The following is a 266801-nucleotide window of genomic DNA, read 5'->3' as shown; positions in this document are numbered from 1 at the left end:
GCTGGGGCCTGGCTCTGTTTGGCTGTTTTTATAACCTGGGGACAAGGTAGGCTTGAATGAAAGGATTGCTTTTTTTTTTTTTTTTTTTTTTGCAAAAAGCAGGCTTGCAGAATTTTACGTTTCAGGGTCAGGTGACTGCCGTCTGCAGCTTCATTGCCTCATAATTGTATCCGCGCCATGCTGTGGGGCAGCATGGTGGACTGCTCACTATCGCCGCCCTGGAGAGGTCATCTAGCAGTCACACCTTGACAGTGTGGTGATTGCCAGAGGGAAGCGGATAGAGGGAGGTGGAAGAAGGTAACAGGGTGGAGAGAAGGCGGGGGTGGGCAGGGATAAAGGCCATGGAAGGAGATTTGTCTTGGGGAGGTAAACACACAATACAATACGTAGTTGTATTATAGAATTGTACACTTAAAACCTATATAATTTTATTAACCAGTGTCACCCCAATAAATTCAATTAAAAAACTGCACATGTGGGTCAGTAGTTTCTACACTGGCAGTTAGGAGGGAGATAAAGTCAACTGCCTCTGCATGTTTGAGTAGGGAGTGGAGGGGTGGTAACATTCTTGAGGTCAGCCTACCTGGCATTCCTTCTGGCCATCTGGTCTTGACCTGGCTGCCTGAGCACCGGTGTCCTCCCATTCCCAGCCCAGTTCCTAACCTGTCTGAAGAGCTGAGCCGGTGACATGAACAAAAATTGTTGAGAAGAAAGGAAGAAATAGCAATTCTAGCAGAGATAGTTGGGGAAGGCTTTCCAGAGTCAGTAAAGTTGGATCTCAGCCTTGAAGGATAGTACAAGTTTAGCAGAAAGAGTGTGTGTGAGGGGGGAGAGGCAGTGAGAAGGGAATTCCAGGCAAAGAGAATATATAAGCCAGGCACGGAAACCAAAGAGGGCATCCTCATGTGTTATCCTCATGGGAATATCAAGTTCTTTCTGCTCTTTATTAGCTGAGTGTCTTTGGCAAGTTACTTAGCCATTCTGTGCTTTGGTTTCTTCATCCCTAAAATGGGAAGGAGACTAGTATCTACTTTGCAGGATCTCTGTGACGATTACATGAGAGGTTGTATTTATACACAAAGAGCTTGGAGCCATGTCAGGCACCCCCTCGGGCTGGTTAAAATTGTGTCGTCTGAGGAATGGGGACGAGGCATGGAAGGGCCCCCTCCCAGGCTGGATGCTGTCTGTGCGAGGCTTTGCGTGCCATCCGTCAGAGAGTATCTTGCAGGCACAAGGAGTTTGAGGAGACCTTTCATTTCGTTTTTAGGAACAGAGTTCTGGCAAGTGCTTGGAGGACATTTTATACTCTCTGACCTCTTTTATTATTTTTTTTTAATTTATTAATTTATTTATTTGTATTCAGTTACAATTGTCTGCATTTTCTCCCCATCCCTCCACCCCACCCCAGCCAGTCCCACCTCCCTCCCCCACCTCTACCCTCCCCCTTCTCTGACCTCTTTTAAACAGCTTTACTTTAACTCAGTTTTCTACCGTGCTGTTTAGAGCAGATTTGAAATTTCAGACAATTTCAATTCACATTATTTTTCCTCAGGTCAGTTTTAATCTTAGTTCTCTCTGTGGATTATTGGGGTACCATCCAGTATATCCTTATATTGTCTTTCTTCCAAGTACATATCTTTTTCTAAAATACATATTCTGAAAAAAAATGCTTCTTTCCTCCAAAGAATAATTAGATAGCCCTTTCAGCTTTATCGGTGACATCTGGTTTCATGCACTGGAACTTGTTCTAAGTTTCTGTTAAATATTTGTTAGTATGTTTCTGCTACTTTACATAGAGCCAGCACTGTGTAAAAGGATTTAGGCACACACGTATTCTTAGCATTCTAGAACATAAAATCTATGCAATCTACCAATCAGTTTTTTCAACTGTAACATATAACTTTCTTGCTTCCTCTATTCTTGGTAGTTATGAGAAAATGTTCAATATACTAAACATAAAAATTTCCATATGGTATACTACTGGGTTTCAAGGCACTCTTACCATGATTTTCCTTTTGCAGTTATCTTAATTTCCCTTTTTCTGTCCATAATTAATTTATTGTAGGTTTCCTCTTTAAACCCCATCCAGCTCTCCTCAGTTACAAAGCTTTAAGGTAAATGTGGCTTTTCGAAGGATAGGATGACATCCCACAAGTGGCCAATCCATCTGAACCTGTGGGTAGTGATCTGCGAAAGTTTCTAAATGTGCCTTGAGCAGCAGTTAAAGATCTGGGGATTGGAAATGAGTGACGGTGTAGCCATGGAAACAATTCATTTCCATGTTCTCGGGTGCCAAAGATATCTTCTAAGGAGAGACACAACTTTAAATAGGCAGAGTCTAGTTTAAGTTCTGAATGTAGATTCAGTGACAGTCTCTCCAGTGATAAATGCGGGGTTTCCCCCTCAGTTTCACTTGTCCAGGGAAATGGAGCCAGCAGCCTCACCACACGACACGTTAAACCTGAGGCTTCCCCAAGGCTGAAAGGTGGGAGTAGGACAAAGTTCTTCCTTCTCTTCAAAATTATATCCTGAACCTCTGGAAACTCAACTTGGAGAAGATTTCACTTAAAAAAAAATAAAAGCTATTGACATATTTTGGGGACTATTGACTGGTGGGTCTCCACCACTGTTCCTGTGACCTCTCTTCTCAATCATTTTCCTTCAAAAGCTCTTTCAAAAGAAGCTCTAGCACTGGGGCTGTGTGATGTTTTTTCTATATGAGATAAACTGAACTAGGCCAAATTTGAAGGCTTTTATTACAGACAAGGTAAAATGAGGTCTCAGGAATGCCCAGTCTACATTAAAATGTATTCTTCTATACCAAGTGATAAAAAGAAAATGCAAACACCAGCTCCTCTACAGTTCTTGTCCCCTCAAGAGACTTGGGTGTAGTTAATTCCTCCAACAAAGGGAGTTGGTGTGCAGAGCTGGAACAGCTTGCCGTACCACTGAGAATGGCCACAGCTCCTCCATGCCACCACAGCACACCCACTGAAAAATAAAAGCCATAACAACAACAGACACTCCCATAGTGTTTGCTTGGTGTCTGAGCCCTACGAACTTCGTAAACTAGATAAGATTCTTATCTTCCTCATTTTAGAGAGAAGGAAATGAAGGACCAAAAAGTCTGAGTGACTTCCCGAAGGATGCAAACTGATCACTGCGGAGCTGGAATTCTAACCCAAGCAAACCAGTTCCAATGTCTGTGCTGTAAGACGGACTTCTCCCAAAGAAAACAATTTATGTTTCAAGGTGCATAATAATAACTGGAAATCAAGTTTGTTAGTTATTTTCAGAATAATTTAGAGAGAGAGAGAGAGAGATGTTTCAAACGGGAAAGGGAAACAAAAGAATGTGTAAATTTGACTTCCTTCTACATGTCTGTAAAAGTTCATTAAAAGGAAAATACCCCTCGGTGCTCGATTGCCTCAAAGTGTATGGGAGAGAGAAAATTAGAACATAGTAAATAAAAGTTATCAACAAACACTGGTTGAACAAATGCATAGAAAGCATGAATTGTACCTATGCACCTTGGAATATGTTAAGATTTGTTTTATCATCTTCAGACGAGCATAAATGATCAATAACAAATAATCTGGTGATGCAAAAATGACTATCAAGCTTAAGAACTGGGTAGAAAGGCCAATAAGATTATAAGAAATAGTGGAATGCTCGAAGGAACTACATATAATTCACCAGAAAGAAAGCAACTATAGACCTGGGGGACACAATGGTGGTTCCAAACATTAGATGGCCTTTCCTGGGCATCTGAGAGGCCACCTGCCCTGTGGTTCCCTGCTAGAGAACGATGACAGGCACGTGCTACAAAGTATCGGAGGCTCTGTGATGGGAATCATGGGTCAGATTGGCAAGAAGATCTCTGCCCCGCCTTCAAACCCCAATATTCTATTATTCCTCCTAAAACGTATAGATGTTAATCCAAGTTTTAGCTTCCATGTCAGAGAGCAGTTTTACAAATAAGTGCTTGAGTTAAACAAAATTAACAACTGTGCCTATATCTGAAGATACGGAGCTGAAAAAAATTTCAAAAGAGATCGCTATCTAGAAAAGGAAGAAAAAATTTTATATTTTAGATGGAAGATGGGTTAAAATACGCTAAGTTCCCTAGAGTCAATGAAGAATAGGACTTAGAGCCTGAAGACAGTTTTAAAATGTATTCAATGATCTAATTTTTTAGAGAGAAAACTTAGGCACCGAGACAATATACAGACATTCGAACCTCATACAGCTAATAACTGACAGGTGTAAGACTAGAGTTCATTTCCCATTTATGCATATGAATTTTAGTGCTTCCATCCTGCCAGTAAATCATAGGCATGAAATAACCGTTTTAGCAATATCTATTTCTTAGTAGTTTTCTTTTTCATAACTTTCCTATGATAATTATCTTTAGGTAGGTTTTCTTAGAAGTTTAAGTATGAGAGTGCCATTCACAAATTTCGTTTTAGTCTTTGGAGGATGAAGCAGGAAGACTCGAGGCTAGCTGAGGGTAGACACTGCTGGTATATAATTTTCGGGGACCAATCATTTTTCCACCAGGCTGCCCTTACTGAGAGCCACAGGGCCTGTGAGGTCCAACGATGTTTCCTTCTTCAGAGTCACCACTATCCACCCAAATTGCTCAAGTCAAAACCCAAAGTTTCCCCCCTCCTTTATTTATCATCAGTGCACCAGCATTAGAGTGGGGACCACCCACTCCCATAATATAAAATGTATCTGCCCTTTCCCGTCGTGTCCACCACAACCTCTTGTCCACATTCTACAACAACCCCTTACCCAGTTCCCTTGCCCTTTCACAAACCATTCTTTGCATGTAGCTTGTAACATAGTTCACACTGTCACTCTCCTGCATAAAATCCTCAATGGCTTCCCATCGCCTCAGGAAAAACTCCAAAGCATAGACTGTAAGACCTGTGCGATCTGACCCCTGAATACCTCTCCAGTATCATTTCCTAACACCTTTCTCCTTATTCATCAGACACCACACAGTCTGGCCTTTTTCGTCTGCAGATAGACCAAACTTTTTTCTGTTGGCCAGCCTTCATGCTAGCTCTGTATACCTAAAGTATCCTTCTCCCGTCTAATTCCACTCTGGCTCCTTCTTATCCTTGAAGTTTCCATTCAAATGTAATTTCTCCTACAGACTGTTTACAACAGAACTCTCCACCCCTTTTCAATCACTATCACATCACTTTGCATTTTCATCCCTAATGTTTATCACAATGTATAAATATTATTTCATTTATAAATTTTCTTTTTACCTTCTAACTGCCTTTCCTTAATAGATTTTTCAATGATTACTCATTGAGTAAATTAATCTTTTGAGAAAGGACAGGGAAATTTTTTGTCGCTTTGGTCATAAACCTTTCACATACTGCCAATATTTCCCTCGGTGTGCTACAGGCTGCCTTTGTTAATACGGTAACAATTACAAACACATGTAGCCATGGGTCAGGCACTGTTCTAAATTCTTACATTTACTAAGCTGGCTATCCTGAAGGAGTCCCAGGGTGTACACGATTATTTTCTCCCATTTTATAAGTATAGAACCTGAGGCACACACAGGTTGAGCATATTGCCCAGGGTTACTCAAAGTTGGACCCAGATTCAAACCTAGGTATGGCTTTTGGATCAAGTTCTTAATCATAAACGATGCTGCCTTTATACAAGCAGGGAGCATTGTCGGGACAAAAGGGATAAAAATTGCTCTAGGTCCTGGGGCTACCACTAGGTAAAACACACCAACAATCTATTTAAAAAGGTAAAACCTACTCCCCAAGGAGTCTATAGGGAATATTTTATAGTACCCCAAGGTCAGCAAATACCTGCTAATAATGAATGAAAAGTATTTGGTTCTCACTTAGAGTTTGTTGAATAGTTACCAGCTCACTCAAATTCCCATTCATCACTGTTGCCATTCCAATGTCATATGTCATTCCAGGGATTAAATTATCAATCTTGGACCTAGCATCCTTGACAAAAAGGTTCATGACTTCTCTTGCATCTGGCATGGATTTGACTTGAATGCAGACCTTGTGACCACCTTGTGGGAATTCCCACTGAAGAATTATACTGTCCTCTCCCATGTCTTCGGGTTCAGCGTAAACTTTCTGAGGTGGCTTTATGCCTTGGAGAAACAGATGAATAGATACATATCCTAGTTTACTGTCAGCTAAACTAGGTGACAGTGCTCATTCTGCTGAGTAAAAATATCTCAGTTCAAAATAAATTAGTAGTTAAAATAATTTAAACAAATCTTAACATCACCTTATCTTAAAGCGAAGTCAATTTTGGAGAAAAACATGTCTTATTACTATGTAAGATTGATCAATATGATTAAGCACAAACTTTACATGTCAACAGAAAATAGATGGTATTTTGCAAATTCTTTAGATTCTTAAGAGGTTTATCAGGGTCATGTTCCTGTTATTGAAATTATTCAGTCTCTTATCCAATGCACATAGGCACTGACTCGGTACCAGGCCTTCTCCCAGGCATGTAGAGTGCATCAACAAAAATACAAAGGTCACTGCCTCGTGGACTTTATATCCCATGAGTGGAAATGGACAATAAACAACACATGTAACAAATGGTTACCTTACATAGTACTTCAGATATGAGAAGTACTAAAGGAAAAAGTAAACCAGCATCCGGGAGATCAGGAGCATGGTGCCTATAGGAAGGAAATCATGGTTTACATAGGGAATTCAGGGCAGGTGTCTTTGGAAAGATGCGGTTTTGAGCGAAACACTTGATGAGGGAGTTAGACACACAGATTTCTGGAGAAGAAAGCTCCAGGCAGAAAAAACAGCTAATGTAAAAGCCCTGCAATAGGAGTTCACCTGGCATCTCCAAACACAGAGAGAAAGCCAGAGTGGACGAAGAAAGAATGAAAGGACGAGGCCAGGGGTTAATACAGCACCGGGTCACGCAAGGCTTCATAGGTCTTTACGTATTTGAATAAAACAGGTCACAGCTACAGGGATATGTGCTGAGGCATAATCTTTCCTGTATGATAAAATATCACTTGGGCTGTTTATGTTAATAACAGGTACAGAGAAGACCGATGTTGGGAACAGGGAAGCAAGGCCAGTCATCTGGGTGAGAGTGGTGGCCAGAGTGACAAGAGCCCTGAGGGCACCGGGGACAAGTATTGGGATCTGGCTTTATGTGAAGACAGAACCAACAGGGTTTCCTGACAGATCGGGTGTAGGCTGTGAGAGAAACGATTGGAAGAAATGGCTGTGCATTGACGTGGAAAAAGGGCTGCGGGTGAAGCAGGTTTGGGTGGGAGCATCTGTAGCTCGGTTTTGGACATGCTCAATTTAAAATGTCTCTTAGATTGCCAAATGTGATATATTGAGTAGGCAGTTAGGTATTTCAGTCTGGAGTTCAGGAGAAAGGTCTGAGCTAGAGGTGTAAATTTAGGCATCATTAACATATAGATGGTTTCTAAAGCTTTGGGACTGGTATTTATCACAACAATAATTACAACTTTAAATTATACTACCTTTCTAATTTCTGAAAGGTATGACACATTTAGAAATAAGGAGAAAATTATAGTGTTTACAATTCATGTAGAACATAATAGGATAATTTTTACTTTTTTTTTTTCAATTCTCACCCAAGGACTCTTTCTCATTCTTTTAATGAGGAGAGAGAGAGAGACAGAGAGAGGGAGATGTGAGAAACATCGATTGGTTCCCCCTTGCAAGTTCCTCAACTGGGCATCAAGCCCACAGCCTAGGTATGGCCCCTGACTGGGAGTCAAACCCACGACTATTTGGTGTGTGGGACTACACTCCAACCAACTAAGCCACACTGGCCAGGGCAATTTTCTTCACACTCTATTGCAGTAACCAAAGAAAATACTTTAGTTTATCTCCTTACATGATTTAATTGAATTTCAACCTTTGTGACTTTGCTACTATATAACACTCTGGAATTTATAATACCCTCCCATTAATCCTGATTCTTTATCCTCTGTTATGTTCTTTCCCTGAACTTTTAGTAGTTCCCAAGGACACTGATGAATCATTAGTTCATTATGATAAGGATGATTATGGAAATTTAAACTGTTCAATAGTTCTATTTTAAATAATCTTTAAAGAATTGATTATGATTTTCATAATTACTTTGTCTGAAAAAATGATAATTAGATCTTCAGTCCATTTTGAAGTTTACTTCCTTATCAAAACAATTAGACACCACATTATAATTTTTCAGGAAGTACACTTGGCCAGACCTGTAGTTCGCTCAGCAAGTCTCATAGCAGCCTAGGAACAATGCAGGCCTGATTCCCCACGGGAGAACCTGTCCGTGGGCGTGTGTCCTGCTGAAGGACCTCACTCCCATGACTTTTCCGAGTGAGAGCTGGGCTACATTTCCAACGTGTACAACAGTTTCCTATACTCCCACTGGGCTGGAAGTCCCTGGTTCTTCCCCTTTGCATTCTGCCTTTATGTGGGTGGAAGACATGCTTGGCAATGTGTTGTCCAGAAAAATGTGTGATTCTCTGGACAGTAGGAAAAGCATCCAATTCTATGAACACAGCCACAGTGACCCTGTGAACCTGGAATAATAACTCAAGAGTGGGAGAAATTGTCCCTTGGAAGAGAGACATTGTCTCTGGGGAGGCTTCTGGTCTGAGAGTCCCCATCCCTGACCCTGGGCCTGCCATGAAATGAGCTAGTGTGCGTGTGATTAAAGCCGTACCCTCCGAGCCTCCTCTGTTTTTCCATCCGTGAGGGGACTCCCTTACGGATGGAAGAACAGAGCGATCCACACAGTGGTGAGGACTGGTGTGGAAGATTTGTAAGATTTCCCAGAAGTGAGATGAGTGATGCAGCTCCCGACTGCGGGATCCCTGGGCTGTGGCAGCAATAGACCAATTCACATGGACTGCAGACATCCTGCGGGGCATAAAGGGACGGCATGGCCACTCTTTAAGTGAGAGAGGGTGTGAGGGCCCGAGAGAGCCCTCGAGAGAGCCCCACACCTGCCCACACAGGGTTTCTTGCCTTTCTGGGTACATTACATCAGGGAAGGTCCTCTTTGTTCACAGGTTCACCGCAGGTGATTGCCTTTTGCCGACAACTAAGGGCAGAATGCTGCTGATTACTTCAAAGAGAAGGATGTTATAGCTGAAGGCAGAACATGGATGAACTGGTTACACCCATACTTGCGTGGTTTAGCACAGCCTTTAGGAGGTTCAAGATAATCAGTCAAATTTGCTGCCTCAATGCAGGGTGAGGGAGTTTCAGCCAAAGCAAATCTCTTAGCAGCCTGGTACAGTGCAGGCCTGATTCCCCACAAAAGAACCTATACGTGGGTGTGGATCCTGCCCGCCAGACCCCGCTCCCACTGGCTTTTCCAAGTGGGAGCAGGGCCACCTTTCCACCGTGTGGAACAGTTGCCCTTACCGCATCTTGCCCGGAGTTCTGCAGTTCTTCCCTTTTGCATTCTGCCTTTATGTGGGTAGGACACATGCTGGGAAATGTGGTTTCCAGGAAAACGGGCTGTCCTCTGGACAGCAGGGAAGGCATCCAGTTCTGTGAACACAGTCACAGTGACCCTGTGAGCCTTCGATGATGACTCAGGAGAGGGGGACATTGCCCCGGGGGAAGGGAGACATTTTCTCTGGGGAGGCTTCTGGTCTTGAGAGCCCCATCCCTGGCCCTGGGCCTGCCCTGAAAAGAGCTAGCTGTGGGTTTGACTCAAGAGATCTCCTTTGAGCCTCCTCTGTTTTTCCATCCATAAGGGACTCCTCACAGTGGTGAGGACTGGAGTGGGAGATCTGTAAGGTTTCCCAGAAATGAGGTGAGTGATGTGGATCCCGGTCTGAGGGACCCGTGTGCTGTGGCAGACAATAGGCAATTTCAAAGGCACTAAAGAAATCCCATAGAGAGAAAGGGACAGCATGGCCACACTCTAAGTGAGAGAGGGCATGAGGGCCAGAGAGGTCCCCCAGGGAAAGCCGGACCCCTGCCCGCACAGGCTTTTATTGCTTTTCTGGGCACATCTCATCAGGCATGGTCCTCATTTACTTATAAGTTCACCACAGGTGATTGATTACCTTTCACAGACAACAAAGGAGAGAATGCTGCTAATTACTTCAAAGAGAAGGATATTACAGTCAAGGGGTAAAGTGGTGGAACTGGTTACACTCTTTACTTGGGTGGTTTAGCACAGACTTTAGAAAGTTAGAGATAATCAGTAAACGTTTGCTGCCTCAATCCAGGGTGAAGGAGTTTGTAGCAAAAGGAAGTCTCATGGCAGCCTGGGTACAATGCAGGCCTGATTCCCCCTGGGAGAACCTGGTTGTGGGCGTGGGTCCTGCCTTCTGGACTCGCTCCCACTGCCTTTTGTGAGTGGGAGCTGGGCTACCTCTCCCACGCGGTGAACAGTTCCCTTTACTCCATCTTGGCTGGAGGTCCCTGGTTCTTCCCTTTTGCACTCTGCCTTTATGTGGGTGATAGACATACTAGGAAATGTGGTCTCCAGAAAACGTGTGGTACTCTGGACAGTAGGGAAAGCATTCAGTTCTATGAACAAAGTCCCACTGACCCTCTGAACCTGGAATGATGACCCAGGAGCGGGAGACATTCTCCCTGGGAAGGGAGACATTGTCTCTGGGTTGTCTTCTGATCTGAGAGTCCTCACACCTGGCCCTGGGCCTGCCCTGAAATTAGCTTACTGTGTGTTTGATGAAAGCCATCTCCTCTGAGCCTCTGTTTCTCCACCCATAAGGGTGTCCCCTTATGGGTGAAGAAACAGAGGGATCTTCACAGTGGTGAGCACTGGAGTGGAAGATCTATAAAGTTTCCCACAAGTTATGTGAGTGATACAGATTTCTTGACTATAAATAATGGAAATTATAGTAATAGCTGCCTCGTAAAATTATGGTGAAGATTAAATGAGATAACAGAGGGAAAGCAGTTGGCACCGTGCTTGACATATTATTATTCCATCATTATTATTAATACAAGCACCACTGAAATGGCACTTAGGATATTCAGGGATCACATGTTACTCGTCTTTTTTCCCTCTTCTGTTTTGTCAGACCAGAGGGCAGGGACTTCACAGTATTCACTCTTCATTCCCGTCATCCCCAGAACTCAGGCACTCATCCTCTTTCGGAAATATTCACCGGTCACAAACCATTTTATCCAAATGCTCGTGATTTTCCTAGTTAATCCCTAAAGATTAATTTTCTTAAAACAGCATCTTGCACATATCAGCCAGAAACCCATACCCTTTCCCCGCCCTCTGAACATACATTCTCCTTGATTCTTTCTTTAGAAGCAGCATCTCAGGAGTTAAAGTAAGACTATCTGGGTTCCTGTCTGAATCTACTAAACAAATCAGCTACTCTAGTTAGTTTGCTTAACCTTTCTGAAGCTCAATTCCCTCACTTCTACATAGCTACTCCCAGAATTAAGTGAGGAGTGAGTTAAGATAATGTGTTAAGAGTTCATTGAGAAAGGTAGAACAAGTCTTAAACAACTATAGTGTTAATTGATGTCCATGCTTCTAAGGTCAAGTCCAATCATCTGATACAGAGAACTCTGGCACTTCTAAATCTGTTACCACCTACCTCTCAAAGTGATTTTACCCTTATGCCCAAGGAAATCTCCCGTCAGTCTGCATTATTCTTTTTCCACAAATGCACATCTCTACATATTTGCTTATGTGTTTCGTCTGTCAACTTTGAGTCCAAGCCTCTCCTTTCCACAAGTTTTCCACCATCACCCACCCTCTGAATTCTAGAAAGCATTTATTAAATGCACCGCTGAGTGAGAATTTAGGTTATATCTTGCTATATAGTTTTGGTTGCATTTACTTTATTCCTCACTATTTCTCCCCATTGCAATCCTCTTAAAGTCCAGACACATGTCTGTTTACCTTTTGCTATTAACACATGTCAAAGATCCATTTCCACAGAAATTTATCGATTATCTACTGTGGACTGGGCTCTAGTCTAGCTGATGCTATAAGACAAAGAAGATATAGTTCCTTATACATTTATATAAGGAACCAAATTTTAAACAGATTCATTGTAATTTAAAATTGGTAAAGTTGCAGGTGCACACAGAGTGTTATGAGAAAATACCAGACCCTCAGGAAATAAATAAATACTTGAAAAATTATAACTGCAGACAACTTGTAACTTATGTGTTTCAACAAGGAACACTGGACTTATCGTAGTTCTTGCCTCCCATTCATTTATCATGAACAGTGAAAATCTGTAAACACGGCCAGGAGACAGTCAGGTAATTGATTTTTCTGTAGTATTTGGGGGTATGCTCTCAAAATGTTGTTCTGTATAGTCTAAATAATATTTAAGGGTAATTTTATATCCTAATTTCAGCCACTTATTCAAATTATTCCAACTAAATACAACTTCAGTAGTTTCATCATCCTTTGTATGGATCAAAAGGTTTTCCAGCAGAGAAGGTGCTAAAAGAGATATTTTAAAATAATTATTTTAATCTATTTAATCTATTTAAATTCTATTTTTAAAATAGTAAGAGTGAGGTACATAAATATAATACTAATGTAAATAATTACATTCATATTTGCAAACATATGGCAATGGAACATAACAGAAAAATCTTGCAAAAAATAGTTTGATCTATTTGCATTTTGCTGTAAAATGTAGCAATCTGTTTCATTCTTGGGTAGCAGTGCAAAAGAAAAGAGTTCATTTTCTTAAGGCCATAAGATGATCCATGTGTCCATGTGAGGTGACCTTCTTTCTGTAATAAGATATATAAATTATGCCAATTTAGAGGAAAAGTTCATATCTTCAAATAAGTGTACTTGAAGATTTTCATTTCTCAACCTTTATTATAAAGTTTTTTAAGATGGTTAAACCAACCAGTTTAGTATATATTTATAGAGATTTCCCTTATTACACAGATTGTGAGCAGAGGACAGAGTTCACTGTCATTCACTCACTAACCATATGTGGTGGCAAATGGCTGAATCTCACACTAAGCCTCCATCTTCTCATCTGTGAAAATGGGCATCTGCACACTGACCAGGACACACAACAGCAGGACACAGTCTACACATGAAATTGCTGTGGGAATTAAAGAGGCAGTGCCTGTGAAGGCTTCACACAATGCCAGGCACAGACCCACCATTCATTAGATGTTAGTCATTTTACTCCAAGTCATCAAATAAGTCATCTGAATCAGGTGAGGTGTTGATACCTTTCTGCTAAAGGATGTGACTGGTGAATATTCCCAACCTCAATTCTCACAAGTTAATCAATGTATCTCTAGATAGTCATGTGGCTACCCCCCTTGAAAGAGGTAGTAGGAAAATTACAAGCTTTGACAAAGATACAACTGATTCTAATCAATACTTCTTTCACCTACTGTATACTCTTGGACAACTGCCAACCTCTTAGAAACTAAACTTTTTCACCTATACAATGGAGATTGTCGTGTCTCCTTTGCATGGTTGCCAACAGGTTTAGAGAGTGTGTATACACAACACCAGGTACGTAATAGCTCCTTATAAAATAAATATCATTCTTATAGAGATAGTGAGCTCTATGAAAACAGAGACTATGTCTACTTGGTGATTATCATGCCATCCCAGCATCAAGCACAGCTCCAGGCTAGTTGCATTGATGAGGATTAAAGAGAATTGCTCCCTCCAGGCATTCTGAAGAGATTTTTTAAAATAGCACACCCCAATTCCCCCAACAGTCTTCTTTATTGCATACATGGTACTACAGTTTTGACTATAGACAGAGGCTTGAGGGGAGTATGATCAAGTGGTCAGGGCATGAGTACTGGTCAGACAGACATGGGTTCAAGGCCTGGCATGGCCAGTTATCAGCTATGTGAGCCAGGATCTTTCTGAGCTCCATGTTCCTCAGCTAAAAAATGAGAATAGTGATAAGTTTGTTGTGAGGACTAAGTGAGAGTTACCTACCTCACAAATTGAAAATAGAGACTATTATCCATTCACTCATTAAGTTCCTGCTGAGTGCCAAGCCGCAAATGAAGCTAGAAATGCAATGAGGAATACGAGTCTATCCCTGAAGTGCAGTAGCAAACTCTTGCGTATTCAGCATGGGTGAAAGAGGTGATTATATTCTCACACTACTACCACAGGGATTATGACCCAGCAGGTCACTTGGATGTCAACCTCAAGAGACCAGCTTAATGCAGAGGCCAGAGAACAGTGGTTAAGAGTAGACTCTGATAAGCGTCCACAGGGACAAGTTAATCTGCCCGTGCCCCAATTTCCATTTATGTCTTGCAAGCACACCACATAGGATGGTGCTTAATACTTATGAGACACTATAGGGCTTAACTATTATTATAAATAAAATTGTTATAGATACTTTGATGCTTCATTTACCTCCCAAGCTATTTCTAAGTACCTTGAAAGCAAAGACTACATCTTTGACACTTTTGAAAAATTCATAGCGACCACAAGGATGCTTTGAGAGCCTCCTTGGCTACTGTGACACAACCTGAACATTTTAACAGAAACCAGCAACCATAACTATTGGAAAAGAACATTTTAACTCAAACCATGTATAACAATCACGCAACAGCAGGAAACAACAATATATACACTGACTGGAATACTTTGAAAGAAACGGAAAAGCTGGGAGGGGAGCTTCTAGGATGTCTGAAAGGAACTGTGGTGTGAGGGATCGCTGGTGGAACTCCACTCTCTGCCTGTTGAAGGATAAAGGAAGCTCAGGAAGAGAATGATGACCATGCAAGTAAATATCAGCAATACTTTTCCCCAAGCTTATGCAGAGCTCCACCGAAAAATTGGTATCAAACTGGTACAATTTGCCTCGGGTTCCCACAGACCAGGATATCTCGTGGAGAACAGGTTTATCTTTGAGTAGCAGCATATAAAATTAAGTGGATCATCAGGAAGAAACTCAAACTAGACAGAAAGCATTGTTTGATGCCTTGGGTGACCCCACAAAATGCTGACCAAAGTGAAACTCCACGAGGTATCTCATAGTGTTTGGAATGTTGGAGAAAAACATCACACCCTCTTTTTCACTGGTATTGAATAAAATCTTCAACTCTTTTTGTATTTTTTTGAGTAAAATTGAACTTCATAGAACTGGATGTGTGGAGTGGAAAAAATAAACTAGACAAGACTTCCATGTTCTGGGTTCACATTACAGTATTGTTCGCAGAGGTGAGAGAGGGAGTGAAGCAGGTGTGGTGGGGGGAGATGACAAGAAGGCTTGGGCAGTGTTGATGTGCCTGCAGATAATTTCAAAAGGCATAATTAGAAGAAAATTAGATGTCTGGAGCTCATGAGAAAAAAAGTATGCTAGGTAAATGTTTGAGAATCATTGGGTTAGGTGATAAATTAAGTAAGGAAATGGATGAGGTCACTCAAATGAATTTAGAGGGGAGTGGGGAAGGCCAAAATTAAAGCAAAATCAGGAAAAGAATATATGCTTGCAAAACAGGTGGAAGGATGTGGGGAATGGATGAATAGGCAGAGTACGGAGCATCTGCAGGGAAGTGAAAATGCTCTTTGTGATTACCAAAGTGATGGATAAATGTCAACACGTATTTGTCCAAACCTATAGAATGCAGAACACCAAGAGTGACCCATACGTGTAAGCAATGAACTTGGGGTGGTTGTGATGGGTCTGTGCAGGCTCTTCAGCTGTAACAAACACCCCACTCTGGAGGTGGCGGCCGGGAGGCTATGCATGTGTGGAGATGGTGGGGCAAATGTGCAATCTCTGCCTTCCCCTTAATTTTGCTGCGAAACTCAAACTCCTGAGAGAGAGAAAGAGAGCCGGGGGAGAAGGAGACTGAAAAAATAAGAGAGAAACAGTGTCTGGTTTATAATAAGTATTCAATAAATATTTATTGAGTGAGGAATAAATGAATAAAGAATAAATTAATGAATAAATGAACATAAACAATTTTATCACAATATGTGTATATCTTTATGTTTCCTGACCTTCAAATCATTAAGACCAATCCATAATATTATTTGATTCTTTGACCTAAGATGCGAAAATATACATTTTTTTTCCTCTTCACTTTTTTATATCCACAAGGCATGCAGAATTTAAGGATAACTTACAAAGTTGCTGGGCTATATTCCATGGTTTACTCTCTTTGCTAATTCTGTAACAGTTATTTTTTCATGTGACCCATCCTTCTGAACAAGAACCTACCAAAAGAAAAATGCTTTACTAAAGACGAATTCAGTAATATAACATTGCAAAATTACATTTCCTAACATCCACAGAAGTTAACTGTGCAAACCTCAGAGCATTAATAGTGCACTTGCCATATACTTCTCTCAAACAAATAAGTGCTAAAGCTGTTACTATTTAAGTAGTAAATGAATTACTACCAAGTAAGATAGTTTTGGTAGCTGTAAGAGTTAATTATGCAGAATTATTATCCAATTATAACTTAAAATAAAACCACAGATGGTTTTTCTTTTTCTAAGTTACTTTAGGTTGTCCTTCCTGTCCCTTACTCTAAATACTGGTAGAGAATATTTAAGTATATTTTAGGTTCCTTTTCATTTTAGAGAACTAGACATATGCTTGCTAAGAATTATGTTCTCTACCATTTCAAATGGGTTTACCTTCCAGAAAAAAACTAGAGTGGTTACTTAGCGTTTTTCTCTAAAATTGGAAACCATGGAAAGACTGAGGGACATGCCAGCCTGGTCCGGGTATGTGCTGTACTTTAATTCTTGTTGATGCTTCACCAGTGCCCCAGCCCACGACATCAGGAAGATGTGAGAAGGACCTTTCCAGGAAACCATGTCTTCTTTTTTTCAGGACAAGAAGGAGGATGAGGAGAGGGAATGCTTTAATTACCTTAATATCTTTTTCTTCCTATTCAAGTGTTTTCTACTTCACTTGTGAACATACCTTGCGGTTCACTGATTATTCCTAGAGAGAGAACTAAAATGGGACTCTTAGCCCATCACAGTGAGTGAGTTGCTCTTATTAGCTATGATTCTGTCCTCTTCTCCCACCATGTGGTAGAAGGAAGTGGAAACAGGAAGGCAAAAAAATTAAACACATTCCCTTTCCCCTTGCAGTATTCTTAATTTTGGTCACATCCAATCAGGGGTAAGTAATGGAAAAGTGTAAATTAGATTTTAATGGAGGTTTTAATACCTGAAAGCGTGACTGTTCATTGATGTTTTAAAGTCACCCCAAAAGCTATGGAATCTATATGATCCATTGCTAAAGTTTAGACAGACAGACAGAAAGAACCCACCTAGTTCAGTTTAAAAGAAGTGGTACAGGGAAAACACAGTAGGTTCTTAACCTTCACACTGCAAAATCCAGCTTGTTCACTAAGTCAGCCAAATACCACATAGTTAGGAAAGGGGGACTATGCTACTTCATTTACAAGTAGTTCATAGTGGTTAATACTTGCCTGAATCTCTTTTTAAAGAACAATATAACTGCCATGTTATCTACAAAATATATAATAAATATATCGATTAATAATGAACCAAATATTCATATACCTGTTTCAACTTGAACATTTAGTCTCTGACGTATATTTATAAAATCCAAATGCAACTGTTTAAATTCCAAAGTAAAATCACATAAGGTGGCAGGCTTCAAATCATTCCATTCATAAACCAGGATGTTATTTTGCATAATTTGTGAAGACTTATTAAGAGATATTGACACTGAAATGTCATTGGAAGATAGCACACTCCAGTTAAAAGAAATACTCATACTTGTTTCTATTGTTCTAATATTTTTACTTGAGATTCCACCTAAAAAATCAGAAAGAATAATTAGTATGTTTTCAAATAAAACTAAATGAAACACAAAGAATATTGAATTACAAAAGATTGGCCATGGTGGGGAAATATTATCTAACATAAAATATTTTCAAGACTATATGGGACTTTCTTGTATCTATTTAGAATGAATGAATTACAAATCTACATTATAATATTTTTTAGAATAATCTGAATTATGTGTAACATTTCCACTATACTTACCTATTTATATTGTCACACACTAAATGTCAAAACTAAAAATTTTACTCTTACCTTAGTTTATGATTCCCTTTAAATACTAAATTTTATATTATATTTTAAAAATACAATACTATCATGATATGATTTTTCAACTACCATTACATACCTGATAATCACTGTAGAATTCAAATTATCTAGTACTTTCCCTTTTACAATTAGGTAATATAGTGAACATATACATATTACTTACTGGTTTGAAATGCCTTTTCACTTAGAATGTGTCCATATTTTATGGACTGTATAATGATATGATAATCTTCACTTTCTTCTAGTGTTACCACTGTGTGTGGTGGCTCTGAGGGAATGCTTTTGACATCCTGTCAATGATGAGATACATTTAAGAAACATTTACTAACTCTGTGTCAGATGCATTAAAAGTTGGACTTTTGCATATCTCCCTTATAAAAAGAACAGTTTTTCCAATATGAAATATTTATTTTTACATAAATATTACTTTTTAAATAACTACTCTCTGCACAGTATGCAAATTCTAAAAAAATACATATTCACTTCTATGAAAAACTTAAATATTGTTTTGATCAACTTCTTATCAAAGATACTTCATAATATGCTAACATTTTATGTATTCATAAAATAAAAGTAAGAAATCACAATAACTATTTAGTTCCTATGTCTGATGCAGCTTTTAGTTACAGCAAATTTACACTATGCTTATTTTTCGTCATAAGTCAAAAACGATGTCTTACTTTTTGAGCCAAATTATTAACAAGCTGGTATTTTAAAAAATAAAATTCAGGACTTCTTCCCTTAGGAAATTCTTCCCACTCAACAAAAATTGTTGTTATTTGTTTACTTATTGCTATATAATGAAAACTTTTTGAGATCTGAAATGGAAAAGAAAAGTAATGGTAAAAAAACTAATAAAATGCATGCTTGGTTATTATTTTATAACCAAATTTACAAAAATGAAAGCTAAAATATGCCAAATGATAACTGAAAAGTATTTCAGCTGTATTGATTTCTACACATAAGTTAAATAACATTCATTGGATACTTTATTTGTAAACATATTTTTGAGAATAACTCAAGAAAGGCAAGTAAAGAACGAGCAAGAAAATTTAACACCCATGTTTCTCAAACCAGAAAACACCAGGTTCCCAGGGTCAGGGGAGGAGAAAGAAAATCAAAGTCACAGGAAAAACACAGCACCCCCTCCTGGCATGTCAACTGTGTACCTTGATGGTAAAGGCTACAAAATTACATTATTTCACAGACATCCTTGATAAGACATTCACAATGAAAATAAGCTTGAGTGCAACATGCTTTACTCTGACCAATGTTAGAGCCTCGGCTCATTTGTCTGTAAAGAAAATGTTACAAGTCAGGGCAAAAATAGTTAGACCACAGGATCAGAGACTTTTATGTTCCCTAGGTAACAACAAGAAAAGATTTCAACTCTCAAAAGAATGATATATTTATCAAAATTCCTATCAAAAACAACCTTAAGGGGAGCCACCAAATTCTTCTCTCTCCCCCTTGGTTGTCCCCAGTACAATTTGTAAGCAGTGAAGACAGATGCCATCTGTATGCACACATTTATGCAGCACCCAGCAGAGAAATTTCCCTTATGTAATAAACCTAATATTTAGTGCAATTTCTCTTCAACACACCCCTTATTTTCCAAAATGGATAGATTCAATGCAATAGCATCCTATCCATTAACTAATTTTTCCAAAAGAGACATGCTCAAAAATGTCTTACCTTAACAACATATTGTATCCAGAGTAGTAGAATGAGTGATTTCTCCATCTGGAAGATAAAGTATACTTAGTTCAATTAAACATGCATATTTTTAGATTCAATACCAAACTATTGGACATTCCATTAATAAGTAGGTGCCACATGATACTCTCCACCTAATAAAATAGGAAACATCAGTGCTTCCCCACAAATACCAAAATAATTTGCTTCTAGAAGCTGCTGTAATTAAATATAAAGGAGGTGCTAGAAATAAAATGAATTATCAGGCGATTACAGGAACACTGCATTGTGTGAAAGTATCCCGCCGTAATGCACGGAAATCTAGAGCACCTACACACTGCTACTTCCTGGGAAGGAATTCCTCACACTTTACCGTCATGAAAAGTATTTCAATATACTATTAATGAAATTGCAATTTCAATGGGGGAAACATTCAAAATCTGTTTCAATTTATTTTAAATTATTTTGATGTATTCATCAAAAAAAGCTGGTGCAACTTTTCCAGGGAACCGAGAGTCCCTGGAGACCTTTTGCATTCAATTTAAGATACAAAGAAAAAAACCTGTGTTTGAAATACATGGGGGTTTTCCCTAAAACTGAACAACGTTATTTTAATAGTAGGTACCCAAGATCAAGTTCAAAGCTCTCTAAAGCAGATTTTCCCTACAAAATCCTCTTTAGTTATTATCAAGCAAGTATTTACCTCAGATAAAATTCACCTACTTAAAAAGAAATACCTAATCACTGAATCCACCGACTCCTCCACAAAACTACAAAGCTTGAACCTTGTTCGGTTTTTTTGCAGCAAAAATGCTCTATCCTCGGGGCTGTAATATTATCCCCTCCACCCCGCACCCAGCTCTAAGTTTAACGAACAAGGCCGAAGCCCTGTGTGCCCAATAAGAATATCGAAGTGGAACCACTGCTGCCTCCTCAAGTCCCCAAGTCCTCGCCGCCCTCGGTGGCGAGTCCCAGGACTGGCGCCCCGAGCGGAGAAAGGGTGGAGAGCGCTGCCCAGCGGCGCGCTGTGTTGGAGAGACTCCCGAGGAGCCAATCTGTAGCCGCTGCAGAGAGGAGCAGTGTAAAGGAAGGAGCTGGGGGTTAAGAATGGTTAGATTAGTGGGATTAGGAGAAAGGAGCACAGACCTGGAAATTAAAGCGCCGGGAGGTGGGTGGCACGGCGGAGCAGCCTGCAGGTGCAGGGCGCCCCGGCAACCCTCCCGGACGCCGCCCGCACCCTGACCCCGCGCGGTGCCGCTCGCTCTCAGCGCGTTTTGAGCGCTGAGCGCCGCGCGCGGGGCCGGGTCCGAGAGACGCCCGGGAGGCGCAGGAGCCCGCGGTCGCAGCCCTGCTCGCGGCCGGCTGGCGCGCTCCCCCCGCGGCGCCCCCTCCCTGGGTGGGGTTAATTAAGCGAAGGTCTCCATGGCAACAGGAAGCAGCGGGAGGGGAGAGGAGTGGGAGGCCAGCCCCAAAACATTGATCTGTGGAGGAGAATTATGCTCCACGCGGAAGAGGGGAGGAGAGGGGAGGGCGCTGGAGGAGAACGCCAGTGGGAAACGTTGGCTTCTCCTGAAACCGCAGCGGAGGTCGACCACGTGGCTGTGAATAGACCTGGTTGGGCAGTTTTCAGTTCACCCGGCAGGCTGTCTGTGAAGCCACGTCCTTTCCTTGTTAAAAAGCTGTGTGGTTGGTCCGTTTTCTGCAGCATTTGACAGTTTTGATGGAACCCTTTCTCCTTCCTGAGATCTTCTCACCTTTCCTGACATCGCCCTCACCTGGTTCTTCCATCCATTTTCTTAGTCCACATCATCCTCCGACATTTCCAATTTAAAAACTGACTTGACCCAAGGGAGCTTCCTCGAGTCTGGGCTATTTCATTCACTTTCGTGATTTCAGTCGTATACATTCAAGACTCCCGATCACTTCATCTGGGATCTCATCCCTTTTCAGGGCTTCAGAACCGTATTTACAGATCCGCACCGGCCATCTCCCGGATGCCCCCGACAGGCAACTCAAAACCATCTTTCCAAAACTAAATTCACGATCTTCCCTCTCCCAGCCCTTCTGAGCAGAGGGTCGACGAAACAAACAAACAAGAACCCCACCAATTCTGCATCCTCAGACCCTTTCCCTCACTACCCAAAACCCAACTTGCCCCCCCAAATCCCTTTAATTCTACTTCTAAAACATCTCTATTCCCATAGCCATGGGCTTAACCGGAAACCTTAATTATCTCTCTCTCTGAGAAGTATGTGCCACGTTTAAGAGTTGGAAGCTCAGTTCAGATCCTATTGTTCCATTTACTAGCTGACCATCTCTCTGAAAAGTTGATTGTGGTCAAGAGTAAAGTGTAGAGTGCTTAGCAGAATATAAATACTTAATAGAGTGACAACTGGTATTGTCACTGGCATTAAATTTCATTGCAATTACTGCCAATAAACTCAGACTTGGACTATGTCCTTTTGTGTGACAGCCCAGTCTCCCCCACACACTGCTGGCTAGTGTGATCTTTCTAAAATACTCACCTGCTCATGACTGGGGTGCTTACCTAAAAGCACCCCAGAACACTGACTCTTCGTTGCTTACCATGTACCTCTGATCAAATCCGCTTTCCAACATCAACTCTCTCCTCTCCTGTTTGGCACCCTAACTTATACAGTCAATGAAGTAACAGGCCGTAAACAATTGCACTACTGTTTTTCTATAAAAAGTTGTTTATATTGTAGAACAAAATTTTACTTTTTATGTATTTATGTCCTCAGCCAGATTAGGAACTCAATGATGACACAGACTACGTCTTAATTCAAGTGCAGGTATAGATGTGAACTATTTTTATGTTGTTTTAACGTAGGTGGTTCTACATATCTTTTGTCTTTATATATTTTTAAATTTTATTGAGTTTTAGAGAGAGGGGAAGGGAGGGAGAGAGAATTGAAACTGTGACCCTTCGGTTTCCTGGATGACACTCCCATCAACTGAGCCACACCGGCCAGGGCTATCTTTTGTCTTTAAAAGTAACAAGCATCAAAGCAATATATCACAAAATGATTTTATTGCCAATGAATTAACTTTTAGGCTTTGAGAAATATGATTGAATTAAAAATCCATCACGGATGTTAACTAAGATTTCTGTGGTAATCACTTTGCAATCTATACATATATCAAATCATCACGTATACCTTAAACTTCTACAATGTTATGTGTCTATTATAACCCAATAAAACTAGGGAGAAAAGAAAAATCAGGAGACTGGTCACAATAAATAAATAAACAGTCCATCAAGTGAATTGAATGAAATATATATGTATTTTGACACGGCTTTTTTTTGTCTGATGCTTGCTTTGCAACAATAGCATTTTAAATAAGCAGCCATCATAACACTCCCACATTCTGTACCGGATCAATAAACATAATAGTAAGTTAATCAATAGGGTTTCCTCTTCCTGAAGAGATATCCTTTGAAATAGTATGGCCTTGTTCCCACCTTACCCTTTTATTTGTCCTAGGAACTTATGTATAGAGAAATTAAGTGAAAAATTCAAGAAAATGATGAGTCATTTCTTTTAAGAAGTGTAAGTGGTAGATTTAGTACTAGTTAAGAGCATTAATTCTTAAGAAAAATAATTATTTTTCAGACAACATTTAGACAATAACAGGGATCATTAATATCTTTTAACATGAATTTCCTGTTAGGAGATACATTGATTGCAGTCTTAGTTACATACCTGTTATGAAAGAAAAGCCATATCTTCACCAGAAGTTGAGCAGACATATTTGTATAACCACATCCTTATAGAAATGTGACAAATATACAAGTAAACACAATATCCACCCCTTCCTCACCTTCAACTTCCAGTCATTTATTCAATCAAAATATTGAGTGCTTACTGCATGCCAAGCACAGTGCTAAGCAATGCTCAGACACCAGCTGGGTGTCCTACAATTCAACTCCATTATGGTATCACCTACCCAGAGAGAGCATCAGATTCCACAGTTAAGTGTTCAGTCCTATAAGAGTCCCCCACCCTCCTCTTTAGGTGCTAATCACAAATTCACGTTGCTCCTATTCTTCTGAGCAAAGAGCTACAAATTGAATGCTCCCACAACCCCATCCTTAGGTGATTATTTTACTGGAGTGACTCACAGAATTCAGGAAACTCATTTACTCACTAGGTTACTGGTTTAATATAAAAGGATATAACTTAGGAACAGCTCAATGCAAGAGATGTATAGGGCAAGGAATGTGGGAAAATTGTGCAGAGCTCCCATGCCCTCTCTAGGTTGGCCATTCTCTCAGCATCTTCATTTGCTAACCAACTCAGATGTTTGGGGGTATCCATTTGATTTTTTATGGTGTCTTTATTATGTTGTCATGATTCATTAAATCACTGACCACTGGTGATTAACTGAACCTCCAGTCCCTCCCCCTCCTTGGAGGTCAGGGTGGGACTGAAAGTTCCAGTCCTCTAATCACCGTGTGGGCTCTCTCAAAAGCCAGCCCCAGCCTTAGGCTTAGTGTAAAAGTCACCTCATTAATGTAACAGAACACATCTTTATTGCTCTTATCCCTTAGGAAATTCCAAGAGTTTTAGGAGCACTTACGTGCCCATAAGAAAGAAGACCAAATATATATTTATTATAAACCACAGTATAATATCTAGATATCTGGTATCCCTTCTTATTAGATTGATGTAAAATAGGTCTCCCTAGCTCTAGTTTTTCCCTGCTTTAATGCATTTTCAATGGTCTTCAGATTAATCTTCCCTAAAGATCTGTTCTGATGCTTTTAATTCCTAATCACGATGTCTTCCACGGCTCTTCAGCCTCCCTCATCCCTTACTTTTGAAATCTGCCAGCACACATTCAGTTCACATCATAAAATCTCAGTTCACTCTGGTTTTCCCCTCAATAGTTTTCTCCCATTCCACCTTTTTTCATGAAATTTTTCCTTGGACGCCTAACAAGAGTCAATTCCTCCTCCTCTGTGCTTCTGTGGCATTTAAGGCCTCTAATGGACGGCTCATTGAATTCTACTTTTAATAGAATTGTCTGTGAACACCTTAGTATCTCTACCAGACTGTAATCTCCCTGCTGAAAGCCAGACTTCTGTCCTATTGATTTCATCTTACCCAGGGAGCTAGTTGTGACATCTTACATAGTAGGCTCTCAAAAAATTTTTAATCCTCACCCAAGGATGTGCTCATTGATTTTAGAGAGAGAGGAAGGGAAAGAGAGAGAGAGAAAGAGAGAAACATCCATGTGCGAGAGAAACAATTGTTGGCCTCCCGTACTTGCCCCGACCAGGGATCCAGCCGGCAGCATAGATATGTGCCCCGACTGGGAAGCGAACCTGTGGCTTTTTGGTGTACAGGACAACACTCAAACCAACTGAGCAACCCAGTCAGGGCTCAAATATTTTTTAAACAAATATTTATTCAAGGAATATTAAAAAACTCTTTGTCTTTTTCCTTTTCTAGGTGACACTTGGGACTTACCACATTGTAAAGATTTTTAAATGTTTTGGGGAAGAGCAAATGTAAACTTTAACATGAGTCATGTCACTCCGGAAAAACATATGCGTGATTTATAAAATTACTGTAAAAGCCCTTCTGCTTGTGCTTTGGACTCACGAGTCTTTTTTTTTCAGAGTCCTTTGCAGTGTACGTGAGAATCTTTCCTCCTTAGTGCTTTGCCCTTTAGAGTGGCAAGGTCTATCACGTTCCAGAGTGTGGAGAAGTGTACTGTTCTGAGGTTAAAATGGAGCAGTATTTCAAAATTAAAGACCAACATGAAAGTATCCTTCCTTAAATCTTCTAATCTGGATAAATTAATGGCACTGTTTTTTTGTCTTCATTGTCTCATGTTTCTTCTTCTTTGGGTCTTTTTAAATACCCTCTTTCGAAGAAGAAATTTTACTCAAAAATGCTCTCGCAATGGTAATGTTTTCATAAGCTGATATGTATTCAAAGCAAGTCATGTGTCTAACACCACTTAATGCAAAGTCACTGTTGCTATAGAATTCCAAAGCTCTATTTTGCTGGCATAAGTTATGAGAGAAAGAAAATAAAAGATGGATTAGCAGCGTTTTTCATCTCTATTTGGTTTCTTAAATGTGATGCCAAAAAGACTGCTTTTTGTTCTGTAGCTAAGATTGGCCTTTCCTCCAAGGTAAGATTTCCTAAATACTTGTGGTTGACCTTGTTAATATATCCATCTACACAATATGAAAAGTAATTACTGCAGTAACTCTTTTAAGAAAGATGTAATCATCCAAATCAATCCAAATTAATGTGCTTTGAATGAAAATGATATGTTTAATAATGTGTTACTGGCTGCACTTCACAATCTAAGATTAGAACTTGGATTTATCTATATCCATTGATTTAGACGAAAATATAAATGTCACACTGAGAATTGGAACTAAACAAAAAGCATCTTCATCTCTGGGGCGTGGGGGTGGTGGTTGTGAAGTAATTCCGAGGTCTGGTCCATTAAGTTTATGGCTTTCCTCTTGATTTTCTAACAAGTGTGCCAGGATGGATGGGACTTATTTCTAAATGAGATTATCAGCACATTTGACATATTTAATGAATTCAGTTCAGTAACTTTTACTGAGAAACTCTGATGAAGAAGTCTTAGATAAGGGACAGGGGTAGAGAGACGCAGCTGAACCCTGACTACAAAGGCTTTATATCCAGAGAAGATCCATTATCCTTACCCCTGAAAAATCAGAGAAAAAATTAAAAGCCAACCTAAAAACATCCTTCCTTAACTATTTTAACCGGATAAATTAGTGGTACTGTTTTGTCTCTCTTTACAGGTGAGCAGAGGACAACGGAGCTCTATAAGCTCGTAAGGACGGCCAACGATCCTGCCCGGTCAGCCTAACGCTTTACCCCTTATGGAGGCAGAATTCTAGGGTGACAACTAAAACTCCCACCACCTGATACTACCTGATACTCACACCCTGTATAATCCGCTTCCCTTGGTGGTTGGTGACCTGTGAAAATGATGGCATAGTCTCTTCCGTGATTATGTTATATCATATAAGACTTCACTGTAGCTGAGCAAGGGAGGGATTCTCCTGATGGCTCTGAAGAAGTAAGCTATCTTAGTGTGAGATGATCAAGTTGTTAAAACACAAGTATGGCCTCCGGGGGCTGAGGATGTGCCCCATCCTGCAGCCAGCAAGAAAGCAGGGAACTCAGCCTTGCAATTAAAAGAAATTTAATTTTGCCAACAACCTGAATAAGCCTGGAAGAAAAGGACCCCAATCCTCAAGTGAAATCACAGTCCCTACCAAAAAAATAATTGCAGCACAGTGAGATCCTGAGGAGAGAGCCCAACTAACCCCTGTCCAGACTCCTGATTTACAGAAATTGTCAGATCACAAGTGTTTCGTTTCAAGCCACTAAATTTATGGTAATTAGTTTCACAGCAATAGAAAACTAATGTATGTCCACAGTCAACCTGATTGATCAGATGATAAGCAAGCCTGGCCAATCATTGCACAGGATTGTCTAACTAGAGCTCAGAGATAGATGTTTTCTCCTGTTTGTTGACAGACATAATAAAGGGTTTTGGGTTTTTTTTTTTCCAGAACTGCTGTGGCCATATGCAAATTGCAGTGGCCAATGTTGCACATGGAACATCCTGGAATACAGTGGAAGAGAATGAAGTTGACTGCCAAAGGAGGTAGAGATTAACGCACATTTCATTCTCTTGCCAATCTCAATGTTTGCTTACCTCAAATTCTCAAATTCTTGGAAGGACATCCTTTGGGGTGACACTCATGCTGCAGCTGCTGCCCCAGGTTGGTAGGTGCCATCGCTGGGATTTGCGCCTAGATCATCTGGTTCCAGAGTTGGTTCTTCTAAGCACGAATCACATAAAGAACTATAGACTCTCCTTGCCCATTAATTAAATAATTTTGTTTTATCTGATATAATTTAGAGCAGCTGCTGCTAGATCAAAGAAATTAATATAAGTAGAAAAAGTATAAGTATGCTGGTACTACTTTTAACATAAGATCTAAAATATCTATATCTTGTCACTCTTTCTAAAGAAATCATTTTGTAAATGTTGATTTTATTGTACTGTCATTCAGTAATTCTCATATGTTTGTTTAAGCATTTATTATCCTAAGATTATCCTTTGTATAACCTTCTATTTCCTTAGCTTCTATGCCGCCCATTAAGGCTCCAGGCTTTACACCAAACTCTGTGGCTATTCTTTCTCAGCCTCCTTCCCTGACTATTCTTTTACTCTATGATCCCTAAATGTTAGAGGCCTTCAGGACTTGATCTGGGATCCTGTTTCTCTTTCACTATATTCTCGCCCTAGCTAACTTCATTCTTTCTCATAGCTTTATACTATTTATATGTTAACAAATCCTAATTTCCAAAAGAGATTCCTCATCTTGGAACCAGACCAATAGGAATAGCTATGTACTGATAACCTCACTCAGTTGTCTAACTGGCCAGGTCAACATACCTGGCATAGGATTCTGAATCTTCCTCATCATCCCCAATTGCTCTTCCATCCACCCACTTGCTCATCAGACTAGAGGCATTCTCAACACACTTTTATGTACCATAGCGATTAGCAAGTCCTTTTGACTTTACATCCAAATATATCTTGTAAACTACAACTTCCTCTATTTTTTTTACTACCATTTCTCACCTCTTCTAGGACAATAGCATCTAACCAACTTCTTTGTTAATTTTTTGGTTCCCAGCCCATCTCATCAGCATCATCCTGCCCCACATTCCTCATTTTTAAAATGTACAAAAAACATACCCTAACCCGTCCTGGCCTTTCTCTCACAAGACCTTAGTATGTGCTATTCATTCTGCTTGGAAATGCTTGCACAAGACCTTACGCTCATTCTGAAGGTCTCAGCCTGCACATCACTTAGTTTGGCGGTCTCCTTTTATTTTCTACCCAGCTCGAATTAGATTTTCCTTTATCACCTGTTCATGGCAACTTCTACTTTTCCTTTATAACAGTTGTCAGTGCTTAGAATGGCTTATTTACTTATATTAGTATTTATTAATTTAAATATGTGTCACTTGTGATACATACATAGTTCAAAAGTCAAAAGATATGTTAAGTTGTACACTGAGAACTTTTTCCTATTCCAGTCTCCACCTACCTTACTCCACCCCACCATTTATTGTGCCATTTTACTACTTTATTGTTTATCTTCCTATGCAAACATAATATGTTTATATTTTCTTATTTTGGTCCATTTCTTACAAAAAAACCTGCATTCTATTTATGCTGGTCTATACTTTGACTGTTTCATTAAAAATATATTGTAGAGATAATTCCACTGCAATATAGAAGTTAGTTTTCCATTCTTTTTTATAGTTGCATAGTATTACATTATACGGATTCACATAATTTATTCTAGTTCTGTTGGTTCCAATCTTTTGTAACACAGACAATACTGCAATGAATGATCTTGTACAAGTACTAGTTGATGTTTGCAGTTGTTTGACTGGGATGTTTATCCTAGATTACCTCGTGAAACCAAAAAGCACCTCTAAATTTTCATAATGGTTGAAAAATTCCCAGGATTTCTACTGTTTTGTGTCATCAGCAATGATCTGTGAAAGTGCTTGTTTTCCCAGAGCCTTAAAAATATAAACGTATAACGAAACATCTGAATTGTTACCAGTCTGGTAGGTAAGAATTTGCATGTCAGTGCATATCGAATGTGAAATGCCTGTGTTAAAATTATTATCTTTTTTCTTAAAGGGTACCCTAGTATATTTCTTTCTTTCTTTCTTTTTTAAAACTATCGGTACAAGTTGTTGGCCTTGTTTCTGTTAGGTTGTGAATATTTTGTAGGAGCTCTCTCTCTATAGGAAAATTGGCCTTTATGGGTGATACACTGCAAATATTGTGCTTTCATTTTACATGTTTCTTTTGATTCTATGACATTTTGGATCTTGGCAGAATTTGTCTGTTTTCAGTTTTCTTATTAAATTTATCAATCTTTTCTTTTGGGCTTCTGGGTATTGAGCCACAATTAGAATGGCTCTCTCCATTCTTAGGTTATAATGAATTACTCCAATTTTCTTTTAGAAATTCTAACCTCTTTTTTTCTTTTTCTTTTTAACATTTAAACCTCTTGTAAGAGGTCTGTCTGGAAAAAGTCCAGCCATTGTTAATATAACAATAACAGTTTGCACAACAGCAATGTAACCTGGCAGCCAAGGAGAGTGGGCTGGAATGCACATATGTGAACAATGACAACTTCATTGTACTAGTCAGTGGGGGCAGTAGACACTGTTGAGTGAGCATGTGTACTGTGTGTCCATTGCTTTCAAAATAACTGAGCAAGTAGAGCAATAAATCTGCATCCACTTTTGTGATAAGCTCAAACATTCCTCCACAGAAACTATTTGATGATTCAGAGGTGCAGTTAGGGGCAACTAGTGATTGGCGGCTTCACCATGACAACATGCCCACTCATGCATCACATCTTGTGCAAAATGTTTTGGCGAAACATCAAATCACCCAGGTGACTTAGCCATGCTAGAGCCCAGATTTTGCACCCCGCAACTTCTGACTCTTCTCAAAACTAAAATCACCTTTGAAAAGGAAGAGATTTCAGACTATCAGTGAGATTCAGGAAAATATGATGGTGCAGCTGATGTTGATTGGGACACCTGTGTGAGGTCCCAAGGTGCCTACTCTGAAGGGGACTGAGGCATCATTCTCCTATGTACAATGTTTCTTGTATCTTGTATCTTCTTCAATAAATGTCTCTATTTTTCATAGTATATAGTTGAATACTTTCTGGACAGACCTCATATTTTAAATTTATCCTGATGTCCTTGGATGTGTGAATCCAAATTTCTCTTTGTCCAAGTTACTCTCCAATTGCTCCAACACCGTTTATGGTGTTTTGAGGGCCAATTCGAGGGCCACCTTTGTCATACACTATATTCCAAGAGGTCTTGGTCTCTCTTCCTGGACTTTCTCAGAGCTGTCTAGCTACCTAATGCCCACTTCCTTACTAGACTGCAAGTTACATGAGCATGAGCCCTGTGTCTTTCTTGCTTTGCCTGTGTTGCTAGAGCTTAGAACGTGCCTGGACATGGCAGGTGCTCAATACATTTTTGCTATGTTTAAGAATGTTTATGAAATTCTAAGAGAATGTTCCCTTTTCCCCACAAATAGGTTTAAAGATGACTTCATATTTTAAATTTAATAAATATTTCACAGAGCATTAAAATAAAGAAATGCATGGTAGACAATGTACAATATCATGTGCCTCATTTGAGGTACATAACAGTTTTTCTGAAGCAAATGTTAATTTATTTTAATGTAAAACATTTGATTCAGTCTATATATTAACAGGAATCAAAGAACATTGGAATGTTAGCATCTAGACAAAACACTTATATGGAACACAAATAAGATAAGATCAATTTTTATATACAGTAGGCACTGGGACTTTGCAGATGTTCATTTCATTCTTTCATCCATTTCCAAGTAACTCTGGAGATCCAAAATATCTAATAAGTCACAATTTTTGTGGGAAGCATGATTTTGAAACCAAAGGTATCACCTAGCTCAAATGTGAGCCTAGACCATCAGGCCCCCGCATCTGCTTTTTTGTTGTTGTTGTTCAAAGACAGTTGTCTCCACTTTTCCCCCACCACTCTCCTCCCTACCCCCACCTCCCACCTCAATCCTACCCCCCCTTTTCCTTTGTCCATGGGTCCTCCATACATGTTGCTTGATGACCCTTCCCCACATCTGCTTTCCAATGCAACTTTACTGTCTTCTTGTTGGTGTCTGACTTCATTCGGTCCCCACATCCACAATACCAAGTAGGGCAGTCTCTCCTTTTACAGACAAGGGAACTCAGATAATTATATACTCTAACTGTCAAAGAGTTTGGAGATTTGCAAAGAGCTCAGGATATATTCTTGCAAGTGTCTACTTGCAAGGAATAATCTACTATATGTAAAAAGTGCAACATTACATTATAGAATAATTAATACATTCAAAGAATTGTATCTTATTCTTCATTAACAAAGCAGCATGAAAAGCAAAACAGCATGCAACCTCATAGTATGCAAATACATCTCAAAGATCAGATGTGCATGAGACAGTGAACAGCTAACGAGATGTTAAGTAGTATCAACATATTTAATAATAGTTTTAATGGTATAAAAATAAAAGCCCAAGGTATCCCTCCTCTATTTAGGAGCTAATGCTACATTTTCGCATTCCTTATTGTTGGGATAACTATACTATATGCATATATGGGGGGGGCATTGTTTTGCCTTTTTTGTAAAGACATTGAATTTAAAATTCTTAATTCTATGCAAAGCTAACTGTTAAGAATGAAAGATTCTGTGATAGGCACCACTCAAAAGAAAAGAACATAGGACTGGAATATAAAAGAAAGATCTACAGTTACCCCAACTGTTAACATGAATTAAATGTATTATTACAGTGAATTAATTTGTACAAATCACCAGCTTCTCTGGTTATCTGCTACACCTGCAAAATGAGAGGAATTTGCAATAATGTCCCTAATATCAAGCTTTAAAAAGCCTAAAATCCCATAGTTCTGTGATCTGTCTCTAAGCATACTACTCTTTGTGACTGCCCAGGTACCAGTTTAACTGATTATATTTACCAGACTAAACAGTGGAGATAAAAGAATATCTAAATTTGGATAGCTACGGCAGACTTAGCAAATCAAAAAGTAACTATTGAGTGAAACTGCAAGAATTCTGCAAAATAACCTAATTAATGAACATATCCCAGTTTTGTAGCATATTGCAATTACATGCATAATAGCATTTCAACTGAACAATTGAAAATAATTTGCTTCCTTAAAATAGAGTAAATAAATAAATCTATTTTTTCCATGGAAATTGAGTATATTTTGTACCACGTGTTAATTGCTACATCCCCAGAGTCTGAAAAATACATTATCTGTAAACAGTATACATCTGCCCAGTGCCTAAATAATAGTGCTAAAAGTTAGCTCCATTTGATTTATGATGTCGCATAGAGTTCTCAGAATCTGAAAGCTTAATTCCACTGGCATGTGCAGTCTATAGGTTCCTGGAGAGTGTACATGACCTCAGTACCATTCCCTGCGCAATACAGAGGCACAGTGAAGTTCCGCACTCCATTTTCACGGCAACACTTGCAGAACCTCAGATGGCTCTCAATATTGATGTTATATATGGTGGCCGATGGGCATTTTCCATCACAAGATGCAACATTTATCTGTAAGGAGAGATGATGAGAAAAAAGTCTTAAAATTTCAAAATCTGATTACTTGATTCTACTAAGAAGTCAGATGAAATCAAGGCTTCCTGATCACTTTAACTCTCAAGCTTCTGTATGTTAAAAGATTGCAAAACATATTAGACTGAAACTTAGTTCCATAGACATGCCAAAGAGAACAATGCTGACATAACTCAAGGTGTGAAATGGGCTCACATAACTAGACAGGTATCTGCAATGCATTAACCATAATCTAGTAAGTCTATGGAAACCCATATTATATCATGGCTCAAGTAGACTATGGAATTGGATAGGTCATGTTCAAAGAGTTCAAGTTAGAACTAGGAATATTTTTGCTGAGTAAAATTACCTAGTTAAGAAAAATATGTAGTCAAATATATTAAGATTTCATTTTCACCTCTCTGGATTGTACTTTTCATTCAGAACTTTTGATTAGTTATGCTAAAATAATTCACACTTCTCCACAAAGAAAATATTTTAACATTAGAACTCAGGAATCATCTCATAGTTAAAGAATATAAAGGTTAGCATTTTCACGGCTTACAAACTTATCAGAGCTGTGGTACGTGCACTTTGGGAAGGACACATGCCCTTTATGAACAAGTGATGTTCTCCACTTACAGAGCTATGACTGGCACAGTCCTGTCTCCTTATGACTGATTTAATAATCACTTTCTGGCATATCCTTTCTTCTCGTTTACCTGATAAAGTATAGAATGAATTTTTCATTAAAAGGCCCATTGTCAATTGTTTCTTCATTCAATTAAGATATGAATATATTGAAAATTGATGCAATATTTACAATAAAGTATATTCCTATATTAAGAGATATTTAAAATTTCACTCATATATTTTGTTTAGTATTTACTTTTACCTTCTAAAAGAGATGTTGTCTTATATTTTTTAGTCTTATACATATCTCTTTATCTTAGTCAGAATAATTATAACCAGAAATCAAAAATATTCTAGACATACAGTAATGCTAACATCAGCTTATGTGTGGTGTATAGATAAATAGATAAAATAATTTTTAGAATGAACCATGGTATGTAGAAGTAAATATGCACGTATGTAATTAAGGGATCTGTACATATATACATAAATCTATTTTGAAATTAAAGATTAGACCTAAAAACACATTATCCTATTGTATATTAAGAAAAAATCAAGCATGAATATAATTGAATTATTTATCAACCATGTTTAAATGTCTGGATGAGTGATATTATCTTGATTTTATGGCTCTGAAATGATGTCTTAGGATTTCAAATGAAAACACTTTATATTAATTAATCACATATTAATATGCCTCTAGGTGTGTGATGAATCATCACTTTGTAATACACCAAGAATATGTATTTAATGCTGTGTGTGGTGGATATAACCCTGAATCAGGCTGCAAAAGTCCGGGGGGGGGGGTGCTGTTGTTTTGGCGGGGGGTTGCTTTGATATTCACTTGCTTTGTCATTTTAGGAAAACCACTAAATCATTCTGCTGAGTTTCCTTGTTTGCAAAAGACTGGGTTTACATCTCCAATTTCCAAATTATTTTAGCCACAAAATCTTTAAATAAATACTATGTGTAATTGCAACATGTAAAGTAGATCAATGTTATATTAATCTGGTTCAATCAAAGATCGTGTGAAATTAAATGGTCCTCAAGGTCACCGTTGACCTTCAAACTGCTAAATTCAAGGTCACATCTCAGTTTTCATTCTATTTAACTTCTCAGTAGCATTTGACCCTGCCCATCACTCTCTCCTTCTTAATACATTTTCTGCCCTTGGCTTCCAGGAAACCCTCTTTGGTTTTCCCTTCCTCTCACTTGTGGTTCCTCCTCTGTCTCTTATGCTTTTTCTTTCTCTTTTCCCTCATTTCCCAGCTACAGTGTGACCCAAGGCTTAGTGTTGGTAACAGAGGGCAGGAGGTTTTGTAACTTAGCTGCTTTCACTCAGTGGTTACTTCCTGGAAGCTTAAGAATAGATCTAGAAAGGAAACATCTTTTTTTTCCTTTTTTTTTAATATTTATTGATTATGCTATTAGAGTTGTCCCATTCCCCCCCCAACTCCACTCCATCCTGCACACCCCCTCCCTCCCACATTCCCCCCCTACAGTTCATGTCCATGGGTCATGTATATAAGTTCTTTGGCTTCTACATTTCCTACACTATTCTTACCCTCCCCCTGTCTATTTTCTACCTACCATTTATGCTACTTATTCTCTGTATCTTTCCCCCCTCTCCCCCTCTCACTCCCCTATTGACAACCCTCCATGTGATCTCCATTTCTGTGGTTCTGTTTCTGTTCTAGTTGTTTGCTTAGTTTTCTTTTGTTTTGGTTTTTAGGTGTGGTTGTTAATAACTGTGAGTTTGCTGTCATTCCCACTGTTCATATTTTTTATCTTCTTTTTCTTAGGTAACTCCCTTTAACATTTCATATAATAAGGGCTTGGTGATGATGAACTTCTTTAACTTGACCTTATCTGAGAAGCACTTTATCTTCCCTTCCATTCTAAATGATAGCTTTGCTGGATACAGTAATCTTGGGTAATGTAATTATGATGTGCCTTGGTATGTTCCTCCTTGGATCTAGCTTCTTTGGGACTCTCTGAGCTTCCTGGACTTCCTGGAAGTCTGTTTCCTTTGCCAGATTAGGGAAGTTCTCCTTCATTATTTGTTCAAATAAGTTTTCAATTTTTTGTTCTTCCTCTTCTCCTGGCACCCCTATAATTCGGATGTTGGAACGTTTCAAGATGTCCTGGAGGTTCCTAGGCCTCTCCTCATTTTTCCGAATTCTTGTTTCTTCAGAAAGGAAACGTCTTTAACATCACCTGTAAGATATCTTACTTTCTTCTTTCTATCACCTTCATCCCTGTGCTATAGCCACACCTGCTCTTTCTTTTGCTTTCAACACTTTGCATTCTCCCTGCTGACTTCCTGAGGACACCCAGTGTCTACTCAAATGACACCTCATTACAGAAGTGTTCATCAACCACTCACTTAAACTAGCAATTGAGCTCCCTTCACTCTTCATCCCTTTTATTCTGCACTATTTTTCTTTATATCACTCATCACACCTGACACTTATGTGTTCATCATTTTTTACCCTTCTCAATAATATGTGCTAGGCATACACATTCTGTTTCCTTCACTATCATAGTCCCATTGGTACATGGTAGCACTCAATGACAATGGTTTGATACACCAATTCATTCAATGAATAAAATTCGGACAGCATAAATGTATTGTTGGTCGGCTGAATTTGTGTATGCCAAGAGTATTTCCTATGCACTCCTCAGAGACTTCGTGGTACCACACTTTGTTTACCACAGCACCTGTGATGACATTCAATACCCTCAACAGTCTCTCCAACATGGCCTGGCCACACAACAGCAAAGGCTGCAGACAAGGGTTCTCTGATACCAAATCAGAAACTTCTTCACCAGTCCTTACACATCAGATGGAGAAAACTGAGGGGGCTTGTCAATATTTTGCAGCTTCAAAGAGCTTCACATAATCGAAAGGTCCTGACCCAGGCATTGGACAGACTCAAATGTATTATTTGAGTGTGATCAAGTTTTCTGAACTTTCATCTCCTCCTCTGTAGGGGAAGCCATACCTACCATCCCACCTAGCTCCCAGAACTTGTGAAGATTAGTTGTAGTGCTGTCTGCACTGGGCTTAAGAGTATCTCTGTGAGACTGGCAATAAGTGGCACCAATATGGTCAGTCACACAGATCTTCTGTCCCCCTCAGATAACATAAATGTACGCACTTCTCTATTAATTAACATGGGTTGCAGAATCCAAGTTCTTAACATTGCAATATGATCCCATTCCTATATCCCATACCTAAAAAAGGGTCTAGACTGAGGAAGCAAAGGAAAAAGAAGTAAGATCTTAAAAATATAAACTTTCTCAGGTTCTGGATCCTCATTTCATTCCTTGGGTTCCTGACACGATGACTCTCGGATGCACACTAGTTCACATTTGATTCATAGAATATGGAATTAAAACTTGCTTTTTCTAACAGAAATCTTCTAATTAGTGTGTGTCTAAGGGCCCTAGTAATTAAAAACATATACGTGGCATTGTACTGTTTACAAAAGTCCTAGCAATAAAAAATTGTTATGGGTTGAATTGTGTCTTCCAAATATCCCTATGTACCTCAGAATATACCCATACTTGGCAATAGGGTCTTTGCAGAGGTAATCAAGTGAAAATGAGGTCATTAGGGTAGGCCTACATCTAGTAGGATTGATGTCCTTATAAAAGGGGAATTTGGAGATAGATACCCACCAGGAGAACACCGCCTGAGCATGAAGACAGCCATCTCCAAGCTAAGGAGACTGGCCAGGAGCAGGCCTTTCGCTCACGGTCCTCAGAAGGCACCAATCCCATCCACCTCTTTGTTTTGGAAATCTAACCTCCAGAACTCTGAGACAATAAATTTCTAAATCACCCAGCTGTGGTACTTGACTACAGCAGTGCTAGCAAACTAATACAGTATCAAATCAGATGTCAGGCCATCTTATGCTGACCATTTTTGCTTGTTGTGGGTCGGTTTGTGTGTGTCGGCTTTGTCTTTTCATGTGTCGTGGAAATGCAAATTCTGTCATTCTAGCCGTGCTGCGGACCAGCAGACATCGCCAGTCAGCTTTTGCCCTCTCCCCAACTAACTCCGGCGGTGCTGCAGGGTAGCACAACGGTTAGGAAGCAGGCTGTGAATCAGGCTGGAGTGGAATCCCCACGGCTCACAAGCGTTGGAGTAGGAAAAGTTACTTAACCTCTCCAAGCTGAAAATCAGGATATGTGCATTAGAATCAGGACATTTATTGGAATTTTGTGAGGAATTAATAGAGTGTAGAAAACTTAAGAGCGTTCCTGATTTATAAGCTCTCATTATATTCAATTGTATATATAATAATTTTATAGCATCAATATTTTAATACATTTTAGTATTGTGTTCAACTTGACCTTACAGCTCTAAATAGACCAGACTATTGGTTACATATCTATGGGATTTAGCCTTTCATGAAAGAAGTTCAGAAATTTCTCTTGAGAGACATGATAGCTTCTATGTAAGAAGCCAACCCTACACCATGACATCAACACCCTGACTGTGTTGTACCCTTTTTCCTGAAAGATTCTCTAAGCCATTTTAAAATTACTGTCTGTGCTGTTTCCTAAAACTCCTATGTTTATCTTGACATAAATTCATAAACTCTTTTAAAAAATAAAAATGACTGCATTAATACCCCTCTAAAAACCACTAAGTCAGTCCTTAAAGACCACTAAAAATCACTATGAGATAAACCTTATAATTTACACTAATGTAAAATATATTACATACACATAACTTTATCAAAATAATTATTGGGAAGTTTTATATATATAAGATTTAGATATATGCATGAAATTGGCATTTTTTAATGTGTCACACAGAACCATAGACTAGTTTCAGCAGGTCCGGAAAATGCTGCCCTCTGAGCATCCCTGCTGGGGTCACCTTGACGTTCCCATCGTACCCTCCTCGACCGGGAACAGTGCCGCACCTTCCAAGGAAATTGGACCATGGAGCACTTATAAACTTAGAACCTATTAACGTCCTGCACAATACCTTTTGGGAAATGCAACAATAAATTTCTAATATTTAAATTAAAATTTATCTAAAAAGGACTTGACTCATACTTTTGAAGATAAAGACTAAATTACAAAATAATCAGCCACATGACACAAAAACATTCAAATAATATACATTATAAAATTTGTGTCCCTCCTTGTAGCATAGGAACTAAATTTTATGAGAAAAATCATAAAAATTAAAACCAATCTATCAAATTAATCTATGTAAAATGTCCTCACTTACAGATCTTGCAACAGCCTTCGTTATAAAGCTTTACAACCCCTTCATTCTAGGAAGAGAGAAGGAATAAAGTCAAAACTCAGCATTTGTTTATTTCCTTTTATACTTTTATAGCTAACTTTCTCAATTCTTCTACTATCACAAAGACTTTATAGGAAAATGATTGGAATTTAACTATTTCTAAGAAGAATTCCTTCTTAAAAAATAGGAGCAGATATTTATTTAAAACTTTGTTATTTCTTCATTACTAATATGAAAGAGTGCAAAAAAATTAACTTAGTTAAAAGAACCTTTTAAATACTACAAAAAAATTTTTTTTTACCAAAGCAACATACTAACAGATATTCTAAATAGAGGCCCTCATGTTTTTTCATCTCCTCAAAATAATTTAAACTACTCTATGAGACTAGACTGAGTTTCTGAGTATAATCAAATGTTACAATGGTATATATTTTTAAAATATTTTATTATTTTAAAAAAATCTCTACTTCAAGATGGCTCCTGCCTAAGGTTTATTAAGAAAATTTTATTGTTTATCTTTTGGAATTCTTACAGTAAGTTTCTAGTTGTTTTTAATAACTTGATTATTACAGTTCAAATTAAAGAATAATTTACTCTGTAAAACCAAATATGTGAAATAAAATGGTGCATAAGATTCTTTCCAGACCTGAAATTCTATTATATACTTTATTTTATCTAGCTAGCCATCCTCACTAAAAGAGGACTTCTTGAAAAAAATTAATGAGGCCAAGCTATTTCTCTATACTTTGGAAAGTTGTCCAAACTCTGATTATGTATTGATCCATACTGAAAAAAAAAAGTGCTACTAATCAAATGATTTTTCAATGATCCTTTATCTACATATTAGAAACCCAGAGGTAGCAAAATGTCTATTCAGGGAGAGTCAAAATTATTTGGAACACCACATGTAATTCAAAATGGCAAACTGAGGATATATGATAGCGCTTATATGTATACATGAAAATAAAACATTTACCAAAGTAAATAGCTACAATGTACATATGACCTTGAAAACATTATTTTATAAATCATATCTAATACTAAATTTTCTTAGATATAACAAAGTACAAACCATTTTGCATTCAGTCTCATTAAAAGGGGGACAGACCATACTGTAGTTCAGAATCATTGTTCCTTCATCAGTCTTAACACATTCATATGTAGTACAATTATAGTGCCACATACTCCCCTCCTAAAAATGAAAGAGAAAGTAACTGTTTTGCTATTAAAATCTGCTATGTTTTTTGTAGAACACTTCCTATCCTACTGAATCAAAAGTCAAATCAAAATGCAGAAAGCCTCTTATGACATAAAAAGTCCATCTGGAAATGTCCACAAATTTAACTTAAATGATTAAAAATGCATATATGCAGTGTGTGTGCATGTGCGTGAGTGTCTTTGGTTGTAAAAATGAACTGAGATGTAAGTGTGAAGTAAAGCAATAGAGAGGAAAGAAGCAAAAGGCATCTGTTTTTATTATAAAATTAATTATCTAATTTGGTCAAGTGTCAAAGGTCTTGCTCTACTATTTCCCTCCCTAATTATAAAACAATAAGTTATATACCGTAATACACCTCCTTTCTTGAGATTTGTTTATTCTCCTTTCCACTCCCTTACCGCCAAAACATTTTTTAAAATCCTCAGATAATAGTGATTATTGACTTATGGTCCTAGTTTTATATACGCTATGGTTATTTCAAAACCTATTCTTAGTATTTTAATTTTTAAGCATAATAACTGTTTATTTCATTCCTGATGTCAGAATTCCTATTTAGAAATAAACTCAGCTAAACATAACTATTACATAATTATTGGGCTATAATTGATCTATATTTTTTATTTTTATAACTTATATTTTAAAATGATAGTCAAACTCTGGCTTAAAGATTTCATGTGCAATAGTAAAGAATTTTAACTAACTTCCTTTTCTCTGAATTTTATTTTAGTTTATGAATGGCTTCAGGTCTTCTATGAACCATAATTGAAAAAATCTACAAGTTTATGTGTAAAAGAAGATAAAATATTCAAATTCAGGAAACAGTAATATCATACTTATCTGAAATAAAAAAATTAGTTGTTCCATAGAAATTAGACTTCTAGATAACTAAAGCTTAGCCAAGTACTGGAAGCAACCTAAGTGCCCATCATCAAATGAGTGGATCCAAAAACTATGGTGTATTTACACAATGGAATTCTACGCAGCAGAGAGAAAGAAGGAGCTTATACCCTTTGCAATGGCATGGATGGAACTGGAGAGCATTATGCTAAGTGAAATAAGCCAGGCGGTGAGGAACAAATACCATATGATCTCACTTTTTACTGGAACATAATCAACAAAAGAAAAAAGCAAACAAAATATAACCAGAGACATTGAAGTTAAGAACAATCTAACAATAGCCAGGGGGGCGTGGGGTGGGGACAGTAGGAAGAGGGGATTACAGGAACTACTATAAAGGACACATGGACAAAATCAAGGGGGAGGGTGGAGGTGGAGGAGGGAGGTGGGACTGGCTGGGGTGGGTTGGAGGGATGGGGAGAAAATGCAGACAATTGTAACTGAATAAAAAATAAATAAATAAATTTTTTAAAATTTTTAAAAAGAGCTAAGGATTAATGGTCTTATATATTCACCTACATTGCATTCCTTGTGTTCTCAAAAAATATTCTGAACAGAATTTAATCTTTTATTTAAATTTCAGGGATACTATCATGAATATTAATTATATATACCAGTGGTTCTTAGATTATTCATATCTGTGAAGTTTATGTTGCCTTTAGTAAAATTCCCAAATTACTGTATTTTTTGAAGTAGTTTTTTTAATTCCTTTTCTCTGACTGTCACTTATGTCTCCTCATCATTTTGTAAGCTTCCTTTGTCAAAGCTCTCACCTATGATCTCACCTATAAGTGAAACCTAATCAACCAAACAAACAAGTGAGCAAAATAGAACCAGAGACATGGAAATAAAGAACAAACTGACAGTGACCAGAGGGGTGGGAGGAGCAGGGTAGCAGGGAAAAGAAGGGGAAGGGTCAAGTCAAGGAACATGTATAAAGGACCCATGAACAAAATCAATGTGGGGGAGGATTGAAAGTGGAAGCTGGGGGGGGTAGGTAGGGCAGAGGAGAGTAATGGGGGGGAAATGGGGACAGGTATAATTGAACAACAATTTAAAAAATTTAAAACAGGAATGTATTCTTCAGAAAGTAGCTTAAAGAGCTACCCTCTAAGAAACATATTTTTAGGAAATAAGGAATTCATACCTCATATATAACTGATGTTCCATTTTCCATTTGAAACTTGCAGGATACATTTTTGCAGGTACCACAACAATCGTAATCACTTGGGGATGGAGTATATACCTGGTGCTGTGTATGATAATAATAATATGTTGCATTAGCCCTACAACAGTACCAATATATAATTAACTACTTCTGACAGTGCTTCCCAACATAAATATATGCTCTTTCAGAACACCGGTAAGCATTTCTAAGGTTGAATTTGGAGTACTTCATATAATAATTGACTTTATATAGCTATATTAGAAATGAAGTAGAAGTTTAACCTTCACATCTGCCAGATAAGATTCATCAAGCAGGTGTAAGAACTTCAGGACAAGCAGGCTGTAAATAATAATACTCCTGAAGCTCAAAGTCATACACTGAAAAGAAAAAATCTGCATTATGTAGATATGTTACACATTAATAGATAATTGAAGCACTATTCAAGTATATAAGTTTAACTTATGGGGTATTCTCCAGTTCAAATTCTATAGCTGTGATTTTAACATTGATTAACTCGCACAAGAATGACTTATAAAGAATACTTACAATGTCACATTCTTTTGAACAATTCACCATTGTAAAATTCAGAGTGTGAAAGCCTGTTTGGTTATCTTTTTCTTCCAGACAGTCTACTGTATAACAAAAGTCCCCTTCCAAGTACTTTATCATAGATTGGCCAGGATTCAATACTGATACTTCTTGAAATACACACACATCATCTTTTTCTAAGAAAAATAACCAACAAAAAGTACAACATTGAGTTTTTAATTACTCAATTAATGGAATTTTTATTTAAATCTATGTTTTCATTGTGATATACATTTTTTTCAAAAACAATAAAGATCTTTACCTTTATACATTGTTAGTAACTCAGGAATTTACCTAATAATGAATGCAGCACATTTATTCCTTAACATACAATAAGAAATCGGTCTGTAAACCGAACTGCTACTGCCTGGGGGAACTTCCTCCCAAAGCTGTACTTTATAGTAGATTCCAGAGTTGGGCCTCAGAGATTGTCAAGCTACTTGCTGTTCCCTCTTCTAGAAACCTAACATGACAATTTTGGGGGGTGGATATATATGGAGGGAAAATCTAAACTAATAGTAGTAAGTTTTTAATGATGGGATTCTGTAACATGTCATAGTTTTTAATCATTTTGAGAATAAATTTTCAATTTCATTGTGTTGCAAAATAGTCATGTAAATCATACTTCATGATGAAGGCAGCTGATATAATGTGCTATCATATCATTAAAAGTGGCATGTTAGGGTAAGCTAGAAAATGAAGAAATCAGTTCAGAAAATCTTTGTGCCTCACCAACCCTGAACACAATTAAGCTTTCTCTAATATAAAAATACAAATTTCAAGTTGTTGGACAGAAATTATATTTTTCTATTAACCTACTAATACATAATATTAAGATTTGTTATTTCATAGAAAAATCAACTTTCTGATTTGCAGTGTTAACATCAATAATAATAAAACAGTGAACTAAAAAGTCTCTCACTTACAGATGTCTATTTTTTAAAGTTAAGTATACATGAACCCTAGCATCAACTTCAAATAGTGTGAAGCTTCTGAAAACTAATATTCATTTTTCTGTCTATTACCAAATTTCTCAGAACATTTAGAAATATTACAAAAGAAGGAATTGAAAAATAATAGTACGCTTTTACATTTATTATTATTTTTCAATATCCTCTTTTGTAATACTTGAACAATAAAAAAATAGTATAATTTTATATTTAAAAACTGGCAAATGGCTTAAAATGTGATCTCAAAGACAATTATTTTTAATTTATTAATAGTGAACAACAGATACCAATAATATGTGTAATTATTTAAAAGTTATAAAAACATAGTTACCACAGAGATACCGTACACATCCACAGTCACTCTGAAAGTTATGGTCTATTGTAGTAAATTCTCCCTATTAGAAACATATTATTATTATTATTATTATTATTACTATTAGACTTATATGGCTTCTTATATTATGACAGTAAAAAATACAGAATATAACATTTAATAAGCAGCCTACCACACAGGGAGACGCATAGCAGATGTTTAATAACTACTTGATAGTCAACAGTCTTGCATTAACTGGTGCTCATTTAATTCATAGCACGTGGAAAAAATTCATGATAAACACTGCGAGCATGATCGCTTAATCTCTATAAATTTTAATTTCCTTATCTACTGAATGAATGAAGGTGGATATGATGACCTTTATGATCTTTCCTCACTTTAAAATACTGATTCTGAGCTGCTAGCGGGCAATTGGAGATAAGAAAATGCTTGGTTATCCCGGAAACTTTGCCCCATGGAGATAATCTTGATCCGTCCTGTAGATGTGGTCCAGAGCTCTGCTGTCTGTATGTGAGCCAGGCTGCTATACTATGAGGCAGGAGCAGAAGGTAACAGTACAGTGGTTAACAGCACAGACTCAGGAACAAGACGGCCCTTGTGCTGATCTTGCCCTGCTACTTACTAGCTGTGTGATATATGTAGGGCAGGTTACTCCACCAGTCTGCTCCTCACTCCCTTCGTTTCTATAGGGGGGATAATAATGCTACCTGGCTTTTAGGATTGTTGAGAAAATTAAATCGGTCACTATATGTAAAGAGCTTAGAGTAGGGCTGACACTCAGAAAGTGATGTGTAGCCTTTAGTTGTAGTAAATTTTTGTCACAACCGATACTCAAACTTTGTCCTATTAGGGAGGGTATAGATTCCTCTAACATGTAGGACCAGGCTTAAAGTTTCAAGAATTGCATTTTAAGCATCATCTTTTCCTGGGTACATTTAATTTTCATAAAATCAGTAATAAAATGAATTTGATTCTTGACATAAGAAATGATTCAAATAAATTCATAGTAATATGTGAAAGGCACTTTTCCATATAAGCTAATAATATCTTACTTTTCATAGTGCTTTACATATTTTAAAGTAGTTTCACAAACATTAAATCATAAGAAGTTTTAAGATTTTTAGTTCTTACACAATTCCAGTGGGATTGGAAATAAAATGTTAGAAATAGGCAGTTAAAAAAAATAAATTAAATTCTCTTACTTCATTAGCTACTCCAAAAGATTAGATAAGGAGGTATTGGGTTCATATTAATTCTTTTAAGTCACTTACCCATTTGTGTTTTAATAATTAGATCCACAATGCCCAATGTGCTCTCTCAAATTTAGGCTTCAATCTCCTGTTCTTCTTTTCTACCTAATTTCTTTTAGATCTTATCTACATATTTAGTTATACTTTTATTCTCATAAGTACCCAATTCCACCAAGAAGAAATATCTCCTTAATTATTCTACCAGTACTTAATAGTGTATCAAATATGATGGGGTTTTTTTTTCACTCTGAAGAAAACAGAGTCACCTTATTCTGTTTCCACTTTTTGGCTTTATGAATAGTGTGCTCCTATGAACATTCATGTATGAGCATTTGTGTGGATATATTTCTTCATTTCTTATGTGTACATACCTAGGAGTGGAATTGCTGGGTTATATGACAACTGTATGTTGAACCTTTTGAGTAACTGCCAGGCTGTTTTACAAAGCAGCTGTACCATTTTACAATCCTACTAGCAGGGTATGAAGGCTCCAATTTCTCCACATTCTTGCCAAAATGTATTAATGTCTATCTTTTTAGTTAGTATAAAGTGGTATATCACTGTGGTTTTGATTTGCATTTAACTAATAGCTAATGCTGTAAGTTAAAGAATTTTTTTCCTATGTGCTATTGTCCATTATATATCTTTATTTTAGATAAATGCCTGGGTATATCCATACAATGGAATATTATTTAACAATAAAAAAGAATAAAGTACTAATACATGAAACAGCACAACTGAGCCTTGAAAATATTATGCTAAGTGAAAACAATTGCAAAAGAGTACATAGTATATAATCCCATTTACATAAAATACCAAGAACAGGCAAATTTATAGAGATAAAAAGTAGATTAGTGATTTCCTGTGACCAGGGAGTTTGGAGAGAAGTGAGGAGTGACTACTAGTAGGTAGAGGCTCTTCTGAGGGTGAAATTGTTCCAAGTTCATTGTGTTGATGGTTGCACAATTATATGAATACACTAAACACCACTGAATAGTATCCTTTTAGTAGTTGAATTTTATGGTAATGTTAATTATATTTTAATAAAGCTGTTACTAGAAAGAAAGAAAGAAGAAAGAAAGAAGAAAGAAAGAAAGAAAGAAAGAAAGAAAGAAAGAAAGAAAGAAAGAAAGAAAGAAAGAAAGAAAGAAAGAAAGAAAGAGAAAGAAAGAAAGAGAGAAAGAAAGACTACAAAAGCCTAACATATATTCTTTAGGTTGAAGTACACCCGCTGTCTCTGTGAAAAACTAATGTGATGTTATATCTATGTGAGTATGTATATTTAGGGAATGAAACAAACACTTAGCCATCACTCGAATTCAGAATGAGTACTCAGGAACAATGGGCCAGGTCAATGCTTGTGTAGACATTGACTGTTAAAACTAAATTATCATGCATGGATGGTTATGCATATTTGGGTAAAATCTAAGGATATTGAAACTACCGCTTATGTCTTGTGTGCCCAGAATGATGCTTATGTATAATAGGCATTCAATTAATACTTACAAAGTTTGATTCATAAATAATATTCACACATTGGTAACTGAGCTGGCAATAAACTAGATGGACCAACATCTAGCACAAATGTTGGGGCTGCGGGAATAACACAGAGAAAAGGTAAGTGAAGAATGGTAAAAACTCACTTAGAGGGGGCAAGAGAAGGAAAAGAGAGGGACACACAGGAATGGGAGTAGTTGGTTGGTGGATAGGCTGGGATAGGCAGTAAAAGCACACACACACAAGCATAGTAAACCCATGCCAAGGTTAAAGAATGAAGATAAAGAGTCCTACCCAAAGAGGCTTGAGAGGACACAGAACATAGGAGGCACAAAATCCCATAGGAAAAAGGAATGGTTTATTTTGTTGTGTTGAAAATTACTGAAATGCCTCAGGGCATGCATTACCTCTTTCAGGCCGGTGGAGGAGCTCTGAATGAGGACGTTTCTAGGAGAATCCCAGAGTCCCTCTGAGCTGCTCCTTTGGCCATCAGAGTGTTTGTCCAAGGATAAGAGCCCAAGTACTCTTGGGCTCTTAGCATCTCAGCCTTGTAAACTTAAAGGTTTTTTAGAACCTTTAATAACCTACATATCTCTGTCTTTTTGTTTCTCATTTCCTTCTCCTCTCCTCACCCTTCCTTCTCTTCATCTTTCTCTTCCTCTCTCTCTTTCTCTTTCTCTCGCACACACTCATAAAATGTGTTGCAAAAAGCCAGAGTCTTCCATTTTGCCCTCTTGAATTCAATGCCTCCCCCCTTCACTTCTGTATAGACCTCACTGCACTCAAACCCTCATTCCTGAATGGGTATCCTAGTCTCTTGCTGATCTCCTGCCCTCTGGTGTTCTACTGTCCTTATCCCCCTACACCATTTTTATAATCATTCCTATACGATACAAGACCCTTTCCACCTCCTATCACATTAAATCTATACTGACCTTCTCAGGGTAAGACTGCACATTTTTAAATGGCTGGCACCATGACCAAACATAACTGGTTTCCAACAAATATCGATTGAATGAATAACGGAGAAGAATAAATGAATAAATCAAATCACAATTCCTCAGCCTTACCTTTAAAAGCCCTACCCAATTCACTAATTTTTATAGTCCTTCACCTTTCACTGTTCCTCCTCAAGTCAGCTCTCATTGCAAGAAAGAGAGAGGCCGTGATCCTCACTTACCTCGCTTACCTCACTCCTCCATGCATTTACGCATGTTCATACTGGCCCCTGTCTGGAAGAGTTCGCCTCTAATTTTTTAATCAGCCCTTTTAGACTATTTTTTTTTAGAGAGAAGGGAAGAGGGGAGAAAGAGAGGAAGAGACAGCAATGTGAGAGACAAACATTGATCTGTGGCCTCTTGTACGTGCCTGGACCAGGGACTGAACCTGCAACCATGCAAGTGCCCTGGCCAGGAATCAAACCAGCAGCCTTTCACTTTGCAGGATGACGCCCAACCAACGCCAGTCAGGGCAGTTCACCTCTTTTTACTTATTATTCCTGGCCTCACTATCACTTTTTTCCAATCTTTTCTTTCATGGTCATCTTCCCTGAAAAGTTCTCCATGGCGATCCATACCTTGTGATTAACATTCTGAGTATGGTGGGGGTGGTTTGTAAGAGTAAATCCCTCATACTTTTTGAATACTTGTTATGTGTCAGGTACTATCTAACTATTTAATTTGCATTTATTTCACTCACAGGACATAAGTATTGTTATTATCTTCCCATTACAGTTAGGAGAATGAGTCTCAGCTAAAGATAGGCAAGGCCACTAATAGCAACAAGATAGTCACACTTGCTTTTGTTTTTGCCAACTTACGTCTTGGCTACATTTTGTAGAGGAAATGAAAGAATTAAGAAGGATAGAAAAAATAAGGCAATACACACAAACACACACATACACAAAACAACCCTGGTTTGAGTCCTGAAGATCTCAGTCAATCATATATTCTCTCTAGCCTGAATTTCCCTACTTATAAAGCGACCTAAAAATACCTACATTGTGATGATTCATTTAGATAATATACTAAGCATGTTATGTAAATTATTAAGAACCTGATAAAAATACAATAAAATAATTCTGCTTTATAGATGTATATATACTGCACACAAAAATCAAATGAGAGAATTTTTGTGAAAGTTATTTATACATTCTGTGCAAATAATAGATGATAACTCATCATCACAGTAAATGTTGGATTAAGATTTTGTAAAACACAATTTATTTCAATACAAAAAGCTGTACATAATTAACATACAATAATTAACATACAATTTGATGTATTTGGAGATAAATATACATCCATAAAACTATTATCACAATATATGCTAACATTGAGATAGTATTTTTTAATATCTTGTTTCATTTTAAGACCAATGAACTAAAGTAGATATGAGATTAGCAGATTCAGTCACCAGTGAAAAAAATAAGGTATTGTACTTTCCTGTCTGAAGTAGAATGACAAACATTGACAGCTCATTAATATCAGGGCACATTATTTTAATCTACTTCAACATAATTTAGGAAGGATAATTCCATTAACTTCAAGTGTCAGAACTAAGAGAGGTAAAGGAAGAATAAACTGATTTAAATTATATGACAAGTCAATCAAAATATACTCTTACCACTTCACAAGTTGGCATAACAAGGTTTTCACAGCTACATTCTAAAAGGCAAAAACCAACAATTATATTGATCAGAATACATTAATGTATTATAATAACACTTTCAAATATGAAAATTAATTACCACAGTGCCATATTGGGCAGCATTGACCAGACACATTTTCTTTCACAAGTGTCTCATCTTCTGCACAGTTGAGTAGTGGTGTGGGACAAAGATTTGGCTCACAGACTGAATAGAAAAATTACACAGGTAAACATTAACTTCATGCAGTCACTAGTTTCACTATCTACCATTTAGTTCACGGTCATTGCTGATGTGGTGCGTGAACCCTATCTCCCCAGCAGTGCCTCCCACAACCCCATTGCCATGCGTTGGTGAGGACAAATAAATGATTCATGACACATAGCACAACAGTGCAGAACGAGGACTGCTCGTCAAATAAAGAGCCCTGAGAAATCGCAGACGTGCAAGAAGAGGAGGGAACTGAAGAGGGCAAGGAGTCAGCTGGATTACTAGAAATCTAGGGTGATGAGAAAAGTCATACTAATCTATTTTAGTAGGTAATGCTATTATCAAAGAAGAGCCCTTAGATATGTGAAAACATAACATGTTTAATGTGTATTTTATATGCTAGAATTCAACTATGGTCTGACAGGACTGTATAACTAAGATGCACTGAACTTCTTAACATTGGACACATGTAAATATTTTATAGTTAAAGTATACCTTACCACAGTAATACTGAGGACAACAGACATCGGTGGTATTAAGGTCCACCGTGAGAAATTCCCCATCAGTACATATTGGAATAGGTTCAGTGCAAGATTCACAAACTAAAGGTAAATAAAAAGCCAGAAGTTACAGTTGAAATAAAAAAATGTAATTATTAGTTCAGATTACTATATGTATATAAAATACATCATGATTCATAAAATGTGAAACAAAAAATATGGCTTTAACAGATCCTACCTGGTCCTAAAAACACTAATACTGTTTGAGTATATTGCGTTATGCATTCCAAGCAGTGACATAGAATACCATTTTACCAGAAACATGGGGCATTAAGATTTTCGAAATAACTTGTTCTACTAGGATCAAAGTATTATTGATTGATGGATTAAAGTTTTTTAAATTCACTACTCGTGTAGTGAATGAATTCACTATTCATTACTCCAATTTATGGATAAACAATATAGTAGGTACTGACTAATAATTTAATTAAAGTGCTGGACTTTCTTTTCTACTGTTCTTATTCATTTGAATTCCTATAACAGCAGAATACTGGTTTCTATCAGTCCCGGGAAATTTATATCAAATAAGAGATTTTCCCATACATCCTTCCTCTTCTTCCAAGAAATTATCTCATACAACACTTACCACAGATAGGACCAAAACAGCAAGGCTCATCCTGTTGAACTTGAATCATGAACTGGTCTTCTCTGCATTCTGGTATTGAAATACTGGGACATTTGAGTGGGTCACATTCTGCAAAAACACAAAAATACTTGAAAAACTGTATAGTTTGAGATAATAAAATAAATAAAATAGTGTGGTTTAGTTATCTTTGAATCTACAAAATTATACATAATATTCTATTTCCTATATTTCCACAAGTTTAAGATCTTTAAAATGAGTTAATTACTGTATACATGTTTATAATATACAGATTTATATACATGTACATAATGTGTATATATATGTATATATATTTGCAGGTGGAAAAAACTATCTTTAGAAAGACAATGCCACAATCTTTGATAATAGGTCATTCCTTTGCAGACACAAAGAATGAGAATCTAATCCACTCTTCTGAATGAACAACGACCCTCACTCTCATTCTTCCTAGTCAGCTACTCACCACATTGGTACTGTGGGCAGCAAGAAAGAGGGCTATGGCCAATGGTCAATTTTTGACTTTCCGTACATGTCGGAATGGTAGTGTCACACAAGGTCATGTCACATCCTACAGATAAGAAACAGGCATCAAAATATTAGTGAACATAACTAAAATTTTATATTTCTAACTCCAAGCAGGAATATAATTCTCACTATGCATGGTTTTACACTGCAATTAAAACCATTCTGTTCACAAAATGGGTCATATGGGAAAAGGCAGCAAATTTAACATTTATATGTTATTGCCTTTCACCCTCACTTGTCATAAGTCAAAGATTCCCAGATCCATTTTATGGTCACACATCGCTGAATATTATTAATTGCCAATAGCCAGAGTTTTTCATGCACATTTGTAAAATCAACAAAACCATAAAGAGGCAAAACTGCTTTGAGAAAGTGCAAATGAAATTTATGGAAATACTTCTGTTGTTACCACAAACTTACACTTTGTAATAGCAAGCATCATGCACACCTGCTTTTACACAAAGATTGTAAGCATAGCTATCGTGTGGCATTTACTGACTAAAAAGCTTCCGCCTGAACACATACCACAAACTTCCTTTGAACAGCAGGACTGCTTATCAACGAAGCCCAGGACGACTTCAGCCTCTCGTTCACACGTTGGTGAGGGCTCTTCATCACACTCAGGCTCTATGGGAATAATGCTTCCATTCTCCAAACATTTGTAGAGGGCGCACTCATCAATGCCCCCATTCCAAATCTCCCCAGCAGTGCGGGGTTGGTCTTCCCTATCAGTACATGCTTAAAAAGATTGACAATCTCACATCACTCACAACCTGGACACTAAAAATCAATCAAGCTGTTACATTTTTATGTCACACTGTGACTTGGCCCGGTGGCACAGATAACATGTCCCATACCTATCCTTTCTCAGATTTGTCTTTTCATTCAGCAGATACTAGCATATATTTTTCTTTAATGAAATTTCTGATGTAGTCCACAGAAAATATATTTCCCTCTACAACTCTCTGTAAATTTGTACACCATCTTTTATTAATAACATAATTGGTTGATTATTTTTTCATTTTAAGTCTTGTTAACACAATTTACTTCACTTGAACAAACTCAGTAACATGAATTTAAATGTTTTAAAGTATTAATTGTTAAATATGAGGGGTGTTAGAAAACAAGGTAATTCCTACCTCACATTACCATTTTTGTCTTACGAAAATTCAAAACACTTTAGCTTTAAAATGTAAATGTGGAAAGCAGGCAACAAAACAAAATATTATTTAGCGACTCTATTAGTTTTATTATTAAAGTGTTGTTAATGATAAATATGGTTCTCTAGTAGTTCTTTTAAGGAATAGTAAAGATAAAAGTAGTGACCACCAGCCTCCAATGAACTTCTCTTATACCATCCTACTGACCAGCGAAACAACCTCACAACCTGTTTTTAGGCCCCTAAAAACAAACATAAGCATGCCTGTATATTCTCAAATTTCTTCGATGGCAAAGACAAACTTGTGTCTGAAGCCACACATGCATTTCACTTCTACTTGTTTTTCTCTTTAATTATTAGCTAACTCTCTTTTCTTCTGATTGTAACGATGAGACTTGTGACTGACAAAGTATCATACTAAAATATTCTCTATTTTGCAATATTTTCATCTGAAACCGCCATGGAAATAATGTGTCAGAATAAAATTGTTTGAAAATAAAAGCAGAGATATTAAGTCTTTTCTCTCAGATAATAATATTATCTGATATTTTTGAGTGCTATTTTTCTCCAGACATTTTTGGGAAGCGCTTTGTACTTTGTACATTCCCACACTAAGCTTATGGTTATTTTCCCCACTCCACAGATGCATAACTCAGGCTTATAGAGGTGAAGCTGGATCGCAAATACTTGAAACAATTGGAATCTGAATTTAGTTCACATACTACACTCTTTGTTCTTAATTTGCTGTGCCCTTGCCCAGTTATGAAAGGCATAGTTAGAGGTTAAAACACATCACTACCAAAGCTCCTATTTGGATAATTTCAAATGTAATCTTATTAAAATCAAACTACATTTTTTAAGTTATATTTTACTGTTTATGCTATTACCATTGTCCCCACTCTCCTCTCTTTTGCCCGCCAACAACCAGCTCCTTTCTCAGGTCACCTCCTCATCCTTGTGTGTGTCCATGGGTGATGCATGGAAGTTCTTTGGCTAATCTCTCCACCTTCTTTCATCCAGTCCTCTCCCCTCCCTTCCAATAGCTGCCAGTCTGTTCCATGTGTCCACGCTTCTGTTTCTATTTCATTTATTACTTTATTTTGTTCATTAGATTCCAGATATAAGTGAGATCATATGATATTTGCCTTTCATTCACTCATTTATTAAATAAGCAAACTCATTTCCTTTCCAATACCTAGGCTGTTTTTGATCAGTGTTTCTCAACATATTTCTCCAAGTTCTAACAATGCTTTATTTGTTTGCTGCTTACCACATTCTTTCTCTGGAATGCACTGAGTGGAATATGGCCTGTGAAGAATGGTTCCATTTTCACACACACAGTCTTCTCTTAAATTCAAACATGACGAGTGTCCATAGAACCATCTGTTCAGACATGTTCTTGCTTCACAGGGCCGCACACAGGGTTGATATTCCTTACCCTCTGGGCAACTCAGCTCTATGAGTAATGGAGCATAGAATTTGTTAATGATAAAAGTAACTGATTTGAATTCTAATAAGAGGAAGAAATGTCAGATTTCTTTCTGAAAATGATTCTTCGTATTTCAGTCTCTTTAAAGTTTATTTTTTTCATTTATTATGTAATCAGAAATTTTTTAAAAATCAGTAGGTATTTTTGAATATCTTCCACTTGTCCAGGTAGTATTATGTTAGGATAGGAAAAGTTCATCTGATTTCTATCAAAACAGTATTACCAACAGGCAGCCCAAATCTGGTTGGCATAAGTATAGAGTCAACTATTAGGAAGTTTCTGCTTTGTGCAGTGAGAGTATATACAATAGTCTACTCAGAATAAGCAAAGAAATGCACTTCTAATAGGTAACTCAACCAAGTCATAAAAACAGAAAATGCTGCATTTTTATTTAGGTTGAATCCTTCACTGTCAAAAGAAACTATTATCATTGAGCAGTTTCTAAATGATGTTTTTGGAAGTTCTTTTTTATTTTTAGTGATCTTAAAAAGTCATATTATTAAAAAATGAACACAGAGCTGGTGGGGTTGCAAACTGGTAAAATCTGGGTGGAGAACAGTTGACAGTATCCTGTAAAATTGGTGAGGTCATACACTCCCTGTGAATCAAGCGATCCCGGTCTTGAATGGTGATGACATGTGGGAGGGCAGGGAGACAATGAGGGCGGAAGAGCGCACCCGGAGCGCCTTCATTTCTGAACTAGAGTCATGGAACTGGCACTTGTGATTTATTAACCTTTCTCAGCATTTTAATCTTTTTTTCTGCAGAAAATTAATACTTTTATGTTGGAGCATTTGATTAACATGCATTTTGAAAGTCTTTTACCATTGAACCCATTTCATCACTATGTCCTAAATTAAATTAACAATATTTTCTGTGAAATGTGTCCAAGATCGGTGAAATGTTTAACAAAATTCTTTATGAAAAGCATGACAACTTGATGAGAGAGCATGAGCCCTACAGGTAAAAATGACCAAAGAATGCATAGAAAGGAAAAAGGAAGCACAAACATGTATTTGGGGAAATGAATAAGAACAAGCTGGTAGAAATGAGGTGTGTTAAATGGGGATCAACAAAATGTGCTTTGACACAGAATCAAAATCCCTTTTCTGTGATTTCTTTTTCAGTCTGCTTTTCTCACTAATATTATGTGAACTGGGTTTTCTTTTGCAAAACTGGAGGACTACTTTAAATTTAAATTAGGATAAAAACAGAAGCTGCCTATGTGGGATAGCTTATCTCTAACTTCTAGGCTAGATCTATATGCACTTGTTCCTACAGAATTATTTTGTGATGAAAAATGAAAAGAAAAAGAAAGAAGTGAATGCAAAGAAATGGAATGTCCCTTGGCCGTTGGAAACTATCATTCGACGTCCCCTACTTACCGCAGTAATCAGGCGTTCTCCACTGGACGCAGATGTCGAAATTGTTGCAGAGCGCCACGTACGCGGAAGGCGCGTCACACTCATGGTTCCAAGAATTGGTATAATTGATCCACATCTTTTCACAAAAGCTCTGTGGTGAAACCTAGAAATATGTTGTGCCTTGGGATAAACTGTGTTGTTTTATTTCTCTAAAGGCCCCAAGCTAGCCTAAAACTCTTTGGAGAATCAAAGGGTAGCAAGTTAATATTTATTATGGTTCCTTTTGACCTTAAATTTTCAAAACTTCATAGTATTAGATGTCATCTCTGAATTTACAATATTTTAAAACACATTTTACACAAAATAAATATTGTCTGCACTGATATAAATAAATATATCTTATACAGATGAAAAAGAACCCCACTTTTGGATATTTATCCAAACAAATAAAAACACTAATTTGAAAATGTGTATGAACCCTGGTGTTCCGTGCAGCATCATTTACAATAGCCAGGATATGGGAGCAGCCTAAGTGTCCATCGATAGACAAATGAATAAAGAGGAGTGGTACATATAAACGATGGAATATTACTCAGACATGAAAAAGAATGGAATTTTACCATTTGCAAAAACATGGAGGGACCTATAGGTTATTATGCTAAGGGAAATAAGTCAGACATAGAAAAACAAATATTGTATGCTTTTTCTTCTGTGTGGTATCTAAAAAACAAAACAAACAAACAAACAAAACAGAAAAACCCCATGGATAAAAAGAACAAATTGATGGTTGCCAGATGAGAAGCATGCAGGGAGATGGATGACAAAGGTGCAGGGATTAAGAAGTACAAATTAGCAGTTAGAAAATAGTCATGGGAATGTAAAGTGCAGCATAAGGAACACAGTCAATGATATTGCAGTAACTCTCTACGGTGTCAGATTTTGGGGGTGAACACTTCGTAAGGTATATAAATGTCTAATCACTATGTCATACACCTGAGACTAGTATAATGTTGCATGTCAACTATAACTGAAAAAGACTCAGGGACATGGACAACAGTCTGGTGATTGATGGAGGGAGGGGGGTATAAGGGGATTATGTGGTCATGGAAATAAATACAATAAAGATTAAATTTAAAAAGATGAAAAAGAAACAGTATGTGGATCTAGCAAAGGTCCATCTCTGATATTACAGTTTGGGTTACCTTTGTCTTTTCTATATAATGAATAAAACTTTGATCTATTATAGATGAAATTGGAAGCTCCTGAAGTTTTCTGTAATGATGCATGTAATGATAATGTAATGACATCGCTCATTAAATTAGGTTATAAATACATCTCAAAAATACATATTAATATTATACATTGTTCAAATAATTTATTTTATTTCACATACCTCAATTTAATTAGGGACCTTTTTTTTTCCCTACAGATTGTTTCATTTTGATCTACAGATGCCTGAAATCTAAATAAACTTGGAACAACTTTTATTCCAATTTTTCTCTATACTCATCCTTTCAGCAAACATACTAAGCATCTACATTCAGGCTGATTGTTCTATAACATAGTTGTAATTCCAGTTTGGACCTGGGAGGAGGTGAGTGTAACTTTTACCTGCTCTGCTGCCATCTTCTCCCCACCTGCCCCCCAAGCACATACATTCAGATGCTAAGTTCTGACATAGGTCAAAGTATAAGTTAAAATGCTTAAAATTTTTCATATTCCATCATTTCTTCTTCAAGGTCGATATCTGTAAAAATCAAGATCCAACTTCCTTTTTAATCTCCTTTGTTGACTCTCCTCAGTTTCCAACTCCTTTGCACAGAATGCATGTCATGGTCACTGAGGTCCTCCTCACTGCCAAACCCCAGGAACACTGGTATTTTACACCTCCCCCAAGCTCTCAGAGGCTCATGAAGCCGTGAACACCTCCCTCTCCTTAGACCCTCTGTTTCGCCTTTGAGGACTATCGCCTGAGAGCTCTATTGCCTGTGCATCTGGTCATTGTTTTCTCTTGTGCCTCCCGTTCCCAGTGTTTCTCTAGACCCCACCTTCACTACAGATGCTCTTCCTGGTCTCACCCATTTTCAGTTTCTCACACCATCTTGGGCATTTAAATCTTTGCATTGCTTTCTTCATATGTTAAATGGAGTTAATAATAAGCCTACTACTGCTTGAGATTGCTGTGAGTTAATATATGGAAAGTGTATAGAACAGACTCTGGCACATCCTACATTAATTATTATTTTTAAAAACTTATGTACTGATAACTCCCCCGAACCTGATCTCTGGCCTCAACTTATCTCCTCTGAGCTCTGGAATTATGTTTCTAAGTTTTTTATGGACTTAAGTCACTCAAAATAAAAATTTATTTTCTTTCTCCAATGAACACACAAAAAGCTACAGGAGGGATTCTCCTGTACCCTCCCTTCATCCATTCATTTATGCATACTTCCATAATTTATTGAGCACCTAACTACATATCAGGCACTATGCTATAAATGAGGAATATGAAGATGAATAAAACAGATCTCTTCTCTGCCTTGTGGATCTCAATTTAAGAAAGTCTTCTAGGAGTCAAGAGGAGTCACAATGCTAAAATAGACAGAAGGAGAAAAGTATTCCAGTGGGGGCATGGTAAGCATAAAACCCTATTGTCAGGAAAAAACCTTGGAATATCCAAGACTTGAAAGGAGAAAGCCTGATGTTTAATAGGCAAGAACAGTATAGCAATGAAGAAGCTGGAGGAGGACAGGCCAGAGCATAGAGGATCTGGTGAGTATTGATAAATGTTTGGAATGTACTCTAAGTGTAACTGAAAGACATCAATGTGATTTAGGTAGAGAAATGATATGATCCTATTTCCAGTTTTCAAAGATCATCTGCCTGCCATATGGTGATTTGTAAAAAAGGATGATTAGAAGTAAGGAAATCAAATTATGAGCATGCCTTTCTTTTGCCATCAAATTCCCTGGGATGACCCTAAGGGAAAAGCTGAGGCTATCACACACTAAATGGCACTCTGTGTTGCCTCACTATGGTCTGAATTGTAAGAGGAAGTTGCTGGATTTAACCAACCATCCACGTTCCCAGTTAAAAATGCAATTCTCAAAAATCATTCTGCTTTTTAAAGACATTAAAATGACACTGAGATGAGTTTAAAAGTATTTGTTATATTTTTCAATGCATGTATTGATAAATGTGAAGATTTAAAACTTATTTGCAACCAAATGTCTAAGTAAAGCTGAAGCTCCAGAAATATGTGCCATTTTTGTCCCTTTGCCTTTGTCTTCAGGGACCGGCAGAGGGCAGACTGAGAACAATGACGTCTGGACTTCCCAGTCTAGCAGGGCAGGGGCTGTGCAGCGAGCTCCTTCCTGCTTTCACAATTCCCCCACCCTTCTTCCCAGGCACCTCCCACCCACATGCCTTGCACTGAACTTCCAATGTTTCCTAACACGGGCTTTTACACCAAGCTTGCCGTTCCATATATTATTTTTTTCCTACTTAGATCTCCCTTCCTCTCTTCTCTCTCCTGGAAAATGCATTCTTCTAAATAATTCAAATGTCTTAAACTCTGGGAAGTTTTCTTCAAACCTGAGCTTCTATGTGTGTCTGTCAATGTATCTACTCCCAGGCTTTCCTTCCCACTAGATACCTTGAGGGGAAGTAGAAGGTCTTACTCATCTTTGGATCACAGGAGTTTAACACAATGCCTAAGAGGTGCTGGATACTCACTACCTTTTCATCAAATGATTAATGAAATGCTGTATTTGTCTGTCCTTTGTTTCTAATAATGGATTTTTTTAAATATGCAGATTATTTAAAATATCTACTAGTCACCCAAAGTCGGAAAGTTAGAGACTAATAAAGAACAGTTAAATTGAATACGTGACAGGTTCTATTATAAGTATACACATAACAGGCCATGATCGTAGGGAATTGATTAAATTGTCATGTCTTGGTTTCTACACTGGGTTAAGAAATGACATTGATCTCTTTCTCCTAGAGGCATTTATTTCATAGGATGGACTTCCATTTTTCTGGAAAGCTGTAGGTACAATTCTGAACAAAACAGGGAGAAAAAGATAATAATGCTTCCTGTTTCTATAAATCCATAAACAGCAAATGATTCTGAATGCCAAAGCATACCGACAGAAGGTTTGGGGATAAACTAGTCTGGTAGAAAAACATCATGGTGAGAACAGGAATTCATTGCTTTACTCTCAAAATGTCTAACATGACAGTTCTTAATTATGGTCATTTTCCACTTACTTTATTATGGCATGGAATGAACGCTTTTCTGTTTAGTAACTCAATGCAGTGACTGCAGTCATACTCGGTACAATTTCTAACAGGTCTTCTCGTTGTTACTTTAAATAACTTCTCAATTTCCCAGCTCTCAATAAATAATTCTATGTCTTCCATATTTGTAATAATTGTGCCATTTTGCATCTTTAGATCATCATCTGGATCATCATTGCAAATTCCTAGAAAAATATTTGACATTTAGAAGGAATTTTTTTTTACTTAAACCAAACGTAGGCAGCAGATTTAAATCATCTTAATAATAAGTGATTAAGGTTAATGATCCTAGAAGTCAAGATATATGAAAGAATAATAGGAAGTAAAGAAAGAGGAAGTGGATTTTATCCTTATGCTTTTCCACTAGTAGCACTAAGTCCTAATTTAAGAACAAGTTCTTTAAATCTGTCAAATATTCCCCATAATAGTGGGCATTTGGTGATTGCACCCTAGCCCTGGAAAGCCTACCTGAAATCATGAAATTATTTCTTTCAGAAATTGTCCCTACCCCATCACCTAGTACCTGACACCACTTCAGGGGAGGGGCTTGATAGGCATAAAGGTAATCCTCACACCTTTCATTAAAAACTGTTACAAGTATTCCAGGCATAAACCAGTCAGCTTGTGGCAGTCACCAGACACATAGATTTGTTCAACATTCATTGTCAAGCTCAGAATTTGACCTAGGAATCTAGGACACAGTCTCCCTTCCTAGGGACGACAGGGACTATTGATGGCCATCATGCTGTGCCCTGCCTCGGCCTGACCGCCCTGAGGAAGGCCAGACTGGGGATAGATAGCTTGCTCTTCACCCAGTGGAGTGCAAAGCTGAGGGGACTCAGAGAAATGGATCTGGAACCCTGATCATGACTTACATGAATCTCATCCTACCTTAAGACTTAATTTTTCTTAATTCCCAAGGCTCCTAACTCTAAAAGAAATGAGCTAAACATTTTTTTCAGAATCAATTCTTATATCATTATCAATGAAGGTTGCTGCTGCCTCAGCTGCCCCAGCGCTTGTGAATATCCAGAGGACTGAGCGCAGCGCAAAGACACACACACCAGCCAAGACAAGACTCAAGCGAACTCTAAAGCAGCTACTGTTTTTATAATTTTCAAAGTCTCTGAGTTACTACTCAAGAACTATTGAGTTGTTTGTAATCAATACTATATACTCAATAATAACTACTGTATTTCCACAATAAAATTTTTTAATCATCATAAAAGTTTGTGCTACATGTAACATACTTTAATTTGGCAAGGAAATACGTAAACCATTTTGGCCAATCTTTCCGCTAAATGCTTTACATTTTTAGAAAGAAATATGTGAATTTTGTGTGATTTGTGAGGGCAAGGACTCAGTCTATTTATTTCAAGTTGTCAACACCAAGCAAAAACAGTGTCAGACACTCAGAAGGCAATGCATACACTTTGATTCAATTACTATTTAGTGATGTTAAAATGGATGTATTTGTACTAACGTGTTCACTGTGTGCACTGAGCAATGTGTTAAGTGCTTTTACAATCACTCTCACATACAATTCTACCAACAATCTTGAAGATATATATTATTTTTCTCATTTTATTTTATTTTTTATCCTCACCCTAGGACATTTTTTCATTGCTTTTAGAGAGAGAGATAGGGAGAGGAGAAGGGAGAGAGAGAAATGTTGATGTGAGAGACAAACATCAATTGGTTGCTTTCTATATGTGCCCTAACCGGGGATAGAACCCACAAACTAGATATGTGTCCTACCAGGAATCGAACCTGCAACCTTTCAGTTATGGGACAATGCTCCAACCAACTGAGCCACAGAGGCCAAGGCATTGTTCCTATTTTAAAGATGAGGAAACTGATGTTGAGCACAGTGCTGGAAATGGACACCACTTCTTAACTTTCCAGGAGACACCAGAGTCAATATTATTCCTTTTATTTTGTTATGTACAAGATATATTTCTAATTTGTTTTCTTTGGCTGGAAACTCTTTGCATTTACGTTAACATATAGGACAGAACAAAATTAGGTTTATAGTTGTGAATACACAAAACAGTTTATTCTTTAATTTTTATATTATTTTCCATATGAACATCTGTGAACCTACTTTCGCCCTCCCAGCACTGTGATAGTAAATTTAGGTGGAAAGGTACATCTAGGCTTTACACTTTAAAATAAAACTTGAGTAACTTGTCAGTACATTGTATTCCCTGTATACAAAACTTTCTCTTTTTTTAAATATTCTAAATTAGTTTTTTAAAATTTTTATTGTTATTCAATTACAGTTGTCTGCATTTTCTCCCCATCCCTCCACCCCACCCCATAACCTTCAAGATGGCTTTAAAAACTGTTTTCCTTGATTTCAACCTAAAAAATAAAATAAAATAAGGGAGAAACAAAGTTATTTAAGCCTTTAACCTCATTTTCTATGCCTCATTTCCATCACTTACAAATTAATCTAGTGCCTATTCATAGGGCTATAGTTAGAGTTAAATGAGTTAAAGTGTGTAAAATAGTGCCTGACACTTCATTAATTCTTAATAAGATGAGGTAGTAGGAATATAAACAGTACTGCAGTAATAGTGGTGAGCATATAGCTCCATAAAATACCCACAGTGAACAGTTATGTCTTGCTTCTTAGCCCATTCTTAAAAATCATTGCTTCCCTCAATACTCACATGAGGCTCTGAAAGTTAACGTCACCTCTCAAATCGAAAAACTGGCAATAGGGGTCACAACCGTAATGTGAACAGGAAAGAAAAGTTAGAAGAAATTGAGATTTGAAGAGCAATGCTCACCACAAAGTCCTTCTGTGTAAGACGACAGGTTAAACTGAGAGCCAAAATGAATGTCTAAGATTCCTGTAAGATGAGCCCACTTTATGATTAGTCCAGATGGGGTAGTGATCACATACATGGTACCAGAGTCCTCTATCAGCAGTTCTTGATTTGAAAAGGGCAGAGGCACAACAACAGAATCCACTTCCACCTGAAATTACATAATGCATTTACATCTGTTAGAAAAATGTTTTATGTGTATACTTACTAAAACTAGGAGAATTCAGATTATCTCATTTCTTCTGATTTAACATAAACTATATTTTAAGCTTTTAAAAATTTGTTTCTCTGGTGCTGCCACAGCTTCTCATAACTTCTAAGGTCTTTTATTGTGTTTTTGCTGTGTCTTGCTATATATTCAGTATTTTTTAAACCCTATTGCCCTTTATTCTCTTCAAAACTTAACTTTTTTCCTGTTATGTAAGCTTTTCTGTCTGTTTCCCTTGAGATATGTTAATTACACCACTAAGTACTTACATGAATTTAAAGTAATGTTACTTTCAGGATGTTTTCTTTAATCTGGTTCTTTTTTTGGCCTTCTAACTTAGTATTTAACTATAATATTTATAACAACCATCTTTCAGGGTTAGTAAAGATTAGAATTCCCACTGATTCTACTTCCTAGGTTTGGATAGGATTGCAGATTATGTATTTTTATCACGTACTCTTGGTAATGCAAATGTAAACATTCCAAGGATTACACTTTGAAAAACAGTGCTTAAAAATAAAGATTTCATTTATTTATTTTTAAAAAGGGGAAGGGAGGAAGAAAGAGGGAGAGAATCAGCAATGTGTGGTTGCCTCCCATGCACCCTCTACTGGGGACCAGATTCGCAACCCAGGCATGTGCCATGACTGGGAATCAAACCAGCCACCCTTGGGTTTGCAGGCCAGCACTCAATCCACTGAGCCACACCAGCCAGGGACTGAAAAATAGCGCTTTAAATAATGGCAATAACATGGAACCACGAACTGTAACCAGCAGTAAATTTGTGGAAGTTATACCTGACCAACCATTCAATTTCTCATGTTTATATCTTTCTCATATGCCACTCTTGATCTAAAACATCTCTCCACTTGCCTGTTAATTTCTACTCATTCTTTAACATTTATTTGAGATGTCATCTCTTCCAAAAATACTTATTTGACCCTCCCATAAACTGCACTAAATGACCGTTCTTTTGGATTCCATAATGTCTTGGTCATAATTCTGTCACTATACCTCCCACTGCTTTCTAACTGGCAGATAATTACATTCATGCTTCCCACACACAACTACAGGTAACTTCAGATCAGGACCTGTGTTGTTTTTATCATGAAAACTCTCACTCAGTGATATTTTAAATTAATTAATTTTTAACTGAATACATAACCAGTGATGAGTCCAGCTGAGACCCAAATCACACCCATCTGTGCAAATGCTTACAGTAATAGCACTGACCCAGGCTGAGTTTACTTCCCACCCACTTCCTGTTAACATATCGACCTCTTCGAAATCAAACTTTTAGTCAAACACTATCATTTAAAAAGTACCTCTTTCATATTTTTTTAAGTTTTAGTTAAAATTAAGCTTTCTAACACTTACCATATTTTAGGATTATTTTAATATTGTTTCTATCTAGAATCTATGGTCCTATGCTAACAGAATTATTTCCAGAAAGCCTGTAACATCCCAGCCATTTTGAACAAAATCTTTACCCACTATTTTCTTATATTTTTGAGAGAAACTTTTAGATCTGAGTGAGACACACAGCTTATAACTGACTCCTATCTGGTAAATATATATATATATAATTCTTTGCTCTTCTTTAGTATATATCAATAAAGTTAACTATTCCTTTTTTTTCTTATTTTAGGTATCACTTTTTTGCCAAAAAATAAATGACATCAACATTTCAAAACTACTTCCATCTATTCTCTTGGTGGTCTTCACTCTGGTACTCGTGACTACTACTCTTTCCAACCGTGTGGTTCCTTTTCTTCACATCATTGCCATTTTGTTTAATTTGCAATGCTAACGTTAACTCTGAGACTGAGAGGAGTGGCCGCTCACCTTATCCGAGAAGGCTTTGGCATGTTTAATGTGGCCGTGACGGCTAACCTCACCAGGGGCGAAATACGTGCAATGGTTGGCACATTATGGAAGGAGAAATATAATATTAAGAAACACTTTTAGGCTGCCCACAAAAAGAATGATTAGACATAACAGCAATAAAACTCCACTGATATGATTAATTTTCTCTCTTCTCTTAATTTCATCTAATGAAATGTTATTTTTAATCTTTGTGTTCTTACCTTTCTTGCTGCCCGATGGACAAGTATCTTATGTATAGATGTTGTCAAATTTAACTTGTTAAAACAAAGTCCAGAGATTCTTTCAGAGGAAGCCTTTATTTGAAAAAAAATTAAAACTTTGTAGAGTTAAATATAATTTTAGCAATAAACAGAAGGAATGTAGTAAACATTTTGCAAATACTCACTAGCTTTTTTAATGAGTTTTCATTCTGAAAAAAAAACATAAAGAAAAACCACTTTTGAAAGAAAAGTACTAGTTGACTTTTAAAAACATTATTTGGATTACTATCATGTGCCTCTAAATATATTCACATGAAACATTTTTTGCTTTCAGTACCAGAAGATAAATCTCGGTGAGTTCTCGAGCACCTTCTTACTCTGAGAATACCTAATGTAGCATTGTTCTGCAGCTAGAGATTTATGATGAAAGGACAAAAGAATGGACTACGACTTACCTGATTCATGGAACACTTTTCAATATGAGCAACTATAATTTCCTCAGGAATTCTTACTAAGATATAAGAAGCCATACTATATAATGCGGCATTGTTTCCATCAAATGTGATAATGCTCAGTTCTGACAACATGGAACACCGACCTAAAAAGAGTATTGGAGAGTGGATTGAGTTTCTTAAATAATTGTGTATGTTTGTAGTAATAATTACTCCTTTAGAAAATCTTTTAAATTAGTCTAATTATGTTTGACTAAAGCAATCTGAAAGTTACATACTGGGAACCAAAATCGTAAATCAAATGAAGAATGCTCAACAATAACTTTGGCTTGATGAGTGATCAGCTCGAAAAACTAACCATCTGCCCCCGACGAAAAGCTGATTGCGTTTTAGAAATGCAAACCTACAAGGACATTCCCACTCAGGGCAGCAGATATCCGTGTTCACTTGAACAGGCCTCCCCCGGAAACCACAGTCAGGCATTTCCAAGTCCTTCGGGCAACTAAGGGACCAGTTATACAACGTCCATTCCATATTAATGCATATATATTGGCTACAATTATAAACAGGATCAAATTGTTGAGGCTGGCAATAAAGAAAGAAGGAGAAAATTGGTGAGTTTTTCCCATTTTCAACTAATGTTTTCAATAAATTTAAAAAATGTTTTATTCTCTCCCCTAGGCAACCCTCAGCTTACTTTCCGTATCTATGGGTCTGCTTCTCTTTTGCTTTGTTTCATTTTTACACTTGTTTTTTTTTTAATTCTTCACATAAGTAAAGTCATATGATATTTGTCTTTCTCTGACTTCTGCCACTGAGCATACTACCCTCCAGGTTCATCCATGTTGTCACAAATGGTAAGATTTCATTCTTTTGTATTGCTGAGTGGTATTCCATTGCATTTTTTTTAATTTGCCATTCACACTGCATAAAGTATATATTTTCTAAATATAATGGCCATTGAAAGATGAACAATTAAAATTTTACTACAACTTTTTGTTGATATAACCTTTCTAAACTACTCAGTATGTACTTATTGCAGATTTATCTCAATATTGATTTGATATCAGAATGGCCCATGTACTCACACATCTGAGCAATCTGAAGTCTGGTCCTAATTTGTCTAAATTAGTGTTTCACAAGCAGACTTCCACAGAGGCAGTCAGCCTGTTATACTATATTGTGTAAGGCTGGAATTGTTATCATTTCTGTTAATGTCAATTTAAAACAATAACAATACTATCCCACTATTCCATTAAAAATTCGTCGGTGAGATCAGTTTAGCTCTTGGATAGAATTATTATAAATTAATTTTTATACATAGATCACAAACTTCTTGATAAACAAATAAGAATTAAATAAGTAGTGGATTTTTTAAAGTTCATAAATTATAGTCTATTTAAATTATGGTAATAATTATGGTAATGATAAAAATGTGTACCACTTATTATGTTCCCCATTGTTCAAATTAACCCATTTCATTCGTCCAACAACCCCCTGAGGTAGACTCTGTTTACCAGTCCGTATACCCACAGATCTTTCTATCTGGAAGGAATTTCAATCTCTCCATGGCAAAGCCGAACTCTTGGTTATACACACCCAGCCCTTCATTCCCCCCAGTTTTGCCATCATGATTAATTGTCAACTTTATCCTTCAGGTACTAAAGGGAAAAAAATCTTAGAATCCTTGATGCCTCTCTTTCACTCACACCCCACATCTAATCCTTCAGCAAATTCCGTGGCCTTTTTTTAAAAACATACCCAGAATCCAGGCATCTCTCCCCCTCCCCACCGCTATCACCTAGTCTAGGCCACCAAGATGGTTTGCCTAAACTCCTGCATTAGCCTTCTAACTTGTTCTCTTTTCTCCTTGCTCCCTGCTCTCAACACAGCAGCTAAAATAATCCTGCATCAAGTTATCTCATGTAATTCCTCTGGTCAAAAATATCCCATGCCATTTCCTGTCATTTAGGAAAAAAGCCATGGTCTTTACAATCATCTACGAGACCTGACATAGTCTAATTTACTTGCTACTATTTCATACCTTCCTTACTTAATGGCCTTCTTATTATTCTTACGATATTTCAGGCACATTCTCACCTCAGGGCCTTTGCACTTGCTGGTCCCTCTCCCTGGAACACTGTAGTTCCGGTGTCACGGCTCACTCTACCGACTTCTTCACATCTTTTATTCCAAACCCACCTTATCAGTAAGGATTTTTCACCATCTCACCGAAAATAGTTTTATTTTCCTGCTGAGCAGCACCAGCCAACATTTTATATGGTCAGTAACCTATTTTTCTTATTCGTTGTCTCAGAACCTCAGAACCTCCAAATTTCCTCCAATGTATAGAGTTTATATATCCAACAGGATATAAACTCCATAAATACAGGAATTTTTGCCTGCTTTTATATTATTTTATTCATGGCACCTTAATAGTGCCTAGCCAGAAATAATGCTAATAAAAAGTGGTTGAATAAATAGTTAGTTTACCAGAGCAAGTGACATACTTGAAGTAAGGATGTAAGTGCTCAAGTCTCGGCCCAGGCAGTCACAAGCTCTGGGGTTCAATGACCTGCTCTTCCTTTGCTGACCACTGGGTCTTTTCCACTTTGCACAGTGCCTGGCACAGAGTAGCTACGTAATAAATATTTTTGAATGCTTGATTTACAGAGAAGCCCAGACTGGATGACTCTTTATTAAAGAATCACACTTAGGGCTCCATTTGAATTTTATTTTTTATAGTGTGACCAGAACCTAATTAATAAGAAAAATCTGAATCAGTTTAAAAATACAATTGGTAAAGTGTAATTCACATTTCCTATTATGTTTTAGCAAAGAAAGACTAGTGATCACAATGAAAAGCTTAAGAGCGTTTGGAAAGTGATGCAGACGATGCAGACACTTGAATGGATGCCATGACGAAAGGACGAAGCAGCGAAAAGGTTACCCACTCATACCTCACATTCCAAACCTGGCGTGGGCGTCAGCACTTCCGACGGGGTGGCTATTTCCGGACCTGTTGGAAATGAAGATGTCCTCTCCATTAGGGGAACAGTATCCATCATGTACGGGATTCGTATGTGAGAGAAACTGTGCTAAGAAAGTTTAATAAAGATTATTTCACTCATTTCTCACAAGAAGCCTGTAAAGTCGATAACAATACTCATGTCACATGATAGAGAGGAAAACTAAGGTGCAGAGAGGTAGGGCGGTAAGTGCTTGAGGCAGAATGCAAACTCAGAAATTTTGATTCCAGAGCCCTGGCTTTTAACCATTATTTGATATATATAACCACACACACACACACACATATAAAACACCACCATTATATAATATATATAATAACATATATATGTGTATATAATAACACCTCTCTCATAGAGTTCTGATAAGGATTAAGTGTATACAAAGCACGTAGTCTAATGCCTGGCACATAATAAGTGCTCAATAAATGGTAGCTAATTAGAATAGTAGTGATGGTAGTAGTGAGACTATTATTTTGAAGATGTCACAGGACCCATCAAAATTCTTCAATGATTTGCCATGGTCTTCAGAAAAAAAAAAATCCAAGTTTCTTACCATGGCCCCTTTGTGACCTGACCGATAATCTCTTCCATCCCATCTCTTGGCACAATTTCCCTCACACTGTATGCTCAAGATACACTGGCCTGTTTGAAGTCTGTAAACAATAATATACACTGAACCACTTTTTTAAAATCCCTACCTGAGAATATTTTTATTGATTTTAGAGAGAGAGGAAAGGTGGGGACAGAGGGGGAGAGAGAGGGAGAAACTGATCAGGTGCCTTCCATGTACTCCTGACCAGGGATCAAACCCTCAACCTAGGCGTGTGCCCAGACTGGGAATCTCACCTGTAGCCTTTTGGTGCACAGGATGACACTCCAACAAACAGCCACTTGGGCTGGGCTAAACAGAGCTTCTCCCTGTCTTTTTTTTAAATTATTTCATTGTTGTTCAAGTACAGCTGTCTGCATTCCCCCCCACCATAGCCATCCCCACCTCCCTCCCATGATTCTAGCCCCCTTGGTTTTGTCCACGTGTCCTTTATAGTTGTTCCTGAGAACCCTTCCCCCTTCCCCCCATTATCCCCTCCCACCTCCCTTCTGGTTACTGTCAGTTTGTTCTTAATTTCCATGTCTCTAAACAGAGCTTCTTTAAAGTGGGGCTGCAGCTGCCATGCCAGAGGAACTGCCTGGCATGTCTTACATCTCAAATCTTTGGATTGTAACAACTGTGCAAAATAATGTTTGGGCTGAGCCTAAGGCAACACTGCGTCCCCAAAAACCTCTTTGCAAAGATAACAATAAAGCAGTTATGACTACTGGGTTGATGACTCCTGGACTGAAAACTAAAAACATAGTTTGGAATTAATATCACTATGTTATTTACCTGCACCAATAGAAATGCCTTCCTTCTATGGATGTGATTGTTCCCCTTCCCTTTCTCATAAATACCCACTGCCTTTGTCTCCTAATCAGAACAGTAGTGAGGCCTCTGTCTGAATCGATGTGTCTGAAATAGCTATTCTTATTGATCTCAATAAATGCTTGTTCCTTCTCACTTTCAAAGGCCTATTGGGTTAGCAAGTCCCTCTGTGTGACATGAATTCCCTCTGTTTCAGGTCTTTGTCCATGCTTCCCCTTCGAGCCGGAATACACTGCCTCCTTGTACTAGTCTGTCCAATTCCTACCTCTGTTACCCTTCTGAGACCATACCTCCAAAATAAGTGCAAGACCCCTCGTGCCTACTGCTGCTTACCCCTATTACAATGTCATGACAGCCTACGGACGAACAGCTGTGTTAGGGTGGAAGCTGTGCCTCGATCACCTTTTTCCTTTCCTCCCCCTGTGCCAGGATTCTGCCTGGAAGAGTTGATGTGCAGTTAAAGCTAATCAAATGAATTAAAGAATAGACACCTGAGCTTTTCTAAATTATAATCCCAGGTAAAAAATATACATTGAGTGCATCAAGCCTCACTGTGAGCAGATTTATTCAGTCCTTTTCTGAGGCAAGTTTCACAGTGAGGGAGCGAAGCCAGGGGATGAGCCCAGGAGGCCCGCCGCAGGGGCTGGGACAGAGCGCAGACACAGGAGTGGAAACCTTTAAAGGGTGGCATCATTTGCATTGACATCTCATTAGAATCAACCTAACCACTGTGAAAATTTAAGCAGGATTTAGTAAAACCTAAGTTAAAAAGTGAGGAAAATCTTTGTTATCTAAACTCACTGAAAGGGAGAGGAAGTGGACCAAATGCAGAAGCCATTTAGAAACTGTGGCATGCTGACCCCGTGAATAGCTACTGAACAAATATAACAGCTACAGGTTTTCCAGTCAATGCAAAAGTACTGATACCAGCAGTTGCTACAATGTAAGTGTGCCAACACTTAAATTTTATTGTCTAACGTTGTAACAATACCTGTATATATGGGTAGAGATGGCTTACCTGGTGTCACGAATGCAGGTTCTGTGGAAATTAGAGGTGCGCCTACAAAGAAACAAAGACACTCTTCCTTAATTGGTTTTGCTTAAAGTGAGGCCCACATAGTACATACAGGGATCTTTAGTTTCAAGGAAAATGGTGGGGGAGAGAAAACACGGGAGGAATGTCAGAGGGAAGATCTACGTGCTTGGAAGTCATTAGAAACAAAAGACAATGGGAGGGCTATTGAAGAAGAATCTCATGACAACGTATTGTCCCTCTAAAACTTCTGTTCGCAACCACTGGCCATCATACAGAAAAACTATATTCCAGTGTTTTATTTTTCCAGAATAAATTAAATAAAGTTCACACTTACAGTCTCCTGGATAAACACATTTGAGGGTGACCTCATCAAGGATCATATTTTTGGGGCAGTAGGGCAAGCATCCTTCAACCCTTTACATGAAAAAAAAAATCAAAATGACAAAGTTTAAAATATAAAAAGTATTTAATATATACAATCAAGATACCTTTTCCTAAAATTCTTCCATTCTCCTTGTCAAGCACTAAGGAATGCTCTATTTGCTACCACGCCACCATATCTCATTTTATAAAACCACAAGCTATGGATCAAAACCGGCATCTTTCATGATTAAAGCAGAATTTGAACATAAAACACTGAAAACACACACTATGTTTGGAACACATTAAGGCCATGTTCTATGAGTCAGTAGAAATGCACAAGAACCATTTATTGTGACTTTAAACTGCACGCAGTGTGCTTTCCGTTCCTGCACTGCCCCTCCATCCAGGCAGATAAGCGCACTCTTTGCGTATCCTTGCCTTAAGGACGTTGTTGAACAAAAACCGCATCTCATTGGCTTGACTCACCTCTTATTAAGCTCTAAACTGATTGAAAAGATATTAAGAATCTCTGGGAAGAAGGGATGGAGGTGGGACGTGCTTGCACTTCTTTGAAAACGAAGACTGGGGGCTGGTGGGGCAGAGGCTGTAGTTCTCGAGAGCATCAGGGCATGTGCCCCAATTGGCAGCTGGGTGGCCTGGGAGGAGACGATTGCATGGGAGCCTAGGGAGGCTGATTTCAAGCCCCAGGCTGACTGGTCTTTGTGAGGCTCCCAGTTTTGTGCATGGCATAGAAGCAAAGTAAAAGCCCCAAACTTTAAGAAGTCATGGTCTTGGGTGCCAAAGACAGGAGGGGCCATCTGGAATGCTTTTTTCCAAGGAGATGAAGCCAAGATAATGACTGAGATTACATATTTTTTCTTATCCTGTTGGCAGTCAGAATCCAATTCATTTGAATTCAAATGAAATGAATGTAATCCTTTGTGTACAACCAATTATCAGATTCATCCATACTAGAGAGAATTAATGCAAATGTTGTTATTAAAAAATCTTGCTTATCTGCCTCTCAAATACACTAGCAGATTTTAATAACATTTTTAATATTTTAAAATATTTCCAGTTGTGTCATCTGTAAAGCGAAGAATTTGAACCAAAAACAGTCAAGGCCTCTTTCCCATTCAGCCTGGAAACGAACTAGCTTGAGACTATGGGGTGAGTGCTGCCTGCAGAGGGCGCTATTTCATGGACGGAGATCCAGCCAACACTAAAAACCAAGAACTGCTCATTCCCCTTTACCATGAGATACATCTAGCCATGTCTCAGATACTTCTTTTGCAAATGACTTTTTAAAACGTAAACAGTTTAGCTTCTATGACCAATTGTTTATTTCATAAAATGTACTTGAATAATACAATTTTAGCCAGATGATTTTTCTATTCAACTCTAACTTTGTCAAGCAAAAAAGAAAAATTAAGGTTACTAGAATGCTAAAAAGACTAGGGCCAATTGGTTCTCAGTAAATTAAATAAACATCATTTTTATGCAACTCAATTATTTTGCAATTGTTTTATGAAAGTCAAAACCACAGCCATCCTCTTAAAATATTTTCCCCAAACCAGTAACTTGTTTCTTTAAAATGTCCTCATAGCAGGCTCCTGATTATTTTGTCATACAACTGGCAATCTACTCCACTCCTCACTGAAAGACTCTCTCAAATGCAGCATGGTTATACTATATAATAGGAATATCTGTGTTTACATATGGGCTCTATGGTATGGTAGTTGGCATCTTTTCTCATAAAAGTTATTTCCCTTAAATATTTGTATTCTTAACACAAGATATGTGCCAGAAACTGTAATCATCAAGAACAAGGGTAGTGATTCTGTTGGTGACTTGGATGAGGATGCAGGACCCTGGTGAAGCCCCAGCTCAATACTTGTGTCTCCCATCAGGGCTTAAAGTACAGGGAGGAGCAATAATTTAGCTCCTAGGTGTGGGGAAGGGAGAGAACTAGAGATACAGAAGAAGGCAGAGATGAGCAACTCAGAAGGAACCCCTGAGCCCCTGCTCCATATCCCAACCATATACCAAAAGAGAAACTGCAGGACAGCAACAGACCAAACAATCAAAGAAGCATGAAGGATAGGGCTCAAACACCTCAGAGACTGGTTACACGGCAGGAGAAGTGACAACATAGGCAAATGCTACTTGTTGCATTTCCTCCCCAGTGCCAGGGCTGGCCCTGTCCTCTTTCCTCCCTCCCTCCCCCTCTCCTTCCCCTAGTGCAGTCCTCACTATGGGGCCCCTGTTGTTTTCAAAGTCCCAATGGCCACAAGGAAATAGGTTTGTGAATATGAGGGGTCCCAGTGAATAAAGTCGTCTCCTTTTCAGAAAAACTTGGTTGTTTTTAAGAAAATAAGCAAAAATATTATTTCCTCGGTGTGAAGAAGGGAGCTCCTGTAATACTTGATACCCAACGGGTTGTAGTGGTGTAAACCCTGGCTCCAGGGCCTATGAACTGTGTGGCCTAAGACAAACTGTTTAACTTCTCTGTGTCTCAGTTGACTTTCTCCTCTGAAAATGGGAATAATGAGATTACCAACTTGCAGCACTTAGCATCCTGCCTGTCTAGGTGTCAATATGTAAATGTGCTAGTTGTTCTCTAGCCCTCTTTCATGATCTCCTTTTGTTTCTGTCTCCTTCCCAAGACTCTGAGCTCCTTGAAAGAGGGGTTATGTCTCACTCATTGATGTGCCCAGGAAGTTTTCTAGTACCAACGTTTGTCAATAAAAGCAGCTCAGTAATGCCTCATGTAAAATGATTCTTTTAAAATACTGCCTCCTACTAGAGGCTCCTAAAAGACTGCCTCCTCCATTTCTCTGTTCTCCTTTACAGAGAAACGCCTTAGAAACAAACAAACCAAAAAGGACCTTTTACACTCTGTCTCCATTTTGCTTTTTCCTGTTCTCCAGATTGCCAAATCCAACGAACAATATTCAGTCTCAAGTTTAAAATCCTCACAACCAGATTCCTGACTTTTCCTCCAAGCTGTTCTTCCTCACATTGCCTTACCTCAGTAAATGGCAATTCAGCCTGTCCATTAAACCGAATCATTTGAATGTGCTGGTATTTGACCAGTTTTAATTACAAAAATGGCAATTTCATATTGTTCCACCTAGAAATTGCTGAGACCAAAACTTGAGTCCTTAATTCCTCTTTCTCTCCTAATTGATATTAAATCCATCAGCATACTCTATGACTCTAACTGCAAAATATACCCAGAATCTGTTCATTTCTCATGACCTCCAGGACTATCAACCTAATCGCTTCCCCTCTATGTCTGGTTTGCATTAATGACCACTTCTGCTCTTGTCTTTCCCACCCCCCAATAGGTCATTGGCACTACAACAACCACAGCAAACTCGCCAAAAATGAATCAGATCCTGTCATTGCTCTGCCCAAACACACCACAGCATTATCAGAAAACAAAGACAGAGACCGCACAATCGGGCTCTAAGGCCCTATGCTGTTCGTTCACCACTATGATTCTCTGGTCACATTTCCCATCTTTCTCACTTTTATTCACTTTGCTCCAACAAGCTGGGCTCCTGTATTAATTTTCAAACACATTCCTACCACAGGACCTTTGTACTGTTCTCGATAGAAGGCCCTTTCCCTAGATGTGCACATGGCCAGTCCCTTGACTTCCCTCAGATCTCTGAGCAGATGCCACCCTGTGAGCAAGCTCTTCCCTGACCGCGTGTGGCAAACACACGGGTGCCTCATGCTCCCTGTCTCCCTTACCTCCCTTTATTTTTCTCCATAGCACTTGTTGCCACCTAACAATATATTGCACTGCACATTTACATTTTCATTTGTTAGTTCTCTGTCTCACCCCAGCAAAGGTTAAGCTACATCAGGGCAGACACTTCATCTAGCTTCTTCACTAATGTAACCATAGCAGGTAGAAGAACTCCTGGCGCATAGGCAGCCATTAATAACTATTGACTGAATGAAACAAAACACATTTGTGAATGAGTATATAGCACACACAAATTAATCTTGAGAATGCATTTTTTCCAAATTTAAAAAAATTTCATTGAGAGAAGAACTTGCTAATGATGGAATTTGCCCATTTAATGGTTCACCGTGACTTACGGTGGAAGAAATTTGCATGCGAGCGCTTCAGGGTCACTGCAGGTTCTGAAACAGGGCGTGGCGCAGGGCTCGTACCTCCACTCACACATCCTCCTGTACGGCACTGCTGCCTGGATTTCTAGTGGGGAAAGTAAAGTTTAGATTGTGTGTATTTTCTTTACGTACAGCTTGAAAAATAATGATTGATCATAGTAATTGCTTGGTGATTGATGCTTTCCATGCTCAGGTTGAATACCTAAATTTTGGTATGTCTTCCAAATATTTTAAAAAGCAGGCCCGGAAGAAGCCAAGGAAATTTTTAAATCTTCTTCCTTTCTTTATGTGTAGTGGGTTCTCCTTGATCTACACATTATAATAATACTAAACACTTGTTTGGGATTTTATTTTTTGCAAAGGAAATTTTCTATGATCATATTTTAATCCTTGTAACAACCCTGTTGAGTGGGTATTACTTCCATGTTATAAATGAAGAAGTTGAGGTGCAGAGGAGCCAAGTGACTTGCCAGGTTCAAACAATTAGAAGAATGGCAAGTTCAGAGACATGTTGCCTGACATCAAACCTACGGAGATCATTCATGTTTGTTCTTCTCACAGGACTTAGCACACTTCCTTGCACGTACTAAGTATTATCTGACCACAAAAAGAATGGGTATTTAATAATACATGCTTACAGTTATAAAACCTCCCTTGATTGAAGATTTTCCCCTGTAAATTCTGCTAATACTCTCCCTTTCCCACATCATATTCCAATCCTCTGCAGCAGTCCAAAATTATCTCTGGAGAGCTCCATAAGAGAGAAAGTTCAGGAAACAGGTTATGTTTCTTGAACTCTGGATACAGAATTCAATTCCAAGGTATAGGAAGGAAAATTATACTTTCTGGAAGATGTCTATGCATATAAAGAATAGAGCGACCATTAGACCTGGGTTACTAAGACCATGGGTTCTAAGAGAGGATTGGTTCCAAGATTAGGATGGGCCCCTAGACTTTCTTAGGCTTAGGAAACCTGCAAAGATCAGTTTCTGAGATTCTGGTGATGCCATTGGCTATGGTTGTCTACAGCTCAGGAGGAGTTGGGTCTAGTTCCAATGGAGCAGATTTCTGGAATGGAGGGGAAATATAGGTCTGTAAAGTTCAACCATTAAGTAAAAATATCACATCCACTCTACTGAATGCTGTATAGGCATGTCAGTGGCTCTTTTCCTCATGAGTACAGAAACGCTTTTCAAAATTAAAGCTCAATTTGAATGATCTAAAATCCAAAGACAGTCCAGGTGTACAGAAATTTATCCACAACAGGAAAGGCAAATGATTAGCTTTCTTAGTCTGACTGAGAAGAAGAGTAGGTTAGACTTAAACAATTTGTATAAGAGACCCAAGGCAGATACTAAGTTCCTCAGTCTTGAAAATAAAGCATGAGTTTTAAACGTTGGATGAGACAATGAGGTTTTTCTCTCTGGAACCCAGGAGATTCAATAGCTACAGAACTCTAAGGCCCTTTAGAAATCAGATCAGGTTCCTGCTGAGCCAGGGAAATCTTCCAGAGGTCAGTGGAACCAGACACCCTCGTATTCAGAGGACAGAGGTAAACACTTTGTCTTTATCATTAAGAATCAGGTTATTGAGAAGTTGTCTTCTAGGAAACAAAAAATAGATACAAACACCAGATACCAATGAGACATAGGTGAGCTCTATTTCCGAAGTCCAGAAAGCACTGAAAGTAATAATTGGGTCAATAGTTGAACATAACATTATTCGAGGCTGTTCTAAGCAATTTATAGCATAAGCAATTAACTTATACTATACAATAACCCTCTAATGTAGGTATTATTATTTCTATCTACTTATACTCCATTAAACATGATTTCAAAGTTAAAATCTGATAAATATCCTGCCATTATGTAAATTATCTACTAATTCTTGTTTTGAAGATCTCAGGAAACCTACCTTCTATGCTGAAGCTACTTGAATGTTTAAAATCTTCAGAATCATCATATTTTGATGCTTTGACAATAAAATCGGAGAGTGTGATGAAAAAGCCTTTCTTGCTGTATAACTCAAATGCACTGTAACCAGGAATCCAGAGGCCCGGATGGTGGAAAAACGTGGCTCTCCGATGAAAGGCAGAATTCGCCTGCCACAGTTTCAGACTGAGAGTGTCGTCGTTGTGGACATAGAGAAAGTAGTTTGGCCTTTCAGCAGATTCCAAGGAAACGAGCGCCAGTGCTGTGAAACACAGAGCAGTGAGCGGACGACTGCCTGGGTTCTCTGGAGAAAGCAGGCGACCACCACGGGCATTATGAAATGTACTGATAAAGCTGACAGAAACAAAACTGCAAAGTTGCCACGCATAATTAATGCCGATCTCAGATATTTCAGAAGTGACTGGTAAGATCTCTTTTTAAAAGTAGTATTTTAATGCATTGAATCACAGTGGCTACTTTAATCAGTCTCTGATGAGTTTTATTTTTTTAATAATTTATCATGTCTTGGGGGGGATGTATCAACTTAGGAGCCCGGAATGTACAGTATCATACAAATAGTTAAGTGATTGATTAGACGCCTATTAGTACTGCTGAGCTTTAACACTTTCAAATGTGTTATATCTACAAATGGCTACACTGAATGCTACAAAAGAATAAGATAATAGAGAAACAAATAGATTTAAGCATGCCATTGCTTTCCAGTATCACTGAGTTCTTTATAAGCAAATGTTCTTGAAAGTTATTTGACTGCATTAAGAAAGAAATGTCGTCCACATTATTGCCTATTCCCAATGCATGATCAAATTGCTAATAAACTACTACAAAGCATTGGGAAGTATCATCCTTTTTGGTTATATACTTTAAAAGTTTCCCTTATACTTGCAAAACTCATGCTATAAATGTTTTTTAAATTAAGATTTCAGGTTTAATTTCTTAGACAATTTCTTTAGGTAATTTACTGAATGGGAGAAGATATTTGCAAAGTATATATTTGGTAAGAAATCTTAATTTAAATCCATTAGGAATTTTCTATTAAGAACATCGGTTATTGTAAATCACACAAGGAAAAGCTTTTTTTAGCCAATATATTTTTTACAAAGGCATTTGTTGTATCTTAAAATTTGCAAGTCCCACTTTTGAGCACTGGAAGATACAAATAAGAATAAAAGAAACCTTTATAAGAGAAAAATATATAACTAACATGAGTTAGAACTTCAGAATATGGTAGCGTTTTCATAGACTGAAAAAACTAAGAAGCTGTTTTTACCAGACAGAGCAATTTATTCTAACTGGAGAATCAGGAGATGTCTCAGAATAGGTGAAATTTAAGTTGAATTTATTCCTTCAATAAATATTTCCTGAGCTTATACAACACACCACGCATGGTTCTAAGCAGGGCTGGAAGAGTAACAATGCGGCCTGAGCCTCGCAGCTCAGAAGAGGACGGTAGTCACCAGACAGGACTGGTGCCGGGCGCGGAGTGGATCAGCAACTGCGGGCCTGGTACCACGTCCCGCAAGGCCATGTGAGGGTAACAGATTGGCTCAATGGCCCTCTTGGCTCTGATTTATGCTCTTAATAGTTAACAACTTTGCTATCAAATCAGAATTTTTTCTTTTACTTTAATCTAGCATTAAAATCCTTCAAAATTGGGTTATTAGTGGACTGTTTTTCAAAAAGTTCAATTTAAGTTCTGTGGTGAATACTACAAAAAATTTAAGCTGTGCTTTACTTAGGACCAAAAACTTAATCAAACAATTGTGATTCTAACACATATATGCCAATAAATTTTTTTAAATGATTTTATATACAAAAGAGATAGATAGATGGTTCATGTGCCAGCATCTTATTTTATATCCTCTGGGGCACCTAGAAAAATGCCATAAGTATATTAGATCCCAAATTAATATTTAGTGAATGAGTAAATGAAAAACATGTAAATAGAAAACTAAAATCTTATTTTCAGTTGGAAATTATACTTACATGATGCCTTCTCTTTGAAAAGACCTGGAGTGATCATAAAACTAAACAATAAATCACCATAAGTTCCGCTTCTTGGCAAAGAGAAGATGTTTCTACTGGTTATATTGGCCCCCAGAACAAGGCCACTCTGCCCATAACTTGCCAGCATATATGGACCTTCTCCAAGCCCTATTTAAATACAAATTAGAGAATTATAAATTGGTATAGAATTTTTGCATTTCAAATTCTCATTTCAATGGCATAACTTTAATAACAAAAGATACTCCTAAACTTACTGAGCATTTAAAGATTTGTAACTAATAAAATTACTGAACTCTTTTTCAAAATGTATATTTTAATTATTTGGAATATATACATACACATTTAAATTATGTAACTTAGAGTATATACGCTCACAAATGTGTATATGTATATGTGTATGTACAGCAGTGCTGAATGTGAGGTTGACTTAAGCTTTCTGGATCTCGAATTTTCCCACATACATGAAGAAGCTTTTCTAGTTAACCTTCCACTCTAATATTCCAAGAGTCAAATCTACTCCTAATAAACATCAGTTTAGTTATCCATCAATGGCCAGGTATTCTGATAGTTTTCTAAAAATAGTCTCTCCCCAGGAGGTTACATAGCATGAAAACAGAATTCACAGACATGATATACAATAATTTACTGTTCTGGGAATTACTGAATTTCACCAGTGAGGCATGTCTATAAAAAAGGAAAATAAGATGAAGTTCAGCAGAGAAATTAAATATCATTTCATTTAAGACTATCATTTTCCATACACTTAAATGGTTCCATATAAAGTAGAAAATATTTACTATCATTAGTATAAAACCAAACCCAAAACTCAATCAGAAAAATTTTTCTGCATACTTCATCTTATAAACAGAAGTATATCTATTTAAATAAGTTCACTAATATTTTTAAAATATATGAGTTAGGTTTAATGATAGTAAGATCAGTTTACCTTCATCCCAATCTCTGTGCCCTCCAGTGCTCTTAATATAACTGAGGTACCATAACACTCATTTATTCTAAATCATCAATTAAGTTAAATATTATCAGCAGTATACTTTTTATAGATATGTGTGTTTTATGTTATAAGTTACTTAAAATGCTAATACATATGTACTGGGTGGTATCAAAAAAGATTAATCTAGTTAATCTCAGTGAGTTTCACTTTCCTTCTTCAATTTTTATCTCAAGGATGATTTTCCTTTCTCGGACCACTCTTAAGATGGAGAGAAGAGGTGCCCTCTCCCTCTCTCTCTGTCTTCCTCCCTCCCTCACATTTCATCCTCTACTTCCCCAGGCACGTTATCTCTGCTTTTCTCCTGAGTTCCAAGGGCTCTTCTTTTGCCTCTGTGACTTATCTCCTGAGACCAATGCAGCCCAGCTGGATCACCTGTTCTACCTCTGTAACTTTCTAAATAAACTTCCTCTTATAATTTGAAAAAAAAAAGATGGAGAGAAGAAAAGATTTAAAGAAATCCAAGAACTAGTTTTTATGCCTTTCAGAACAATGATCAGGCCTAAAATAAGGAAAGATCATTGAATTAGCTCATTCGAGATTCCAACATTTATCAAGTAGAAAGGAGAACAAGAACCAAAATTTTAATCATTAAAACCAGGAGAAGAGGTAGGGACTCATAGAATAAGTTATCTTCAAGTGTCCCCTCTACTGAATCATCAGCTAGGGTGCCTCACCGCTGAACAGCTGGGGATGCTTATAAGGAAAAGAGCTTTCTTAGGGACTTGAACACCTGAGTAGAGATGGAGACTTGAAAGAACTCTACCCCCACAACAAAATGAAACTGAGTGGGTACAGTGGAGAATTTCCCTATGAGCCTTGCTGCAGTGGAGAGAGTCATATACACTCCACTGTTGTTAAAATGTACTGTGTTTCTCTATGAGCTCGAACCTACAACAATCAAAGAAAACTATATCATTAGTCTGCACCAGCTACGGGCTTGTTTTCTAGGACAGATGAGAGCCACAAAAACTTCTAATGTGCAATATCATTCAATCTATAAATATGTTAATTAGTATAAATACAGAGGCAGCAAAAGGAGGTTAATAATAATAATAAATACAATAATTAAAAATAAATGATAATACAAGCACTGGCTGCTGTGGCTCAGTTGGTTGAGCATCATCATCCTACAAACCAGAAGGGCAAGGGTCCAATTCATGATTAGGCCAAATGCCCATGTTGCAGGTTCGGTCTCCAGTTGGGGTGCATGGGAAAGGCAACCAACTGATGTTTCTCACATCAATGTTTCTCTCCCTCTTTTTCTCCCTCCCTTTCTCTCTCTAAAATATATAAGCATGTCCTCAGGTGAGGATGAATAAATAAATAATAATACAAGAATAAACTGTTTCAAGTACTCACAACTGTACACTATTTTTGCCCACCCTTGTACGTAAATAATGTGCAAATGTGTAGATAGATATGTACATTGTAACAGGATGCAATTCAAATTGAGAAAGTCAATACAACTACAACTTGAGGGTTTGAAGACCCTCACAGACATTTAAAATAATAGGGAAAGGAAATACACAACTGAACAAAATCTCCACCTTACCGCACAAGTCCCAAACTACAGCAACCTGAAGACACACTGCCACTAAGAAATACATTTGTATAAAAATCAAAAGCTTCTAAATTCACTCCCAGTTGATTGATATCTTGTGTCTCAATTGTTTTCATGCATTTTTCACCAATTGAGAGACAAAAGTTATATACTTTATCATTAATTTTTTGCAGGGAAAAGAATAATTTTACCACCTGCCAAAGGCATCATTTCCTGCAGTGATTATTTAAACACACTATTGAGGATATCTTATCACAAAAAACTCTGAACACAAAACTTGCACAACAATGGTGGTGGGAGAGTGAAGTCCTTGCTCTGCTACAGCAATAACAATAAACCCTTTACCTTTTGGTGAATCCCACAAGTGAACATGAAGGTGGTACATACAGTCCTTGTATTAAGGATCATTGACTTAATCTCACCTGTAACCTCTGAATTCTCCTACCTTATTAAAAAAAATTGCCTCTGACATAATCACAATTATTTATTTCTTTAGTAGCTTTAATAATAAATATCTTAATAACATAGTGTCCACTGTGTGGTAAGTGAAGAGAGAAGTATGTCAGCTATGAATATCCAAGGAAGATGAGATGAATTTACAACAGCTCTGAAATCATTTCAGATGAAACAAGAATAATCATTTAACGTTATTTCCTTTTTTTACTGCTATTAACAATTTCTACAGTTCTGTATTCCCCTCAGTCATCTATTTTTATTGCATTATTTTCACAAACTCTTACTCTCCTGTGCAGATTGATTTTTTTCCCTGTTAATTTGATCACAGGAAATAGATTCCCCTTCACTTCGCTGAGTCCATCAGTGACTCCTAAAGGCCACAAGGCTCACGTTCACCCTCTGAATATGACCAATATGGTATTAAAAATGAAACTAGAAGAACTGGTTTGAAGAATCCTACAACACACTAGAGGAAAGAACCATCAGTAGAAGTTCAGCAGACATTGACAGAAAGGAAACTGTGTGAAGGAGCAGGAGTTAGAGAGTCAACACTCAGAAAATTCTGCCTTGGGATCCAAGGGCCTGAGGAAGGAACGCCACAAAGCACAAAGGAGTAGGTGGGGATTCCCACAGCAGAACTGTGTGAGGCAGGAATTCGTAAGTGAGGAAGTTATTAAAGCATTTTCTTTTGTCTTTTTTCTTTTTTATTAAATGTATTGCGGTGATATTATTAAGATTACATAGGTTTACAAATCCCAGTTCACCATATTTTGACTAAGTGACTTTGGCCAAGTTATTTAACCCCTCTGTGCTTTGATTTCCTCCTCTACAGAGTGTTAATAACAATATATGCCTTACAAGCATATTGTGAAGCTTAAATTATACAATATAGGTAAAGTAGTTAATACAGTAAAACCAGTTGTTGTTATTATTTTATAAATATTAGGCAATCATGGAATCCAAAGGACTACTGTGGAGTGTGTGTGTGGGTGTGGATGTGTTTTAAATCCTGAACAGGAAATATTTGGGGTTAAGAGTTTTCTTTAACTACCACCAAATACTTTTAATGTTGGATTTTTTCCTCCATCAAACTTCCATAAGTGTAAAAAACAACCAAAAACTAAAATACTTATTTTCTTTTTAATTCATCATTTCTATTTCTCTAAAATTTCCTGGCCTCCTTCAGATTGTAGCTGACAGATTTCTCCCTGGCTCAATAAAGCACCAAAAATGCCTTCAATTAGTTGCTTAGTTGTGATTGTTTTTTTTTAAATTTTTATTGTTGACACTATTACAGATGTCCCCATTCCCTTCTTCTTTGCCTACCTTCACTGATCCCCCAACCCCCTTCCCTCTGGCCTTCACCACACTGCTGTTGGACTTATGAGTTATGCATATATGTTCTTTGTCTAATCCCTTCGCCTTCTTTCATCCCATATCTCCTCTCCCCTCCCTTCTGACAGCTGTCATTCTGTTCCACATGTCCATGGTTGTAGCTGTTTGTTTGTTTAATGGCTTAGCTTTTCTATAACTATTACTCTAATTTCTCCAGTCATTTACATGTCCAAAATGATCACTATGTGGCTATGCCTTCATCATTAAACAGGTGTGACAAAAAGCAGGCACCAATTCTACCAACTTCTGGCATTTTCACTGAGAATATAGTTCTGTCTCACATCCACTGTAACTTAGTTTTAACCAGCACCACCTGGCAGACTTCTCATTTCAAAACTATATGCTTGTCAGAGTTTGGAGATTTTCATTATTACTATTAAATGAATACGTTCTCATTCTTATAATGTTTAAATAATTATTTTTGCCTTAATTGATGAATATATAAATCCCTTGTACTATTATAATTGTATTTATAGTTTGTTCTTTCTACAACATAATAGAAGTTTGAATAATGTCCATTTTCATACATAATGGTAAAAGATATGCATTTGATATATATCTTTCTTCCTTTTTACTTAAAAAATTAGCTAACTTTACTCATTCACTTATTCATTTCATTCAAAGACTATGAAGGGCCTCCTAGGTGCTGAGAAGATGGCTACACCCTCTTTATATTTTCCATAGAATAAATTTAACACACATACTTAGAAATTTAGATACATTTTAGAAGGCAAAGGTTTTACTGGGTTATTAACCAAATTATGAGCTATTCATACTTTGTTTCTAGCAAAGTTGTTTAAAAATCTGAATATACATTTAATAGAATATTATAGTGATATTCTTGAAATGCCACATACCTTCATTGTAATATTCACAATCAAGTGCTAAAAGAAAAAAAAAGAAGAAACATTAAACTGTATAAGAACCTGCCCACTTATCTACACATATACAAAATATTGCCATGGGTTTACCAATGACCAAGCAAAAGAACACAGAAATGACACCATTATAAAGTCTTCAGATGACCATCTACACAAGCACACAATAAGTTGAGAGTCAAATCTGAAAGCAAATCCAAAATGATGTTTTTTAAAAATATGTTTCTTATAATAAGAACACAGAAACTTCACAGCCATAAGAAGTTTCCGAGGTATCCGAAGATGGTACATAAATAAATTCTAGTCCAAAGTTACAGTTACAACAGTCAAACAGAACAGGAAATGTTCTCTCAAATTTGTTTATAAATCCTTTAGATATACTAAAATGTGTCTTCATTGTCAAAGGAATTAAAATGTAGTCATCTTAAAGAAATACTATTTCCATGAGTTCCCCGGTATTAGTTCTAGGAGAAGACAAATTAGCATGATCTCCTTACGAGGTTCCCACTTATCGGTGAGGTCCCGAGCGGGGTACTCACAGCACACCGTAGATGTCCTCCAGTGCACCGGGACCCCTTCCTGACAACACTTATATGCGTATGCTGCCACGCTCGTGCACAAGCACTCACAGTCCCCACCGAGGTTACAGTTACACGTGTCTTCGTGGCAATTTTTGGCAAAAGAAGTAACATCAATCTGAAAATGAGGAAAGAGATTAATTAATTTCAGTAAGTACTAACTACTTTTTATGAAAATTCAGCATTCTAAGGAAAAACTAACTGGTAGATTTTCAAAAGTTGGTATCAGTTAACACTGACATCTAGAGACTTCTTGATATCTTAAATCTCTCTATGGCTCAAAGAATAAAGAAATTTATTAGGCAAATGTAAGATCAAAGAACTAGCAAAACAGATAATGAGATTAACATGCAAATACAATGTCAACATATGCAATATAACATGTATATTTTATAGGAGTTCATTGTTTCATCTTTGGAATATTCACATGGCATTAAAAGAATGTTCTGTTACCAATTGTGCTTTTATTTGACTTTTATGAATATTTTAAACAATTAAATTTCTAAATAAGTTACATTCCATCTTGTGATGTGATTATTAAACCATTTTAAATGTGCCGCTAGAAATACTTTTAAACTATGCTTTGGTTTGAAGAAAAGAATGCCCATTTGGCAATATTCTCTGAAGAAAAACAAATACAGCTTTGATCAACCTTTTATGGTTTGAGTGATGCATGCAAAAAATGCTGCACACTAGAAGAGATTAGTGCAAATATTATGTACAGATGTACGCTGTTAAATAAGATGGTGTAAGGGAGAGAGTAAGTCAACTAAATGCATCACTTCTACAGAAAAACAAGCTACAAGTTTGTCTTCCTAACAATGAGTAGATATATTACTTGTCTTGTTCATGTTAATATTGTAGATACAGAAGTACCCATTTGGATTTGAAAGTTTAGTAAAGTGTTCATTTACCACATTGCGACAAGCAGCAAAAACATCGCTGTACAAAATGGAGCATTCTTTCTTGGCATAAGGAAATTTGTTTTGATGTGCCTCACAGGGTTTAAATAATTCATGTGCGTTTTCACACTGTGGAAAATGTTAAGGGAGAAAAGAAAGATTTAAAGGGGTGACCTCTGAAGCAGAAACCAGAGTAACCTCTCCCAACTCCATCCATTACAGTCACCTCTAATATATTCTCATTCTTTCAGATAGGCTTTACCTTAAGCACCTTCGCTGAGCCAACCCCCTAGGATAGCATATATTATTATTGAAAAATCATAGTGATATTAGAGAGAAAGTAGAGGTAAATAACTTTTCTGCTTTCTTAAATGTGGCATTTAAATGATTAAAATAATTACATGAGCACATGAGACTCTTTCCTTTAATTTTCACCTCTTTCATTTCTGTCACACGCCAGCCTCTGAGGATTGTATATACTCCAGTGTCTACACGCTCACCACCCATATGCTCAGCAATTTGGTCTCCACCTCCTCTAATCCACCTCCCTGAAACCTCCTGGGAAAAGTCACCAGTGGTCTCTTCACTAAATGTAAGGAAGTTTTTCAGTCTTCATCTCGCTTTACCTTTCGCTGCCTTTCATTCTGCTTACTTCTTTGCCCTCTTTAAATGTCTCCTCATTCGCCTTTGACAGCACCATTTTCTGGGCGGGTTCCTCATTGGCTGCCGCCACTCGCCCTTCGCCTTCCCCCTTTTCTTCTTTGAAAATCTTGATCTTCAAACCTGTCATTGTCACATTTTGTGCACTTCTCATGGCTTCAACAACCTGAAAATACTAGTAACTGCCAAGTCCGTATTTCTAGCCTGGATCTCTTCCCTGAATCTAAAAACTGGACATTTCCACATAAATATCTCTGTCGCTTCTCTTTCAGCATGTCCTAACCTGACTTTCTCTACAGCATTGCCCTGTTCTCACTGTCACCTACCAGCCACTCTCCTCTCTGCCCTGCCTCAGGGAAGACCACGGCATCTGCCCAATAAGCCAGGAAGATACAAGACTTTTTTGAATGTTCCAGGTCCAGCCTTCCTAATACAATCTTTCATAATATTTGTCTAATATTAGACAAATCATTTAACCTTCTTGAACCTCATACATGAAAACAACACCCTTTATATTGCATGATTGTCACACGAAATATAAGAGAAGATAAATGCAAAAGTAGTTTGTCAAATGTGAATTACTATAGAAATATTACATAAAATAGTATTACCTAAATATATTTTGCTATAAGAATAAAATATTCCAGTGAATAACCATATCAAAAAATTTGTTAAGTTCTAACAAATTTTGAATATATATATTCAACTTACCTGTCCTAGTGCCCAGCTATCTCCAAACACCTGAGCATTTCTCACTTCTATGTTATTAGAGGTGGTCATATCATTTGAAGTACATTTGTCAAAGTTTCCACATAATCCCGATAGTTTGTTCTAAAGTATAAGAAATTACCATGAAATCGTCTGTATTCACTTCAACATTTAAGAACTCATAGTCACTAAAATATTTTAAATATTTAAAATAGACATCTGAAGAATTTCTACAACGACCATTTAAAATGTTTCAAAAAGGTTGAGTTTCCTATCTATTAATTAAATGTAACAATTATTTTAAATTCTCAAAAGTGTTTTATCATCCTCCAAATTTTGTTTTTCCACACTTGCCAGTGTTTTAGCTTGGAAAAGTGTAATACAAACATACAGTATGCCTGCGTGTATACACATATGTTTTTTTAATTATAAGTCCCCACCTCCTGATATGTTTAAGGTTTTGTAACAGTATGAATGTTGAAACAATAAAATAATTTATTTTTCTACAGGTCAGACTGAAAAGCCAAAACATTTAAAATAACTTTTTTTGAGATTCAATAGGTTTTTATTAAACATTCTTGATCAATTTAATTTTTTGACTTTGTATTTATACTCTGAGATAATTTAATAGGTATCACACATATACAAGGTGCTAAGAAAACGTTCTGTACAGATTTTCACCAACTCCAAACCATGGAACTTAGATTATTCAGTTAGCCCAAGTGTATTGCTATAGTAACAACTAAAGGTTGTTTGTATTGACGATAGAAGTTTCTTGACTCTGTGACATCGCATTTCTGAGTTTCTCTTCTGATAGCCCCATATCTTTCTTACTGATACTCATTTTAAAATATAATTTAAAGAAAAAACAAACTTTAGCATTCCTACATCATGCCATTCTGAGATACAGGACTGTGGTGGTAGATGTATAACCCTATGCATTTGTTAAAATCTGTAGACTGTAAGCTGTAGGAGTAAAATTTTTACATTTAAAAATAATTTCACTGTGTATAAATTCAACAATATATCCAGAATGTGGAGGGAAAGATGGAATGCATATTGTAATAAGTGAATCAAACTGTATTATAAATATATCACAGACCATGCTGAAGGGGGTGGGAAGAAAGAAGCTGACCTAAGTAACTTTGGAAAATTGGATGCTGTAAGGTTAATGGCAAAAAGAACTATATACAAAACTGTACTCTAGTTGGTAAAGCGGTTCTTCACTGGGGTATGAGTTAGTAATTCTGAATATACAACCAATTTCTTAACTAAAAATATCAATCATTTCATTTCCACAAAACATTGAAAGATAAATGTAAGTTTATATCTTGCATCTCGTTTGGATTGACCTACCTGCCACTGGGGTCCAACCTTGATATGAATGGTTGTCTTTTTATCCCACAGAATGGTGATGTCTTTCTCTGGAAGGTACACTACCATGTAGTACCCTGCCTTCCAAAGCTGGTATGTAGGCTCATTTTCCAGGAAAAAACCTGATAGTTTCTTTAAAAATAATAATAATGATAAAGAAAAAAGTGAATTCCTTGTTCTCTAACCAAAATGTAAACATTAAAAGTTACTATCCACCAATAAATATCTATGTGCTAGTATTCTTGCTTAGTCCCATTTTTCTGAATTCTATAATAAAAGACAAAGTAAATGTATAAAATAGTTAACAGATAAAATTGGTTATGAGATACAAACTGCCTGATGGGCTCAACATGGACATGTGAGCACAGGGGAAAAGGTATTTCAGTTACAGGGAAAAGCATGAACAAGAGCATGGATGAAGAATAAATTAAGGGGATATACCCACTGACTCGGAAATTCCATATTGATGTCAAATAAATATGACCGAGTACAAAAAGGTATGACTTCATCTACAAATGTACATAATCAGAAGATAAAATCACAAAGTGTGTGTATGTATGTTTGTGTACACACATACACGCATATATTTTATACGTATATATGAAAGAGAGGGAGAAGGAGAGGGAGGAAAATGAATTTCCATGAAAGGGACTGAGGAAGGTTTCTTGCAAGGGGTGGAGGATGAACTGATCTGTAAGAGGCCATACATAGGAAGGTATAGAGGGCTGGAAATGAGAATGGAGAAGAAATCATTCTTAGCAAAAGGGATCACCTGAACAGAGGCTTAGAGGCAGGAAAATCCAAGATTTGGTCAGGACTAAGGAGAGCACCAAAGGACGCAGGGGTGTCCAACTTTTTGGCATCTCTGGGCCACACTAGAAGAAAAGTCATCTTGGGCCACACATTAAATACACAGCAACACGTAATCACACACAAAAAATCATGTTGTTTTAAGGAAATTTATGATTTTGTGTTAAGCCACATTTACAGCCATCCTGGGCTGCAGGTTGGACACTCCTGGTAGAGCATGGATTTCATGGCTAGAGGAGCCTCAGACCCTTTGCAACCATGTCGCCCATAAACACAAGGGCTGTTATTCCACGGACAGATTGTACTGAGTAAAGGCTTTTGAGTAGGAATGTGACAGACTGTATTTGTATATTAAAAGAAAATTATTTATATGCTAGAAAGGATAACAGTAGGAAGAAACTAGAGATGGAACCCATTGGGAAAACTTAGTGCCTTTAGCCTCAAGTGAGAATATACAGTGATCTTTATGAGCAGGGTCTATTCACTATAAAAGGTTACATTGAATTCAACATTGAAATTAGCTCATATAATAACTTCCAAATTACATGGTTAAATCAAATTAAGTAAAACTAATATTTTAAGAAGCAAAATGAAAATTATGAGATATGAAATCATTTGGATATTTTTCTCACCCCCCAAGTAATAAAAAAGGCATACTTTAGAACTACTATACTATAGTAGACACTTATAAATATTCCATAGGACAAATTAAATAAACTTAGAGCCATAAGGAGTTTTCAGTCTCTTACACCAAGGTCATACTTGTAAGTGCTCAGTGTATTCGATAAAACAGCACCTATTGTATAACCTATCTGTTGTTAATGGCCTCTATCTACCTCATTTCCTTCTACCCCCAAGTGCCCAGTTGGAGTTAGGGGCAAGGCCCTGGGTACCTATGAGGGTCTTCACTCAACCTGGAAGTATCCTTGTGCCCAAGTAAGCAAGGCATTAAATAATAAAGGAAAAATACCATAACAGGACAAGAGAAACTGCAAAAGGAAGGAAAGCATTTTCCTGTTTGAGTGGGGTCCCACATTTTCATTTTTCACTAGGCCCATAAAACATGGAGCCTGCCCTGCCCCCAAGTCACTCTCTGCCATAAACCCATTTCTGTTTTGATCATACTTTTCAGTGCCTTTCTATTATCTCACTTTGTCTTTGGCATATTATCTGTCTTCCACCCACTTGCACTTTAGCTCCTTGAAAGGTGTACTTTGTCAAGTTCATGCCAGTATCCTCAGCTTCTATATCAAGCCCTGACTCATAAATTTTGAATACCTTCCTGCACTGGCCTGTTCACAGGTCTCACCTTTCAGGCTTATCAGCAACAATTAAAGCATGGAGTGTGGCTTATTGCTCCGTTTCAGACATAAAATACTCCTGTGTGTTTTCCTATTAAATTTCCCTCAGACTGACTGACATGTCGTTAGAACGTAAAATGAATTTTTGGATAGGGCAGCTTATTGTTCGACTTCCTTCCATTTGGTTCTGTACATCTTTCCTGTTTGCCTGCAGGACAGTTTTTATTAGACAGGACAGTTTGCTACAAGACAAACAATCCTCTTTGATCAAAAAGAGATGCATATTCCTTTCGTTTCAGATTAGAAAGGAAGGATGGTTCTCGCCGGAAGAGTTTTGTGCAATAAATTGCCCAAAATGGAGAACTCCGCTTTAGGTGAGAATTACAGCACTTTACACAAACTCTAGTGATATTATAAATGTGAAGAATTAAAACATTTAAAGTACAGCTTAAATAAATTCATAAAATGTTTATGAATTTTTAAACAATGTTTATGAAAACTTACATTTTTAATAAAATTAAAAGTGTGCGTTTGAAAAAAATACATTTATTTTCTTCTGCTGGATGAGCAATCCATCTGCCATAAAATGAATGGTACTTATTTTCACTTTTGATGTTCGAGAACAAATATTAGGAGGGATTTGTTATGCTCAAGTTACCTTTATGACATTTCCTCATCGACCTATATGAAGGAGAATCACCAACACCTGCACACAGGTAAAAATTGGATTTGAAAGCTACACAGAGCTGTAATTACCACTTCAATGTTGTGTCCAAATGTCTTTATAAGACCATTTACTATTTTCTCTTCAGTTTTTGAACACATTCTTGTTCTTAGAGAGAACTTTCACCTATAAATGACTATCCAACCGAAGGTTACACCAAACTGTAGTAGTTACTTCAAAAAGATGTCAACAAGACTAGAGGAACTCTGCTCTGTCCGAAGCTGGACTGCAGCCTAGTCTCAGTGCTTCCGACTGAAATGTCAGCTGTGTCCTAGGGCACTGGCTCTCAAACCTTAGTGTGTGAAGGAACTGGGGGTACCATTAAAAACACTGATTGTCATTCTCCATCTCAACCATTGTAATCACTAAGGTGAGATTCAGGAACCAGTTTTTATAACAAATATTTCACATGATATTAATGCAGAAATTTTGCAGACCAAACTTGGAGAAACACTGTTCTGAAGTCTCAGAAGCCATTATTTAAGGGCCATATGTCAAATCAAGTCATTTACACCATTCAAGAGCCTCCGTGATCTGGAACCAGCCTGCTGTCTACAGTCCCCGCCCCTGTGTCTCCTGCATTAAAGTCAACCTGGACACTTCTCCCTGAATTCCTTTGACATAACCTCCTTTGATATTCCCATACACTTCAACTAAACTAAGCCAGTTGGGGTTCTTCAAATATGCCATTTCATCATTCAAGAGGAAAGGAACAATACAGAGCATTGATTCCTTTCTATTCTCTCTCTTCACCTGGCTAATACCCACCCATCCTTTAAGACTCAGTTCAAATCATTTCATCTAGAGCATATTTTCTGAGCCTTCAAAAATCAGGAGGGTAAAAGAGAGGAGAAGAAACATTTTTTGTTTAATCCTCATATAAACTTCAGTAGAATCATCCCAATTTACTAATAAGAAAGCTGCAGTTTGCCCAGAGTGACTCAGCTAGCAGGTAATAGAAGTTCCAAACTGAGTGCTGAGTGACTTCAAGGGTTATGCTCTTAACAATGACCCTAAACATCCAAGGTTGGTTTAGGTCTTCTTCCCAGGGGTTCCCATACTATCCTGTATGTACACACTCTTGCCACATATAACACATCACACTGTACATCCTTAATTACTTAAATGTATTCCCCACCAGAGATAACATCTTTAAGGGCAAGTACAGTGTCTTTTCACTGTTTTAGTCTCAATAACTAACAGAGATTTTGGTGCATAGTAGAAATATGAATGAATGGATGAACAAATGAATGAATGAACAAACGAATGAGTGAATGGAATGGATTCATTCATTGGGCAGGCTCCAGGAGTGCAAGGATGAACAGGGTGACTGTGGTTCCAATTCTCACATAACTCATAGACAAATGAGGAAGACAGACAACTATACTCATAATTTCCCCAGTGCAATGCCTGAGGAGAAGATCCCTGAGAGAGATAAAATGAGACCTATCACATAAGCATAAGTTAAATGGAAAGGTTGATCCAGGTAAAAGCAATGACATTTAGGAAGACACAGAAGTAAGGGAAAGAACACAGAGCCCTTGAAGAATGGATAAAAAGCTCCAACTTCAGGAATATGGGCTCGAAGCAGAAAGTGATGAGAGGTAAGTCGGGAGAGGTGGCGGTTGTTAGACAGGCGAGGCCTTGCCGGGCTCTGGGAAGGCGTTTGAAAAGTTCAAAGCACTAGAGTGACGGATTAGGTTTTCATTTTAGAAGAACCAGGCTGACTGCAGTGTGGCAGGCTCCATTAGAGCGGCGGGACTGAGACTGGCAGTCAGGAGTCTAGTTTGGGGGACGCTGAAGTGCTCTAGGTAACAGGTGACTGTTGGCTAAAGCCAGAATGACAACTGTAGGAATAAAGAAAAGATTAAAGAATTAGAATATGGAGAATTGGCATGTAAACAAAAGGGACAAGTCAGGTATGACTTACTGAAACCACATAAAATAGCAAAGAAAAAAAATCTAGTAACCAGCTACAGAGAAAAGTACCCCAAATTGTTTCTATTTTATTTTCAGTATCCTCAGGACAAGTTAAAATGACCCTAAAAGAAATTTTTCACTAACCTCTTTGTAAGGAGAATCATTCAGGTAAATTTCAGTGTCTCCAACTGAAATCAAAACACTTTTAGAACAAACGATATCATTGTCAAAGCATTTCTTGTTCTGGGCAATGACCGATATATCTGAGTCATCCGTACTCTGAAATGTCAGTAACATTGTATTAATACAATCGTGTACTATACACAATTTTTAGCCACTTTTATTAACAAATCTTAAAGAAGACCAAGATTTACAATGGTGCATATTGAAACTGAAATACAACTTACCTCTAAAATAAAGATCATTTTGTTTTAATAATATGAAGAATATTCTGAAAATATACCCAGTTAGCTTAATTTTTAAACATTTATCTCCAATATCTTTTGTTAATATTTTTAATAAAGCTTTTTTCAATTTTATTATTATAACTCAAATTTATCAACCAGTCTATTTTCAATAAATATCCCAAAACACATGTAATTTAGGGGAATTTAAAATTTTTTTCATTTTAGGCCACGTCTTTGTTTTAAAGAGTTTTCTAGGTAAGTAAGTGTATGCCTACAAGCTAAAACTTAAATATATACAAAACTGTGATTCATGTTGGTAAATAAAATAATGTGTATCATTTGAGGGATTCTTGTGAACTTTGTATGTGTTATCTCCCTTAACTGTTACGGTGCTTTCTGAACTAAATACTACCTCCATTTTACAGATCAGGAGGTTAAGAAAGAGTAACGGACTGTCCAAGGTCACTTAGCTAAATAAGCGCAGAGACAGAGTTCTATTTTTTTTAATGCCACTTGCAGAGAAATTAGGAAAGCTCTAAGCAGTTGCTGAGGAGAGAAATCCAGTGTCGGTTACAGGTTATCCTTGTTTGAAAGACTCATTTAGTCCCAGACACTAGAAACCAACCCCCTCACCTCTCACCTCGCCCTTGCCTTTTGGCCACTCACTCCATCCACTAAGAACATGTTCTCTAGAATCAATGTTTCTAATTTTGTATCCCAGCTTCATGGATGGGCTTCTGTAATTTTACAAGCCCCAAAAATGCATTGTAAAATGTTGTTTTTGAGTATCTGTATTTTTCTAGGAAGAAAATCCATGGTTTCATCAAATTTTTGAAGTAGTCTTTACCTGCCCCCAAAATTAAAAGCCACACCACTCTGAGTTCTCCCACTAACTTGGGGAAGGTAGGAATTTCATCACAAAAAAGGGACATTTTTCTGGACTCAATATCCAGTTTTTAAGGACTCACACACATTTCTGGAATCCTTTTCATTTGTAGGCATATGGGTCAGTGTTTATTTTCAAAGTAAGAAAAGTCTTTAAATGTTTGGAAATCATATAGGTCTGGATGCAAATTCTCCACACTTAGTTTTTGTATCACCAGCAACAGGAACACTAGCTCAATATATCTTTTGGTTTGTCTAAATCCTTCCTGTCTCATTAACAATCACCATAGCATAGTGCCCAGAGGACTGGTTTTCAATCAATGGTGTTGACACAGTAATTGATGTGTCCTTCTGGGACCCATTTTTCCTTCCTTCATAGTCACTGAGAACTTTTGCTTTCCGGTAATCCTTTTGCAAAGCATGGCCTAAGTTTTGAAAAGGAGAACAATAAGATGATTGTGGCATTGTTCTACTAAAAATATAATGCCACACTTTTCTGCTTTTGTGAATGGTTTTCAAAGAACAAAAATAATATGTAATTTAGGACTTTGTTTTGCTCTTCTTCTTGGGAAGAGTTCGATGAAGCGATGTGAAAAGCTGGCTGACATGTTTTCTATTGCCATTTCTATTACCAATAATGAAAGCGCCTCAGTGTCAGCTGCATTCTTTATATTAACTCCAAAGAGCTGAGAAACATTCAGTATCGTGTGGTCTGTCTTGTAATGACACGTTATGTTGACAGCAACTTGAAATAATTATCAATTCCTAAGAATCACAGTTCTCTAATTTCCATTCCTAATGTATTTCGAGTTATATTAAGTTTGAAGGTAATGCTACAGAGTGACTAAGCCACATAGTAATTATGGTTACAAGCTACAGGGGAAAAATCAGCATCAATGCCCCTCAGGGATTCCTCAAACCCTTTATTCTCAGGTAGTAAAACAAGGGCAGAGAATATTCTCCCAAGTGATTCTGAAACATAAACTGTCAGCACCTCTCAAGGTAGTATATTATTTTACTGGTCTCAGTCTGAGCACTGTCTTAGCCTTAGCCTTTTAAAAGCAACCACCCCACATAAAGCCCCTGCTGATACAGTAGCCACAGGCAGCCACATTTCTGTCCACACCTGATTGGACCCAAAGCGATGCATTCATTCATGGGCCAACGGACTTAAATGCTAGCAAGCAAATGACAACTCTATCCAATTAGATTATCTCTCACACTAGAACCAGAAAATGGTGGCTTTAAAAGTTTTTGTGGTAACATCTGTGGGTAAATAGGCATAGAGAGAATAAAGGTGGAGTAGCAGCTGAACAGGTGAAAGCAAGCTTCGGATATGAGGAAGCAGAAACACTGATTGAACGGAAGCAAAGATGGAGGCGAAATATAGAAAGGAGTGACACAGCAAGCCTGAGGAAGCAGAAAGCAGAGCATTCACACAGACTGTTGGAGCTGCACCAATGACACCCGAGCACCCGTGGACTCCTGCTGCCTGGGAAGCAAACCCACCCTTCGGCTCTCATCTGTGTGAGGTGCACTGTCCTGCTCAAGGATGTCCTTGGGGTGTTATTTCCCTCAGGGTTTTACACACAAACCACCACAGCACTCACTCCCTACTATTTGTTTCCTGAAATAGCAAATGCTTAACCAGAATGCTTCTGAGAAGGAAACCACTCTGAGGTGTTCACTGCAATGGAATTCTCCTTGAAAATATGCTGATAGAGAAGTGTTATAATGGGGAGAAATATGCCAGCACCAGGCTTCCCACTTCCATGAAACTTGCCTGTTAACTGCTCTTCTGGTTAAAATTAGTTATAATCCCACAACGGAGCTTTCATTTGACCCAATCATCTGGCTTCTTGTTTACTAATGACTCCTCAACTGTAAAATGAGGGTAAAACTAATATTTTCATAATTGTACCCTTAACAGCTCCTAGCATAGAGGCATAGAGTATAGACTTAAATATGTAATTAATTATTATTAAAAAGTAGAAAAGTAACACCTATCCTTCTTAAACTATTCCAAAAAATTCAAGAAGAGGGAAGATTCTCAAACTCTTTTTGTGAGGCCAGCATTATCCTAATTCTAAAACCAGGAAAAGACACAACAAAGAAAGAAAACTACAGGTCAATGTCTGTGATGAACATAGATGCTAAAATCCTCAACAAAGTATTGGCAATCTGGATCCACCAATACATGAAACATATCATACATCATGATCAAGTAGGATTTATCACAGGAATGGAAGGATGCATTCACAAATCAATAAATGTAATATATCACTTAAACAAAATGAAAGACAAAAATCACATGATCTTATCAAGAGATCCTGAAAAAGCATTTGATGAAATCCAACCCCCATTTATGATAAAAAAAAAAAACTCTCAGAAAAGTGGGAATAGAGGGAGCATACCTCAACATAATAAAGGCCACATGTGAGAAACCTACAGCCAACATCATACTCAATGGGCAAAAACTCGAAGTGCTTCCCTTGAGATCAGGAAGAGACAAGGGTGCCCACTTTCACCACTCTTATTCAACAGAGTACTGGAAGTCCTAGCCCTAGAGGTTAGACCAGAAAAAGAAATAAAGGGCATCCAAATGGAAAAGGAGGAAGTAAAACTGTCATTATTCACAGACAACATGATAGTGCACCTAGAAAACCCTATAGTCTCCACCAAAAAACTACTGGACCTAATAAGTGAATTCAGCAAAGTAGCGGGATACAAAGCCAATATTGAGACATTGATGACATTCTTGTACACCAACAATGAAGTATCAGAAACAGAAACTAAGAAAAAAAAATCCCACTTACTATAGCAACAAGAAAAATAAAGTACCGAGGAATACATTTAAACAAGGATGTAAAAGACCTGTACTCAGAAAACTATACAACACTGAAGAAAGAAATTGTGGAAGATACAAATTAATGGAAGCATACACTGTGTTCATGGATTGGAAGAATTAACATCATTAAAATATCCATATTACCCAAAACAATCTATAGATTCAACACAATTCTTATTAAAATACCAATGGCATGTTTCACAGATCTAGAACAAATATTCCAAAAATGTATATGGAACCAAACAAGACCCCAAATAGCCTCAGCAATCCTGAGAAAGAAGAACAAAGTAGGAGGGATCACAATACCTGATATCAAATTATACTACACTGTATATCAAGACACTGTAATCAAGACAGCCTGATACTGGCATGAGAACAGACGCATAGATCAATGGAACAGAACAGAGAGCCTAGAAATAAACCCATGTCTCTGTGGTCAATATTTGACAAAGGGGGCATGAGCATACAATGGAGAAAAAACAGTCTCTTCAATAAATGGTGTTGGGAGAACTGGACTGATGCAGGCAAAAACAAGTGAAACTAGAACACCAACTCACACCATACAGCAGAATAAACTCAAAATGGATAAAGGACTTAAATATAAGTCATGATACCATAAAAGTCCTAGCAGAAAACGTAGGCAGTAAAATTTCAGACATCCCACATAGCATTATTTTTGCCACTATAGCTCCTAGGGAAAGGGAAACAAAGGAAAAAAATAAACAAATGGGACTATATCAAATTAAAAGGTTTCTGCATGGTTAAAGAAATCATCATAAAAAATAAAAAGAGAACCAGCTGTAAGGGAGAACATATTTGCCAATGATACCTCAGACAAGGGTTTGATCTTCGAAATATATAAAGAACTCATATGACTCAACACCAGTAAGACAAAAAACCCAATTTAAAAATTGACAAAGGACCTAAATAGACACTTCTCCAAAAAGGACATACAGATGGCCCATAGGAATATGAGAAAATGTTCAACATCACTAGCCATCATAGAGATGCAAATTAAAACCACAATGAGATACCACTTCACACCTGTCAGAATGGCCATCATAATAAAAAAAAAATGCTAACAAGGATGTGGAGAAAAGGGAAACCTAGTGCACTGTTGGTGGGAATGCAGACTGGTGCAGCCACTGGAAAACAGTATGGAATTTCCTCAAAAAATTAAAAATGGAACTGCCTTATGACCCAGTGATTCTGCTGCTAGAAATGTATGTTGAGAATCCTGAAACACCAGTTCAAAAGAATTTATGCACCCCTGTGTTTATAGCAGCACTATTTATAATAGCTAAGTTTTGGAAGCAGCCCAAGTGCCCATCAGTAAATGAGTGGATCAAAACACTGTGGTTCATTTACACAATGGAATTCTACTCAGCAGAAAGAAAAAAGGAAGTCCTACCTTTTGAGACAACATAGATGAAACGGGAGACTATTATGCTAGGTAAAATAAGCCAGTTGGTGAAAGACAAACAATATATGACCTCACGTATAACTGAAATCTAATGAACAAAATAAACTAATGAGAAAAATAGAAGTAGAGACATGGAAATAGGGAACAGGTTGATAACTATAGGAGGGGAGGAGGGAGTGGGGAAATGGTGGAAGGAAGGGGAAGAGACTAGTCAAAGACCATGAATGAATGATGCATGGACAGGGACAACGGAGAGGGGATTGACTATGGGTGAGAGGAGTGAGCTGGGTGTAGGAGGGCAAAAGGAAAAAGAAAAGAAATTGGAACAACTGTGATAGGATAAACAATAAAAAATGAAATAATAAAAAAGTAGAAAATAACTACTAGAAAACCTATGCTAAAATGCTATCGAAATGTTTGAGGAGGTTTTAATACATAGGACTATTATTTTGCATATTTTTGTGAAATTTCTTTCCTAAGCTTACATTTTTTATTTAGAAATTTAATTCTCAAGGCAGTGATATCTAAATAAATTTTAAGTATACAGGAAATCCAAATGCATTAAACATTTGAAAAATTTGAAGGTATTTATAAGATATACAAAGCCTGGCGTTTACCAAAATATAGCAAAATAACAGTCTAAAATTGAGAATATTGCCTTTTGATTGCTGCAACCATAAACAATATAGAGTCCAATACCTGATTTAATGCTTTATATTTATATTTGCCAAACTAAGTCAATAAAAATAAAATGGTTAACATTTAAAATGCAGTAACTATCTATCAAATACTATTTGTGAGTTTTGCCTACATTTATCTCAGCTAATCCTAAGAACTAGCCCTGGAAATAGGTCCAAGTTTTATCCTCATTTTACAAATGAGAAAACAGAGCACAGAAAATTTCATAACTGGGTAATCACCACTTATAAATAATGAAAATTTAGAATGAATCAAGGAAATTAGACTAAATTGCTTAACTTTTATAGATTGTATTAATGACATATGGATTTGTCATTAATCCATGTCATTAATATGGCCAGGCATACTCGTTTTTTACATTGTCTTTGCATAACTGTAAAAAAGTGTAATTGTGACATACCTTTATCAAAAATACCTGGCAATCACCAATATAGTCATATTCCAGACCATCAAAAGAATGATAATGCCGGTCCCCATATATTGTGCACACTGCTGGGCATGGATAGTATGTGCAATTGAACATTCCTCGCCGACAAACACTATCAGAAAATAACACCAGTTACCATCGTAAGAAACAGCTCCAATTAGATCTTCAAGTGACATAAACATTGGAAGGTTTATATTCAAGAGCATTGGCAATTTCTTCTGATAACATTACACTAACAAATTAGGTATATATTTACCACTTCATTTATTTAAATTATCAGACACCACAACCAAGCCTAGAAATTGTGCCTGGGTCACACTAAAAACAGATGGTGGAATGAAAAATTGAACATAGTCTTGCTGGTAGACAAAAGACCACAATGCTGTCTTCGATACTTGAGTTTATTTAAATGCACTAGGTGAGATTCTGTTCATGAGTTTAGAATTTTTACCCATATTTTAAGAAAATTGTATTGCAATTTTATTTTATGGTATCCTTCTGGCTTATTTCCAAACAGAAAACCTTCCATTAAATGTGACTTTCTCTGTGGAGTATTTATCACTTTCTTATAAACTTGAGATATTTTTTCTTATTAAATTTTCAAATTGTCATATATCACACTTTTCTTCTGGATTAAACAAATATGCATAAAAATAATGGTATGATGCTCCTATAGATAGTAGCTCTGTCAATGCCCGAATGCCTTTAAAATCTTATTTACTCAGGCTTGATGTGTTTGGGGGTTTTTGCTGAAGTCAGTCACACTAAGTAAATACAAGGTGATTGAAACTACTACAGTTGCCTAGGAGACTTTTGTGAAATAAATGAATCGCATTACCAGGTATAACATGGAGTAGCAATCACTTCTCCCGAGAGGTACTCCCAGTCTTTCCAGATACAAGGACAGCTTTCCGGAACATAGCACTTTCCTTTGTGCTCCGCCAGTCTTCCAAAAGAAGAGTGAGTGCAATGTAAAATACTAATTTCAGGGTTTTTAAAAATTATTTTAATCTTGACATATTCAGAACCATCTATATTCATTACACCTGTCATTGGCATGTTTTATCTGGCCTGCTGAAGGGTTAAATCCAGTCTTTATCCTCTGCTTTTTTCCATGTAGTACTTTGCATATCACAGCAGTAAGTAAATGCCAGGCAAAATATTGGATGTGATAATTTTAACCTTTTCTTATCACTTACTTCAATAAAAGGGAGACAGAAGCCTAAATTCCTGCATAAAAGGAGCTATCCTGAAAAAGAAAAACACTTAAAAAGGTAGTGAGGGCCCCTTTTGTCAATATTTACTACTTAAGAGAAAATAATCTGTGAGTATAACAATTGTTTTGATAAAATGGTGAATTATGAGATGTGTAAATTTTTTTTATGAGACTGAGAAAGGAATCAAAAGCTTTCTCCTGTGAGTGCTCAAGATTAAACTCATGAAAATTTAGTTCAGATGTATTTTGAATTTAAAAAATCTTTCTATCAAGTATTTCACATTTTTATTATTAACATATCAAGTTTTGTTTTGGGTTTTTTCTTTTTTTATTTTAAGTATATTTTATTGATTATGCTATTACAGTTGTCCCTTTTTTTTCTCCCCTTTATCCCTCTCTGCCCTGCACCCCCCCTCCCACCAGCATTGCCCCACCTTTAGTTCATGCTCATGGGTTGTACATATAAGTTTTTGGCTTCTCTATTTCCTATACTATTCTTAATCTCCCTCTATTTTATACCTACCAATTATGCTTCTTATTCCCTGTACCTTTTCCCCCAATTCTCACCCCTCCACCTCCCTGCTGATAACTCTCCATGTGATCTCCATTTCTGTGATTCTGTTCCTGTTCTAATTGTTTGCTTAGTTCGTGTTTGTTTTTGTTTTTTTAGGTTCAGTTAATACTTGTGAGTTTCTTGTCACTTTACTGTTCATATTTTTTATCTTCTTTTTCTTAGATAAGTCCCTTTAACATTTCATATAATAAGGTCTGTTGATGATGAACTCCTTTAACTTGACCTTATCTGGGAAGCACTTTATCTGCCCTTCCATTCTCAATGAAAGCTTTGCTGGATAGAGTCATCTTGGATGTAGGCCCTTGCCTTTCATGGCTTCAAATACTTCTTTCCAGCCCCTTCTTGACTGCAAGGTTTCTTTTGAGAAATCAGCTGATAGTCTAATGGAAACTTCTTTGTAGGTAACTGCCTCCTTTTCTCTTCCTGCATTTAATATTGGGTGACCTTATCTTTAATATTGGGTAATTTAATTATGATGTGCCTTGGTGTGGTCCTCTTTGGGTCCAATTTCTTTGGGACTCTGTGAGCTTCCTGGACTTCCTGGAAGTCTATTTCCTTTGCCAGATTGGGGAAGTTCTCCTTCATTATTTTTTTCAGATAAGTTTTCAATTTCTTGCTCTTCCTCTTCTCCTGCTGGCACCCTTACGATTCAGATGTTGGAATGTTTAAAGTTTTCCTGGAGATTCCTAAGCCTCTCCTCATTTTTTTTTTTTGAATTCTTGTTCCTTCATTCTTTTCCAGTGGAATGTTTATTTCTTCCTCCTGTTCCAAATCATTGATTTCAGTCCCGATTTCCTTCCCTTCACTGTTGGTTCCCTGTACATTTTTCTTTATTTCACTCTGCGTAGCCATCACTTCTTCCTCTGTTTTGTGTCTGTACTCAGTCATTTCTGTGAGCATCCTGATTACCAATGTTTTGAACTCTGCATCTGATAGGTTGGCTATCTCTTCATTGCTTAGTTGTATTTTTTCTGGAGTTTTGATCTGTTCTTTCATTTGGGCCATATTTCTTTGTTTCAGCACACTTGTTACATTGTAAGAGGTGGAGCCTTAGGTATTCTCCAGGGCAGAGCATCCCTCTTTGCTGCATTGTGGTGCTGTATTTGGGAGAGGGGTCAGAGAGGAGACAATGCTACTTGCTTGGCTCTTGCCCCACTTTCACTCATTTCTCCTCTACCCACAAGTGATTGTGCCCTCTCAGGTACTGATTCCCAGGTGGGTGGGCTTTTGTGCATTCTAGGGCCCCGTGGGTCCCTCCAACAAACTCTCCTCTGAGACTCAGAGTTTCTCCTGCTACTGCAATCACCCAGAGGTTTTTATAGCCAGAGTCTTATTTAAAATGTTATTGCCTTCTTGAAATAGTACCCCATGAAAAAGTATCTTACTAACTCTATGAATATAAAAATTAAAACAAAAAAATCTCAAGGAATAATTAATTTTGCTATGTTATCAAAATATTGTTATGAAAAGTAAATAATATGATTTATTTACTTTGTAACATAAATACATAATACATTTATGTATTACATAATAAATATAGTAAATAAATATCCTTAATATAAATATATACCTGTGTTTTCTGCTATTAAAATATTTTTCAAAATTAATTTCATAAATAGCAAAACATTAATAATAAATTTAATAATTTAAATTATAATAACAATAAAATTTAAAATATATTTAGGTAAAATAATAGTAAAATAATTCAACCAAAGTAGGTACTAAAGTAGATTAAATATGTAAAGTTTTTTTTCTAAATTTGTTTTAAAATGTTATAATTCAATGCTATAAAAATTAACATAGAAGCAGGGAATCCTGAATCCTTACCTCTTCTCCCAAATAGAAATACTCATATATTTTTAGAGTTCTGTTCTCCTTCTCATAGCTCATCTAACACACTACTGTGATTTTTTTATTCCATGTATACACTGTCACTTGACTTTAAGGTCCACTTGGGAAGACAATGAAATCATGTCACCGTTTGTGTCCCAATGTCTAGCACATAGCAGACACTCAACTGTTGAGTAAAGGTAAATAGATGAGTCTGTCCCTATAAATGATGCATTATCTCATTTGGATTTCTCTCAGACGATAATGCCCTGGAGTCCATAATTTCTCACCTCAGCCCTCCAATCTTCAAAAGCCACTGTGCTTGGCTATTGCATCTCTCCTCTGCATAGAAAGCCCTTCTCCTCCCCTGTTCTTCTTGAAAGGCCTCTTCTCATCATTTAAGATTCAATTTAGCACAATCATTTCAGTGCAATCCTTTACATCCCACACTTTTTATACACAGTAATCTGTGCAAATGTTTATTGGAGGATTCAGAATAATGATTGGCAAGTATGTCAATAAGAGTCAAACAGAGATCAAAAAAGCAAAAATAAAAACTAATATTTTTCAGTGCTTATTATGGCCCATCCACTATTTTAACCACTTTAAATACATCACTAACTCATCTAGTCCTAGTGACAGCCCCATAAGGTAGGTTCCACTGTAATATGGGTATTTTTGTATCCACCATCCCTGTAGTGTAACACAACGTTCCACAATTAGGTGCTTCGTAAACATTGGCTGTCCAATTGTTTAGATGAGGGATGTCTCACCTAAATAAACCACAATCCCTATATATACAGCCAAAGCAGTGGCTTCAAGTGGTTATGCTGATGACTGATGAGGTTTTTTTTAAACTAACCAAAATTGCAAGAAAGAAGAAAGCTAAAAATCACTTGTAAGTTATCTGCTTTAAGCAGACTTGGGCAAACTCACCATTTGACTGGTATGTTGCATCCATTAAGTAGATATTATTACACCCATTTGAAAAAGGGGAAGTTGACACTCCAGTGGTTAAGTAACTTGTTCCAACATACTTCAGTTAATAAAAAGGAGGATCAATATTTGAACCTAATTCTACATGACTGTTCCCACTATATTATTCTGCATTTCTTTAATCCACAGTGACTTCTCAACTAAGAAGTACAGTCCTTTTACAGTCAATGAATCCTTGGCACCCTCAGGAACCTCATGAAAGCAAGTTATAGGCTCATTTCCCCAAATAAGCTAACCAAAGTCACATGACAGACAATCCAAATCCCATTACCATAACCAACTTTATAACAGAAAGTTCTGAATAACAAAGTTATTTCCAAATTAATCAGAGTCCTCTTAGTCAATTCCAACTGTATTTATTTAATACATTTCTTTAAGTTTTTATAATGAGATTTGATCAGTAAATAAATAAATCACTATGGAACTGAAAGTCAAAAGTGAGCAACAGGTCTTTTTTTAAATAATCGCATCAATCATAAGCAGATGAAACAAAATTAGGATGTACATTTATCCAATCAGTCATGCATCAATAACAGTCATAGTCAAATCAAATAAATAATGATGTAGGTTTCAATCATTTTATCATTATAAAGGTTTTCCTTTCCTTGTCCTTTTTACTAAAACGTCTTCCTTGCTCATCTGTTCTACAGCCTGGTTTCTACCTGCCTTTATTTTCCCACGCATGGGCTTGTTCCTTCAACCTCTGCCTGTGTCCCTCCTTTCTAGAGAGATTGGTATGGTCCCAAGTCACTTGACTCTTCTACCTATTCTAAATGGGGACCATTAGACAAATGTGACTCTCCTGGGAAACAGACTACAAAACCTCTCTCTTCTTTGCTCATGGTTTATAGGAACTAAGCCCTGGAATCCCTTTGTGTGAATATGCTCATGGAAGAAGAATGGGTGACCTACTTGCCTTAGAAGTCCTCCCTCAGAGCACTGGCTCTATTCATTATCAGAAGAGGAGGGGCCAGTGAGGCCACATTATAAGCACACCTACATGAAAGCTAATAGCCCCCCCGGGTTCTGTATTTGCTTTCATGGGTACTACACATCCTTGCTGCTAAAGGAAATTTATGAAGGTAAGAGTAGATTATGCTGCCATAAAATAGTGGCTAATACTTATCGAGTGAACACACACACACACACCCCATCTCACAATGCCTAACTGAGATCTTAGAGAAACTTACAGAAAATCACTCAGCTCACATCAGCAGAGCTGGGATTTGAACTCTGGTGTGTGAGCCAGAGCTACCACTACTACCCCCTGCCCTATACAGCCTCAACACACCATTTTCTGTAACATCCATTAGATAAAGCAGTTGGCATCACCATCGTAACTTAATATCAACAATAACGGCACAACAGAATATACAAAAGATATGCACTAAAATGTAGTGAATGAAGAGGTGTTCACTATCACTTCCCCAAAATTGCAGTTGAATCTGGGAATAAATGTTGAATCCATCCTAAAATGAGTTCTCTCATCAATTCATTGTATTACTGTATTACTTTAATGATATTGTATTACTTCAATAATACTACCTGAATAATATTGTGCACACTCCATTACTTTAATAATATTGCACACCTAACATGTGACATTATTCATATTATATTAACATGTAACACATAATACCTTGCAGATAACATGTGGTATGTTACATGAACATAAAACAATGATTACAACAGTCTTCTAGTTACCAACTAATTAACCATCAGTCAACCAGAACAACAATGGTAACTAGTTTTGTAAATAATGTCTTGTTTTGTTTTGTTTTTTCAAGATTTTATTTATTTATTTATTTATTTATTTATAGAGAGAGGGGAAAGAAGGGAGATAGAGAGGGAAATGAAACATCAATGTTTGAGAGAAACATCAACTGCTTGCCTCTCGCATGCCCCCAACTGGGAACCTGGCCCACAACCCAGGCATGTGCCCAGACCGGGAATCAAACCCGAAACCTTCTGTTCACAGGCCAGGGCTCAATCCGCTGAGCCATGCCAGCCAGTGAAAGTTCTGTAAATAATGTTTTTAAGTGCTGTGTTTTCTATTAAATCCTGAATGTTTTGTATTATCAAGAAAAAGAGGCTTACCCTGGAGCACAAACGCAACCACTTATGCACGGTGAGGATGGGGCACAAGTGAAGTTCATGGCCAGGTTTGCACATGTAATTTCACAATTTACACCACCAGCTGGTAATTCAGGATCAGGAAACCTGCAGTCAAAATACACTTTTCCCTCGGGGCAGGCATGAACTTCAGGGACAGGACACAGACAAAACACACTTAAGTTTGTATTCACGCCATAGACAGATAATCATATTGAAGTGCATTTGTATCAAAATACAAGTCACCATGGAATATTTTATCAGTTATTATTACATGATTCTCTTACTCTGTGACGTTTGGTTGATGAGCTTACAAACATTCTCTAGCCAGGTTCTCTTTGTAAATACCTAAATTTCCAAAACCTATTTTGAGTTTGAAACCTTACCTTCCTTCCATAATGCGATAACTAAACAACTACTGTATAATTTTCTGAGGTCAAGGAACAGGGTATTTTGATTAATCTAAACATATATCCCCAAATTTGTGAAGAATAACAATTAGTGTGTTTAAGCTTTACGATCTGTTTGTTTACAACAAACACATGAAAATGTTAGACCTTGCTTCACCTCTAAGTCATTATTGACATCAGCCCTCACTATTCTGTGGGAGTAGTGAAGTGGGCACAATTATAGGTGGGGTAAGAACTACAAATGTCTCCAGAATGCTTTTGGGCTCCGTGGGATTAAATAAGGTGCCTTATTGAGGGACAAAAGGATCAAATCTTGTGGACTCCTCTATAAGCAGTCCGGCCACCGGGATTTCCCTTTCTTTACCTCTGAGGCCCCTGAAGCAAATGGGGCATGTCAGGGATGGCCCAGGAGCTACTGAGTATGTGGGTGGTCCATGAACACACCTTAAAAGAAGCCCTAGAGAGCTTGAATCCTTATAATGTAAATCCGGGCATATAATTCACTGCTAACTTATAATAATATATACATGACTATGCAAGTAAACAACAAAGCAATAGCTCACATTTAGTGTTAACAGCCTACACTCTTTCTGTCCATTAAAGTCAATGAAAGTAGTGTTATTAATTTGCCTAGAATTTTCTCTACAGTGACTATAAATTTAAAGTTTTTTGTATAGTGAAAATAAATATAGCATCCTCTAATACATTGGATCTTTAGGAATGATATCCAAGTGTAAATGGCATTATAAAGAAAGATGGCAGTAGACATTATTTTACATGCCATTTTTTAAGTGGTGGCTGCTAGTTCTAGAGCCTTGCTACTCATAATGTAGCCCAAGCACCAGTGGCAATGGCATCACCTTGACCTTTGACAGAAATGTAGAATCTCAGACATCACTTCTGACCTGCTGAATTAGAATCAGCATTTTAACAAGATCCCCAGATAATTGTGAGCACATTAATATCTGAGAAGTGCTGGTCTACAGTAGCATCACAACTTCTGTTTCACAAGTACGTTACAACAGGTGCCAAGATACATATCTCTAAAGCTTTTGTGGCACCTGGTAGGCAGAATCTAGGCAGCATCCCTGGATCGATGACCTCTGCCCCCAAGCAGCCTTATATGCTCAACCCAGACTATCCTACAAATATTATAATTTCCAAAGTAAAAGAGTTAGGAAGCACTGAAGCACCACGTTCAGAAACACTCTCAAGGCTACATACATGCACATAGGCAAGGAGGGCTGTGATACATTAAACACTTCTGCCAGAAAAGCGGGGGGGGGGGGGGGGGGGGGGGGGGGGCAGCACTAGAGCCACACTCTCCTTAAGAAAAATACATATCCAGATCTTACCAGTAGAGGGCGGTGCTGGCTCATCACATTTCACAGTCCCATTTGAGCATTGGCTAGTAAAAGTAAACAAATATTATAAATCCATTTTTTTCTGCATTTCAAAAACATTATAATGTGTAAAATTGATTGAATATATATACAAAGGTTATTTTTTTCCATAGAATTTCTTTCACAAGTTACTGGCTTAGGTCCAGCTTGAAGAGAGCTATGTCAGTTCAGCATAGATCACCAAACACTTATATATAGGGCACTGAGATAGGCACGGGGGGTACAAAGACCAAGATTCATAGTCTTTGCTCAAGTAGGAAGGTTCTAATGCTTGCTGGAAAGGTAGTACAAAGCCACACAGGGGTGGAGCTGCATTCTACGTAACCAGGTGCAATGCAGGAAGTGACAGGAGATGCAGGTGGCAAAGAGGCAAAGGCCAGCTGCTGTTCAGACACTAAAGCATTGTCTCCGAGATGAACGTTTGACGTGAACCAGAGAACTGATATGGTTGGTTTGATTTCCAGAAAAATCATTCTGGCAGCAGCTCTGAAGATACAATGAAGTCACATCTTCCTTGAAACTTAAGTTCTAAAGTCTGGGCATAAGATGACAAGCAAATATAGGCAAAATTAATCCTGAAGCTCCTTTAAGAAGCTATCATGAGAGGAAGAACACATTGCTTCTCATATCGTAAACATAATCAACATAAAGAGTTTTTCTCCCAGCTTTGGACCAGATCATGTGTTCTGTTTGAGCCCAGATGAAGAAGCTGAAGTATCAGGACCACATCGCAGGAAACAACGTGCTTCCGTGGTGTCTGACACCAGGACGACACTCAGAGGTGTGCTGTGCTCACGTTGCGAATGGCAGAGAGGACCGAGACAGACAGATCTCAGATTGCAGAGCCAGCTTTTCCACATCATACTCGTTCTGGGACATTCCTTAGGGAAATGGTAAATGAGGCTTCTACACTAATGGTGTGTTTTTTCTCATTGAAAATGAATGATTCCTTCACTTTTCTTTTTTTTCTTTTGCCAATTTACTAAATTAAATTCAATTGTCTTAAACTTTCAGCACCTAGACAAAATGGAAGGGAATATGACTAAAGGCAAGAAGACCCAGAAGAGACAGGAAGTACAGGGAAGAGACAGGAAGCAACATGGTTATGGCAGTGGCAGTGGAAAGGAGGCGGATTTCAACTATTTGAAAAAAGGCAAATCCACAGTCTTTGGGGGTTTATTGGCTAAGGGTGTTGAACAGGAGGAAGGAGACAAAAAATGACTCCCAGATTTCTGGCCTGGGAAACTGTGGCCAGTAGTACAAACTACTAGAGAAAGATTAAAAGCTGGTTGCCTTTGTATCTTGACGGAGAAGTGGAAGGAAAGGAAGTGGAGGTAACAATAAAGGTAAATTGAGTATAAATTGTATATTGTCATGGATATGCAATAAGATGCCACACAAAGTGGGCAACAAAAAAAATCACCATAGAACCATGTCCCTGAGGTTGAATCTTGCCTGTTACCAGCTTGCTTGACTGCCTGTGCCTCATCTTGTCACCAGTAAACTGGGAATATAACAACAGCACTTATCTTTTAGGGTTACAGTTATGAGTGTTTTAATAGCAGATATAAAAGACTTAGAACGGTGCCAGACTAGAGAAGGTAGATAGTAATGGTGAGATATCATTATTTACTACCCTTATTTTTACTATTATCTACTGTCTATTATCACCTGTTGGCACCAACGGTGGAATGAAAAGAGGAATGTCAGGAGCTGAGGGTAGATCAATGTGGACAGCTGCATTTTTAACAGACGCGTTTCAACCCGAATGCGTGTTATCTACTAACGTGTTCTCTCACCTGAATCCACGCTCCCAGGGAGACGGTACTCTGACTCCAGCACGTGACATGGTTAAATCCATTTTGGAATTGCTTTTTGGAAGCCAGTGGGTAAACCGCAGAACTAAAACCCCTAGGTAACTTGCATTATTTGAACACTCACCTCACTCCTAAATTCCATCTAAAAAACCAAACTGATCAAAGGGCTTCCATTTTGCTGCATAACACTTCAGCTCCACTCTTTCCTACAGTTATGAGTACAAGACTTAGGCATTCTATGCTGCAATGTTACATATACATATATACATGCACACACACATATACACACACATACATATATACGTATATATATGGTTTTAAAGGTTATGTTAGGGTTATCTGTATTTTTAAATACAGTAGTCATTTCAATTTATGGTTTTGGTTAAGAAATTATGTCAGTATATGTTATTCATCAAGTACAATCACCATAGTTGAAATCTACCATAAGCCCGAAGGTGTTGGGATAAGCTCTCCAGGTTGGTAAATGCTGCCCCTGTAATGACACCGGCAGTGAAATCTACGAGGGAAAAAAAGGTGAAATTAATAAACTAGGGTATATGCAAGTAGATTTTAGAAAACACTAAAATCCAAGTAGACCCCATGCTGTTCTTTGGTAATTTAAGGCATGCTCTGCAAATGACATAGTTCTGTGAGACTACACGCAAGTCTGTCAGACAAATGGCAGAAACCATTTAAATGTGAAGTCTTGGGTAGCTTCAAATTTTGTTTTCTAAATTTAAAAAAATCCATATTTGTTGTTTTAGTCACAATACAGATTGTGTTGTGTTAGTCACAAAAACATCCCTGAATGCACCTCAGAGAAACATAACTGAGACTTCACTGAACCCTATGTTAAGACAGAAGTATTCATCTCCCACGAGATTTGAGAAATTTCTCAGTGCAGATAGGTGCTGCAATGCTGCTACTAAACTTTGCCACGTAACAGTGAAAACCAGCCTTGCTATTAATCTTGATATGATAAAAGTAAGTAGAAATATACTCCTGGATTAACCGTCTGATGCCTTAGCTCTTTCTGCAGCTATTTATGAACAAGTACAGGATTAAAAATACAAAAATAAGGTAAAGCCATTAGGAAATATTAAAGAAATGACTCCCGAGCAGATCTTGGCATACATGCACACTTACTTTATGGAAAATGTGACTTCATGAAGAAAATTATTTTTCCCATAAATGGTCCGAATCAGTTAGATTAAGGAAGAGAGAAAAGACACAAGCATGAAAGCCCACTTAATCTGTCAAGGGAAAAACAGATTTCAAACTGGGCGCTGCCAGCTGTTTCTGTGACTGACTTACATGGGCACGCAGAAGTGAAGCGTTTCCTCGTAGAATTTGCCTTCGGGACAGTTGCAGCCCTCGGCACACTCGTCCGCGCAGGGCTGGGGGGCGGAGAGGGCCGCGCAGGAGCGGCGGCAGAAGGAGGAGCAGTGGTGGTACAGCATGCCTCTCTGGCACACCAGGCCTGGGGACAGAGGGGAGCAGCTGAGAAAGATTGCCACGGGGACAGGGGCATTTTGTGCTGAATTATAGATCGGCATAAATCATGGGAAAAAGATACCGGCACACTACAGAATCCCATAACAGAAATAAGTTAATTAATTACAACCTTTGCCTAGAAGTGTAACCTTTGATAGAAATGTAACAGAAAAATAAAATTTCTGTCTTGAAACATTTTTAAGTGAGCCATTCCATAACATTCTTTTTGTTGTTGTTTGTTTTTTTCCATAGTATTCTTTAATAGCCTGCGCCATAGTTTCTAAAACTATTTCAGGTGTTTTATACGTCTAAATGCACTTCCTGTCCTTGCATTTCAAATCCGTTGACTGTTATGCTGCCATCAGCTTCTTTATGACATATTTAAGCATCATTTAAATAAACTTTTAGTCTTCTACAAATAAGACAAAACTTGACTTTATTGATCCATATTCATAGCTCTTATTTTTTTGCCTTCTTAACCATGCTTGTACTTTTTTCTAAACCCTTCCCATTTCTCTCTAGTCCAAACTGGACTGATTAGAGTGGACAAACTAAAATAACCTAAAAAGCAAACACCCAGAAGGTGCTGGATAAAACATAATTGAAATTATGTTTAATGTATATTCATCTTGTAAGGAAAAAAAATGGGGGGTGGCAGGTGAGTCCCATCCCCCAATGCCAGAAGCAAGAGGGAAGTAATATCCAGAAATCTGAATAGAGAAGAGGATCAATCTCTTGGATTTAACTCATGTGGGAACAGAAAGTGAGACAGTCCTTTGTGAGGCAAGGAACTAGGAGACCTTTTACTTGAACTCTCCAAAAGCTCCGTCCTCGGTTGCAAAGATGGGCTACAGCAGAGGTCAGCAAACTCCCCTGAAGAGCCAAATGATACATCGTTTCAGCTTTGCAGGATGGGCAGTCTCTGTCACAACTGCTCAGCTCCGCCCTTGTAGCCCAAAAGCAGCCATAGACAACATGTAAACAAATGGGCAATAAACTTTATTTATAAAAACACAGGAAGCCAAAGGGTGTAGTTTGCCAACACCTGGACTAAAAACCTGGTCTTAGGACAAGGAGATGCTAAGAAAACCTCTGTTTCTGTGGGGTCTGTGATAAAATAACATATCCTCTGAAAAATCAAAACCCCAAATATACATGTTGTACAGGTTTGTTATATGAATTTACATTACTTTTATATTTACATTATCATTCTTAGAAAGTAACACCAAAACTGGCCAATAAACCCTTTGGAGTGACAGGAGAAAGCTTTGCGAAGCGCACTGCGGGGTAGAGACATACAGGAAGTGATGCTCTTGAAATCCAGGTCACAAACGATTCTAAAAAAGGGAGGCAGCATCCCAATAAAGATCAGCTCATTAACATTATAGAGCAAATAGAAAAGGAAACAATCTGCCGTGGATGAGAATAGCAGACACCATAGCCAGGAAGACTAGAGCCCCAAGAAGTTTAGATAATCCTTGGCTCTTGCATAACTTGCCTATTTAACCGCAAACCAACTGTGTCACTGTAACACATAATGCTTTTCCGTACTTAGATATGACATTTCTATAAAAATTTTCTCAAATTATTTCTGTTACATATTTCAAAACACACAGTTACACTCTAAGTTTGCTTATAACAAAAATGTCAAAATTCATTGATCTTATCCAATATATCTTCAATTTTAAGAAACAAAATATTTTCATTTGTTTTTTGTTTGTACATTATAATAAATTTCAAATAACTTGATTAATACTGACTTTCCACTTAAAAAAATGAAAGCAGTAACTACAAATGCAAAAATCTCTGAAGTGTTATCTGTTTGTCTATGTCTGTGCTATCGCCATCATACTCACTGCAGAATGAAACGTAAGCTCTGAAATCAATGGTGACACCGCGCTGGCCACAGAGGTAGGCATAGTGGGCAAGAGCGTTGCATAGGCAGGCACTTCCACACTTGCATGCATCGTGGCGGCACAGCTGGTAGTATAGCCCGGGGCTGACGTAGAAGTGACAAGGAGCAAAGAGCTCTTGGTGGATGACGTCACAGTGTGCTGCGTATCCAACTAACAGACAAAGAACCACATTAGCACCTCATTTACTCATTCTGATCTTAACCCTAAGGATCAAGTTCCAGAACTAGCCAAGCATCTTGCTTTCCTAGAAATACACTGCATTGTACATTACTTTTGATAAGAGCCAATATTTTTAGCTTACACGGGTTTTTTGTTTGTTTTACTTTTGGTAATATTAGTGATAGCATTTAATCTATATTCAATAATATTTTAGGGGAAAAAAAAGTACTGTTTTACCTGAATAACATGAGTAACAAAAGGTTGATAACCTCTATCACCCCATTGCCTACAGATTATCTTAGGAAATCACCCCAATTCTACCATAAAGAATTGGTGAATAGTGGGAGGCTTATCTCCAGACATCCACATACGATAAAAGTGGTGCTGTACTGTGGATGTTAACGGCAGCTCCCTGGAACACACAATTATCCAGGTAAGTCCAGGAATCATCTCATTCCACCAGAGCCTCCAAGGTGAATGGTGATGTAGCAGATGCCACAAAGTCATAGCACTAATGTCTGCACAAGGCACAATGCACAGTGATAAAAGAATCTACGAATGCACGCATAAATAACTAATGAATAGAAATTAGGGATTAGAACATATGCTAAAGGCCAGGAGGTACAACTACCAGGCCTTTGGTTGGTTGGTGTGTAACTGCTTCTTAAATTTGTTGATGTTCCCCTTGAGAATGACTGATCAGATATAATTCTTATGGGAATAACCAAGGTTGACCAAACAATCTGGAAAATCCCACCTTTCTGAGAAAGGCTATGTGATTCCTTGATGTAGTGGACCTAGGTTTCACTGACTTCCTCACAGCTAAGCCAATCAATCTTTGAACTGTCATTGTCTTTGAGAGACCAGATGAACTGTCAGAGATTGGAATGTTTTCAAATTAATGAGCTATGCTAAACTTAACTGGTTGAGTATTTTAAATATATTTATTACTGGTAAGGAAACACATGGTAATTATTTTAGTATTGTATTTTTGCACTGTTATGCCTGCGTATATAAAAACAAATGACTTAGGCTCAAACAGCACATTGTTGGCGTGCGTACTCCCAGTCCCCAGGAGCTCCAAAACAAAGCAGTACGTCGATGGGACTCTTGTTGTGTGCCCTAGGAATCTGCAGACTAAAAATATTCCTTCTGACAGTAAGTAAAAGGGTAACTCAACAAGACCTTTGTGAAAAAATACTCTTCAGAAGCCACATCAGAAGTATTGACTTTTATCTATTTATTTTCCTCTCTTTGAAGATTATTTCAATTTACCTATTTGAAATTTAAAAAAATAGTTCATGGCAAAGGTGAAGAAGGATAATATTTAAAATATATATCAGAGAAGACATGAAACATAGGGATAACAGTGATAAAAGTATATATAACAGACCCTGTGTAATAGAGCAGGCAATTACAGAAAAGGAAAACTGAATTTTTCAGTTGTGTTCTACTCCAACTTTTACATGTTACTAAAAAATTAAAAATAAAGTTACTGCAACATCAAGGAGGGAACTGAGAAAGTTAAAAATAAGGTGAATAACACTAATTGAAGGAAAAGGAGTAGATCTATTAATAGAAAGTTAAATACACAAAGGGAGAAGATGTTGTTAAACAGGAATGAGATAAAAGTATCCAATCATAGAGACCAATTGACTTCAGTCTAATCCTATTATTATAGATGGGGGGGGCGGGAAATGACCACAGAGATTAACAATCTTCTTCAAGTTTAGAAGTTGGCTTAGATTAAAAGACAGCAGTAAAAGCAGCATTATCTTATGTTTTTCCAGTGCATCAAAACTATAGGCTAATAATAAGGACCATATGACAATCAACAGAATCCTACCAAACAACCACTACAAGACCCAGAATTTGCACTGGCTTCTCATGAGTACACCAATATTAATAATTAATATTAGTAATGCCAATATTAATAATATATCTTTAAAAACTGCACCAATATTAATACCAATAGTAATCAAGTGTCTTTAAAAACTATACCAATATTAATCATATATCCTTAAAAACTACACAAAAATACTAAACTGGCCAAAATAATTAAAGAAACAAATTTTAACAATATTTAATCTATTTAAGAATGCCCACTTTTTTTCACACAGTGATTTTACAAAAATAACAATAATGTAAGGTCTATCCAGAAAGTGTATAGCCATGTAATATGAAAAATAGAGCCATTAATTGAAAAAGATACAAGATACAAGAAACACTGTACACAGGACAATGACGCCTCAGTCCCCTTCAGAGTAGTTACCTTGGGACCTCACAGAGGTCTCTCAATCAGCATCAGCTGCCCCAACATATTTTCCTAAATCTCATCAATGGGCTGAAATCTCTTCCCTTTCAAAGGTGGTTTTAGTTTGGGGAAATGTCAGAAGTCACAGGGCACCAAATCTGGGCTGGAAGGGGGGTGAATGACTTGGGTGATTTGATGTTTCGCCAAAAAACTCTGCACCAGACATGATGCATGAGCGGGCACATTGTTGTGTTGAAGCTGCAAATCACCAGTTGCCCACAGCTGCAGCCTTCTGAGTCACTGAAATAGTTACTGCAGAGGAATGTTCAAGCTTAACACAAAACTAGATGCAGATTTGTTGCTTTGTTTGCTCAGGCATTTTGACTGTGACAATCTCACAGTATATATGCTCACTCCACAGTGTCTACTGCCCCCCACTGACTAGTACAGGGAAGCCGTCGTTCACGCATGTGCATTCCAGTCCACTCTGCTTGACTGCCAGGTTACATTGATGTTGCACAAAACATTCTCATTATATTAACAATGCCTGGACCTTTTTCAGACACACCTTGCATGTGTTCTTTTATTGAGCAGTGAAATAGCCATTCACATGGTTTGCTGTGGCTTCAGCAAACAAAAAAAAATACAACCAAAAATTCTTGACATGTGATTTTTGCTATCATTGCAAATTGCAACCGTGGAGCATGACCAACTCAAATTGTCACACGTTTGATGGCACAAAGCTTCCTTGGATCACTAATTTCCTACTTGTGAAACCATAACAGATTCTGTGAGTAGGAACGCATAATGTGTTAGTAATAAACAGGAGACTGCATGAGCTGTCATTGTGTGGAACTGAAGTGAAACATCCCAAGACTATAACAGCATTATTAGAAATTTTCCAGAGATTTTTCTTAAGCATTTAAATAATCTGAACTCTCCAAAATGCTATCTCACATTTGGGAGGAATTGGGGGATCTATAAATACCTAAAATAAATACATTTATGAATGCAAAGTAGTAAATAAAATAGTCATTTTCTGGAGTTCTTTTTAAAAAATAACCTATATTACATAAAGAAGCATATGTAAAGGCATAATTTAAACAAAAACACATAGCATTGATATTACCCTAATTAAAAAAATCAGAATTTAAAATCCCTGTCCTAATGTTATGATTATAGTAATGCATAAATCTTTCCCCTAAGTTTACAAGTAGAAAGGAGGACTTACTGTTTTGCTGGTTAATGTTACAGGGGTCCACCACAGGGACGTGAACAGGTGCAAAACAAGTGGAGGAAACTCTCCAGGCATTTGCATGAAGTTGTGGTGTACCTTCTATCATGCCTGATGGAGAACTGGAAAGCAAAGATAGGACTTATCTTAGTCGCTCCCATTCATTTCTTTTGTTCAGTTTTTAAATATTTTCAAAATAATGCTATTTTTTATTTACAAAGAAATTTTAGAACTAAAAATGTTCTATTATTTTTTTAATATACACAGTATCAACTTCCTGTTATTAAGACTTTATGAGGTATCAAATTGTGGAAAAATATGGTTTTATTTAACAAATCATCTCAGCCTCATGGAACAAAACCATCATTATTCCCCTGTAGAAAGAAAGCAAAACAGAAGCTCAGATAACTATTAATGTTCATCCAGCTGATGTGTCAAAGCCAAGAGGCAAACATAGTTTGCACTGATTTAACAAAACGTCACACAACCAAAACATTAATGTGTGTGTGCGGTTTAGAGTATATGGAAAGAGAAAGAGGTAGGTAGCTCACATGATTCTTTTCAGGGTAAAGACAAATGTCCCAAAGAATAAGTAGTCTATAATTATGGTTCAATATTTTAAAATCTATTATGAGGCCTGAAGTACTGAGGTTCCATCATGAAGCCACACAAACAAACCAAATGAAAATTGAGGGAAAATGATATAAAAGGCATCCTTCATCCAAGTTGGCTTATTTCTTCAATTCCCTCGGCAAATCAAAATGGAAGAGAAGTATCCACCCTTCTGGAGTCAGACTTATAAACCACAGCAATGCTTAACAGCCAAACACTAAAATGCCCCCTCCAGCAGCCATCAAGGTTTATTAACTCATTTGCCAATATTTAGTAAGTGACAATTCCTGTTAGACACTATGCCAGACACTGTCAAAACTACTTGAGAGTCAGGTTGAACTAAGTCTCCTGTAGGAAGCTTTTTCTAATGCAAGCCCTACCGGCATTAATTGCTACGACATGGCTAAATGGTAGAGTGGCCTTTATCTTGGCTCTCTGCGGTGTCCTAATAAATTAACTGCTTTGGTTATTATTAAGCTCAGGCACCATTAACTATATGGAGCTTCTCACCACCATGACTGAGAAAGGAGGAGAGAAAGGAGCTGCACAAGCCATGGCACGGCGGCCATTTTTGTCTCACCCTTTCCCCTTTCCTTCCTTTCCCCATCCTCAAAATTAAACCATTCTCAAACTGTAAAGCAGTAACAAACACCTAATCCAAAACCTCATTTTGTTCAAATGAGAACACTGAAACTCAAAGAAATTGTTTAACTTGCCCCAGTTCTTCTCATTCTTTCCCTTCCTTCCCTCTTCATTCCTACAGAGGACAATTAAATAGGTCAAGGCCATGGGCGTAGTCAGGGCTCCCAGGAGGAACTGACTCAGAGCCTGGCTCTCTTATCGCTTTTAGTTCACTTAAAACAATAAATACAAAAAATAATTAGGAGTTAAAATGTAGACCCATCTATTTACTGTATTTCACTTTATAAAATAACTTTTCAGCTCACCAGAAGTTACTATAAGTGGCATGCAAAATAAATTTTCAAGTAATTAGTATTTTCCATTCCACTTTGTTTGCAGATTCTCATTAACATTTGTGAAGTAAAGAAGTTTAATTGCGTATGCTGGAAAGCCAAACAATGCTAAAAGTTATCTCTAACTCTGAAATATTATCCCAGCACTGTTGTTATCATCCTGAATGTTTACACATGGAGGAGACTGGTGCCTCAGGAGGGGGGAGACGGATCCGCCGTCTGTTAAACGTGGACTGCTAACCCATTCCGATACACAGGGCAGGGAAAGAAGGCTTAGGGTCTTTCCTGCACATCTTAAACAAGCCACTTAAAATAGCCTTTGTGAAACAAAAGACATATATGAAGATACTGATACTCTGACCCAAAAATAAATGAAACAAAAAACCTAAATATCCAAAAAACAATTTAATCACACAGGAGACAAGATAAAACTTTTCTTTTGAAATTTAAATTTTTAAATGCCAGTTATCCTCACTCATTCTAATTCTTTTCTTATTAAAAGTCCTACCTCTGTTCAATTCAACTATCTACTACTGCCTTTAATGTTCTATGCTAGTTCCTAAGAATACAAGGAGTGAGGGTATGATTCCTATTCTCAAAGCCCTCACAGTTTTAAGTGAAAACCAGACAAGATAAATGGTAGATATTCACATAACAGAGTCAAAATTAACTTTTGTCTGTTGTAATGGGAACTCGCTTTTTGAAGCTAATCATGTCTGAGTTGAGTCAAACTATAAATAGAAGTTCATGAGAAAGATTAGGAGGCAGAAAGAACCCCAAGCAGGAGAAATACACAGAAGTGGCTTTTTAAGGTGGTATTTGGAGCTCTTGCCAGTGTGGCTCAGTTGGTTGGAGCATGGTCCATGCACCAAAAGGATGTGGGCTCCATTCCCACACTGGGCACACCCCTAGGTTGCAGCACTGATCCTCAGTCAGGCCACGTATGGGAGGCAGCTAACTGGTGTTTCTCTCTCACATTGACGTCTCTTTCTCTCCCTCTCTCTCTAAAAGCAATAAACATATATATTTTTTAATTTTACAAAGGCATTTGGAGAACAGCTTCTCCATAAAACATTCCCTGGCTACCCAGCCCACACTAACCTACTCAAAATTCCATGCTGTGCTTCCAGCCATAATGACAAAATTGAACACTTAACTGTTTGTAATTACCCCAGTATTTCTGTATGTATTGTTGGTTAATACCTTGCCTAGAACTCACTATTTCTTAAAGGTCGTTATCCCCTCCCAATCTTCCATACAAGCTCCTTAAGGATGGGGCCATATATCATACTACTTGAACTGCCCCACCATGCTTAGCATAAACGCTCAAAGTATTTACATTAAGTTATACACTGTATCTCTTCACATGTAGGTGAAATACAAGGGGTACAAATGTATTTTATTGCTTTTCTTCTGCTTAGACACCAACTATCATGAAATTCAATTAACTTCTATGACAAAATGTTGCTTTAGAGATATCACGCATACTGAGTGATACCAATATTTTTATAAGAATAATTTACTATTGTTAATACAAAATGATATTAATATTTTCAAAAATACTGCTAAGCTTGAGAGGTGGCAGGGGAGAGTCTAACAGGTAACTATTCTGATTCTGTGGGCTAGCCCACAGGCCCTGAGTCGTGCAGTCTAAATTCAAAGCCCAGCTCCACTCTATTTGAGCTAAAGGTCTTTGAGCGATTTATTTGCCACTTTGGGGCCTCAGTTGGTTTTCTCATCTATAAAACAGAGATGCTAATCTGTGGTTTCTACAAAATTTAAATATAATGATCCATGTGAAGCTCGTAGAATCATGCTGCCTAAGCTAGCTATGTTATTAGTTAAGTAAACATTTTTTACTGAAAGATTTTATATCCTCTAAATTACTAGTCATTAAATCATGTGAACTATACAGAAATCATACTTACAGAAAATCATCCCTTATGTTCCCATTGAAAGTGCCACAGAGACCTAGTGTTCTTCTTTTCCACATACTGGTGAGCTGAATATAAATTCTTTCCCCATCTATAGCAAACAGAATCTTTAAACCAAACGTGGTTTTTAGAAGAATAAATAAGGAAGACAGAGTTTGAATTTCAACAACTCCTGCAGGAGAAGAACACACGTAAGTCAGTTTGGGGATTCACAGGCAGAGTTCTGAAATGCTAGCATACCCCGGACTCTTCTTCCCAGAGACAGGGACGGACATGGGAGAGGCGGGTGCCTGGTCCATGCCCCTGTGCTCTGGGGCCAGTTTTTGCCACATTTTGCCTGCTTTCTTTGCTCCCATTTCCCTTCTGTCCCTCATTTATGGATCTTAATCAGGTATTTGTAATAAATTGTCAGGTCCATATGAAGTTCCAGCTGGCATACATCACATGGAGGGGTGGACAGTCTTCAGACATTTAAAATCTGATCTCTCCTCCTCAACATGTATGTGTGCATTTGTGTGTGTTTTCCCAACACACATCATGATTCAGTAAGGCAAAGGCACTTTCCTCAAAACCCCCCCATTCCCTTGAGCCTGCCAGCCACAGGAAGAGCTCTGCACTTGAGAAGCGCATTTTATGAAACACCTTTAGAGACAAGAAATTTGTGTTCAGGACTGAACTGATGACTTTTGCCACCAGAAGTTTGCTCTTGTATCCTGATCACAGTTTCTACGATCATCTGGTCACCAAAGCCAGAAATCTGAGAAGATTCTTTGATGACTTCATGCTCCTGTTGCCCTTCTCCAACCAACCCCATGCCGATTCATTACCAAGATCAGACCTTTTCTTTCTAAACAATTTTTAATCTATCTTCTTCTTCCCATCTCCATTGTCACTGCCTTAGATCAGTTCCTCTTCATTCCTTGCACACCCTACTTTAGTCACATCCTAACTGTTCTCCATGTTAGTTGGGAATGCCTAACATCTCTCAAAGCCACTTCTACCCTGCTGCGATAGTCTTACAGCCCCCAAAAGACTATATCACTAAAACTGGGTTTTTTGGTCAAACCAGATAAGAGTCATTTTTGTACATAAAAATGGCAAACTAATCATAATTTTATACCCAATTTTATATCAAGTTCAACTTCTTTAGCAGGGCAATCACTAGTATGGTCATGTAATTTCTAATACAAATTGGGACGTTTCCGGGAGTAACACTGAGTGTTTTTAAACTATGCTGGAACACAGATATGAACAAGGCCTGTCCCAGGAAAATTACAATGAATGATGCCTGGACGTGAGGCCTTCCCCAGCCTCGCCCCCACCTATCGCCCTTTTCTCCTCTCTGCACATTCTCCATTACCCTCTTCAGGCTTTAGCAATGTCAGCCTAGCTATAGTTTCACCTAAACATACTGCAGCACTCTATACCTCCTTGCTCTGCATGGGACACTTTCACCACCTCTTTCATCCCAGCGATCCTCCTTAGAAAACTTTCCTGACCACACCTGCGTACCCCTCCCCAAGGCTGGGAGAGCTGCACTCATTTAGACCCCTGCAGTCTTTGTAAGTGGCTATTTGCTTATATCTCTCCCCTTCCAAACTCTCGGCCATTTGAGATAAACACTAGGTCCCATAAATATGGTAGTTTCTACTAGGTCTAATTGAGGATCTGGCAACACACAGACACTCAAATGTTAGGAGAGGCAGCCAATGGGAGAAGCTTCCATTTAGGTTGTTTTGTTGTTGTTTTAATATGAGGAAAGTTCATCATGAGCGTTGCTTCTTACCATTCAGGCTGAAGCCTTGGTTGGGACTGGTGAGGATTTGTCCTCCCCTACTGATGGTCACTTGTTTGTTAAAATCATCCTCCAGAATTAGAGTTACAGACTGAAGGCAGACCAAGCCAAGGTTCTGCATAAAAATCAAATCATCAGTTAAAGAGATGAGAGAGATAAAGAGACATAAAAAGAAACAGGGACAGTGGGAGAGAAAAAGAGGAAAAGGTGAGGGAGTGAAAGGAGAGAAGGAAGGAGAAAGAGCACACTTACATGAGGGTTTCTAGTGTGTAGAAAGCTTGAGTATAAGTAATATAATAAAGTAATTACTATGTAATCCATCTTATCTACACAAGTAGATACTAGTTACTAATTACTAATCACCCCATTACTAATAAAATATCTTTAAGTGCATTAAATACACCATATACACATGTACTTTACGTAGAACATTAAATAATTGTTTCCATTAAGTGCCAATAATTATGCTTTTCAAAATAGCTCTCTCAATTCACATAAGTAGTATATTAGACATTAAAAAATCAATAAGAAAAAGACAAAAAATTACGATTCCGTGTAGAAAACTTTTTCAGATTTCTAAAGTATTGCAAAGGAAAAAATCAAACAGAAAAAAAAATAAAGTAGTTGAGAATTTTTACTGGAGTAACCATTTTATATTATAGTAAAACCAGAAAATTAATGATTTTTACAAAATTTTGACTACCTGATTTAGATAGAGGGAAGATTCAAGTATTTTTATTTATGAATTATTGATGTGTTTATTCGAAGAAAAAGCCTAAAATAAATGTTTCAGTATGCTAAGAAATGTATTATATTTATTTAGAATGATATGAAACCTCCCCAATACTGTCTAAATCATCCCTTTAAAATAGTGTTTTTCAAGTAACCAAAAACTAAGGTCCATTATGTTACTATGCATGAAATGCTCAAAAACTATATATAAAATATCATTTTTAAAAGAAAGAAAATGCAGGTAAATGTATATTACTATCAGGACACATGATATAATCAATAGGAAAATAGATTAGTTATCAACATTTTTCTTTCTTTGTAGTACGTAGGTGAATGGTGCATTTTAACAATCAACTTATTTTTAAAGAAAATCACTATACCCATTCACATTGCCATTCTTAACCTAGGTATAAATTTGAGTCCAAAAAAAGGAACATTTCTCCAGTCATTTTGAGATAGTCTCACCTGTTCACAGTGAGCTTTCTCCAAAGTGATCGTGAACTTATCTTTTCCAGTCCCTCTCACAAGGATGTACTGGCACATTCCGATGAAAGAATAGTGTCGCCCATCAAAAGTTGTGAAATGAGAATCGCCTACAACAGAGCATTGAACTACCAAAAAAAAAAAAAAAAAGATAGAGAGAAAGAATAGAGAGAGAAGGAGAAGGAAGAAAAAGAAATTATTTAGTCTTAAAAAGCCAGTCAACTTAGGATAGATAATCATGTATCAAAAACAATAGCTTAAAGTTTACTACGTGATAATTCTCTCACATGTTTTAGGTTTTGTAATATTTTTACTATTTTAATAAATGTTTACCAAAATTGCCTGCTCAAAGCTACCATTTATTCAATTTTCCATTTATCCTGACTATCTGGACTTCTAGATCATTACATCTTGTATTACACATGAGATTACCTCTTACATATCAGTGCTATGTTCCTGCTCAATTTCCAAAACATGAGACATTTTCTTTAAAAAATATTTTAAAAGATTACCTGGGCAGTCGTGCTCGGTGCAGTTCCAAACGCCACCGATACACACACTAGACAAAATGATAAGCACGTTAATCTACTGGCATAGAGGGACTGTATTGTCTGCATCGATGTATTGATTAATGTTCCAAAATAGATCATGTTTATAGGCTCAGGATAATCAGACTCGGAAAACAGCCCCACACAAGTTTAATCAACTGATAAATCTGTGCTGGCCAGCACCTAAATTATTATTTGTTATATATCATACTTAAAAATCACTAACAATGATACAAGTGGGTACTAATAAGAGGACTTTTTTTTGTCCTTTTCTCATTGCTTAAACTCAAAAAGTTCACACACACAAAAATATTTACCTATGTCATTAGAGAAACACACATAAAGAGTTCAGATTAATAAATTAACACATCTACTACCAATGAAGGAAGTTGGTTTTGAGGATCATCAGACATTGAAGACAGAGAAAAGACATCTTACGTAAGATAAATTCTGCCTTTTACCATCAAAGAGGCATGAATTTTGGAGGACAGAAGCAGTCTCTGAAAGGCAGGTATTAAGAACAGGTATTAAGAACAGGGTTAGCTATCCGATGGCATTTTCGTTTTACACGCTGGCAGCAAAAGGGAAGGAGCCTGATGCCGATTAGATCTCTGTTGCTTTCTAGGACTGCCCCGGCGGGAGTAATACTTGCCTGCAATAGTCCTAGCTTATTTAATAAGAAATTCTAAATGTTTCTAATCAGGGTCCAAAACTGGCAATATGGAGAGTCACTTTTTAAAGTATTAATAGAGGAGGTCAAGGAGATCCATCAATTCTAAGAGTAAAAGTATGTGCAACTTAGTGATTAAAAATAATAAGAAAAACGCAACATAGGTAAAGATTTTATGAAATTCCCCAGGGAAGTGAGAAGAATTACATTACAAAAGAATGCACAGATGTTCTCCCACCCCTGTACAGACTTTAAATAAGATGCAAACTGCACGTGAAATTTTTAGAAGACAATCAGTAATAAGTACACACTCTTAAACAAATGTCATGGTAAAGTTGTCAACTAGCCAGGCACCCAGAAATAATTGGCTTGCATTGATCACATACCATTCAGTGCATTCTTGTTCAATTTTTGAACCAACTGAATAAGCTAATCCATGAAAACTACATGGGCAATTTTCCAAGGTGATGCAAGCCCCATTTTCCATAATGAGTCCTATTTAAGAAAAATATATATCAAATTTTCAAAGAAATAATAAAGATTTTATTCTTTGAATATCACAATTTAACCAACTTTTATTGAACACTAGGTAACGAAATACAAATCACTTTACTTTCAAGGAGGTTACCGATAGCTCGGTTCTACCTCAATCAGTAGCTACCTTTTACATCTCTTCTTCAGTGATTTTTAACTTTCTTATCCAATGACTCGCCATACAGATTAAAAGCAACTAAGAAACTATATTCTTGGTTTAATCTCAGTTCATCTCAAAATGAGAGACTTATACCATCATCACACACAAAATAAACAGCCAGGCGGTGTTACTCACAGGGCAAGTACAGTGGAAATGCGTTTGTTACTTCTCTCTAATGAGGAAAGACGGTTGAGCCAGAAAGTAAATCAACTGTGTTACTAAGCACACTGTTTCATTCAGCTGACCTTCTTTTTTCTAGTAAGACTTTCTAGATGAAGGAAGCACTGACTTATTTTCTGGTGCATTAATTTATATTCTGGTACAAAGTCTTTATCTCATCAGTTAATGGTAACAAACAGTGCAGGCCTGGCGCTGGTCCAAAGACCCTGCTCTGCGTAACTCTACCTGAACAATGGGCTGAGGTCAACGGATCTGGCCCCGGGGAGTTCTCACTCATGTTAGCTATATGACAGTGTTTAAATCACTTAACATCTCTGGGATTTTATTTTTTTAATCTCTAAATATAAAAGAGTTTGAGTAAATTCTCAGTGTTCTTTAAAAAGGTCTATCACTATAGGAGTCATTCTTAAATTTAAATTCTACCTCTAACATTTGTTATGTTACTTATAATTTCAATTAAAACTACATCAGGACTGAAATCTTGTACTGCCAACATTTAAAGGCTTTTTTATGAAATTGTTTTCATAAATTATTAAATATCTATAAATATTTGAGAGAACAAATTAGTTGCCATGGGTAATGTCAGGGCTCTAGATTCCAAATTTTCTGGGAAATTTATAAAGCAATGAGCCTTTTTTATTAAAGAAAAGCAGCCTTTTCTACCAGTCACTTCAAGGACCAAGTCCTTCGAAGGCAGAAAATTGCAATAGCCCTAATGTCCTGGGAGAGGATGTTGTAACGTAATTCTGCGATCACAGGATGGTATTTTGTACGAATGGAGATGTGATTTCTTTCATGGAACACTTACCATCTGGACAGTAGCATCCGTCAAGACATTGGAGATTGCTCCCAAGACATTCTTTCTCAAATGTGCAGGTGGGTGGGCAACAACTGATACAGTCCCGATGGACAAAGCTATCATCACATTTATCAGCTGAAATGGGCAGACAGGGGAGCTGTAAGTCAACTTCATTCACCTCCAAAAAATTAGTGCTTCAAAAAGTTTGCAAGTTTACCAACATCACTGCATCAATAACAAATCCTTATGATTCATCCATTTCGAGTACTCGGGGAAGTTTTGAATACTAGAATAAGCCTAAAATTAACAAAAGTACACAGGGCTTGGAAAATAAGAAAACATACTACATGCTGGAAAGTCATCTCTCCAGTCTTGAATAGGGTAGCCAGCGTGGGAACAGGCTCTAGCGTATTCGGTGGCTGCTCGGCAGTAGGTCTCATCATCGTCAGTTCTGGACAGGGAGAAGACAAAGGCAGAATCACGCCAGAAATACTGACAAGAGTTTACATCTTTGAGCTCCTGACCTCTAGAAATGTTTAGTGTGTGGTGAATATCCCAACATTAACTGATGTCAGCATGCAGGTAATATGTTAAGTACATTAATGCAGAAAATAAATCAGCATAGGATCCCAGCTAAAAAGGCCCAGGTAAACTCGTCGTCATCAAAGTTTTAAATTATTTGACCAGTCTTCTTTTGATTCCAGAGTGTCCCTACAACTGAAAAACATTTCTCTTTTAATTCTGTCATTGGTCCAGAATTCTTGTATGGATTTTTGGCTCCTGCACAAAGCATCCCAGACCTTTTAGAATTTAATAAACCCTATTACAACAGATAAAATTCTATCACAACAAAAGCACCAAATGTGAATATTATTTCAAACACACCGTGCTCTTGCTAGTCTACACGCTGGAATAAAACCAATACTAACCATCTCTACCACTTTTGAAAGATTGAATAAATAGCATTTAACCTAAGATTTAAAAAACTAATACTTTCAAGCTTAAATTACTAAAGCTAGTTACTTTGATAGTATTGCCAAAAGTAAATAATCTCTAACTATTTTCCTATAATCATCCTAGAAGCTCCCCTAAACAAATGTAACAGGTCAGCCAATTTCCAAAGCAGATTAGCAAGGTGCCTATAAAATAAGGAAGGTTTGTAAGAGAGTGAGCTTGTTTTTCAACCCAAGTCAAACTCATAATTGAATAGTTAATATCTTACAATATAATGGCCTTAAGTATGTTGCATTTTGTGAACCTCAGCATTTTCTGTATTTGTATCGTAAAAGCCACCCATCTCCTGTGCTGCGGTAACTGCAGTCATCAGTTTATCTAGCCCAACTGACCGACCTTCAGAGGGAAAAAGGGACTGAGCATAGAAACTTCGAAACTCAGAAAATATTCTAAACCTCCAAATAAGAAAAGTCTCTGAAAATCAGGATAAGCTAAAATTATTCAATTTCTAAAAAGACATGAAGGTTGTGATTTCCCTTAAAATATGTGCACTGTTTCTCACAATTAGTAGAGGCTTTGAAAGTTAACAAAGTAGTTGAATATTGGCTTTTCAACCCAATGCAACTGTGATTAAAATAGCTGCCACTATTATGTATCTAAATTACTCCAGGATTCACGCTAGGCACGTTGCATAAGGCACCACACAAAGACTCACAATGATCGAGCGAGCAGGAAAGAAACTATTTCCCTATTTACTGAGGGAAAACAAGCATTAAGGCATAGTTGTCTTTAAATCCATTGACTGTTGTGGCAGAACTAAAACCATTTCTTGCTTTATCATCCTTAGGTTCATCATTCTCAGATGTAGAAACAGAGCTTAACTTCAAGGAGTGGTATCGTATCATTCTTCAGATTTCAACTGAGGTGCCATCTCCTCTGCGGAGCCTTCACAGGGGCTCCCTGATAAAGTCAGCAGTCCTCTCTGCATCCACAGACAGCACTTTGCATTTAGAGCATTTGTCAATGCTGGAGACCAGTTCCTGAGCCCCGTTAGAATCTGAGTACCCAGGACGAGGTCCCTTTTTAAATTATTTGTTTCTCTTGCCCTGGCCAGATGGCTCAGCTAGTTAAAGCGTCATCAGTACACCAAACAAGGTTGCAGTTTTGATCCTCTGTCGGGGCGTGTGCAAAAGACAAGCGATGATGTTTCTCTCTCTCCCTCTCTCTCTCTCTGTCCCCACCCTCTCTCTCTCCATCCCACCCCCACCACTATGATCAATGAACATATCCTCAGGTGAGGATTAGAAAAGTAAAATAAATTATTTCTGTTTCTCCAAGGTGTGGCACAATGCTCAGTTCAGAATACATGCTCAGAAAATATGTATTGAATCAAATTCAATATACTATCAAGATTCAAGCAGGAAATCAATTTGAGGTCAGCAGATTCACAACGCTATTCTCATGATATAGGCTCCCTGTGGTACAGTCCTCTAATGTATATGAAGGGAATCTGCGTTAGGGGAGAAAGAACGTAGGCAGGTCTAGTCCTGCGTGACATACTGAAAGGAGTGAAAGGCTACCTGCAGAAGATTCTCCCGTCATTCTGTCAATGGCCACTTACTCAATTCATAATGCCCTTCTTTTGGTATTATGTGTCTGCTTCGCCTCCAAACCTGGCCTCTCCACCTCAAACATATCTCTTAAAGTATCAGATGATTTCAACCAGTAAAAGGTGTTTCTCTATCCGTACATTTTTATTTGCCCTTGGAGAAAGCAACTCAGTTTCAAAATCCAAAGCCTAAAAGATAGCAAATTTCCCACGTTATCTTCTCAGTGATGAAATTTCAAAGTGAGTGTGGCAGAGACTCTTTTTCATCCCCAGTTCCCTCTTCTCCTCAGTATGAGAACCTCCAAGATTTTGCTGGGCATGTCGTTGCCGATCCAGGGAGAGCCTTGCCCAGCAGTCCCTGCATCGAGGTGTGGCATGCTTCTAAGTTCTAGTGGGAAGACTGAAAGTTGGAGTGTGCGTGAGACTACAGGTCACGTCTTTTAAAAAGCTGTCAGCCCCCTACGTCCTTTCCTCCCTCCTGAAGGGCTAAAATATGAACGTGGTAGTGAAAAGCCAGTTGTGGCCATGAAATTGAGAATCAATACCCTACACCCTTGGGGATGACATAGGAATAGGATCACTGAGTCACTGGAAAGCTCAGGGGCAGACACATGGTACAAAGGAACCCAGGACCACTTCCCAGCTTGAACTGTAGGTGACAGAAAATTTAATTTTAGTCACTGACACTTGGCAATTACAGCAGCCAAGCAATACCCTAACTAATAAATGGAGAATGGCTTTCCCAGATTTGCCAAATGATGCCTCCTCTCAGTCTACTGGAGAACCGGGTGCTAAAGAAGATAACAATAAAGGCGAATGAAAAGACTACTGGAGAATCCAAGAATTCCGAGAATGCTCCAAGCATGAGACCCGTGGAGTAAGAAAAAATTTAAATTCCATACACGTGGCTAAAATAGGACCACGAACTACCTATAGGGATCCTCAAAACAAGAGACTGCATGAAAGAACAGAGCTATACTAACATCATTCTTAAAAAATAAAACCAAATAAGGAACAGAATGTTGTAAAATGTAGAGGCCGGTACCTGATATGTTAGGTAGAAAGGTAATTCTCTCAAAGCTCCTGTGTTCATGAATCCCTAACGTTCAGAGACTACACATATAAACAAAGATATAACTGCACTCTACTAAAAACTAGCAAGTATTCCAAATAAGCTTATGTTAATATCTGAAAAATGTAATTACATTCATTATTTTTGTAATAATCACCATTTAACTAAAGCAGAGCAGTTGTAAATAAGACAGTTTTATCCCACCTCACCTTCCCTCTTTGCTTTTACCTTTGATAAACTTAAAACTCTTAACAAGCTACCCAACGTGACTTTAAGTAGTTTTACTCATCCAAAAATTAGTCTGGTTTTTTACAAAGTTCCAATATATTACCTACACTTCTTAAAATTCTTTTTAAAAACCATATTTATTAATAATTCTTGAGATATTCTTGAACATTCAAGATAGCTCAATCATATACATGGTAACTTCTTTAAAAAATAGAAAGGACTTCAATAATGGGCAATTTACAGTAAGTTTTATGTTAACGAACATGTTATGATGAGTCTCACTGAACTGGTTCCTAGAAACCACCTAGTCAGTTGTTCTTAACCTGAGAGAGAACACAGGAGTCTGGGACCCGGATAGAAGCAATATTACATGTTTCTTTTCCTAATCTCCAAATGAAATGAAGCATTTCCTTCCATTAAACACTTCAGTACCACGTCACAGTGTTCTTAGCAGTATCTCTGACTTTGTCACCAATATATCTTACATGTCATTCTTTCATGTTTTCATTTTTAGGGGAAGGATCATCAAGGAACATGTGTAAAGGACACATAGACAAAGCCAATGGGGGTAAGATGGAGGGTGGGAGGCGGGGATGGGTGAGGTGGGTGGGAGTAGTGGGGGGAAAATGGAGACAACTGTACTTGAAAAAAATTTTTACAAAATTGGAACACAAAAAGTAAATATATAAATAAAGTGTTGCAGCTATCTTAAAATATTTACACTCATCACTATGTCAAATTACAGTAGTTATTAGAACTAAAATGCAAATAAAAAGTGCATGTATCAAAAACTCACTTCATTTACTACACGGATAACTCTATTTCAATATAGTTCCCTTTGTAAACTTGTGTTTTATTTTGTACAGTCAAACATTATTTTGAAAAAGTCTCCAGACATCCCTAGTTCCAAAGAGATCAGATGACATGAAAAATACTTAAGAATTGCTGTATTCTGTTCATGCTACTTATATAAAACAGACTGCACCTATTATCTAGTAATCTTTCAATAGCTGTTAGTGTAGTTTTTGCTTTACATTTCCCATTACATGTTGTAAGCTGACGAGATGACTAAGTTACAGAAATGGTTTCTGCTTTTTTTATATATAAAGAAAATATTACTGCAGATGCTAATCATTTCACTTACTTGCAAAGATCATTAACACAGCTGGCAATATATAAATATGGATCGATATATTCGTGGCAGCTCAGAAAAGGAAACTGCAGCAGAATCTGACACTTGAAGAAGATGGCCTGTGCGGAAGAAGATGGCAGTCACCAGGACGTGGTCCACGGCACACTCGTACTCCCGTTTTTTCCTACTGATCTAACTGTAAGGCTCCCTGTTCTTACTAAGAAGCAGAAGGTAGTTTCTCCTTATAAATATTAATCAACATTTTTATAACCACCTATTTTTTTAATGAGTACTGCTTCTATGAAACATTATATTCACTATTTCTGAAATAATTTTAAAGGTATTCCCGCTGTAGTTATATTTCCTAAGTTTAATAGTGTTTGATTATGTAGTGTTTGCGCTTAAAACGTTTAATGTTAAATATGCAAACAGAATACATGTGTATTGTATCCAACATGCCCAGATTTTTTACACCAAATTTACCTCAAATGCAGGCATTCCACTGGAGCATGGATTTGGAAAATCTGAAGGTGTGGGTACACATTTGGCATCATCTGGAGTTTGCACCAACCAACTATTTGCAAACATAGCAATGTCTTCTGTGTAGTCATCTGTTCCACACAAACATACACACAGAGACATGTGGGATCATATCACTTTCCACAAACACACAGTTCATCAACATAAACTCCCAGGTAAAAAAGTTAAACTCAATAACTTTATAATTATCAATGACATTAGACAAGGCAGGGGTGGGCAACGTAGTTGCACAGTTGTTCATATGGAAAATAATACAATAATTAATAAATAATAATATGATAAACTGTTTCACATACTCACAACTGTAAATCTATTTTTACCCACCCCTGTAACATTACCGTAGCATAATAAAAATAAATTGACTGAATGTCAATACCAAATAAATGTTAATATCATTAAAGAGGGAAAATTTACTGAAACAACATGAGGAAAGACTGAGAGCGAGGGGTACGACATGCCCTTCAGTAAAGCACCAACGGGACTATAGTTTGTGCTGTGGAGAAAAGAAAAATATGTATAAAACAGAAGCATAAGTAAAAGTTTGGTATAAAAATCTTCAGAAAGCCCTCTCACTATATTTGACATTAGTTAGAAACTTATTAAAATTGTAGTTCCATATCGGAGGCAAACAACAATAATAAAAAAACTTCATGGACCCTTCAGATTTCAGAGGACATACCCATACCCACACTGAAAGACTGAAAAAGGCACCCAGCGAACAGAAGAGTAAGAAATGAATCCATTTCATCTGAATATGATAAAAGTGTTTCTAAAGATGTTCAGGGCAGATTGTTAGGAATCCTGGCACTGTCTCAGCATTATTCAGAGGCAAGATTCAGGAGCTGACGTAAACAGCAACAGACGGTTGGTGGTGAGCACACTGGGCTGTCTGCTCCAGGGGTGTCCACCCTTTTGGCATCTCTGGGCCACACTGCAAGAAGAGCTGTCTTGGGCCACACGTTAAGCACACAAACACTAATGAAAACTGATCAGCAAAAAAATGTTTCAAGTAAATTTGCAATTTTGTGTTGGGCCGCATTGGTAGCCATTCTGGGCTGCAAGTTGGACACTGCATTGTCTCAGCACCTGGCTTGAGAACAAGTTTTGAATTTTTTTAAAGGTTTTATTTACTTATTTTTAGAGAGAGGGGAAGGGAGGGAGAAAGAGGGGGAAGAAACATCAATGTGTGCTTACCTCTCACCTGGCCCCCACCGGGGACCTGGCTTGCAACCCAGGCATGCGCCCTGACTGGGAATCAAACCAGGGACCATTTGGTTCGCAGCCTGTGCTCAATCCACTGAGCCACACCAGCCAGGGAAATTTTCACAATTAATGAAAATGCACCTGCTCCACCTTCAGACAGTCTGGATCTCAAATCTCAAGGACCTAGCAGAACTGAGCAAGGTAACATCTCGAGCCCTGACCAGTGTGGCTCTCTTGGTTGAGTGTCATCCCACAGAGCAAAAAGTCACGGGTTTGAGTCCCTGTCAGGGTACATACCTGGGTTGTGGTTTGGTCCCAGTCAGAGTGTGTGCAGGAGGCAACCGATCAAAATTTCTCTCTCATATCATGTTTCTCTCCCTCTATTTCTCCCCCCCTTGCCCTCTCTCTACAGATAAATAAAATCTATACAAAGAAAAAAGAAGATGACATCTCAAAGTTCCATCTCAAACAGCCTCAGATTTCAGCCTTAGGGTCTCCACCATGTAGATTTACATGGCCACAGGCCTACCTTTGAACACAAGCTATATCACATCACTAAAATAAAAAACCTCAAACCAAATATTTAATTCTCTCTCCCTGTCTTCACGATAAGAAGATAAAGTCCGTGTGCTACCACCAGTGGTTTGGAAGATTGTGCGAGTGCATCTACAAAAACGGTTTTTTTTCTTAGAATAACATCCCAAATTCTACTGTGGCTTTGAAGAGGTTTTTTTGATTTGGCCCCTGCACTCCCAACCTCCTCCACCTACCTCACTCCACCTCAACCCTCCTATGTCTTCTCCTGTTCTTGCTCAGCCTACTCCAGTCTGCTGGCAATACACTGTTCTTCACTCAGACTCATTCCCACCTTTCTTTTGCACTTGCCTTGCTCTTGTTCCTCCTCCTTCAGAATCACTCTCCCCTCCCATCTTCCCTCTGCTCTCTCTCTTACTTTATTTAAGTGTCTCTGTAATATGGCCTTCTCGGACAGCATTCTGTCACATGATCTGGGCTACACCAAACACAGTGTTTTATCACTCTGAACCTCCTTCTCTCTCTTTCTCTTTTTATGGTGGCTATTTTTCACAAAAATTATGTTTTGATTTTTCTCTTTATTTATTTTGTCTTTTACTCTAATACCTACCAATGGAAGGAGGAGAGCTTGCCTAAGCTATCCTATGCTGTGTCCCTGGGTTAGTAGCAGGTATATAGTAGGTGCTCGGAATACATTTGCTAAATGAGTGAATAAATAAATACAAGAGAGTTTGGAATATTTATTAAAAACATTATTAGAATCCTAGAGCTTTCAAATCTGGCCCACTTCATCATCTCTGGTATTGTTGGAAGCGTTACACACTGCACGAGTCACAGGTCTAGTCCAATATACTTATTTTAAAAAGGAAACATGGGTATTCCCTTAAAGAAAATTTATAGTCATATGTCATTTTAAAACATCATCATTTTCAAATGTCTAAAGAAACAAAAACATTTCCGAAAGGCCCACTTATTTTAATATTTATGTGCAAATTTTAATGTAACTAAGCAACCTGGGTAATCCCTTACAGTTCACTTTAATTCTAGTTTATCAGTCACATACTTAGCTATTTTTACTACATTGCATTGATAAAAGTCAAAAAAGTTAGCTATTCTGGGACAATCTGTGGTCTTAGAACCTGCAAACTAAAATTTAAATGTTGTATATAAAAGGCACTACAAACAAGCAATTATTGTTCACACTGGGCCATGTCTGAGAATGAAAGCGAGGCACTATTAATCATGCTGGGAAAATGAAGAGTGAACCAGGTTTCTGTGTTTAATGTGTCGCTAGCGTTAGACATGAATTATGGAAGCGGAATCTCAGCTAGAAACTAAAATCTTCTATATCCACAGAAATTCTGATAAGCCTCATTTCTTTGTGAAGTCATCTCTGAAGAATGAATAGGAATGCAGAGAGAAATAAAATCTTAATCACTTTTAAGAAATTATGCATTCAGTGGCATTCAGTTAAACTCACTGCTTCTAAAGATTTATCTAATCACCAGTATAAAGGCGGAGTTTCAATAAAATGCTAAAATGTTAATACAGCTCATCTGCAGAAATTTCTGGCATTACTAGAGCATGAAGAAAATTAAAGGGCAGGTTCTTTTCATATCCTCATAAATTTTTGTAAGTTAGGTTTTTTTTAATTACTCTGCTTTAGATTGTACACCAAATAAAACTGTGAAAAAGTTGAAATCTCTCTGTAGGTCCTTCCCACAGACTCTCCAGTGTCCTTCTTGCCTTCTGCCACTTCAGCCATAACTCAGTCCAGGAGCCTCCTGCTGGTCTTCTGCCACTTGTAATCTGCTATCAGCCCTTTGCTGCCCCAATTATCTCACTGTGAGCAACCCTTTTATGTGCCAGGTTATCAAAGTCTGTCTGACTCTTAAATCCAACCCGAGTGTCTCTGCCTCTAACAGAGCAGATGCTGTTTTCTGTCCAGACCTGTGTACCACGCTCCCCAGGTGTCCTGGGAGAATTGCCCACAGCATTCTTTTCTAACTCTAGTATTGGGAACTGAACTGGGTATTATTTTTTTCATGAAGTTTCCATAGAGAAGAAAAAGAAGTCAATAATTACCATTAGATTGGTTCTGCTCGAGTCTTCATCCCTACTCTCAAGATTTCAAGTTTGTAAGCCCTCTCATTCTGAAGCCCCACTGGATACAAAACACCATTTCATGATTATCTCAATACTGTACATTCATCTGTATGGGGCTCACAGACTTTTGAACACTTTCATTTGCATTTTCTCATTTGATCTTCACAGGCTGGGAGTTCTCAGGGTCATTATTCTTGTTTCCGTTTTACATATAAGGAAATTGGCTCCTTGGAGCCCAGTTCTTTACACTAGCCACTAGGGATCTAATCCTGATGATGCATGATGGCTGGTGGGTAAAATGTTTGCATTTTAACAAGGGCCTCTTAAAGCTATGGCTTTAATCAAACATTTTTATTTCAGCTCCATTAGAGGCTTATTGAGACCACGTGGAGATGATTATAAATTAGCTAAAATGCATGGGGCATTAACGATGTGCCACATGCAGTACTCAATGTTTTGCATGGGTGGTCTCTTTTAATCTTTGCAACTGTGCACAGGATATGGTATTATTATATCATTAAAATTAGAAAGTTTAATAAGAGGCAAAACAGAATTTGAATCCCACCATGATTCCAGAACCCACACTCTAAGTAAGATTTTTTCTGTGCCTTAAAACACAACGTATGGGCAACTCTTCTTTATTAATTTTATGCTATTAAAAAAGGATGATTTAGCAGTTTGCAGATTTAAAGTGGATTTCTCACACATTTACCTACGCACAGGGTTGGGAGACAGTCGGATCTGCAATCCAACCCTGGTGGCAGCATTTTCCAAGCTGTGTTACATTGGGCACATCACCTTGTATCATTAGAAAATACAGAAAACACTGCCCCCCTTACAGAATATTGCAAGGCATGGGAATAATGTAGTTATGTGCTCGTATTAACTATTGTTATAAATAAAATGTGTTCTCATTTTTCCTGATAACTCTTAGGGTTCAGAATTGCTATATTCCTATTTCTCAGCAGAAGAAAGCGAACATCAGAGAGATTAAAAGGGTTCCCTCAAACAACAAAACTGTAAGACTGGGAACAAGGTTCACAGCCTTGTCTGCTGGCACATAGAACGGTGCTCTATTTGACTGGACCTCGTCCTGATCGTGTCCTGTGACTCTCATTCTGTTGCCGGTACACACTAGTAACCAGATTGAAAGTGAACATATTTTTAACAGTTTACAGAGATTAGTTTCATGAATTTGAATAAAAAGATGGATAATGATAGATACAACATTATACATAAAGTACATAAAACATATTATACATAATGCTGTTCATTTAATTATCTTTATAAAATTATTATTCGACAGTCATTTAATTTATTCCTATCAGGACGATGCAAAATAGCTCTTGTCCAAAAGTGAGCAATTTTGCCCTGAATGGGTCCAAATCACTCAAATGTAAGCCCTGAAAAGGGAGGAGTCTTTGTTTTGTCACAGATATGTCCCAAGCTCCCACAACAGTGCCTGACACAAAGTTAATGCCCAGTTAATGTTTGTGACATGAGTAAGCCCTGTATCTTAATTTAACAAATATAAATTAGCACATGGTCTCCAAGAATGGCACAAAAATATTTTTCTATTTAAGCTTCACTTAAAATCACTAAAACAAGTAAGAGATGCCTACCGATTTTACCCAAGCTAGAACAAGTTGTGCCCTTTGGGGTGCAAACAGTTTGATGGGTGAAGGAAGAAGACCTCAGAAGTATCCATGCATTTCTCCACTCCCCTTACCTTGTTGAATGATGAAGTCATCTGATTGAATGCCATTGTAGTTTCCACATAGGCCACAGGACTTCCCCTTGTGCTCCTCAGATATTTTGAGGTAAATTGCAGATATTCCATCCCAAGCCAATGAAAAACCAAAGGTTGTCTTCACCAGAATGTAGTCAGCTAGTTTCTCAACAGAAATCTGTCCAATTGTCTGAGGCAATGTTAAACTTGAAAAATGGAACAAAGTCAATCTAAGAATTATAATGAAGGATCAATTACAGGTGATTTATTTCTTTCTCACAGTAACTGAGACAACCAAATAAAAGATAGTTACTATTCAAAATTGTTCAATAAACTATAGTTAGATTTCCCAAGCAACCATCTTATAGGAAATCTTGACATTTTGAAAAATTCAATATTGAAATAAAAAGACAACAAAAATTATATCTGTTTCTCCATACTGACTTAGATTTTATACTTATAATGAATGATTCTTTCAACCAAACAAAAATACACTCCTGCTAAATATCTTCTGCTAGTGATTTTTATAATCTGGAAAATAACCTTGTCTATTTTGAATAACGAGAGCTTACATGTATTTATTTTTATTGAAAGAGTTCAGGATAATCAAAAATGCTGCTGAAAATTTTGTGACACAAACATGGTCAAAATATGCAAACATACTGCACAAGTTCTGACTTTGTTTAATTTTTGTTTTAAACTTGGCTGCAGTGAAACATGAGCTTCTATCCCCAAAGTGTCACCTTGGTATAAGCCATAGTTTTCCAAAAGAAAAGTATCAAGGCATGATTAATTACAACTTACATTTTTAATGCCGCAAAGTTCATTATTAGGAGTATAGGAAATTTTGTCATACAGTAGTGCACAGGGGTTAGATTTATGATTTTTAAGTTGGATAAAATTTATTCTATTTAAACAAAGGTCACATTGAATATTTAAATTCCTGGTCCAATGTCCAGTCTTTTCATTTTTCACAAGAATGTGCATATACAAAGAAGCAGGAGATGTAACAAGAACTGAAGAAAACTACACCATTGGACATTTTAAAAGTGCAGTAAGTGCCTCGAATACTTCTTAAAGAACACGCTTCTCCCATCCCCAAATATTAGAGAAAATAGCAGGTGCTAATAATTAAAGACATGGAAGGGAAAATATCATTTTTATTACTATAGCCATGGTAACTGAAAATTATAATCTGCAATGTGAGGTAGGGGGTTAATAAGTATATTCAAACATTTCTCTCAAAAACTTCAAATTATTGAGTTCCTTTTCAGGAGAAGAATGGCTACATGGCACAAAACTATAAAACTAAACCTACCCATTATCAAAAGGATAGTCTCCAAAGAAACAACTCAAAATATCCAACCATTTGCCCAAAGATGTTTGTGGGTAAATTTTTATAGAGAATTACTCATAAGAATAGGAAAATAACTAAAAATTTACATTGGAGAATAAGTAAAAATACTAGTTGCTTTCATAATCTATTTATATTAAAATTAGAAACTAGGAATTCATAGTAAATGCATAGTAAAATTCAGTATGAACAATATTGTTCAAGTTTGCAAGCTTATAAAAATTATACGTAAAAAGTGAATCATATTTTCTAAATATATTTCACAACAATGGAATGTTAATTGTATGAAGGTATAGTTGTTTTGGTGTGGGTAGTTTTTGGCTTGGTCATTTGTCATTTCTGTCTTTCACAGTAAATTGATGAAATAAATTTTTTAAAAATAGAAGGTGCATGTGATCATTCGAATGTCTGTAACATAAAAGGATGCTAGTAGAGATGGGCACAATAGGAAAAATTAGATAACCTCCCATAAATCTAAGAAAAACTCCATTCAGCCAAGGCAGGACACAATAATAATGCACGCCAAAGTGAATGCACTGATTAAAGCTAAAAATTATTCACAGATTCATATGCTCAAAAAACCCATCATTTCACAGATGAAAGGACAGAAGTCCAGAGAGGTACGGCACAATGCACACAGCCTCACATATTTGATTTCACTTTGGCAAACATTTCTCTAGCACCTGCTACAAGTTAGACCCTCAGCCAGATACAGCATGGGCATAAGCAATTTAATTGGTTAATAAGAAAATCATCCTTTTTCTATCATACATGTCTGAGTTAAAATTTAAATATATCTTTGATGTAACAAAGGGCTAGTATTCTTGAGAATCTTCTTGAATGCCATTTCTGTTTTATAAAAGATAACTTTTTAATTTATTTTTTTATTGTTGTTCAATTACAGTTTTCCACATTTTTCCCCCATTACTTTCCACCAGCCCTGTCCACTTCCCACCTCCCACATTCAATCCTCCCCCTACCCGGTTGGCTTGTCCATGGGTCCTTTATACATGTTCCTTGACAACCCTTCCCCGTCTTTCCCCTGTTATCCCCCTCCCCCTCCCCTTAATTTTTAAGTGCCCATTTTGTTACCTAAAATCCCATATAAGGAATTCAAAATTACTATTAAAATTCCATTCCAAGAAATACATATGTAATGCATTATCTTCCCATTGAAATGACTAAGCTTTCTTTTATAAGAAAATTAGAAGTACAGAACCCAACTGGTCAAGAAAATAAGCCCAGAGAGACAGAGAGGCCACTCTGGGTTGCGTGACTCAGTCAGTGCCTGGCTCCCCTGGTGCTTCTTCCAAAGCCCTTTCTGCTACCATCCGTTGCCTCTCAAGGAATCTAAACCGAGAAATAAAGCACATAGGTCGGTAAGACCACTGCACTGGAAAGAATCTCCCTGGTTCAAACACTTGCTGGTGAATTTTGAATGATAGAATTTTTTCATCCTACCACTTACTTTACCTGCTGTAATTCAGCCTAGAAATATTTAAGACTGAATATTGCTATAATTATTTGGTTTGAAGGAATATTATTCCACAATATTCCTAGTTTAAAATGTATAAAACCTTCCTCCGAATAAATAAATAAATATCCCTTCCCTAAAACTCTCAGATCTCACTCTCGGCAGACAGAAAACCAGAAGCAGCCCTGATCTATTCAGGAACGCCAGTTACATATTGTCCTGACCATGTGGTTGACCTTGGAGCCTACCAAAGTTTTGATACCTCTATGACGTAACTTTAAGGTTTTTGTTGAAAAGAAATTCTCTCTTCCTACTCTGTCTGCACAATTCACTTTTAGTGTGAGGTGTTTGGAAATACTATTAATCCATGGTATTATGCTCATTATACTTTTTATTGTATCTTACCTGATTCCATTTTTTTTAATCTCATGTCCATAAATTCGAATTTCCTGTTGGTCTGAAAAGAACAGGCTGACTGACCGATAACAATAATACACTGAACCAAGGCACTTAGGGCTATTATGAACCTTGAAGAGAGAAAAACAAAAGAAAGATATATATATATGACACTCATATATATACATACCCTTGGATATTTCCTTGGATATATATCCTTGGATATTAAATATATCCTTGGATATTTAAAAATCCTTGGAGGATTTTTCTTTGGAGAAATAAACTGGATGAAAGACATACAGATACTCATATCTGGGTCATATCTAATGGAACCAGAGTCTCCCTGCTCAATCTCCCACCAGGCAAGCAGCCCCCAAGCTGATTCAGAGATTTCTGATCAGCTTTTAGAGCCTAATCCTCAATGATAAAAACCTGCAACATGAAAGACAAATTAACAAAAGATCAAAGGAATGAAAAGCAATTCAGAGAAATAAACTTCCAAAAATCTATAATTAATATCTTCAAAGAGAAAAGTGAGTTTGGAAGTTACCTTATTCATGAAACAAGAATAAAATTCTGTTAACAATGAAATTCAAAAAATAAAAATAAAAATTGTATATTGACATTATCATAGGAGAAACATATGACTGAAATAGAATGGTTGGAAGATAAATATCTAAGAGTTGGAAATAACCTCCCAAAACATAGACCAAAAAAAGCAACAGGATGGAAAACAAGGAAGCATCAACACAAAATACGGAATCAGTCACTCAGTTGAGAGCTCTAATACCTGAGCCACAGAATTTCTGAAAGAGAGAAAGAGAAGAAAACAAAATATTATTCCAAAACTGGAGGATTTGTAAAGCTTGAAAGGGCCCATCAAGTGTCCAGCACAATAATTTTTTTTAAACTTACATAGTCCTGAAATCTTACAACCTTAGTGATAAAGAGAATATCTCAAAATTTGTAGAGGGAGTTGGGAAAGGCCACATGTAAAATGATCAGAAATCAAAATGGGCTGAATCTCATAATTCTGAAAATAATTTGCAACTTATAATCAAGGTTTAAGTGTTCACTTCCATACACACTTTCTAGGAAAGTATCTTCTCTTTCCAGAAAACAACTTGAAAATATAGTCAATTAAAACAAGTGGGCAAAACAAAGAAGAGGAAATGGGTTTCTGCTCTATCACTGCTACAAATGAGCACTGTTCTCCTGCTTGGAGCATCCAGTAAGCTTTTTAGAACCTGTCTCTAAAGCATGTACAAAGTTCCAGGATCACTAAATGTTTCATGGGGCCCAAAAAACAAAGATCAATACTGGAGACACAGAATGAAATCTCCAGGAGAACAGAGAAGAGAAATCCCAAGCGCTAGGTGTCTAAGAGGCTCAAAAGCAACCAGTCTCAATTGGAGCAGAGAACAAAGAACTAAGGAATGGACACCCTGGGGGGTGCTGGGGGGAGTTGGTGGGGGAGTGGGCGGCGGGGTGGAGAGAAACTGAGTGACCGAGGGATTTCCTAAAGTATCTTGACCATATTGAGGAGAGTTTTGTAGTGATGGAGAGTCTGGAGGGAAAAAAAATGCGATTGCAGTACAGAACACTCAGCAAGCCAGACTTTGGATAAATGTTAACTCCATACAAATGTACAAAGAAGAAAGATAAATTCATAATAAACTATCAAGCTCAGCTCTCAACAATACTTTTATAAATATTATGCATATATGTGCAATATGTAAATGACAATAAATATAAAAAACACATATGATTTAACTAAAAATGGTGATCTACTCTGTTAGGGGAAGGAAAGTGTGTGTGTGTGTGTGTGAGAGTGTGTGCGTATGTTTTAGAGGTAGGAAGGGTGATGTAACTGAGATGATTCCTCATTTTCCATGGTAGGAAGTGAACAAATAAGGCCTGACTTTAATTTTTTTTTTAAATTGCAGATTTTTACATGTAAAATAAAAGCCAGAGGAAATAGCTAAAAATGTTGAAATAATTACCTTTAGAGAGCCAGACTGTGGCTGGAGATAGGGAATGAAGAAAGGCAGGGTTATTTTATTTTATTTTATTTTACTTTGTATGCCTCCATGAAATCTTTTAAATTATGTACGTGTATGATTTTCATAAAAAATATAATTAAAATTAAAGGAAAAAAGAATCAGGATAATAAATCTGTACATAAAGATGTTTATCAATATATCTTTTTAAATGCTGAAAATATTATTAATACCTAATTTCTAAAACAGGGCATAGTTAAATAATGAGTATGCCATAAGTTGAAGCAAATATAGCTAATAAAATTTGTGTTTGTCAGAGATATTTGACATGTAAGAAATTTCTTGATATATTAGGTGAAAATATAGAACAGAAAATTATATGTAGTGTAATTTTATACATAGTACAAATATTACACATAGTATAATTTTAATATTATAAATATATACAAAACCCAGAGGAAAAAAGTATAAAAAGAAATAGGGGAAACCATTAGCAAATGTAACTCTTGACTGATAGTTCTAGTATTATTTTTTAGAGTTTTCTGAATTTTTAAAATTTTCTACAAATGACATGAACTATTTCTATAATCAGGGGAAAGATGATATTTAAAATAAATGGAATTGTTGATTTGAAAGCAAATTCCACCAAGCAAAACAGGGCCATGCAGAAACACTATCTATTAGCTCTGGAAGCACAGTTCAGCAGTATGTGCTGTTGTCAAAGGATAGATTACCTCCTTGACACTTTAGTCCTCAAAAGGGTGAGACACTGGACAAGACCATTTCAATGAGGGAGTCAGAGGTGTGTGAGTGATAAACCCAGCAAAAGAGTGACAGAGTAAAGGACAAAAGAGGACTGAGAACAAGAGCCCTGCAAGTAATGAAGGTGTATTCCACTCACTTCCCTATCTAAAGAAACCGATTTTTTATCTTTATGCCCAATAAGTTAACTTTCGATAGACCATTTCCTTTCTGGACCACTAGGATTTGTTGTCCTTGACAAGCTCCAGGGCCTACTTTTTACAGTGTGCCTCACCTAAGAGACAAAAAGATTCTAGGCGATGCCAATATAAGTTAGAAAAGAATAAATAAGTAAGTGGAGAGTCAAACAAATGCTACCTATGGAGAGTTTAGCTTTTGAATAGGATGCACAGCAGTTTCCTGGGTGTGCTTTTAGATACCTGGACATTCAAAGGAAGACAGTGGGCAGGGAAGAGAGCCCTTGCTTCCTTCAACTAGAGCCACTCTGCGGCTTACATTTTGAGATGCCCCCTAAGATTCTTCTGAAGCAAGAATTCTGAAATGAAGAACCCTCTGAGCTCCATCATATACTATCAATCTACCTAGCAATTAGCTGCCTGTTACCACATCCGCTAGTCCGTGCTCGGGCGATGCATGTACTCCATTTCATAAACGCCGGCCCCCAGTTCATGCTGAGGGGCGCCACTTCAAAAATTAATGCAGGTGGAGTAGTAACACTGGATGGCTGACGAGTGAAACATACATGAGTAATGTGGTTGGGGACCGGACCCACCCCTCTCTTCAAAAAGATCAAATAAAACCTGAAGAATGAGGACATCAGCTGCAGTTGATACTATGACATCCATGATATAGACGCTTCTGCATTGCCTGAAAGTCCCTTCCACATAAATCCAAACCCTCCTTCCCCCAGTCCTAGGCCCCATCTTGGTAGAACCACACTCAATATAGCTGCAAATTTTATCCATCCTATCAAGAATGAACCCCTTTCTTTCCCCAGACAGAGCCCTCAGTATTATATATTTTGCAAAATTTGTCCAAAACCTTAAGAATACAGGCTTCACCAGAAATAAGTTCTAAGTGAATTATACCCAAGGATTACTTACTTACCCATACAGTGTATCGAGGCTCCAAATTACCACAGTCTTTTGCCAAAACGTAAGAACAGTTTCCTGGGAAATAATAGTAGATGCCGTCAAAAGTTTCAAAGTGGTACTGTCCCCAGGTTTTGCATATCCCATCTCTGCCGTTGCCCATGTTCGGCACTGAAAAGAAATAGGGTAATACTTAATAGAATGAAATAAATTACACCTGTTTTTGGTAAGATTCAGTCATGGTAGGTGAGTCTACTTCATTAAAATATTTTCTTCTTTGGTGGTCAATATCACAGGAGGAAATAATTAACATAAAATTACCAGTTGCTCTCAAAAGCATTCAACTTCCCTGAAGGAAAACATGGCCTTCAAGTTGTTTTGAAGAAAGAATTTATATCAGTAATTGCCTTCTATTTACTTCCAAAGGAAGATTCTGGAAGAAAGGAACAGTAGGGAGAATGACACAGGAAAATAAAGTGAAAGTAATAAAGCAATATAATGGCTCAGAAAAGAAAGAAATGTCACTAGTGAGTGTCCTAAAAATTAGCATAGGCAGCATGAGAGTGTTCCCATCTCCACAATTCCTCAAAAATATCTTCATAATATCCACAGAGAAAAGCAACCACTGACAAAAATATCATGTTTATATGTCTGGAGATGGGGAGCAGTAGTCATCCAAAGTATGCTGGAATTTAAAAATTTATGACTTCAAACTGGCCAAATTTTAAGCCATGTTTGTCCCAAATTATATGTTATCTCTTATTGTCTCCATGCCTGCCTTCTTACCCTTGTGGATAGCCCTCTATTCTTTGTTTGGATTTTCTAGGCCTTTCCCTTTAGAATAATATGAAATTCAATGATATTTACTGAGTAATCAATATGTGTAAAATATTCTAATACCCTACATAAGGAGCACAAAGATGATGCACAATCCTGTCTTTCCTTTTTGTAATTTTTGCCTAAATTTATTAGCCTTGGCCAACTTTGGCCTTTTCAGGAAAAACTAGAGAGGAATTCATTATTCAGGCAGTCTTCTTTGACTGTATGCCTTACCTCTGTTGCAAATTTTCATAGAATCTTATGCTTTATAGCACATGTCACAAGTTTGATTAATGTGCATCTGTTATGTGTTAACCCCCTTCTCTAGACTGTAACTTCCAAGAGAAGAGGAACACGTCTGTACTATTCACTATTGTACCCCCAGTGCCTAGCCTGTGATCTAGTAGATGCTCAATAAATACTCATTACACAAATGAATATTTATTGATTAGGACTGAGGTAGGATCCTAACCAAGACACCATGGGTAAAAATATTTTTAAGTATCCTTTACTTTATGTACAGAATGTCCAATTAACTCAAAGTCAAAAAGAATGTGTGATTCCAAATAAGAAATCTAATTTATCCTGCAAAAGAGAGATGAGTGAGAATCTGATTTTAATGGGCAACTACCATCTAGAGGAGAAAAAAAATGCTTGAGGAAATACTAGAGATAAGTGAGAAGAGAAAGTGGGCATATCTATTTTCTTTTACATTGCTTCTAAATTACTGTAAATGAATTGTGAGTATTCAATATACAATACAAGTGTTCCAAATCCCAATGGATGAACCCTAATATAGCAAATTATGCCTTAATGTTTTCTCCGTCATCTCGTAATTCTCACCTTAGTATACCTGAAACTTACCAATCTGGCACCGTGTCCCAAGTGCCTGAAATATTTGGCAGTCACACGTACCAGACGCAGAACAGAAAGCTCCGTTAAGGCATTCATGAGGACAAGAACCTGAGGGGCAACAAAGTAAGTTATCTCCTGGCGTGCATCAGTTCTTATAAACATAATATGTCAAGATTCCTTCTGGACTAACTGCAACCACTATTAACTCGAACAGAACCCCGGGCCTCTTGCCTGGATGAGCTAAAGAATTAAGCCCATCCAGTCTTTATCCAGCTCATTTCATTATGTGTGCTGTGAAACAAGAAAGACAGGCTTTCACATCTCAAACTATCCTGGGAGCAAAGGTTAGCTTCCTTCAAGCGATTGAAAGGTCAAGTTCCCATGTAAGGCATCCCTGTCCCAGATGATGAGAACCAGAAATAAACAAACTGCAGATGATTCCGCTGATGGAGTTTGGCACCGGCTACGCGTCCAATGCGATCCTTCCCCAGGAGCAAGTGCTGTGTTAAAGAATAGCATCCCTCATTAGCCCAAAGGATCAGGCAAAGCATAAAACTCAGAAGGAAACTCCCATTTTCTAAGAGAATGATTAAAAATTTCATTTGAATTTTGTGTATTAATCCTCAGGCTTAATTACAAGTGATGTATTTTTTATCTGATCTAGATTTAATTTTAACGGGGCAGGAGCCAAAGTCACTGCTGGATGTCACCAAAAATATTCTCTTTCATGGAAAGAAATTGCCCCAAAGGATTATGTTGAAAAGAGGAAGCAAGAGACTATGAACTCCTGGACAAGTTTGAAAAACACAAATGAATCAGAATGAAAATTTTTCCTCTAAAAAGGAGAGGACAAGAGCAACTGGCAAAAATCAAGCAAGAAGGATTTAAGGAACACATCAGAGACCTAGAGGACATCTTTGAGTCACTACACAGTATTACTAGAGATTGCGCCTTTCTGGAATAAGGTAAGGTCATGAAAGCACTTTCTAAATGGAGTAATTCAACCACAGTTTTGCCCAAGGCAAAAATTAGGAAAACTCATTATCCTTCCACCTTAAGATCAATTATCTAAAGTTTCTCTTCACACATACACACAGACAACTCTCTAAGTAATATATCTTAAGAAAAATTACCTATTTCAACTTTGATCATAAATATAGGTAAAAAATATTTTTCATAAACTTAAATGTAGTTTTTTCCCAAGGGGCAAAACTATCTTTATAGTTTATCTTATCACAATCTTGCATTTTTACAATGAATAAATGTTAAATACTTAGATTAACAAATATATCTCCTTCAAAAAAATATTCACAGCCCTGTTTATTCCCTGAAAACAAGTATCAAACCAAAAACAGAAATCCTTGTTATTTTAAATGCAATGGAAAACAAATTAAATTTCAAACACCATCAGCATTATGCTTAATGGAAATGAGAAATTGGTAAGCAAAAATAGGATGTCAAGGAGAGATCAAGGAGCAAGTAATTGCTTTCGAAAATAAGTTTCTGACATCAGTGATATCTTTATGGGTCCTGTAGTTATTATCAGCTTTCTCAGAGTGTTTAACCTTTCTTGTTTCCAAAAATGAAGTGAATCTAAACTACTATCAAGTACTATTTCCACCCTGGCTCCATTGCCTTCTTGCATTATATGGAAATAATAAAGAGTGGATTCAATATAACCCCCCAAAGGGGTCTTTTGAGAAAGCAAATACAAAAGCATAAGATGTAGCACTAACCTTTTATCTTGCTTTCACCCCAATTAATAGCTTCATGGAAGAAGTATCTCGGAGATGTTGCTTCAAACTTTGAAAGAAAGAAATAAGAATTCAGGAGAATTAGGTTATTTCACACAAGCCCAACAGGCAAATTAGAAAACATGGAAAATAGGTACAAATACAGAACTTATAAGGCACTGACTTTCTATTTCCTTGGGCTACTGAGGCCATCTTGGTGAGGCAGAAAAGGCTCCTCTGGGGCTGTGGTTTCGCCTGGTACATGACTGACAAGTTCTTTATCCTGTTTCACCTCAGTTCTTCTGCCTCCTCTCCCTCTTGGGAAAAGAGCCTGGTTAGAGTTAGTTTTTGCCTTAACTGACTGCTCTGCCTTCAGAAGTCGCAGTGTTCTGACATTCCCACGTGCGGTGGGTCTGGAGAAAGCACGTGAGGCCAATGGAACAACAGCAATGTTCCCACTGCCTGCAGACCCATCTGTAGGGCACCGTCCCCAGAAGCTGCCGTTGCTGCAGTGTGAGAGTATCTATCACCACACTCTCCAAAGAGCTAACATGTTCAAGTTCACAGAGCACTTGTGTATATTTTTATAGATCCCAAAGCACTTTAGGGTAGAGGTTAAGAGCATGAATTAGTGAATCAGAGAGACCTGGATTAGAGTCCTAATTCTGTCATGACTTACTCTTAAGCAAGTTTCCTAACCTTTAGTGCTTCCTTTTACTTTTCTGTAAAATGGGAACAATGGTGCCTACTTCATTGTGTAGTCATAACAATAAATAAAACAATGTATGTAAAGATTCCACCATAGTACTTCACACACACAGAAAATTAGCAAGAGAGATTTATATTAATCTAAGCAACTCAAATAAAACCTTAAGACTTTTAGAGGTCAATATGGATTAGTAGCAAATAATTGTGGATTACTAAAACTAATCAATTATAATTTTTTTATTCCAACTCAAAGCCAATTTAGTATGTGGTCTGCAGCAATGTCCTTTCCAACAGCAATTTTATGTTCACAGAGGAATACACACTCCCAAAATTTGCCACATAATTGTTAAATTGAGTACTGAAGGATGTTAGAAAAACTGGGAAGGGTGAAGGGTAAGAAGAGGGATACAGAATGTGACTTCCAGTCCAAAGTCCTTTCTCAAAATATTCTGGTCTCCTTCCTCCACGTAAAGTTTTATTTTGGCATTTCCCAACAAAGTGCTTTTTTCTTTTAACAGGAAACCTGACCCATGTCTGCTAAAAGAACTCCCACACTCACCACTTTAAGACTCCTATTTAAACTCTTTGACCCACACCATGGGTCCAAGTTCATTGCCTCCTGCTTTCATTCCTCCAGGGTTTTATCCTACTATTAAATCTCCCCTTTTTGCCCTTGCCTCTCTCTTCAAACAAAGACTCACAATAGTCCGTGACCTTGAGTACCCACAAGACAGCAAATTTTATTCTCTCTTCAACATTATTTTTTTTCCAGCTGCCTAAATCTAACACAACCACCATTATTACCAGACACCAAATTCTTCTTTGGCTCCAATGAATCATCTCTGATGCTCACTAACAGCGTATATGACTTCAACTCTGCCTCACATAGGCTTATAACCTTGAACACATTATGTAACCTGCTCAGCCTCAATATCCTAATCTATAAAATGGAATAACAGTGACTGTTTCACAGAACTATGAGGATTAAATGAGATGGAATAAGTAAAGCACCAAGAACAGTGTGATGCACATAACAAGGGTTATAAACATGTTGCCTATCTTTGTGATTAGACAAAACCTGACTACACTGGACAACACTAGACTACGGCAAGAACATATAACTCATTTTTGTTCCATATCCTCTCACTACTTAGCATGACCAGGTATGACAACCTAGAACACCAGTGTCCCAGTTATCACAGCATCCTCATTACTACAGAGTTCCATGCATCATACTGCAATATTTCAACAATGGTAGGACATGACACACAGTTCTCATTTTTTTTTAACAGATCTGAACTCAGAGTGGTATTCTATGTTTATAATTAGGAGCACTTTTATTTTTATGTCATAAAAATAATGGCAAATAACTGATGGTGTCTTAGATTCAATGAACAAGTTACACAAAAATGATTTCCTTATTGGCCTCCACTAGACATTGAGTTTGTACACAACAAGCACTGCTATTCATGTTTATATCTCTAGTGTGTTCTCTTGTAGGTCATCGACAAACACCGACTAAACTGAAAACCGACATTATTCAAATGGGAATGATCTGCCTCCCAGGACTTTTTAGAACCATGACTATAAAAGATTCTATTGCCTTGGCTGGTGTGGCTCAGTTGTTTGGAGCATTGTCCTATAATCCAAAAGGTTGAGGGTTCAATTCCCCGTCAGGGCACATGCTTCGGTCTTGGGTTCTGCCCCGAGTCTGGGTGCACACAAGAGGCAACAGATCAATGTTTCTCTCACATCAATTTCCCTCTCTCTACCCAACCCCTTCCTCTCTCTAACAGTGAGGATTTTAAAAAAATCTGTTGATGTCCCTCCCCACATCCTCTCATCCGATTTCACTTGCATCTGGGTTTCTGTGCACAGTCAGACCCTCCAGCTTCAAACACTGACTCCTTTCTATCTCTGCCTAAGGGCAGAATCCCAGATGGGTAGACCACAGAAAGTGCCTTCCAGGGGGAGATTTAAAGCCCTCCGGGCCCCCCAGAGGCTGCCATCAACCAGGGGGAGAAAGGAGTTGGTGGATAAGCACCCCAGCTTTCCCCATTCATTGGAGAAACAATTCTACAATGCAGTCCACAGCTCCTCAGAAAGTCCCCAACAAGACTGAACCCCAGATGTCTAAATCAGGAAGCCCCTCATTAGCATAGCTGTATTGGATTTTCTCCCTTCCTAGTCTCACTTTTCTCTCTCCCTCACTGGGCACATCCTAAGTAAATTACCTGCACCTGAGTCTAGGTCTCAGCCCTTGCTTTCAGGAGAAGAATTTTTAAATGTAATGCAAAAAAAAAAAAAATTCAAGCAGTGAGTGCATATAGTCACGTAAGTGATAAAAAAGAATAGCCCATTCTCCCTCCTTGCTGATTACATCTCCACAGGAGGCTGAGAAGCACAGAGAAATGCAATCTTTAGATGACAAATGCAGTCTTTAGAGGAGAAATCACTGCAGCGCACAAATACACCATTGAGAGAAGTCTCTGTCTACCCTTTCTTTGCTCATTGTTCATCTCATTGCCAACATATTCTGAATCCTTACTTGTACGGTTACCTATCCATTAGCGTTTTGTCTTCCTAGATCAGGGGAGTGAATCTGTGGACAAGAATGGCCTCAACAGATGACATTTCAATCCTAAACAGTGCAATGTGTGATTATGACTTCATTTCCTTCTTTAACATTTATCCTTTTAAAATTAGTTCAAATATTAAATAATTCTGATGTATGTTCTTTACAGGAAACAAAAGGATGAGTGTCCTACTCTTTTTTTCTGTAGAAAAGGGAAATCAAACAAGGGAAGTTCCTAACTTATTGACAAAAAGGAGGTATTAACATAAATCCTTTGGAGTAAATTATACAAACTGTAAAAAACATCTATCTTTAAAATAGTATAGGATGGAGCAAAAATAAGTTTACAGTTGTGAGTATGTGAACACAGAGTTTATTCTTGTTTTATTATTAATTATTATATTATTTTCCATATGAACATCTGTAAACCCTACTTTTGCCCAACCCTGTATAACCCCATCATTACATCACTTCATGTGACAACTACAGAGTATATCTCACAGACTTTTCAATGTTCTGGGTTCAACAGAGTACAGTTTTTCTCAAAACCAGATTTCCTATTGAGTCAAGATGATGTCTTTTTGCAGTTAATATGGTCTACTGGAAAACACTTAAAATTTCTCAGAGAAAAATCATTTTAACCACTTCACATGTTACATAAGTACTTAAGTACACAAAACACTCTATAAGAAAAAAAGAAAATATTTCCACTCCATAGACAATCCTTTGCCCATTTTAGTACAAAAAAAGATCACTCAATTAAAAAAAAAAAATAGTTCTGCCTTCTAAATTGTCACAACTGCATATCAAATCTGTCTTCAATTCTCTTTAATAACAGCAAAAAAATATGTAAAACATTTCAGGCATTTACTAGAAATGCTTGTAGAAATTGATGGCATTTCAGCATTTGACAAAGGCCTCTTTGAATATGCATGCTGTTTGCTATCTAAATACTCAAATCGTATTACTTTCCAAAGAAATGCCTTGAAGGATTCTCTATTTTGCCATCCATCTTTTATACAGAATTGTTTTTTAAAACCCACGCATTTGAACATTCCAACCACAGTTTGATGATACCACAATTATAAGATCCAATATCCTTTATAAGAAAGGATCGAGGCAAAAAGGCATCCTCAAGTTCAGTGCCACCTCACCTATCAAAAAAAAAAAAAAAAGAAAAAAGGTTGCCTCTCAGAAGTGTCTGTAATTTAGATTTATCAGACAATATCAAAGCTGTTTGTCAGGACACCAGGACGCCTCGGATGACCTTTTGCAGTATGTAATGCAGATCATTTACACCTTTCTCTGCCCCATTTGCTTCTATTTGTTCTGTTGTCATTGTCCTAACTGATACTGGGCTTAATTTTTAAACCCATTTACATTTTCCGCCAAGTAGATGAGATTGAATCTTCCACACCTGCAATGAGCCTATCGCTAGGAAACTGAGGCGAATAGCTAAAAAAAAGCACTTGTCTGTAAACAAGAATTTGAGGGTCGCAGAAAAGCAGTAGAGAAGTTACTTTGCCTCTTCCTCCTCCATCCAGTCTTGTTTTTAGCATTTCATCCCCCTCCACAAAGGTCTCATTGTTGAAGTGACAGCACAGTCCCAAAGCAGAATGGATTATTTCTCTGCCTCTCTCTCCATCTGAGGCATAACCTACCTGTGCTGCTAAAAGAGCTCTTTTCTGTCGATTTTCATTAGATCCGTTTCTGGAAGAAAACAAAAGGAACTTGTATAGTCAAAGGCCCCAAGGCAACCTGAACAAGCCTTTCCCAAGAGAGAGCTGGTGTTTTCCTGCTGATTTCCATCACCTTATCAAAGAGGTCTTTCTTGGTTTAACATTTAAAAGGTCCCCCTCCCCCTTTTGGAGGGGTTAGATTTGGGTGGTGGTGCTGTCTCATTTTACAAAATTCCGGGAGTGTCCCCAAATCTCTCCAGGGTCTGATGTAAACTGAATTTTAGGAAGGAACTTCAAGATAGAGAAGTAAATAAAATAGTGTAATATTTTAGCACCAACATGCCTGATACTTTCTCCAAATGACTTCATAAAACTGGTGAGATAAGTATTTGCCAAAAACACATTCACTTTTACCAAACGTAAAATTTAATTTCCTCCTTTACCATGACATAAAAGGCAGATTAGCATTAAAGTGAGTAAGCACCTCATACTGTGATTTATCGAAATCAATGGGAAATAGAATTCTGCTTTTCATTAAGCAGATCAGTTTAGTCCAAAGAATGATTTTTGTTATTTAGCGTTAGGTCAATTTTACTCTTTTTAATCATTAAAATAAATTTTGTTCTATTTTAAGACACAGTACACGTAATCAGCTATGTACATTCATAATAATAATATAAAGGGGGACAAATAATATAAAGGGGAAATTACTGAGTATAACTTCTTTACAAATCTTTGAAGTAAAAGTAATATCTCCTTAGTATTATAGCCTTTGGATATCACCAAGAATTCCTCGTATAATTAAAATTTTAAAAAAAGAATTTTTGCTTCATAAATAAGGAACTGAATGCTTGATAATTTTTAATTGGTGGAAATGTTTTTTAAAAACTAAATGTACCCCTGGCTGGTGTGGCTCAGTGGATTGAGCACTGGCTTCCAAACCAAAGCGTCACCAGTTCGATTCCCAGTCAGGGCACATTCCTGGGTTGCAGCTGGGTCCCCAGCAGGAGGTAAACGTAAGAGGCAATCACACATTGATGCTTCTCTCCATTTCTTTGTCCCTCCCTTCCCCTCCCTCTAAAAGTAAATAAAGAAAATCTTTTTAAAAAATAAAATTAAATATAATGTCCTCATTTTGTAAAATGTTTTATCTGTTTTATATAATATAAGAAGATATACTTATCTGTTTAAATTCATTCATATTAACTTTAAGTTTCATAGGACATAAAGAAAAAGAAATACTCACTTTGATGTTTCAGTCAAAATGGATGATGCACAAATATACCCTGCCAGAGATAAAAATATATACACATAACACTAAAAAAGTTATAGAGATATTTTGGTTACATTTACATGTTTTAATTATTAAACAGATCATTTTAAACTAAATTCTAAAACTTAGTTTTGTTGTTAGGTGTTTTGCATTTGCTAAAGGATCTTTGACCATCAGCTTCCCTGTGAGACATCAGAGCAACTGGTGAGTCGGAAAGAAGGAGCAGTGTACCTAGATTTACACAGAGACGTGATACAGGAGAACGAGCACTAGACTCAGAGTCCAGAGATCCAAGTTTCAGTCTCTGTCCTACCACTTAGTAAATGCCAGACTTAAGCAAGCTTCCATCTACATCACAAAATAATGGTGTTGGGCAAGTTCATCTCCAAAGTCCACTCCCTCTCTCAACTTTCTATGACATTTTGTCCCTGGAATTTTCAGTCAGTCCTAGGATTAGAAGTTAGTGTCTATGACCCCACAAGACTTTTATACTTCAGTAATTTCTCCCTCTTCTCCTACAGGCTCCAAAATATACAGTCCTTTCCAGGAATTAGAAATTGACAACTGATTATAAATCAATGTTTTCCCCATAAAAAGTCTATAAAAATTAATTTGTAAATAAACTTGCTATAAAATAATTGAAAATCAATTCTGAGCACCAAGTATTAAAACATCCTTAAAACATCTTTTGGCCATTCTTTGAGTTGCTGGCATAAAAAGTTTCAATACTCAATTTCTCAATAGTTATAAAATTTCAAATAATTAAATTATAGAGACAAATATTTTAAATCATTTTTAGAAGAGAAAAGTTATAATCAGAGCTTCTTTTAGTACAGTGGCATAACACAATAAAAGCATAATTGTAACATTTAAAAAAAACAAAAAAAAACTAAAAGTCCCAAATATATCTGCATTATTAACAATTTTCAAAAAGATGACCTGGCTGTAATTTAGTTTATATCCATTCTAGTGACTTCGAAGTAACTGCTTTATAGTATAAGGAGAAACTATTCCTATCTGTTTCAACAAAGACTAAAATATAATAAAATAAGGTAAAAATATTATGAGTTCTTACCTTGTAAGGAAAACAGCAGTATATGAAGCAAGAATTTACTCCAAGGTATCATTAAATTGAGTTTTCTCACAATGTTCATTTCAATGTAGACTTTCTCCCTGAAATGCAACCAAATTGTCGGTCTTTACTATGATGGCATCTTAGAAGGATGTATGTTTGTAGAGTGGTCAAATTCTTAGAAATATAGCTTTGTAATAAAGTAATTTGTAAAGGAATTCCTGTCTTTCTAACTACATACGGCATCTGAAGCTTCAGAAATTGCAGGCAACCTTTTGGCTGAGCCCCTCATTAGCAATGCATGGCAGCCTCTTACAGGAGCCCGTATTAGTTACGCCCTACCCGGATCCTGCACATCATTCGCCGTTTTAGCCTATATTAGCCTTTTACAGGCTCTAGAAACAGCAGCACCAAGATTAATTAATGAGAGAAATATTTAGATGTACGAATTAGAAATATTTCCCATTCTGGGGGCCAGCTATGTCCCTGTCCTTATGTTACTGTCACACTGTATTGAATAGGATAGGTTATTAGCAAATACTGAAATCCAGAAAAAAAATAATAATTTTTTAAAAACCCTGTTAACTCCTGATGTCATGTGAGATCATCATTATTCCCAATTATTCATCTATTCTCTATATTTTATTCATAAAATAATTACTGTACTTTGAAAAAAGTGAAATAAAACCTTATCATTCCTAGACTGTCTAAATGGTCTCATAAACTTTTCTTTAAGAATGAAAAGTAAACTAAAATTGTGTGCATGTATTTTCAACTGAAGTGCCATTACAGTGTAGTTTAAATTGATATGTTTATGTGGCCACAGCTATTTCTATTAAACATGCTGCAACACAAGTAGAAAATAACACACAAAGATGATAATCTAGTATTAGACTTTAAAAAGAAAACAAAGTAATTCGTCTAGCCTTGAAAATCTTTTTTTGCATCCCCTATACCACCTAATTTTTGCATCCTCCATAACAAATATGCAGTTAAACAACAAAGAAGGTCTTCATATACTGATTACCTAGATTAGCAACAGAGAACCACTGGAATATTTCATAACGAACTCCACAGAGATTATCTAAGCCCCGTAAGTGAATGAAAGCCATGCTTATGTCATGGACACACATTTCCTATAGCAGGTCCCATGAGTTACCTGCATCATTATCAGATTCATTCAACGGAGCCCAGGGGTAAGGGATGTCTAACTACAGAGGAACTACCTTATAAGACGAGAAAGCACACCAGTCCTTAATGTCTTGTACTCAGGCCCCCCTTCCGCAACGACTTCCCAGACCTTTCTGTGGAGTTCTAATTACTGCATGCCCAACATCTATTACATAAACAGTTCCTTGTCCGTGTCCCAGATCTGATGATTGTTTTCTCTTGTTTTAAATGATCTTAATCACTTTCCACTGTTTACATGATTGCTAATTCCATGAGCCAAGAGAAGATGTTTCCCTATAAATGCACATTTTAAGCATGAAGACACACACAGTTTACTAAAATTATAAGGAGCTATATGCTATGTGTACACACACACTTGTACACTTATTTTATAATTTTAATGGATAAATTTAAATAACTTTCTTTAAGTTTAAATAATTTAAGTATAGGCTGTGTTTAATTAACATTTATTAAATGGTTATTAGTTATTACTCTTACAGTAATTAGACAATCACTCAAACTAATTAAATGATAAATTAATATACTGTAATTCTAAACAGATGACTTAATTATTTATAGTTACATCCTAAATATTGGTCCAAAAACATGTACTACTTTAACACAATCAAAACTATAAAATATACTAGACACTTTCAAAGATGTGACTACAGAATAAATTAAAAGGTTAAGCTCGAAATTTGTTTAGAGAACAATATTTTTCCTCCAAAGAAATTTTAAAATTAAAATTTTAATTTTGTTTCTGCAGAATGCATACTGACTCTCTGGAGAGGGTGGAACTGTGTTTAGCCAATGTGTATATCACGAAGTCCTCTCCTTAATTTACAACAGTTTCTCTTAGCGTCATAAGTCAACCTGTACAAGCCAACTGAAAATACGAAGAAGCACCCTGGCTGGTGTGGCTCAGCGGGTTGAGTGCCGATCTGCACACTGAAAGGCCTCCTGCTTGATGCCCAGTCACAGGCACATGCCTGTGTTGCAGATGAGCCAAGTCCCCAGCCGGGGGTGTACGAGAGGCAACCCATTGATGTATCTCTGGCACGTCGATGTTTCTCTCTCTCTTTCTCCCTCCCTCCCCCCTCTCTAAAAATAAATAAATAAAATCTTTTAAAAATATGAAGAAACTATAAATCATACATTAATGTTTTTTCCCAATCTAGTAACTGCTTGACTTTTTTTACCTTAAAATATTTCACAAGTGACACAGCTGCTGGAAAATCCTAAAAGAAAACCAAATTGAATTTCATGGTTCAAAAAATAAACATTTTAATAATATTCAGTGATTTGTAAACATTAAAGTCATGTGAAAAGTATTTATTTCTAATATAAGCCTAGATATCTTATGTACTTAATTAAAATGTAATAACGCTGAAAATTTTACCTCAAATTTCATATAGCATCTTTAAACTTGTTTATGCAAATTATCACAGCTACAGTTGAACATTCCTAGGCTATATCATCTGGCATTTTTATTACTGTTTTTCTGTTTTGAAGTATATACATTTAAAAGCTAGAACTTGTTGTGCCTGGTGAAGAAAATAGTGGAAATTGTAACAGGAATTCTCAGGGTGACCATTCTTTTTTACATAGGTTTAGTGTAGGCTATTTTTCTATTTCTCCTCCATCTGGGCTTGTAATAGGTAAAAAATCAATAAAGGAGAATGAACAATGGCAAAGAAAACAATAACAGAAGTCCCAGGTTCTTTTTCAAAGACCTACATTATGAACTCATTAACATTAAATGGTAGGCGGCATGAAAATAGACAAAATAGACTTCCATGAATAGTACAATGGAACAGAGAGTTTTAGATGAAAGATTAGACCCAGAGCCACACCAAACAGAGAATTTATGGCTGTGCTACATGTAGTTATTACTGTCAAACTGTAGTTGACAGCTTTTATATTTCATTCTACTCTGACAAAGGAACGTTGGCAAAAAGTGAGTCAGTCACCAGCTTGCAAAGAGACACAAAGTTCCTAAGAAGTTTGAGGCGACCACATGGTGCGTGCAATAAACAGTACTCTTTCTGCCACCAGAGCACTGCACACTTTCCCACATGGAATATGATCTGCAGAAAGTTGACACCTGACAGCCTATTGGCCTCAACACAACATTAAAAACAATTGGTAAGAATGGGAAAATGCTGACCTTAAGTTTGTACATCAATGATAAAAATAAGGGAGGTATTTTTAATCAAAGTTCACCTTTGGGAAAAAATAATTTCTTTAGTAGCTTATATAACACTAATTTTTCATTAATTGAGATCAAATCTAGAGTAGATAACATTTGATTCCCATCATATCACATTCTACTAGTGAAATGCAATTATTCCTCACTTGCTTTACTAAACCTAACACATTTCAGGTTTAGTGATTTTAGCCAGAATTTATGTTATCAGCGAGCAAGCAAAAAGAATCCTATATCTTTGACATGGTTTTACCATGCTAAATTTAACTGCCTTATTATAAGATAGTTTTGCAGTATTCTATTTATGCTTTCAGAAGGAGTGTTGCTTGGCAACTTCTGGATTGTTTGAAATCATTTAATTTACAAATGGCATCTACCTTAGCTTTTCTGAATAAAGATGTGGTTATGTGTCATTAGCAGTATCTGTGTTGGCCATGATTTGAAATTGAAGCTCACCCTCCAGAAGCTAGTGTTATAGTTTATAGGAACATTCATTTTTGAAGTCACTATGGGACCATTGACTTGCAATATCTAACTAATATCTTGAAAGAAATAATGTTCCTACAAGTTAAGTTTCCTCTTGTCAACATTTTAGCTTCACGGTCAAGGTACAACACCAATATTTCTGGCAGTTCTCTGCATTCTTTAAACTACTCTAGCACTTTGCATTTACACTATATAGAGTAATACACAATGCACTATATATAAAACAATACAAATAATTGTGGTTTCTCATGTTTTCAATTCCATTTTATATCTTCACTCATTTTAGACGTGCTTATTTTAGAGTTTCTGAGGGACGATGTTATTTGAATTTCTCAGGAGGAAGTGAGTTCTAACCCTGCTGTTTATTACATTTGCTTTTTGCAATTCAACTTAGTGTGAATTACCTCATGGGTTTTGTAATTTTGATTTTAGGTTCATTTCTGGTAATGCATTTTCCACAGAAATCCTTTACTGCCAAGGCTGAGGATGGGCCCCTCCAAAAAAAGAATTATATCTACATACTTCCACCAACTGCTCCAAGGAATTTTATGTTAATTTCTCAGTTTGAGGTTTCCCAGACTACAGAGTTTAAATTCAACTCCCAAACCCAAAGTGAAAGAAGGCCATGTTTCATTTCTACGTTGTTTTTGTCTTCTGGTAATATTCCTTAGATCCTTGTGAACTCATCTAACCACTTATGTGGATGACTATTTCATTTTAGTTAGCACGTTCAAGTATCTTATAGCTAACACACTTTTAGATCATCTAATCTGCCATGTGACGAAGGTTTAATCTCCAAAATATACAAAGAATTAATACAACTCAATGCCAGCAAGACAAACAACATGATTAAGAATTGGGCAAAAGACCTGAACAGACACTTCTCCAAATAGGACATACAGAGCGCCCATAGACATGTGAAAAAATGCCCAACTTCACTAATCATCAGAGAAATGCAAATTAAAACCTCAATGAGACATTACCTCACACCTGTCAGAATGGCTGTCATCAATAAATCCACAAACAACAAGTGCTGGTGAGGATGTGGAGAAAGGGGAACCCTAGCACACTGTTGGCAGGAATGGAGTCTGGTGCCACCACTGAGAAAACAATATGGAGTGTCCTCAAAAATTAAAAATGGAACTCCCCTTTGACCCTTTGACCTACTTCTGGGAAGATACCCCAAGTACCCCAAAACACCAATACAGAAATGTATGTGCAACCCTTTGTTCATAGCAGTGCTATTTACAATAGCCATGATTTGGAAACAGCCTAAGAGACCACCAGTGGAGGACTGAATAAAAAAGTTGTGGTACATTTTCACAATGGAATACTATGCAGCAGTAAAAAAGAAGAAACTCTTACATTATGCCACAGCATGGGTGGACCTAGAGAAAACTATGCTAACTGAATTAAGCCAGTCAGTGAAAAGAAAAATACCACATGATCTCGCTTATATATGGAATCTAATGAACACACTAAACCAACAAACAAAATAGTAGCAGAATGTTAGATACAGAAAACAGACTGACAGCTGATGGAAAGGATAGGCGTGGGGGACAGGATGAAAGATGGTGAAGGGATTAGCCAAAGAACATTTATGCACGACCCATGGACACAATAATATGGGGATTGGCTTGAGGTGGGGAGAGAGTGGAGGTGGGTAGAGGTGGGGGAAGGGAGAAAAAGTGGGAACAACTATAACAGCAAAAACAATAAAAACATAACTAAAAAAACAGAACCACCAACTATCAAAAATTATGTGTGCTCATTTTCTAGATTACTACTTTATATATTTGTACCTTACCTTTTCCACTGAATTGCAAACTTGTGACATGGAGGAGGCATCTATGACTCACAAGAAACTGCGTATATTAATTTAACTCTTCTACCAATTTTACCTGTTATTCAAAGCAGACAACTATAAATTTATAAAGAAAGAATATAAAAACTCCCACACTTGGATCAAATTATTGAAAATATAAAAGAAACCCTGTCAAATCCTTAAAGTCATGGCTAGATGACTTTATATAACACCAAGATTCCGTCTCAGATACCTGACCACCTGATTTATGACAAGAACAGTAACCACGGCAGGCATGCTGGGATGTCAAACATCAGCTTATCAAGGTTAATACAGAAAAACTGCCTTTGGAGATACAGCATCATTGCGGTTTTCAGCAGAGTACAAATCAGTATGAAAACATAACCCAGGAGAAACTAAGCACTTCGTTGTGACTGGAGCATCACATAGAGGTTGGATCAGCCCCCCAAAGTGTTCCCCTCTTATCTTAACATGACCTCTCCCCCGGCTCCCAGCTTGAATTAGTCTTACTGAGTTACACGCAGAAGTTTTATCATTATCTCCCAGAAGCTGCAGTGAAAACACACTAGTTCCCTTGGAAGGCTTTCTTCAGTCTTTTGTTCTAACAAGATAAGTTTATCAGCTTTACTTTAGAATACAGTGGAGGTTCTCAAACTTTGGTATGTGCAGGAATCTCCTAGGGAGTGTATTAGAAGCACAGATTCCCAGGCCCACCTCCACTGCAACCCATGTTTTCTGTTTCCTGAGTCTAAAGGGATTAGGCATCTGTATTGTAATAGAGGATCCAGCTTTGGGGGAAATTAAATACCAAAAGGTTTATTCTAGTAGGAAAAAGGAGTACAAGTAAATCACAGCTACAGGAGGACTGAGAAATCCCTTCGGAGGGGAAAGAAGCAGAGCCTGGAAACATTAAGTGGAGACTGGAGCCCAGCCGGACTTCACTCTAGTGATGAGGCGCTTGCTCGGGAAGATGCAGTAGATGGGCTACTTATATTGCTTACTCTTTGCACACTCCTTGTTCAGAGAAACTCCTCCCAGAAGCTACATTGCCTCTGCTCCATGGACAATACTTTCCTGACTCTCACTATGATAGCTGAATAATGGCTTCCCAAAGACATCCTCTCGTAATTCCCAGAACCTGTGAATTTTTCTTTACATGGCAAAAGAGACTTAGCAGGTGTAATTAAGTTAATGGTTCCTTTTTTTTAATTTAAAAAAAAGTTTTAATCCTCACCTAAGGATAGATTTATTGTTTTTAGAGAGAGGAAGAGAGAGAAACATGGATGTGGGACAGAAACATCCATGTTGCTTGCCTCCCATATGCACTCCAACCAGGGATCGAACCCATCAACGACCTAGGTATGTACCCCAACCAGGGATGGAACCCACAACATTTTGGTGTACAGCATGATGCTCCAAACAACAGAGCCACCTGGCCAGGGCAGTTAATGATTCATTTAACTTAATTTCTTGTTGGCCGAATGTAATCACAGCAATCCTTATCAGTGAGAGAAGGAGTCAGAAGATTCAGAGTGAGAGATTAGAAGATGAAAGAAGCAGTCACTACCCACAGATTGCAGGGAGCTTCTAGAAACTAGAAAAGACAATGGAATGGATGCTCCTGTAGGGAGTTCAATAGGAATATTATCCTGCAAACACCCTGATTTTAACCCCATGAAACTCATTTCAGATTTCTGATCCCCGCAACTGTTAAGATAATAAAATTTTGTTGTTTTAAGCCACCAAGTGGCAATATGTTAGAGCAGCAATATGGAACAAATGTGCTCGAATTCTCTAGTCACCAGGGACAGGCACTTGGCCCTAAGCAAAATATGACATGGTGGTCCTGTCACTGATCCAATTTTTTTCTCAGGTGCTGAAATAAATCAGAGATAAAAGCCACATGTAGCTTTGTGGTCACATGGAATTAGATATGACAGCTGCTTTTCAGTCAGAGGCAAACTGTTAAATAAGCAAAGAAAGCTACTCTGCAAGAAGTAGGAGAATGAAGTGGATATTCAGAAGGAAACAACAAATGCAAGTGATGGAGAAGATGCTTCAACACCTTCTGGTTTCTATAACTACATCTATCCAATGTATTTCTTTCTACTGGTTAGAATTGGTTAGGATTTTATTCTTTGACAAGCAATGATCCATAACTGAGACAGGGGAACTGAGGACAACTGTAATGGGTGGTTTTATGGGCCCATTTGACAGGACCACAGAGTACCCAGATATTTGGCTAGACATTACTCTGAGCCTGTCTGTGCAAGTTTTTCTGGATGAGATTGAAATGTGAGTTGGTCGACTGAGTAAAGCAGATTGCCCTCCCTGATGTGGGTAAGCCTCAACCAATTCACTGACGAACTGAAAAGAACAATAAGTGAGTAAGGAAGAATTCATAGTGTCTGCCTGACCATGTCTCAGCTGGGACACCAGCTTTCTCCTTTCTTTGGCCTTGGACTCTGACAGGAGCCATACCATCAGCGCTCCTGAGTCTCCAGCTTTCTAAGTGCAGGTCTTGCGACACTGGCCTACTGCTAAGGCATACTATAAATTAAATGGGGTCTATTACTCCAAGGCCCCCAAAACATCCATTTAGACATAGAAAAAACTGGACAACCCACGTGCGCACATACAAAAAGATGTTACATTTTCCCAGAAAAACCTGCTTGAAAGGCATTAGATAAGAGGGAAGATGAAAGTTGAGAATGAAAACTGCAAGAGAAACAGAAATCAGACACTGTGGCATAGCTTCATTGCCCTAAGTCACAGGTGGCAAACACAAGGCCCATGGGCCGAATCTGGCCCTCCACCTTGTTTCATCCAGCCCGGCACCTTGTTTCTACCCAGCGGCAGCTCTGAGCTCTTGCTTAACTGTTAAAGAGTAATTACATTTCTACAGTCCTAAAATTACATTCAGACATTTGAAGGCAACCGCGAGGCTGATGTGACCCCTAGTGAATATGAGTTTGACACCCCTGCCATAAATATTGGGCCCAGTCCAGCTCACTCTTCTGCCATTAATTAGTCAGATCCAGGAGAACTATGTTAGACCTCTAGTTCAGTGCTCCATTGGTGGGAGTAGAGCAATTCCAATGACACAGGGAGTTACGACACAAACTAAGGATTTGGGAAGTCTTTTAAAAACATTTCCTTGTTTGGTATTTTATTTCATGGCTTCATGTGATGGACCAAGCTCACTTCTTAATGCAGAAGAATTCAAGCTTTGCCCTCCACAGGTTAAGCTAACGTATTTGAACTCATAAAGTTAGTAAGCCAATGGCTCGAGGAAATTTGGATGAGGGCTCTCAGCCATTGAAAAATGTCTGTTCCTTTGTATTCTGGATTTAGGCTACATTACACTAATTTTGAAGACAAGAAAGAAGGAAGACTACACAAAGCAATGAATAAATCATAAGACTTGCCTTCATAGAGAAAGGCAGGACTATAAATATCCTCTCCTACCCTTCCTTGTTTCCCAAGAGTGACATTTATTTGTGGAAACATAAAACTAAAAGCAGAGCACTAGTTCATATTTCAGGAAATTGCACTCCTGCTATTAGCACTTACCATTTAATTTATATTGCAATTTATCTTTTATGTGTGTACATTTCACTTCTACTAGGCTAATAGGTGATTGAGAACTACAGTCGTGATTTGCACATCTTTGTATGTCTCTACAGGCCTTCATCCAGTGTTGAATAAAGACTATTGCTTCATAAATATTGTTAGCAGTGATGGTGATAATAATGTTGATAATCTTCTCCCTTTCCTGATATGGTTATAGAACTTGGTCAGTGTGCGATGGTAAATAAGGCGAGAAAGGGAGACAAGTTCCATTTATAGAAAGCTTTATGTTCCATGCTAAAAAGCATGGGCTTGCTCCTGGAGGTAGTTGAGATCCATTAGAAATTCCAATGGCCATTTTTTAAAATGCTTTCTTATAGCAACATGGCACATGAAGTTGAATTCACCATTTCAGAATCCAACATCTGGATTACTTCTAGTTTGAGCTCAGATCCTTTCATCTTCACATCTCTCTCCCTCTCTCTCTCTTTCTCTCTCTCTCTCTCTCTCTCACACACACACACACACAAAGATAAAAATAAAAATAAACCTTCTCTTTTTCATATAGATGAGAACACAGAAATCCCCAGGGAAAAAATTAATGGATAATTAAAATTATAAATAATTATTAATAGAAGTCCTAGGACACTTACTATGAGTAAAACACTACATTAGGTGGTATGAAGATAAAACATAAACATTAAACATATACAAGTCATTGCAAATTAATTTAATGAGCACTGTAATTAGAGACAGAGAAAATATTAAAATGAATATCACAGCCTCTTTCCTGAAAGATGACAATTCAGTGAGGTAAACAACTTTAAAAATAATTATAAAATTAATTATTTAATTAAAATTGTATGTGTCTTTAAAGAACATATGAAATGCCCTGAGAGAGTCTTGCAGGAAAAAGGAGTGTCAGGCAGGACTTTAAGAGCAAGTTACTTTTATATTGAGAAGTGGAGTTAGCCAGAGAGAAGCAAGATTTTACCAGACAGGGAAAACAGCTTATGTAGATGCTTCAAAGAGGAGGGAGATTCGTAGGTTTGAAGAAATAAAAGGCTTTCTTAGTGCAGCTAAGGCAGGTGAGCTAAGGAGAGAATGATGCAAGGCTGGGAGGTGACAGCAGTGAAGTGAGCTCATTCAAGAGCTTTGGACCATTACTGTAAGAATTTTGGATTGCATCCCAAGAAGAATAAAAGCTAGTGGAGAGCAAAATGGTAACATAAACAGGATTTTATATGTAGGTGTATATGTGTGTATTTATACACATTAGATGTATATAGATGCACACATCTAATGTGTTAATATATCCACACATATACACACATAAATATATACATGCAAATTATATATATATATATATATATTTACTTATCTGTTTGTTTAAGGTTACTCCGAATTCAAGAAGAGCTAAGATAAAGGCAGGAAACCCGCCACCAGACACCATGATATAGTCCAATGAAGAGATGATAGTAATTTAGAGTACAGTAGAAGATGCAGAAGCTGAGAAAAGAAACTAATTCAAGAAACATTTTGTAAACAGAGTAACAGAATTTGCTAGCTAATAACACAGGGCGTGAAAGGAAAGAAGCTATAAAGGATGATGTTATCCGGCATGATTAAGTGGATGGTGATATCACTTACTGAGATCGGAAACACTAGAGAAAGAGCAAGTGTGGACAGATATGAGGTCCTTGGAGAGTTCTTTTGTTTCTTTATTTAAAGAGGTGCAGGTACTTACTTAAAAGCTGACAGGAAGGATACCACAGAGAAAGAGATAGTGAAAACAGAAATATAAGAGGCTGCTCAAAAAGAATAGTTCTTAGCAGTAGGAGAGCCTTCTCTTGAAAAGCTTTTAACCCAGAAGATGAGAGAAGCTAAGTATATGTGATGAGGATAATGTTTTAAATGTATTAATATATTTTACTTTTTTGCAATTTCATGTGTATGACCCTCTTCCAAGTCTGAATGAAACATGTGTCTGCCTTGGAGGATTCAGATTATTTCAGCCAAGAAACAAAGAGAAAAATATATAAAATATTCAACTTCAAACATACAAAGTAGGATTTTCTTTTTGTCTGTGAAAAGACAACAAATTTAAAAGACAAGTTTTTTTCAAGAAAGGAGATTTTCTATATATGTATCTCCCCCTATGCATATATTAAGAGGCAGGACTTGTTGGGAACCGCCCTGCCTGGTTTCAGATGTTGTAACCCCCCATGGTTAAGGCTGTGTCAGAGACCTTGGGACCATAAGCCATTAAGGAGACAAAGCTTATCTCCCTGGCTGGGGCCCACCTTTGCCCACTTTACCCTGCTTGGCCCTGAGCCTGAGCAGTTAGCCAATGACGGGTAAGATTCCTCAAGGGAGGGATGACCTAAGACAGGGAGGCATGGTCATGAAGAGGCCCTCAGGGAACGACTTGGGGGGGGGCTATAGAAAAAGGGGGTGATAGAGCCTCGCCCCTCGGCTTTGACATAGCCTGAGTCCTCATTCTGTCTGCAAGAAGTCTCCTAATCTCTTGGCTGCCTTACTTCCTCTGCCTGACTTAAGCCTGAAACAATGACAGAGGGCAGTGCAGTCCTGTACTGGAAAGGACGGATTCCCCGGGGGGTTAGGCCTAAGAAAGAACACATAAAACCCTATGAAACCTGTTTTGCTAAGAATGTCCTCAATTTTCTGATAAGGGTCCAAGCATGAAATGAGTTTATTCCCCAAAGTTTTATGGCCCTTTAGCTAACTGACCCTGACTCAGAATAAGCCCTCAGAGTTCTTTGTATGTTGTCTATTGTTTGATCCTTACTGCCTGACAACAATGATTGAGCTTTACCTGTATTCCTGTGCAAATTGAACCCAATAAAAGCCCATTGAGGAAAAGGCTCTTGGCCCTTCTCCTTTGAGAGATCAGCCACCTTCCCCCCCCCTCAGCAGATCATGTCTTGGCAGACTTATTCTCATCTGTGGCAGCCAGGGGGGCCCTGTGGGCTGAGCCCCCCACAAGGACTGAGGGACCAGATCTTAGAGTTTATATGATGAAGTCCCCAAAGAGATAAGAAGGAGGAGTTAAAGCTCATCATTCCCAGCCAGAGGGCCTGTGGGAAAGAGAAAGAATCAGAGATAGGAAAGAAGGTGTCTCTCCAAAGGGCACACTAAAGGTAGGAGCAACATGTGGATGAGCAAAGGGAGGACCTGAGTTTAGCTCTCTAGAGCAGCCCTCCGACGTCAGTTGATAGATGAAACCAAATGCCTCCACCAGAGGCTGGGGAAGGGAGTTGAGAGTCTGGCTTCAGAGCTTGCAGGAGGTCTGCTGTCTTCAGAAAGAACCATCTCAGTAGCAGAAGTCCGTTGGTTGGATATGTGGCCAAGGATTCACCATTAGATTTTCGAGGATTCTCCAAAGCCAGTGAGAGCTGAAGTAGAGCCCAAAGTCATAAGACAAAATAAACAGAAGAACAAAGCAGGAGTGCAACTGCTGACTGTAACTGCAGCTTCTATCAGCAGTTACAGTCAGCGGCAAACACCATGGATAAGACTGGTAAAACTAATCATGTAGCCGGTGGAGGAGAAGCCCAGAGCAGCCCTTCGCTGCAGAAACCAGCACTCCTCTGAGACCACTCTACAGACCTAGAAGCCAGTCTCCCGAAGACACACAGGGCCGAGTGAACCTTACCCCGCCCCAGCACCTAGATACCAGAGGGGAAAGGGACTGAAATGTTGAAGGACGTTACAAACAGAATAGGGAATGGTGGTCACCAAGTCAGCCATAGAAAAAAATTAAGAACCCAGCGATTCACTGTACATCTGCGTGTGTTGTTAGTAAATGTGAGGCCCCAGTACATTTATAAACAACAATATTGTTACATTGTCAATGATAGATGCTAAGTGAGGTGTGTGGTTGAAAGGTTATAGCATTTTATTTATTCGTTTGGTTTTTATTTTGAAAGAAGTTTATTAAAGCTGGGGACAGTGAAACAAAAGGAGGGCTCAGGGTAGAAGTAGCAACAAGAGAGAGCTTAGGTGGTGGTGTGCTCTTGCTCTCTAGAAACATTATAGGAAAGAAATGGGTCACGCTGGGCTGCGTGACCTCACTGAGAAGTAAAAGTCACAGTGAAAGAAGTGAGCCAAGGTGGGGCTGCTGTCAGCTCTCCGAAAAGTCTAGGATAGAAGAAGGAAGAAGAGACAGCCCAGGCAGGGCTCTGCACTGGCTCTCCAGAAATGTTGTAGGAAGGGAGTGAGCCACAGCAGTGCTGCTGTTAGATCACTGAAAAGTCAGAGAAAGGGGGGCCTTGGAGACAAGTTCAGGGGGTAAGCCCGGGACAAGCTGCCACTGTCCATTGCTCCCTGGTTATAAGTCTCATGGGGACCCCTAGAGTCTAGGAGAGAAAAATAAACGTGCACCCTGAGAAAAAAGAAAGGCATGGGTGGGCTCCAGAAAGAGCCCACCCAGGTGACAACATTTTAGAAGACAGAACTGAGACACAGGTTAGCCATGCCTACGTAGGACAACCGCATTTACAATAGTCCCCACTTATCTAAAGGGGATACATTCTAAGACTCCCAGTGGGGTGCGTGAAACCACAGATAATACCAAATCCTATATATACCACCTTTTCCCCTATATGTATATATAATAAAGTTTAATTTGAAATTTAGGCATAGTAAGAAATTAACAATATTAATAACAGAACAATTATAACAATATTCTATAATAAAAGTTATGTGAATGTGGTCTCTCTCAATATCCTATTGCACTGTTCTCGACTTTTCACTTATAGGAAGCACTTTTATGACACCTCTTTGGCATATCCGAATTGCCAGCATCACTGCTATTGCACTTTGGGGTCATTAGTAAGTAAAACAGGGTTGGTTGAACACTCACATTTCAATACCATGACAGGTGATCTGATAACCAGAAGTGACCATTGGGCATGGACCACATACAGACTGGACACAGGGGACAAAGGGCTGATTCACCTCCCTGGCAGGAGGGATTGGGAGAGCAGAGATTTTATCACACAATGCAGAATGGTGCTCAATTTAAAACTTAAGAATTGTTTATTTCTGGAATTTTCCATTAATATTTTCAGACCTTGGTTGACCATGGATAACTAAAATTGTAGGAAATGAAACTGCTGCTCAGGGAGGGGAATCCTATACTAACCCTGTGACCTCTCCCTAAGACCGGAGGGGAGAAAATAAGCAATGGGTCAGGGGGCGGGACTGCAGCTCAGTGCTCACTGTCACACCAAGACCTCTACTCACCACCTCCCCACGCACATCTTGTTGCACACCACACAATAGGGGCCGCGGCAGAGTCTACTCCAGATCCCACCTCGCCTATTAGTGGAGAAAGAAGCAGACTGAGCTCCCAATACTCAAGAGAATGGAACCAAACCTTCAATAATGACTTTTTCTTTTTTTTTAAGATTTTATCTATTTATTTTTAGAGAGAGGAGAAGGGAGGGAGGAAAAGAGGGAGAGAAACATCAATGTGTGAGAGATACATCATTTGGTTGCCTCTCACATGCCCCCTAGTGGGGACCTGGCCCACAACCCAAGCATGTGCCCTGACTGGGAATCGAACCGCCAACCTTTAGGCTTGCAGGCTGACATTTAATCTACTGAGCCACACCAGCCAGCAAGAATGACTTTGTGCACTCAACTGGGCTGAACAAAGCAGACACTAACAGGCATGAAAATGGTGTGAGATGGCACAATTCTCAAGAAAGTCTCCTTTTTTGTTATATCTAGTGATGTTCTGATAAATGTTAAACAACCATCTCAGGGGAAAGGGAGAGCCCAGATTTATAACAGATTTATAGCCTTTGCAGATTTCCATGAAGTAAGTACTCCCACCATGGTCAATTTTGCACTATCGATGGGATTTCAACTGACTCATAAAATTCCTGTAAATGTAATCATTGGTTTTCATGAGCCAGTAGGAGCAGGCTCCAGCATACCAAGGTGACCCAGTGAGAGTCATGCTAGGGTTAGATTAGGTCCTAATGTAATCTGAGGGAACCCCACAAACTGGTGAGTTTTTACCTGCACTTCTACTTTGGATGGTGCACAATGGATAACACACATCGTGACCTCCAAAAGAATGTTACATTAATAAGTCAAATATTACACTGAACTCAGTCATAGACATTTCATTCTACTAACCAGTTTTTCTATTTGATTTCTATTTAAGCTAGCTTATCTCCAGGACATTGATTTCCCTTTAACATGAGCTTACATTTTATAAGACGCTTTTTCTTCAATTGCGCTATAAGTTTGACAAAAACAAGACACTTTTAGCAAGTACAGAAAAGCCCTCTGCTGACTCACTTTGGAAAGTCAGCGTGTAAGTGCTCCCAGGCCTTGGAGCATTCTCTCCCCAGTGTTGCCACGCTGGGCCAAGCTGCGAAGTCTGCCTTAAAATCTCATTAAGATAAGAATGGCCTAACTGTTTCTAGCAGATTTCATTGTTAAGGCATGAGACTTGCCAGTTTATAAATCATATCATACCACATTATTTCAAAGGTTAGTTATAATGGCCTAAAGAAACTTTTATAAACATCAAACTCTTTTTTAAGAATATATTCTGAGATATAGAAGGGGGGAAACGTCTACTTGCTGGGTGCATTAGAAGGACTTACATTTTAAAATATGAGGTTTTTGAACACATTTTCTAAATAGCAGGGTTAAACCAGATGCGTTTGAGAAGGAATTTGAATGGGGAAAAAAATGTAAAGGCCTTATTATCTCAGTGTTATTTTAGTCTGACTCATAATTTTATGGCTGTTGTTTATATTACTTCACTGGTTTGGAGGTTTTTTCCCCTCATTTCTAGTAGGAAAACAAGAAAGTTTATTTGCTTTATATAAGTTTTAAGATTTAGAAAAAATCTGGGCAAAATAAATTTGTATTACTTTAATTTTAGAATGCTCTCTGGTATAATGTATAAGGAAAAACTTTTCTCATTTATTACAATAGTGTTGTCATAGGTCAAAAGATCTAAAACATGTTATTCTATTACGTTTCTGGTTGGAGCAATTTAAAGTTACTCTTGCTAACTAAAGGTGAGTGTTGAGTTATTTGGATTTACAATAAGAAAGCCTTGTTTCATTATCAAATAGTTGGTAGTTGGCGAAGTCACATAAAGTTCCTTAATGGCAAGTATCAAAAACTAATCTGAGCAATTTAAGAAAAAAGGAGAGTTATTAGGTAATTAAAGTTCTGACAGAACGAATAGGAAGGTTGAAAAATCATGCTTAGATTTTGCAATACATATACACACATCAAATCATTACACTGTGTACCCTAAACGTAAACAATGTTAGAAGTCAATTACATTTCAATAAAGCTGGGGAAAATAAAAATCGTGCTTAGTAAAATGAATATTAGGTTATCACCCAAGGTAAGTAAGTTTCAGCTGTTTCACATTTCCTTACAAAAACCCTGCCTAAGATTTTAAATCCCTCAAGTGACTCATTACGTCACATGCCTAACCCTTGGCTATATGGAAGCAGTTTCGTGGGCCACCTCAGCTTGCATTCCAAGATTCCATATGGTTGGGGAAAAGTGATTTTCAAATGAACATTGGTGTTGTTAGGAAAAGGGAATGGATGCTAGCTCGCTGAGATAACAAAGGTTTGCTATCTGCTTGTTCAGCTTTGTCTGCGCCATCACGAACTCCATCACGAACTCCATCACTGTAAGAGAAAGGCAGCTACTTCTCTCAGTCTGTTTCTTCTTTCATAAAAAGAGAAGAATGCATTAGATGACTTCAAACTTCCCTCCTATGTTTCACCACAAGATTAGGTCTTAGACAGTGGAGCTGCGTTTGAGAAATGCTTCTGTCTAGACAAAGGGGCTGCTCCTTACCCTGTCCGTCTCAGTCCTCACCATCCCTCCCTCTGAGTCATGCTCAAGTCTTTTAGAGAACATTTGTAGCTTTTCTTGCCCTTGCCCAAGTCTCCAGAACTCAGTGGATCTCACTTGGAGAATTTAAAATCAAATGCATTTTACTCCAGCACGTGTGAGGATAAACTCTGTTGTCTAAAATGCATTTCCTTCGTCAAAGAATATATTTCCTTCATCAAAGAATGTATTTCCTGGTAACATGTGCTAAGGTTAAGAACAAGGTTACTTACATTATTTTCTGTTGAAAATGAAATTTTAAATTCCTTTCACAAAAGACATTTATGTTAACAAAGAAAAGGCCTGGTGCTCCATCTAGAGGACATTCTGTATTTTCCAGGTTAAGTGGGTGAGAGGGTCGTTAGAGACGTCAGTCTTCTAAACCTGGCTGTGATGATTCCGTCAATTTTCTAAAACTCTACAGTATGTTCTTGAAACATTCTGAATAAGCTCATATTGTGTAAGAGTGAAGAGGGTATTTTCCTGATCTCCCAACTTCAACTGTTGATTGTCTAAGTAATATTTTATTACTTTTTAAAATATGGTATTCTTTTTATTCATAAAATATTTGGATACATATTATGTACTCACTATACTTACTTTTGGGAGCTTCATGGTTAAAAAAATTTAATATGATTTCTAACTTCTAGTTTTTAGTCATTTGTGTTAATTCTCAGAAGCTTTCTTTATTGACAGATATTTTCCCTAATTTAAAATATAATAATACACTGGACAAAAACATCATGTTCTTCTTCACTTAGAATTACACAGCATTTTCCTTCAGAAAGACCTGCCTGTTAAGAGAACATGCTATTTTTATTTCTAGTGACGAGAGTTTCAGTTGGGTAATGCTTCAAAAAATCTTGGAGTCCCTCCCTTTTTACGTAAAATCTAGGACCTTATTTTAATGAAAACAATGTTTCCAGCATGGAAATTCACTCTTAACCAAGTGGAGCACAGACACAGCCCTATTTTCCCATCAAATGCTGTGAGGAAAGTAAGCATATGGTGCAGCAAAGGAGGGTCCAGGACTACGGATCTGAAAGAGAATTCTGTGGGGGATCGATTGGCTGATCTCAGCCTATGGCCATGTCTGTCAGGGCCTTGCAGCCAACCAGGGCTGGGCAAGCAGACTGGCCCTCGTGTTCCTGCCCAGGTTTTGTTGGAGGTGAAAACTAAGTGCACTGCACGGTCTGTGAGAACAGAAATAATCACTGAGTACGGAGTTTTGCTCTGGGTCTGACTTGTTAGAGTGGTCTCATCAAAAAGTTTACCATATGTCCTGAGGGCATCCAAGAGGAGCGAAATAATGTATCTGAACTTCCAAGATACACAGGCCCGGGAAGTAGATTTTTCCCATAGAAGGAAAGAGCAAGCGGGTGGGGGAGGGAGCCAGTGGCCGTGGGTCAGTCTTAGACCTCTTTCACAAACAGTTTCCTGCAGCCTTGAGAATAAATCATGGTTCTTCTAAAACATGACTAATGTAATAATTTGTACACAGAGAAGCGTTTCTTGAAAACAAATCTGGAGGAAATTTCATTTTAGAACTCCTCATTTAAAAGTAGATCTTGTCTAAGTACACCGCCGCGGCAGTGCCCGTGCCCTCGCTTGCCCTGTGAACAGAGACCAAGCTGACTTGCTCCGTGTGGCAGAGCCAGTGGGTAGCGGGGCTGAGATCAAGACTCATCCACACCGGTTCATCTGAGCCAGCATTTCCTGTCACAACATAATCGTTGTAAAACTAGTTTAACACCAGAGCCCTTACAAAACCAGTTGTCATTAAAATCTGAATATCCCATCTCAGTAAGAGGTCAATTCTTTGGATGTGGCACTCTTATTTTGAAGGAGGCATAACACACAGAGCAAAACTTTATAAAGTATAACCATATTTGGTTCTTTTGAGTAAATTTGAATACATAAAGAAACACATCAAATGGTTTTTAAATTTTTATTTAGCACTTCCCTGCCTTGTTCCAAAACAGTATCTGGCCAGTGCCCAACAATTTTAAAGCCCCAATATAAAAACAAAGGAGAGATTTCTTATGGTCAGGATGGACCTATCCTGGAAGGTAAGAGTTAGTGGCCTCAGGCTTACAGACGAAACTCTTCCCTTCTCCTCCCAACTTAGCCCCTTGTGCTAAGAGAAGTCGGTGGAAGGCTGGCCTTTCCCTGTTCCCTGCAGCCTTACTAAGTCTCCGCGGCACTAGCCTGGGAAAAGCATGAACTACAAAGTAGAGAAAGAACTATATTTAAAGAAAAACAACCACTAAGAATACTAACACTAAATACAACTTGGATTAATCCCCAAGCTGGGCTGCAAAGGTTCACTTTGCCCACAGTTTTGACAAAAAACGAACTCATGAATGGGTTCATCTCAAACTGCTAACGTTATTTTGATGCCAGCGATACCCTGATATCCAGAAGAAAAAATAGACATCGGCTTTCATTACTTTTATACTTCTTTGAACTTCTTTTTATTAGTTTTAAGCATTAAAATATTTTTAAATTGTACCAGTTGAAGTGTGTATTTTACTGGACAGGGAAGGCATTTCCGTGGGTCACTTAAGATGCAGGATACACCCTGTTCCCAAACAAATAGCTCAGCAAATACGAGCGCATGCGTGGAACAGCCTAATAAGTCACAGCCAAATACAATTTAATTAAGATAGTTGCTATGAACGCCATTTTGTGCCAAGATAACTCATAAAAACAACAGCATTGTTATATACCCAAATTTAAAAGGCAGGGTCTATAATATTTCAGCCTGCTATTAAAATGGCTCCAGAGTTGCTGTGGCTAGCTCCTGTAGGAGCCACAGCCAAGAGGCCCTATCAACCTGTGCTTCCTATGTCCAACGGCTCAAGCTACCCTGTAGGTCTAGTCAACCCTCAGAGAGAAGTAGAAATAGTTTTTGTTGAGTCCTTTCTTTCCGCTGTTTCCTACCCCTTCCAAGTCTCCTCCCACATTGCTATCTGATTTCTTAGCTTCACTCAAAATTACTTCAAAGCAAAAAGACCACCCTAGGGGAAAGATAGGAAGCCATAGGCTTATTGTCCTAGTGAAATAATGTGATCCAGGTGCATCAAATAGTGATTCTCCAATCCAGCCTGCACATTTAGAGTTATCTTGGAGAGCCCCAACTCCCCCCCACCCCAGGCTAATAAAATGCTGTCCTCTGTGTGGGAGGCAGGCTTTAGCTTCTAAGCTCCCTAAGTAATTCTGATACAACTCACAACTCGCTGGATTGGAGACACTCTCTGGCCAACATTCAATGACACGACTTTTGCAATCAATCCCTTTGGTCTTCCAGACAAACATATTGTGCTTTCAGAAGCTTCCTAGAAATTTGCTTTTTCCAAGAAATGAATTAACACTAAACAATTTTTGCTATAGGGGGAAGGCAAGGTTAAAGGAAAAAAGAAAAGCAGACGAAAGCCAATTTTATTCTTATGAGTCTTAACCAATTTCCCAGCTGCTAGGTCTTGTTTGGTCAACTGGTCAAAGTGAATTCTCTTTGTCTTACTAAGAAGTATGCTTGCTATCCATTCTTCAAAGAAAACAAACATTAAGTTGAAGACAGTGTTGAGTAAAAAGATTATTCAACTGGGATTCACATAATTTGAATCATGTTTAGCAGTTAATAGTTGTGGGACATGGGATCTTGAACTTGTCGCTCTATGTCTCATTTTCCCATCAGAAAAATGGAATAACATACTGCCTCCTTCCAAATTCTCTATTAATCTGAATATCTGTTTGTGATTCATTCATCAAAGTACCTTAAAAGATACATTGTTCTTCACATCGTACAAAGTGGCAAAATTTATTTATTGTTATTAATCAGTAAATTTGTTTTTAAAAAAACAAAAATAAGTGGAAACTAGAAAAAAAAGGTGAAGTAGAATTTTTCCTTATGTATTCATATAAAAACATTAGATTAGAAAGACCAAATTATACAATCCTTGGAAGATTTAAAACAGATGAAATAATTAAAGCAGTATTGTGGGAAAGCTTTACTCAAACTAAAATACTGAAAGGTCTTTTGAGGATCAATTGTTTATGATACTATTCTCTAGAGACTGAAGATCTTTGGATATACCAGATGGTTTTCTTTATATAGCAAAGGTTAGTTCTAGTAAGGTACTGCTGGCAAATACACACACAAATAAAAGAAATTATATTTATGCATGTATACGTATCCGTGCTCACAAGAGGGGTTTTCCATGGTTTCTTAGGGACCTTTGAATGAATTTTACCTTTATAATATTAAAGAGAAGAGCCACCACACTGGCAAAAGGAATGGCAGTCTTCCTATGTAGCAAAGTACTCCAAGAACCCAAAATTTCACACAAGAAAGTTGCAGACCTTTGTAGATCTTCTCTCTCCAAATGCAGGACAAATCTCATTTAATTTATCCTTTGATGTCCACATACCATCCAATCTGCTCAAAGAGCATTATTGAACATGAAAAAGAATGTCCAGCCCTCTCCCCATCTGAATATTTCGAGCTGCATCCTGTATCGGCTCCTGGCACTGACTCAGCCTCATCAGCCCAATTTAGAGCACGTGGCAGGGATCCAACTCATTGTGGTTGTTTGCAGTCCCCCGATCAGGTTTCAAAAATGCAGGGGCAGAAATCCGGTGACCTTCTCAAGATAATAGAGAACAGCTCTGGTCATGACTGACACCTGATCTTCCTGCTAAATTAGCTCCTAGTCACAGTGATGCCAAGACCGCTTCAGACACCAGCCCACCTGTCCTCCTCCAAAAGGTGTGGGGCATCTTGCCACCTGCTGGGTTTTGGTTTTGGAATGCCTTTTCTTTTCAGATCCAAGGAAGTTTGGTTTTATTAACATGTGAGATAAAACTTAGGCGTGCCTTAATTGTGCTTTCTTGTTATTTATAGTGCATACTTATCTGCTATTCATTGTCTTTTTAATTATTTTATTTTATTTTATTTATTTATTTTTAGAGAGAGGGGGATGGAGGGGAGGGGAAGGAGAAAGAGAGGGAGAGAAACATCAATGTGTAAGAGAACCCTCAACCAGTCGCCTCTCGCACACCCCCCCAACAGGGGACCTGGCTCTCAACCCAGGCATGTGCCCTGACCAGGAATTGAAACAGTGACCTTCTGGTTCATAGGCCAGTGCTCAGTCCACTGAGCCACACCAGCCAGGGCTCATTGAGATTCATACCTAGTGAGGTTCAGTGTGATCTGTAACAAAGATATGGGTATAGAGCTCTAAAATTAACAACCCCAGACTTTGGTATAATGAAGAGACCTCATTCACTTGGGATCTTTTTCCTATGCATCTCTCCCTCCTCTTGCCACCCTTTCTTAAAATTATGACCATCACTCTTTCTGGGCTCCAAGTCATCCTTCCTCCCTACCTTCTGCTGGATCATCAAGACTGGCTCAGGTGGAGTCACAAACTTGGAGCCCACTAAGGTCTATAGAAGTCACGTCGCTTTCATGGGCAGGCCCCATTATATCTTACTTGACCAAATACCAGGTATCAGTGTGAAATAAACGACCTTGTCACTTGCCTCAGTGTCCTTTAATCAGAAACTGTCCTTAACCTTACCAGGTTTTTAAGGAGTACTTGTTCTTTACTCATTCCCTAGGTCTTACATAAAACTCTGCCTTGAGGCCTGAAGATCCTTGGAGCTCTGGAAGTGTTCGAAGTAACTATTAGTTTTACCCTGGCTCTGAGTTTGCACATAGTATATGATTTGAATCTGTAGAGTTCCAACTTTTCTATACAGATTTTATCTTCTTTCTATCTCCCTAAACAAACAATCTTTGAAGCTAGATAAAATGAGAAAAGAGGATGGAATTATTTCACCCTGCCTTGTTTGTTTCCATGAGGGTTCTAACTAAAAGGAAAAGATGAGTCATTCCGCTTCATTCCCTATTTGGTGGTTTAGACTCTGGGCTATTGTAACCAAAAGAGGGCAGCACCCCATGGGTTTTGAATTCATGGGAAGCAAAACCCTTTAAACAGTTTGTAATTGAACTCTCTCCCTTAAGCAAGGCACTGCACCCTGTGTTGCAGGGGACACGGAGATGAAACACACGCAGGTCCCAGGAAAGAAGAAAGCACTGTGGACAGCAATTGGAACGTAGTGACGTGTTGAGAAGTGGGGAAAGATAAATCTGGAAGTAAAGAATGAGATTAGGTTGTGTGGGTCGGGTCCCCTGAATACCAGGCATTTACCCTTTATTGGAAATGCAGTACAGAGCCACTCAAAATGTTTTGAAAAAGCGGGTAATACAATTAGAACGTATTTGGAGAAGATACGTGTGACAGGGATGGACTGAAGATGTTGAAGTAGGATGAGACCAAGCGTCAGAGGGAATAACAGAGAGGAAAGTAATACAAGGGACATCCAAGATGTGATAAAGATTGTGGTGAGAATAGACATATGGTAGAAACCTTAATCAAAATTAGGAAGACAGGAGAAAAGAACTTTTGGAAAACATTTTTTCTTCAGGAAGAGTAAAGTATCACTATGTTACCAAGATGCAAGGGGGCAGGGTGGAAATACAGGAATGGCATAACCTCAGGGACTATCTTGGACAGAAGTAGCCCAAAATGTATACTCCATCAAATACATGGCCAATGGCAGCTATAGTGTTGGACTTGATAGCCTGCGTTTCTATGTTCTCTTGGCTTTTTATGACTCAACTTAGTCTCTTTACTCTAATTTATTTAAATGTGGATCTTATGGTTATGCTCCTTCAAATCCTTGTGTGAATAAACTGAATAAACACCAATAATCAATTTTGATTATTACATTTTTATTTTTTAATTTTTATGTATTAATTTTAGAGAGGGGGAAGGGGAGAGAGAGAGAGGCATTGATTTCTTGTTCCATCTATTTTTGCATTCATTGGTTGATTCTTGTATGTGCCTGACCAGGGATCAAACCCCCAGCCTTGGTGTATTTGGGATGATGCTCTAAACAACTGAGCTACCTGGCCGGGGCTGATTATTACATTTTCATGTACAGACTAAAGACAGGCAACTGGAACAAGAACATAGATTCCTTATGTAAAGTGCATATCACTTACATTCACTGAAAACTGATGTGCTAGACACTAAACTCAGCTAGATGTGTGTGTGTGTGTATCTCAGTTCATTTAATCCTATGAAAAATAAAATACCTTTATGCAGTCAATGTATTATGATTCCATTTTACAGATGAGGAAGTTGATATAATGAAGTTAACTAACTTGTAATAAATAGAATGAGAGGCGGAGCTTGTATAACACCCAGGCAGTCTGCCCTCAGAGCTCATGCACCACTCACTACACCTACTGCCGCCTGTCTAGACCACCCTTCCCACTGTGTCATCCCCACTCCCCCGGGTGTTCACTGTAGCGTTCATGCTCCACTTTAGGACGCCACTTTCTCCTGTTGAAGGGACACTGGCCCCAGAGCCAGAGTCTTCAACCAGAAAGCTTTGTTGCCTCCATGTACAGAGTGTGAATTAGCAGGTTTAAGAAAAGGCACATTACAGTACTTCATTTTACTAAAATTGAATGCAATCTGTCTCTGAGTCCCCACACATCAGGGTGAGTGACAGTCCAATACCAGTCATATGGGAGACTCAATTTTTCCCTCCATGAAGTTAAGCCATTTTTGTATAAACTTCATGTACCCATGAAGTTATACAAAAATTCTGGCTTAACAAGATGTCAAGAAAAACAGGGAGGGAGAGGGCCAGGAGCCAGGCTTACTTTTGGCTCTTTCAGCCATCAGTTTAGCTGTAATTAAGCACTAGACATGCACGTGTCTTTTACAACTATTAATACGTTAGTGACTGCCAAGTCCATGGCTTCAACCCACTTTCTTTTCTTGAGCTCCATCCAGGTCAATATATCTAATTGCCTATAGATAAGTCCACAAACTACAAATTTAGCATGTCTAAAACTAAACTGAACTCTATTTCTTTTTTTTTTTTTATTGTTGACACTATTACAGATGTCCTCCTCTTTTGCCCCCTTAACCCCCATCCAGGGAGCCCCCGCCCCACCCTCCCACAACCTTCACCACATTGGTATCTGTGTCCATGGGCATTGCATATATGCCTCTATATTCTTTGGCTAATCTCTTCCAGTTCCCAGCTCCTCCCCCTTGAGATCTGTCAGTCTGTTCCATGCATCCATGCCTGGTTCTATTTTGTTCATCAGTTTATTTTGTTCATTAGGCTCTGCATATGACTGAGATCACATGGAATTAGTCTTCAAGAGCCAAATGAGTGGATAAAAATGTGGTACAGCAGAAGAGTGGGTTAAGAAAATGTACACTTACACAGTGGAATACTATGTGGCTGTAAGAAAGAAGGAACTATTACCCTTTGCAACAGCAAAGATGGACCTGGAGATTAAACTCATTACTTCTTAATACACCCTTCCAACCACCATCCTGTTTCCTTTTATTTTACACATTTTAATAAATGACATAATTATTCACCCAGTTTCCAAAGATAAAAAAAGAACCATCTTTTTTCTTTGTTTGTTTATAATATATTTTATTGATTTTGGTATTACAGTTATCCCAGTTTTCCCTCTTGGCCCCCATCCACCTGGTACCCCCATTCCCTCTGGCAATACCCTCCTTAGTTCATGTCCGTGGGTCATACATATAAGTTGTTTAGCTTCTCCATTTCCTAAATTGTTCTTAATATCCCAAATCTATTCTGTACCCAGCAAATTGTGCTTCTTAATCCCTGCACCTTTATTCCCATTCTCACACTTCTCTCTCCTAACTGATAACCCTCAAAATGATCTCAATATCTATGATTCTGTTTCTGTTCTTCTTGTTTGCTTAGTTTGTTTTTTAGATTCAATCGTTGATAGTTGTGAATTTATTGCCATTTTAATGTTCATAGTTTTGATCTTCTTTTTCTTATATAGTTCTCTTTAACATTTAATATAATAAGGGCTTAGTGATGATGAACTCCTTTAGATTTTTTTCTTGTCTGGGAAGCACTTTATCTGCCCTTCCATTCTAAATGATAGTTTTGCTGGATAGAGTAATCTAGGTGTTAGGCCCTTGCTTTTCATGACTTTGAATACTTCTTGCCAGTCCCTTCTAGCCTGCAAAGTGTCTTTAGAGATATCAGCTGACAGTCCTACAGGAACTCCTTTGTCAGTAACTATCTGCTTTTCCCTTGCTGCTTTTAATACCCTATTTATCTTTAACCTTTAGCATTTTAATTATGATGTGTCTTGGTGTGGTCCTCTTTAGGTCCATCTTGTTTGGGACTCTCTGTTCTTCCTGGACTTGTATGTCTATTTTCTTCACCAAATTAGGGAAGTTTTCTTTCATTATTTTTTTCAAATAAATTTCAATTTCTTGCTCTGTCTCTTGTCTTTCCAGTACCCCTATGATTCAAATGTTGGTACATTTGAAATTGTCCCAGCGGCTCCTTAGCCTATCTTTGTTTTTTAGGGATTCTTTTTTCTTCTTGCTGTTCTGATTGAATGTTTTTTTCTTCCTTTTGTTCCAAATCATTGATTTGACTCTGGGCTTCATCCACTCCACTGCTGGTTCCCTGTAAATTTTTCTTTATTTCACTTAGTGAAACTTTCACTTCTGCTTCCGTCTATTTTGTGCTGTTGAAATACCCAGTGTGTTCCTTGAGCATCCTAATAACCAGTGTTTTGAACTCTGCATCTGATAGATTGCTTATCTCCATTTTGTTCAGTTATTTTTCTGTTTTGTCCTGTTTTTTCATTTGGGCCATATTTCTTTGTCTCCTCATTTTGGCAGCTTCCCTGTGTTTGTTTCTATGTGTTAAGTAGAAGTACTCTGACTCCCTGTCTTAGTTGTGTGGTCTCTTATAGAATGCATACTACTAAGTTGGATGGGGTGGAACCTTAGGTAATCACCAGGGTGGGGCAACCCATGTGAACCAGGTTGATGGAGTCTCAGATATGGTGTTGCTGTTCTATGGCTCTGTGTGGGGAGGGCTCAGAAAGGGGACAGTGCTGTTGCCTGACCTCTAGAGTTTTGTCTGGAGGAAGCTGTCCCTTGGTACTCACCCTGATGCCAGACACTTCAATTTCTCCCCATATGCTACTGGTGCCCTTCCAGCTACTGCCCCTGTGCTGAAGCCCAAAGGGAGTGAGTCTGCATAGGTCCTAAGTCCATTCCACACCCTTTAAGAGGAGACTCCTGAGAATCCTGCTGTTCTCCCAATTGCCATCAGATGCCCCATCATATTTTCCTGAATCTTGGTGATGGTCTGAAATCTCTTCCCTTTAAAAGGTGACCTTAGTTTTGAGAAAACCCAGAAGTTGCAGGGCACCAAATCTGGGTTGTAGGGGTCTGAGTCACCAGGTAATTTGATGTTTCATAAAAAAACTCTGCACAAGACGTGATGTATGAGCACCCATGTTATTGTGATGAAGCTGCCAATCACCAGTTGCCCATAGCTGCAGCCTTTGAGTCATCTGAATAGTTTCCATGGAGGAATGTTTAAGCTTCATGCAAAATTAGATGCAGATTTGTGCTCTACTTGCTTGTCAGTTGGGAGGCAACAGACACACAGTGCACATGCTCACTCATTAGCACTACCACCCCCACTGACTAGTACAGTGAAGTCATCACTGTTCATGCATGCACTTCCAATGTACTCTCTTTGGCTGCCAGGTTACACTGATGTCACACAAGTCATTCTCGTTGTCAATGGCTGCGCTTTTTCCAAACAGGATACACACACACATGCACACACACACAGAGGGAGAGAGAGAGAGAGATAATACATACCTCTTTTACTATTACCTTGGTAGGACTGTCATCTCCAATCTGAGCCATTCCATTAATTACTTCTTTGGTCTCCCCAAGGCCACCATACAAATTTGTAGTGTTTGAGCCCTGCACAATTACCACACTTGAGACTGTTGATAAAGGCACCATTTACATTTTGGGTGTTATAGATGTATATATGTTTTACAAAAATTTTCTCACTTCAAAGTAAAAAACCTATTATAAGATAATCAATAATATACTTTCCAATAAATAAATAAAGTACCTTGAGAAAGTGTACCTTTTCTAATTTGCATAAGTGTTTCACGTGAGCTAATGGAAGGCTTGGATCTCCCTGTTTCTAATGTTCCCTCCAAGCCATCCACCCACTGCTGCATATTATTCTTTCCAAATGCAAGCTTTATCATGATTTTTCCTTCAGTGGAGTGCAGAGATCTTCATTATCTGCTTCTTGGTTCAATACAACCATGTATTACTATTTAGCTCTTATTTTCTATGGTGATGCAAATTGGCATAAAAAGAATTTTGGGGGTCACGCAACTAGCTGTCTCCCCTGCCTGCTGTCTAGCATGCTCTTTGGACTGTGTCACTAGCCTGCTGGCAAACTTGCATGTTGAGCTCTTCTGCTTTGGCTGTATTTGCTGAGCCTTACTGAACTCTGTCATAGATTTAACTGACTTAAAAGGAAATTTTGATAACTAACATTTGGGGACAGGAATATGGGATTGAAGCCCTCTGTGAAGATGCCCTTTATCATGTATCTTGGACCAGACCTAGCTGTGGGTTTCAGATTAAATCGTGTGTCCAATTCCAGCTGGTTCTAAACTCAGGAGAATGACTCTTACCTCGTGACTATTAGTTGTTTGTTTCGACCAGGCATTGGCCCTAATTCTATAAAAAGCTCAGGGGAAAGGCTGTTAACTTGTGGAATACACAGGCCCACTTATACTGTTTACAGATTATTTATGGCTGTTCGCCTATGTGAGGACGGGTAATCACCAGGAGGCATGCACTGTCGCACTCCTAAAATCAGATGGCTCACTAGGACCCTAAAAATGCATTGCTGATGATATAGCCAAAAATTCCTGATACTCAAGGTTATACAGAAAACACCCATGATACTCCATGGTGCTGAAAGAATGTATACAGTAAGCCCTGGACAGCATGGCTCAGTTGGTTGGAGGATGGTCTCGTAAACCAAAAGTTCATGGGTTCAATTCCCAGTCAAGGCACATACCTGGGTTTTGGGTGCTGTCCCTGATCAGAGTGCGTAAGGAAGGAAGCCAATCAATGTTTCTCTCTCACATCAATGCTTAACCCCTCCTTTTTTCTCCCTCTCTTCCCCTCTCTCTAAAATCAATGGGCATGTCTTCAGGTGAGAATTTAAAAAATTTTACAATAAAAAGATAAAAGGGTGTTGATTGGCTTTTGCACCGCTACAACAGAGGGCTAAATTGCCTTTAACATCTGCTGAAATGTACCAATTGGCAAACTTTAATGACCTTAATCACTAATGCAGTTTAAATTAGTTGTACCAAAGGCTCACACCAAATTTGGACAAGGTGCCCCCTATACTCTCTGGACAGTTACTGAGCATAAAATAGAGAACAAATTCCTATGCCTCACTTTAACGATCAGAAAAACTTCCCTCCCTCAATTCCCCATCATCGTGGCACACTGATGACATCCTCCTCCAAGGAGATTCACTTGACACACTCATTCAGGAAATATAAAGCCTCACAAAGGAGCTCACAAAGGAAGAACAGGACACTGACCCATACATTGTACAAGATCACGGCACCTTTGTTAAATTCCTGAAAGCCATGGGTAAGCCGAGGGCCATGCTATCCTTGATGTGGTCAAGAAACAGTATTGATCTTCTAAGCACCCACATTAAAACAGCCTCAACATCTTTTAGACCTTAATGGGTTCTGAAGCTACCTATTACTCATTTTAAAATCTTCTTAAGCCCACTTATACTGTTTCTTACAAATTGACCCACCTTAAATGGTACTCCCTACAACAAAAGCCTGTAGAATCTGTTCAAATTGCAGTATAAAAGCACTTTTCTTAGTGTTCCCCCACAGACTCCTTTATTGTAGAGGCTTTAGCAACCTCCTCTAATGATTTGGAGTCTATGGACCATCCATGATGGTCAGAGCTTGCCCAAGGACTACTGGTGTAAAAAATTGCTCTCTTCAGTCTCACACTATATGCCATTTGAGGGGCAATTGCTGACTGTATACTGGGTTGTCCTGGAAACAAAGGTTCTCACATGGCTTGACTCTGACTTTCCATACCCTGCTGCTAATAATGCCTTGGGTTATGAAACCAACACCCTGAAAGCTCAGCAAGTTCACCAAGCCCCCCTTGCTAAGACAGAAATGATACCTACAGGATACAGTCAAACCTGGACTCCTGCTGTATCCCACCTGCAGAAGGGGCTGGTCTCCCCTATCATCAGTCCCTTGTTAGAAGCCACAGCTCTGGAGGAACTGTCTCACTGACCCCTTGGCTACCTGGGGAGCTGTTTGGGAACAACTGCATGAAGAGCAAAGAAGTTAGTATGGCATTTTGTGGATGGCAGAACCACCAGCACATGATAGATGTTCACTGGAGAGCTGCCACTTTAACTAGCATGTCCTGAATCATGGATGGAGCCCAAGGGTCAGCAACATTGGCCAAACTTCATACACTGGTTGCTTGTACCAACAATTGGCACCATTTGCACATTTTTAGAGGCTCTTGAGCCAATGTCATTGGTCTGCTCATCTAGTCCAGCAACAACAATTCCTTATTCAAGTCTGCCCCATTTAGGGTAAAGAACTCTGGGAATCTCTTGCCTCAGAGATACCCAAAATATAAATTAAAATTTCACACATGTGTGCACATACTGAATCTACAATGTAAGGTCTCATTAAGACACTTACCCCTGCAGAGTTCCAAATTTACTTTAAGTGAGCAAGACACTCATTTTACTTCTCCAAATGCATAATGCTGGGCTCTTGTGAAAAGCATTTAATAAAGCTTTCACCTTTCTTGTTGGCCTCAGTAAACAGAACTTACAGAATGCCATAATGACTTACCTAAACAAGCTCTAATGCAATTAAATGAAACATGGTCCATTCCAGCCATCGGTCAAATATCAGAGGTTAAAACAGAACTGCTTTTTGACCTGGCAATTCCACTGCTGGGATTATACACTAAGAACCTTGAAACACCAATCCAAAAGAACCTATGCACCTCAATGATCATAGCAGTGCTGTTTACAATAGCCCAGCGCTGGAAGCAACCTAAGTGCCCATCAGTAAATGAATGGATCAAAAAACTATGGCACATTTACACAATGGAATACTATGCAGCAGAAAAAAAGAAGGAGCTCCTACCCTTTGAGACAGCATGAATGGAACTGGAGAGCATTATGCTAAGTGAAATAAGCCAGGCGGTGAAAGACAAATACTGTTTGATCTCACCTTTAAGTGGAACCTAATCAACAAAACAAACAAGCAAGCAAGATATAACCAGAGACATTGAAATTAAGAACAAACAAACAGTAACCAGAGGGAAGGTGGGAGCGGGTAATGGGGGGAAAGTAGGGAAGGGTTTTCAGGAACAGCTATAAAGGACACATAGACAAAACCAAGGTGGGGGGTGGAACCAGGGGAGGGAGGTGGGGATGGCTGGGGTGGGGGGAGTGGTAGGTGGAAATGCAGACAACTGTACTTGAACAACAATAAAATTTAAAAAATAATAATAGAAATACCAGGGGTGAGGAGTAATTAAGAGTCTTACTCCATTTCTGATGTCTGACTGCTGACAGCTTTCAGACCTCACCACTCTTACTTCCCTTCTGTCCCGCGTGTGGGCAAGCTGATAAGTAAACTCTCTCCTTTGGCCCTGGCAGGAAGTTCAAACCACGTAAGCCTGCTCCAGTGAGTTGTTACTTTACCCAGGCCCCATCCCCTAATCACAATGAAAGCCAAGCCAGTCTCCTTTCCCCTGCTCTCTGAAGTTATTTTTAGAGCTGCTTGAGAGCCTGCCTCATTGTGTTAGTAATAAACCTTTTCACACCCACAACAGCGTCTATGTTACATCCCAGTTCTCTACCCTATTGGAGTCTTACCTGAAACTCCCACTTCAAAAGCAATAGTTGAAATAAAAAGAGTCATCATTTCCATATGAGGGAGAGGAAAGTAGTTTTTGAAATGTAAATGTACAAATGCAAAAAATATAAAATGTAAAATTGTACAATCATTTTGGAAAATAGTCTGACAATTACTTAAAAAGGTGAATGTACACCTATGATTCTACCCAACAATTTCATTTCAAGATTTATACTCGAGATGTGAAAGCATCTATCCACACAAAAAATTACATACAATTGTCTATAAAAGATTTGTAATAGCCAGAAACTGAAAACAACCCAAATGTCCATCCATAGGTGATTGAATCAACAAATGGAGGTATAGCCATGTATCCATTGTGTGGACATACCTCAGCAATAAAAGGAAAAACAATTTCAATATGCAAGGACATGGATCTCAAAAAACAAGTTATGCTAAATGAAAGAAGCAGGTAAAAATGAAAATGTACTGTATATATTCCATTTTTGTAAGATTCTAGAAAACACAAACTAATCTATATTGACAGAAAGCAGGTCAGTGATTGCCAAGGGAGGAGAAAGGGGGTCCTGAAGAGGGTGGAAAGAGAGTTATAGAAAGGCACAAGAAAACATTTGGAAATGATGAAAGCATTCATTATTTTATTTTGTGGTGATGGCTTGATAGATTTATACATATGTTAAAATGAATCAAAATGTATACTTCAAATGTGTAATTTAAAGCATGTCAATTATATCTCAATATCTCAATAAAACTATTTTTAAATGATACCAGAGTTTGACAGAAGGTATTGTACAGGGGTGGGCAAAGGTAGGCTAACAGTAATAATAAACAATACAATAATTAAGAAATAAATAAAACAAGAACAATCTCTGTGTTTCATGTACCCATGGCTGTAAACCTACTTGTGGTCATTCCTGTATATGTGAAATGGGGCTTCAGAAAATGCAATGAAATCTGAAGATTTCTGTAACTGGAACTCTGAATTTTCCTATTGGAACACGTCCATTAGCCATTTAACTTGGGGTAAAAATTATAGCAGATAGAAAATTGGGACTACTACATCCATGGCTAACATGTTTTTATCTCCTCTGATGAAGATAGAGTAGTTAGCAAGTGGAGATACTACAAGCCTAAATTTACTGCTCAAAAACTATCTTTAAATGATTGATAATTTTATTTTATGTCTTCAGAATCAACCTCAATTCTTCCAAAGTCTTATCTTAAAGAACTCCATTCACCCATTGTTGAGATAGATACCTTATCTCAGTAGTCACAATTAAATGTCTTGCTGTGGACAAGAGCTATTTCTAACTGAGCACACAGCAGACACCACCTCACCATGATATTGGTTCCATCAGTAGCCCCCAGGCAAGGATCACACCTGAAGTGAAGTTGTCAAGCCACCTGGTCTGACGTAGCTTACAAAAGAAGGGCTCAATAGGGAAAAAAACTCAAAGACAGAACCTGAGGATGCACAGAAAGAAGGGTTTACTTTCCTAGGTGAAGTAATACAATTTCCCCTGCATAAAAATGTGAATCGTATTTATTCCTTTCAGCTCTGTAATCTCTCAAAAGAGTCTTAATCTGAGAGGTTTCTAATACAATGAGGCAATGCTCCAGGGGACTTCAGTTAAGTTCTCTTGTACCACACTGAAAGACACAGTTCAGCACATTTTCCTGAGTAAGAAGTTTTTGTTTTACATAATTTTCTGAATCATTCTAATATGCCAATACTATTGGGTTGCCCAAATAGTTTGTTTGTTTCTGCAAAATGGCTCTAGTAGCACTTAGTTGTCTTTAACTTCATTTGAAACAATTTTGTTAGATTATATTGTGACAGCTGTCACATCAGTGTGCATCTAAAAAAACATATCAAAATTGGTGAATTTTTGTGTAGCCATTCTAATATTGAAAATGGAAGAAAAGATGCAACATTTTTGGCATATTATGCTTTATTATTTCAATAAAGGTAAAAACACAACTGAAACACAAAAAAAGATTTGTGCAGTGTATGGAAACAGCGTTGTGACTGATCGAATGTGTCAAAGTGGTTTCAAAGTTTCATACTAGAAATTTCTCACTGGACGATGCTCTACGGTCATGTACACCAATTGAAGTTGATAGCAATCAAACTGAGACATTAATTGAGAACAGTCAACGTTATATCTCGCAGGAGATAGCCAACACACTCAAAATATCCAAATCAATAAAGTTATTGGTGAAAATGAAAAATGTCTTTTATTTTACAGAAAAAAAACATACAGACTCTTTGGCCAACCCAATATAATTATACTTCAAGAGCTCAGAGGGGATATCACTATCCATTATGGTGATAAAGGAAAGCTTCATGGAGAATATGGCAGTCAAGGAGGTAAAGACTAATGGATTAAACTAAGAAAAACATTCTTCCTAGTAAAGGAAACAGTAAAAGTGGAAAATTATGCAAGTATAGCTAGAATACAAGGTACATGAGAAGAAGTCTTAGAAGATTAGGCTGCAAATAGAGATTGCATATTTGAACTAAATAAAAATGAAAATAAAACATATTAAGTTTATAAGATGCAGCCAAAGCAGTTCTTATGGAAAAACTTAGAGTATTAAACACCTATGTTGAAAAGAAGAAAAGTCAAATTTCTACCTAAAGAGATAAGGAGAGCAAACTAAATCCAAAGCAAGCAGAAGAAAGGAAGTAATGAAGATATAAGCAGAAAGCAATAAAATAGAGACAAGAAAATCAATAGAGGACATTTATAGAACCAAACTATGGTTCTTTGAAAAGATCAGTAAAATTGATAAACTACTAACCAAGTTGACCAAGACAAAAAAGAAAAAAACACAAATTATTTAAATAATAAAGAGGGGCTGTCATTATTGTCCCCACTGACCTTGAGAGAATAATAAAGGGATCCTATGAACAAGCTCTATGCTCTAAAACTGGACAATTTAGATTCAATGGGCCAATTTCATAAAATAGGCAATCTACTAAAACTCACGCAGAAAGAAATAGATAACCTGGATAGTCATATAGCTATTGAAGAAATCAAATTTAAAAACATTCCAGCAAAGCAAATTCCAAGTTCAAATTGTTCACTGGCAAATTCTACCAAGCTTTTGAGAAGTAAATAATACCAACTCTACACAATGTTTACCAGAAAATAAAAATTGGAGGTAACAATTCAAACTAATTTTAGTAGGCCAGCATTACTTTCATACAAAGTATAAGAAAATAAATCTACAGAACAATATTCCTCATGAATTTTGACACACCGACCTTCCAGAAAACATTAGCAAATTGAATCCTGCAATGTTCTAAAAATACAATACATCATGACCAAGTGTGGTTTATCCTGAAAATGCAATGTTTTTTCAATATTTCAACATTCAAAAATGAATGTAATGCATCATATTAACACACTAAAGAAGAAAGGACATTATCATATCAATAAATACAATAAAGGCTTCCTCAAAACTCAAAATAGACATATGAAAAAATCCTCAATGTTACCAATCATCAAAGAGATGCAAGTTAAAACCACAATGAGATATTACCTCATGCCTGTCAGAATGGCTATATCAACAAATCAACAAACAAGTGCTGATGAGGATGTGGAGAAAAGGGAAACCTCATGCGCTGTTGGTGGGAATGCAGACTTGTGGGAAACAGTATGGACTTTCCTTAAAAAATTAAAAATGGGACTGCCTTTCGACCTAGTGATCCCACTACTGGGAATATACCCTAAGAAACCCGAAACAAAATTCAAAAAAATATATTCACCCTTATGTTTATTGCAGCATTATTTACAATAGCCAAGATCTGGACATAGCCCAAGATCTGGAAATGCCCATCAGTAGATGAGTGGATAAAAAAACTGCAGTACATTTACACAAAGGAATACCCCTCGGCCATAAAAAAATGTGGAAATAAGGAAATCTTATCTTTTGGGATGGCATGGGTGGAACTGGAGACTATTATGCTGAGTGAAATAAGCCATGTAGTGGGAGTGTAAAACTGCACTTTACCATCATTTTACAGCTTAACTAGACACAAGTATAATATTAAAAGGCAGAGGATCAGATTATTTTTTTAAAATCTTGGCCAAATGAGTATTCCTTAAAGAAAAAAAATAATTCTATAATTAGCATCAGAAAGTTTTATTTAAAAATTACATGTAAGCCTTGGCCAGTGTGGCTCAGTTGGTTAGAGCATAGTACTGTAACCAAAATGTTGCAGGTTCAATCCCCAGTCAGGGTGCATATGATTCCTGGTCTGGGCAAGTATGGGAGGCAACCAATCAAAGTTGCTCTCCGATAGCAATGTTTCTCTCTCCCTTTCTCTCTCTAAAAAGCAATGAAAACAAAATGTTCTCAGGTGAGGATAAAAAAATAAAATTAAAATTAAAAATATTAAATATAAGATCATATTGCCACTAATTAAAATCTCTTTATTGTTTTTATCAAGGTTTTCAATATTTCTTATTTCTTATCTTGAAACTAACTCTAATTTATTGCCATGTTTAAGTCTTGCCATCTCCACTCAGTCTTCTACAAAGGTATCTTCCAAAAAATCAAACCTGATTTTATCATTTTTTGATTCTTTAAAAAAACTTCCAAAAACTCTTTTGAAAAATCAAAACCAAAATATCTAGCCTGATACCCAGCCACTTTACAATCTAGCTGTCTCCCTATTTCTGGACAGTCTCCACCTCCCCACCACTACCACGAACTACGTCCTTCACTTTACTGGTCTAAATGGTCACCTTTCAACGGAAAGGTTCTGTCTTTCCCAGCTCCATAGGTATTACAGAGAAAGGACGAGGATGAGAAGGGCAAGGCACTCCCTTCAGCACAAAGTTTAAAGAGGCACCAAGAAACTCAAAAATCAAGACAAATATTTTAACATTTAAAAAAATCTAAATTAATGCCAAAAATTCATGATAAATGTAATATCAATTTTTAAAGACAATATCAGTTATCCCTGCCTGAATTTCATCCTGCTTAGCTATAATTCTTGGTTAAGAATTTCATTCTTATGTATAGTCAAAGACTAACTTTTTTTTTAATTTAAAACTTTTTAAATATATTTATTGATTATGCTATTACAGTTGCCCCATTTCCCGCCCCTCTCACTCCACTCCATCCTGCCCACCCCCTCCCTCCCACATTCCCCTAAGAAAAAGAAGATAAAAAATATGAACAGTAAAAATGACAGCAAACTCACAATTATTAACGACCACACCTAAAACAAAAACAAAAGCAAACTAGGCAAACAATTAGAACAGGAACAGAACCATAGAGATGGAGATCACATAGAGGGTTGTCAATAGGGGAGTGGGAGGGGGAGAGGGGGGAAAGGTACAGAAAATAAGTAGCATAGATGATAGGTCAAAGACTAACTTAAATAACAATCTCTCTGAAGGAATTCTCCTGCCTTCTCAGAGAGTACAGTTTTCTCTACCTCTAACTCAACCGCCATTTATCTTTTCTCCAATTGGTCTCATACTTATATCTGCACTTGTGTACCTTTTTTGGTGAACTGTGAGAGCTTTTAAACCATCTCTATATCCCAGTGATTAATACATATTAAGAGTTCTACAAATATCTGCTGTATGAATAGACAGATAGGTTACAGCAAGTAGAGAATGAGGAGCAAAATTTGGAATCAGAAACAGAAATTTCAGTTCCACCCCACAACTCATATATTTATCAATTTGATGATGCTGAGTATATCTCTGAGTATGACCTCACTTCCATAGGACTGAGCACCTCCAATTTTTTGAAAGAGAAGGCATATAAAGAGAATTGAGATTTATTCATTCATTTGAAGTGAAGAAGGTGAAGAGAGAAAAGGGGGAACTTGGTTTACCCAGCTAAAAAATCTACATGTTTGACCCTGGTATATGCCAAGGTTGTGGGTTCAATCCTGAGTCAGAGTACATACAAGGATCAACCCATTAATGCATAAATAAGTGAAAGAACAAATTGACGCTTCTCTCTTTCTCTTTCTCTCAAAATCAATCTGTAAGTTAAAAAATTTTAAAAAATTACATGTTTAAAAACAGAGGCAGGAAAAGCACCAAGTACACCGTTTGGGGAACTGCACGTGGTTCAGCATGTCTTCATGTAAACAGCGACTGAACATCAGAGGGTAAGACAGGAAACTAAGTAGGCAGAGCCCAGACCCTTGTCTGATACTCCTTCCGGGAATACAGGGCATAACTGAGTTAACACTGAATTAACAAGAATGAGCTTCTGCCAAAATTGTAAATGGAGTTCATAAGCTGAGTTTAGCTGTGGAGAGAAAAATTAAACCATAATACATTCAAGTTTGTGAACCATTATCTATTTCAAATACACCATTGAATAAGATTTTAAGAGGAATGTGTAGTACGAGTAGAAATTCTTGAGATATTGGGGAAGTAGAATATATAAGATTTGTCAACATACTGATAGGCAGAAGGGAGGTTATTGATGGTGAGGTATTTAGAAGTATAAGTCATAAGAAAGTATAATGCATAAATAGAAATAGCAGCATTTAAAATTTTTCTAATATAACATGGGCACCAAATTATCCAGCCTAAATGCTCTAGTGTCTTTCCTCAAAACACCAGTTCTATAGTTTTGTCCAAACATTTCTTAGATTTCAAATGCTGTCTTACTTGTCTTCTTGCACATAGCAAGTAAACATAAAAAAGAAAGCGGGGGATGGGGGAGGGAAGGAGGAAGAAGGGAGAAGAGGAGGGGAAAAGCCACTATACTACACAGTACATACTATCTTCATTATATCAAAGAAGACAAATAACCCTAATAAAAACATTTTAAACAAAAAGCAAAATGCACAAAAAATAAAAAAATAGAATATCACTAATGCAGCAAAGTTTGCATGTAGAAAGAAAGCACATTAGCACCACCTGTCTCTCCACGCACATGTTGACTTTAGAGTAGGAAGGTGTATCAGTCAGCTTCCTGACAGAACACAGATGGCACAATCAGGAGCACTTGAAGAGATTTTAGTGAAGACCCTATCTTATCTACAAAGGTGTGGGTGGACTAAGAGAAGCCAAAAAAACACTGATGAAGTACCCCAGGACTAGCAACGTTGGGAAGATATCACCAGCTCTGGACCTAAAGAGGCAAGAACTTACCCACCTCAGAGAAGCTTTGTAGTCCTAGTAGAGGGCTGCCTACAGGAGCACAATTGTTAGGAATGTTGTCATTGCCAATTGTCAAATCCACAGAGCAGGAATCAAACTCTCTTACTTCCTAGTCTCTAACATCCTGTACCATTAACTGAACACACATGGAATGTCAGAAGGCAATAGAGCTCAGTTGACATTGATCATAGGCCATCCTGATCCACAGTGCCGGGGAAAAGAGTGCAGATTATTGAGGGAGGGGCAAATGGAGAATACCCAGCTCTCTGATAGCAGAAACCCTTTGCCGCACCTGTCTGTACCCGCATCCCACCACCGTTACCTATCACCTCCACCGAGCATGAAACATAATGCTTTGCTCCTAGTTGGGCTTTGATAAACACTTAATGAATAAAAAATAATAGCATATCCATTCTTAGCAAGGATTCGAATAAGCAGTGAGAAGAGATCAGAAGACAGGAGAGAAACAAAACACATCTAAGCTCAGCCTCCTTGGGTGCTTTCCTTTACTATTACAACCCTCTAAAAAAATCTAGGAGAAGAAAAGGTAACAGATTGAAGCGAGAGAAGAGATATTTTCCAATAATGTCACCAATAAAAAGGTGGGTCCTTAGGACTCATCTGGGACAGTCCTCTTCCTCTAGTCTCCCACACAGGGAAAAAGCATTAATATGAGATTTTATTCAAATTTTATTCATTTTTACATCATTTTGTTTAATCAAGCTCCACTCTTGGAATATTCTCTCCATTTCTCTCCATTAATCTTCAATGAATAACTTCTTCAGGCCAAGAAATTTTTCCCTTATTTTTCTCCTCCTCTGTATTAGTACATGCTACCATTATGTATTTATTTGTTTTTTGCTTTGTAATTGTCTTTGTGTTGTTTAGGTATGTACACCCTGAAATAATACTCTGAAAGATAAGAAGGAAGAAATCTAACATAATCTCAAGATATACTACATGACAAATGTTTTATATGTGTCATTTCTTCATTCTTCACAAATATCTAACAATACAGATATCATTAATATCTGATCATAATTGAAGAAACTGAGGGCAGGCAATTTTCTCAAAGCTATGAAGTAAACCAAGATTTCATGTACCATATTCCAGGCCAAAAAAAATAATAAAGACACAAATTCCCACCCTCTACTTCCTGTTCCCCAGCAGTCATTACTTGTGGTAGATTAACTGCCCCAAATCTTCATCACCCGACCCTCATACCCATAGCCTTTGCCATGTAATCTCATAGTTTCTTTTCTTGAAAAGGAAGAATATACTCCACCCTTCACCTGGGGGTCAGCCCTTTGACTTCACTAGCAGAATATTAGCAACGATATAACCAACAGTTTGGTAAGAGCATACACAATTGAGCTTGCCCTCTTGTTCCTGTGTCATTGTCATGAGAACATACTCCAGGTGGCACACTGGTGCCCGGAGAAGAATGACAAATACAGAGAGCAAAGTCAAATCAAAGACCCGCCTGTATCAGCTGACTTCCAGACAGGAGGGCTGAGCCCAGACTCAACAGAGCCCAGTCCCGGTGAGAGCAGCCAATCCTCAGGTGACCTGCAGACCTGCAGAATAAATGATCATTGTTTTTTAAAAAGTAACAACAAAAACTCTGATTGCAAAGTGCACTATGCACTCTGAATAAAGTGCACTATGCCCATTATTCTTAGGCCTGATACTAACTTGACCCTATGGTCTCAGAAATGTTGATCTCTTTGAACCTAATTCTCCATTGTTTCTTGGAACTAAAGTTTTTTAAATTTTTTTCAATTACAGCTTACATTCAGTAATATTTTGTATTCATTTCAGATGCACACATAGTGGTTAGACAATTATATAATTTACAAAGTGATCCCCCTGATAATTCTGGTACCCACCTGGCACCATACATAATTATTACAATAAGATTGACTATATTCCCTACGATGTACTTTACATCCCGTGACTATTCTGTAACTACCAATCTGTACTTCTCAATCCCTTCACCTTTTTCACCCAGTCCCCCAAACCCCCTCCCCTCTGGAAACCATGAGTCTGTTCTCTGTATCTTCACACCTGTTTCTGTTTTGTTTGTTTGTTTATATTGTTCTTCAGATCCCACATACAAGTAAAATCACCTGGTATTTATCTATCTCTGGCTGACTTACTTCACTTAGCATAATACCCTCTAGGTCCATCCATGCTATCAGAAATGGTAAGATTTTTGTTCTTTTTAATGGCCAAGTAATACTCCATTGCATATATTTACCACTGCCTTTTTATCTGCTTGTCTATCAATGGGCACTTGGTTTGCTCCAATAACTTGGCCACTATAAATAACGCTTCAGTGAACATAGGGGTGAATATATTCTTTCAAATTAGTTTTTTGAGCTTCTTCTGATATATGCCCAGAAGTAGAATCACTGGGTCATAAGGCAGTTCTATCTTTAGTTTTTTAGACCCCCTATACTATTTTCTACCGTGGATGCACCATTCAGCATTCCTACCAACAGTGAACAAGGGTTCTCTTTTCTTCACACCCTCCACTTGTATGTTGATTTACTGATGATAGCCATTCTCACAGGTGTGAGGTGGTATTTCACTGTGGTTTTTATTTACATTTCTCTACTGTTAGTGACGTTGAACATCTTTTCATACGTCTATTGGCCACCTCTATGTCTTCTTTTTTTTAAATATATTTTATTGATTATGCTATTATCATTGTCCCTTTTTTTCTCCCCTTTATTCCCCTCTGCCCTGTACCACCCCTCCCACCATCGTTCCCCCACCTTAGTTCATGTCTATGGGTCATACATATAAGTTCTTTGGCTCCTCCATTTTCCATACTATTCTTAACCTCCCCCTATTCTATACATACCATTTATACTTCTTATTCCCTGTACCTTTTCCCCTATTTCCACCCTCCCCTTCCTCACTGATAACCCTCCATGTGATGTCCATTTCTGTGATTCTGTTCTTGTTCTACTTGTTTGCTTAGTTCATTTTTGTTTTTGTTTTGTTTCATTTTTAGGTTTGGGTGTTGATCATTGTGAGTTTGTTGTTACTTTGCTGTTAGTATTTTTTATCTTCTTTTTCTTAGATAAGTTCCTTTAACATTTCATATAATAAGGGATTGGTGATGATGAACTCCTTTAACTTATCTGGGAAGCACCTTATCTGCCCTTCCATTCTCAATGAAAGCTTTGCTGGATAGAGTCATCTTGGATGTAGGCCCTTGCCTTTCATGACTTCAAATACTTCTTTCCAGCCCCTTCTTGGCTACAAGATTTCTTTTGAGGAATCAGCTGATAGTCTAATGGGAACTTCTTTGTAGGTAACTGCCTCCTTTTCTCTTGCTGCTTTTAAGATGATCTCCTTCTCTTAAATCTTGGGTAATGTAATTATGATGTGCCTTTGTGTATGCTTCCTTGGGTCTACAAGAAACAAGAAAAATTCTTCTTTCTTTGTTATGTTCTGGTTGAATGTTTATTTCTTCCTTCTACTCCAAACCATTGATTTGAGTCCCAGTTTCCTTCCTGTCACTGATTCCCTGTACATTTTCCTTTATTTGACTTTGCATAGCCTTCACTTCTTCCTCTATTTTCTGACCATACTCAACCATTTCTGTGAGCATTCTGATTACCAAGGTTTGATCTCTGCATCTGATAGGTTGGCTATCTCTTCATCTCTTAGTTGTATTTTTTCTGGAGCTTTGATCTGTTCTTTCATATGAGCCATATTTGTTTTTTGTCTTGGCGTGCCTGTTACATAGTAAGGGGTGGAGACTTAGGTATTTGCCAGGGTGGGGCAACCCACATCACTGCATTGAGATGCTGTATGTTGGGGAGGTATCTAAGAGGGAACAGTGCCACTTGCTCATCTCTTGGCAGCTTTCAGTCACTTCCCCTGATACCCACAAGAAAATTGGGCCCTTCTGGTGCTGATTCCCAGGCAGGTGGGTTTGTGTACATTCTAGGATCCTGTGGGACTCTCCAACAAACTCTCCTGTGAGGCTGGGAGTTTCTCCCGCCTCCACAACACCCACAGGTTTTTCAGTCAGAGGTTTTGAGGCTTTATTTCTCCATGCTGGAACCCTGAGTTACATGGTCTGTCTTGCTCCCCAGTTGTTCCTCCTGGTTTATCTGTACACAAATGTGGGAGCACCTGGTCCTCCAGCCACCGCCTTGCTGCGAGTCCTCTCCACCCCAGCTGCCCATCTCTGACACTCCTACATGTCTGAATAGAGTGTTTCTTCTTTAGCTCCTTGGTTGTCAGACTTCCATACAGTTTGATTTCCTGGCAGTTCTGGTTATTTTTTGTTTTTAAATGTGTTGTCCTTCTTTTGGTTGTGCAAGGAGACAAAGTGTCTACCTATGCCTTCATCTTGGCCTGAAGTCCTATATATATTCTTTGGAGAAATGTCTATTCAGGTGTTTTATCCATTTTTTAATTGAATTGTTTAGTTTTTGTTGGTGTTGAGTTGTACAAGTTCTTTATAAACTTTGGATATTAACCTCTTATCAAATGTATCATTGGTAAGTATATTCTCCCATTCAGTGGGTTGTCTTTTCATTTGGTTGATGGTTTCCTTTGCTGTGAAAAAACTTACTAATTTGATGTAGTCCCATCTGTTTATTTTGTTATTGTTTTTTTTCTCTTGTCCAAAGACATATATTAGAAAAAAATATTTCTAAGAAAAATGTCCAAGATTTTACTGCTTATGTTTCTTCTAAGAGTTTTATGGTTTTGAGTCTTATATTTAAGTCTTTAATTCATTTTGAGTTTACACTTGTATATGGTGTAAGAAGGTGGTCTAGTTTTATTTACTTTTTGCGTCTATCTGCCCAATTTTCCCAACACAATTTATTGAATAGAATGTGTTTTCCCCATTGTAAGTTCTTGCCTCCTTTGTCAAATATTAATTGACCATATAGGCATGGATTTATTTGGGGGTTCTCAATTCTATTCCATTGATCTGTGTGTGTGTGTGTGTGTGTGTATGTTTCAAGTACCTTACCGGTCTAATTACTATGACCTTGTAGTATATATCGATATCAGGTAGTGTGATTCCTCCAACTTTGTTCTTCTTTCTCACAATTGCTGTGGCTGTTCAGGGGCTTTTGTGGTTCCATATAAATTTTTGGATTATTTGCTCTAGTTCTGTGAAATACACCTTTGGCATGTTGGTAGGAATTGCTCTGAATCCAGATTGCTTCGATTGTAGGGACATTTTAATGATGTTAATTCTTCCTGTTCATGAGCCCAGGATATGTTTCCATTTATTTGTATCTCCTTCAATTTCTTTCTTCAATTTCTTATAACTTTCTGAGTACAGGTCTTTTACTCCTTGGTTAAATTTATTCTTACATATGTTTTAATGCAGTTGTAAATGGGATTATTTTCTTAGTTTCCCTTTCTGTTATATCACGATTGGTCTATGAAAATGCAACTGATTTCTGGATATTTATTTTGTGTCCTGTTACTTTACTAAATTTATTTGTGAGTTCTAGTAGTTTTTTTGTTTGTTTGTTTGTTTTGGTGGAATGCTTAGGGTTCTCTATATAGAGTATCATGTCATCTGTAGATAATGATGGTTTTATTTCTTTTTTTCAACTTGGATGACTCGTATTGTTTCTTCTTGTCTGATAGCTGTGGCTAGGAATTCCAGTACTATGTTGAATAAGAGTGGTGAAAGCAGACAACCCTGTCTTGTTCCTGAACTTAAGGGAAATGCTTTTAGTTTTTCCCTATCAAGTATGATGTTGTGGGTTTGTCATATATGGTCTTCATTATGTTGAGGTATGTTCTCTATTCTCACTTTGCTGAGACTTTTACCATAAATAGGTGGTAGGTCTTATCAAATGGTTTTCCTGCATCTATTGATATGATCGTGGTTTTATAGCCTTCATTTTATGTGGTGTATCACATTAATTGATTTGCAATATTGTACCAACCTTTCATCCTAGGAATAAGTCTCACTTGATCATGGTGTATGATCCGTTAATGTATTCCTGGATTCAGTTTGCTAATATTTTGTTGAGGATGTTGCTTCTATTTTCATCAGATATAGTGGCCCATAATTTTTTTCATTGTAATTTTTTATCTAGTTTAAGAATTAGAATAATACTGGCTTTGTAGAGTGTGCTTGGAAGTATTTCTTTCTCTTTAATTGTTTAAATTAGTTTGAGAAGGGTAGGTATTAGTTTTTCTTGGATGTTAGGTAAAATTCACCTGTGAAACTGTTCAGTCCAGAACTTTGTTTTGTTGGAAGTTTTTTGATTATTGTTTCAATTTTATTTGTAATAATTAGTCTGTTAAGATTTTTTGTTTCTTCTTAATTAAGTTTTGGAAGATTATACATTTCTAGGAATTTATCCATTTCTTCCAGATTGTCCAATTTGTTGGCATACAGTTGTTCATAATATTTCCTTACAATCCTTTGTATTTTTGTGGTGTCAGTTGTTACTTCTCCTCTTTCATTTCTAATTTTATTTATTTGGGTCCTCTACTTTTTCTTCAAGAGTCTGGTCGAAGGTTTATCAGTCTTGCTTATCTTTTCCAAGAAACAGCATTTGGTTTCCTTGATCTTTTCTATTGTTTTTTAACAGTTTATAGTTTTTAGTGAACTTGTAAACAAAAAACTCACATCTCAAGATAAAACAATTCCAGATAAAATATATTATTACAGTGATTACATTTATCTAAGCAACCTACATACCTGTTCAGTTTTAAGATGTTAACTAAATTTGTGTGACAAATACGCTTTTTTAGTATCGAGAACATTATAGAGTAATTGCAGAGTCCTAAGGATAATCTAGTAGTCACTAGGTTTTGCTTAAGTCTTCACTTTTATACGCTGTTATTTCTAGCACAGGAAAGCAGGCAGTGTTTAATATGCTGAAATCTTTGGTTGCTATCATAACAGTTAGCTTGCCAACAAGAAGCCAGCCATTTTAAGAATGTTTTAAGTGAACAACTTGCAAACCCCAGGGGTGGATAAACCCTAAGAATGAACAACTGTGAGCATTTACAACTGTCATGACTGTGGCTGAAGACTGTTCATGCCATTCTGCTGAAATGAGGTCTCAAAGCAGTATAGTTCAAAGTAAAGGATTTTAACAAATAAAAACTGGCCTCTGCACAATTTCTCTACCAGTTTGTGTGTGTCAACCCTTTAGTTAACATCTCCACTTGAAAAAATACAATAGAAAACTGAACACCATGTTTCACTACCTCAGATACTAGTCAGTTACAGCAGCTGCAACTTGGGGCCCAGCGTCACATGTACACTGGTTAGTATACATATGAACTAAAATTTCTAGATTTGGGGAGAAACAAACACAGCTCTAGTCATCTGCACTGCTTCCTCTGCTTCTTCTATTTGTGCTTAGAAACCTTTCTTGTTACTCTTGGTTTTGTCAGTTTGCTCGCCTGGGGGGTTTGGGCCTGCTGGCCCTGCCCTGGAAGAGGCGGCCTGCTGGGCTGCTTTCTGCTTTAACATGGCCCAGTCGAATGTGCAGCCATATGGGGGGCTCCTGCCATGCAAGGACTAGGGGCTGCAACAAACAAAACAAAATATGGAAAGATTAGTTAAAAGATGTTTTTTTCCTGTTGATGTTATATGTAAAAGGTTTCTTAAAGAATATTTCATGTGCTTAAACTATTGTCATGGACTGCGCATTGAGGAAGTTCTGGAAGTTCCGGATTACATGTATCTGAGGCTGTGATCTTTATTATTTCCTTCTACTGGCTTTGGGCTTGCTTTGTTGTTCTTTTTCTAGTTCCTCTAAGTGTAAAGTTAGATTGTTTATCTGGGATTTCTCTTGTTTATTGAGGTAGGACTGTAATGCTATGGATTTCTGTCTCAGGACTGCCTTCATTGTGGCCCCTAAATTTTGGGTTGTGGTTTTCCCACTTCCATTAGCCTCGAGGTATCTTTTGATTTCTTTGTGGATCTCATTGTTAACCCAGTCACTGTTTAGTAACATGTTTTAGCCTCCATGTGTTTGTGTGGTTTTCAGTTTTCTTCTTGTAATTGATTTCTATTTCATACCATTGTGGTCAGAGAACATGCTTGATGTGACTTCAATTCTCTTAAATTTTTTGACACTTGCTTTGCATCCTAACATGTGGTCTATCCTAGAAAATTTTCCATGTGCACTTAAAAAGAATGTATATTCTGCTGCTTAGAAGATATCAATTAAATCAATCTGATTTAGTGTATCATTTAAGACCACTGCTTCTTTGTTGATTTTCTGTCTGAGACTTCTATCCACTGATGTCAATGGGGTGTTAAAATCCCCTATTAGGACTATATTACTGTTAATCTTTCCCTTTATGTCCATCAAGATTTGCTTTATGTATTTAGATGTTTTTATGCTGGGTGCTATGATCTTTACAAGGGTTATATTCTCTTACTGGATTGATCACTTTATCATTACGTAGTGTTCTTCTTTGTCTCTTATGATAGCCTTTGTTTTAAAGTCTATATTTTCTACCATATATATTGATACCCCAGCTTCATTTTTATTTCTATTTGTATGAAATACTTTTAGTCTGTATGTGTCTTTCATTCTGAGTGGGTCTCTTGTAGATAGCACATATATGGGTTTTGTATTCTCATCCATCCAGTTACCCAATGTCTTTTTAAATTATATTTTATTGATTATGCTATTAACAGTTGTCCCAATTTCTCCCACTTCACCCCTCTCCACCCAGTACCTGCTACTCCCTCAGGCAATCCCAACAACATTGCTCATATCCACGGGTCAGGCATATAAGTTCTTTGGCTACTCAATTTCCTAGACTGTACTTTACATCCACATGGTTATTCTGTAACTACCTATTTGTATTTCTTAATCCCCTCCCCTAGACCCCCTTCCCATCTGGCAAACATCAAAACACTCTCTGTATCCATGATTCTGTCTCTGTTCTTCTTGTTTGCTTAGTTTGTTTTTTAGATTCAATTGTTGATAGGCATATCATCATTACCATTTTATTGTTCATAGTTTTGATTTTCTTTTTCTTATGTAAGACCTTTAATATTTCATATAATAATGGTTTGGTGATGATGAACTCCGTTAGTTTTTTCTTCTCTGGGAAGCTCTTTATCTGCCCTTTGATTCTAAATGAAAGCTTTGCTTCATAGAGCAATCTTGGCTGTGGATCCCTGCTTTTCATGACTCTGAATATTTCTTGCCTGTCCCTCCAGCCTGCAGAGTTTCTTTTGGGAGATCAACTGACAGTCTTATGGGAACTCCCTTGTAGGTAACTAACCACTTTTCACCTGCTACTTTTAAGATTTTCTCTCTATCTTTAGCCCTTGGCGTTTTAATTATAATGTGTCTTGGAGTGGGCCTCTTTGCATCCATCTTGTTTGGGACTCTTTGTATTTTGGACTTGTATGTTTATCTTCTTCACCAACTTAGGGCAGTTTTGTTTCATTATTTTTTAAAATGGATTTCTAATTTCTTGCTCTTTCTCTTCTTCTGGCACCCCTATGATATGAGTACTGGAATGCTTGAAGTTGCCCCAGAGGCTGCTTTCACTGTCCTCGTTTTGCCGGGGGGGGGGGGGGGGGGGGGCTTCTTTTTTCTTCTTGTTGTTCTGATTGGTTGTTTTTTTACTTCTTTATGTTCCAAGTCATTGATTGATTCTTGGCTTCATCCACTCTACTGTTGTTTCCCTGTAAATTGTTCTTTATTTCAATTAGTGTACTCTTCATTTCTGACTGGATCATTTTTATGCTGTTGAGGTCCTCACTAAGTTCCTTTGTCTTCCTTATAACCAGTGTTTAGAACTCTACATCTGAGAGCTTGCTTAACTCCATTTTGTTTAGCTCTTTTTCTGGAGTTTTGATCTGTTCTTTCATTTGGGCTATGTTTCTTAGTCTCCTCATTTTGGCAGCCTCCCTGTGTTTATTTCTATGTATTAGGTAGAGCTGCTATGACTCCCTGTCTTGGTGCTGTGAGCTAATGTAGAAGGTGTCCTGTAGGGTCAGGGGGCACAGCCTCCCCTGTCACCCAAGCTGAGTGCTCAAGGTGTGCCCTTCATGTGGACAGAGTGTACCCTCCTCTTACAGTTGAGCCTTGATTACTGTTGGCAGGTTCATGGGAAGGATTTACCCAGGCCAGTCAGCTTCAAGGACTGGCTGTGACCATGGACCACCAACCTCTGCCCTCCAAGGAGGATCAGCTGTGCAGAGGCAGATGCTGCTCTCACAAGATCTATAGTTGTCCACTGGGCACACAGGCTCTGGGGGTTCCCAGATGGTGCAGGCAAGATCAGCCCACTCTGTGTTCTGCCCAGAGTCATGCTGCATTATCTATAAAGCAATTTGAGATGGCTGCTACTTCTACAGGACTTGGAGATTCCCAACTGAAGTCAAGCTGTGAATCTAGGCTGGCTGTTGCTAGTGATGGTCCTGGACCACTTAGAAAGTGGTACAGGGGCTGGGGGCTTACTAAGGCCAGCTGTCGCTTGTTTGATAGGAGTTAGGAAGTTGTGAAACATGAACCAAGACCTGCCAATCATATGGAAAAGTCATGGTTAATATTTTATGAGGGCCCATAAGGTGGGTGGTACAGTTTCAGGAAATTTTCAGGGTGGGGCAAATGGTGTTAGCCAGGTTGATGGAATCTTAGATATGGCACCTGCCTGCCAGCTCTACGGGTATGTGGATAGAAGGCTCAGCAAAGGGACAATGACCTCTGCCTGCCTTTCTGTCTGGTTGAAAGCTGTCCTGAGCTCCTGCCTTGATCCCAGCCACTTCAGTTCCTCCGCATATGCTACTGAATGCCTTTCAAGTTGCTACACTGGTGCTAGAGCTCAGAGGGAGTGAGTCTGAGTAAGTCTGTGTGTGGGTTATTTAAGGGGGAGATGCTTGGGACCCCAGAAGCTTCTTCCACCCACTCAATCCCCACTAGTTTTGCTGCCAGAAGTTATGGGGACTTATATTCCTGACACTGGAACTATGGGATAGTGGGCCTGATGTGCTGCTGGAACTCCTTACTCCCAAGCTATCCCCCCTGAATTTTTATCCACCACACATGGATGTGGGACCAGCAAGTTCCATGTCTCCATCCCTCCTGCCAGCCTAGATGGATGTGGTTTCTTTAGTTCAATAGTTGTCAGACTTCCAATTCTACTCCATTTCTGATGGTTCTGAGTGATGGTTTTTCTATATTTTATTTGTAATTTTGATGTGCTTGTGCAAGGAGGCAGGCTGTGTTTACCTATGCCACCGTCTTCACCCTGTGTCTTTTGATTGGAACCTTTAAGCCAAATACCTATAAAGTGATTATTCATAGGTATGTATTTATTGCCATTTTATTCTTTATAACTATGTTTCTCTTTTTCTTCTTCTTCCTCTTCTTGAAAAAATACCATTTAGCATTTTTTGTAATACTGGTTTGAGGGTAATGAGCTCCTTTAGGTTTATTTGTTTGTTTGCTTGCTTGTTTGTTTTTGTCTGCAAAGCTCTTTATTTTTCCTTCAATTTTAAATGACAGCCTTGCCAAGTAAGTGGTATTGGTTTTGGGTCCTTGCTTTTCATTACTTTGAATATTTAATGCCAATCATCCCTGGCCTGAAAATTTCTGTTGGAAATCAGCTGACAGTCTTATGGGAGCTTCCTTGTAGGTAACTGTCTTAATCTTGCTACTTTTAAGATCCTCTTTTTGTCTTTAACCTTTTACATTTGAATAATGATGTGTCTTGGTGTGGGCCTCTTTGAGTTCACCTTGTTTGGGACTCTTTGCACTTTATCAACTTGTATGTCTTTTTCCTTTACCAGGTTAAAGAAGTTTTCAGTCATTATTTCTCCAAATACATTCTCAGTCCCTTGCTCTCTCTCTTCTTCTGGTTTCCCTGTAATATGGATACTTTTACACTTCATGTTGTCCCAGAGGTCCCTTAGACTAACCTCATTTTTAATTTTTTTTTCTGCTCTAATTGGGTGTTTTCTACTACCTTGTCTTCCAACTCACTGATTTAATCCTCTTTTTCATCCAACCTACTGTTTATTTTTTTTCTAGTTTATTTTTCATTTCAGATATTGTATTCTTCAATTCTGATGGATTATTTTTTGTGGTTTTTATGTCCTTTTTCATGCCATTGAAGTTCATTCTAAGTTCCTTAAGCATCCTTATAACCATTGTTTTGAACTCTATATCTGATAGATTGCTTGCCTCCATTTTACTAAGTTATTTTCCTAGAGATTTCTCCTATTCTTTCATTTGTGGCATGTTTCTTTGTCTCCCATTTTGGCTGCCTCTCTGTGTTTGTTTCTATGTATTAGGTAGGTCTACTATGTCTCCCAGTCTTGGCAGCATGGCCTTATGTAGTAAGTGTCATTTGGGACAGAGTGGCACAGTCTTCTTGACCACCTGATCTGGGTGCTCCAGGAATGTCCCTTGTGTGTGTTATGTGAGCCTTCCTGTTATAGTTGAGTCTTGACTGCTAATGGCCCATCCATGCATCAGGTCAACCCTTAGCCTGGCAGACGGTAGAGACTGACCCCAACCACAGTATAGAGAGCTGCTGTGAAAGTGCTCACTGCATGAAACAGAATTCTCCTCAGCAGGGTCTGGTGCCTACCTAGATCTCCCTTTGGATGTGCTGCTTAAGGAGCTAACTGGATCCTGTCCTGTTGTTGTCTAACATTTGCTACTGGGTGTGTTGGTTTGGGGGCCTCTTGCGAGGGACTATGGTGCAGATCAATGTCAGATACTGCTTGTGACTGGCCCTGAGCAACCTGTTTGGAGCTACAAGGCAATCCACGGTTTGTGGCTGCCTCTGTTGGGCCTGGATGTCTGTGGAAATAGTCCTGCTGTTACCAAGTCCAGCTTCCACCAGCATTGAGCCCCGGGCAGTTCAGCAAAAGGTTCAAGGTACCCCAAGATTCACCTCCACCTGTCACTTCTGCCAGTTTCCTATTAGGCTCAGTCACTAAAGGAGCTTCTGGCAGTATGTGAGTTGGGTGAGGTAGGTTCTCAGTGAGTCACCAGGTAGAGGCCAGCAGTGTTCACCAGATTGATACAGTTTCAAACTCAGTGCCAGTGCTGGGTCTGAGGCTACTCAGTGTAAGTTCCACGGTTGACCAAGGCTAGCTGCCACCTTCCAGGTCCCTGCAAATTTTGTGCTGGTCAGGGTCTCAGGGAGTTGTCAGGAGGAGGCTGACAGAGTTTTCAGGCCCAAACAGACCAAGATTGGGCCATGTGAAGATAGGGTTCTGCACCAGTCATGCATGCAAGGGAAAATGGCCCCTGTCCTAGGGCCTCACAACTCAGTCTATCCCAGATTCTGCCCAGACCTCATGGACGGCACACGCTCAGCAGGGCAGGGTTGCCAGGAGTTGGAGGGATGGGGCTAGTGGCTCTCCGTGAGGAGAAGACACCAGTCAGGTTACAGGTTTGGGGTGGGGACTACCACCCCAGAGCCACATAACTCAGTCTGTGACACCCCTTGAGTCCACCTGGACATCTAAACCTCAGGCCCAGGCATCTGGCTTCTATGAAGGGCATGAGCTCCACAGGGTGGGTGACAGGGATTCAGGAAGGTGAGGCTATTGCATTCCCCAAGGTTTATGTCATATGGAGGGGAGTACTCTACCTAAGAATGGTGCATCTGAGGTGTGGGAGAGGGAGCCACACAGGGACCCTGGCAGATGTCCCTTCAGCTCTCTCCTCAGAGCCATAAAACTCATTCTCTGCTCACAGGACTCTACTCTCTTCGCAGGAACCTAGGGTGAGTGGCTGAGAACAGGATTTTGTGCACTGGCTCTTTAAGAGGATTCCAAGTTTTTTAGCCAACTCCAGTCTCTCCCTAGCAGACAGAATGCCCACTGATTTTCATAGCCAGGTGTTGTGTCTTCCAGGCACTAGTATTTCTGGCTGGGGATCCCAACATGAGGTTGAGACCCCTTAATTCTCAGGTGGGACCTTTGAAGCTGAAATATCCCTCTGAATTTTCAGCTGCTGCATGTGGGAGCAAAGCCAGTCCTTTTCTCATCTGTGCCTTTCCTACCAGTCTCCATGTGGCTTCTTCTGTAATCCTTGGTTATAAGACCTGTTCTGCTAGTCTTCAGTTGGTTATTCAGGCCGATTGTTCTATATTTTAGTCGTAATTCCTGTTTGGTCTTGGAAGGAAGTGAGTGTACCTTCCACCCACTTCACCACCATCTTGGATCTCTAGAACTAAACATTTCTTACAAGGGTCTACAAAATCTCTAAGTTATGATGTTCTATATTTTAATTTTATCTATAGGGCATTCTATCATTCCGTTATTTGTTTCCTCTTCCTTATTCTTCTCCACAAAGGATAAGGCAATTTAATTTGTTCATCAGTTTATTCTTCAATTAGAAAAATTTACTATGCTGGACATAAGACAAAGCCCTGTCAATAGAAACTTATAAGTAAGTAAAAGCTAATTAGGACAAATACTTAAATAAAATAAAAGTACCTCTCTTGAAAATTTCTCCATAAGAAATTTTCTTACGAGTAAATTGCTTTTACTCGTAGATAGACAATTATGATGTATTCAGGCTCTAATTTTTTGGAGAGAATATCTTTATTCTAAAAGCAAAGAGGACTCAGTGGACAATTAGTCATCTTTCAATTGGTTATCAATTTTCCTCCTTGATAGGGCTGTCTATGCCAGCCTCCCAGCCAGGAGGTCCATCACATCTACTTGGCAGCCAGCTCTCTATCCTGTTCTCAAGACACTCCACAGCCTTTCCCTACATTGTAATGGGGCTCAAGGATTCCGGAGTCGTGGGAACATACCTTATGAGGAAGTGTTGTTATGGATTGAATTCTGTCCTCCCCCCAAAATGTTTGGAGTCCTAAACCCCAGTACCTCAGATTGTGACCTAATTTGTAGCGAGGGTCCTTAAGAAGAAATCAAGTTAAAATGAGATTATCAGAATAGGCTCTAATTCATTATGACTGATGTCCTTATAAAATGGGAAATTTGGATACAGAGACAGATATGCATAAAGGAAGACAGTGTGAAGAGATACAGGGAGACAGCCATATACGAGCCAAGAAAAGAAGCCTGGAACAAATCCTTCCTTCACAGGCCTCTAAAAGTAAAAATTTAAAATTTTTTAAAAAACCCTGCTGACACCTTGATTTTGGACCACTAACCTCCAAAACCATGAAGTACTGTAGTATTTGGTTCTGGCGCAAACTAGAGCGGGTGCCTTAGCACATGGAACCCCTCTCGGTCCTCAAGGAGAGCCACTTAAAAGGAACTAGTCATAAGAGCTAAAACCATGTTTGCCTTTTAAGCAAGACACTTTCTCTGTAATTAAAGGCGTGCATCTGTTTCTACGACACTGCATTTTCTGTGGTGCTTGAGCAATGACAAAAATGCGATTGTGATTGACATCTCACAAAGGAAGGGGATAAATGTCTATTTAATAAACTACTTCGGAAAAATGGTAATTTTTGTATCATTTTAAAATGGTAATTCCAAATTCACAAGAAGTCAAAACCATAAAATTCACTTTAGAATTTTGTTGTAATTATGCATTCATTGAATTTGGGATTCTGGAACTGTGGCATATGTGCTGAGGAAATGAATTGTTAATATGAACATAGGAATTTCTGGTTTTAGTTAAAAGATATTTATTTAAATTCTAGCATTGGCAAGCCTTTTGTTTTGAAGAGCTTTACCAAAGCAAATTCATCAGTTCTGAAGTTAGATTTCTAGATGTTAATTTCAAATGAGGAACGTCCTTGAAATTGCTTTTCTCACAATCTCATAAATCCCTAAATGACTATAGCAAAGTTGATATTTACTTACCATCTTTATAAACATTGCATCATTTCCTGATGGTTTTAATTTTTGAGTCTCTTGGTATGTCATAACTGAAACATAGCATCTTCTGCCAAACTTGATCTTCTTCCTCCTGCGTTGCATTATTTCTGCTAATAGTAGCACTATTCTTTCAATTGTTCAGGTAAGAACTTAATTATTCTAAATACCCTTCTGTATTAGTCAGGATTCTCTAGGGAAAGAGAACAAAGAGGAGATATTTAGAAAGAGATTTAGTATGAGGGATTGGTTCATGTAATTATAAAGACTGAGAAGTCCCACAATCTGCTGTCTGCTAAGTGGAAGTCTGGGAAAGTCAGTGGTATAGTCCTAATTCAATCCTGAAGGTCTGGGAATCAATGAAGCAGGAAAGTCTTGGTCCGAGTTCGAAGGCCCTAGGACCATGAGCACAAATGTCCAAAGGCAGGGGAAGATGGATGTTCTAGCTCAAGCAGAGAACAAATTTGTCCCTCATTTGCCTTTTTGATAATATTCAGGCTCTCAATAATTGTATGATGCCCACCCACATGAGTGAGGACAATCTTCTACGCTCAGTGAACGGATTCAAACGCTAAACTCCTCTGGACACATCCTCACAGACATGTCCAGAGATAATATTTTACCAGCTCTCTAGACACACCTCAGGCCAGTGAAGTTGACACATGGAATTAGCCATCACACTTCCTCTTCGGCCTATCCAATCAATTATCACCTCCATATCCATAATTGTTTGGCACACCACTGCCTCACTTCTATGCACTTTCCTATTAAAGCAGCCTGTTAAATACATCTCCATCTCCAAGAGTTTTTTTCTTCATGCCAGACTACCTAGTTTAATGTTCCTTTAAGCACATTGTTAGGTAAATTACTCCTCTGCTCAAAATTCTCCAAGGGTTCTTCATTTCTTAGCAAAATAATCCAACATTTGAAGAATTTTTTATTTGTATCTTATTCATTCTCTCTTCTTTCTCTTCTATGACTTCTACTTACTATTTTCTACCTTCTTCTCCTTTTTCCTTTTTCCGTATTTTTCTTCATAACTTTTTTAAAATTCAGAATGCCCCTTCCTCCTATCTATGCAATTCTACCAATTTTGCAAAGGCCCATTTCAAAAACAACTTTTTCTTTTCTTGAAATCTGATACAGCCATACAATCCCCTTGTTCCAAATTCTGGGTCCAATGGATTTCTGAGTTCAGAATCTTCTAAAGTTTATACAGAAACTATGTGCGCACTCTGTTATTGTGTAACATCCCCCGGGGAGCCTGATCAGTCTCTTGCAATCAAACACATCAATTTTTATGCAATAAGGCATAAATAAAGTCACATAAAGTGGGATAAATAAATACTCTATGTAGCTTCATGTCAGTTCACGTCCGAATTTGCAGTGAAATGAGTTTGCCACAAACTTCTTTTTTAAAGCTCAAGTTTTCAGAGAGCTTTATAGATTTGGGAATGTTAATAAGTGTTTGTAAGCCTGTTTTTTCTCTTATACTTAAAATGTTTACAGTTTACTAATTCCTATTTGCTTTATATTTGCTCCATCATATAAGGAGAACTTATTATACTAAATATTATATATATATGAATCAATAAGAACCTACCAGGAAAATAGAAACCACTCTAAGAATTTACAACAGAGATATTAATTTCAGGAACTGCTCATACAAGTGACTGGAGGAACAGAGAGCCAAACAAGGAAGAGTGATGTTAGCCAGAGAGCAGCAACAGCAGGAAGCCCATGTCACCCCTAGGATGGAGAGTCAGGAGTCCAGGGGCTTGGGGGCACCTGAAGGAAGTAGGAAGGTAGGTGGGTCTCCTCAGTAAGTGCTATGATGTAGCGGCTACTGGAGAATATCCCTGAAGCTGAGAGGGAGAGGGACACGCCCAAGTTTCTTCTTTCTTTTCACCCCACAGATCTTCCACCCAGCAGAAGCTGTTGACACAGGAGCCTGGGGAATGACTCCTGAAGGAGTCAGGCCCCTCCGTGATACAAAGTAGGCTAGGGAAAGGCAAGGAATTGATTGAACACAAATAATCCCAAGACCAGCTTGATACATTGTGTTTCCTAAGTTTTTCACCTTTATAAGGAAGGTACTATTATTATCTTTTACAAACAAAGGAACTATGATGCAAAGAGGTTGAGAACTTGCACAGCTAGTTAGCAATAGAAGCACAATGCCAACGCAGTTCCATATCCAGGGCCTATTCTAAAGATTGCATTGTCCTGGAACTTAGCAGACACTCAAGAGGCTTCTTTATTGAGCACTGCCTAGGTTAGGTCTGGAGATGCTAATATGAATGAAAGCCTGAGGTTAGAACACTATTTAACTCAACAGTATTCATCTCAATCAATACTGTAGAGAACAGGGAAATATAATAACTGTGGGCCCTCTGTAATTGTGATAGCAGTTCCGATTAACAGCATTCATAAACTCTGTCTTCGTGCTGTATTTAGACATAATGCCAAGTCTTTATTCCGTGTGAGACAACTTGCTAGATAAGGAGCAGCAACTGCTGAGGAACATATTAGTTTCTCACTCAAAAGCCAGCATTTGTTTCTGCGTAGCTCTAAGAAAAACCTTTTTTATTTACTGCCTATAAAACGCAAGTTTTGAAGGATGAATAAGATTTAGGAAGGTCAACCAAGCCCTCCTCTAACCCCTTGAAGCCTAATTTCCTTCCTTCACAGTAAAAAGGGTGGAAGAAAGAATGCCCATTAGAAAAAGAACAGAGAAATATATACTCATTCCTTGAAGTAGATAATATTTATAATGAAAAAGATAAAATGGAACTTTACAAGTACATGGCCCACTATTCATGAAGTTTTCTAGAATGCACAGCATTCCATGTGGTCCTAAAGTTAAAAGATATACAAATATGCTGTTGAACGTCTGTTATGGCTGTTGTTATCCTGGTCCCAAGAGCAGCTGGGGGGCCCTTAGTTCAACTAATATGAAGAATACCCAAGTGTGACTCATTCTTTTCCTTCTTCTGCACCACAGGTCCTCTGTCTTCTTGTGCTGTTTATTTTTTAAAGATTTTATTTATTTATTTTTAGAGAAAGGGGAAGGGAGGGAGAGAGGGCTCTCCCATGCCCCTCACTGGGGACCTGGCCTGCAAACCAGGCATGTGCCCTGACTGGGAATCAAACTGGCAACCCTTTGGTTTGCAGGCCAACACTGAATCCACTGAACCACACTAGCCAGGACTTCTCCTGCTGTTTAATAGAAAAGGTAGAGAGAGCAGGGAGCAGAAATCCAGCTTTCCTTTATAGGCCAGTGCTATTTCACAAGAAAAAAATATGTCTATAACTTGTATAGTTGCAAAAACACATTGCCTCAATTGTTGCATTTTTTACAATCATCAGCAAAAAATGCCTTTTCACCTACACACTGCTTTTCTTTAAGGGAATGTCTCTATTGTTAAATATTCCATCAAAATTCTTTTCTGATTCTGGTAGCTTTGTAGGTTGACTGAAAACTATGAAAAAAAGAACTTAAATTTGTGTATTTAAAGGTTTCAATTCAAAGCCATTCTACCCTTCTACAGAAATCCTAGGTGACTATTTCCAGTTTAGCAGGACAAAAAAGAAATAAACATAAACTTTCCTGTAAATTTCACTAGGAAACTATCGTTCCTAATTAGAATAAGTCAATAAAACATCTCCTCTTAAATTATCTGGAAGAATAAACCAGACTAATTTGGAGGAGAAGCGTGAAAATCTGCTCTTTTGCCAGCTCTCTGAGAGCACCATCTGAGCCTCGCGAGAGCCTTTTCTTGTAGGCTGTTGTTAGGAACCTGGGCCATGTGTCCACTCTTGCTTTCAAATAGAGGCTAATTGTCCTAAGTGGTGTTGCTTGTCAACTGTATTGTGGGTTTTGGATATTGACGTGTGGTTTTATTCCTTAAACTGGTGGTGTTAACTTACATTAAAGTCCTGAAGAGACAGGCTGCTAGGTCTGTAAGGATTCCTGTGGAGACTCTGGGTATTGGTTGGGCTTTCTGGAAATCTATTAAAAATATTTTGAAAATTCAAAAACATAATAATCCCATGTTTTATACTTGACACTCAGAGAATATCTGTGAATTATTTTTAAAATAAAAGTGAAAACAGCCCTGACTGGCGTGGCTCAGTTGTTTGGGCATTGTCCAGCAAAGGAAGGGCTGCAGGTTGGATTCCCGGTCGGGGTACATGCTGTGTTGTGGGTTCAGTCTATGGTCAGGTTGCCTTCGAGAGGCACCCAACCAATATTTCTCACTCACGCTGATGTTTCTCTCCCTCTCTTTCTTCTTCCCTTCCCATCTCTCTAAAAATAAAATAAATTTTTAAAAAACCCTTTTAAAAAATTAAAAAACAAAAGTGAAAACAAGTTAATGGTAAATGTTGGATTTTCATAACAGGGTATTGGATTCGTTACCTGTTATTACCCCAGATCGTGGGGTCATCTGTGACTATAAATTGTCTTAGACCCACAGACTATTTTCCTCTTGGATTCTTCCAGGTCTCTTGGATGAGTGCCCTCCAGTTGCAGCTATTTATTCGCATCCACATTGTGATTAGGGTTAGAACGTACTGTGCCTTCGTCACTATTCGTTCTGTACCTCTGACCTTGCAGCTTCAAGCTGGAATTCAGGAGGGAAGATCTTCTTAGCATCTTTCTTAGCAAAGAATGAAGCACAAAGTTGATTGGACCTCTGGTTTTGTTGGTTTTGTTTTTGTTTTTACCTCATTTCTAAAGACCTCTTTCACTTCCTCATCAAATTGTGCTGTTCGATTAGGCTGTGATAGAACTGAGAAGTAAGGAAGTCTCTTTTCCATGTTCTTTGCTACCAAACTCCCAACCCCCAAGAGCCACTATTCTTCACCACACACCTCTGTCGGGGCTCCTTTCTGACAAGGAGCTCAGCCCACTCGGGCAACCTCAGCGCTTCCTGCCCCTGGTGGAGCCAGTCTGGTTTTACAAGTTCTCTCCGACAGTGACAGCCAGGTCAAGACTCTGAAGTGCCAGGCGACTCTGACACAAACTGTATGGTTCTTGACTGAGTAAAAAGGAGGGAAGTCAGAAACTTTGACTGAAGCCCCATGTCTGTCACAACTGGGATTTGGGGTCAAGTTATTTGACTTCTCTGGCCTTAAGTTCCACATTCTTATTCAAAAAATAAGAATGGCAATCACTACCACAGATGGCTGTAAGAATTAAATATGATAATATCTGTGAAAATGTCTATAAAGTGAATCGCAAGATACTAGAAAGTTGATGTTCAGATATTATTGTTGGATTCTCTAAGGCACAAAAATCATGATGCTTTTTGGGTTGATGGTAATTTCTAGCTATCTTATAAGTTGAAGAACCATTCATAGTGGTATTAGTGACTACTTAGCTGCTTCCCCACCTTTGGTCCCCATTGTTCCTTTCATTTGCAAGCATTTACAATTCCCAAGAAGTCCATCCAAAAGAGACAACGAATAGCTAAAGGTACAAGTTCATGCTCTGGAATAGCAATACTAATTCACATACTTAAAATAAGATGGCCCTACTCCCACAGATTTTTTTTTGTACAATTGTTTTTTTACCATCTCCAGATAAACTGATCGTTTAGACCTTGGAGAAACCTCAAAATGGTTTATTTTGTTCTAACCCATCTCACCAGAATTTTAAAATTAATGTTGTTGTAATTCCTATCATCTATTATTTCAGCCGTGTATAATTCCAGAATTAAATAACTGAACAGTATTTTGTCTTTTTCCTTTGTAATCTTTAAAAAATATAGATACAACAAAGCATAACTTTCTAGAAACAGTTTTTTAAAGTAAACATATAAAGAGCAGCTATTTATACTGATTTCTATAGCTTCCTTTTCTGACTGGGGTAGAGACAGAGGCTTCGGAGAATCCCCATACGTCCCTAAAGTATATAAAAGTGTGTGTGCATGCCTCTTCCTGGGGAAAGAGCCTTACTCTTCAGTGCTGATCCATGGCTCAGTCCAAGTGCATAATGACAGCTCTATATGGCCCTTGACCAGAAACCAATCACAACGGGTGTCTGTGAACTAAGACTTACTTTTGAAGTTTTCTTTTTAATCTACCATGCAGCTACAGGTCTTTTCCTCAGTAATTGTAGTATTTGTTTGCTTCCTCAGTAACAGCAAAAAGCCAATGACTGGCACATCACACACTGCCAAAGGATAAATGCAAATGGATGAGGTCTGAATGTTACCCTTTGATCTTCCAGCTCGCTGGGGTATCTCTCTGGAGTATTTTCTGCAGGGCAATTTAGAAACTTCTTTTGAACAGCTCCATTTTTTCATTTTTACTGGACAAGAAATTACTCTGCATTCTGTTCAGCAAGGAACACATTATTCTGTCATAGCTGCACTGAAAGAGAAGCATTTTCAAAACGAATATGACACAGAGGAAACATATAATTCCTGAAAAAAGTTTGGCTCAGTAAGAGAAACAGAGAAAATTGTTCTGAAGAGATTTATGAGGAACAATGACCTTGGGTCATACAGGACTTTCTATTTGAGAAAGAGCAAACTCCTTTCTGTAGGTATTGACATTCAATTTTGTGTTTGAAATGAATATTATATTAAGAGAGATACAAAAGCACTGTGGATGCCTCTGAACACACAGAAGAAACATAAACCTCTTTCTAGCCATGTAAGTCACTCTCTGAATGTAAATTAGCTCCATCTAGAGTGCCATTAACTCTTTTAGATGAAAAAATCTCTAGATGTAGGTAACCCAGCTGAATTGCATGCTACGTGAGCATTTTACTCTACCAATAAGATCAGAATCACCACTCCATAAACAAAATAAAATAGTGACTGATGCATAACTTTCAGCACAGAGTTACTGGCCATGTTCTCTTTTCTTTTTGCCTTCACAAGCAGGCGACACACTCAATTAAACACAATCAGCCTAAGTTAAAAAAAATCTCCTCCTCTGCTCCAAAAAACTCTGAAGTGAACGTCGGATTAAAAGCACCCCTTAATGTGAAAATCAAGAGTTTATCCCAACTACTCAGCCATGCTAGAAATTCATGCGGGAAACTATACACAACCCTATGGAACTCCAGGAAGTAGATGACAATAAAGAAGTGAAGGCTGGTAAGGGAAGGAGAGACAGAATACTTGCTGAGTTAATGGGAAAGAAGAGAGATTTGTCTATCAGCAGAGGTCACTTTAAATACAGGCAAGTCAAGCACTGGCCTCTACGCTGTGATTTGAGGTGTGCTACAAAAGCTTTTCCTATTCATCCTCCTCCAACCCCCACCCACCTCTGATCCAAATTCTGGTCCACAGTCCCTTACTGGAACCCCATAGGACCAGCTGGAATTTGGAATTCTGATTGTTTTGGACTTCAGAAAGTTAATAGGATATAAATACCTTCTATCATATAACTCTCCATAGTGGGCCTGCTGGCACCCCATTATCAAAAACATTAATATTCTTCTGCAAAATGTATGAATATTCATTCATGTGAAAACAAAGATTGTAAATAGCCTTGGGTCAATTCATGCCAAGTTTGTACCTGGTTAGGTCAGGTTAGCTTCTGTCACCAAATTACTTTCTGAAGGTGACATATTGCTACATTAATGCATCCCAGAGAGTCTTTTTGACTTCTTATGTCTATGTCTTCCCAAGAAAATCGCTAATTGCTTGAGTGGTCCCAAATTCTCCAAATTTCACTGTAATACTTGAGTTAAAATTTTAATACTAGACAAAACAAGTTCCATCTAATATAGAGTGGGGAACCTCCTGCTCCGTTGCTCCGCCATGTTTCCAAGTCTTCTCTGATTTGTCTTTTATGCTGGGTTCCCATCACATATGGCTTTTGATGCCTATTTTATTTTCTCTGCTTTCTGTGACCCAAGTGTGGAACACAGTTGCTCTTCCTTTGAGTGTCTAAGGCAAACAAAGCAAAGTGGGGAGACAGACACAGGAGATGTTAAGGCTGTAGAGCGAATGAGACTTGGCTTCACGGGGTGTCAGAAATGGGGGAAAGACATTACATTCCTGGCTTGGGTGAACACTTAAGGCCAGTACAAATATGAAGAAGTTTCACTGAAAATATCTTACATCCAAAAACAGAATTTTATCGGAGATATAAGAATAGTACAGAGGAGATTATTTCTTGGCAAAATAGAAAATTTAATTAAAAATTTAAATTTATAAGCTCTCGTGTAATCCCACACTCAGATCTTTAAACTTAACTACCTGTCTCTTAGGACTCCAGGCTCTGGCCATGACGCTGGGATTCCTCCCACTACATCTGTGGTGACCAATACAGTAATGAGTAGCCACATGTGGCCACTGAGCTCTTGAAATTTGGCTGGTCAAAATTAGAACACATGTGAATATAAAATGTATTACTAAAATTTATTTCACCTGTTTCCTTTTGTACCTCATTACTAGAAATTTTTAAATTATACATGTATATATGACTCACATTATGTTCTTATTGGAAAGAGCTGATCTAAGTCTTTCTCATGTCTTCCTCTCTCTCAAGAGTCTGTCTCTATCAGTCTTCTTTCAGAAATCCAAAAGTTCTCCCATTCACGTACTAAACAAGCAATACGGCTCCCTCTTGATCTCAGGCTATCCAATCTTGGCCAAGCCCAACTGAGAATGAAAGAGGAGAGGAGGAGGAGGGAGTGTGGGGGACAGTTTACCATTTGATCCTCAGAGTGGCTATTAGAGTACTTTCTTAAGCATATCCTATTCTAACTTAAAGAAAAATTCAGCTGCCACTGTTAACATATAAAAATATTATTTCTGCTACAAATATATGTAGAAAAACATATTTATTAGTCATTAACTTTTAAGACTATATGTAGAACTTGAGCAATGTGAAATTCTTGACTTTGTCTCTTTGTTGACAAAAAATCTTGAATTGTGGCTAATTCTTTATTTGAGTCTCAGAGAGCTCAGGGACAAAAGTGGGAAGGAAAGCAAAAAGAAGTCGACACTCTTTAGGGAGATTTCACCCATGACAAGTCCGCCTGTTATTAGAGATATCTTTCTCTTTACTCCGTGAATATGCACTGAGCCCCTACTAAGGTTGAGCAGTATGAGTGCTGAGCAGTAGGTGCTCATGACAGCTAAGTTCTCTGGAGGCAGTGTCTTCTCTCATGGACACCAAGTGCCAATACATGAGTGCCTTAAGTCCCATATTTCTGTACCTGAACAGGTCACCTCCTGATTATTTTGAAGATTAAAAGGTGAGTCATTAATATTCACCTTTCCATTACAGGAGAAAAGTAAAGATAAGATACTGTATATAAATGTTAAGTTAATCTAAAGGACTAATTAGGCTAAAAGTCAAGAGGAAAGAAAGATCATTCTGTAGTCTCCTTTTATTTGTATAGGTAATAAAAAAATATCTTGCCTTTTTTCCCATGAAATCACCACCCAACCTTACACAATTTAAAAACTTAGGAAATGTGAAAGATTATAATTACTTACTCCTTCCTTTTTAAAAAAAGCACAAGAATAAAAAGATCATCAGTTCCAATAAACATCTGCAAGAGCTATAGAAATATCAGAAATATCACTGTTTCTTTATGACTTGTGGAACAAGCTACTTTTTATTAACAATTATCAAAGCAATTCAATTTCGTACATCACTTTTCTGAAGGTAAATTTAGTAAGTTAGGTAAACTTTAAGAAGTTATTCTATATATGTTTATTGCACAAATATGAAGAAAAATCACTCAATTATTAAAATCACTGATGTCCATATATATTTCCAGAGATATCAATTCTCCTCTCTTAATTACTTGGAATTTCACATCATTTAGATACTTTAAAACCTCAAACTCACATTTAATAAACAGTAAGGATAATAGCTGACACCATATGTGTTCTTTAAGGCACCATTCTAAGCACTTTTCATGTATTGACTTATTCAATCCTTCCAACAACATCCAGAGATAAATATTATTAACCGCGTATAACAAATAAGGAAGCAGAAAGACTGAGAAACTTGTCCAAGTTCATTAGGCTGTTGGTGGTAGCGCCTGAGCGATCCCTGCCCAGTTAGTAAGACTCCCGAGGCCTCATTTTTCAACATTGTGCTCTGCTTCCTAATAAAATAACAATAATAATTGGCATTTGATGTGGTTATCTGTTCAATTAATGATGGTAAGGCTGCCTAAAACTGTACCTTCTGACAAAACCAATCACATGGAAACAAAGCAGATATCAAAACAAATCTGCCTCAAAACTAAAGTCAAGGAGATGAAATATGTCAGTACTTTACCTCTGAACAGCACGTGCAGCTGCATTGTTCCTAAAGTTGAAATAAAGAGAGCTGTTGGAAAAGCTAAAAACAAAAGAAAAAAAACAACAACTAAAAAGTGATGGACTTGCTACACAAAGACCAGCCTGTGGTAGTAGGAAGGAGATCAGTGCTACAGTCCATATGGACCAAAAACGTCGGTCTCAGAGGGAATGGAGAAAAGGGGAACAGGTGAGGTAGATGGAACTAGAGAGGATGTGATTTGGTTACTACTTGAAAGTAACAGAGAAAGAAACAGTATTTGGGATTGCTGCTCAGAGACCTGGCTTGAATGATGGTAAGAGAATGAGGCCTGCCATTCATTAGCGCAGGGCAGGTCTGAGGGTATAGACAATGAACTCTGCTTGGGAAATATTTGGCTTAGAGCATGAGTGGAACATCAAATGGAAGTGTCCTGGAAGTGGTTGGAAGGATGGGTCTGAAGCTCAGGAAAGGGAGGTCTAACTTGAATACGGAGTGGCCATCAGCATGTACATTGTAGTTTAAACTGCAGGCACACTGCCCCTAGGCTGTGTTTCGAAAGGCAACCTTCTTAAAGAGATTATATTTAATTCTTCTGATATTTGTTAAGTGTCTATGCCTACTATACCTATGGCACTGTGATAAGTGCTGTGAGAATTCAAAAAGGCCTTTAAGTATCTTTTAATTTTACACTTCTTCAAAGAACTTGCATTTGAAAGAGTACAAAGAATAACTCAAAATCAAGGCATAATATGGCCAAAACCATAATAGAAACAAAAAAATCTTCCAGTGGACCAAACAAAGCCCATTAGTTGGGGTGATTAGGGAATAGTTAAGGAAGGAAGTAGCATTTGACCAAGGCAAGAGAAGAAGTGATATGAAGGACGCAGCTGTGGCATGGAGATAGGAGGAACCACTGTGTCAGGCAAGGCTTAACTGAACAGTCAAGTTCAGTTACACAGAACTTTTTTAAACAGAAAGGGATTGCTATAATTCCCAGGTGTTGAAATGTTTACAGAGTAAATGGGAAAATTAAATAAATAAACTCTGGGCAGAGTTGGGGACAACTCCCAAGTTCCCACGACAGGAACGGGCTTCTGAGACAGCCGCCTCACCTGCCACCGTCAGGGAGCTGCCCCCACTGAGGCCACCCCAGGGCCAGCCACCTCCCAGCATCTGCACCGGCAGAATGGACACTCCTTGTTCTTCCTCTCTTGATTGGGTAACTAAGGTTGAAATTCAAGTCTCATGTGAATTCATCTGACTGAATTCATCAGACCTAAATCACATCTGGCACCCTTGCTACAAGACAGAATCTGGGAGATGTGGTTTTTAATCTTTCTAAATGTGGAAGTACAAAAGGACACACTAAAATTGGAAAAGATGAGTAAGATAATCTATATATCTGCCACACTGGACACGTGCAGACACTCGTGATTAGGCTATAAACCAACCATCTACCTACCAATTCGTTACTCATTTACTCAAAAAACAGTTTAGTGTTAATGATGTGTCAATAATCAATATTAATTTTACATTTCTAACTTCATCTAACTGCTATTCTCTGAGAAGATATCAATTCACTATTCAACCACAGACTTATTGTACTCTTGCCACTCTTTAATGTAAAATATGACTTTATATTTTCTTGACATTTGTTTTATTGCTTCAAAATGCTAATTTAGCTGTTGGCTTTCTCCGTTGGAATCGTTTAACTACTAAAGCAGTTAATGTTCTTATCTTGCATCTGGTAGCAAAAGCCAGTCTTTGAAATACAGGAGATGAAAAAAACTCCCCACTATCCTGTTCATATTCACAGGAACAACATATGTTCTCATCTTCGCTTAATAATTATCATCATTTAATAATGGTAATAATGGGAAGGAAGAAGAAGATGAGAGGAATAACACCAATAATCATGAAGTGCTTGCCGTGCACCAAACACTGTGCTATACAGTCAACTTTGCTTATTTCATTTAATTTTTATAATAACTCTATTAGAGAGATTCTATAATAATCAGTATTTTACAAATAAGAAAAGTAAGAATAAGAAAATAATCTTATCAATCAATTAGCAGTTTTAACTAAGAATAATTACATGTATACTTCTAAGCCCTTCTTTCTAACATAAAGGAACACTTGCCCAAAGGCAAGATTTAGTAAAAATTCCCAATAACCTATATTTTGATTCACAACAAGCTACTCCAAAAGCTACCATATAATTAAAGTGTGTGTGTATAGGAAAGTGACATCTAACCTAATTCTACCCTCTTTAACATGAAAATTCTAATTCTAAATAGATTTATAAACTATAATGCTCCATTGTACTAACATGAGAACATGTGGTGCTCTTCATCAGTGAGTCTATTATTTTAGCCCTTCAATCTAAAACACAGAGGACATTCAAGTGATACTGTTTTCCCAAATAACAGAAACACAGATTACAGTTCCATTTTTTATTTGATGTGAAACAGGTCTCATTCCAGACCCGGAATTTTAATGAGAGAGTCTTCAGTCATCATGGCAGCACCCCCAGACATGAGTTATGTTCCTTGGACCTGGATTCCAGGATTAACCTGGCATCGGAAAAGGGCATTAACAAGCTTAGAAACATGAGGCAAGAGTACTTGGCCCGGAGTTCCAGCTTGATCTTAGTTTGTGATGTGGCTTTAAATAAGCCATTTAACTTCTTCCCCATTTGCTTCCTCATCTGTAAAAGCAGGATTAAAAATAAATTCTCAGAATTTGGTCAGCATTAATTAGTGTTTTGAAAGTATATTAGGTTCCAAGCACTGAGTAGAATAATGTTAAAATATCCAGATGAGTGTCCTGTTGTGTCCCGAGTGAAATGTCTAATTTGGAAAGAAATTGTGGTCATTTCCATTTCTCACGAGTTCATCACAGTACTGTCTGGGCAGGTTAAAGTGATCCGTTTGAAAGACCACATCAACGCCTTTCATAAGTATTCACATGGTGCCGAAAGCTTATAGAACTAGATGGTAATTAAATTTTTAGTAAAATATCAATTCAGTGACATTTTTTCTTTGCTGTCTAGAAATTCCTTTAGAACATGAAATTATAGTAATCACTGGCATTTCACTATAAATACCACACAGAGCTTTTAGACAGCTATAGTTGACTTAGGAAAATAAAATTTGAGATATTACATATTTCTTGCTGATTACATTTTAAATAATCCTGGCTCTTTGCCTTAAGGAAAAATAGCCTTTTTGCGTTAAAATCTCATTTCTGAAACCACCAAAATTTGCACTTTTTTTCCTATGAGTGGGAGCATTCATCCAGACAACAAATATTTATTTAACATTATCACGTGCCAACAATATTCCTGGTATTGAAACCACAATAATAAACAAAAAAGATCAAAATCCCTATCTTTATGAAACATATTCTAGTGGAATGGGAACAAAGGCAGAAAATAATAAATAAACATGAATAAACACAATGGTATACTATGCAGCAGAAAGAAAGAAGGAGCTCCTACCCTTCACGACAGCATGGATGGAACTGGAGAGCATTATGCTAAGTTAAATAAGACAGGTGGTGAAAGACAAATACCATATGATCTCACCTTTAAGTGGAACCTAATCAACAAAACAAACAAGCAAACTATAACCAGAGACATTGAAATAAAGAACAAACTGACAGTAATCAGAGGAGATGGGGGAGAGGGATAATGGGGGAAAATAGGGGAAGAGCCTTCAAGGAACATGTATAAAGGACACATGGACAAATCCCAAGGGGGGTAGGATCAAGGGTGGGAGGCAGGGAATGGTGGGGAGGGTGAAGGGGGAAATTGAGACAACTATACTTGAACAACAATAAAAAAATAAAGATATTTGTTAAACAAATACTTAGTATATAAGATGTGATTAAATACTATTTTAAAAATAAAACAGGAGCCCTGGCTGGTGTAGCTCAGTAGATTGAGCACTGGCTGGCAAATCAAAGGGCCACTGGTTCGATTCCCAGTCAGGGCACATGCCTGGGTTGCAGGCCAGGTCCCCAATAAGGGGCATGCAAGAGGCAACCACACACTGATGTTTTTCTCCCTCTCCTTCTCTCTCCCTTCTCCTCTGTCTAAAAATAAATAAATAAAATATTTTTAAAAATAAATAAAACAGGAAAAAAATTACAGAGAATGATGAGACACCTGGAAGGATTGGAATAAGATGAAGATAGCAATTGTAAACTGTGGTCAGAAAAGGCCTTCCTGGTAGAGGGGACATTTGAAAAAAGACTCATGGCTTTGTTTGTCTGCGGCCATCTGGAGAAAATACATTCCTGGTAGAGGGAACAAGTCTAAAGGCCTGAGACATTCTGGAAAGTTTGAAAATGAGCAAAGAAGCTAAGATGGAAGAAGCAGAGAGAACTAGGAATGGAGTAGTAGAAGAGGTCAAAAAATATATTGTGATGTATACATCTTGGGGGTCAAAGAGACATATTCCATATGTGGAGAATAAATTGTATGAGGACAAAGGTGGTGGCAGGGAGACGTGGTAAGAGGCTTATTATACTAATCCAGGAAAGGGGAGGAGTGGCTGGGACCAGAACTATCATGCTGAAGGTGACTGAACTCTCAATATATTTTTAAGTAAAGCTGAAAGGATTTCCACACACACACCCCCAAAAAACTCATATAGAATGTAAAAAAATCATAGTAAAGTTCAAGGATGGTGTTAAGATTGTTAGATTGAGTATCCAGGATAGAACTGCCATCAACAGAGATGGGAAAGACTTTAAGAAAGTTGCTTTGGGAAGAAGTAAAAGTTTATTTTCAGGAAGGTTTAATTTGAAGATGTTATTAAACATCCAATTGAGACAGAAAAGACTGGTTATACAAGATTGGAATTCAAGGGAGAAGCCCAAGTTAAAGAACCAAATTCAAGTCTCATCAATAGATACAAAGAGAATATTTAGAGCCTTGAGCCACTATGAAATTGCATCAGAATAAAAATAGCAAAAAAGCAGACAAGACAATTCAGAACAATTCTTTTGCTAAAAAAACATAAATGCTTACCTAAATATAAAAACACTCACAACTTCAGAGAAAGCGTCAAAGATCATTCAGCTTCACATCATCTGAATAGTCCAGAAAATCTCAAACTTGACACTGAATTTAGGTGATATTGGACTACTAGTGCTCCCAGGAACTTGGTAGAAACCATTGGAGTTCCTTATTGAGGAGTATAATATATACAGGCCTCAAAGGATTTCTACAATCATTTCCAAATGTAGTATCTGAAACACAAAGATAGGACAAATAAGGTGATCTGGCAGAAACAGCAGACAAAGGACTAGACCCACAGGAGCTTTAGATATTGGAATTTCCGAATTAGACTGTAAGACAACCATGTTTACTTTATTCATGGAAAGCAGACAACTGGAAACTAAAAAGAGATATCATAGCAAATTTGAAGAGCTAAAAGTATAATTACCTAAATTAAGAAATTATTAAGGGATTTAAAAGTAAATTATATCTGGCTAAGAGAAATGGTGAACTGGAAAAACTTGAAAAAATAATCTAGAAAACAAAAATCAAAGCATGTGGTGAGAGTGTTAGAGCAGACTGTGAAGTCTAACATGTATCATTGGGATTCTGAAAATAAGGGGACAGAAGCAACATCTGAAGAGATAACTAATCATTTTTTAAAAACTAATGAAACATATTGATCCCTAGATTCGAGAAGACCAGTAAGTTCTAAGCAGAATAAACAAAAATAAAAAGAATATTTCTATGGAGTGAAACCTGGAGAACTTCCATATTTAGAAGTTGGAGATATCCAGGGATGAATGCATAAAGAAGATGTAGTTTATAAACACAGTGGAATATTATTCAGCCACGAGAAAGATGGAAATCTTGACATTTGCAGCAACATGGATGGACCTTGGCGGTATTTTGCTTTAGTGAGATAAGCCATACAGGGAAAGGCAAACATCATATATCGCTTAACATGGAATCCCAAAGAACTGAACTCATAGAAACAGAAAGTAGAACAGTGGTTACCTGGGACTGTGGGGTGAGGAAATTGGAATGATGTTGTTAAAATCCATAGGAAAATGGGAGCTCATCACCTGGGAGGATGATAGCATGTTTCTAAAGAAGGTGGCATTTAAGATGAACATTGAAGGATGGATATAATTTCAATAAATGGAGATAGACTACTTATCTGAACTTTATTTGGAATATAATATGAAACCGTTGAATGTTTTAGAGCAGGAAGACTGAGTAACCTAATGCGGTAGATAAAATGAGTTGAGAAAAAAAGAAACTAAAGGTTGGAAGACTTCTCAGTGGTCTACAGCAATAGTCCAGGTGAATAACAAAAAATATAGGATGACTTTGTAAAGCACATGATTGTTTAACCACAATGTTGTATATCTGAAACTAATGCAACATAATACTGAATGTAAACTGTAATTTAAAAAATTAAAAATTAAATATAAGTAAATAAATAATAGAAAGAAAAAATAAGGTGATAGCATTGAGAATCAATGGGTAAGAAAAACTGGAAAATTGGTTGCATCAGTCAACTACTGCTGTAAAAATGCTTTTTAACAAAAAGTGTTGAAGTTTAGTGGCTCTGATAAACAATATTTTGTTCTTGGTCACACATCTGTGCCTTGTCTAGGGGTTGGCTGATCTAGTCTGGGTTTGACTGGACTTGAGTTCAAGCTGTAGTTTGGATCCAAAGCTGTTCCTTATGACTTGCATCTTCCTTGAATTAATGGGATGTGAAGAAATGGCAGAAATTAAAAATACTTTATGTTCAGTAACAAAAAATAAAGGAAAGAAAAGAATAATAAACCAGTTGAAAAGTTGATTGAATGATTAGGTTATGGAGAGACTGGAGAAAAGTGATCACAAATTCTGTGATGCTACATTAATTTTCAAGTATATTCCAATATTAATTGACTATAAAGCTGTGGGTTTATTTCTGGGCTCTCTGTTCTGTTCCATTGGTCTATGTGTCTGTTTTTATGCCAGTACCAGGCTGTTATGATTACTATGGCCTCATAGTATAGTATAACATTTGGTAGCATGATTCCTCCAACTATGGAGGATTGCTGTTGCTATATGGGACCTTTTGTGGTTCCATATAAATTTTTGAAATATTTGTTCTAGTTCTGTGAAATATAACATCAGAATCTTGATAGGGATTCTGTTGAATCTATAGATTGCTGTGGGTAGTATGGACATTTTTAATGATGTTAATTCATACTATCATGAGCATAGTATGTTCTTCCACTTATATCTTCTTCAAAGTTTTCCTCAGTGTCTTATAATTTTCCAAGTACAGGTCTTTGAGTTAGTTTATCCCTGGGTATTTTATTCTTTTGTAGCAATTATGAACAGGATTGTTTTCTTAATTTCCCTTTCTGTTAGTTCATTATTGGCATATAAAAATGCAACTGATTTCTGGATATTAATTTTGTACCCTCCTACTTTGCTGAATTTATTTTTCAGTCCCAGTAGTTTCTTGATGGAATCTTTGGGATTTTCTATATACAGTATCATGTCATCTGCAATTAAAGACAGTTTTACTTCTTTCTTTCCAATTTGGATGCAGTGCATTTGTCATATATGGCCTTTATTATGTTTAGGTATGTTTACTCTATTCCTACTTTGCTGAGTTTTTATCATAAATTTTTTGAAACTGTGACATCACATAGACATAGAGATGCCTCTGCAACAAACAAATGCTGGTGAGGATGTGGAGAAAAGGGAACACTTTTGCAGTGTTGGTAGGAATACAGATTGGTGCAGCCACTGTGGAAAGCAGTATGGAGATACCTCAAAAAATTAAAAATTGTTATGCCTTTTGACCCAGCAATCCTAATTCTAGGCATACATCCAAAGGAACCCCAAACACAAATTCAAAAGAACATAAGCACACCTATGTTCATTTCAGCATTATTTATAATCACCAGGATGTAGAAGCAGACCAAGCAGTAGATGGGTGGATAAAACAATTACGGGACATTTACACAATGGAATACTACTCGGCCATAAAAAAGAAGAAGATTTTACCCTTTGTGACGGTATGGATGGACCTAGAGAACATAATGCTAAGTGAAATAAGCTAGTCAGAGGAATATAAATACCATATGATTTCCCTCATATGTGGAATCAAATGAACAAATTGAATTAACAAAGAAAATAGAGACAGACTCATAGATGGAGAGCAGATGACAGTTATTGCAGGATGAGGAGGGGACTGGGTGGAGGGTTTGAGTAAAAAGTTAAAAGAACTCATGGACATGGACAACAATGTAGTGATTGCTGGGGGGAAGAGGATATAAGGGGATAAAAAATAATGGAAAAAATGTAGTAAATATTTAAAAAATTTTAAGTATACCCTAGGTGTAAGCATCCCCAAGATGCATTTCAAACTCAAGAATTTAAATATTTAGGAGAAATATAATGATATTTCATTGATTTAGAAGAAATTATTTTATTCACTTATTGAATACAAATTGATTAAACACTTCCTATATCTCAAGTACTAGCATAAGCACTTCCACTAAAATAAGTAAATTAGCAAACCTTTTTTGAGGAGTCCAAAAGAAAAGATGAGCAAATAAATAAGTAAGTACAATGTAATATGACAATGTAGCTAAGGAGAAAATATTGCTGTTACACAAAAACTAGAATAATAACTTTGACTTGGGTGGGGAGTGGGAGTGGAAGAGACATGAAATTCTCGAAAAAGTGCTTTGTGTGATTTAGGTATATGTGAAGAGTGATTGAGGTCAGGTTGAAGAGCAAAGACATCCCTAAAGAGAAATAATCATGAACAAACAAAAAAGAACATGAGAGTATATGTTTCAAAATCAATAGCATGGGGTGGGGTGAGCATCTGGTGATAGAGTTTGTAAGGTAGGAAAGAGCCAGCTTATAGAGGTCAGAGCAGTCCATAGTGATATTTGATTTTTATCCAGGAAATAATGAGAAATCATTAATGGGTTTTAAGTAGGGGGAGTAATACCTATGTCATGCCCAGGTTGGAACTTATCTGCAGTCATCCTTGATTCTTTGTTCTCACTCACCCTCAAGGCCATTCAATCAATCACTATATCCTAAAGATTTTAATTCCTATGAGTTTCTTTAGTCTGTACTCTCATCTCTATAGCTACAAATACAATTCAGATTCTCTTTGTACTATTTCTGTAAATAGCCCTTCAATTGTTACATTAGTTGTCTCTCACTGCATGATAAATTATCCCAAAACTTAGAAGTTTAAAACAGCAACATACATTAATCTCTTTAATTCAGGAAACACTGAGCTGTTTCTTTCTTTGTTGCTCCTGCTTAAAATTATGACTGTGTTCTAAAAGTTCTTTTCCTCCAGCACCTATGCCCAACTCTATCTTCATCTTCCTCCCTAATTAGCTTCTACTAACTCACCTTCTGAGACATATTTCAAGATTTATTTTACCCAGAAAGTCTTTTATGAATCTCTCCAGCTCCTGCCACAGATTCATACTTTTCTCTCATGCCTCCTTAATATTGTGTGTATTTATATCCTATTACATATCGTAGTCTGTAATTATTATCCAATTATACATCTGTCTCCCCCACTGAATAGGGAACAATTTTGAGGTTTAAATCCTCTCATATTTATACAAGTATTCATAGCACAAAGTTTCTGAAAAAAACGTCATAGGCACTCAATAAAAGTTCATCGAATTAATCATTAACTAGATTTACATGTTGGAAAGATTATTTTGATAATGATAAAGATATATGTGCACTGCAGTCTGGAGAAAACAGGGTCAGGTAAACCATTTAAGGAGTCTTTTAGGTAGGCTGAAAGATGAGTAGGTCAGTGACGATAGGGTAGTAAGGACAGATTTAAGAGGTGTTTATGAATTAAGTCAATAAAACTAGGTAACAAATTAAGGAAGGGGAGGAGATGAAAGTCTTATTAGAAAGGTGATAGTTAAACCAGTGGGCATAGAAAATATTACCAACAACAAAGTAGATTGAGAAAAAAATATCCAAAATAATACAGTTCTTGGGACATAGTAAGTGCCCAGCTATTAATAAATTTCTGTTGGTTTTTCTTTTATTTTTAAATTATTTTATTTATTTATTTATTTTTTAGAAAGAAACATCGATTTCTTGTTCCATTTAGTTATGCATCCACTGTTTAATTCTTGAATTTGCTCTCATGGGGAGCCCACATTTTCTTGGCCTATTTGGATGAAGCTCTAATCAACTAAGCTACCCAGCCAGGACTTCTTTTCTTTTTTTCTTTTCTTTTTTAATCCTCGCCCAAGGATATGTTTATTGATTTTGGAGAAAGAGAGAGAGAGAGAACCATCGATCAGTTGCCTCCCATAAGCACTCCTACCACAGATCAAACCCACATCCTAGGTATGTGCCCTGACTAAAGATCAAACCAGCAAACTCCTAGTGCATGGAACAACACTCCAACCAACCAAGCTGCTTGGCCAGTGTTCTTTTCTTTTTTAATAATCAAAATAGAGCAGGGGAGATGGGAGTATGCAGAGTGGAAAGAAGGGGGAAGGAAGAGGATAAAGAGGGGAAAGAGATGAAAGAACAAAAGACAAGGGCAAGTAAGAGAGAAAAATGTTGTAGTGACAGAAAGAAGATAAGAAAAGAAACTTTTTATCATGCAAAGTTTAAATACAGAAGGAAAATCCTAGTATAAACATTAAGGTTGCTTTCCTTAAAGATACATAAAAATGAAGTTACTAAAACCTAATCTTGGCATTTAAACAAATTTAGTCACTTTACTTGTATTTTAATTCAAAGATCAGAATAAATGAGCTGAATTAAAGAATCAAGTAAGAGATTCTGGTGAGTCCTGCTCCATGGGGTGGGCTCCTGCACAGCTGATCCTCCACAGTGGTCACAGCCAGTCCTTCTAGCTTATCCACCTAGGATTAAGTCCTTCCCACTGATGTGCCAATGTCAACCAAGTTTCAACTACAACAGGAGGGTGTACATAGCTCAAATGGGGGGGGGGGGCTTGACACAAAAGAAGTGCCCAGCTCAGGGAAACAAAGAGGCTGTGCCACTAGACTTTACAGGACACCTACTACACTAGGCCACTTTACCAAGCCTGGAAGATGTAGCAATGCTACTTAATACATAGAAAAAGAACACAGGGAGGCTGCCAAAATGAGGAGACAAAGAAACATGGCCCAATGAAAGAACAGAATAAAATTCCAGAGAAAGAACTAAACAAAATGGAGACAAGCGATTTACTAGATGCAAAGTTTAAAACACCGGCTATAAGGATGTTCAATAAACTTAGGAGAAGAGTAGAGGAACTTAACTAGAACTTTGACAAAGAGATAGGAAACATAAAAACTGAGCTAGAAAACATTTTAAAAAGCCAGAAATGAAGAATATGTTAACTGAAATGAAAAATACATTACAGAGATTAACAGTGGAGTAGATGAAGCAGAGTAATCATAGATTTGAAAGATAAAGAAGAAGAAAACACTCTATCAGAACAGCTTGCTATCAAAACAGCAAAAAGAAAAAAGAGTTTTAAAAAATGAGAGTAATATAAGTAGCTTCTGGGACAACTTTAAATGTCCCAACATTTGAATCATGGGGTGCCGGAAAAAAAGAGTGAGCAAGAGATTGACAACCTTTTTGGAAGAAATAATAATGAAAAATTTCTAACCTGGTGAAGGAGTAAGACATGCAAGTCCCAGAAGTGCACAGAATCCCAAAGAAGTTGAATCCAAAGAGATCTATGCCAAGACATATCATAATTAAAATGCCAAAGGATAAAAACAAAGAGAGAATCTTAAAAGTAGCAAGGGAAAGACAGTTACCTACAAGGAAGCTCCCATAAGACTGTCAGCTGATTCCTTAACAGAAATGTCGCAGGCTAGAGGGATTGGCATAAAATATTCAAAGTGCTGAAAAGCAAGGATCTACAATCAAGATTACTTACTGTGCCCAACAAAGCTGTAATTTAGAACTGAAGGACAAATAAAGAGCTTCCCAGACAAGAAAAAGCTAAAGGAGTTCATCACCACCAAACTCATATTAAAAAATATTAAAGGGGAACAAGGAGGAGGAGAAGGAGGAGGAGGGGATGGACAGGGAAAATCAGAGGTAGGAATAAAAAAATGGCAATAAATACATATCTACCAACAATTACTTCAAATGTAAATGGATTAACTGCTCCAATCAAAAGACATATGGAGGCTGAATGGATAACAAAACAAGACCCTTACATATACTGTCTACAAGAGACTCACTTCAGTTGGAAAGACACAGACCCAGACTGAAAGGGCTGGAAAAGGATATTTTGTGGAAATGAAAAAATTAGCTATTCACCTTGTTCTTTCTGATTTACTCCTCTGCTGAAATATGGAGAAAACATTTATAAATTTTAACATTATCTTCAAATCATCCCCATAATAATGTTCAATCTGCTTGATGTGCAGGTGAGAGGGGCAGGGCAGGGAAGCTCGTTAACGCAGAATAACAACCTGGTCCTGAAAAGTGTGGTGGCTGAAGTGATGGGCAGACAATCTCCACATTTTAGAGCCAAGATGATGAAAGTTTCACTCATAGAGTATCGGTATATTTTCAATGACTCCAAGGCAGGTTTGAGTGATGTAGAATCCTAACTGATATTCTGACATCCTTATCGACACTCTCGCAAAATTTGAAAGAGAAGACAATTAAAAATCACTGACTTAAAACATTTAGCTGCTCTGGCAAAGATAAGAAGTGGCAGAGATAAATCTTGCCTGCAAGGACTAAATATTCCTTCTCATTCTTTTTCCCTTTCAGTAGATTAAAGATGTCCAGAACACTGGGAGTGTACACATGAGGCCTAGTCTGAGATGTGGCAACTGGCATTGACATAGATATGCTCCACATATATTTTTGTAATTTTACTTATATGAGACCTCATTCAGCAAGAGCAGCCTACAAGAATACACCATGTTAATACAAAGAGAAAGTTAAAAATATAAGAGAAATATAAATAAAATTTAAATGGGATATAGTACAATACAATAAGCAGTTTGAGAAGTGCTAATGTATATTCTCTCTCATTCTCTATATCTTTATGTGACTCTACCCCTGTATAGATCATGGTGCTTATTGTATTATAAGAAGTGGCAATGATGGCATCCTTACCAGGCTCTTCTTGCCTTGAGGTGCTTGCTGTATCTACTGCTTCTTGACCTCCCAGAGCTTCCTAGGTTCCAGCTGTGCCAATCCTTATCTTCTAGCCTCCTTTTGATTCTGTGAGCACTTCTAGTAAATTCTGACTTCCAATCTTTTTGGAGGAGGGGAAAAGAAATCTTCAGTATTACTTTAGTCCGTGTTCACTTTCATTGCTTGGTACCAAGAACTAAATGAGGGCAGATAAAATATGAACTTTAAAGAAAAGGTAGAATTCATAAGAGCAGAGAAGATCATGGCATGTTAGGCAAGGAGTATGGCAGAGCTATAGGAATGGTTTGGGGAATAATTATTCCATCCATTTGGTTTAAAAAAATAGGTTCATAAGAAGGAATTCCTGGAAATTGTTAACTTCTCTCTTTAGATCCTTCCCAAGCCCATGTAGCAAACCTTTACTCCTTAGGCAAAAATCACAACAGAAATCATAGAACTCAGCTTGGTCACTAACCCCTCTCCCTACATTGTCCCTAGTGTTATAGCAACCAAAATTTGTGGATCTTTCCTTGGATCACCTACCATGATAACTACCTTCATCTGTCCTCATACTGTCCTGTTCTTTCTAGATTAGAGCCCCTAATATTCTTAAGTTTTTTAAATCCTCACCCAAGGATATGTTTATTGATTTTAGAGAGAAGAAGAATGAGAAAGAGAGAGAGAGAGAGAGAGAGAGAGAGAGACATTGATCAGTTGCTTCCCATAGGCTCCCTCACTGGGGATCAAACACACAACCTAGGTATGTACCCTGACCAGGGATCAAACCTGCAACCTTTTTGTGTACAGGATGATGCTACAAGCAACTGAGCCACCTGGCCAGAGCTGGAACCCCTAATATTCTTCAACACATTTCTACATTGGCTCCATTTCAACCTCTAACCCTTCATGTCACCTTTGATTGCACAGCCTTGACCTCTAGCGCATGCAATCCACCTTCAAGCTTCTGACTAAATTAGCCAACATCAACGAGGTTTGTCCAGAAGGTATCCAGCCATGTAATATGAAAAATAGAGACATTTATTGAAAAAGATACAAGATACAAGAAACATTGTACACAGGACAATGATGCCTCAGTCCCCTTCAAAGTAGGCACGTTGGGCTTCTCACAACTCTTCCGATCAGCTGCCCCGTGGTATTTTCCTGAATCTCACTGATGGTCTGAAATCTCTCCCCTTTCAAAGGTGATTTTAGTTTTGGGAAAAGCCTGAAGTCACAGAGTGGCAAATCTGGGCTGTAGGGGGGCTGGGTGATTAGATGTTTCACAAAAAAACTGCATGAGACGTGATGCATGTGCAGGCATGTTGTCATGATGAAGTTGCCAGTCACCAGTTGCCCATAGCTGTGGCCTTCTGAATCATCCTAATAGTTTCCGTGCAGGAATGTTCAAGTGTAATGCCAAATTTGATGCAGATTACTTGCTCTACTAGCTCAGTCATTTTTAATGTGATGGCCACACAGTACACATGCTCACTCAACAGCATCTACTGCCCCCACTGACTAGTACAGTGAAGTCATCATCATTCATGCATACGCATTGCAGTCCACTTTCCTTGGCTGCCAGGTTACATCCATGTCATGCAAACCATTCTCATTATATTAACAATGGCTGGACTTTTTCCGGACAGACCTTTGTATATCCAAGACAAGCACTCACATGTTTTCTCTGCATCTTCACTGGAAGTATTTTCTAGTTAAGGGAAATCTATTATCAAATGCATTCCCAACTGGCTTGGATCCAGCCCCTTCCAAGCACATAACATGATAGAGTGTTTTGTTCAAAGGAACAAAAAAGGGTTTTTGGAGAAAAAGAAAAAAGAAAAACTCCAGCAGTAGCTTAGTAACAGTTGGAATGAGGAAAAAACTGAACACAAAGAGACCAGTTGAGAAGAATAAGCATGGCACAGGATTTGGACGAGAGTGATAACAGTGGGATTTGGAAGGGAAAAAAAGAGATAAAACATTACAAAGGAAAAATAGAAAAGCCTTAGCAAAAAAGGAATGGAAATGAATCAAAAATAACTTTATGGTTTTAAGTCATGACCAAAATAAAAAAATTGAGAGAACCTGCTGGCGTTGGGAATCAGTTTTATATAGAGTCACAAAAGTTAAGAGAACAAAGGAAGAGTTTCAAGGCAGTGAGGCCACTCAGTAAGGCAAAGGAAGGTACGAAAAATGAGTCTGTTTTAAAAAGTCTTTAGATGTATTTCCTAAAAGGTAATGGATGAGTATGAAGACAATTTCAGGAAAGGTTGAATTTAGACCACAAGAAAATAAAGAATAAATAGGTAGAGAAATGGAGGTGAAAAATATAAGCTATTTCAGGGAAATTTGGAGGTGAAAGAAAAGCAAAAAATCAGACAATGATTCATGATGTTTAAGTTGAGGAGGGGTCATACCATCCTCTTTATAAAGCTGTAAGGAAACTATAAAATGGTTTTTTCCACTAATATTATGAGTCAAGATTTTTAACCTTAAAAGTCAATGTATTCCAAAAGAACTGGCACAGTTTCTTAATGTTAACACCTTTTGGCTTGGAAGATTATGACATAATAACTGATTACATAGATGCTATCTCAGAAACATAGAAAAATATACTGAAAACACAAAAAACCAAGGTACTTACAAGTCTTTTCCATACCTTTCTACTCTATAAATGAGCCTGGTTTTGTCTGATGTGAAAGCAATGCATAGAGAAAAGGGTTTTTCATTCGAAGCTTACACTCTCTCTTCCAAGAGCATGTTTAAAACTAATTGCTCTATAAAGTCCAGAGTGCAAGCAAGGATTCCAGTAGCAGACCGGCTACACTGATTTCTGCGTTTGGAAACTTGGTCTTTCCAAGTCATAGAAATGAAAACAAAGCCTGTATGAAAAATGACTGTCCTGCTTTTATTTGAGTATTTGATACTATTTCCCATAAAGGAGCAGAAACTCGGTGTCAGATTTGTGCATACTCAGAAAGGTAAAAGATAGCATCTCAGGAATGAGACTAGAGAAATGGGACTCATCTCTATTGTTTCTTGCCAAGCTTACCTTGACATTTACTTCTATAAACATAGTGAGCAAAGACTATGCAAAGAAATTATCTTCTGAATCTCCATCTGGATTTTTTTTTCTCTGCTTCCACAGCTTGACCAACTAGGAAAGTTTTCCTCTCTTCCATTCAATAATAATGCTAATAATTGGCATTGCAATGCACCTGGTGTTCTAACTTTCTCCGTGCCTGCTAGTCTCACTTTAGCTCTGCCATAGGCCTGTGACATGAACAAGGACAATTATTTTTACCTTCCATTGATTATCAAGGTATGTCTTGACGGCCATGCAAAGGGCACTTAAAATTATTTTGGTGTTGAGTGACTGTGCATTTGTTTCTTCTTTTGTTGCTCATTGGACTGCTATCTGAGAACTACATTCATAAGGTAGAAGTGTGTTGGTGTATAAATCTTAAATATGACCTCAACTACACTTTTTTCTTTTTAGTTCACTACACAATTTAAAGAAAAAGAATGGTTTTGACAATCGTTTGTTTTAATCAACTTAAAATGATTCAAATAAGATCACAAGAGCTACAGATAAATTTTTGGCTTGAGTTATTTGTATAAGCTGTATGATTACTTTGTATTAATCGCTTCCTCATGTTTACAAAGTCATGTTCTGAAACTAAGTACAAATTGTAAGTGTGTGGCATCCCATACGCTCTCTGCATTTCTTGCATTCTTACTCTTCAGCAGCTCAGGCACACCTCCAGCTACTGGAACTCAATACAAATTGTTCCTGTTTAAGATTACTGAGGGATAAAAGCATTGGTCACTAGTCCCACATAAACTCACAGAGAACTTTTACTATGGATATGTACTGTCTTGTCACCCACAAAATATGAGCTGAATTCTCTTAGTTTAAATATCGGGTTATAATATTAGACCATCTACATAATACAAAATAGAATTTTAGTGTTAATTATTCTACTTACTTGGTCGATTTAGAAAACCAAACAAAATCATTCAAGCCTCAGCTATGATGTTTCTCCCTTACCTAAACGGGTCGCAGTCACGTTGCATGGTGCAGAATCTCCCCTCCACAGAGAATTAGAGACTTCTGTAAGATGGTTTCTAAGGATGAGAAGGTGGCTGCAGATATTTGTTGTGCACACCTGTAGTGTGTTAGCGTCAAGGGTTTCTCTTCCGGAATATCTGATGCAGGAGCTCAAAGGGCAACAATCTTATTTAAAGGCAGGCTTGAGAGCCTCATCTTAACACTGCATACACATGGAAATCATACTGTCTTGTTTGGAGTGAGTGCTTACTTGAGGTGGCTTTAGAAGTTGTCTTGAGTTGGTCCCTGACATTTGCACAAAGGTGGTTTATTGTGGAGTATTCTCAGAACAACACTTGTGAGGGAGCAAGGGAAGCAGGACAGGGCAGGAAGAGAAGAGGAACCGCGGTGCAATTGCAACAGAGGCGTCAGCCCATCCCACAGAGTTTTTTGGAAGTCGAAATGGCCATTCAGATTTGACTGGAATTGAATAAGGAGCTAGGCCTTTGCGACCCGCTCACCACACACCCCCACTCACCCTTTCCACTCTCATCAAGTACTCATAGGAAATATGTTGGCCCCAGGAATGGGACACAACCTTGACCAGCCAAAGAATTGCCTGGGGAAAGAATCAGCTGTGAACCTTCAGCAGCGAACACTTTTGGTCCCTGGGGAAATAAGAGTCGTGGTGCTGAAGGCAGGTCTGGAGAATGCACCACAGCACCCAGCACAGGGATGGACAAGAGAGATTGTGGGGGTGCAAAGGTGGTCTCCTTTCCTTAATCCCAAATAATCCTTTGTTGTTCCACTGCCTGTGAACCCAGAGTCCAAGGACAAACTTGTGAAGGAATAAGATTTTTAAAGTTTGTGTTTTTATGCTGATAGAAATCTTTTAACAATTTGTCTTACCCTGTATAAATCTAAAACTTCTCTTTTTGCAGTGATAATTCAATTCGAAGAACATTCCCATAGGAAAAAAAATTTTAGTTTCTTAAATAAGTATTTCTCAAACTGGGATTTTTGGAGAAATTCTTAGGGGAGAGGGTACCCTTAAGAAATTTTTTACAAGGAGTTTGTACATTATTCAATGATAAGAATCACTGGGAGTAGTGGGGCTATCTGGTGTCAAGAATCAGGAACAACTCTAAAGGCCACATAGACAAAACCGGGGTGGGGGGGAGCAGGGGAGGGAGGTGGGGATGGCTGGGGTGGGGGGGAGCTGTGGAGGGTAAATGTGGACAACTGTAACTGAACAACAATTTAAAAAAATTTTAAATAAGAAAGAAAATCTAACCATGGAATTTGGGTCAAAGGAGTCAAGACTCAAAAAAAAAAAAAAAGAAAAAAGAATCAGAGATGGTGGGCTTCAAATCCCTAATGTGCTCCTACTTACTAACTGTGTGACAATAGGGAAATAATGAAGTTTTGGGGTCCTTTGTGTTCTCACTTGTAAACTGTACCTACTTGCAAGGTTGTTGTGAAGGTCAAATAACACAATGCAGCATCGAGTCAGCATAGGACTTGGTGTATTTAGAAACACTAAATAAATGGTGCACATGGTCATTTATGCCCCTAAACCTTACAGTCACGTGATATAACTTGCACACATCTTTTTGCATTACATGGGAAAAAGGTGTTAATAAAAGATATTTAGAAATCTGTCATCATAGCTATTCCATCCTATGGCCAAATGCAGTACTGACATAATCAAACCAAAGATACAAATTAAAAAAAAAAAAAACCTAGCATTTTAACATGAAACAGACCAACAGCTGTCAGAGGGGAGGGGTGAAGTGGGAACTGGTCATAAGAAGGTGAAAGGATTATTCAAAGAACACTTACGCGCGACCCACGGACAATGACGGAGGTGCTGTGCTTGCCTGAGGGAGTTGAGGGTGGCTGGGTAGATGGGGCAAAGGGAGAATAATTGGAACAACTAATAGCATAAACAATAAAATATTTTAAATAAATAAAAAGAATACATTAAAACACACAAAATAAATCCCCAGCATTTTCAAACTGCTCCTGAAAAGGGAGGTTGGGTGGGATGTAAAAAGTCTGAAGAACCTTATTTAACAAGATCAAAATAATTGAAACATCATTTTGTAAGAGAAGACTGATCTGTTTTAAAGGAAAGAAAAATAAGCAAACAAAAATCAACCTCAATCACTAAGATAACATGTGAAAGGAAATATTAAGTCTAAAAAAATCATGAGTCAGAGTTTTAAACATATAACAGGCATTCGATCGATATTTCTTAAATTGGATTGTGTCATGTGCATAGAAGGCACATGAACTTCTTTACTAAATGGCATTAAAATGGAAAAATTTAATAAATACCTACCACGTACCAAAAATATATTAATGGTTTAAACATATGAAGACAAATAAGGCGTAATTTCCACCTTCACAGAGCTCGCAGTTTCGGTGTGAGGGTGACCGACCAACACATCAGTACAGTGCTGTGATGGAGTGCGGTAGGACGCGGGCAAGGGGCCACTGATGCTGATGGGAAGGGTCAAGTAGGGATTTTCACATTTTCCTATAATCAATAGCATGATGAAAGAAGATTACAAGCAAAGGGGTAACATTATTGGACTTTGTTATCTTGGAAAATGCATGTATTCATTAATTTTTTTAAATGTTTTTACTTATGTAATTGCCAGGTACTGCCTTGGTGAGCAAAATAGACATTCTCTGTCATTCCAGTTCTAATCCGGGTGGCAGACTGCGGCACGGACTGAAGTCGGGTGAATCTGGTGGCCAGGAGACCCGCTAAGGAGCTGTTGCATTTATCCTGAGGAGAAGTGATGAAGAGAACAGAACGGGTTCAAGAGACTGTTGGAAGAGAGTCCTGCGTTCTCCACAGAACTCAGAATTATATATATATATTGCCTTAGAAAGATGCACCCCTGATGCCCTGTGATCCTAATTCTAAAGTCTTGGATTCTGTGGCTGTCTGCTGGGTCAAAAGGTCAGTCCCTCAATGCTGTTTCCTTTCTTCTTCCCACTGTCTTTTCTGGAGTATAAACAAGCATGCTCCTCACATTCCCATCAGATAGGAAACTGTGATTCCAGGGAAATGGGCCAAAACTAGCCAGCTTCCTCCTTATAAGTAGGCGTCTTCTTTATAAATAAAACCATATTTACTCTGAAACTAGAAACCTTGTTTAATATCCAATATCAATATCAAAAGACAATCTTGTTCCTTTTCTTAAGATGACCGAAAAAGCAGATCTAAGATTAAACACGTCTTAAGACAAGAGTTTTAGGACCTTTCTCAGTCAGAGTTTGCCAGATAAAAATGACTTTTCCAGGTTACTATTTTTAGCTTCATCTTTTTCCTACCAAAAATATGTTCTCACTAGTACAAAATGTCAGCTTATATGCAATAAAAGTCATTTCTTCCCAATTTTGTTATTAGTAAAAATAACTCCACTCAAATAAAGCAAATGATATCTGACTGCTTGAAATGGTGTCAATTACACAATATTTCATATGATTAAAGGGCTGTGGTAGAGATTCACTGACTGAACTATTGTTTACTATATTTTATAAATGTAATTAAATTTAGAGCTTGTTTATAATTAAGCATTTTTGGCACATGAGCTTCAATGCCCCCTTCACCTTCCTAAGGCACCGGGGAAAGGAAGAACACTTTCCTCCTGACCCCTCCCAGTCCTGCCAGATCAGCAGATACTATCTCGCACTGTCTTGGCAACATTGGTCATCGTCATCTGTCCCAATCATGCTTTCCAGTCTGATGGCAGCTGAGAAAGACTCTTCTACAGCCTTGTATGATCAAGGAGCTCCATCTAGGAATACAAAACATGGACATCTTTGCAGCATAATTACCTTCAATTTCCCTCATCTGAGCCTGCCAAATTTACCTCTTTCCTTCCTTGAGTTAAGCTGTTAAACTAGACAGCAACTCAGGGTGTTCGTGGCTCTGATAATAGAGCGGCCTCATGTTCCCGGCTCCCCACCACACCTCTCTTTAAAGGAAGGTAAAAAATAGCCCAAATAAGAATTGAAGAACACCCAGGCAAGAGACTGGCTACTAGCAGTGATTAAAAATAACAGGCTTAATTGCCCAGGCTTCCTGAAGAAGATATTTTCTTAAATGTGCTTTAAAAAAGATGAAAATAAAAATGTGCTTTGAAGGAAGGGGAATATTTTGAAAAATAGCAGTAGTAGGAAGGGCATTTAAGATTAAGGAAAATATGGGCCAGGAATAAAATCAAGAAAGCACAGTTGTCCAAGAAAACATGTTAAATCCATTTTGGCTGCAGTTTGGTACATGGACCCTAGTAAAGCAGAACCAGGCAAATAAGGTAGGTTTAATTAATTTGTGGATTGTTCTAGATCCTATGGAAAGAAGGTTAAATTTAATTTGGTAGTCTTGGAAGCAGTTGATGTTATGAAGAAGAAAAAAAAAACATCAGATGCTTTAGGAAGATTATTCTGGCAAGGAGTTTTCAGAGTGAGTAAGAGAAAGAAGAGGCAGACAGTATGGAAAATATCAGGTGGCTATTTCAGGCAAAATGTACTCAAAGTTGAATTAAAGTGATGGCATTGGGAATAGAAATGACATTACAGATTCCAGAGCCAATGTGTGGAGTTCAATTCTACATGACTCGGCTTCTAACTGTGATTGCACAGTAAGAAGCAGCAAGTGTTAGAGATAACTCAAAGGTCTCAAACCTAAATCGTCCAAATAATTCAAATATCATTTATGGAAAAAGCAGAGTCAGAAAAAGGATTTGTTTTGGAGAAGACATAATTACACAGTAGTTCTATTACATACAGGTGTGGGTAAAAGTAAGTCTACAGCTGTGATATGTGAAACACAGAGTTTATTCTTATGTTACTTTTTATTGAATTACTTTCCGTAAGAACAGCTGTAAACCTACTTTGCCCCACCTTGTATTTATCTTGAGCCACCCATTTGTCTCTGGGGTCCTTGTCCATGGGTCCACCTGAGCATTCACTTTGACAACAACTCTATATGGGCTCCAGTAGGTTTACCCAACAGTACCTGACCCTACAGACAATGGCTGCATCTTTCATCTCCTATCCCAGGGCTTCTCTTTTGCCGCCAAGGTATAAGACCCTGCCTCACTTACTCAGAACAGACACATACACAATCAAAGCTCAAGAGAGCTAACACTTTATGGAACAATCCTTTGAGCAATGGGAGACAAGAGCTGATAGCAAATTTCTTCTTCCCAAGATGGACTATCCAAACACACAGTCGTTCAGTACAGCCTATTAGAAGGAGGCCCTTCAAAAGTAATGGATTGCATTTGATACCCAGTGGTACTACGGTAAGCCCAGAATGTATCATTTGGCTCTTTCTTGTCTGCCTCATTCTCCTTTTCACTCACACCAGCTTCCCTGTATTCCCTAATAATTCACTCATACTTCCCTATATTTCCTAATAAAAAGTTTCACAAAAGCCTTTGCCTCAGGCTTTGCTTTCTGGGTAACCTAGGCTAATAGCTAAAGCCTTAACAAAAAAAGATTGCTTGTATAATACCTAAGCATGTGTGGTCACTGAGATTGGTATGGCAGTAATAAGTGGTGTTCCAGTTATCCTACTAGGCACATAGTAGATTGGCACTTTGCTCATCCCTTGAAATTGTGTGTGATCAGTCAGGTGTTTCTCTGGCCAGTAATGAAATGTAAATTGAAAGATGAGGGTCAACTCAAGCTTTAAAGCTTGAAAAGGACAGTGTGTTAGTTTTCTGTATCCCCAGAGAATAACAAATTCTCCTTAAATCCAAATGTGTCTAAACACCCTTTTAAAAAATCATGTGGATCTACAAGGATAGTAAATAAGATTCTCACAATACTTGTTTACAGCATAATTCAGAGACTAAAAAATAAAATACTATGAACTTAAAACTGCACCTTAAAGCAAATAAATAAACATATTAATGTTTCAGGCACCAGAGTTCTCATTGATGGACAAAGAAAATGCAAATATGGAAGGCCTAGAAGCAACAACAGTCTAGTAGCAATGAAAACACTTGATGTTAATGTTTTGTTCCTAAAGACCATTTCACATTCAGTGTCAAAGAAATTAAAGGTTCTGCATCTGGGGCAGAGCAAATACAAGGTGAGCCTGGAGCATTTTATTGTGTCATATAGCACAGAGGGGATCAAAAACTGATAGAGATGAGTCAAGAAGACACAAGAGCTTCAGAAGGCTGGAATAATTTGGCATAATTTCAGCAACAGAAAGAATAATGATGATCGTGAGTTATTTTTTTTAAAAAAGAAGAAGAATCCGTGTGCCCTGGCCAACATGGCTCAGCTGCTTGGAGTGACCTCTCATGCACTGAAAGGATGTGGGTTTGATTCCTGGTCAGGTTGCAGGTTTGGTCCCCAGACCAGGCCGGATGCTCCCTATTCCAGGCACATAGGGAGACAACCAATCTGCGTTTGTCTCTCACATCGATACCTCTCTCTCTGTCTCCCTCTCTCCACCCCCCTTCCTCTCTCTCTAAAAGCAATGAAAAAAATGTCCTCGGGTGAGGATTTAAAAAAAATACATGTATTCAAAGTGATACTAAAGAAAGGGAAGATGGGAGGGAATTTCTTTATAAAAGAATGCCTGCTAATAAACGTAGAATGAATGTTAGAATTAGAAAAGCATCTTTGTGCAACCACAAAGGTAATAGTTGATTTAAGCAAGAATTACCAGTGGATGCTAAAACCACTGGGTAAAATTTTGTTGAGATTCAGAATATTTACATATTCTCATAGCATCTCCCACATAGATTGCTATGGATTACAAATAGAAAAAAGTAATTTAACAATGGAAAAACCTAGCAAATGCCAATTAACCAAATGATCACATTTCATCACCAATTATGGGACAAACTGACAAATACGTGTGTATTCTGGTATGACTCACAGTGCTCAGAATAATTTGTGTTAAGAAAGCTGGATATGACCCCACCTCCTTGCCACTACAAAAATAAAAATTGCGCAGAATTACTGCAGATAATAAATGAGAACTTCTATAAAGCTCAAATGATGTAATGCATCAGAAAAGGAAAAAGTCCATATGCAAAAAATTAAATTTTCTAAAGCCAGTTCACAGAAAATCAATTAGCTAAATGACTTTAAAAAGTCCATTTGCCTACTTTCCAATATTAGCAGTTTACAAAAGCCTTGCTTCTACTAACTATTTAAATAACATTTCACTAAATTTGAGAAAACTATATGCAGCAGCAGAAAACTAATACAGCCATTCTATCCTCCACATTCCAAACTCCACATTCTATACTCCACATTGCCCTCTGACTGCAGACATTTGAGCAAGCCCAGCCAACATCAGTCAGGTGTTAAAAATTGTTATAAAATGGATAAGCTAAAAGATATGTATTTTTGGTAAATTAAAATACTTGGTAAATTTGTCAAATTTGTACTTGGACACAATTTTGGCAAATTCACTTAAAACAAAATACTTCAAAACCTAGGTTATTTTTCCACTATAGTACTAATAAATATTGTCATACATTTTACTTCTGAATTACCATATATGCCATGTATAATGCACACTTTTTGCCCAAATTTCTGATAGAAAAATAAAGATCCACATTATACATGGGTAGTACCTGAAGTATTTGAACCTGTTCTTTTTTAAAAAATTATATTTTATTGAATATGTTATTACAGTTGTCTTAATTTCTTATCCTTTGCACCTCTCCACCCAGCGCCCCCTACTCCCTCAGGCAATCCCCCACCATTGTTCATGTCCATGGGTCATGCTTATATACTCTTTGGCTGCTCCATTTCCTATGCTGTACTTTATATCCCCATGGCTATTCTGTAACTATCTATTTATACTTCCTAATCCCCTCACCTCATTCTCCCCTACCCCTCCCATGTGGCAACCTTCTGGTAACTAACTTCTTTTCTCTTGCTTTTAAGAGTTTCTCTTTATCTTTAAACTTTGGCCTTTTACTAATGATATGTCTTGGAGTGGGCCTCTTTGCATCCATCATAACAGGGACTCTCTGTGCTACCTGGACTTGCATGTCTATTTCCTTCACCAAATTAAAGAGGTTTTCTTTCACTATTTTTTCAAATAAATTTCCAATTTCTTGCTCTTTCTCTTCTCCTTCTGGCACCCATATGAGGTGAGTGTTGGACCTCTTCAAGTTGTCCCAGAGACTGTTTATACTATCCTCATTTTTTTGGCTTCTTTTTTCTTGTTGTTGTTCTTCATGGTTGTTTTCTCTTCCTTATATTCCAAATCATTGATTTGATTCTCGACATCATCCACTCTCTTGTTTCCCTGTAAATTGTTCTCTATAGTGTATCCTTCATTTCTGGCTTGGTCTTTTTTATGCTGCTGAGGTCCTCACTAAGCTCCCTTGAGCATCCTTATAACCAGTGTTTTGAACTCTGCATCTGATAGATTGCTTAACTCCATTTCATTTAGCTCTTTTTCTGGAGTTTTGATCTGTTCTTTCATTTGGGCCATGTTTCTTTTGTCTTCTTGTTTTGGCAATCCCCCTGTGTTTGTTTCTATGGATTAGGCGGAGCTGTTATGCCTCTGTCTTGGTAGGTGTGGCCTAATGTAGTGGGTGTCCTGTAGGCTCCCATAGCACAGCCTCCTCTATCATTCAAGCTGGGTACTCGAGGTGCCCCCTTCGTGTGAGCTGAGTACACCTTCCTCTTGTAGTTGAGCCTTGGTTGCTGTTGGCAGATCAATGGGAGAGATTTACCCAGGCCAGTCAGCTGCAAGGACTGGCTGTGACCACTGACTACCAACTTCTGCCCTCCATGGAGGATCAGCTGTGAAGGCACAGGGTGGTGGTGCTCCTACATGGTCTACAGCTGCACACTGGGCATGTTGGCCCTGGGGTTTCCTCGGTGGTACAGGCCAAAGTCAGCTTCCACCTGTGTTTTGCCCAGGTCACCCTTCCTGAGCTATAAAGTGATCTGAGATAGCAGGTACTTGTGCTTGGCTTGAAGATTCCCAGGTGAGGCCAGGCTGTGACTCTAATCTGGCTGCCACTAGGGCTCACTGAAGCCAGCTGTTGCTTATTTGATAGGATTTAGGAGCCAAGATCAGCCATTTTTATGGAAAAGCAGCTTGGGTAGGCCTGTAGCTGAATGGGGCAGAGCCTATGTAGATCTCTAAGGTGGATCACACAGTGTTAGCCAGGTTGATGGAGTCTCAGATATGGCACCAGCCTACAGGCTCTGTGGGGGAGGGTTCAGTAAAGGAACAATGGACTCTGGTCACCCCGATGCCAGACACTTCAGTCTCTTGCTGTATACCGCTCATGCACTTCAAGCTGCCACCCCGGTGACAGAGCTCAGAGGGAGCAAGTCTGAGTAGGTGGGTCTGTGAGTGGGTTTCCTGAGAGGAACTTCCTGGGGCTCCAGCAGCCCCTTCCACCAACTCAGTCCCCACTTGCTTGCACAGCCAGAAGTTGTGGGGACTTATCTTCCTGGCACTGGGATCCTGGGATGGGGGGCCTGGTGTGGGCCTGGGACTCCTCCCTAATTTTTATCCACGTGGGTGTGTGGCCAGCCCATTCCATGTCCGTGCCCCTCCTACCAGTCTGGATGGATGTGGTTTCTTCAATTCCGTAGTTGTCAGACTTCCATTCGACTTGATTTCTGACATTCCTGAGTGATGGTTGTTCTGTATTTTACTTATAATTTTGATGTGGTTGCATGAAGAGGCGAGCCATGTCGACCTATGTTGCCATCTTGACCAGAAGCCTCCTATTGCTTACATTTTTAATTACTTGTTACATAAAATGTCTTGTACTATAATATGTTCAAAAATAAATGCTAAAATCCCTTTATAATACAAAGAACAAGTGTCTAAATATAAATAAATAAATAAATAAATAATTGAATTAAAAAATTAAAACAAAAGATGTTTTCCTGAAAGTTTGGGCCAAACATGTGGGTGTGCACTACACATGGGAGCACATTATACATGGCAAAATACCACAAATAAAGAGTTTAGTGTCCACTGTTACATTGTCTTCTGTACGATAATGGTTACTCAAACATAGCAAAAGTAGTTATAAAATACAGAATAATTCAAGCCAAACTATCAAACACAGGGAGTACTAGTGAGGCATGGAGTAGAGGACTGTGTGTGGGCATGTGTGGGCGTGTGCATCTTGCATTTTTGTAAGATGGCTGCAAAAATCCTTGTGTCCTGTAGAATACATGCCAGTCACCGAAAAATCTAAGAGTGTATATGAGCTCAAGAAAAATATGTGGGAGGAGAGGAAGAATTACCAAAAATATATACGGAGTAAAGAAGAGGAAAAATAATACAGTTTGATATCAGGTATTGTGATCCCTCCTGCTTTGTTTTTCTTTCTCAAAATTGCTGCAGCTATTCGAGGTCGTTTATGGTTCCATATGAATTTCTGCAATGTTTGTTCTATATCTGTGAAATATGTCATGGGTACTCTAATAGGGATTGCATTGAATCTATAAATTGCTTTGGGTAGTATGGCCATTTTGATAATGTTGATTCTTCCAATCCATGAACATGGTACATGCTTCCATTTGTTTGTATCTTCCTTAATTTCTTTCTTCAGTGTTGTGTAGTTTTCTGAGTACAGGTCTTTTACCTCCTTGGTTAGGTTTATTCCTAGGTACTTTATTTTTCTTGTTGCTATATCAAATGGGATTTTTTTCCTGATTTCTCTTTCTGCCGTTTCATTGTTGGTATACAGCCTGGTACTGGCATAAAAACAGGCACATAGACCAATGGAACAGAATAGAGAGCCCAGAAATAAACTCAAGTCTATACGATCAATTAATATTTGACAAAGGAGGCAGGAGCATAAAATGGAGCAAAAACAGCCTCTTCAACAGATGGTGTTGGGAGATCTGGACAGCTACGTGCAAAAAAATGAAACTCGATCACCAACTTACGCCATACACGAAAATAAACTCAAGATGGATAAAAGACTTAAATATAAGCCGTAACACCATAAAAGTCCTTGAGGAAAACATTGGCAGGAAAATCTCAGACATTCCACGCAGCAACATCCTCACAGACACATCCCCTAAAGCAAGGGACATAAAGGAAAGAATAAACAAATGGGACCTCATCAAAATAAAAAGCTTCTGCATGGCTAAAGAAAACAGCACCAAATTACAAAGAGTACCAACAGTATGGGAAAACATATTTGCCAACGATACCTCAGACAAGGGCCTGATCTCCAAAATATATAAAGAACTCACTCGACTCCACTCCAGGAAGACAAACAACCCAATTAAAAAATGGGCAAAGGACTTGAACAGACACTTCTCCAAGGAAGACATACAGAGGGCCCAGAGACATATGAAAAAATGCTCAGCATCACTAGCCATCAGAGAGATGCAAATTAAAACCACAATGAGGTATCATCTCACACCAGTCAGAATGGCCAACATAAACAAATCCACAAACAAATGTTGGAGAGGATGTGGAGAAAAGGGAACCCTTGTGCACTGTTGGTGGGAATGCAGACTGGTGAGGCCACTGTGGAAAACAATATGGAATTTCCTCAGAAAACTAAAAATGGAACTGCCCTTTGACCCAGTAATTCCGCTGCTGGGATTATACCCTAAGAACACTGAAACACCAATCCAAAAGAATCTGTGCACCCCAATGTTCATAGCAGCACAATTTACAATAGCCAAGTACTGGAAGCAACCGAAGTGCCCATCAGCAAACGAGTGGATCCAAAAACTATGGTATATTTACACAATGGAATTCTACGCAGCAGAGAGAAAGAAGGAGCTTATACCCTTTGCAACAGCATGGATGAAACTGGAGAGCATTATGCTAAGTGAAATAAGCCAGGAAGTGAGGGACAAGTACCATATGATCTCACCTTTAACTGGAACATAAGCAATAGAAGAAAAAAGCAAACAAAATATAACCAGAGACATTGAAGTTAAGAACAATCTAACAATAGCCAGGGCGGGGGTGGGGGGTGGGGGCGGGGATAGTGGGAAGAGGGTATTACAGGAACTACTATAAAGGACACATGGACAAAACCAAAGGGGAGGGTGGAGAGAGGGGAGGGAGGTGGGTTCACCTGGGGTGGGGTAGAGGGATGGGGAGAAAAGGCATACAACTGTAATTGCATAACAATAAAAAAAATTAAAAAAAAAAAAAAAAAAAAAGAAGAGGAAAAATAAAGGAAAAAGAAATAAAGAAGGTAGACGCAATCTCTGGAGAGATAAAACAATACAAAGTTGGCTGCCAATCCATTGGGAAATAAACCTTCACCAGATTACCAGTTCAGTGACATGGGGCCCTAGCCATAGTCTATGAGGACCATGAAGATGCAATAACACCAATCATTCTGTCCCCAAAGAAGACAGGAAGAAGTGAAGATTTCATGACAAGATGAAATCTGCCAAAAGCTGAAGAATCTTCCTTTGTGGTTACATGCATAAACTTTGCCACCTCTGAATGTAACAGCTGACAAGGCACCATGGCCTTGGAGGCAGAAAATGTTTTCGTCAATACACCCCAGCAGTTACTAATTGCATCCACCTATCCTTGTGGATCTTGGAATGATTCCCTTGTATTTTTAATGATAAGATAGTTGGTCTTACAATTAACAGTGAGCAAAAATAATCTGCTCACGTTTTGATGGAAATGTTTTTATCTGCAGATGGTTAATGGTATTTCTCTAATACCTCTCGGAACCAACCATGCTTGATTTCCCCCGGGTGCACACTCATGTGTTGACACCAAAGTTCCAGAGCCCTGTAAACTTTTCCACAAACCACCTTCAGGAGGTTACTTAAATGCAGTCATACGGGGGATATCAATGTACCACTTCTTATCTAGAATCATACAATCTGGGTGGGAAAAGGGGCTATGGTCAGGTAAAAGAAGGTAAGGGGAATAGAAAGGAAAATGTTATTATTAGTTTTTACTTTTTGTATTAATATCAAGATTCTTGATATATATTCAAACATTTATTAGAATGGGCTAAACTTTCATATTTTTATACTCCAGGTGAAAAAGTCTTAATGAGAACATTCTGAATACCATCTGAGAAAAGTAATAATACATAGTACAAAGATAAAGTCTGTGGAGTATCTTGAAATAACATTTTCTGAATTGATATCACTATTTCCATTTTCTTTAGAAATTTAGCTGGCATGTGAGACACCTTCCTCAAATGGCTAGCAGTGCAACCTTAGACAAGTAACCTAACTTCTCTTTGAAATGAAGAATGACCCGCTACGATGTCTTTTGCCTCTAGCATTTTATGAATGACTGATAATCAAATTTATTTTGACGTGACTTCCTCTCCACAGATGTTTTTAGCCCACGGTTAACCTTTATTGCATATGTTCTTAGAATAGTTCTGAATAAATTTTCCCCAAAGACAATTTCTAATTTAGTCACAATTTTTTCTCAATATATTTTCTTAATTTTAGTTTTTATTTTCTAACATACTTTGGTTCATAACTTTAAAATGTGTGAATTCACCAGATTTTTTAAAAGATTAGTGATGCACAATCAGTAACTGAAGCTTTTGTGTGACAATCTATAGACACCTAAAACAATGCCTTGCACTGAAGACATTTGTGAGCAGGCAGCTCCCCCTACCACCCACCCACAACCCCGCTCTCGACACCCTGATCCAGGGCACCCCCCTACCCCGATCCAAGGCATGCCTTCTTGAACAAATAAAGACAATGGAGAACTAAGACATGGTGTCCATGTTACTGCTAAGTATGTCCTTGGCCCTAACGAGCAGACTGAGCTGGGTCTTTCCCCAAGCCGGGTAAGTGCCCAATGCCACAGGTAGCACAGAGTATGCCCCTCTTGGTATCTCTGATTTAACTGATCGTGGCTGGGGCCCAAGTCCCCATTTACTGGAGCTCCCAGGTGAGTCTAATGAACAGTAAGTGTTGAGAAATAGAAAAGCTTGAGACTCTGGCTTTTTATCTCAACCTCTACAGAGTCTAGGTGGAGGGAGGGCTGTACATCCAGGACATTTCTGGATGGGTAAGGGCTGGCCTTGAGCTTCTGCATGGTATATCTGTCCTGTGTTCCATTTAAAGGAGGTTAGTTACCATGAAATAACTTACAAAACCTACAAGTATTACTGTATGCACCTTTAACATAGAAACTGTTTCGCATAAAAAATAATATTATTTTGTTCTGCCCTTGCTGCCAGAAGACATCATACGTAGCATTCAAAATATTATTCGTGTCAGCCATACAACACTGATCCCCAAACCATCTGGGTAACAATGCAAGTCACATGGGAAGCTTTCTAAAAAGTCAGAATTCTGGTGTCACCACAACGCTACTCAATTTGAATGTTCAAGTTCCTCCTTTACCTCCTCAGCAAGTTTGTAAGGTGCTTTCAGAGTAGGTTCTTTGCTTCATACAGTGCTGTGTCCTTCACAGCACCTAGCGGGTTATATCTGATAGATAAGCACATACCCGATAGTGCTTAGTTAATAATTTTCAGATTAAAATATATGCAAATACTGGGAATTCTCACCTTTACAGCCAGCTTCAGCAGGTGATTAGAATAAATCAATATGGATAGTACCAAGTTATCTCCTATATGAACTGAATTCAAATTCAAAACCTCTGCCCAGAAAAAGTCAATCCTACTTGAAATAATACTAATGAATCTTTAGAAGCAAGACAAAGTTATCAGTTATAGGAGCCTAGAATATATTATTATCTTGAAACTAGTTATATAAATATAGGATTTATTTGAAGAGTTACAATAGTTTGCAAAGATGTGGGCATTTTTAAAATACTAACATTGTTTCTATATTATTCAACCATACTGCGTTCTTAATGGAGAAAGTCATTCCATAAGTATTTATTTAATGCCATATATATTCAAGGCACTCCGGTGAGTAGTAGGAATTCGGCAGTGACAGGACAGCTTTCATGGGGCGTGCATTCTAGCACAGGAGATAGCTAAGTAATTATTTGATTACTTTTGAGATGAATGCTATGAAGAGAAGGACGTGATGGTGTGAATGTATAACAAGTGGGCTTGATTCAGTTTTATGGTTAAGGAAGTGACATTGGAGCTTAGTTTTGAAGAATTGATAGAATTTAACTATGGGAAGAAAACATTCTGGCATAGGGAACAGCAAGTAGGAAGACCCTACAGCCCAAAAGGATGTGAAGTCAGTAAGAAAACGAAAAAAGACCCTTCCATCTGGAGTTCAGAGAGCAAGGAGAGAGTACTGGAGACAGCTCTGGTGAGACAGTGGTCAGCTGGACCTTACTAAAATTAAAATTTTGGTATTTACCTCAGGAACAATAGGAAACCACAAAAAGATTAAAGCTGAGGAGCAACACAGTCAAACTATCATTTTTTCAAGCCACCCTGAGTGCAGGAGGAGAATGGATGCAACTGGGAATGGGGGGAAATAAAAGAGAAGTCAGGAAGGATATTCAAGTAGTCAATGTAAGAGAGATTGTATCCCCCAGCTAGAGAGGTGACAGTGGAGATGAAGGGAAGCAGGTTGATTCAAGAAAGAACACTACAACCAGCAGGACTTGGTGACTGATTAAACATGGGGTGAAGGAGGGGAAGGAATAAAAAGCTGGCCCCAGTCTTCTGGCTTGGACCACTGGGCAACGCCATGCCAGGGTAAATCACACAAGGGGCAGAAGAGGTCTGGCCCTGGGGAGAAGTAATAAGGCCATTTGGGTGATAATAAAGCAAGTAATTATATAGCAATAGTTCTGCACCTGGTACTGTTTCTGGTACTGTATCTGTATTATTTTCCCAAAGTATCATAGGTTCTATACAATCCCCAGTTTACCAATGAGGTAACGGAAATGCAGATATGCTAGGTGAGTTGCTCACTACACAACTCATGAGTGACCAAGTCCTTCATCCATTATATTCAGCAACATACCTGTATGGAGTTTGAGGTGTGTGGGAGGCATCTGAGTGGACTGATCCACCAGCAGTGTCAGAGGAGGTCATAGAGAAGACCTGGCTGCCAGTATACCCATGAGCTGCCCCTGGACAGCTGAAGGCTACTTACCACTAAACCACTGTTTGGAACGTAACTTCGGCTCAGCATTCCCATAGATGGAGACATTTCAAGGATGCAGCTTTGAAGGAGTAAGGTGTGGTTGACACCATGTGGGCCTAAAATGTGGCTAAACTCAGTTAAGACCTCTATATAACTATGTGTCACTTAGTGACGGGGAAATGTTCTGGGAAATGCATCATTGTGTAAACATCATAGAGCGCACTTACACTAACCTAGATGGTAGAGCCCACTACACACCTAGGCTGCATGGTATAGCCAACAGCTCCTTGGCTATAAACCTGTAGAGCATGTCACTATATCAATACTGCAGGCAGTTACAACACAATTGTAAGTACAATAGTTTGTACATCTAAAAAAGTAGTTTGTGCATCTCAATATACCTAAACATAAAAAAGGTACAATCAAAGAGAGAGAGAGACTGAGAAAAGAGAGATAAGCAGCAGCCGAGGGAAGGAGGGTATTTTTGCCAGGACTGTGCGTGCGGTGCATGCAGGGACTGGCCAGGGTAGGGACAGCTCCCAGCACCACCACCCCCCAGTCCTCTTCACTTGCTCTCTTGCCATCTCCCTGCCCCAGCTGGGGCAGTTGCAGGACAGGTAGACAGTAAGTATGCTGAGCCTCCTGGTCTATTTAAACCACCTAGAGCTAGCAGTAAATCCAGCATCGTGATGGGATCCAGCCTTTTCTTTCAGCATTGCAAAATTTTTGCTTATAATCCACTATAATCTTATGGGACCATCATCATATATGTGGTTTGTAGTTGATCAAAATGTCATTATACAGTGCACGACTATAAACTTTTAAGATTCTGGAAGGCAGGGACAGAGATCTACTCATATTGTGGCCACCCAAGACAAACCTCGTGTGTAACTTCTCTTTCTTATTAAAACTGCGACCTACCGATCTAGTGTGGTCTGCTGCTTTCTTCAGTCTCTTCTTGCTCTCTGTGCAGGAGACCAGTTTTCAAATCAAGTAGATTCACAGGTCTGCAGTTACTCCAAGTCTGTTTTGGATTCGTTGTTACATAATAGAACATAAGGTTGTGTTGCAGAATTAAGAACATTATTTGATTTCAGTTGATCTTTATAGACTAAATACCTTTTCTCCAGAATAAAAAATTTGAAATGGAGCAGGTTAATTTTGGAGCTCTTCCCAAGTGATTTTGTTTAATCACCCTGAGGACATCAATATCACACCATCATACCTATAACAGTTTCTCTCTTCACCTGTACAGTGCGGGACTTGGGTAAACATGGATTCCAACCTCAGGGTTCCCTTATAACTAGTTCTGTACCCTTGAAAATGCTGCTTTATGAGTGCAAGATTCAGTTTCTTCATCTATTAAATGGGGGGGGGGGGGTTAATCAGCTTTCACAATTACAATGTTTGGATGACATAACATTTATACAGGACCAGACACTATTTTTTTAGCTGTTCCCCTTACACTCACCACATGGCCTCCTGGTGAGTCTGTTTTAACTAGGCTACAATGCAATTTTTAAATTTTACATTAATTGAATTATAACGCAATTATAAGAGAACATAGACTATAAACGAGAGGTGAAACAGCCTCCATACGGCCCTGTATTTTTGGCGAGCATCCCAGCAAGGGCCTTAACCTCAGAAGGACGGATATTGTTGGGAAGGAGTGGTGGAAAGGAAAAAGGTCCCAAATGAGGCGGTGTGTGACTACCTTGATTCTTACACGAAGATATTCAAAGTACTTAGAATTCTTGGTGTTAAGAAAACTGGATATGTAGTCCACCCACTTCCACCACAGAAAGGACTTAGAGGCATTTGACCTGTACGGACTTGCACCATGCCATGCTATCTGAACTCTTGTGGTAACACCAGCCTTTCTCGTGGGAGGAGCAAGGCGGATTTGTTAACAGGAGAGAGCAAGATATTCTGCAGGAACTTCTTAAGTGCTCTTAAAGCAAACATTTGAATCACAGCAACAGACACTTTTTAAATTTGGGGCTTTCCATTTCACCGTTCATTGGATGTTTATTCATAAGCAGGAATTACAAAATTTTCTTCAACCTCTTAATGCTTGATCAGTGCCAACAGTGAACCTGCTGCTATAGGAATATAAATGTAAAGAAAATCAAGTAATTCCCGAATGTCAAGGAGCTTTCATGCTGGAGAGGGGAGTTTTTAAAAAGTTGCCTTGATAACTGAAAAGAATTTTTTAGTGTATTATTATTTTTTCCATTTGAAATGGGAAACAGCCCCAGAAGGAAAAAGTGAAAGGAGAGGAACTAGAAAAACAAAAGTAGGAAAGGATTTATTCATCTTAGCACAATGAATATAGCCAGACTGAATCAGTCTTTCTTTGTATAAACATTCTGTAGTTGTAAGAATGTCTCACACCCCAACCCTGGCTTGAAGGAAAAAAAAAAAGACGTTAACTTCTGGAAAATGATGAACTTGTTACTAGTTTTCCATAACAGCTGAACACAGGTTAACACAGTGAATTCAGTCAAATACTTTCTAACAGTTTGAAAAACAATGTGTTTTTATAACTTGAAATCAATTATCTGGATCTATATGGGCCTTCACTACTAATAAGCTTAATATAAACTATATTTTTGAAGTAATAATAGTTGCTACCAATAAGGCAGCTAAAAGTTCTGACTTCTTGGATAAAATTTGAGAGTGTCAACCTGTCAATTATAAGTGAAAGGAAACCCTACTTTCAAGGATCCAGGGAAGCAGGGGAATTTGGCTCAAAGAAAAAGGAAATTGGCAGGAGCCATGTCTGTCATTGACCCTTTCAGAACTGACTTTTGATTAATGAATTATCTTATTAATGCAGAAGCGACAGCAGCAATGGCCACAGAGCACGTGCGTCCATAAGTGGACCCATCAGAATTGCCAGTTTCCTTTCTGGCCGGTGGTCGGAACCAAACCACTGATCCTTCTGATTAAGTGCATATCGGGGGGCTCTTGGATTTTCCAAAGGTGGAATTAACCTACAGAGGGGAAACAAGGTCATTCCTGAGCTATTGATTTTAATAATAATTTTGAAATGCTTTCTACCCCCTAGCTAGTGTTAAAGGATATATTGTAAAAGCTTCATAAATCTATTTTTATTAAAATATTTTGAGTAAAGCAGCCAACTATCATGACTTCTAGGTTCGTCCTCTCATATCCACTTCAGCCTCTGGCCCCCCCGTGCCTCATCAGGGGGCACTGGCTGTGGCTCTATCCCTCTAGGGTTGTATTTCTAGAGCTCCTTTATCTGAAGGTCTGAGAATCCCACAAGAAAAATAACCTTATACACTTTCTACAGAAAAGGAAAAGAGCAATGGTGAATCACTTAAAATATCAAACAGTGGGTATAAATCACTCAGTACCTCATCCCCTTTTTGCTGATGTAAAGTCCATTACCATGGAAACAGGGATTAGAAATAGCAACCTATGAGAAACACTGGGTTTATTGGAGCACATGGAAGTTTTAGTTTGGTTTTCAGCCAAATACTGAAAAAGCAAATCTTTCACTAATACCTACATGCTATTTTTATCACTTTTGAGAAGAAATGTTTGGATCATGAATTACGAGGAAATTATTTTTTTTCCTGCTTAAAGACAATGAAAAACATCATAAACTAATTTGGGAATTAGGAAGCACTATAAAATTTAAAAGGCCCTCTTTGGTCATCCCCCGCCTCCCAATTTTCTATCTCTGCTCTGCCTAATGTAGGTATCCGACAACAACATAGTAACAGTAATCTGTCCTGATACGCAGATTCGGTCACAGGTTTGACCCAAAGTCTGTCCGCAAGTGTGAAGTCTCCAGACTGTTTCACAGATAAAAGAAGTTCCCCTTAGATTTGAAGCGATATCTAATAATACTTTATTACATAAATTAGATGCCTCCCTGCTTCTTGAATAAAGCTCAAAGTTTCAGCTTGGCATCATAAAGTACCCAAGTGACCTGTGGGCGGGAGGTGAGGGTGTGGCTGAAATCAGACCTGCAGGCTGCATCTCTCTCCACCCACTCCTCGCCCATTTGTTTGCTCATCCCGCAAAGCCCACCTCAAAATTCACCTCTTCTATGAAGCCAGTCCTCCACGTTTATAACATACAGTATTCAAAGGTTCAGTATTTGCAAGTTCACCTAGTGGCTAAAATATGTTTGTAACCCCCAAATCAATACCTGCAGCGCTTTTGCAGTCCCGGACATGTGCAGAACTCCACGTTCCCAGCGGAGGTCACACAGGGCAACGCTCTTCCTTCTGTTTTAGCTCTCGTATTATACACAAGTATCTTTTCATCGTCTGTTTAATGCCATGATTTTTGCATTTTTGTGCTTTTTGCTGGTGATTCCACAGTTTAAAATGCACCGCCTCCCTGCCCCAGCATAGTGCTGTCTAGTATTCCTAAGCAATAGAAAACTGTTTTGTCTTACAGAGAAAATACCCGTGTTAGTCTTCATTCAAGTATGAACACCTAAACATAGAAAAGGTAACAGTCAAAATACAGTATAAAAGACGAAGTGAGTGTGTGTGCACGTGAGCAAGGGGGGATGGGAGGGCAGTTTGTGGAGGGAGGCCTCTCAGGAAGGAGACTAGCCTTCAGGAAGGAGAGAGGGAACGAACGAAGAGAAGGCGAGAGAAAGGGAGAGCAGAGACAGAGGGGCTGAAGGGAAAGAGAGATGAAGAGAAACTGAGAAAGGGGAAGGGAGTTTGTGCGCACACGTGCCTGTGCGTGTGCCTGGATGGGCAGCACGGTCATGGGCAGGGGCGGGCTCCCTGGCTCCCCTGTTCCCCAGCCCTCTCTTGCCCACAACTTCCTGCCCCAGCCAGTGCGCTTGCAGAGCTGGTAGACAGTTTGCTGAGTGACATTGGCTGTGAGGTCCATATCAATGAATCAATAATATATATTAAAAGTAATATATAAATATATATAAACAGAAACACACATAGAAAAAGATTATGTACTGATCCATTGATGAAAACATTGTGGCCAGAGGCTTTCAGGAACCTACCCCTGTATTTCCCCTAAGGAGCAATGCTTAATGACTGAAGCAACTAGCATCATATTGCCTAACTCAGGATTCACAGCAACTTTATAGAACAGAACTACTGCAAATCCTGAGAATTCACTGTAGCTTAAATTCATACTGCTCTCATTTTAAGTGTCTTTACCTCCTAATTAGCCTTTCATTATGCATGAGCATAGACTCTAATGATTGATATTATACTATTTAACTCTTTGTTGTGTACTTTTTCATAAATAATTAAGTGATAAAAATAATATCAGCCATTAGTAATTGAGTTCCCACTCTGGGACAGACAGGGGGGAGTTTTACAAACATGATCTCATTTATAGGTGATTCATCTCTGAGATTAGATGGCAAGTTCCCTTTAGTAAGGGACCTCATCATTTTTTTACTGCATAATATTATCTAGCATAGAGACAATTCCATAAAGCTTGTTAAAATTTTGTGGATTTACTATTTTCATTCTTGTCACACATTTCCTAAGTTAGATAAAAAGTCCTTTTTAAAAGTTACTTCATCCAAGTAAATTTTGAATTATGGCTAATGATTGAATCACAGAAAACACTTGTCTCAGTCCTATCACGTATTGAGTACATGTGATTTTTCAAACACTGTGATTAGTGCTTTGTATATATAATCTCATTTTGACCATTAAACTATCTTACAGAAAATAATTGATACCAGAGAGTTTAAGTAACTTTCCATAGTCAAAGCTCCTAAGAGAGGGAATTGGATTCGAAGAACACAGACCCACTCAAATATTTTCTCTTAAAATCAGAAAGTTTCTTAAATTCTCTGTAGGAGACCAGTTATGATAACGGAAACTTAAGTACTCACTCTGTGCCAAATGCTAAACGACTTGCGTGGATCAACTTATGTAGCCCTCACTGCGATCTTATGAAGTCAGTGGTATCTGCCCTTTAGAGGTAAAGACCCTGAGCTGTAAAGAAGTGGAGTAACTTGCTCAATGAAGATACTCCCACCTAGAGAGTGAGCAGCTGAAGCCAGGATCACAAGCAAAGCATTCTGTCTCCAGAACCTGGGGTCTGTACCATTTCACAATACTGCTTTCACCCCATGGGTATACTTTTTCAATCTGTTGCTATATAATGACAAAAGGCAACTCTGAGTTTATTAAATACATAAGTAAGTTGATAGCTTATTAATTATCAAATCAACTTTATGTGTTTGAAAAATAGGAGTAAGTGAATAAGAGGGATATCTTGTTTATTCTATGGGCTTGTGACCAAATCCATCCCTGGTCCTTTATTGCCAGCTGAGATGACCTTCAAACTAAACAGAACCTGAGTAGAATCAGGAGAGCTGACCACAATTATTGCCACTGAATGATTCTGGGGCCGCACAGACCCAAGTTGACTCTCAAATTCACCATTTACTAGATATGAGGTGTTACGCAACTAAGTCACTTTCCTGAATCTCATTTTGCCTCTCCTCAAAATGATTATAATGCTGTCCAGCTCAGAAACTTACTGGGAGAAATGAGATAAAATATATAAAGAACCTAGTATAATAAATAATAGGTAATCAATAAATGTATGTTCCTTACCCCCAGGAAATCTCTACTTCTCTTTCATTTGGAGATCAAGCCCAGCTAAGATGAGAGAAGACTTCACCCTCTGATGTAGACTGCTGGTCACTGTCATTGCCACATTTCCATAGAAATAGTTCCTGTAGACAAAGAAAGCACGACCCAGAAAACGAGGACCAAGAGTTCTATGAAGCAGTATGCTGTTGTGGTTTTGAACTTAATTTTGGAACCAAGACAGAGGGGGGTTTTTTGTTTGTTTTGGTTTTTTATTTTATTTTTTTATTTTTATTTTTTTTTTATTCAGTAACAATTGTCTGCATTTTCTCCCTATCCCTCCACCCCACCCCAGCCAGTCCCACCTCCCTCCCCTACCTCTACCCTCCCTCCCTTGATTTTGTCCTTGTGTCCTTTATAGTAGCTCCTATAGACCCCTCTCCCCACTATCCCCTCCCCACTCCCCTCTGGCTATTGTTACATTGTTTTTAATTTCAATGTCTCTGGTTATATTTTGTTTGCTTTTTTTCTTCTGTTGATTATGTTCCAGTTAAAGGTGAGATCATATGGTATTTGTCCCTCACCACCTGGCTTATTTCACTTAGCATAATGCTCTCCAGTTCCACCCATGCCATTGCAAAGGATATAAGCTCCTTCTTTCTCTCTGCTGCATAGAATTCCATTGTGTAAATGTACCATAGTTTTTTGATCCACTCATTTGCTGATGGGCACTTAGGTTGCTTCCAGTACTTGGCTATTGTAAATTGTGCTGCTATGAACATTGGGATGCATAGGTTCTTTTGGATTGGTGTTTCAGGGTTCTTAGGGTATAATCCCAGCAGCAGAATTGCTGGGTCAAAGGGCAGTTCCATTTTTAGTTTTCTGAGGAAATTCCATACTATTTTCCACAGTGGCCTTACCAGTCTGCATTCCCACCAACAGTGCACTAGGGTTCCCTTTTCTCCGCATGCTCTCCAACATTTGTTTACTGATTTGTTTATGTTGGTCACTCTAACCAGTGTGAGATGGTACCTCATTGTGGTTTTAATTTGCATCTCTCTGATGGCTAGTAATGCTGAGCATCTTTTCATATATCTCTGGGCCCTAAAACAGAGGTTTTTACCCAAAATATCATTCTGACTGGATTGATGGTCTTGTATAAATTATATAATTGACCTGATTCTTCTATTTTTTGTTTGTTTGTTGTTCATCTTCAAAATAGTTACTGTAAATTGTTATGGGAGGAACTCCCAACAACTAAGTTATTCTCACCAGTGCCATAAAGAATTACAGATCAGTCTATTAGCATGCAAGCAATCTATTCCCTTCTCATGGAAGAGAACGGGCCTAGTTAAGGTGGAGGTGGGGAGCTGAAAGGCATAGGTTCAGGGTGAATCAGGGTAAGGGCAGCAAAGGTAAGGACAGCCAAAGTCTGGGGTGACAAGTGCATGGGTGGCCTGAGGCCAGGAGGCCTGGCCTGGGGGCCAGAGAGCCAAGAGCCCCAAGCCCCTGAGCCCTTTGTCCTGAGGACTTATATAGTTGTCAGGATAAGGGGTGAGAAGAAAGAAGTTACATATTGATTAACAGGTAAAGGTTGTGCTAGCTCTCCAGGATGAGAGTGTGAGTACCCAAAGGTATTAATGGGCTTCTCCCTTTAGGCACTATGGCCCTTTCCAGCCTTTCAGGCCTTGGGATGAAAGCACAGTTTCAAAGGCTTTCCTTCCCAGATAACGGAAAAGATACACAGAATTTCAAGGACTACTGAGTCAGTGGGTAGGACATATATCCCTCCTCCTCCTCCCTGCCTTTGTTTGCAACCTATCCTACCTAACATAATCATTATTAAGCTAATGTTTCTACAGACTAGGGACATGGTAGGAGGTCTTCTAGGTAGTGGTCATCTTTAGTGACAGTGGCTGTGTGTCTACCAATGCTGGGGTTCTGTCCATTTTCACCTAGAACAGGAGGTATGTTTTTCCCTTCACACACATCTGTATCTCCCATCTACTCTCAAGGGACTTTCAAGAGTGTTAGACAGCAGGGTGCCCACAGGCGATGAGAAAACCTGCATTCTGTGGCCTGCCTCTCTGTTCCCTAGTCCTCACCAGCCATGGGAACTCCTTCTTCTCCTTCCTATCTTTATAACTCCACTCTCCTCACACTTTCCTCTCTCCAGTTGCATCTATAAGCCTCTGCTCCCTTCCCCCAACCTCTTGTCTAATTTTTGGAGGTAAAAGTATAGGTCTGTAGGCAAGTAGCAAAATATTTCTTTCTCACATTTAGGTTAGAGTCTTCTTATAGTGTTTGTTTCTGGTTCCATCTAAACCAGCACTACTCTCAGGGTACCAATGAAAAAATAAAGAAGGACATAAATCTACAAGAAACAAACAGACATATCCTCTCCACACACATATATGTCTTTACAATATATTATTATGTGCATGTGTAGACCCACATGATTATATATTATACATTTATATACTCAGAGTATATATTCATTTTAGTTATATTTTACATATATTATTTCACTCAATCGCATATGTTCTCTAAGAGCCTGCTGTGTGCTAGACATCATTTTAGATACCGGGATGCAATCCCCACCTTCAAGGACCTAATGTTCTAATGGGAAGGACAGATAGTAAGTAAAGAAACAAATAATTTAATGTATACATTTACTCTGTTGTTTCTCCCACAAGAATAAATAATACATGGATAATGTATAAATTATTTTTATAGAAAATATGATGGTATGTTGACCATTTCCTCACAGAAAAAAAATAATAGCTAATATTTATATAATGCTAGCCAAGGAGCTGAGCACTATTTTAGGTACTTTACATACAGTAACTAATTTAATATTCATAATGGTAGTACCTGAAGCAGGTGCTATTATCCTCCCCAATTTAGAGAAGGACGAGCTAAATTGCAGAGAGGACAATGACTTTCCCAGTGTCATAAAGCTAGACAGTGATAGAGGCAGAGTTTAGATCCAGGCACTCTGGCTCCGGAATCTGCGTTAAGAACTTCTTGCCACAAGGGCTCTTATAATGTAAGAATTTTTGAATATATACCATACATAAATTAATTTTTTAACTTCTACTGTATGTATGTTTACATATATTTTAATTTATGAAGTAATATAATTTATAATAAATATGAGAGCTTTGAAAAATAAGGAGATAAATTGATAGGTTTATATTAAGAAGTAACTCAGGTGGAGCAGATTAACACAAATTCAGGAGCACAGTATCTGCTCGCAGACCTGGTGAACATGTTCTACTTCATCCTTATTAAGGAGAAGGATCAGAAAAAGTTTATGTTCTCTTCCCACAATTAATAGTATAGATTTATGGTCTTTTCCCAGGGCTATATTTCAGCTCTCTTACTTGCTCTCATAATATAATCCAAAGGAAACTGGACCATCTGAACGTTCTACCAAACACCTTCGTGGTCCACCACACTGATGACATCAAACTAATTCAGTTGGATGGGCAAACTGTTAGACTGGATCAGCAAAACGTGGCGAAGACACCGGAGGCCTTAGTAAGATTCATGCAATCCAGGGAGTGTGAGGATTCAGGGGCCCTCACATCATTGAAATTTTCAGGTCTAATGGTCAGGGACATGCTGGGACATGACTTCCAAAGTGGACAAATGATTACATCTGAACCTCTCACCACTGAGAAGGAAGTCTAATTTCTGGCTGGTCTCTTTGGGTTCTGTAACCACACAAATTAAAGTGAGCACACACAAAAAAGTCAAATATAATGGAAGTTTTTTGAGATAGTCACTTTTTGGATTCTGACAGATACAACTAGATACATCATGCATTTGGTGGACAGCAATAAATCAGCTTAAATGAAACAGAAAACATAAGAGGAGCAGGTTCAAGATAAGAGCTTGCAATGGAAAATGAGTACAGCCTTTGATCCAAATTGTAAGTTCTTTACACATGTATGCACATGTTCTTTTCGAGTTCCTATTCTTCATACCTATACTTAATATAAGCCTAAATAAGATGCCACTTAATCCCCACTGGTACGGCTAATATAAAAAACACACAATAATATCTGTTGGCAAAGATGCAGAAAAATTGGAACTCGTACATTTCTAGCGGAACTGTAAAATGTTGCAGCTACTTTGGAAAAGAGTCCAGCAGTAGGTTCCTGAAAGTGTTAAACGTAGAATAAACATATGACCCAGTAATTCAACTCTTAGGCATATACCAAGGAAAAATGAACACATATGTTTATGTAAAAACATGTACATGAATATTCTTAGAAACATTATTCACAATAGCCAAAAACAACTCAAATGTCCATCAAATTATAAAATGGATTTAAAAATGTGATATATCTATACAATGAAATACTTTTCAACAAAAAAGGAATGAAGTATTGATATACAACAATATGGGTAAAAAATATAATTCTCCATGAAAGAACCCAAGTACAAAAGACCACGTATTGCATGCCTCCACTTACATAACAGAATAAACCAATCCAGAGACAGAAAGTACATTAGCAGGAGAGGGAAGTGGGTAGTGACAGCTAATGGATATGAGTCTCTTTCTGCAATGATGAAAATGTTCTCAAATTGATTGTGATGAAGAGCACACAACTGAATATGCTAAATATATATTTATACTGAATATACTAAATATATTTTTAAACATCATTGAGTTTTATACTTTAAAAGGGTGAATTTTATGCTTGTGTGAATCATGCCTAAACAAAGCTCTTTAATTAACGTTAAAAGACAGTTTACTAATTAAAAGCCTTCCATTTCTAAATCAAGCAATACTTTAAAAATCTTCTCTTTGCATTAAACCTGAAAAAAGTAAGTTGATGTAAAGAAACAGAAATAGCTAAGTTAGACATCTGTATGACATTTGTCTGTGAAGGGATGAGAAACAGGATTATAAATGAAGGGTAGTGAAGAGACAAGTACCTCCTTAGCTTCTAATAAAAGAAAGGACATTCAGGACAGGAAACAGCTCTGTTCTAACAGGTCCTCAGTGTGAAAGTGCAGCTGGTAATATGGGCAATAAGAATATAGTATTTTCAGTTTTCCAAAGATTACTTTTTTTAAAACAGCTATCTTTTTAGTCTTTCATAAATGGTGAAACCCACTGGAGCACTCTTTCTGAGTTATGATACCCACCCACCCCCCCAGAGACACTGCATTTCTGGTCCCGAATCCCATCCTGGCACCTGGAACTGTACTGCTCTCCAAGGCCGTTTCTAACATTGTATAATTCCAAGTGACGCCAGTCCTAGTCTCCAACGATCTATTGAGATAATAGAACTTCATAGTCACCATTTTGTTGTTGTCAATTATTCACCTACCCTATGACTGAAATTGTGGCACTTTTCAACACTACATTTTATTTTCCAGAATGAATTTCTCTGTCCAGAGCAGCTGGGCAATTCTTCCGGCATGGGAGCAGGTGTAATTTCTGATCCCATGCCCCACCCCAATCTCTACCCTATCTTAGACGAACCTCGGGATCTAACTAATGACATTCCTTGGCTCACTTCATGAAGCTCAAAAACCCTCTGATATCTTTGGACCCCTTTTTCTGTTATTGTTCATAATCAATGAATCAATCACTGTGGTAGTCGTGGCTTCTGGTTGCCAATACTCAGATATCTCTGCTATCGGCCTGTAGAACATCCCCGTTCCT

At 37.9% G+C, this 266801-nt stretch overlaps 1 protein-coding gene across 1 annotated transcript; it reads right to left on the bottom strand.

The window, feature by feature from the left end:
* Positions 1 to 31517: 31517 nt before the first annotated feature.
* OTOGL (otogelin like) lies at positions 31518 to 156151 on the bottom strand. The gene is made up of 58 exons (XM_045187339.2): positions 155971 to 156151; positions 154869 to 154908; positions 153605 to 153653; positions 148664 to 148730; positions 146937 to 147035; positions 145270 to 145424; positions 141410 to 141531; positions 138177 to 138382; positions 132548 to 132675; positions 132077 to 132183; positions 127414 to 127520; positions 127079 to 127204; positions 125783 to 125891; positions 124691 to 124737; positions 124161 to 124306; positions 122955 to 123078; positions 121163 to 121340; positions 117646 to 117770; positions 113942 to 114151; positions 111906 to 112071; positions 111034 to 111108; positions 108727 to 108779; positions 106947 to 107109; positions 101072 to 101179; positions 100207 to 100345; positions 93689 to 93823; positions 88772 to 88921; positions 87419 to 87538; positions 86060 to 86176; positions 85107 to 85263; positions 84547 to 84573; positions 79245 to 79412; positions 77224 to 77502; positions 75277 to 75394; positions 71132 to 71211; positions 70780 to 70821; positions 68273 to 68331; positions 65720 to 65897; positions 65316 to 65458; positions 65046 to 65069; positions 64861 to 64953; positions 62527 to 62716; positions 59702 to 59916; positions 55451 to 55592; positions 53847 to 54032; positions 51943 to 52155; positions 51356 to 51460; positions 50875 to 50982; positions 50229 to 50330; positions 49621 to 49725; positions 49497 to 49537; positions 44122 to 44185; positions 42799 to 42977; positions 42232 to 42336; positions 40041 to 40160; positions 38951 to 38996; positions 33706 to 33785; positions 31518 to 33063 (listed from the first exon to the last, which is right to left on the bottom strand). The coding sequence occupies exons 1-58, from the start codon at positions 156047 to 156049 to the stop codon at positions 32863 to 32865; spliced, it is 7020 nt and encodes a 2339-aa protein (XP_045043274.2). The 5' UTR covers positions 156050 to 156151; the 3' UTR covers positions 31518 to 32862.
* Between the last annotated feature and the right edge of the window lie 110650 nt (positions 156152 to 266801).

The sequence above is a fragment of the Desmodus rotundus genome, chromosome 3 (genome assembly GCF_022682495.2).
Source record: "Desmodus rotundus isolate HL8 chromosome 3, HLdesRot8A.1, whole genome shotgun sequence".
NCBI classification, from domain to species: Eukaryota; Metazoa; Chordata; class Mammalia; order Chiroptera; family Phyllostomidae; genus Desmodus; species Desmodus rotundus.
Note: the sequence above shows the minus strand (reverse complement) of the source record. Positions and strands in the feature narration are given on the sequence as shown.

Bases quoted from the DNA above. Each gene is read 5' to 3' on its own strand.
- OTOGL (XM_045187339.2), bottom strand. From the start codon at position 156,049: ATGAACATTGTGAGAAAACTCAATTTAATGATACCTTGGAGTAAATTC. The intron at 138,383-141,409 runs GTAAGATACAAT...CCATTTTTCAAG, and splicing joins ATTAAAAAAAATGGAATCAG to TTTAACATTGCCTCAGACAA. The intron at 132,676-138,176 runs GTAAGGGGAGTG...TGTGTGGAACAG, and splicing joins TGACTTCATCATTCAACAAG to ATGACTACACAGAAGACATT.